The sequence below is a fragment of the Cervus canadensis genome, chromosome 2 (assembly GCF_019320065.1).
Source record: "Cervus canadensis isolate Bull #8, Minnesota chromosome 2, ASM1932006v1, whole genome shotgun sequence".
NCBI lineage: Eukaryota > Metazoa > Chordata > Mammalia > Artiodactyla > Cervidae > Cervus > Cervus canadensis.
In genome coordinates, this window is record NC_057387.1 from 86317923 (window position 1) to 86577946 (window position 260024).

The following is a 260024-nucleotide window of genomic DNA, read 5'->3' on the forward strand; positions in this document are numbered from 1 at the left end:
TAATCAAATTAACAAAGATCAAACACAAAGAACAAATATTAAAAGCAGCGAGGGAAAAACAAAAAATAACACACAAGGGGATTCCCATAAGGATAACAGCTGATCTTTCAATAGAAACTCTTCCGGCGAGAAGGGAATGGCAGGACATACTTAGAGTGATGAAAGAGAAAAATCTACAACCCAGATTACTGTACCCAGCAAGGATGTCATTCAGATATGAAGGAGAAATCAAAAGCTTTACAGACAAGCAAAAGCTGAGAGAATTCAGCATCACCAAACCAGCTCTCCAACAAATGCTAAAGGATCTTCCCTAGACAGGAAACACAGAAAGGGTGTATAAAATCAAACCCAAAACAAAGTCAATGGCAATGGGATCATACTTACCAATAATTACTTTAAATGTAAATGGGTTGAATGCCCCAACGAAAAGACAAACTGGCTGAATGGATACAAAAATAAGACCCCTATATATGTTGTCTACAAGAGACCCACTTCAAAACAAGTGACACACACGGACTGAAAGTGAAGGGCTGAAAAAATATATTCTATGCAAATAGAGACCAAAAGAAAGCAGGAGTAGCAATACTCATATCAGATAAAATAGACTTTAAAATAAAGGCTGTGAAAAGAGACAAGGACACTACATAATGATCAAAGGATCAATCCAAGAAGAAGATATAACAATTACAAATATATATGCACCAACATAGGAGCAACATAATATGTAAGGCAAATGCTAACAAGTATGAGAGGGAAAATTAACAATAACACTATAATAGTGGGAGACTTTAATACCCCACTCACACCAATGGATAGATCAACAAAACAGAAAATTATCAAGGAAACACAAACTTTAAATGATACAATAGACCAGTTAGACCTAGTTGATATCTATAGGACATTTCACCCCAAAACAATGAATTTCACCTTTTTCTCAAGTGCACATGGAACCTTCTCCGGGATAGATCACATCCTGGGCCATAAATCTAGCCTTGGTAAATTCAAAAAAACTGAAATCATTCCAAGCATCTTTTCTGACCACAATGCAATAAGATTAGAAGTCAATTATAGGAGAAAAAAATATTAAAAATTCCAACATGGAGGCTGAACAACATGCTGCTGAATACCCAACAAATCACAGAACAAATCAAAAAAGAAATCAAAATATGCATAGAAACAAATGAAAATGAAAACACAACAACCCAAAACCTATGGGACACTGTAAAAGCAGTGCTAAAGGGAAGGTTCATAGCAATACAGGCTTACCTCAAGAAACAAGAAAAAAAGTCAAATAAATAACCTAACTCTACACCTAAAGCAACTAGAAAAGGAAGAAATTAAGAACCCCAGGGTTAGTAGAAGGAAAGAAATCTTTAAAATTAGGGCATAAATAAAGGCAAAAGAAACAAAGAAACCATAGCAAAAATCAACAAAGCTAAAAGCTGCTTCTTTGAGAAGATAAATAAAATTGACAAGCCATTAGCCAGACTATCAACAAAAGGAGAAAAATCAAATCAATAAAATTAGAAATGAAAATGGAGAAATCACAACAGACAATACAGGAATACAAAGGATCATAAGAGACTACTATCAGCAACTATATGCCAATAAAATGGACAACTTGGGAGAAATGGACAAATTCTTAGAAAAGTACAACTTTCCAAAACTGAACCAGGAAGAAACAGAAAATCTTAACAGACCCATCACAAGCATGGAAACTGAAACTGTAATCAAAAATCTTCCAGCAAACAAAAGCCCAGGACCAGACAGCTTTACAGCTGAACTCAACAAAAATTTAGAGAAGAGCTAACACCTATCCTACTCAAACTCTTCCAGAAAACTGCAGAGGAAGGTAAATGTCCAAACTCATTCTATGAGGCCACCATCACCCTAATTCCAAAACCAGACAAAGATGCCACAAAAAAAGAAAACTACAGGCCAATATCACTGATGAACATAGATGCAAAAATCCATAACAAAATTCTAGCAAACAGAATCCAACAACATATCATAAAGATCATACTCCATGACCAAGTGGGCTTTGTCCGAGGGATGCAAGGATTCTTCAATATCCACAAATGAATCAAGGTAATATACCACATTAACAAATTGAAAGATAAAAACCATATGATTATCTCAATAGATGCAGAGAAATCCTTTGACAAAATTCAACATCCATTTATGATAAAACCCTCCAGAAAGCAGGAATAGAAGGAAAATACCTCAACATAATAAAAGCTATATATGACAAACCCACAGAAAATGGTGAAAAATTGAAAGCATTTCCCCTAAAGTCAGGAACAAGACAAGGGTGCCCACTCTCACCACTACTATTCAACATAGTTTTGGAAGTTTTGGCCAAGCAATCAGAGCAGAAAAAGAAATAAAAGGAATCCAGATTGGAAAAGAAGAAGTAAAACTCTCACTGTTTGCAGATGACATGATCCTCTACATAGAAAACCCTAAAGACTCCACCAGAAAATTACTAGAGCTAATCAATGAATATAGTAAAGTTGCAGGATATAAAATTAACACACAGAAATCCCTTGCATTCCTATACACTAATAATGAGAAAACACAAAGAGAAATTAAGGAAATAATTCCATTCACCATTTCAACAAAAAGAATAAAATACTTACGAATATATCTACCTAAAGAAACAAAAGACCTATATATAGAAAATTATAAAACACTGATGAAAGAAATCAAAGAGGACACAAAGAGGTGGAGAAATATTCCATGTCCATGGATTGGAAGAATCAATATAGTGAAAATGAGTATACAACCCAAAGCAATCTATAGATTCAATGCAATCCCCATCAAGCTACCAATGGTATTTTTCACAGAACTAGAACAAATAATTTCACAATTTGTATGGAAACACAAAAAACCTCGAATAGCCAAAGCAATCTTGAGAAAGAAGAATGGAACTGGAGGAATCAACCTGCCTGACTTCAGGCTCTACTACAAAGCTACAGTCATCAAGACAGTATGGTTAAAAAAAAAAAAAAAAGGCAGTATGGTACAAAGACAGAAATATAGATCAACGGAACAAAATAGAAAGCCTAGAGATAAATCCACGCACCTATGGACAATTTACCTTTGACAAAGGAGGCAAGAATATACAAGGGAGAAAAGACAACCTCTTTAACAAGTGGTGCTGGGAAAACTGGTCGACCACTTGTAGAAGAATGAAACTAGAACACTTTCTAACACTATACACAAAAGTAAATTCAAAATGGATTAAAGATCTAAACGTAAGATCAGAAACTATAAAACTCCTAGAGGAAAACATAGGCAAAACACTCTCCAACATAAATCACAGCAGGATCCTCTATGATCCACCTCCCAGAGTAATGGAAATAAAAGCAAAAATAAACAAATGGGACCTAATTAAACTTAAAAGCTTTTGCACAATGAAGGAAACTATAAGCAAGGTGAAAAGACAGCCTTCAGAATGGGAGAAAATAATAGCAAACAAATCAACTGACAAAGAATTAATCTCAAAAATATACAAGCAACTCCTGCAGCTCAATTCCAGAAAAATAAACGACCCGATCAAATAGTGGGCCAAAGAACAAAACAGACATTTCTCCAAAGAAGACATACAGATGGCCAACAAACACATGAAAAGATGCTTAACATCACTCATTATCAGTTCAGTTCAGTCGCTCAGTCGTGTCTGACTCTTTGCGACCCCATGAATCGCAGCACGCTAGGCATCCCTATCCATCACCAACTCCCAGAGTTTACTCAAACTCATATCAATCGAGTCAGTGATGCCATCCAGCCATCTCACCTTCTGTCATCCACTTTTCCTCCTGCCCCCAATCCCTCCCAGCATCAGGGTCTTTTCCAGTGAGTCATTTCTTTGCATCAGGTGGCCAAAATATTGGAGTTTCAGCTTCACCACCAGTCCTTCCAATGAACACCCAGGACTGATCTCTTTTAGGATGGACTTATCAGAGAAATGCAAATCAAAACCACAATGAGGTACCACTTCACGCCAGTCAGAATGGCTGCTATCCAAAAGTCTCCAAGCAATAAATGCTGGAGAGGGTGTGGAGAAAAGGGAACCCTCTTACACTGTTGGTGGGACTGCAAACTAGTACAGCCACCATGGAGAACAATGTGGAGATTCCTTAAAAAACTGGAAATAGAATTGCCTTATGACCCAGCAATCCCACTGCTGGGCATACACACTGAGGAAACCAGAATTGAAAGAGACATGTGTACCCCAATGTTCATAGCAGAACTGTTTATAATAGTCAGGACATGGAAGCAACCTTAGATGTCCATCAGCAGATGAATGGATAAGAAAGCTGTGGTACATATAAACAATGGAATATTACTCAGTCATTAAAAAGAATACATTTGAATCAGTTCTAATGAGGTGGATGAAACTGGAGCCTATTATACAGAGTGAAGTAAGCCAGAAAGAAAAACACCAATACAGTATAGTAACACATATATATATGGAATTTAGAAAGATGGTAATGATAACCCTGTATGCGAGACAGCAAAAGAGACATAGATGTATTGAACAGTCTTTTGGACTCTGGGAGAGGGTGAAGGCGGGATGATATGGGAGAATGGCATTGAAACATGTAAATTATCATATGTGAAACGAATCACCAGTCCAGATTCGATGTATGATACAGGGTGCTTGGGGCTGGAGCACTGGAATGACCCAGAGGGATCAGGTGGGGAGAGAGGTGGGAGCGGGGTTCAGCATGGGGAACACATGTACACCCATGGAGGATTCAAGTCAATGTATGGCAAAACCAATACAATATTGTAAAGTAAAATTAATTAATTAATTAATTTTTTAAAAAAAAGAAATTAAATATACAACTACCATGCAAACCAGAAATATCCTTCCTGGGCATTTATTCCAGAAAAATGAAAACTTATGTTCTTGTAAAAACCTGTACACAAATGTTTATAGCTGCTTTATTTGAAACAGTCAAAGCTAGAAACAACCCAGATGTCCTTCCAAATATTTTACAAATACCAACAATGCTGCTGCAATGATCATTGTTGTGACATGTCTTCCTATATGCACACAAGAGCTTGGCAGACACTGTTGGAGGTCTGCCTATAATCTGCACCTTCTAAGGTTATTTCAGTGAATGAGACAGACATAATCTCTGTTATTACAGAGTTCACATTTTGGAGGAGAGAGAGACAAGTAAACAAGTTTCTACAATTGATTCTTCAGTAGTGGGTTGTTATAAAACTGTCAGTTCACTGCTACCTCAGCCCCGAAAGATGCCTAACTCAGTAGCTGACTTCACCATTTTGCACAGAGAAGCCTAGAACCCTTCTATAAAAAACTCATCACAAAAATTTTCAAAGGACTAGGTGATGGCCCCAGGAAACCTAATTAAATCTGACTTATTAGAAATCCAAATTCTGCCAAGGCTCTCTGATCATTGGTTCAAGGAACAGTTTGCCCCTGCCAACTTTAACAAGGAAAAGTGAGTTTATTCGGGAATGGTCAAAGGAACTGCAATCCCAGGTATGAGAACCAAGGAGGGAGGACCATAGGCAAGTCCAGAGAACAAAGAAAAGGAATTTGCTTTTATAGGGAAAGGGGGCAGTTTGGAAGAGCTGTAATAACCAAAAAGTTCATTGGAGGAAGCTGGGAGTCCAAAGTTTGGAGATTGTTCATTGGTTGAACTGCTACAGTCTCTGATTGACTGGGCTGTCCTCTCACAGAGAGTTTTGTTCTTCCCGGTGGATTGCAGAGAACACCTGCCTGTCAGAGCTGTAGGCAGAAATCTCTTCCTGTTTAGAGTAATTGACGTGTATGTGGGTGGAGAGTGGGTAGTTTCCCCTGCAAGCCAGTCCTTACTCCAATTTTAGCTGAGGTTTCTTTAATTAATTCCACAGCTGACTTAATTTTGTTGTAAAAAGACTGACTTTTTACCTTCTTCTTGGACCAGTGCATTAGTGAGTCCACAGAGTAAAGGTCTATACACTAGGGTCAGATAATCCCAACTTCTCCACATCTTCACAATAAATGACCTTTACTTAACTTTCTTAAGCCTCAGTTTCCTCTTGCAAAAAGGGACTTAATGAAAGTACCCACCTAATAAGTCGGTTGTATAGATTAAATAAAATAATGCATAGTAATGCACTTAGCACAATGCCTAGCACATAGCAGTTTCACTGTTCTGTTCTATGGTAACAGTGAAGCCTTTGGATGATTTCCTTAGGATGATTCTTTGGAGTAGAAGTACAAATCAAAGAATGTAAACATTTTTAAATCTCATGAAACAGACTATAAAATTATTTTCTAAGAAGAGCTAATCTACACTCTTGCCATCTGAGTAGAGAGCACCCATCTTTCCTTTTCCTGGTAGCTTTTTTGCTCTCATTTTTAAATCTTTCTAATTTGATAGATAAAAATCTATATATTCCTTTCCTTTCTGATTCTTTGATTATCAGCAAGGTTGAATGATATTTTTTAAAACACCTTCTAGCTATTTCTATTTCCCCCTTCGTTGATTGTTGATTAATATCCTCTCGTTGTTGTTCAGTTGCTAAGTTGTGTCTAACTCTTTGTGACTCTTTGTGACTGTAGCACACTGGGCTCATCTGTCTATGTGTTTCTCTAGGCAGGAATATTTGCCATTTCCTCCTCCAGGGATTCTTCCCAGACCAGGGATCGAACCCATGTCTCCTGCCAAAAAAAAAGTCTTCATTTTTATTGAGCTGTGGAAGTTCTTTATATATTAAGGTTATTGATTCTTTGCTGGCATTGTGAAGTTTAATAAATACGTGTGGAAGGGGTGAGGGTAGTGCTACTGCTTTGTCACTAGAGTGTAAGTAATGTTTATAAGCTGATGTATGCAATCTTTAAGTCTTTTAATTCTGCATGGATGCTAGGGCTATCAGTTCCTTTTTTTTTTTTTTTTTTTTAAACCCTTAACTACTAATACATCATTTCCCGTCCTCCACAAACCTGAAAATACATTTTCGGTTTATCACTTCTAGGGTCACTATAGTGGGATCCCATCTGTGCCCCTTTTCCTATCCAGTGAATGTGAACATTGCTGACATAATCCTACTGTCCTCTTCTAAATGGAAGTGCCCTGGGCCAAACAAGAGCATCCTCAACAGAGAGGCTACACAACTCCCTCCTCCACCCTACCTGTCCACCAGACTTCAACCAATACTGGTGGATATTTGGGTACAGAAGGCCCACTCCCTTACTCTGAGGTGAGACTAACCCTGCAGTGCAATTTGTGTTCTAGAGCTTCCCTGTGGGAGCCAACTGAAGCCAGTCTCTGGAGGAGACCAGCCTCACTTTTCTCCTCTGTCTTATGTCAGTTGTGTCACTTCCTTCTCCTGAGAGCATTCTCCCAGTAAATCCCTTCAACAAGAATCCCTCTCTCAGGCTCTGTTTCCTGAGAACCCAACCCAAGGCAGTAACCTTTCTAACTGTTTCCATTTGTAACTTTGTCCTCCCAACCATTCTGAGTCACACTTTTTTGTGGCCCCCATGAGCATGTAGTTACTTGCTTCTCCTTGGAGGTTGAGTTAACCAAGTGGTGGATTGTTTCAGTAGCTTGTTCAAGGTCATCCAGTACATTGGTTAACATTTACTGAGACCCCTGAAGCAAAGTGACCTGAATGTGAAATCTGGGCCATTACTTGGCACCCAGCCTTGATGAACTGAAATCTCACATCTCATGTGCTTCCTCAGGGTTAGTTCCTTTTGAGCAGAAATGATACACACTGATTCTACACCCCCAGCACAGAAGGTACAGAAAAAGCTCACACAGGGCCCCAAGAGGCTGGAATATGCTGGCTTGCACAATCATACAGTTAGAGCTGGAGAATACCATAGTGGTTATGTAGTCTTACAGACGGGGAAACTGAGGTCCAGAAAGGTGAACTTACTTACTCAAGGCCAGGCAGCATGATGGTACTGCCACTGCAAGCCTTTCTGGCACAGGGGAAAACATGGGCTGAACCATAATTTCTTTGCCTTTGATTTCCCCACTATCTCCTCATCTAGCTACCCCCTTTCTGGTCCTTCCTTGCTACCCAAGTTTAGTCCATGGCTGTTTGGCATGATAGAGACTCTCCTCTACCACCCCACCAATCTTCCAGTCCTGCCTCAATGGCCTCAGTTGGTCTTCCTGGTTCCTATACCCTGCACCCCAAGTGCTTCTGGAGAAAAGAGCACGGGACAGCTGGTTCACAGCATCCACCTCAGCTGGCCAAGGCTTCGACAGCTTCTTGCTAATTTGTAGTTGTCTCTCCCCGTCCTTCCCATCACTGCCCATCTCCTAACACAGGGGCCCCAATCTCTAGGCCATGTACCAATACCTTCTGTCAGATCAGCAGCTGCATTAGATTAGAAATACAGTGTACAATAAGTAGAATGCACTTGAATCATCCCAAAACCATTAGCACCCCCATCCTTGGTCCGTGGAAAAATTGTCATCCATGAAATTGGTCCCTGGTGCCAAAAATATTTGGGACCTCTGCCTAACACATACACAAACTCTGAAGACCTCTTAGGAAAACAGAGGTGCCAATGTATGCACCCCCAAACTGTCTCCATCTACAAGTAAATTTATATGTACACCCAGATACTTCCTCTTCCTTTGGCCCCTTTCCTTATTCCCTCATCAGTCCCTGCTCTCTGGGGCCCAGCTCCTTGGAATACACTGCCTTCTCCCTAATATTTGACCTTACTGTCTCACCTCTGCCTCAAATAAGCCAATGAACTTGCTCAAGTTCCTCCCATTCCCCCCCACCCCACCCCACCCCACCCCCCCCCCGCCAAACAAACCAACCAACAAATGTACCCTTGATTAACAATATACAAGAAAGGTCTTAATGACCTGGATAAACACAATGGTGTGGTCACTTGCCTAGAGCTAGACATCATGGAGTGTGAAGTCAGGTGTGCCTTAGGAAGCATTATAACAAACAAAGTTAGTGGAGGTGATGGAATTCCACTTGAGCTATTTAAAATTGTAAAAGACAAAGTAGTGCTATACTCAATATGCCAGCAAATTTGGAAGATTCAGCCATGGCCACAGTATAGGAAAAGGTCAGTTTTCATTCCAGTCCCAAAGAAGGGTTATGCCAAAGAATATTCAAATATGGTAAAATGGGCTCATTTCACATGCTAGCAAGTTAATGCTCAAAATCCTTCAAGCTAGGCTTCAACAATACATGAACCAAGAACTTCCAGGTGCACAAGCTAGCTTTTGAAGAGGCAGAGGAACCAGAGATCAAATTGCCAACAATCATTGGATCATGGAGAAAGAAAAGTAGTCCCAGAAAAACATCTACTTCTACTTCACTGACTATGTTAAAGTCATTGACCGTGTGGATCACAACAAACTATGGAAAATTCTTAAAGAAATGGGAATACCAGACCACCTTACCTGTCTCTTGAGAAACCTGTATTCAAGTCAAGAAGCAATAGTTAGAACCAGACATGGAACAACAGACGGGTTCCAAATTGGGAAAGGAGTATGATGAGGCTGTATATTGTTACCTTTCTTATTTAACTTATATGCAGAGTGTGTGAGTGTGTATGTGTGTGTGTGTGTGTGTGTGTGTGTGCGCGCACATGCGCGCGTGCACATGCACGCGCTAAGTTGCTTCAGTCATGTCCAGCTCTTTGCAACCCTATGGGCCATAGCCCACCAGGCTCCTCTGTCCATGGGATTCTCTAGACAAGAATACTGGAATAGGTTGCCATGCCCTCCTCCAGGGCATCTTCCCAACCTAGGAATAGAATCTGTATCTCTTACGTCTCCTGCATTGGCAGGCAAATTCTGTACCATTAGTGTCATCTGGGAAGGCCTATATACAAAGTACCTCATAAGAAATGCCAGGCTGGATGAACCACAGCTGGAAAAAGATTGCTGGGAGAAATATCCACAACCTCAGATATGTAGGTGATACCACCCTAATGGCAGAAAGTGAAGAGGAACTAAAAAGCCACCCTGATGAGGGTGAAAGAGTGAAAAAAGATGGCTTGAACCTTAACATTCAAAAAACTAAGATCATGGCATCCAGTCCCATAACTTCATGACAAATAGAAGGGGGGAAAGTGGAAGCAGTGACAGACTTTATTTTCTTGGGCTGCAAAATCACTGTGGACTACAGTGATGATGGCTGCCATGAAATTAAAAGACCCTTGCTCTTTGGAAGGAAAGCTATGACAAACCTAGACAGTATATCAGAGACAGCATAACAGAGATATCACTTTGCTGACAAAGGTTCATATAGTCAAAGCTGTGGTTTTTCCAGTAGTCATATATATATATGTGAGAGTTGGATAAAGAAGGTTGAGCGCCAGAGAATTGATGCTTTCAAATTGTGGTGCTGAAGAAGACTCTTAAGAGTCCTTGGACTGCAAGGAGATCAAATTAGTCACTCCTAAATGAAATCAACTCTGAATATTCATTGAAAAGACTGATGCTGAAGCTGAAGCTCCAGTACTTTGGCCACCTGATGCAAAGAGCCAGTTCATTGGAAAAGATCCTGATGCTGGGAAAGATTGAAAGTAGGAGGAGAAGGGGATGACAGAGGATGAGATAGTTAGATAGCATCACTGACTCAATGGACATGAATTAGAGCAAACTCCAGGAGGTAGTGGGGAACAAAGGAGCCTGGCTTGCTACAGTCCATGGGGTTGCAAAGAGTCAGACAAGACTTAGGGACTGAACAACAACAAAATGTCAATAATAATTCCCACTTCATTGGGTTACTGTGAAAATCAAATGAGGCAAAAAATGAAAAGGACATAAAATGTTTTTTTTGTTGTTGTTAGCTCTCGGTTGTTGTGGTTTTTTATTTGTTATCAAGCCTTTATCACCTATCTTGAATTCTTATCTGACCACCAGACTGTTATCTTAATTTGGATATCTCACAGGCATCTCAAATACAGGATATTCAAGATTCTATTATCGCCAGACACCACCTCCACCACTTCCTCTCCCACTTTATCACCCACTAACTGACTCTTTCTATATCCTTCCTCTCAGTAAATGCCCTGCCAAATGCCACTCTCTCAAGTAATACACCTAAAAGATGATTGGCTATTCCAATTTCCTTAGGACTTAGGGAGTTCCTAAGACATAGGACTTTCAGTTTTAAAACTGGTAGAATCCCTCTACCATATGATCCATCTATACTACTCCTGGGCATATATCCAGAGATAACCATAATTTGAAAAGATACATGCACCCTATTGTTCATTGCAGCACTATTCGAAACAGCCAAGACATGGGAGCCACCTAAATGTCCACTGACAGAGGAGTGGATAAAGAAGATGTGGTATGTATATACAATGGAATATTACTCAGCCATAAAACAGAATGAACTAATGCCATTTGCCGAAATATGGATGGACCTAGAGATTATCACACTGAGTGACGTAAGATAGAAAAAGACATATCATATGACCTATCTTATATGTGGAATCTAAAAAAAAAAAAAAAATGGTACAAATGAACATCTTTACAAACCAGAAATAGAGTCACAGACATAGAAAACAAACTTATGGTTATTGGGAAAGACAGGGAAAGATAAATCCAGATATTGAGATTGACATATACACACTGTGGTGCATGCCAAGTCACTTCAGTCGTGTCAGACTCTTTGTGATCCTATGGACTATAGCCCGCCAGGCTCCTCTGTCCATGGGATTCTCCAGGAAAGAATACTAGACTGGGTTGCCATGCCCTCCTCCAGGGGATCTTCCCAACCCAGGGATCTAAACTACATCTGCTGCAACTCCTGCATTGCAGGTGGATTCGTTACTGCTGAGCCCCTGGGGAATCCCACATACCACTGCTGCTGCTGCCAAGTCGCTTCAGTCGTGTCCGACTCGTAGCGACTCCATGGACTGCAGCCCACCAGGCTCCTCCATCCATGGGATTTTCCAGGCAAGAGTACTGGAGTGGGGTGCCATTGCCTTCTCCCCATATACCACTAGTATATATAAAATGGGCTTCTCAGGTGGCCCCAGTGGTAAAGAACCCACCTGCCAACACAGGAGAGGTAAGAGACGCAGGTTCGATGCCTGGGTCAGGAAGGTCCCCTGGAGGAGGGCATGGAAACCCACTCTAGTATTCTTGCCTGGAGAATCCCATGGACAGAGAAGCCTGGCAGGCTACAGTCCATAGCGTCACAAAGAGTCCAACATGACTGAAGCGACTCAGCATGCATGCATATATGAAATGGATAGTAAGAATCTACTGTATAGAGAGGGAACTCTACTCAATACTTTGTAATGATCTATATGGGAAAAGAATCTTAAAAAGGGTGGGTATATGTCCATGTATAATCAATTCACTTTACTATTCACCTGAAACTAGCACAACATTGTAAATCAACTGTACTCCAATAAAATTTTTGTAATAAAAACCGGTAAAACTCCAGGCAAACCAAAACAAGTTGGTCACCGTAATTCTTGATCCTTCCCTTCCCTCAACTTTCCACATCCATTTACCACTCACTTCTGTAAGCTATACCTCCTGAATCCATCCCTTCCTTCCACTGCCACCAACCATGCTTTATCTTAGAGCTTCTGGTCTTCTGCTTGTGGTTTCCTTGAATCCACTTTTGCCTCCCTCCTGTCATTTCATCTAGGGTGACCTTCCTGAAAGACATTAAGTCTAATGGTATAAATCTCCTTCTAGGATTTTTCAATGGCTCCTTGCCTCCTGTATGATCAGGCCACCCAAGATGGCTGTTCTCTTGCTCTCTGTACTTCCCCCTGTAGGAGTTACTCTTACTGCTTCATCTATACCCTCCTCCCATGACTGACTTTCCCTCTTCATCATAGAACCTAACCAGTAAATGCCTACACACTTTCCCCCAGCCCTAGCTAGTGATGGCTCTAATCTTTAGATCCATGGTAACTTATCAAAGTGGTAATAAGGGATGGGCCCAGCTCTTTCTTCTGCTTGGGGCTGGGCAAGTCCAAGGTTCCCCTTACCCCTACTGTTAGTGCCAACTCTTTACCACAACTGGGGTTGTGATATCAAAATTCCACTGATAGGCCACTATTTGTAAGTATTTTAATATTTTTTATAATTCGGTATTATTTATAAGCACTCCTTTGCATAAAATGAGTCACAAATGTTGTATTGACCTAATATGCATAACGATAATGTGAATGAGAACACATTTTGACCAGAATTCCTCTTAACATGGGTAAAGTATCTTTGTTGGCAAAATGCAATGATAAGTGCTTGGGCTGGGGTTGGTTTGTCTCTCCCATGTGAGATGGGGAGGAATTTTTGTGCAGGATAGAACGAAGAGAAGGAAAGAGACCAGAAAAATGGAGGAAGGAAAGGTGGGAGGAAGCAGAGGTTATGTGTCTGGGATATGTCCGGGACCTGGAATATCTGCCCCCATCCATCATCAGTAGCATTTTACTGAGTTCTTGAAAGAATCTGTGTCTATGTATTATTTGTGGAACTTGGTGGAAGCACTGGGCGTTGTGTCTGCTTTGACTTGGAGCAACACAAAGCAGCAAGTGGAGGAAGTGATCAGAGGTAGAGAGAAACCATGCAGAAGCCTTGTGATGTCACAGGCTGTGGAATTCAGCTTCTGGTCAAGGTTGCTCAGACTTCCCAGGGATGGGGAGTCCCAGCTGGCACCCATATTGCACAAACCCTTTTCAAAACACATCTTCATCTCTGCAAGTCCTGTTTTGGGTTCAGTATGAACTTGACACCAAGAGCAGAGGAGAACAGCATTCTGTCTTCAGGATGGGTCAGGTCTTAACAAAACTCGACCATCTCCCTCTGATTCTGGGAAAGCCTGTGGTGGCTAGGCCTTCCTACCTCTGTGCTCTGTTCAGGGCTCCCATTCCCCTCTTCCTTGTCAAATGCATCCATCTTGTGTATTCATCCTCAAATTTTATCCCCAAGGACCCCTGCCACTTCTCCTCTCCTCCCCCATCCCAGCCATATTTTGAAAGATTTTATTGACCAAACTGCATTTACTCACAGTTCAACCATTTTCCCATAGTTTGGCAATGAAATGCTATGTAATCATTAATGGAAATTTCTGATTTACTTGAGACAATAAAATTAGTGCTGAGTTGATATAGCTCCAGATCAAAGCAAAGAAACTTTATAGTTTAATGATAGCTAATGTTTACAGGCGTGCTTCGATTCATGGGGTCGCAAAGAGTCAGACACGACTGGGCGACTGAACTGAACTGAGCTGAACGTTTACAGATACCTTACCACGTACCAGCCCATAACCCACTGTGTGTGTGTGCTAAATCATGCCCAACCCTTTGTGACCCTATGGACTGTAGCCCACGAGGCTCCTCTGTCCATGAAAATTTTCAGGCAAGAATAGTGGAGTTGGTTGCCATTTCCTACTCCAGGGGATCTTCCTGACCCAGGGATCAAAACTGTGTCTCCTGCATCTCCTGCATTGGCAGGCAGGTTGGTTACCACTGCACCACCTGAGAAGCCCAATAAGCCACCGAGAGGGGCATCATTATTATTAATCCCAGTTTACAGACAAACAGAAGAGATTTGTTTGCCCAGCATCACTTAACAAGTGGGTAACAAAGCTGGGATTCAAATTCACGTGTTTCTGATAACAGAGCCAAATTTAACTATCCTTTTGCTGACAAAGTTCAGCAAAACCAAAGCTACGGTTTTTCCAGGAGTCATGTACAGATGTGAGAGCTGGACCATAAAGAAGGCTGAGTGCTGACAAATTGATGCTTTGAAGCTGTGGTGTTGGAGAAGACTCTTGAGAGTCCCTTGGACAGATCAAAGCAGTCAATCCTAAAGGAAATCAACCCTGAATGTTCATTGGAAGGACTGATGCTGAAGCTGAAGCTCCAATACTTTGGCCAGCTGAGGTGAAGAGCCAACTCATTGGAACATACTCTGATGGTGGGAAGGACTGAGGACAGGAGAAGGAGACAATAGAGGATGAGATGGTTGAATGGCATCACTGACTCAATGGACATGAGTTTGAGCAAACTGTGGGAGATGGTGAAGGATGGGGAAGCCTGGCGTGCTGCAGTCCATGGGGTTGCAGGGTCAGACATTAAACAAAGAACAACAACTATTGCCAAGGTTATCAAACATGCTTTAAAAGTAATTAATTTCCATCATGCTTTGTGAAGTACAGCACAAATTTGGAGCCCCTCTATCGTTAGTCCTAAAATTTCAGATGAAAAAAAAATTTTAAGATGAGAAAATGCTATAATAAACAAATCCCTCTCAGTCATCAGTCATCACTTATTGTTGTTTCAGTGTCTTCAAAATGCTAGTTTTACAATTTAAATCTAGATAGTTTTTTAAAAAAATCTATCTCTTTTTAAAAACTTGGTTCAATATACTATCTTACTTTTTTAAATTGAATACTATATTTGAACTACTCTGCCCCAAAATACAACAGAGCCTTCATACACTAATCATTTGCATAAATGACAATTTCTATTCCCTATTGGTGTACAAATATCAATTTTCCTTAGCCTTGAGAAGTATGCGTATAGTCATTGCAGTACTATTTTGCATTCTGTCCTTTCTACTAAATATAGTTTCAGATGTTCTCCATTGACATGATTCATGTATTGGTCTTTTAAAATTTATTCTATTATGTTAATGTGTGGCAGCTGGCTACTTCACTGTCCAATTTGGGGTCATAGAACTATGTGATAAGTATAAGCTATAAATACTTTTGGACTTTAGTTTCAACAACTAACCTTCTTTTCTTTCTAAAATTACTTACTTTGGGACATTTTCCCAGTAGTGGGACTTCCAGGCCAAAGAGTAGCAAGGCACAATAGGGAAAATACGGTTATTGAAGTTAGGCCTCTATTTGAATCCTTTCCTCATTACTTACCCTCAGGTAGCTTCAGACATGTTGCTTAATCTCTTCCTAAGCATCATAAATAGAATGATAATAACACCATCCCCACAGGGTAGTCACAAGGATTAACAATAAAAGACATCAAACATATAATATACCCTAATTAAATGGAGGCAGCTGTTGTACTAATAATTTAAGGATTGTTTTTTGCAAGTTACCAGCTTACTTTCCAGCTTGCACAATAAATAGTTTAATTATTAATTAAGACTTAAAATTTGAGATTGATCATGGTTTAATGTGCTTTCTCTTTGAGGTATTTTCTTTGTGATCAGGATTCCCAGAGATAGCACAACTTAATTCAAATGTCAACAGTGGAATTTATCAGCTTATAATGAACTATGGAAGGGAAGGCTAGTATTGATTAACACCACCCATGGCTTGCTTTCATGTTCATGCCATATTAATAGCTACCATTTATTGGTCACTATCTCCATGCCAGGGCCCAACACAAAAAGCTATATTGTGTTTTCTGATTTAATCTTCACAGCCCTATGAGTTATGAGTCACAATAACCATTTTAGAGATGAGGAAACTGAGTCACAATGAGGTTATATAAACTGTATGAGGCAGTACAGACTGAAGAGGTTGCATGCAGTTTCAAACCCAGGTCTTCATGACCCCAAAGCTTATGTTCTGTCTCTCACACCAGGCTGCTTCCCAGTGAACTGGATAAGTATCTATAATCATTAACAAGTCAACCTACAGGGAATATTCTGGGTCATACTTGGGTCTCTCTAGAATCCAGTTTTCATTATCATTCTTTGCTAGACCCCCTAACTGAAAATCACTGTGTAATTTTATATTCTCATCCTCAAGGCAAAAATTTCAGCTCCCCTATCTTCAGCTTTAAGCCCACTTCTGTTACTTACTTGGGCTTCCCTGGTGGCTCAGTTGATAAAGAATCAGCTTGCAAAAAAAAAAAAAGAATCAGCTTGCAATGCAGGAGACCTGGGTTCAACCCCTGGGTTGGGAAGATTCCTTGGAGGAGGGCATGAATCCCCATGGGCAGAGGAGCCAGGCAGGTTGCAGTCCACGGGGTCACAAAGAAATGGACACTGAGTGACTAAGCCCTGCTACTTACTTAACTTGGGCAAGTTTCTTAACCTCCTTCATCCTCAGCTTTCTAATTTATAAAGTGGGAATAACAATAGAACACAGCTTAAAGGGCTATAACTTTAAAAACTAAGTGAGCTAATATATAGATGAATCCCTAGACTACCTGGGACCTAGTGAGTGTTTAATAAATGTTACCTATTATTATAGAAATAATAAATTATTATTAAATGAGGAACTAACCTATTTACAGCTTAGGTGTCCTTGTTGTGATCACAGTCTTCCCCTGCTTGCTTTCCCAATCATTTCATCCTTGGTACAAAAGCTATTTGGAGACTATTTCTGCTTAAGGATAGGAATTTGGGAAGAAAGCAAAATTAAATCAATCAGGCTGTAAAAATTCCTCTTTGCCAAGATGGCTCTGAGCCAGGCCTGATGGCACTCAGAATATATGAACCAAGGGGAAATGAAGGGTGCAGTTGCCTTCAGAAAATCCCACTGCCAAGATCAATCTCTGGCCTGGAGTCAGAGCTTGCCTCCTCCGTGACAAGGCAAGCTGAACTGGACAAGCAGCCTCAGAGGCCCCTGCAGAGGTCAGGCCCACATCCCCAAGTATTACCCAGCCTGGCATTACCACCAGGAGAGTGAAGGCACCAGATAGGTCCCTTCTCTCAGGGCTGGTCATGCTGGGCCAGGATGGAACAAATCCAATCCTAAACAAGCCAGAGGGGTGCTTGCCCCCCTTTCCCAGGGGTCCTATAACAAGGCTAGGTCATCAGAACTGTCATGACTGAGCCAAAACCAAGGCTGAGAAGAAGAGTCCAGCCTTCCAGGCCAAGGAGAAGCAAGTGATAAAGCCCTGAGAGAGGAGGGTAGGTAGAAGAGTGACCAGAAAGTCACTGTGAGCTGGACAAGGAGAGAGCCAGGGCTCCAAGTAAGGATGCGAGGTGAGGGACACAGCCCTCGGGACCTTCTATCTGTGTTGACTATTTTCGTTTCCATCCTGAAGTTAATGGAACCTTTTAAGCTGAGAGACATGATCTAATTTGCATTTTACTTATTTATTTATGGCTGCGCTGGGTCTTTGTTGTTGCATGCCAGCTTTCTCTAGTTTTGATGTACAGCGCTTCTCACTGCAGTGTCTTCTTTTGTGGAGCACAGCCTCTAGGGTACGACAGCTCAGTAGCTGCAGCTCTCAGGCTCTAGAGCGCGGGCTGAATAGTAGCAGCATGCGGGCTTAGTTGCTCCACAACATGTGGGATCTTCCCAGCCCAAGGATCGAACTTGTGTCCTCTACATCAGCAGGCAGATTCTTAACCACTGGACCACCTGGGAAGTCCCCAGATTTGCATTTTTTCTAAACGATTCACTCAACAAATATTCTTGATCACCTACAACAAATTATGCATGATTAAGAAGAAACTGTGGAAAAAAGAACACTTAATGAGCACTCAGTCTTGCAGGGCGATAAGGCTAGTCACAAAAATGATCCTCATATCATGTGGAAAGACAATGTTCCGTAAGAAAAGCTTGGAAATGGTGTCTGTGTGTTCAAAGACAGAAGATGGTGTTTCTAAGAGAGGGATCTGGAAAGCTTCATGTAGAAGTGGGAGAGGCACTTATACACTTAGGTATAATGTAGCCTAATGTAGTATAGACATCGTAGAGTGTTGCCGCTAATGTCTGATGGACAGCACCCAAAACCTGGCTTTACCACTTACATGCGAGTTGTAAGACCTTTAGCAAATTGCTTAACCACTTTCTTTCTTCTTCTTTTTAAAAATATTTATTTGGCTGCGCCAGGTCTTAGTTGCAGCACATTGAGGTCTTAGATCTTCATTGTGACATGTGAACTTTAAGTTGCGGGAAAAGAACTCTTAGTTGCAGAATATGGGATCTAGTTCCCTGACCTGAAATTGAACCCGGGCCCCCTGCATTGAGAGCATGGAGTCCTAGCCACTGGACCACAACAGAAGTCCCTACTCTTTCTTCATTAGTATTATTTTCATTTGAGCCAAACTTTAAAAGAGAAGTAGGATTTGGACATACAGAGATGGGGACAGGAGAATATAGATGGGAGATGGGATGGGGACGAACCCCAGGGAGAGGCTTGAGCATGGAAGAGCAAGGCAGCTTCACTTGTCCGGAGACAGTGTGTGAGAAGAACTGTGAAATAGAGAACATTCAGTTCAGTTCAGTTCAGTTCAGTCGCTCAGTCGTGTCCGACTCTTTGCAACCCCATGAATCGCAGCACGCCAGGCCTCCCTGTCCATCACCAACTCCTGGAATTTACTCAAACTCATGTCCATCGAGTCGGTGATGCCATCCAGCCATCTCATCTTCTGTCGTCCGTTTCTCCTCCTGCCCCCAATCCCTCCCAGCATCAGGGTCTTTTCCAAATTTTTACCAGATGCCAGAACTCTGCACACATTAATACATTCAATCTTTACAACAACCCCACAAGGTGGGATTTCTTCCATTTAACATTCAAGGAATTTGGTGCTCTGAGATACCGATCAGTTTGACTAAGCTTGTAAGTAGGAGAGGATCTGAATTTGAATCATCTCACTCCAAAGTTCACACCTGTTCCACTATGACCACACTTCCAACCCACCCCCCCCCCCCAACACACACCCCACCACAATGGGACTGCATCTTCTCCCGAGCAAATGCCCCATGCTCCCCAAGGACATAGAGCTATGATCATTGAGGACATTTCAGAACCTTATCCATACCTGAGACGGTAATTCTGAAAAAGTAATTCCAAAAACTGCTTTGAGTGAAAAAATATTGTCAGATCATGCACAATGACTTCCAAAGTGGGAGGCTCTTCAGGGAGTTCCATGTTCATTTGGATGTGTAAGCTCTATGGTGCTTTTTAAAGCAACAGTCACGTTACTTAACATTCATACCACTTGGTTACCTTGGAGTAGTAACAAATTCAGCCAGAATCAGCGATTCACACTGAATGATTTTATAAAGCTTGCTTTGCTCCCACAGCTTGACGACTTTAAATGCAAGCTACTTGCCTAAGGAAGCAGATATGATGGAAACTGAATTAAAAGGAGGTGCCATAAATCAGCTCCAAGATCCTGGATCCTTTCCTTCCAGAATTCCCTTTTCATTGATTCTCCTAGATCTCAGTCAAGTAAAAAACAAAAGACGTTGTAGAGTGTGGGCAAGAAAATGTTACTTCTGTCCAAAAAGAACCATCAATGTCTGAAATGTACCTTTCATACTGCAGAGTAAATTCTACCAGGAAGAAACAAACAAACCAACCAGCATGTCTTTGAGAATGACAATGGACAGTTGAGAGAGAATTAACATTTGGTGAGTTTAAAAATAGATCCTCCAATAGAAAGAGCATCTGCTAAAAATACAAACCAGCACAGGCCTTGCTGCATTCTGAGAGCTCTGAACAGGTTATTAGGCTACTCAATAATGCCCTATTTTTAGGGCTGTGGAGCCAGGAAACACTGGCTGGCTTCAGTGGCTCAAATAAACATATAATGCAAGGACATGCAGATTAGTCTCCAAAGTACCTAGAAGTAAGGACTTGTAACCCTGGAGAAGGTTTTCTGGGGCAAAGTGATGATGTAGTAGCTTTTATAAGTTGCTGAGGTTAATGGAATGGTGGGGTGCGGTGATGACTGGATCCGTTCTTACTTTGCTGATGCACACATGGATTGTTAACACTGGCAGGATGGTCAAGTCTGGACATTAGATGTTGACTGGCTGTCGGGATCTGAACCTTCTGATTCCTCCCCTGGGAAAGTCCCCCTTTTAGGAGGGTTGATGGCCAACGGAGCCTGCCTCCATCTCTAGGAAGCTGTCTTCCCAGTCCCCCACCCCCATCCCTACACCTGCCCCCACACACTAGGCATGGCAGATGCATCTGCTCAGGTTTTTTCATCAGAAGCTAATGACGCAAAGGAAAGAGCAGAGCATTCTTTCCGAGGGTAGCAAGCAAAGGCAGCAAGATCCAGTTCCCAAGGGCAGCACAGACAGTGGTGCCGACAGGGGTATCCCGTGCCCACTCCTGGCAGGGACACAAGCTGTGACGCTAGCATTGAGTAGCATGGTCGCTGTGCTGGCTTCAAGGGAGCCTGGCTCCTCAGTGGGGTGCTGGCCTAGGCTTTGCCCATAGAATCTTCCCTGTTCTTACCAGTTCTCTCTGTCCGGTTCTTCCGGCTTCCTGGGAATCCTGTGAGCTGGCTGATAGCCCTTCAAACAGTTAGTCTCTGTTTAAATTGCCCAGAGGCAATATTTATTCTTTGCAACTAAGAACCCTGACTGTTGCAATAATGTAACTCTGTTATTTTACAAATTAAATTAAGAATGAGAGGGAAAAACACACAGCTAGTTAGCATCAAATCCAGGCCTGAAAAGCATCAAACCCAGGCCTTAAAAACTCTGTCTCCTGACACAGTTTGGGCACAGGGCACAGCCTTTCAGAGGCTCAGAGTGTGTCTGCGGACATGCCCTCTGTCCCCAACAGGCCCTTTCAGTTCTTTCCTGCCCAGAGGGCCTGTCCTGGCCCACCCACCTGATTGCCTACATCCTTCCCATGCATGAAGTCACCTCAGTCATATCTGACTCTTTGCAACTCTATAGACTGTAGCCCACCCGCCTCCTCTGTCCATGGGATTCTCCAAGCAAGAATACTGGAGTGGGTAACCATGCCCTACTCCGGGGGAGCTTCCCAACCCAGGGATTGAACCCGCATCTCTTATGACTCCTGTGTTGGCAGGTGGGTTCTTTATCACTAGGGCCACTTGGGAAGTTTTCCCCACATCTTGCCCAAGTCATTCCAAATGTCATAACCCACTTACCCTCAGTCACTCTCCCCCTGAGCCCTTCCAGATTACAAAGTCTCCTTTCTTCCAGAACACATTTATTGAGTACCTACTATGTGCCTGACACTACACTAAGCACTATGAGTCCCATAGTGAGAAAACAGAAGTGGACTCAGATACCATGAGCATCATAATATAGAGGGGAAGACAGGTAGGAATCAAATAATCATGCAAGCGTACAATCACAAACTGGCAATAACGAAGACAGAAAAGCATAAGCAAGCTGTTGTGACAGCATGTGGCTGAGGGTTCTTATCTAGTGGAGAATTCAAGAAAAACTCCCTGAGAAGGCAGCATTTGAAATGAGATCTAAAGTCAATTAAGGTCATTTGGTGACAAAAGGGGAGGAAGAATTCTAGGAAGGATTAGCACTCCACAGGTCCTGAAACAGAAGCACAGAAGTAGGAACCACAAAAGAAAGTCAGTGCGTCAGAGCAAGGGATCCACTGAAAAGAGCTGGGCTGAGATGTGGGAGGATGGAGCTGGGTCATTTAGTGCCTTGTTAAGGATTTTGCTCAAAGCAACAAGCAGCCACTGAAAGATCTGAAGCAAAGGAGAGACATGGGTCATGCTCTAGTTTGCAAAGATGGCTGTGGCTGCCCTGTGGAGAAAGAACTGGAGAAGAGATGACAGTGAACATATGCAAACAAATTAGCAGTCCATCACCATGGTTCAGGGAGGAAGTGATGATTACATTGGAGAAGGAGAGATGTGATCAGACTGGAGAGAGATATGAGTAAAAATCTACAGGACTTGGTGTTTGGGGAGACTGCAGAGAAGATATTGAGAATGATGCTACATTTCTGGATAGATAGTGGAGTTATTTGCCAAAATAGATACTGTATTTTTTTAAAAAGGTCAGTTTTGACACAGGACAGCATGAGTTTGGTATTAAATAAATTGAATTTGTAGTACCTTTGAGGCATTCCAACGGAAATGTCAACATACATGGATCTGAGGCTCAGGAGAAAGGATTGAGCTAAAATATGCATTTGAGTATTATTATTACATGGATGATCATTGAGGCATGCATGCAGAGGAGTTCACTTGGGGAGAGAGTACAGAAGAACAAGAGAAAGAGAGCTAGGAAAAGACTTTAAGAGTTACACCACTTATGCAGCACTGTTTGCAACAGCCAGGACATGGAAGCAACCTAAATGTCCATAGACAGATGAATAGATAAAGAAGATGTGGTACATATATATAATGAACTATTACTCAGCAATCAAAAGGAATGAATTTGGGTCATTTGTAGTGATGTAGATGGACCTAGAGTCTGTCATAGTCTTCACAGAGTGAAGTAAGTCAGAAAAAGAAAAACATATATTGCGTATATATGGAATCTAGAAAAATGGTGCCAATGAACCTATTTGCTGGGCAGGAGTAGAGACACAGACTTACAGAACAGAATTGTGGACCCAGCAGAGGAAGGTGAGGGTAAGACAAATTGAGAGACATATATACACTAGCATGTATAAAATACTTACATGTAGTAGACATATACACAGTACCATGTGTAAAATAGCTAGTGGGGAGCTGCTCTATAGCAGAGGGAGCTCAGCTCAGTGGTCCATGATGACCTAGAGGGGTGGGATAGAGGGGGAGGGAGGGTCAGGAGGGAGGGCATGCATGTATACACACAGCTGATTCATTTCACTGTACAGCGGAAACCAACGCAACATTGTAAAACAATTACACTCCAATTAAAAAAAAATGCACCATTTAAACATGACAGAGAAGAGGGTGATCCAGCAAATGACACTAAGAAGGAGTAGCCAAAGAAAGGGAAAAACCCCTAAGATTTCAAAAGCCCATATTCAAACAAGTATACCTGAAATTCCCTGGCCTGGCTACTGACCAGGATAGTATTTGTTGACAAAACAACAGCACATGGATACTAGGGGCTTTGTCGTTCTGGTTCTGATTTAGAAGCCCTAAACTCCCCAAGAAATCAGGTCCCCAAGAGATGAAAAGGCAGAGTATGGAGAGTGTTTAGGGCAGTGCAACTACTGTGTATGATAATGGTGGATACATGTCATTATACATTTGCCCAAATTCATAGAGTATACAACACCAAGAATGAACCTTAATGTAAACTTGGACTTTGAGTGATAATGGTGTGTCAATGTAGGTTCACCAATTATAACCAAAGTACCACTTCAGTGCAAGATGTCGATACTGGAGGAGGCTGTGCATATGCAGCAGCAAATATATGAGAAATCTCTTGTGCTCAGTACTGTTGTAACCTAAAACTGCTCTTAAAATATGAAGTTTATTTTTAAAAAAAGAAGGAGAAAAACCAGGAGGATGCTTCACAAATGCCAAGTTAGCAAGTGGAGCTGGTGTCCATGGCATCAAATGCTACTGAGAGGTCAGGTAAGCTGAGGATTGAAAAGTTGCCAATTGGCTCAAGCGATGTGGAGGCCATTGTTAATCTTAGGGAGGATCACTCTGATGGTGGCATGAGTGGAGGCCAGGATGAAGTGAGTTGAGAGATGAGTGACTGGGAGGTAAGAAAATAATGACAGCAAGAAAAAAAAGACTGTTCTTGTGCGAAATCTCACTACACAGAGAAAGGGGAGACATGGAGCAGTGGGGGAAATGAACTCTAGGGGGAATTCTTTAAGATGTACAAGGCTTGAGCATCCTTAAATGCTGCAGAGAAGCATACATTGGAAGAAAGAGGTTGATAATTACGGAGCTAAACATTGTGGATGGGTAAAGTTAACATCACCCACCTCCCAGGAAATATTGATATTTTTGCATGGATATTTGATGACTCAACCCAAGTAACAGACGATGTGTGACTTTCTAGGTTATTACATTGCCCAAAGCAGAGTTCACTGTTCTGTCCTGTGTCTCTAACTGTTGATTAGTATCTTTTGCGGTACTCCCAATGTTGTAATGTGATTTACCACTTGTTTCTCCCACTCATTGTATGTTCCTGGATTTGTATGTTGTATGTTATATGTTTCGTATCTTACTTATCTTTATACCCTTGGTCTACCTTTATAGTCCTGGAGAATAGGCTATGGCATTGTAGGATATACTATAATTGAAAGAGGAATTAGCTCTGTCTGACCCATTCCACTCAATAAACATTTACTGAATGAATGAAAAAGTAAACAGCAACAAAAACAAGATAGTAATAGGACCTCTAAAGGAGAACACTGGAGTTCAGAAGGGACTTTTCACGTCCCATCAAATCTCAGCCACTTGTAAGAACTCTAACTTCATCCATGTAGCTAGCACTGGTGGCAAGATAAGTCCTGTTTTTAAACAAGATGACTTCTGATCAACACACAGGGACACTGATCTGAGTGTGTCAGGCTGTGCTAGAAGCAGCCCAGGAGGAGGATGCCACTAGGCTTGTCCTCAGGGATTGAAGACCTGAGCTAAGTCTGCACTTCTTCAGCCAAGACAATTTCTCAGAGAACCCAGGCCTCTTAAATCAAACTTTGCTTGAATTCCCTGCAAAATGAAGCAACACTTTGGCATACACTGGCAGATATCACCCCAAAACATAGGGTAGTTTCCTTCTATCTCTGTAGACCAGTCTAGAAGGTGCTATCTTCTCTCTTTTCATTCCTTGAATAATCCAGGGCTGGACAATTTCATTGCTTTTTATGAGCAAAAACAGCTATGACGTTTATCTCACCTTCTCTCCTGAATGGTCTGATCCAGATGGAATCTGCTGCATCAGCTTTTTCTTTCATCTGACACTCAAGCACTGATAGTAATTGGCATGCTTCTCTCTTTTTGCCTTCCTCCTGTGCCTGCTCTGTGTTTCAAGGAACTAGCTGCCATGGACATAGTCCTCAGACTCCCTTGCCCTCTGGTTCCAGGTGGGTTTGTGGAGGTACTAACAGGAGGTACTAGAGGGAGGTAGAGAGCTAGGGGAAGGTGGGGTCAGTATATTTCCCCATCCTTCTGTGCCTTCAGCACATGATTCTGGAAAGGCAGCCTCCCTCGACAGCCCCAGCTCCCTCTGGGGAGCTCCTCCCTCACAACGCCAGCTCTGTGGGACCTGAGGAGTGGCAGATACCTGCACCCAGCTGCTAGACCCCAGAAGTCTTAACCTGCCCTTACCTCTCTAAATAGTCCCTTTGTCCAATTCTCCCCTGAATTCCACCTGAGTATACTTCTGGTTCCTGCCAGGACCCTGACTGATACACCTGGGGGACAAGTTATCAAGGGATAAACAATTGAAACATCAAATGGAGAGATGAGTCAAGTCATAACAAACAGGAGAAAAGTCTAAGTTCCTATCAAGCAAGTAGTCCATCTTCCTAATTTATGGAAATGTATTTCCCAAATCTGTCTCAAAAACTCTTTCTTGTGACTTACAGGGTGTTACTTGTGTTTTTCACTAAAGTGGGTAAAGTTCTGACTAAAAGACATTTTCAAATGTCAATTGATTTAGATTTTTTTTTCCCTGCAATACTGAGCAACATTCATTAACATAGTCTATTCATTTTCAAAGGATTGGTTTCTATAAATAGGTACTAAGTAAAATTCTGAAGAAAGTAAAAATCTGTGTTTTCCCTCACCTTCACCTGCAATGCAGGAGACCTAGTTTCATTCCCTGGGTCAGGAAGATCCCCTGGAGAAGGGAATGGCAACTCACTCCAGTATTCTTGCCTGGAGAATTCCAAGGACAGAGGAATCTGGCAGGCTACAGTTCACGGGGTCGCAAAGAGTTGGACACGACTGAGAGACTAACACTTTCACTTTCTTTTCTTTCCCTTCTTTCATGCTACTCTAGGGCTCTGGATCTCTTCTTCCACAGGAAAGCAAGGAGAAAACTAGTACCCTAAGCTGTTAGCAACCAATTAAAGCTCTTTAAAATCCTAAAATGATGCCAAAACACAGTATATCTGGATTTTACACACAACACTTCTCACTCCTCTATTTTCCTAGTGTATAAACACATACACACACACACACACACACACACACTTTCCTGATGGTCCAGTGTCTAAGAATCTGTCTTTCAATGCAGGGCACACAGGTTTGATCCCTGGTTGGGGAACTGAGATCACACACGCTGCAGGGCAACTAAGCCCATGCACCACAACTAGAGAAGCCCGCACATGGGCTGTGTGCTACCTTGAAGAACCAATGGAGCAAAAAATAATAATAATAAGTTTTAAAATAAATTAACACATACACAGAAACATTTGACAGAGCAGAGCATACTCATGGGCTTCACCTTGCCTAGTGGGCATATGCCAAACTGGAAAAATAGAACTAGATATATTTTAAAATTTATTTTTCCACATATGTATCTGAAGAAATAATGGGGAAACTGTCAGGAGAAAGTTGGATGTGTATCCAGCAATATTAGGTCATTGCGGTCATTTAGTGATGGTCCTGGTTCAGAACAGAGACATCTCTTCATCTTTCTTATAGGTTTTCTGTTTCAAGGTTGCTGTATTGTTTATCCCTCCCATTTTCTTGTTTGTTTTAGTTTTTACTTTTTAAAATAATTTTAAATTTAGTTCTTCCTCACTTTTTTGTTTGTTTTTTTAATTTTTCGGCCTTGCTGCGTGGCATGTGAGATCTTAGTTTCCCACCCAGGGATTGAATCTGCACGCTCTGTAATGGAAGGTGGAGTCTTAATCACTAGACCACCAGGGAGGCCCCTACCCCTCATCATTTTTAATATTGAATATTTGAATATTCCAACTAACATATCTTCCTTTCCTCTGATTCTGCTAACTATCACATCTTTAAATCTCTTTTAACTATAGCCAGACTGCTCCAGATAAAATATCTAACTGATTGATGGGGGTGTATTTGGGGGCAGTGCTGGTAAATTGCTAGGTGGGATTAGATAGCCATTGGATATTTAACTGAAGGGGCTGCCTCTCATTGTTCTTGGCTAACTTCCTGCCTAACATTCCCAAACCCAATACAAGGGAGGACTCAGGAACTTGTCACAGCCTTTATTTCTTCCCTCTCTCATTCACAAAATATTTAGCATGCATTTATGTTCCACGTACTGGAGAAGGAGGGCTTAATCCAGCCCAGAGCTGGCTGGGACCCAATGGGTAAGGCTGCCTAATTCCATAACCAGTCAGCTTTGCCGGGGGCTACACTTTCAAATTAGCCCTCACCGGTAATACAGGTGCTATTTTAACTTCTGTCTTTACCCGTTTATTATATTTCTTGAAAGTGTTCAGAACCTGAAGGGCTAGAGGAATGCTTCTTATTGTGTGTGTGTGTGTGTGTGTGTGTGTGTGTGTATGTAGGGGGAAGTCCCTTGGAGTTGAGGACCAGGTACTGTCTAAATAGCTAGAGACAGGATAGCATGGCTCCAGTTCCAAAGGAGGAAGACAGTTGATAAACAAAGATCAGAGGTAAATTCCGATAATGCTAGGAAGAAATGAACTGTGTAATGTCACAGAGTAAAAGAGTGGATGTTTTAGACTTACAGTAAAGAGGAGGCTCTCTCAGGAGGTAACATTGAAGTGAGGCTGAATGATGACAAGACATGCAAATGAGATATGTGAAGAGCTTTTCAGGAAGCAAATAGCAGTTGAAACATCTCTGGGGTGTGAAAGAGCACGGAGTATGCAAAGGAAGATTTGCATGGCATCAGCTTTATTAATAAGATGGAGAGTGAGATGAGGTCAGAGAGACAGGCAAGAAGCAGATGACATAAGGGAAGGAATTTGAATTTTCTTTTCATTGTGATTAGCAAGCCTCCAACTAATTTTAAGTAAGAGATCTGATATGATCTGATTTCTATTTTTTAACTTTTTATTATGAGATAATTATAGATTCATAGGAATTGCATAAAACTGTACAGCCAGGTCTCCTGAATTTTCACCCCTCCTCACCCTGTGTTAGTATCTTCTATAACGGTATATTTATATACAATATAAAAAGTACATATATTAATATAGTATATTTATAACAACACCATGAAACTGGCATTCCTGCAATCCAGAGAGCATTTCCAGATTTCAACCATAATGTAGTTATATTTGTGTGTGTCTATTGTTTAGTCGCTAAGTCATGTCGTAAGTCTTTTGCGACCCCATGGACTGTAACCTGCCAGACCCCTCTGTCTGTGGGATTTCCAGGCAAGAATACTGGAGTGGGTTGCAGTGATTTCTCCTCCAGGGGATCTTCCTGACCCAGGGATTGAACCCACATCTCTTGCGTCTCCTACATTGGCAGGTGGATTCTTTACCGTTGAGCCACTAGGGAAGCCATGTGTGTCTATGGTTCTAGGCAATTTTATAACATGAGTAACTTTGCCTTACCATCACCACAGTGAAGATGCAGAATTATTCAATCATGTGACCCCTTTGTAGGCACTCCTATCCTTTCCCCCAAAGCCCTAATCCCTGGCAGTCCGACTCATTTGTTTGCCAACTCTATATTTACAACATTTCAAGAAGACTAAATCAGTGGAAGCATACAGTATATAACCATTTGAAATTGCCTTTTTTCACTTAGCGCAATTCTCTTGAGATCCATCCAACTGGTTGTTTATGTCAATACTTTGTTTCTTTTTATTGCAGAATAATATGCCATGGTATGTATGTACCACAGTTTATCATCCAGTGAAGGAAATCTGGGTTGTTTCCAGTGTTCAGGTATTATGAATAAGATGAACGTTTGGGTGCAGGTTTTTACATGAATATAAGTTTTCATTTCTCTGGAATAAATGTCCTTTTATCATGAACTGAAGCACATCTGGGTTGTTTCCAGTGTTTAGGTATTATGAGTCATATGAACATTTGTGTGCAGGTTTTTACATGAATGTAACTTTTCACTTCTCTGGAATAAATGCCTAGGAATTCAACTGCTGTATAGTACTGTAAGTGATTTTTTAGTGTTAAAAGAAACTGCTGTTTTCTATAGTGACTATACCATTTTACAGTCCCACCAGCAATATATGATTAGCGGTCCAGTTTTTCTGTATCCTCACCAGCATTTGGCATTATCACTATTTTTTATTTTTGCCAGTGTGCTAGGTATATAGTGATATCTTATATGTGGTTGTAACTTACACTTCCCTAAGAGCTAATGGTACTGAACATCTCATGTGCTTATTTGTCATTCTTATTTCAGTGAAATGTCTCTACATGTCCTCTGCTTATTTTATAACTGGACTGTTTGCTTAATATTTTCTCCAATCTGTAGCTTATCTTTACATCTTCATAACAGTCTTCATAGAGTAAAAGTATTTAATTTTGATGCAATCAAATTTATTACATTCTCCTTTTGGGTTTGTTTTGTTTGGGAGAGGGTTGTGCTTTTGGTGTGAAGTCTAAAAAGTGTTTACTTCATCCTAAGTTCTGAAGATTTTGTATGTTTTATCTAAAAGTTTCATGGTTTTATGCTTACATTTAAATCTTGGACCTATTTTGAGTTAATTCTGTGAGGATTAGGTCAAAGTTCTTTTATTTTTTAATTTACCTTCTTTTTGCTTAAGGGTGTCCAATGGCCCTAAAACTACTTGTTTAAAGGGCTATCCTTCTTCCATTGAATTGCTTTTACTACTTTCTCAAAAATTACTTGGACATTTTGTATGGATTTATTTCTGGTTTCTCTATTTTATGCCTTTGATCTGTATATCCTTCTGTCTTGAGTACTGTAGCTGTATAGTAAGTGAGTAAAGTGAAGTGAAAGTCGCTCAGTTGTGTCTGACTCTTTGAGACCCCATGGACTACAGTCTATGGAATTCTCCAGGCCAGAATACTGGAGTGGGTAGCCTTTCCCTTCTCCAGGGCTGTATAGTAAACATAACATCAAATAGAGTGAGTCTTCCAACATTATTCTTCCTTTTCAAACTTGTTTTAGCTATTCTAGGACTTTTGGTTTGAAATATGCATTTTTAATATAAAAAATGATTGCTGGGACTTTGATAGAAATTTCATTAAGCTTATTGATCAGTTTGAGTTGAATTGAAATGTTTACTATGAAGAGTTTCAATAAATGAACACTAGATGAACAATAAATGAAAGTATTGTGCTTTGAATTTCAGTTTCCATATACTTTTATCTGTATCTAGATTTTCCTGGTGTTTTCATTTTATAAACTGCTACCTTGTTAAACTTATTTATTCTAGGATTTTTATTTTTTCCTCTGGGGCATTTTATTTACATGTATTATTACATCCCTGGTGTAATACACCAGGGCTTCCCTGGTGGCTCAGAGGGTAAAGCGTCTGCCTACAATGTGGGAGACCACCCGGGTTCGATCCCTGGGTTGGGAAGATCCCCTGGAGAAGGGAATGGCACCCCACTCCAGTACTCTTGCCTGGAAAATCCCATGGACTGAGAAGCCTGGTAGGCTACAGTCCATGGGGTCACAAAGAGTCAGACACAACTGAGCAACTTCACTTTCACTTTCCATTACATCCCTAGCAAAAGAATTCAAACAGTTTCCCTCTTGTGTGTTTTCCATCTTGCTCCTTCCGGGTCCCTGATACCAAATGAGGTTATCAGTACATTGAAACCAAACTGATGAGACAGGAGCAGGTTATTCTGCCATTTTTCTAGGTCTTTGAGTTGCACATTAAATCTGGGGCTGATCACTCCACACTTATTTAGCCTGCCTGTGAGGTTCACAGCAATTTTCTCAGCCCTGTGATTATAGATGATTTCAAATTCACCATTTTAACCTTGCTTCATCATCATAGTCAGAAACCAGATGATGACTTTGGAGTACAGCCTAATAAGAACTTGTTATTTGCCTCTCTTTTCAGCATTGTTGATACTCTTGAGAGCATCATCCAGGACATTCATGCAAACTATTATGGCAGCATGGAAAAAGCTAGGATTTTGTTTTCTTTTGTTTGGGGAAATTTTTTTGTAGATTCCTTGTGGCTGTCTACATAGACAATCCTGTTGCCTGCAGATCAAGACAGTTTTATTTCTTCCTTTCAAATATGTATTTCTTTTCTTTTCTTTTTCTTGCTTCGTTGTGCTAGCTAAAACTTCTTGTACTATGTTGAATAAGAATGGTGATAGTGGGCATATTTGCCTTTTTCCTAATCTTAGGGGGGAATGCATTAGTTTTTCACCATTAAATATAATGCCACCTGTAGAATTGTAGATGATCCTTCTCAAGTTGAAAAGTTCACCCTCTATTTCTATTTGAGAGTTTTCATGATTGTATATTGAATTCTGTGAAATGCTTTTTCTGCCATCAATTGATATGACTCTGTGAATTTTCTTTAGGCTGTTAATATGGTGTATTACACTGATTAATTTTAAAATACTGAACCAGCCTTGCATTCCTGAAATAAACCCCACTTGGTTATAGTATATACATTTTTTTGTACATAGCTAGATCCAATAGTTAATATTTTGCTGAATACTTTTTCACCTAAATTCATGAACATTTACTTTTTCATCTAAATCCATGAGTGATAGTGGTTGATAAACATTTTTAAAAGATTGCTCTGGTTTCTTTGTGGAGAATAGGTAGAAGAACAAGACTGGCAGGTGGGAAATCAATTAGATATTTTTCTCTTCTCTCAACCTTGAGTTCCATCCTCAGCCCTAATAGTCATTTGCTTTTTAAATTAAATTTTCCTCTTTTGGGTCCAATTAATACCAATTAACACCATAGTGTGGGCTTCCCTGGTGGCTCAGAGGTTAAAGCATCTGCCTGCAGTGCAGGCGACCTGGGTTCAATCCCTGGGTCAGGGAGACCCCCCTGGAGAAGGAAATGGCAACCCACTCCACTATTCTTGCCTGGAGAATCTCATGGATGGAGGAGCCTGGTGGGCTACAGTCCACAGGGTCACAAAGAGTCAGACACAACTGAGTGACTTCACTTTCACTTTCACACCATAGTCCAAGTTCAACTGAATATAACCCTGCTGATCCCAACCTACCAGTTCCAGTGAGTTTGCTCCAACTCCAGCTAAAGGGAATTAAACTCTTCATTCAAGCCATATAAGTCCTTGTTGAATGTGCCATGTACCTTATTTATGTCTTATCCTTTCTTCAATATCCTCCTAAAGTCCTAGAACCTTCAAAAAGCTTTCCCACCCATTCCAGTCATTGGTAAGCATTCCTTCCTGTCACCTCCTACAGTTCTTATTGTCTATGTTACTCATTTCACTTCATTCAATTCATTCATTTATGCGTTCAACAAACAGTAATTCAGAGTCTACTATCTTGAAGGCACTGTGTAGATACCAGAACACAACTGTGAACAAAAGAAATGCAGCTGCCTTTCCTAATGGAACTTATAGTCTAAGGTAGGACACAACATAAAATAGGTAAAGATTTATATATAGATATATTACACACTCAGAGAAAGTGATACAAATCAAGATAAGTGCTGTGAAGAAAATACATTGGGTATTTAGAACAAAAGAATAGATTTTCTTTTTTTTTCCTGTGCATATTCCATTTTAGTAACTTCTTTGAGAATAGAGATCATATTTAATGTCCCTTGGTTAAACTCAGAATCTAATCCATGCTAGGTATGCAGTGGGTGTTTATAATGATGAAGTACCAATGAAGGAGAACAGGATGATCTGAGGATGAATCAAGTACCAGGAGCTGAAGAAATTCTACTTCTCTTTGCATCCCTGCAAAAAAATAAGCAACCTATAGAATGCCTTCTTATTGTGTTGGTTTAAAACACAGGGAACCATCTCTTTGTGTGTTTTATCTCTGGCAGGGCTCTGAAAACTGTTTTATGATGCCTACCTACTTACCTCAAATGTCCATGCATATCTATCCTCTCTTCAAATTATTATTTTCTAGGACTGTGCACAATGGAGTGCTGGTAAATGTCTAACTGACTACCTCAAAAAAAAAAAAAAAATACCAGATTTGTAGCATTTGCTGATTTCTGTGGTGTAAATACTCCCACCATGGCCAATTTAAAGCTACCAAGTTGTCACTAAACACAGAGATGAGAAGAAATGCACAGTAGCACATTTTTAGAATTCCATACAGATACAGCAGACATAAATAACCTCAAGAGCATAGTTAGCAGTGAAATGTATTAAAATGTTAGGAAATGGTGAGCTTTTTTGAGCTTTTATGACCTTTTTCAAGATAATGTATTTAATTTTAAGTTAATATAATTCTATGTTAATAATGACTATGTTTCTCAGCTGGCTCACAGTGTTCCTAAAAATTTAATAATTTGCTCTCATGAGATGGTAAGAGGCAGCTCCAGTACCCCACCTACTGTGCAGCTTAATTGACCCATATATGTTCCAGATGGAACCCAACTATGCTAAACTGGGTCTTTCGTTAGACAAGAAGAGAAAGTGAAGTTGATCTTACTAAGCAACTCTCAACTTTCTCCCTCAGCTCTGCAAAACAACTGAGGGTCAAACTAAAAGTTTGAGCCAGACAATATTTCAAGTCAGTGAACCAAAGATCCATTTCTGACCTCCTCTCCCTTGTCTACCTCCACTAGACAGGCTAAAAAAGCTAAGCACTCATTTTCTCAACTTCCAGTGAGGCTGAGTTGCTAATGAAACATGAATCTGCTGGGCAGTTGAGAGTGGTCTGAAAAACCTTTTTGCTTTCCTAATGAAAAGACTAGATAGATCTTTTACTCTTCCTTTCTGTCTCAGATATGAATATGATGTCTGGAGCTGCAGTAGCCATTTTGGAACCATGAGGCAATATGGATGAGGCAAAGGCCAAGAGAATTGAAGAGCTACTAGCTGTGGATTTTTTATTTTATTCGGTGTATTTATTTGGAAAACAAAACAATATACTAAAGATAAATTTGTCAAAAACAAGTCTTATGAATAAGCATTTAAAATGTTTAATATTGGACTAATACAATAACAAAATTGACCTGTGAATTTTTTTTTCATTAGATTTTTTTTTTTGCATTTATTTATTTATTTTTTTTAAATTTTTATTTATTTTTATTTATTTTTTTTTTTCCAGTGGGTTTTGTCATACATTGATATGAATCAGCCATGGATTTACATGTATTCCCAATCCCGATCCCCCCTCCCACCTCCCTCTCCACCCGATTCCTCTGGGTCTTCCCAGTGCACCAGGCCGGAGCACTTGTCTCATGCATCCCACCTGGGCTGGTGATCTGTTTCACCATAGATAGTATACATGCTGTTCTTTTGAAATATCCCACCCTCACATTCTCCCACAAAGTTCAAAAGTCTGTTCTGTATTTCTGTGTCTCTTTTTCTGTTTTGCATATAGGGTTATCGTTATCACCTTTCTAAATTCCATATATATGTGTTAGTATGCTGTAATGTTCTTTATCTTTCTGGCTTACTTCACTCTGTATAATGGGCTCCAGTTTCATCCATCTCATTAGAACTGATTCAAATGAATTCTTTTTAATGGCTGAGTAATATTCCATGGTGTATATGTACCACAGCTTCCTTATCCATTCATCTGCTGATGGGCATCTAGGTTGCTTCCATGTCCTGGCTATTATAAACAGTGCTGCGATGAACATTGGGGTGCACGTGTCTCTTTCAGATCTGGTTTCCTCAGTGTGTATGCCCAGAAGTGGGATTGCTGGGTCATATGGCAGTTCTATTTCCAGTTTTTTAAGGAATCTCCACACTGTTCTCCATAGTGGCTGTACTAGTTTGCATTCCCACCAACAGTGTAAGAGGGTTCCCTTTTCTCCACACCCTCTCCAGCATTTATTGCTTGTAGACTTTTGGATAGCAGCCATCCTGACTGGCGTGTAATGGTACCTCATTGTGGTTTTGATTTGCATTTCTCTAATAATGAGTGATGTTGAGCATCTTTTCATGTGTTTGTTAGCCATCTGTATGTCTTCTTTGGAGAAATGTCTGTTTAGTTCTTTGGCCCATTTTTTGATTGGGTCATTTATTTTTCTGGAATTGAGCTGCAGGAGTTGCTTGTATATTTTTGAGATTAATCCTTTGTCTGTTTCTTCATTTGCTATTATTTTCTCCCAATCTGAGGGCTGTCTTTTCACCTTGCTTATAGTTTCCTTTGTAGTGCAAAAGCTTTTAAGTTTCATTAGGTCCCATTTGTTTAGTTTTGCTTTTATTTCCAATATTCTGGGAGGTGGTGACCTGTGAATTTTTGAAGATTGTTGTTGTTCAGCTGCTAGTCATGTCCAATGCTCTGTGATAGAAAAGGTCTAATTTGGTTTAAGTAAGCTCTGAAACACCTTTATGAAACTTACTTTGCTCAATTGGTATGGTTTTTAAAGAAGTTATGTGTATATTAAAGTGAAGTGAAAGCTGCTCAGTCATATCTGACTCTTTGTGACCCCATGGACTGTAGTCCACCAGGCTCCTCTATCCATGGAATTTCCCAGCCAAGAACACTGGAGTGGGTTTGGCTGTGGATTTGTTGGTCTCCCAGACAAAAACCAAACCAGTAGACTCCATCAGACTTAGAACATGAGGGGAAAAGCTCCTATTTCATAAACTCTTATGATGAGTTTTCTGTTATTTACAGCCAAAACCATTCCTAGCCCATATAGATAGGAATTTCTTTTTTTTTTTTTTTTTTATAGATAGGAATTTCATCAGTTTTGCCTTCCACCACCCTGAGAGCTGGAAATAGAATAAGAGGAAAGGCAACTAATATGCCAGGCATGGTGCTGGGTGGTTTTCATACTTTATTCTCTCTAAGTTTCACAACAACACTATGAGAGATGACATTTACAAATATGTGTAATTTATCATGGTTAGTCATACTTTAAAGGAAGTGTGTTTTAAAGGAAGATTTGACAAAGCTGTGGTTACTTAAACCTTGAAGAATTAATTTCAGTGTGAATTTGCAAAGGTTTGAACACGTATTCTTCTTCAGTAAATGAAAAGGACATCACACAAACATTTCCTTTGGATTAATTAGATACAAACTGCCTAACTGAGAGACATAGCATCTACGCTACCTTCTGCCAAGTGACTCAGGACATTTGGTTTGATTAATAAACAGTGGGGAACACTTTTCCTTTTATCAAAGCTGGCTTGGGTTTCAAGGAAATTTAGAAAACATCTATCTCCCTTTCAGTATCCATTAATGAGGAGGAGGAGGAAGTGGTACTTTCTGTGGGGTGGGCTGGTCAGAGGAGCTTTTCCCAGGGATCCAGAACTCTCTCAGTGAGAGTTAGGAGGGAAGTGGAGGTGAGCACTGCATTTCCACTGCTCCATCAATCAACCAGGAGTTAGACGTTCCTGTGCCTTCATAAAGTATGAAGGAAACCTTGGCATGAGACAGGAGCACTGGGAAATTGCAGAAGGTGCCAAGGGAGAAAAATGAGGGTGGAGTGACAGAAACCACATCAGAAATTACAAAAAGAGCAAGGGATGTATTGCATCTCAAGGAATGGAATTCCTACTGTTCAGTCATTCATTAGTCATTCGGAGGAGAGAGCTATTTACTGAGTGTCTCCAATGAGCTAGGTCTGGGGATGGAGCAGTAAATTAATAAGTAAATATAGCTTCTGCTGTCACGGAGTTCACAGTCTGGTCAAGAAAACAGTTAAAACAAGTTATAATAAAGTAGCAGGAGTGTTATAATAAGTGAATGCTGTTATTTATATTCATTGTCTTCCCTATTTATGGTGTGACTATGTGCTGACATGGAATGAGGAGACAGCACTGGACCAGAGCACCTGGTGAGCTCTGTTTAGTTCAGTTACAGATCTTCTCCAGCTGTATGTCCTTCGGTAAATCTCTTTACCCTCTCCATCTTTTTTTTTCTTTAAAATGAAGTCAAATTAGATGGCTATGATTCTATTATTTACACCCAAAAATCGTAGCAGTAACTTTTAAAAATTATTTATTTATTTTCGGCTGCACTGGGTCTTCATTGCTGTGTGTGGGCTTCCTCTAATTGTGGCGAGCAGGGGCCACTCCCCAGATGTGGTGCACCGCCTTCTTATTGCAGTGGCTTTTTTTGCTGTAGGGCGTGGGTTCTAGAGCAAACAGGCTCAGTAGTTGTGGCACACAGGCTTAGTTGCTCCGTGGCATGTGGGATCTTCACGGATCAAGGATCCAACTCATGTCTCCTATATTGGCAAATGGATTCTCCACTACAGAGCCACCTGGGAAGCCCTTCACCCTGCTTGGAACAGGCCCTTCTCAACAAGTACTATTTATTTATCCTTCAATGTATTCAAAGGAGCACCAATTACACAGGCTGTTTGTAGGTTTTGAGTTTAAAAAAATAATGAAATAATTTGAGAAGTGCTTGATTAAACAAAATTCTTTCCCATGAGACTTTCCAGAGTCTTCAGATTTGCCTTATGAATTCCCAACTGGGTAAAGTAACATGACCATAGGGCCCTGTGTCAAGGAGCAACTGTGAAGACATCTTGGAAACTGCTCTCTGTCTGGCTGATTCACTAGTTCACTGTGGCCAACACAGCTTCAGCGAGATTGTGACTATCATCATTGGCTCCTTTTCTACCTGAGCAAAAATCTGCGAGGTGTTCACTCCACTTCTGACAATTACTAGCTGTGGGACTTGGAAAAGTCACGTCAGTTCTCTGAGTCTCAGCTTCTTCTTTGGCAAGGTGATGAAGTTAGACTCCATGACCTTTTGGAACCCATCCAATTGTAGAATTCTCTGCTTGTGGGATTGTAGAAGGTTCTGGGAGATTGAATGTAGAGTATCTGGACACTGGGCCTGTGAAAGGCCCAGGCTGTTGTGTGGGGAATGGGAGCGGAGTTGGTGCACTGCAATCGCAGTTCACAGCAGCCACTGGAATCACGTCCAGTTTTTGGAGATTTTCTTCCAGCATTCTAGCATAACAATATCTGGATCATCTCAACCTTTTAAAATTAAGGTCTGTCATGGCACTAGGCTCATCTACCTTTCAGATTTGGATAGAACAAAACTAGAGACTCAAAAAACAAAAGGTTAATGTAACTGAATGTTTGCCCTGTGGATCCTCAAATGCCCAGAAAACCTAACAGAAAGAGGTAACAGAGAGTGAAGATTGTATGACTTAGAATTCTGGAATCCTGAGCAACAACTTTGTACTCTTTACTCAAATTTAACCAAGACAGCTGTCAACAAGCTGTCAATCTAACTCTCTCCTCTAGTGCTCTCCTCAAACTAACCAACAGGAAGCCTTCTTAGGGGTGCTTAGAAGGTGCTAAATGAAATGACAAGGGAATGAAAGGAAACCTTTTGAAAATGGCAAATGCTCCACAAATATATTATTTTTATCATTATTCATAATGTTTAAAGTATAATTTTGGCTTTACCACAGACATTACTTCAGGCAAGTAATTTATCAGCTCCACCCTCCACATAAAACGGATGTGGTAATGGATGGGAAAGGTTAACTAGAAAATGATGGTGGACGCCTTTGAAAATTGAGGGTCTCTGTAATACTTCTTAATTAGTAGTAACCATACAATTGTGAAGTTATAAATATATTTGCATCTAAGCAGAACCCAGAGCCTCTGCTACTTTTTCACTTGTTGCCATTTTTATTTAGTCCATTAGTTCCACTAGCCTATAATTAGCACAACACCCTGGAAAATTAATCCACACTGGTGAGTCAACATTAGGGAAATAAAACAGACTTCTAAATCATGTTGAAATTACACTAAAGCCTGACAACCAGGTCCTCCTGGTTTCAGAGGAACTAAAAGCCTCAAATCTTGAGTCTTCACCTACAGAGTGGGGTGTCCATTTTTCTCTTTTGAACAACTGAGTTTCAACACTACTATCAAGGTAAACTTACTCCTTATTCAAAATTTTAATCAATCAGAGAGTTGTAAGCTATTATATTATGACTGTATATTTTTCAGAAAATATAATTGAGATACACTGCCCAATTTTTATCTCCTGATAGAAATTCTGGGGTCAGCCTGAGCAGGAGGGTTCTGAAAGGCTGAGCTAGCAGAGGAAGTCTTGTACTGGAAATTGTGAGATTACTGAAATCTGAACCCATGGACAGAGGGCTCCAACGTGCAGGAAGGGGTACTAAACATTACTATAGTCAAGAGGCCACAGGTAGATTAGCCACAATATGCAAAGTTGGAGTACAGAACCAGCTAACCAAGAATAGGGAGATGAAAATGAGGACCCGTAGAATAAAAATGGGAGTGTGTGCTTGGGGCACCTCTGCCTGAACAAGCTTTGCTTTCTTGAGCTGCCATGTAGTGTCATGTGCAAGTGGGTATGCTGAGCCAAAGGCCAGGAACTAAGTCATCAGAGAAATAAATGACTCCTTTCATCTTTCTCTTTTTGTAAAATCTCTTCACTTTCCAAATTAAATAGCTCTAGTCTCCTTGCCTTATAAATGCTTATCAGCTGCAACTGCTTTATTTCCAATTGTATGCATGTGATATGATTGGTGAAGTCTGCAGGCAAACTTTCCTAATTTTAATTGTCAATTCATCTAAAGACTAAGTTATTACCTACTCTTCTGGTTGATCCTGACTTCAGATCATCCAGTCTTAAAATCGAGGAGTCTTTCCTGTCCTTGATCGTCAAATCCAATTGCCAAATCCCAAAGGCTCTATCTTCTACATACTTCTTTTCATTCTCACCTCACAGCTGTTTATAGATCTCTTACATTCAATACACTAATGCCAGTTTAATCTTCTTAAAGTACATCTTCCATCACGTTATTCCCAGACTCACAATATTTAATGGCTGTTCAGTGCCTAACAAATTTAGAAGGCAGTTTGGCAGTCAAAACCTTGGCCCTATCTCCCACTCACACCACAATCTGATAGCATGCATTTCCTCATGTTGTGGACTGCTGGATTCCTAGCTCATCCCCTACAAGTGAAAAACTTCCCAAAGTGGGGGCAGTGGAATCAATGTGCACACACAGGGGATACATCTGCCCATTAGTCATGGGGGCTCAGGAATACCCACTGCTGCTGCTGGAAAACTATCCAAAAGCTAAGCTGGACTGCCATCAGGTCAGTTGCATCATCTTTTGGATGGAAAGACATCATATTAACTTTTCAAAGACACCTCATTTGGAAATATACTTTCTTTACTAAAGGGTGGGAAGAACCTTGAACTTAAAAATGACCTCTTCCTCTTTCTTCTTTTAGATTTCTCCATTTTTTCATACCGATTTTTTTTTTCCAGAAAATAATCAGAATCTAGATTCCTCTAAGAGTTCCTCTAAAAGTAACTGCTCTTTTCCTCCAATATTGTGTTAGTTGCTCAGTTGTGTCTGATTCTTTGCGACTTCATGGACTATAGACTGTCAGGCTCCTCTATCCATGGGATTCTCCAGACAAGAATATTGAAGTGGGTAGCCATTCCCTCTTCCAGGGGATCTTCCCAACTCAGGGATTGAACCCTGGTCTCCTGCATTGCAGGTCAATTCTTTACTGTTTGAACCACCATCATGTTTTTAAACAAAATATGAGCAAACTAAATTCAGTTACATATATAAAGTAGTACCACCATGATTAAATGGGATTTATCCCAGAATGCAAGATTGGTGTAATGTCTGAAAATCAATTAAAGCAACACCCTAGATCAATAGAATAAAAAACAAACCACATAATTATCTCAAGATACAAAGAAAAAGCATTTGACAAAATCTAATACCCTTTTATTGGAGAAGGCAATGGCACCCCACTCCAGTACTCTTGCCTGGAAAATCCCATGGACGGAGGAGCCTGGTAGGCTGCAGTCTATCGGGTCCCTACAAGTCAGACATGACTGAGCGACTTCACTTTCACTTTTCACTTTCACATATTGGAGAAGGAAATGGCAACCCACTCCAGTGTTCTTGCCTTGAGAATCCCAGGGACAGGGGAGCCTGGTGGGCTGCCGTCTATGGGGTCGCAGGGTCGGACACGACTGAGGTGACTTATCAGTAGCAATACCCTTTTATGATAAAACACTCAACAAACTAGGAATAGAAGGAAACTATCTCAACATAAATAAAAGCTATATATGAAAAAGCCACAGTCAATATCATACTTAATGGTGAAAGACTGCATGATTTTCTCCTAAGATCAAGAACAGGACAAGGATGGCTGCTACTGCCATCTCTATTTGACACCGACTGTCTAGAGGTTCTAGCTAGGGCAATTAGGCAAGGAAAATAAACAAAAGGCATCTAGACTGGAAAGAAAGAAATTAAACTATTCACAGAAAACATGACCTTGTATATAGAAAATCCTAAGACAAACATTAGGAAACTATAATTAATAAACAAGTTCAGCAAGCAAGGTTGTAGTTTACAAGAGTAACATACAAAATTCAATTGTATAATTGCATTCAAATAATCCAAAATGAAGTTAATAAAGCAACTCCATTTATAGTAGCATCGAAAAAGAGTAAAATATTTAGGTATAAATCTGTCTAAAGGAGTATAAGACTTATACTCTGAAAAGTAGAAAACAGTGCTGAAAGAAATTAAAGATGATCTAAATAAATGAAAACACATTCCATGTTCATAGATTGAAACACTTAATGTTGTTAAGATGGTAATACTCCCCAAATTTGTCTACAGATTCAGTGCACTATTAGAATTCCAGCTGACTTTTTGTAGAAATTGACAAACTGATTCTAAAATTAATTTATAATTGCAGGGAACCCAGAATAGCCAAAATAATCTTGAAAAAGAAGAACCAGTTGGAGGACTCACACTTGATTTATAAAATTTACTAATTAGAAACAGTAATCAAGAGAGTGTAGTACAGGCATAAAGATAAACATATAGATCAATGGAATAGAAATGAGATTCCAGAAATAAACACATGTGTTTATGTTTGACTGATTTTTGACAGGGATGCAATACCATTCAATGGAGAGAGAACAGTCTTTTCATCAAAGAGAATTGGGACTACTAGATACCCAAATGAAAAGAATGAAACTGGACATTTACCTCACATGATAGATTAATACAAAAATTAACTCAAAATGCATCAAAGACCTAAATGCAAGAGTCAAAAATATAAAATTCTTAGAAGAAAATATCAATGCAAAACTTCATAACATTGGATTTGGCAATGATTTCTTGGATATGAAATCAAAAGCATAGCAACAAAAGAAAAAATATTAACTGGACTTCATCAAAATTTAAAACTTTTGTGCTTCAAAGGATACTACCAAAAAAGCGAAAAGACATCCACAGAATGGGAGAAAATACTTACAAATCATACGGCTGGTAAAGGATTTAGATCTAGAATATAAAAGAACTCTTGCAACTTAATAATAAAGATAATCCAATTCAAAAAGGAACAAAGGACTTGGAATAGACCTTTCTCCAAAGAAGATATACAAATGCCTAATAAGCCCATGAACAAATGCTCAGCATAATTAGTCATCAGGCAAAAGCAAATTGAAACCATAAGATAACACTTCATGCCCACTAGGATGGCTATAATCAAACAGTCAGATTATAATAACTAGTAGAGAAAATGTGGAGAACCAAACTCTCATGTACTGCTGGTGAGACTATAAATTGGTTAGGCTATTTTGGAAACAATTTGGCAATTCCTTAAAAAGTTAAACACAAAGTTAACATTTGACCCAGAAATTCTGCTCTTAGGCATACACCCAAGAGAAATGAAAACATCTGACCACACAAAAACTTTCACATAGGTGGTTATAGAAACATTATTCATAATACCCTAACAGTAGAAACAACTCAAATATTCATCATAAAGGGATAAACAAAATGTCATATATCCATATAATGAAATATTACTCAGCCATAAAAGGAACAAAGTACTAATGCATGCTATAAATACAGATAAAGCTTGAAAACACTAAACTAAGTAAAAGAAGCCAGACCAAAAAACCACATATTGTAAGATTCCACTTACATGAATTTTATAGAATAGGTGAAATCTATAGAGAATGAAAGTCAATTTGTATTTGCTCAGCACTGAGGAGAATAAAGTGAGTGTAGTCGCTCCATTGTATCCAACTCTGCGACCCCATGTACTGTAGCATAACAGGCTCCTCCGTCCATGGGATTTTCCAGGCAAGAGTACTGGAGTGGGTTGCCATTTCCTTCTCCAGGGGATCTTCCCGATCCAGCGATCAAGCCTGGGTCTCCCGTATTGTAGGCAGATGCTTTACCATCTAAGCCACCAGGGAAGTCCTGGGGAGAGTAAGGAGATATAATAAGAGCAGCTAACGGGTACAGTTTCTTTGTTATCATTGTTGTTCTGTCACAAATTCATGTCCAACTCTGCCACCCCATGGACTGTAGCATGCCAGGCTCCTCTGTCCTCCACCATCTCCCAGAGTTTGCTCAAATTCATGTTTATTGAGTCCCTGATGCTATCTAACCATCTCATCCTCTGCCGCCCCTTCTTTTGCCTTCAATCTTTCCCAGCATCAGATTCTTTTTCAATGAGTTGGCTCTTTGCATCAAGTGGTCAAAGTATTGGAGCTTCAGCATCAGTCCTTCCAATGAATATTCAGGGTTGATTTCCTTTAGAATTGACTGGTTTGATCTCCTTGCTGTCCAAGAGACTCTCAAGAGTCTTCCTCCAGGCACCACAATTCGAAAGCATCAATTCTTTGGTGCTCAGCCTTCTTTATGGTCCAACTCTCATATCCGTACATGACTGCTGGAAAAACCATAGTGTTGCCTATATGGACCTTTGTCAGCAAATTGATGTCTCTGCTTTTGAATACATTGTCTAGGTGTGTAGCTGAAGAGAGAATTTGTGAACTAGAGAAAAGGACAGAAAAAAAATCTAGACTCAAGCACAGAGTTAAAAGAATAAAAAATACAGAAACAAGCAGAGGAGACGGATATGATTCAATGAAAAGAGCCTCATATTTATTTAACTGAAGTCCCAGAAGAGAGAGAATGAAACAGAAGTAATATAAAGAAACAATAGCCAAGAATTTTCCAAGCTATGAAAGATCTCAAGCCACATATTCAAGAATCCCTACAAACTCCACTGAAAACAAGTACAAAGAACACCACCCCTCGACACAACCAAGAACAAAAAGATAAGTATCATAGATTGACTAAAAAAAACTCTACCTTTTCATTTCAAAGGTTACCTAGGAAGGCTAAATGGTCTTGTCTCCTAAATAAAACCACCATCTTCACTCTTCCTCTCTTCTACACCATTCTCTACACTGCAGTTAGGTTGATCTTAAATTTTTAAATAGCATCCATCACCTCTCTCCTCTACGTAAATGTTTCAGTGACTTCCTACTCCCTCAGAATAAAGTTCAAATTCCTTGTCACAGTTTAGGTGGCCCTCTCAGATCTGGTGTCTGTTTACACTTGTTCTAGATTCCTTTCTCACTGCTACCTCTCTAGACCTCTACACTCCAGCCACTTTCCACTGACTTTTTCTCATGCATGTATGTGTGCTCAATCATTTGCAACTCTCTTCAACCCCATGGACTGCAGCCCACCAAATTCCTCTGTCCATGGAATTCTCCAAGCAAGGATACTGGAGTGGGTTGCCATTTTCTACTCCAGGGGATCTTCCCGACCCAGAGATCGAACCCTCATCTCCTATGTTGCCTGCATTGGCAGGAGGATTCTTTACCACTGAGCCACCTGGAAAGTCCCCACTGACTTTTTAAATTTTTTTATTGAAGGATAATTGCTTTATAGAATTTTGTTGTTCATTGTCAAATCTCAATATGAAATTCTCCAATCAAAGCACCTATCACACTTTATGATTACTGTTTGTCTCTCTGTAAAGCCTTTAAAGTTCTAAACAGGCAGAAACTGTGTATTTTGCTCACATTTGTCTCCCTAAGTCCTCAGCCTGGCTCAAAACTGACATTCAATAACTTTTTTTAAAATTAATTATTATTACAAGAAACCCCTCATAGTTTATCTTCAAGACAGTCCATTATACTTCTCTTCCAGACCAAGCTATTTATTTTTCTTCTAAAAGTTTCTAAATAAGGATAAATGTGAATTAAATATTTATCTTGGAGGGTCCTTTAACATTTTCAAGATATTACTGCAATAAAAATAAAAATGTAAGTGAAGGTATGAATATTCATATCATATCCTCCTATCCTAATTCAACAGAGTTTAATGTTTTCACTTGCTTTCTTACATGCAAAAAAAGTGTGATTATACTACTAGCATCCTCAAATGACACTCTGGCTTTTCACTCACTCCAAAATCCGGTTCAAAAATGGCCTTCCTTGTTTCTCGTAGCCTTCTGTGGCTCCTTTCCAGTTTTTATCACAGACTTTTTCTCTGCTTCCTCTTCTCAGTTCAGCACAGCTTCCTCTGTCATGTTCTATGAACCTGCCACTGTTGATGAGTCTTTTTATGTGCCATCTGAATGCGCTCTGTCTCATTACCTCTTGAGCTCTATTTTGAATTTCAGTGGCAAACAATTTTTTTCTTTACCTGCTACTTTCTCTTCCTTTATAACTTATTTCTTAATTTGGTCATTGATTTAACTCTTTAAACATAGGGCAAAATTGAATATGATCCCCTTGCCATCATCACATTTTATCTACTCTGTTTAGAGCCACATCACCAGTGCCAAGAACAGTACCTAGCACCTGACAAATACTAAGTATATATTTGTTGCAAAAATCAAATACCTTTGGCAGGTACTCTATGACAGGTTGATTAGGCTGATTTAGATTACTTTTGTTCTTCATATACCACAGATAAATATCTAAAATGTCATTGAATACCTAGATGTTAATAACACTTAATAACATTTTATTTCAATATACACGTTATGATCTGATCCAATTATAGGCATTCTTGCTTAGCAAGTTCTTTTTTGTTGTTGTTCAGAAACAGAAGAGAGGAGTTTTGCTAGTTTCATTAACACATTTAGAAAATTTTACTTCCTTTGCATGTTAGTCCTAGTCTTTGGTCTATAATCTAGTCTTTAAACAGTACAAGAAACACAGTTACTTTATTTACATGTTAACCAACAAGGACAAATTCACCCTGTAAATCAATTTGCTGGTGTTTAAAAATGTAGACAGCAAGTAAGGCTCATGGTCCAGGGAAAAGGATACTAATAGAACGCAGAGAAAATTTCTGGGTACCACCCCTAATTTAAGATTTGGAGTAAATGGGGATTTTAGTAAGTGCCTGGGTTGGCAACAGGAAGGATTTGATAGAATGAGAAAGGTTAGACAGATGATGGACTTCATGGTTCAGGAAGAAACCAGGGTCAGGGTATTAGCAGATGGATTAATTTAGCATGCAGTGAGATAGGGGGAAAGTATCAGGATCTTGGGAGAGGGTAGGGAAATAACTTAGGAGAAGCATGAATTAAAGGAAATTGAAGCGGGGAAACAGCAAGGACCAGGGCTTAGATGGTAAAGTCAGTGGCCTAAAGATATGCCCCCTGGGTAACAATGCTAAAAGTGGAAAGAGAAAGCAAAGCAAGCAGTCTCTGCAGGGGAAGGGGAATGCTCAAAGGTGGAAATCAACAGGGGTGCGGTCGCCTCCCGCAACGGGTATAGAAAAGAGGGGGCGCAGTCCCCCCTCAAAAGGCAGAAACATAGCCGGAATCCTGAGCCAAAGAATGCAGTAAAACGTGGGTGGGTGTGTATCAGGAGGGGAACAGAGGTCCAAGGTGCTGGGATGAGTCAGAGGCTGAAGGAGGTGATGCAGTCTGGAGTTTTTGGAGGTTTTCACAGAAAGCACTGGGATTTAGAGTTGCGGTTGTAAAAATATGTTTCAGACTCTCTGGGGACTCTGGCATGTGTTTGCTGGAGTCCACTCAGGTTAGCCGGGGGTAGGTAGGTGGTGGTCAGTCAAGGATGGAAGGCAAACTCAACGAAGGCTGGGAATTCACTTAAACCAGTTGAGAGTGATTTCAGCCAAAGTTGGAAGGATTTAGGTCAAGAGTATGGTGCATTTCAGCCCTAGTGGGTCGATTTGGCCGGTGTGGGGCATGAATTTAAGTGGGCGCTGAAGGGTATGTCAGGCAGCGTGGCTGAAGGATTTCCTCGAGGACCGCGGTCCCTGTCAGACCGGGTTGGGGGTGGGTTACAGCAGCGGCCAAGCGCACTGCGTTTAGGATGGAGTGCGTTCCGGGCCGCGCCGGGGCGAGCGAGTCCGGGAGCGGGAGTCCGCCGGGAACTCCGGGCAGGTTCGGAGGGAACTGCCATCAGCGCAGGCCAGGATCGCCGGCCCGGGGACGTTCCGCCGCGAGCTGTACTTCACTCCCGCCCCTCCCGCTCCCGGGGGAACCTGTTGCTGGAGGAATGGGCGGGCGGCGGCAGCGGCGGCGGCGGCGAACCCTCCATCGCCTCCGCCTGGGCCTCATGGCGGTCCTTTCGACCTAGACGCTGCGCGGCGCGGCCCCTCCCTTATTGTCTCTGTTTTAAAAAAAAAGAAGAAGAAGAAGAAACGAAAGAAAGAAAGAAAAATCAGCCCCCAACCCTCACCCGTGACCTGCGGGCCCCGCGGCGGCTCGTGCGGCTTCCGGGAGCGGAGGCGCGGCCCCGCGGGCCGGAGGAGGCGGAGGCGGAGGAGGAGGCCAACATGGCGGCGCGCAGGGCTGGGCCGGGCCGCCGCCGCTCCTGAGCGCCCCACTGCCGTAGCTCGGCTCGCGGTGCCCACGCCCGCGCCCAACCTGGCCCGGCGGCCGCGGAGCGCGCAGCCCAGGAGCGCAAGGGCCCGCCCGGGCGCGGGGACGGCGCATACGCAGCGCCGCTGGGCCCGCCAGGCCCCGGACCCGCAGCTTCGCTGCTCGCCGGCCGGCGGGGCCCGGAGGCCGGAGCCATGGAATCGGAGGAGGAGCAGCACATGACCACGCTGCTGTGCATGGGCTTCTCGGACCCCGCCACCATCCGCAAGGCCCTGCGCCTGGCCAAGAACGACATCAACGAAGCCGTGGCGCTGCTCACCAACGAGCGGCCGGGCCTCGACTACGGCGGCTACGAGCCTATGGACAGCGGGGGCGGCCCCAGCCCCGGGCCCGGCGGGGGCTCGCGAGGCGACGGCGGCGGCGGCGGCGACGGCCCCTCCCGCGGCGGGAGCACCGGAGGCAGCGGCGGGTTCGACCCCCCGCCCGCGTACCACGAGGTGGTGGACGCCGAGGTGAGGAGGGGCGGCCCGTGACCCCCGAGGGAGAGGCCAGCGGGCTGGAGTTCCGCGGGGAGGGGACACACCCCACTGGGCTTGAAGTGCGGAGGGCGTGTGGGGCAGGGGAGGCACGGAGAAAGGGCAGATGGAGCACCGGGCTTGTCAGGGCGGAGGTCACCGGGCTGCGGTCAGGTGGGGAGTGATTGGGTGAGGGCTGATGAAATTGAGTTGGGGATGCGGGGCAGGGCTGCGCGGCGGGCTGGGGAGGGGTCTCTCGGGGTTTGAGCTGAGGTCACCAACCGGGCAGGCCCGGGAAGGGGATGGGGAGGAGGGTTCAAAGCTTGCATCCCCGAGATGGGGGAAGATAGACGTAGTGGCCTGGAGTGTGTGATGGGGGATGGCGCGTGTTATCGGGCGGTCAGAAATGGGGTACTAGTAGACTAGGCGAGGACCCGAGATTTTGTGGCCCAGGGTTTCAGTGAAGGCGTGGGGGAAGGCACCAGCTTCAGAGTCAGAGAAAAAGTGGGATGGGCCAGCCAGAGTAAAGGCCTTTGCTGGGATCAGAGGAGGACTTGAGGTTACGATGGGATTTGGGTTTTAACCAAGGACCAGAAAAAGGAGGAGATTGGTCGGGGTCTAAAATGAAGAGGGACTGGGCAGAGGCCAGGAGTGACAATAATTGACATGAGATGTGGGTAGGGGCGTCATCGATAAAATCAGGTATTAAAGACATGGGGATTATTAGACTGAGAAAGGTTAGAGATAAGAGGCCATAACGGGGGTCAGAGCTGAGGAGGGGCTCGGCACTGATGGGACTGGAGTTGGAGGATGAAGCCGGGACCAGGTCTGGATACTGGTAATCGATTAAGTCAGTAAGGAGGGAAAGCTAGACTGGAGAAAGGGGTTGTAGCATTGAGGGTGCTCTGCAGAGGGACAGGGACAGGGTGGGAAGTAAAGGGACTGGAGGAGTCTGTTAAGGAGAAAGGGCCATCTAGGTGAATGGCTTTGATCAGAGATCTCAAGTCTCGGTGGAAACGATTCCTTCTGTTTAGTTTGAGATGTGAGCAAAGAACATGAGGGAGAAAACAGACTTTACCTCTCATTTTTTTAAAAAAGGATCAACCAGAAGCAGCAGTGTTGGTGAATAATTCCTTTGCAGAAAGATGACAGCTCATGATAGGGGTTTTGGTTCGATTTGCTGCATAGTACATTTCAAAGGTCCAGTAGAGCAGGTTGGCTTACTCTAGTGGTTTAGGTTTTTAAGCAGAGATGTGAATTTGGATAATTCTTAATGAAGCTAAGCCTCCTGAAAGAATTTTTTCATAAATAATATTCTGTCTTTTTAGTCACATGATTTGGCAGCATGGGCTTTTGCTTGGTCTGAAGTAGCTTGGGAAAGAAAGTGGCACTTCAAAAAACTACATTTCTTCACAAGATCTCTTTGGTTTCCAGACTTCCACACACTTGATTGATTGCCCTCTGTTACCCAGTAACTCAGCTGTATCATTGACTAGTGTATGGAAGTAAAGGTTGTAATTATTCCTACTTTGGGGGAAAGGTCCCATGTAATTAAATAACTGTACTTAAATCACTTTAAGAAATGAGCTTCTGTTTGCAAACCCCCATCACTTTTCTTGTTCCTTTTAGTTTTGACCCAGTTTTGAAATAAAAAAGAAAGCCACTGCTTTTTCTGAAGCTGCTTGTATAGTTCTTCAAAGTTCAGCGTATCCTCATTTTGTGAAAAAATTTGCTCTTTTCTTTTATCACGCCTTTTAATTTCCTGGAATTGCAAAATCAAAATAAATTATAATGCTTGGTGGTACTTTAACATTAACTGTACTAATGTATGTTTAAATACTAATGTTAGCTGCCCCGCCGAACATTTAAACACTAAGAATTGAAACTGGCTTCCTTCACATGAATGACAGGCTGAGGAGTTTGCTTTCATATAAAATCTGGAGAATCTATGACTTTTTGAAGACCCATGTCAAGTTTTCATTTCTTCTTAACTTGTGGATTTCACTCTACCGTTTAATTTTGCAAGGTCACAGAGTAGAAGGTGGGGGGTGCTACTGGTGACTTGAGCATGCTTTACCCAGAAGACTGACAAGGATACAGGCACATGGGAACCTGGTGAGAATATTTAATCCAGTTGTTGCCTCTGTAGTTTTACAAATCTACCTGCATGCCGCTTGTGCAGCTTGTTGGTCATCCTTGTCGACAATGAGAACCTGAGGCATTTGATCTTGGGAAATAGGGAGAAGCACTGATCATTGTTGAACATCTATACAGTGTCAGGTACTGTTAGGTGCTTTATCCATTGTACTTAATCTCCAGTGAGGTAGTTAGTAACATCACTATTTTAGAGCTATGCTTAGCTAGTGGCAAAATCTGAATTTGAAACTGGTCTCTCTGACTTCAAAGAGAGTCTGTTTTTCATTCTGCTCAACTCATGGTTTAAGATTGAATTCATTTTAAGATAAAAAGGAAAAATAAAGAGGGAAAGAGACAAATTTGAGGTTCCTGTACAAGCTAGGAAAGATGTGGATTGCAAGGGCTGAATCAAGGCGTTGGGAATAGGATAATGGATAGAATGAAGGGAGAATCATACCTTTGTAAAGAAGACTTCAGAAATTAATGCTTAGTTTGTCTCCTTGGTTTTACATATGCAAGTGGGCAAGCCCCAAAGGGGAAGTGACATGTCCCCACAGAGTCAGTTCATGAAAGAGATGGGACTAGGATCCAGGCCCACTCACTGCAAGTGCAGTACACTCTCTCCCTACCAACTGCCTGCCTTTCAAATGAAAAAGGGACAGGGCACAGTAAAAGGTTGGAGAAAAGAAAGTGTAATAAACAAGGTGAAGCTTGTCAGCTCTTGCATAATCTACTTGTTTTATTTCTTTAAAATGAGGTCCTTGTCTGAAATTATATACATTTGTATTGGCCTAATAGGAAATTTCAGTTTCACTGTCCTCTTAAAAATGTTTGGGAATATGCAGATCAAAATCCAGTTGTTAAAAAAGAAAAAAATGATTGCATTTATTTTGTGTTTGTCATTTGGTAACAGGAACAGTCCTCTCATTTGGTAAGCATTTAATCCTTCCAGGTTCCAGGACTGGGAACAGAATGTGGAGGTTGCATTCTGGTGGATCTTAGTGCAAGCCTCTAGTTTTACAAGAAGTGATTTCCCAAGGTCATGCAGTTAGGTAAATCAGTTTACTAATTTGGGCTCGTGCTATAATTAGGATTTGGTTTAAAAATTAAAATTTGGAAAGTAAAAGCAGTTAACTTCTAGTTCAGTAGCACCAAGGAGAATGCAGATAGAAAAGACTCAGATATCTAGTAGAATGCATAACACTGCACAGAAAGCCACTTTTTTAGATAATCTTCCAGTGACGTAAAGGTACTGCTTTGCAAAAAGTTGTGCTGGGTGTAGAAGTGTATTAATTCTCGGTGTCTTGGTCTGGATATTAATTCTCAGTGTCTTGGTCTGGATGGGGTTTTGAAAAGTTCACCAGTTTTGATTTTGAATAGCATTACTTCACAGCCTTTCCACAGTAGGTAGGAGTCTGTTCTATTATTAAAGAGAGTGAGATCTCACAGCTGCTCCAAATAATTTATCCAGATGTTTAACACCCCCACTGTTAGGATTCTTCAGTGTTTCTTTTATGGTTAATATCAGCCCCACTGACCACTATTCAGGGCATGCCCCCTGGTTCTGCCCTCCTAGAGCTGGGACAGAGTTGGTCCTTTTAAGAACTGTGATCCTATCCAGAGAGTTAGAACTTAGAACCAGGAACCCTTTTAAGCACCTTTTAAAATTTAACACTTGTGCAATATACCTTACTTGTTACTAAGTTTCCTTGTTTTTTCTTTAGAAAATACTAAAATGGAATTTTTTTTGGAAGTAGAGTTTTAACAGTTAGAAAGACCTTAGTGTCATGTTTCATGTTAATTCTTATTCCTAGAAGTGACATTTAATGCTGTGATCTCACTAATATTGTGAACTCCTTGTTTTGTTCCTGTTTAATTGTGGAGTCTTCTGGAAATATTTTGTCAGAAGTATTTGCATGATTTCATTGCTTTTTTGTTAAAGATCCCCAAAGTTGGTCCTGCTAGAATATATATAAATCACGTAAAAATCACATTAATTTGTAACTACTTAACTTATTTTTGCCTCTTTTTTTTTCTTTTGGTATTAAGCAGGTAGTTACACATGAATTAAAATTATACATTATATATTACATAATATACTAAGGTTTATATTAAAACTCATGTCCTTTTTTTCCTCTAAAATACACAGTCCTAGCTCATTTGAATGTGGAGTAAATATCTTATAAATAAATTTTAGTTATTTGTGATTTGAATATATGATTTACAGTTTCTGATCTACTGTGACTTGTTAAATTAGAGAATGTGGAATCTGTTTATAAGTTTTAGAGTTAAAAAATAAAATAATTCCCAGGACCTCCTTGGCAATCCAGTGGTTAAGACTCTGTGCCCCCAATACAGGGGGCAGTAAGCAGTTCCATCCCTGGATTGGGAACTAAGATTCTGCATACCACGGGGCAGGGCCAAAAAAAGGGAAAAAAGAATTCCAAAATTCAGTTGAAAGTACATGAAAAATAGGGACTCTGAAAGATTAATTTTGAAATAAGAATTTCTTTGTAATCTAGCATATATGTGTCTCATATGCGAACTAGGCATATGAGTTCATCTGACTTGTAATTACCTGACCATTTGCTATTAGAATGAATGTAAAATCATAGTAGGTAGGGATAGCTTTATGCAACATAATAACCCTGTTAGCTTAAAATTTGAAACCAGTAACAACATTAGAAAAGTAAACATTTTAATAATATGAGGAAGGAATTTCAACCATAATATAACCTAAATAGCAGACATCAGGGTATTCCACAGCTGCGTTCTTACTGCTCAAAAAGCATATAACATGGATTTTATTTGAATTTGAGTGCAAAGATGAAAAATTGTTGCTTTTAATAAGAATCATTATATTTAGGAAGATTTGGTTCAGTAATAATTTTCTTGTCTGTGGAGTTCAGTTTTCCCAGAAGTTTTTCTTATTTGAAATACCAAAGAGAAATGAGAAGTAAAATATATAAGATTAAACCATTTCAAAACACCCTCATATTCCGCATGCACTCAAGACCATGCACTTCACTTGTTTGTGTTTTAGTTTGTTTTTGTTTTATTTATTTAATTGCTTTTATTTTTGACTGTTCTGGGTCTTTGTTGCTGCTCATGCTTTTCTCTGGTTGCGGCGAGTTGGGGGGCTGCTCTAAAGTTGCAGTTCACTGGCTTCTCACGCGGTGGCTTCTCTTGCTGTGTTGCTCGGGCTCTGGAGAATGAGGGCTTCAGTAGCTGAGTCGCGTGAGGTCAGGGTTCACGGGCTCTAGAGCACAGACTCAGTAAGTTGTGACGCTTGGGCATGTGGGATCCTCCCGGATCAGAGGTCAAACCTGTGTCTCCTGCCTTGGCAGGTGGATTCTCTACCACTGAGCCACCAGGGAAGTCCTAGCTGTTTTGTCTTTTTTTAAAAAACATAGTTCAAATCAGCTTTAATATTAGGTTTTCTGTCAAGTTAGAAGTGTCTTACAGTAGTCCAGACATGAGGTGATGAGCTGCTGGAGGCAAACACAGCAGTGAGAAGTGACACGTAGCTCAGGGATAAAGGAGGGGAAGGAAACTGAAGGCAAAGCAGAGTGTATGGAGTGAGGTACAACAGCTCTGTGTGCTGATGGCCCCCGAGAGGCTGTTTTTACTCATGCCGCACTCCAGAAAAGGTTACCGTCTGTTCTGTTTAAGAAAGTTCAGGGATGTGTAATACATTTTACCACGGTTTTGATTTAAAAAATAAGAAAATAAGAAGAAAGTTGGGCATATAAGGAAGTAAGCATTCAGGTACCTGGAAAATTGAGATACAAGGGACGTATCAGCCTGAGACTTTTGCATTGTGGAGGCATTGCTAAGAAAGTTGTACTTCACTTTCAAGAGTAGATGTTTTTTCTCACCTTCCTTCCAGGGAGTTTTAGTTTCTTTTTTAAGTTTGTATTTCTCATTCTCATTATTATAATAGGAATTTTTATTATTCAGTATTGAAATATTTTTCAGTCACAAATGAGTTGTAAAAATTTTTTCTTAAGCTCATATTAGTAGTAGGTGACATTAGATTTGGTGTATTTTTATTTGTTCTGAAGTAAAGAGCTAACACAACTAAGTTGGCGTTTCATGTTGATAATCTTTACCAAAATTGAAATACTTTAGCCATGAAGGTGGAATCTTTTTCTGGGGCTAAGTTGAAGATTTTATTTTTCTTCTTGGAAATAAGTAATATCTTTCAGTGCCCACCAAAGTCTTCTCACTTCTTAAGTTCCCGTATAGTTTGCTTTCTTGTAGTATCTTAAGTTGTTTTAGTTATGTGCATTATGAAATTCAGTTGACAGCATTTGATATACTTTCACTTAAGTTTAAGATGTTTATGTTAGAAATATTTTATTTAAAAAGTAAATATAATACATTCTTTATCAGCAGGCTTCCAAAATGGTTTCTGAAGTTAAAATCTTTTCCAGAAAGATTAGTTAGTCGCTGTTGCCACTGCTTTTCAATTTCTACTTTGTCTTCTTTTAGAATCTAGCTTTCATAAACAGATCAAAATTTTTAGGCTTTTTTTCTCCCTTCTTTCCATTCCTCACTCATATTGGCAGTTTTGGTTGAAAATTGAATTGCTTTCTGCAACTTACCATTAGAAGCCTACCGTGTAGCATTTTAGTAGCAATTTAAGTTATAGCGATTTAAAATACAGATCCTAAAAAATATGAAGGCATTCCATACTGCCAATGGCAACACCATATGTCAATTATTTAATTTATTTAAGACTCCTAACTTTGTCTTCTTATCAAGTAGCCTGTTAACTCTAACCGTAAATATCTCTCCTGCCCCCTCTGTTACTGCTCTGGTTTTGTTCATGTCCCTTTCTTACTGTTTCTCTGTGCCACTCATGGGTACCAGAATGATCTTTGTAAAATATAAATTTTAGTTATGAGATAACCTTGCTTAAAAATGTTTGGTGGTTCCTTAATTCCTGTAGGTAAAATGAACCCCTTTCTTTCAAGATCTCCATACTTATCCATCCCATCATGCCTCCTGCCTTCCAGTGCCATGTTCTCCCTTGCAGTTCAGGGACCATCTGTTCCCTCACTCTCAGCCCCAAACCTCAATAAGCATCTCTCTGGCTAACATGGATTTATTCTTCGAGATTACCTTAAATGCCGTTTCTCTTCAAGGCACGCTTGTCTCACATGGCCACATACTCCCAATGGCATTTTGTAGGTACACCAAGTAAAGAAATGATCATATTTTAGCTAACAAAGAGGTGTATTTACATGTATGTATCTGTATTCCCACTGGACTTGAGGAGCAGTATTCTTTCTTTTTATCTCTGTGTCCCTCAGACCCCTGGCTCACAGTGTTTGACTGGGTAAAGAACTAAATGAATGGAGAAGGAATACCTGAAGGGAAATAAAAAATCAAATGGCATTTGAAAGAATATTAAACCAGGAATTTGGGAGATAGTACATTTCTCTTCAGGGTTTTGTTGATTGCTAAACTATAAGTTTATTGGGCAAGTCAGTTTGCCTCTCTGAGCCTCAGTTTTCTCATCCATGAAATGGGAATCTTACACTAAATCTGTGGTTAATTTTCATTCTTTAATCTCTTTGAGAAGTTAAAAGCTATGAGGCCTTTCAGAAAATAGCATGTGTAAACATACGCACTTGGTTTTCTAAATAAACTGGTGCTAAACACTAATGGCTGTTATTTTTGGGTGATAGGGTACACAGGTAATTCTCTTCTGTTTTACTGAATTAAAAAAAGATTAAGTTTTTTAAAGGTATATAAACTCTATTAAATGAAGACAAACCAAACTCTGGTGTCCATTAAAAATGAAAATAGCTTTAAAAATTGGTTAAAGTATTTCATGATTCTTAGGAAAATTTTGCCTAGATTCTAAAATTGTTTTAAAACTTTGCAACTGAGGAAAGTTAAATATAGGAAGGTTTTGTGTTTTATGTAACTGAAAAACAGGAACAGTATAACTTTTTTTTAAAATCTAAATTTCATATTTGATTATGTACTTACTAGATAGGTCCTAATTCTAGCTATAAGAAAACTGGCTCAGAAGATGTGGTTCAGCAGGACTTTTCGAATTTGAGTCACAGTTTGAGCTTTAATGGAGCTTCTGTTTAGTTGCTTTTCCTGCCTTTCTCCTTTTCTTCATGTTCCCCCCATCCCTCACCTAATATCTTGCGAGCATTTTGCCTTGTTGACTCATTTTAGGACTTTGTTATCTATGACTCAGGTATGTTTGGACTCAGCTTTAGATTAACCTGCCAGCCTTTAGAGACTCTCTGAGATCTATAACTCTGTCTTGGAAACAGCTGTTTTTAAAGCATAGATTTTTTTGTTTAGCTTTGCTTTGCCAAAGGGATGGAATAGAGATGCATACCTGGCCAACAAGGCCTTCCCTTGTCACCTGTGATTTCCCAGACTTGTAGTACTGCTACAGGGAGGCCTGGTCTGCGGTCCGTGGGGTTGCAAAAAGTCAGACAGGACTAAGTAACTGAACTGAACTGAGCACTGCTACTCATGATTTTTGGGCTCTTGGTGGGCTCCAGACTTAGTCCCATCTGCTGTTTTCAAGAAGACACGACTGACGTGACTTAGCAGCAGCAGCTGTTTTCAAGAAACAGTCCACTCACGACTCTTTCCGGTCATTTGTTCACCTTAATGTACTCTTTCACGTCTACTTACTTATTTCTAAGAGGGCAAGACTGCTGTTTCTGGAATTTTTCTTAAAATACTGGAAAAAAGTAGAGAGTTCTTACAAGAGTTCTCTTATTTACATTAAATAAAGATAGAAATCAAATTCCAATGATAATAACAGGCATTATACCCAAAATGTCAGAGCAGCAAGACAGGTAATAGTCCATTCAATAAAACACTTAAATCTACCTTCATTCAGTTTGTTTTTATTGAGCATTAAATGTATGCTAGGCACTGAGTAGATGTTGGGAATATAGGAGTGAACCAATCACAGAGTCCCTTCTCTGTTACAGTTTCAAGGCTGATGGGTTTCCTTTGCTCTGTGTCCAATAAATTATAATGTTATAATTCAGAAAATTAAGGCCTTGAAGAGTTGTGGGTTAAGTATGAAAAGATTAGATCTCTCTAAAGCATTTGAGTAGTGCCTCAAGAATTTTTTTGTGATGTAATTTGATCTATAGTAGTATCCATTGCCAGGAAACCAAGTGATACTGTTTTTTCAAGTGATCTTCCTTTTAGTGCCATGGAATGTACAGAATTTCTGTTTATTTACTTGTTGCATGTTTAATATTAGTTTAATGATTCTCTCAACTAGTACCTCTTTTAAGAATGGTGTTAATTATTTCACCTAAATGTCATTATGTTTTGTCCTAAAATCATATTTGTGCATTTTTTCCCCCAGGAAAGAGAAATTGCTTTAGAAACTGGCCTTTTGTAAGGCTAAAACTCTCTTATAACTGTTGATAATAGCCCCCGAAAAAGATTGTTTTTAAAGCTAAATGAAAAACTTGTCTGTTATTAATGACATTAGGAATCCTTAGTTTATTATCAATGTTTGTGTGTGAGGGGGTGTTTAGTTTTATGTTGGAGTGTTTTTTGTTTACTAAAATACTATAATACTTTTAAAATGTTAGTACTTTTCATTTTGTAAGATTTCCTTCTGCTTCATTTGAAATGTTTTTAAATGAAACATATAAACAACAGTAGCAACAGATCATCCTATGTTTCACTAGTTTGTATATCATATTTGGTTTTGGGAAAATAGCCATTGTCTGTTAAGCAATCAGTATTCTCAGTTATACCAGGCAAAAAAATGTATGTGTAATATATAAAACTTGTACCGTAAAAAACAATTGGTTCATGAGATGTGTGATGACATACTGACATCTGTAGAGAATAACAAGCAAATCCTGTTTGTTTTTCATTACTTTGGGGTTTTTATGGTTGGAGTATAAAGCATGTCTGTGGTAAAGAAGTTCCAAGTATTTGTTAAGAGGGATCAAATATCACAATCCATGCTGAGTTACCTTGGATTCACCCAGTTCACAGTAATTTTAACACGGTAGAGAAATATCAAGAATACTTGGCAAGATACACTTCGTAAAACAGAGCAATTATCTGTAGAACTGAGAATATTTTCTGTCCTCTCCTCTCTCTGTCCCAGTAAAAATGTTAAAAGTTGTAAATGTAAAGATTAAGGTTGAAGATTTGTTTCAAAGCTGGAAGAGACCATCGGGATTTTGTGATGTTACATCTCGTCAGTTTAGGGGTAAGGACCTTGACTCAGATCATTAGCAAAGTCAGGAAGGGAACTAGCCTTCTGCTTCTCAAGAAGCATTTTGTATACTTGACCAAACTGTCTTTCTGACATGAGGAAGTCTTTTACTTGTAACTCATCTTTAGTATATCCTTCCTCATAAGCTTGCTGTATCTTCATTACCACCATTTCCTTTGTTAGATACTAGTTTCAGTTAGGGGGCAAAAAGTTGACATTTGATTCATTTTTTCCCCCTTGAAGATGTTTACCTTGTCTACCTTGCTTTCTCATTCAGCACTTTCTAATGTCAGCAGCTGTTGATAAGTTTATAAAAGGTGGTGAGGGTTGAGGAGAGGAAGATTGAAGAAGCGCTGTCATTTGTGAAGGGGCTGTTCCATCTGTCTACTTAGCATCTTTGTAAACCTGACAAGGATTAGTGATCCCCTGCCTGAGTGTCCACAGTTGTACATGGGTACTGATATTTTACAGTAAGCTTGATAGTTAGTATATAAATTTATTGGAATAACGTATGCTTAATTTGTATTATCTTTTATTTTCTTAAAACTGCCTTTTTGTTCTATGTGTATCGAATACAGTGATTATCATAAATATCCACTGGGAAATATTATACACTTGTAGGTTTGAAATAAAAATATTTTGAATGATAGTTTGAAAGGATATTAATACTCTTAAAAACATGACACTTGCATTAATTATATACTTTGATGAATACAGAAATAAAACGTAGTGTGTGTTGATTTACTCTTAAAGGATCCATTTTAAAAAGTTAGCCTTAAAACATGCCAAGTTCTTTTGTGACTCCCAGCCTATACACATGCGTTTCCTTCTACCTGGCCTGTTCCCCTCAACCTTCACCACTAAGAAAAGGGGAGTTCTCTTGTCATTGGACCAGGAGAGTTAGTCCAACAGCGCTCTGTGACATCAGTTTGATCCTTGTGCTTGATCCTTTCTCCACAAAGTAGATTTAACACAAGCTTGTAGTTGGCAGAGTTAGATATTGAACATCCTCCTATTTCAGTCTCATGAGTCCCATGAAATTCCAGATGTTAACCAAACCAGGTTCCCCTTCGAATGTGCTTTCATAATACTCTTGTTATTATAGCATGCTCCTTATAAGAAATTATAATCCCTTATGTGATTGTCTTTTCTGATAGGTAGTGTTATCTCAAAGCTTCAAAGGCAGGATGTGTTTGTCTTATTCATTGATGTATTCACAGCTTCTAGATAGTACTGAATGGGAATTCAGTATAAAAACAGAAGACAGAATACCTTAGTCTGGAGGAATCTTGAAAAATTTATTAGAGAAATGATACTTGAACTGATTGTAAAGACTGTTTTAGTCTATTCAGGGTACTATATTAAAATACCATAGAATGGATGGCTTGTAAACAACAGAAATTAATTTCTCATAGTTCTGGGGGTTGGGAAGTCCAGGATCAAGGTGCCAGCAGCTTTGGTGTCTGTTGAGGACCTGCTTCCAGATTCATGGACAACTGTCTCCTTGCTTTAACCTCACATGGTGAAAGGGCCAAGGGAGCGCTCTCTGGTCTCTCTGAAAAGAACAGAGCTCTCATGACTCACCTGCTAAAGACCCCATCTCCAAATACCTTCACATCAGGGATTCAGTTTCAGCATATGAACTTTGAAGTGACACAAACATGCAGTCTATAGCAAAATAAAAGTAGTAATTTACTGTGTTGGAGAAAAAGCACTCTAGGCAGAGGAAAGAGCATGGAGGTAGCATGGTATCACGGCAAGTTCTGTGTGCTCAGGGGCCTAGGAGTTCAGTGTGGTTAGAGCAGAAGGGTTTAGCAGAGAAGCAGATGAGGTTCTGTTTGTAGGTTGTGGTCAGATGGTGAAGAGCTTTGCATGCCAGTCAAGTGCTGGAGACCTGCTTTTACTTTCTAGGTACTTAAGGCAGCTGGGTTCTAAAGGAGGTTTAGAGCAAGCAAGTGATGGGATCAGATCCCTTTTCCTGGTTTAGTTTAGTTTTTGTTTTGTTAAGAAAGATCACTGGCATTTTGAAGAGGACACAAGAGTCGGGCTAGAGCAGTGGTAGGGACGCAGTCCTGTTTATGAGTGTTGGCTGCAGTCTGGGTCTCAGCCACGGTGGTGGTCGGCCAGGAGGGACTATTGAGGAGAAATTTCTGAGGTAGAATCACTGTGGTATGGGGACTGACTAGTTGGGAAGATGACACTAAGTTTCAGAGACCAGGGATAGTTTCTTCAGAGAAGAAACATATTCAAATTAGAACACTGAGTTCTTCGTGGAAGTTGAAGAGTCTGACAGGAATATAGAAACACTCATCTGAAGCTGGAAGAGCGGTCTGGGCCACTGGGTAGGATGTGCCTGTTTGTGGTAGTTGGTCTTCTACAAGGATGCTCTCCTATCTGCATAGTAATCCTGCAAGGCAGGCACTGTTCTCTGCTTTCTGTTGAGAAAACTACAGCACATAGAGAGGTTAAGAAGCTTACTCAAGGTCACACAGCAAGCAGATGGTGGTGACAGAATCAACATTTAGATCTGTCATGGGAATATATAGTAAAGGAAATTTCAACAGAATTTAAGAATAAAAGGTACTTGTTTATCCTAGAAAACCTCTTACCTAAAACTTTAGGAATATTAGTGGACCTTATAAGAAATATGAGTGCTTTGGAAGAAAAGCAGTTAAGAATCAATTCTCTCTTACCTTGTCAACTCTTAGCTTAGGCTACATTATATAAAATTTTTGTTTGGTTGTTTTTTTAATAACAATTTACCTCCATTCTGGAGTGATGCTTTTAGGGACTGAGCCCTCCTACCAGTTTTAGGAGGAACTGGAATACCTCCAGAGCGCTTAATCTAGAACATGAGATTTGGAGAAACCTTGATCTGAATTCTCATCCCATTCTGAATCCATGAGTGACTGTTAGCATTAGGCAAGAGACCATAAGAAATAGATTTGAGTAACTTGTCTTATTTGAGCCTCAGTTTTGCCCATGACAGATATTGAGCACAATGACAGATTTTGCCTCGTTGCCTCGTGGGGTTGGGCACCATCCCTAACACAGAGTAGCTAAGTAGTCAGAAGACATGCTAATTCTCCTTTGCCTCTCACTCATTTTTCTCTGCATATATCTAAATCTCCCTTTACCATCTCACTCCTTCCTGCTGTCTGTTAAAACTGAAGGTCTAACTATAGCTACCAACTTTTTTGTTCCTGAGATCAACAATATATAAATCTCAGACCTTAAATCTAAATGATAAAGGATAAATCCTATATGTTGCTCAGTAGTATCCAACTCTTTGTGACCACACAGACGGTAACTCACCAAGCTTCTCTGTCCATGGGATTCTCCAGGCAAGAATACTGGAGTAAGTACCCGTTCTCCACTCCAGGGGGATCTTTCTGACCCCGGGATCAGACTCGGGTCTCCTGCATTGCAGGTAGATTCCTTACCATCTGAGCCACCAGGGAAGCCCATATGTCTTTGAATTCAAAGACAACTTCTCATGAAAACCTTGTTTTTGTGTATTGAATCAACACCAAGAGTTATGAAAGAAAGGGACCATGAGAAATATCCACTTTTGTAGAACAGTTAGGAAATTCTCTACTGCTTATAATATGGAATGAAAATGAATTTCAAGAAAGCAATTTGCCGATAGACTTGAGTATATTAGTGACTTGGGAACTACCTGCACTTGTCCATCATCTCTTTCTTCAGTAAGCAGTATTTTAGGAATCATCTAGTCTGGAATAACAGATCATATTATTAATAGATTTGCATAGAACTATCTCTGAATTGCTTTGAAAAATTTGAAATAATACTGATGAGCCTGAAGTCCCAACTTTCATTAGAAAGTTGTAAGTTAGTGACTTACAATCAAATGTTCATGTTTTCATCTTTTTTTCCTTAAGCACTTGACATATATGGTGCTAATTGTTTATTATAGGTAATGGACAAATGCATTTTTAAAAATCATGGAAAAATGATTTGGCATCAATTTGGCATCTTCATTTTTCTGTACATTAATCAAACATTTGGAAGTTCTTTTGAGTACATTGTTGGCTAACAAAATAGTTAAGTAATCAAATTTAGTATTAGCATAAACTTTAAGCACTGTTGGCAATCTTCTATCCCTGAAGTTTTTGTGGTTTTTTTTTCTGTATTTGTTGGGTTAGTGGCTAGACCAGAACAGAGCTTATCTCTGAACAACAGGCAGTATTTACTCCAGTAGGTTCCACTTCTTTAAACAAAGAAGGTTTAAATTGAGTTTAAGAGCAAGAGGTTTGTTAATTTCTTTGAACTTGAAGATGGTTTTCTAAGTAAATATTAAAATTCTGTTACTAATCTTAATGCTTATACAGTAATATTTTAAAGGCCAGTTGCAAAGGCTGAGTAAATTATACCATTTTGTGTACTCAGCCCTCAATTAAGTTAGTGCCTATACAGTGTTTATGTTTGTTCATCTGCATTTTTCAAACAGGCAAGTTTCTAGATATGGATAGTGACATATATGCTCATGTCTAACTGTAAATATAGAAGATTTCATGCAAAGAAATATTTTTGTCAAGATAATCTACATGTTAAATCTAAAGATCTCTACCTCTGTGGAGGTAGATTTACACTATACAGAGACAGCGTTTATCAATTCTGTGAAAAACTATTTCCAGTAATTAAAAGTGCTAAGCCCATTTATAGATAAACAGTAATTCCGAATCATTTGCCAATAATGAAGTTATAATCACAACTATATGAATTTCTAGTGTGTTTATGACATTATCAAATATCATGGGAGTTACAGAGATCTTGTTTACACTTGTGTTAATTTATATTTATGGGCATAAGTAAAATTACTTCTTTAGGAAATAGCCTCAATTATGTTTCCAGCAATTGTTTTGGTTCTAATCTTAAAATGTCTAGTTTAGGAATCATAATGTGGGGCATTAACTCATTTGTTATTTTTCTTGGATGACCAGATACACAAGATTCAGTGTTAGTAGAAATTTTTCAGGTTAAAAGTGATATTCACGATTTTTTTGTGAGCTCATTTCTTTTCTGCCTTAGTGACAGAATTGTGCATCCCTAACATGCTAAATTTACATAAATACTGTAAAGCATTTTCAAAACTTAAATGTCTTTCAATTTTAAATAAAATTGATGGTCTGTCACAATAAAAAGAAAAGACATTGCCTCAAATGGTCAAAAAAGCTGAAAATGTTAAAGTTTTATACTTGAAAAATAAAGTAATACCATTTTGAAATATGAAAGCTCTGTAACCTTCTGCTTATAATACTGTTTCCCTTAAACATCTAATTTTGTTGATGGCGCTAGTGATAAAGAATCTGCTTGCCAAGGATATACAGTGGAAAAAAGACAACCTCTTTAACAAGTGGTGCTGGGAAAACTGGTCAACCACTTGTAAAAGAATGAAATTAGAAAACTCTCTAACACCATACACAAAATTAAACTCAAAATGGATTAAACATCTAAATGTAAGACCAGAAACTATAATAAAACTCCTAGAGAAGAACATAGGCAAAACACTCTCCAACATAAATCACAGCAGGATCCTCTATGACCCACCTCCCAGAATATTGGAAATAAAAGCAAAAGTACACAAATGGGACCTAATTAAACTTAAAAACTTTTGCACAACAAAGGAAACTATAAAGAAGGTGAAAAGACAGCTTTCAGAAAGGGAGAAAATAATAGCAAACGAAGCAACAGATAAAGGATTAATCTCAAAAATATACAAGCAACTCCTGCAGCTCAATTCCAGAAAAATAAATGACCCAATCAAAAAATGGGCCAAAGAACTAAACAGACATTTCTCCAAAGAAGACATACAGATGGCTAACAAACACTTGAAAAGATGCTCAGCATCACTCATTATCAGAGAAATGCAAATCAAAGCCACAATAAGATACCATTACATGCCAGTCAGGATGGCTGCTATCCAAAAGTCTACAGGCAATAAATACTGGAGAGGGTGTGGAGAAAAGGGAACCCTCTTACACTGTTGGGAATGCAAACTAGTACAGCCGCTATGGAGAACAGCGTGGAGATTTCTTAAAAAACTGGAAATAGAACTGCCATATGACCCAGCAAATCCCACTTCTGGGCATACACACCGAGGAAACCAGAATTGAAAGAGACACGTGCACCCCAATGTTCATCGCAGCACTGTTTATAATAGCCAGGACATGGAAGCAACCTAGATGCCCATCAGCAGACGAATGGATAAGGAAGCTGTGGTACATATATACCATGGAATATTACTCAGCCATTAAAAAGAATTCATTTGAATCCGTTCTAATGAGATGGATAAAACTGGAGTCCATTATACAGAGTGAAGTGAGCCAGAAAGATAAAGACCAATACAGTATACTAACGCATATATGGAATTTAGAAAGATGGTAGCGATAACCCTATATGCAAAACAGAAAAAGAGACACAGATGTACAGAACAGACTTTTGGACTCTGTGGGAGAAGGCGCGGGTAGGATGTTCTGAGAGAACAGCATCGAAACATGTATATTATCAAGGGTGAAACAGATCACCAGCCCAGGTTGGATGCATGAGACAAGTGCTCGGGCCTGGTGCACTGGGAAACCCAGAGGGATCGGGTGGAGAGGGAGGTGGGAGGGGGGATCGGGATGGGGAATACATGTAAATCCATGGCTGATTCATGTCAATGTATGGCAGAAACCACTACAATATTGTAAAGTAATTAGCCTCAAACTAATAAAAATAAACGGGAAAAAATAAATAAATGTAACCGATACTCTAGAAAAAAAAAAGTTAATTTTTTATATGGTGTGAAATTGGGGTTCAGTCTTATTCGTTTGCCTGTGTCTTAACGGTCGTCTCAGTTTGATTTGTTAAAAAAGCTAACCTTCCTCCGCTGAGTTGCTTTTATGCCTTTGTCAGAGATTAAATTGTATTATCTCTCTTGTTGAGGGAGAATTGGCCACATATATAAGGGCTTGTGTATGGAATTTCAATTAGATTCCATTTTCTGTATGTGTGCCTTTTTATATTTTTGGCTGTGCCACGTGGCTTGTAGGATCTTAGCTCCCAATCAGAGGTTGAACTTGCTCCTTCAGCAGTGAAAGCATGGAGTCCTAACTACTGGACCTCCAGGGAATTCCCTGTATGTGTATCTTTATGCCAGTACCACATTGTCTTGATTACTGTAGCTTTATAATAAGTTCTGAAAGTTGAAAGTGTGAATCCTCAAACTATTCTTTTTCAAGATTATTTTGGTTATACAGGGTTCTTTGCATTTCTATGTGAGTTTTAGAGTTAGCCTGTCAAGTTTTTGCAAAATAAGCTGAAATTTTGATGCTGATTGAGTTGAATCTGTAGACTAATTTGGGGAATATTGCCCTTTTTTTTAACAGTATTAAATTTCAGTCCATGAACATGGACTGTCTTTGCATTTATTTAATTTAGTTTCTCTCCATAATGTTCTGTAGGTTTCAGTGTATAAATCTTCAGTGTACTTCGTAAGTATTTTATTTCTTTTTGATGTTATTGTAAATGGAATTGTTTTCTTAATTTTAAGATTGTTCATTAGTGTATAGAAATATAATTGAATTTTAGATATTGATGTTTTATTCTGCAGCTTGCTGAACTCAGTTATTGGTTCTAATGGTTTATTTTTTCATAAATTCCTTAGAATTTTCTACCTACAAGATCATGTAATGAGTGAATAGAAATAGTTTTACTTCATCCTTTTCAATCTGAATGAATGCCTTTGATTTCTCGTCTTGCCTAATTGCCCTGGCTAGAATCTCTAGTACAATGTTGAATGAAAGCTGGTGAACAGGCATCCTTGTTTCTGATTTTAGAGGAAAACATTCAGCCTTTCACAGTTAAGTATGATGTTAATTGTAGGGTTTTTGTAGATGCCTTTCATCAGGTTGAAGAAATTCCATTTTATTTATTTGTTGATTTTTTTTCTGTTACTGTTATGACAAGGTGATGGATTTTGTGAATATTTTTTCTGCATTTATTGAAATGACTGTGATTTTTTATCTTTACTCTGTGACTGTTCACAACATTGTATTGATTTACTATTGTATGCTGAACCAACCTTGTGTGCATACTTGGTCTACAATCCTTTTTATGATTCAGTTTGCTAGTTTATTATTAAGGATTTTTGTGTTTATATTCCTAGGATCATTGGGCTGTAGTTTTATTTTTCTTGGGATGTCTTTGTCCATTTTATATATATTATTTAATTTTCACATATTTTTGGATTTCCTTCTGCTGTTGATTTTTAAGTTCATTCCATTGTGGTCAGAGAACATATGTTGTATGATTTTAATCCCTCCAAATAGACTGAGACTTGTTTTATAGCCTAACATGTACTGTATCCTGGAGAATGTTTCCTGTGGACTTGAAAAGAATGTATATCCTGCAGCTGTTATGGAGTGGAGGATTCTGTAAATGTCTTTTAGGTATATTTGGTTTGTAGTACTAATTTTTTTGTTGACCTCTATCTAGTTCTAGCTATTATTGAAAGTGAAAGTCTCCAACTCTCTTGTTGAATTGTGTATTTTTCTTTAGTTCGGTCAGTTTTTACTTCCTATGCTTTGGGTCTCTGTCATGAGATGTGTATTTGTTTAGAACTGTTATGGCCATCCTTCCTTATATTTAGTAATAAATTTTCACATAACTTCTATTTTTTTCCAATATTCGCATAATCACTTCAGCTCTCTCTTGGTTTCTGTTTTCATAGTGTGTCTTTTTACGTTCTTTTATCTTCCTGTTTTTATTGACCTTTGTTTCTGTCATTGTGAAGCGTCCTTCTTTGTCTCTAGTAATATATTTCTTATCTTGACATCTGTAGGCATACCTTGGTGATACTGTGGTTTTAGTTCCACGCCACTGAAGTAAAGCAAATACCGCAATCGAGTGAGTCACATGAACTTTTTGGTTTCCTAGTACCTAAAAAAGATGTTTATATTATACTGTCATCAGTAAATACGCAGTAGCATTCTATCCAATACTTTGGCCACTTGATGTGTAGAACCAACTCATTGAAAAAGATCCTGATGCTGGGAAAGATTGAAGGCAAAATGTGAAGGGGGCAGCAGGGGATGAGATGGTTAGAGAGTATCACCAACTCAATGGACATGAATTTGAGCAAACTCAGGGATAGTGGAGGACAGAGGAGCCTGGCAGGCTGTATATAATCCATGGGGTTGCAAAGAGTCAGACACAACTTAGCGACTAAACAAGAAAAACAGCATTATGTCTAAAAAAATGTACATACCTCAGTTTTACAATACTGTATTGCTCGAAAACTCTCACCATCATCTGAGCCTTCAGTAAGTCATAATATATATTTTTTGCCTCCCTGTGAATAACTGCCTACTGATGAGGGTGGTGGTTATTGAAGGTATGGGTAGCTGTGGCATTTTCTTAAAATAAGAACAATGAAGTTTGCTGCATCAGTTTTGACACTGTTTCATGAATGGATTCTCTGTAACATACAGTGCTGATTGATAGCATTTTATTAGAAGAACTTCTTACAAAATTGGAATCAATCTTCTCAAACTTGCCACTGCTTTTTTATCAAAGTTTATAAATATTCTGACTCTTGTTGACATCTCAACAATCTTCACAGGATCTTTACCAGGAGCAGATTTCATCAAGAAACTATTCTCTTTGCTCCTCCATTAGAAGTAACTCATCATCTGTTCAGCTTTTATCATGAGATTGCAACAACTTAGTCACATCTTCAACTCAGCTTCTAATTCTAGTTTCTCTTGCTGTGTCCACCACGTCTGCAGTGACTTCCTCCACTGAAGTCTTGAACCCCTCAAAGTCATTCATGAGGGTTGAAGTCAGCTTCTTCCTAACTTGTGTTAGTGTTGATATTTTGTCCTCTTCCCATGAATTATGAATGTTCTTAATGGCATGTAGAATGGTGACTCCTTCCCAAATGATTTTTAATTTCTTTTGCCCAGATCTATCAGAGGAATCAACTATCTGTGGCACTAAAGCCTTACAAAAGGTATTTCTTAAATAATAAGACTTGAAAGGTAAGATTACTCCTTGATCCATGGGCTGCAGAATGGAAAGTATATCCACAGGCATGAAAACAACATTAATCTCATTATACATCTCCATCAGAGCTTTTCGGTGACCAAGTGCATTGTCAGTGAGCAATAATATTTTGAAAGGAATTTTCTCCTGAGTAGTAGGTCTCAGCAATGGGTTTTAAATATTCAGTAAACCATGTTGTTAACAGGTGTGCTGTCATCTAGGCTTTGTTGTTCCACTTGTAGAGCACAGGCAGAGTAGATTTAGCATAATTCTTAAGGGCCCTATGATCTTTAGGATCACAAATGAGCATTGGCTTCTACTTCGAATCACCAGCTTCTTTAGTCCCTCATGAGCGAGTCAGCTCTTCTTTTCTTTTTCTTTTTTTTGGTGGTGGAAGAGAGGTATATTTCCTTGTTTAATTAACCATTAATTTTTTTCTCCTTTTTTGCTTTTATTTTTTTAATATTTTTATTTAAATTATGAAAATATGATAACATGTTTACAGGAGACTTGGAAAATACAGAACAAGGTTACATGTAGTTCCACTATATATTACAATTGTCTTTTTAAATAGATATATTTTTAGTAGATTTTTAGTTGGAATTTCAATATCAAACTCTCAAAAATTAATAGACTATACAGAGAAGTAGAATGATATAGTAGACCTGAAAAGCGCTCTGAACCAATTCAACATAATTAAGATTTATACAGTTTCACACAACAGTAGGATACAAATTCTATTCAAGGTTACTTTCCCGGTGCATGAGACAAGTGCTCAGGGCTGGTGCACTGGGAAGACCCAGAGGGATGGGATGGGGAGGGAGGCGGGAGGGGGGATCGGGATGGGGAACACATGTAAATCCATGGCTGATTCATGTCAATGTATGGCAAAAACCACTACAATATTGTAAAGTAATTAGCCTCCAACTAATAAAAATAAATGAAAAAAAAAAAAGTGAAACATAAATGCCTTAAAAAAAAAGGTTACTTTCCATTTACAGTTATTACAAAATGTTGGCTATATTCCTTGTGTTGTGCAATACACCTTTGAGCCAGTCTTACACTCTTAGTTTGTACCTCACTCTCCTCACCCTTATATTCTCTGTCCCCTACACTGGTAACCACTAGTTTGTTCTCTGTGTCTGTGAGTCACTTTGTCTTTTGAAGCTTTAATCCCAAGCATTGATTTCTCCTCTCTAGTAGTGCAAGTCCTGGATGTCATCTTCCTCCAATATGAGGCTATTTTGTCTGCACTGAAAATCTGTTGTTAGTGTAGTCACCTTCTTTAATTACCTTAGTTAGATATTCTGGATAGCTTGTTGTAGCTTCCACATCACCACTTGCTACTTCACCTTTCAATTTTGTATTATGTATGGCTTCTCTCCTTCAACTTCATGAAGCAACCTCTGCTAGCCTCAAACTTCTGCAGCTTTCTCATCTCTCTCAGCCTTTGTAGAACTGAATAGAGTTAGGGCCTTGCTGTAATTTAGGCTTTGGCTTATGGGAATGTTGTGGCCAGTTTGATCTTCTACCTGGACCTCTGAAACTTTCTCCCTGTCAGCAATAAGGCTGTTTGGCTTTCTTGGCGTTTGTGTGTTCACTGGAGTAACACTTTTAATTTCCTTCAACAACTTTTCCTTTGCATTCACAACTTGGCTAACAGTTTGGTACAAGACACCTATCTTTCAGCCGACTTAGCTTTCAACTTGCCTTTCTCACTCAGCTTAATCATTTCTAACTTTTGATTTAAAGTGAGAGATGTGCTACTCACTCTTCCTTTCACTTGAATGTGTGGAGGCGATTGCAGGGCTGTTAGTTGGCTTAATTTTAATACTCTTATGTCTCAGGGACAAGGTAGCTTGAGTGGGAGTGGGAGAGAGGAGTGGGAGAGAAACCAGAGATAACCAGTTGGTGAAGCAGTCAGAACACATACATTTATTTTTTGCTCTTCTAAACAGGCACAGTTCATAGTGCTCTAAAGCAATTACAATAGTAATATCAAAGATAACTGATCACAGATCACCATAACAAATGTAACAATAATGAAAAAGTTTGAAATATTGGCAAGAATTGCCAAAATGTAACAGGTGGCGCTAGTGGTAAAGAACCTGCCTGCCAATACAGGAGACATAAGAGACACTGGTTCGATCCCTGAGTTGGGAAGATCCCTGGAGGAGGAAATGGCAACCCACTCCGGTATCTTTGCCTGGAGAATCCCATGGACAGAGGAGCCTGGCAGGCTACAGTCCATGGGGTCGGACAGAGTCGGTCACGAACGAAGCAATAGCATGAACAAAACACAGAGATATAATTGAGCAAATGCTCTTGGGAAAACAGTGCTGATAGACTTGCTCTATGCAGGGTGGCCACAAACCTTCAATTTGTAAAAAGCGCGATGTCTGCCAAGCACAACGAAGCAAAGCAGTGTGAAACAAGGCGTGCCTGGGTTCTGTTTGATGCTGATACAGCCGCTTCAGCCTCTGTGTGTACATGTCTTTTTACATCCTTTTGTTTCAACCTCTTTGTGTCTTCAAATGTAAAGCGTATCTGTTGTGGACAGCATGCAGTTCAGTCCACTTTTAAAAAACCATTCTGCAAATCTCTGCCTTTTGGTTAGAGCCTTTAGTCCATATTCATTTAATATATTACTGGTAATTATAACAATATAATTATTTGATAAAACAAGGTTTACAACTGCCATTTTGCTATTTGTCTTCTGTTTTATGCCCTTTTGAGCCTCTAATCCTCCATTGCCACCCTGTTTGGCTTTAAGTAGATATTTTCCAGTCTGCTGTTTTAATTCCCTTGTTTTTTCTTTCACTGTGTAATTTTTAAAGTTATTTTATTAGTGGTTGCCCCATAGATTACTTTTAACATCTTAATCTATAACAGTGTAATTTGGGTTAATGCCAACTTAATTTCAGTAGCGTACAAAACATTCCTGCAATATAACTCTGTTCTCTCACCCCTCCTTTGTGCTGTTATTATCATATAGGTCACATCTGTAGTTATTATAAGCCCATTAACACAGTTTTGCAATTATTGCTTTATGCATCTGTCTTTTGAATCAAGATAGGAGAAGAAACGGAGAAGGCAATGGCACCCCACTCCAGTACTCTTGCCTGGAGAATCCCATGGACAGAGGAGCCTGGTAGGCTTATAGTCCATGGGGTCGCTAAGAGTCGGACATGACTGAGCAACTTCACTTTCACTTTTCACTTTCATGCATTGGAGAAGGCAGTGGCAACCCACTCCAATATTCTTGCCTGGAGAATCCCAGGGACAGAGGAGCCTGTTGGGCTGCCGTCTATGGGGTCGCACAGAGTCGGACACGACTGATGTGACTTAGCAGCAGCAGGAGAAGAAAGACTCCATTAATACTGTCTTTAATGAGAGGATGATGATGGGCCATGGAGGTGATGCAAATAAAGTTAATTCCACATTTGTGAATTTTTAAGAAAAAAATCCATAAAGAAAAGGCTTTTACTGGAAAAATATTTATTAAAATGTCAGTGTGATTAATTTTTAAATGGTGAAATTAATGATGGGTTTTATTTTTTGCTATTCATATTTTCTGTATTTTCTGCAATGAATATATATTACTTATTTGGTAATTTAAGACAAAAGCATAAAGGTATTTACAAACCAAATTGTTACCAAATGGAATGGGGTTCTTCAGTAGAACATACACCCTTTTTTTTTAACCACTACAGGTGAATCCCTACCTCTCTAATTTATTAGGTTCTTCAAAAATCTGTATTTTAATATATATCATACTAAGTTATTTTGCTTCTGAAATAATTCCAGGCTTACAAAAAAGTTGTAAGAATAGCACTATTTTTGCAACGTTTCTGTAAATCTTTATAAATAGCCATAATAAATCTGAAATTCTTATATAAACTTTGTTGAAGTTCTTAAAATATTAACATTTTATCACATTCTCTTTATTATTCTTTCTTTCTGTATATGTAAATACCCATATATGTATAATGTACATGTGTATATCAAAGTATTAATATATGTGTATTTTGTTTTTTTCTGAAATGTTTGAGAATAAAGACATGATACACCTTTACCCTTAAATACTTCAGTGTGTATCCTACAAATGGATATTCCCTTCTGTAACCTCAGTATATTATCAAAATCAAGATATTAACACTGATCAGGTACTAACGTCCTTTGAAGCCAAGAAGTAAAAACAAACAAAAATTCCCTATCTCACAACCTAATCCAGGATCCCATGTTGTATTTCTCTAGTCTGCCTCAATCTTTAATGACGTTGACCTTTTTGAAGAATACAGGCTGGTTATTTTTTAGATTGTTCCTCATTTTGGGTTCCTTGTGCCTAGAGTCAGGGGATGCATACTTGGCAGGACTGTCACAGAAATGAGGCTGTGCTGTTTACAGTGCGTCCTTTCGGGGGGCGCACAATGTCTGTGTCGTTACTGCTGATGTTAAAGGTCTTCCTCCACCCTCACCCCAGGAAGCGCTTCGCTTTGGGTGGGTTTTGTTGGGTAATTGGTTTGTAAACAACAGAAATTTACTTCTCACAGTTCTTGAGGCTGGGAGTCTGAGATAGGATCCCAGCATGGTTGAGTCCTAGTGTGGCCCTCCTCTGGGTCCCAGGCTGCCGTATTATGGTATGGAGAGCAGGGAGAGGACACAGGCTCTTCTGTGACTCTCACAAGGGCAGTAATCCCATTTGGAAGCTCTTAGTGTTCACGGCTGCCAGGTACATTGGATATTTCATACATGATTTGATCTGTTAACTTCCTGTGGCAGTTAATGGTGGATATTCCATAGTAATGACATATTCCCATCATCCAACTGAATTCTGTTTTTACATACCTTAATTCTACTTTAATCTTAGGTTCATAAATTGAAGCATTTAACAAGTGTACAATTTTAATACTATCTTAAACTCTATACATTTGGTCCTTCTCAACTCCTTTAAGTAAAATTGGTTTATTTACAGAATTTATTAATTAAAAGTATTTCTTAAAGATGTTGTGCTTTAAAAACTGAATTATCCTCAAATATCATAACTCTAAATTTACTTCATCCACCACCCCTCACTCTTCACCTCCAATTTATATCATCTTCTACTCCATTTTTAATTTTTATCACCTTCCTGGTTTTTGTCTTGTTTTCATCCTAATTTAGCCATGAACCTGAAAAAAATTTGTTGCATTCATTTAGATAGCATTCATGTGGGGTTGAAAATTCTTTTTTAATGTGCTTTTCAATCATTTCTGTCTTATATTTATGCTCCTTTGCTTCATTGAGGCTAAAGGTGAATTTTTTAATGAAATTATTTTATTTTTAATGATTACAGAGTAGATTGTGAAAATGGATAGGTTTTCAAAGAACCTAGGTACTGGGCCATTTGGGAGGAGATGTTCTGTTTGATTTATTGCAGATTATTGTAGCAAGGACTGATGGAAAGTCTGACAGTTACTCTGTTGATAGTTTGAACTTTGTGTGAATTATTTTCCATTTAAAAATATGTTTTAAATACCTGCTTTGTGCTAGGCAGTAGGTTTTAGGGATATAGAAGTTGTCAGAAACAGGGTCTTTGTCCTTATGGCTCACTTGTTTTAATGGGGACAAACAGAATAAATCACAAATATTATAAATGTAAAATTGTATCTGTGAGTTATGTTATAAAGGAGAAGTTCAGCATGATAAGGTTATAAAATAATTAATGGTATTTGGCGATGTTTAGAAGTTCTTTAAAGGCTTTTCTCTGAAAGAGTTTAGAGTATGTAAGAGTTAAGTAGATTGAAGAGGGCAGAAAGATGAGTTCAGGAACAGAAACATCCCTATGGAGAAGGACAGATATAGATGGGTTTGAGAGAAATATAGGGGGTCTGATTACTTAGTCTTAGTGGTCGAGATGGGAGACTAGGGTTTTAAGAATGATCCTGATTTCTGTCTGTGCTGCCAAATGAATGTGGTACCTACCGTTCACTGAGTGGAAAGAAGGGAGCACAGCTCTAAGGTTTGAGAAACTCCAGTGTTTGTGGCTCGGAAGGGGAGGATATACAAGAATAGGAGACAGAAGGAACAGCAGACCCCAGAGGAAAGGAGCAAAAGGGCTATTCTGGGAGGCTAGGGGAGTGAATCTAGCATACCAAGAAGAGGAAGCATGCATGTCAGACATTCCTGGAAAGTAAGATAAGGACTGAAACATGTCCATTGGATCGAATGATACAGCATTCAGTGTGGTGACCTTAACAACTGCCACCTTGGGAGAGCAGGAACTCTGGAATCTATTGGTGTAATACCAGGAGCTAGTCAGTGTGAGGAAATGGAGATAGCAGGTATAGATAATAACTCTAAGGAGAAATTTATCCCCTTGGTGAAAAAAGGGAAAGAAGAAATGGGATGGCTGCAGGTAAAGGTAGATTGGGTACTATGGTGAGATAGAGTTCATTCTTGAAGACTGAGATGAGTTCACTTTCTGAGGGAGTAAGGATTCCACACTGATAAAAGCGGAGACTGTTTCAGGCGGTCTTGGTATAAGATGTGACTATGAGAAAGAAATGTGGAATCCACGCTCTTGGCATTAATGGCTACCATTAAGTGTCTACTTTGTGTTAAACTGAAAAAATTTTAAGTAGTCACTAATTAGTTTGTTTCTTTAAACTGTAATCCCTTTTTGTCAGAAGAATGATGAAAATGGAAACTGCTCAGGGGAAGGAATTGAATTCCCTACGACAAATTTATATGAACTGGAAAGCCGCGTTTTGACAGATCACTGGTCCATACCTTACAAGCGGGAAGAGTCACTAGGCAAATGCCTGTTGGCATCTACCTACCTAGCAAGACTTGGTAAGTTCATACCTCAAGACACAGGAGGAGACTTCTTTTTTGATAGGAGGCCTGGCTTTAATCTTAGCTCCTGTCATTGCCCATCTCTGATTGTGTACTCTCTTAATCTTTCTTAGTGAACGCGTCGCTCAATCAAGTCGGACTCTTTACAATTGGACTGTAGCCCGCCAAGTTCCTTTGTCCATGGTATTCTCCAGGCATGAATACTGCAATGGGTTGCCATTTCTTTCTCCAGAGTTCTTCCTGATCCAGGGATCAAACCTAGGTCTCCCACATTGCAGGCAGATTCTTTACCATCTGAGCCATCAGGGAACCCCTGTGAAATGTGTTGTATGAAATCAGCTGCTTTCTTCTAGCTCCAATAGAGTATAAGAGTCATTAAATATATTTGAAAATTCATATTATAGAAATTTAAATTAACATATTCTAAAGAGGAGAAAGTGCTGTTTATTTAACAAGCATATTATGCTTATTAAGTGCTTGGCACTGTCTTAAGTGCTTTCTGGTTGTTGTTCAGTCACCCAGTCATGTCCGACTCTTTGCAACCCCATGGACTGCAGCACGCCAGGCTTCCCTGTCCCTCACCATCTCCTGAAGTTTGCCCACTTTCATGTCCATTGCATTGGTGATGCCATCCTCTCGTCCTCTGATGCCCTCTTCTCCTTCTGCCCTCAATCATTCCAAGCATCAGAGTCTTCCAATGAGTCAGCCTTTCATATCAGATGACCAAAACACTGGAGCTTCAGCATCAGTCCTTCCAACAAGTATTCAGGGTTGACTTCCCTTAAGATTGACTGTTTGATCTCCTTGCTGTCCAAGGGACCTTCAGGAGTTTTCTCCAGCACCACAGTTCAAAGACATCAACTCTTTGGTGTTCTGCCTTCTTTACAGTCCAGCTCTCACAACCGTTCGTGACCACTGGAAGACCATAGCCTTGACTATACGGACCTTTGCCGGCAGAGTAATGTCTGCATTTCAACACACTGTCTAGGTTTGTCATGGTTTTCCTGCCAAGAAGCAATTGTTTTCTGATTTCATGGCTGCAGTCACCATCCACAGTGATTTTAGAGCCCAAGAAAAGGAAATCTGTCACACTTCCACCTTCACATTATATTATTAAATAAAATATCACTAGGTTGGAGAATATGTGTCATCATAAGGAGGCTTCTATACTATGCATATATTATATATTAAAGAGAAAATGGGCTTCCCTGGTGTCTCAGATGGTAAAGAATCTGCCTGCAATGCAGGAGACCTGGGTTTGATCTCTGAGTCAGGAAGATTCCCTGGAGAAGGAAAGGGCTCCCACTCCAGTATTCTTGCCTGGAGAATTCCACGGACAGAGGAGCCTGGTGAGCTACAATCCATAGAGTCACAAAGAGTTGGACTCAAGTGAGCAACTGACACTTTCACTAAAGAGAAAATGATTTGTTTTTCATATTGAATTCAGTTATAAGTAGAATTGGGTTATTTTGTGAATTTTTTTTTCCTCATTAGAAGTGCATACTTTACTATCATGATTAAGTAAGAGGCACATCAAAAGGAAATATTTTGGCTAGCTTCCATGGTGTGTTTATGACTGGCTTCTCAGCAGCAGCATTTATTGAGTGCCTGAGAGAATGCAGGTACTGTGCTAAGTAGGGGGCCTGAAAAAAGAAAATGTATGCAGCAGTCTCCCCACTGATAAGCAAAATCTGTTACTGAGGTTTTTTAAGTGTATTCTGAAGGATAATTTTACAGTGGATTCATTCACTCACTTACCGAGTATTTATCACGATGCCAGGCACAGTTCTGTGTGTTTTACTGCGCAGAGTTTAGTTTGTTTTAGGGAAGAAGAGTGATCTTGGCATTTATTGAAAATAGTTGTGTTTTTAGTAGAGATGTTTAGAAAAACAATAATGGCTAATAAGTAGCTGCTGTTGCTGTTTTAATAGCTATTTTGTCAGATCATTGGCAGTTACTCTGACATGGAAATATAAGTCCAACCATTTCAATTCTAATTAGTGTTTATTATACTATTAGTAAATATATATATTAATAATATAAACATATCCTGCTATTAATAAATAATTTAATGCTGTAACTATTTCTCAGTCTGTTCCTTTATCAGAATGTATGTCTTCTGCTTTTAATAATCCCTTAAGAATCAAGGTTTCTATGATAAGTAGTTCCATATGTATGAATTTGGAATGATATATGTGATTTCTACAACTACCTAAAATCTCAATAAAGCATATTGTTTCATTTATTTTACTAAGGTCTTTCCGAGTCTGATGAGAATTGTAAAAGATTTATGGATAGGTGTATGCCTGAAGCATTTAAAAAGGTAAGAAAAATGTGCTGGGCTGATTTTTTTTTTTTTTTTTTTGGTGGGGGTGAAGCTGAACAGGCTTTTTGTTTCAGTTTTAGTTTTTCATATGTGAGCCCAGTTTATGAATCCTGTTCAACTAAGTAAGGCTCTACTATGAAAAAAATAGCTCTGAATTTGGGGCTCAGAAATGATTTGTTTCTTCTATATTTATTCTTTACACATTTCTTCATTTAATATCGCTTTTACTTTCTTCTGTTTAACTGCTAAAGAATAGGTTAAGGCTCATACTAGGAAATTAGACATCTTACTAAACTATGGATTGTGGCACTTAGATAATATTTATTTATGAAAATATAGGTTGTTTTGTACTCACTATTCTACTGAGACAGAAGTGGATGTTTAAACTACAGGAAGTTTAACTGGATTGAATATTGTATCTGGCAAAACGACATGCAGACGGCAGCATCTCTTTTGGACCTGGACTGATGTGCTCGCCCCCATTCTGGTCACATCTGCTATAAAGCAGTTTTTCTTAATAGTGAGAATAGAAGATCATAGGACTTGTGTTTCTGAAAGCAGTCTAACTCGGCATGGCTGCCTCTGCAGGACTTGAGTCCTGAATCCCAGCAAGAGCAGAGACAACGTCACAGACACTGTTGTTTTTTCCCAGCATATAGCCAGTGCCAAGAACAGAGAAAGAGCTCGGTAAATCTTTGTTGAATGAATAAATGAGTCTCCTGCTGTCTCAGTAGTTCTGGGTTTTGACATCCATTTTTGTCTCAAATGCAAGTAAGTTACTACAACTACAGATGGATGAAGTTTGTATTTATCATAAAACCCAGTAAAATAAACTGTTCATTTGCAAACTATTATTCCTGTCTGCATTTTGACAGAATCTCCATTGATTCGAGGCTTAAGGGAGACCAAAACTAATTTTAGGATCGAAAACAGCTTCATCTTTGTAAAAAGGGAGCAATCTTTTAAAATTGTCATTTGGGCCGGGATTGTATGGAATCAAGATTTCTCTTCATTGTGGATGAATTCATCTCCCATTTTGTAGTTTTGTGGTTGTAACTTTTTAAAGAATTTTGTTAAGAATTACAGTAGCTGTTAAAAATAGCAGCCCTTTTATAATGTAACCACTGTGACACAGCACACTGGTCATGGGAGACCCCCTCTCCCAACAGCACGAGAGATGACCACCCTGCACGAGGACATCACCACATGGTCGGTACCGGAATCAGATGGGTTATATTCTTTGCAGCTAAAGGTGGAGAGACTCTATACAGTCAGCAAAAACAAGGCCGGGAGCTGACTGTGGCTCAGATCATAAACTCCTTATTCAAAATTTGGGCTTAAATTGAAGACAGTAGGGAAAACCACTAGACCGACCATTCAGGTATGACCTAAATCAAATCCCTTATGATTATGCAGTAGAAGTGACAGATAGATTCAGGGAATTAGATCTGGTAGACAAGAGTGCCTGAAGAACTTTGAATGGAGGTTTGCAACATTGTACAAGAGGCAGTGACCAAAATCATCCCCCAAAAGAAGAAATGCAAGAAGGCAAAGTGGTTGTCTGAGATGGCCTTACAAATAGCTAAGAAAAGAAGAGAAGCAAAAGGCGAAAGGGAAAGATATACCCACATGGAAACAGAGTTCCAGAGAATAGCAAGGAGAGATAAGAAGGCCTTTTTAAATGAACAATGCAAAGAAATAAAGGAAAACAATAGAATGGTAAAGTGTAGAGATCTCTTCAGGAAAATTGGAGATATCAAATGAACATTTTATGCCAAGATGTGCACAATAAAGGACAGAAATGACAAGGACCTGACAGAAGTGGAAGAGCTTAAAAAGGTGGCAAGAATACACAGACCTATACAAAAAAAGTCTTAATGACCCAGATAACCACAATGTTGTTACCAATTACTCACCTAGAGCCAAGACATCCTGGAATGCAAAGTCAAGTCGTATTAGGAAGCATTACAACAAACAAAACTAGCAGAGGTGATGGAAGTCTAGTTGAGCTATTTCAAATCCCAAAAGATTGTGCTGTTAAAGTGCTACACTCAATATGCCAGCAAATTTGCAAAACTCAAAACAGTGGCTATAGAACTGGAGAAGGTCAGTTTTCATTCCAATCCCAAAGCAAGACAATGACAAAGAATGTTCCAACTGCCATATAATTGCACTCATTTCATATGCTAGGACGGTAATGCTCAAAATCCCTCAAGCTAGGCTTCAGCAGTATGTAAACTGAGTACTTCCAGATTTACAAACTGGATTTAGAAAAGGCAGAGAAACCAGAGATCAAAGTGCTAACATCCGTTGGACCATAGAAAAAGCAAGGGAATTACAGAAAAACATCCATTGCTGCTTCATTGACTATGCTAAAGCCTTTGCCTGTGTGGATCACAACAAACTATGGAAAACTCTTTAAAGAGATGGAAATACCAGACTATGTTACCTAACTCCTGAGAAACCTCTATGCAGGTCAAGAAGCAACAGTTAGAACCAGACTGGTTCAAAATTGGGAAAAGAGTGCATCAAGTCTTTATATTGTCACTCTGCTTATTTATATGCAGAGTACATCATGTGAAATGCTGGGCTGAATGAATCCCAAGATTGCTGGGAGAAATATCAACAACCTCAGATATGCAGGTGATACCATTCTAAAGGTAGAAAATGAAAGGGAACTAAAGAGCTTCTTGATGAGGGTGATAGAGAAAAGTGAAAAAGCTGGTTTAAAACTCAAAAAAACTAAGTTTCAAAAAGCTAAGATCATGGCATCCAGTCCGATCACTTCATGGCAAATAGATGGGGAAAAATGGAAACAGTGGCAGATTTTATTTTCTTGGGCTCCAAAATCACTGTGGACGGTGACTGCAGCCACTAAATTAAAAGACACTTACTCCTTGGAAGAAAAGCTATGACAAACCTAGACAGTGTACTAATAAGCAGAGACATTACTTTGCTGACAAAGGTCCATATAGTCAAAGCTGTGGTTTTTCCAGTAATCATGTATGGACGTGATAGTTGGACCATAAAGAAAACTGAGCACCAAAGAATTGATGCTTTCAAATTGTGGTGCTGGAAAAGACTCTTGAGAGTCTCTTGGACAGCAAGGAGATCGAACCAGTCAATTCTAAAGGAAATCAACCCTGAATATTCATTGGAAGGACTGATGGCTGAAGCTGCAATACTTTGGCCACCTGATGCAAGGAGCTGATTCATTGGGAACGACCCTGATGCTAGAAAAGAGTGAGAAGAGAAGGAGGCAACAGAGAATGAGATGGTTAGATAGCGTCACCAACTCAATGGACTTGAATGTGAACAAATCCAGGGAGATAGTGAAGGACAGGGAAGCCTTGCATGTGGGGTCCATGGAATCCCAAAGAGTTGGACTTGACTTAGTGACTGAACAGCAGCAACAGCAGCAAACTGTTTGTAAAAGTGTAACAAATGGTCAAGTGGTTGTTGGGAGTTTTTTTTCTATAAAACTCTGAGCACATAAGTATCTTGCATTGTGTTCATTGTCATTCAATTATTAGAATTTAGAGCTATTAAAAAGATTTCTCTCAACCAGAAGAGCTACAGAATTCTGTTTCTTTAGACTTGTGTTTCCTGATATGATAACTCTCCCTGCCCTCTTCCCTGGGCTTTTCTTATAAGCTGCCTGTTTTTTAAAAACAGAAAAAAAATAATTAAGAGTGTAAATAATAAGCAGTTGTGTGAATAAGGTGCAGAAAAGGAATTTTGTTGTAATTTCTAGTTTCTTCACCTTTCATCTTCAGGCTAGCCTAGATTCTAGTGTATTCAGGCAGGTAAAAGCATGTAAATCTGGTCATAGTGCATAGTGATGTTTAAACCTTGTATACCTTTTCCCCACAGGGTGCTACTTGTCCTGCCCACCTTAATCTGGAAAGTAGATAGGACTCCCATTTTCAAAGTAAAAACTGAACAAATGAGATGGCAACAGAGGGAGTGGTGCTTAGCCCACATAAATTTTATTTTGTTACATGTGCTTAGTTGCTCAGTCCTGTCCAACTCTTTGCAACCCCATGGACTGTAGCCTGCCAGGCTCCTCTGTCTGTGGGGATTTTTGTTGTTATATGGAGCTTCTTCAATCTTAATCTCTGCTTTATTTTGCTTTATTATATGTTTTAAGTATAGGAAGGATAGATAGGCAGGCAAAAGAATTCTGGCAAAAAATACTAACTCGTTGGCTTATATAAAATCAGTCTTATGGTTATTGTTCATTTGAGCAAGTGGTGCAGCTAGTTGCTATATAGAAAGTCTAAAGCTGAGGTTTTTCCTTTACTGCTAAAGAAGTTTGGATTATTTCAGGATCTTAACCCTCTTGTTAAGTGGTTCTCAGTGTGGCCAAGGTGAAATTTTAATACCACAGTATTTTCCCTCTCAATGGAAATCTTACAAAAACATGAAACCACTGTACCCATTTGCTAGTATTTTATTAAGTGGAATCCTTTGATTTCTCATTCCCTGTTCTGGTGGTTATTCCTGAGTTAGACTTCCCCAAGGACTTAGATCAAAGTGGGGAACTCCAAAGATGAAGATTTTAGATTCTTATATGCCTTTTCCTTCCTTCCTTTTTTTTTTTTTTTAAATCTGAGATACTGATTATAAGATGTACCATTATGTTATACTCTGTGTTTTATATTTCAGAAAAATAACTGCAAAGTAAGCAGTGTTATAATGCCGTATCACTTAGAGCTATTTTTGATTTACTTAAACTTTAAAAAAAATTGAATATTAACTTTTATGCACACCAGAAAAGAAAACACAATCAAAATAAATTGGCAAGATATTCCTAAAAATTTTTTTCCCACTCAGAGCCATGCTGCCATCTGGTCAACAGGTGGGAAGATCCGTTTCTGTTTCTGAGATATAAATAATATGAAGAGAATGTGCATGTTCAAATCACGAAATACAGCATCCATTTCTTAGATTCCAGGAATGTTGATTAATAGTGACAGCCAAAGCATACTCATCATAAAGCCTTGCTGATACTTTCACATTCATTATACCTTTTGGTATTTTAATATTTGTAACGTCTCTGTTAAGTGGGTAGGAGTTGTGCCTGTCATGAGACAGGAGAACTGAGTCTCTGGGAACCCAGGTAAATTCGCCCAAGGCCATGCAGCTAGAAAATAGTAGTGCCAGAAGTGAGCTCAGGTTCTTTCTTACTCTTCACCATTTCACCTCCCCTAGTAAAAATGAAAGGTAGAGAAACAATAAACATTCTCTTTTAACAAACTGTTTTAATATAAGGGAATTAAAGTTCAAAAAATAAAGCTAAGTGTTGACTGAAATAAATGAACGAGTAAATGGACTGCGGCTATGGGTCTGTTAAAGCAAGTCATATGCATAAAAGTATTATGATAATAATTGCTTGATTATTGTAAAGAAAATGCAGACATTTTTTTTTTCTTTCCGAATAAGACTGTAAACTGCCCTTTTTGTTTTTATAGCTCCTGACATCAAGTGCTGTTCACAAGTGGGGTACTGAAATTCATGAAGGGATCTACAACATGTTGATGCTATTAATAGAACTGGTTGCAGAGAGAATAAAACAAGATCCAATTCCCACCAGTCTGTTGGCTGTGCTTACAATGGTACAGTATGTCTAAAATGAAGTCCTTTGCATTTTGGTTTTGTTTAAAATACCTATTACCTTCTGACTAGTAATTAGTAATGAGTCATAATGATATTATCGTTAAAGACATTCTTATATTTTTAAAGCAGAGCAGCCATTCTGTGCTTTCAGTTTTAAAGAAATATATTAAATAGAATGAATAAAATGGTTAAATTGCTTAATGATTAATTAGAATGATTAAATAGCTTTCCCTTTTGTCTCCCTTATTATTCACATCATAAATACTGTCATATAGGGTGCTGATGTAGTTTGGTTTCCAGGCTTTCCTCTGATTAGTAACTAGCTGCAAGAGCAAGCAGGGCTCATGTGTTCCCTCCTGCCTTTTTTTGCTGGGGCCGTCTCATGCAGCATCTGAGATCTTAGTTCCCCAGTCAGGTATGCAACCCATGCCCCTTGCACTGGGAGCATGGAGTCTTAACCACTGGGCTGCCGGGAAGTCCCTGCCTCCTAACTTCTGTCTTCACTGCCTTGTTGCCCATCTCTACTGGTGGCGGCCCTAGGACATTTGCAGTGTTGGCTTCACCTTGCCTTGGATCAGACCTCTGGTCCTAATTCCTCCATCTCTTTCCCCATAGCAAACATTGAAAAAAGCAGGAGAGTGGTACCTTGGCCATTTGCTCCTCAGCACTTGCTAAGGAGTATGTTTTGTTGAGATACTTGAAAGATTCCATTAATGAGGAAGTCCAAGGTGATATTTTTATCTTCTTTTCTAATGCTAATATGTGTTGCTATAGAAATAGATAATAATAATGTTTCTCTGTTCTGTTTGTATCTAGGCTTTTAATCCTGATAATGAATACCATTTTAAAAACAGAATGAAAGTGTCTCAAAGGAATTGGGCAGAAGTATTTGGAGAGGGAAATATGTTTGCTATTTCACCTGTATCTACTTTCCAAAAGGTAAACATAGTTTTGTTTCATAGTTTTATAAATAAATGTATTGAAAAAGATTTTGTCTGCTACAGAAATGACAGTTTACATGGAAAGATTAAAACAGCCCATGAAAAATGGCAAATACTCCATGTAGCTCATAAAATAGCTCAATATTTCAACAGTTTTTTCAGCTATTGCATATTTTTCCATAACTGTTAATTAACTTCATGAGGAACTTTATAGATTTGAAATGTTTGGTGAAATAAGAAATGACTGCATGACATGAAAAGTGCCCTATTTATTCAATTACCAGAACCCCTGTTTAATGGGTGTCCCAGTTTCTTAGAGACATTTGAGAAGCTAGAGCATTTGAAATTATTTGAAATGACTACTTATTGCTAGAAAAAATAGTAATTAATCTCATGTATAATTTTCTTCTAAACTCCACAAGCTTTAAAGCTTTTGTTTTTTTTCAAGTACAGGCCAATAGCTTCATTTTATATTTAAAGATCTACAACGTCCAGTAACCTACCCACAAAGAGCACATAATTCAGTGTGTTGATCAAACACTGTTTTGGTTTTGGAGAAATATTTGAAAGAAGTCAACGTAGTAGATAGGAAACTTGTCCATTGCTTTAGTAGAAGCAGAGATTTAGTTCAGTGATCGTTTGTTGAACATTTGCTGTGTGTCTGGCATTATTCTAGATTTTGGAGATATAAATAAATAATTCTTGCATAGATAGTTCTTGCCCTTAGTATAAAGAGTAATAAGACATCGTTTCTAACTTACAGCATAGTGGAGGAAATAGGAAAGAAAAAAAATCACAGTGTAACAAACAACAGGTGCAATTGTAATAATAATGTGCTGCTGCTGCTGCTAAGTCGCTTCAGTTGTGTCCGACTCTGTGCGACCCCATAGACGGCAGCCCACCAGGCTCCCCCGTCCCTGGGATTCTCCAGGCAAGAACACTGGAGTGGGTTGCCACTTCCTTCTCCAATGCATGAAAGTGAAAAGTAAAAGTGAAGTCGCTCAGTCGTGTCCAGCTCTTCGCGACCCCATGGACTGCACCCTACCAGGCTCCTCTGTCCATGGGATTTTCCAGGCAAGAGTACTGGAGTGGGGTGCCCTTGCCTTCTCCAATAATGTGCTATTCATGGGATATAGGGAAAGGAGTTGCCACCTTGGAGGGTTGGGCAGTACTCCAGGGAGGAGGTGAGAGCTGAGTGGAAAGGACAGTGGGTATATCCTGTGAAATTTAACCTCCACAGCAGCTCTGTGAGTTAGGTATTATTTTCACCCCCATTTTGTAGATGAGAAATTTGAGGCACACAGAGGTTAAGTACTGGTCCAAATTCACAAGCCTAGTTATAGCAGGGGCCTATGCGAGCTAGCACCATAGTCTACATTCTTTATGTAGCCTTGCCTCTCAAGATATTAAAATCTCATCTTCAATATTGTCGTGACTGTTAAATGACAAATGTATACAAAAACACTGAACACAGTGGGTCACTTTTGTAAGTACTCAGCAAGTGTTCTTTCTCTCCCCTGCCCAGTTTACATATGCAGCAACAGACACCCAGAAACGTTCAGTCTCTAATTTCCTCTCGTTACCAGGAAAGGAATTCTCTCCTACAAAGGCCCTATATACGCTCTCCTCTCCTATTGCCTTCTCAAGCATTTTACACCTTAGCATTTCTGTTCTTTCTTTGGTATGCTCAATTTTTTTCTCTTTATTGATTACTCCCATTGTGTATTACATGGTTTAGTATTTTCCTGTCTTTAAAAATTCTGCCTTTGATACTGCATCCATCTCTAGCTTCAGCATTGTGCTCTGTCCCTCTTCACAACCAACCAGATGCAAGTTTCCATGTTCTTCCCTCTGTTATTCTTTTAGTGCTTTACTCTGACATTTTAACTTACGAACTAAACAAAGCATACATTTCATCACTGTCTTCACCCTGAGCAGTACATGTAAACCTTGGTACGTTCCGTGTGCTCATTCCTCACCTGACTCATCCTTTTGTCTTTATTATGCATTGTCTTAGTCCTCTCCTATCATTTTATTCCCCTCAGATAGGTACCATCAACCTTATTTTATGCGGTACTTTGACTCAGCCCTGTTTACACGCTATCTCTTTGTGTACCGTTTCGCCTGTATTTCAAGTCTTCCATTGGGATAATTTTTCTTCTTCCTGGACTGCGTGCTGTAAATTGTCCTCTCATAAGGGGTCCATTGGTGGCTGAGTCTTTGTTTTTGATGGCCTAACTTTGATTTTATTTTCTATTAGTTGAAGAACATTTTCTGTGGGTTTTAAATTCTAGATTGATATGTTTTGTGTCAGAATATCACAGATATCATTTCAGTGTCTTCTGGCTTTGAGTATTGCTTTTGAAAGTTGACTGATGGTCTGACTATTGTTTGTTTTTAAGAAGTCTTCTTTTCATGGCTATGTTTTAAGATCTATTTCTTTTAGATATTTGGCAGTTTGACTCTCACTGCAGTTAACTGAGATACTCTTTTTGTATATTTTGCCTCAGATACATTGAATTTCCAAAACTAAGGATGTATATCTTGTATCAATTCTGGAAAATCCTCAGCCATTACCTTTTAAAATACTGCCTTTCCCCCAATAGTCTCTTCTTCTAGAACTGTGGCTACATGTTTGACCTTCTCATTCTGTCCTTATGTCCCTTAACCTCTTTCATGTATTTTGTCTGTTTGTTTTCCTGTGCAGTGTTTGAGATGACATTTTTCAGATCTGTGGTCCAGTTCGACTCTACTTGTTTCTAATTATCTCATATTCTTGACTCATATTTTCAGTCTCCTCCTTGTTTAATGCTTAACTTATATGCTATGTCTGATATCTAAAAACTGATCTGATTCTGCCAACTTTTACTCACTTTGTTTTGTTTATGTGTGTGTAGAAAAAAATATTTATACTTGTTTCTTTATTTTTCTATGAACTTAAGTTTCTTGGAATTGAGGAACATTTTTTGAGGCCTGAGTTGCAAGTTCTTTCCTCCAAAAAGGATTTACTTCTTCTGGGTGCCTGGGAATACTATGATTTGGGACCACTTTAGAATATTCAGCTTAAGGTTTTTCAGACCATAAAGTCAATTTGAATTAGAACAGCAAAGCCATGTGAGGGCAATTAGATGTTTATAAATTCCTGGAGAATTTTTTTCTCCTCACCATCCAGTAGCAGAGTCAAGGTAGGCAGTCTTCCTTGTTTCCATTCCACAGGTAAGTCTATTTCAGTTCACCTTAAGCTCAGGCTGTAGCGCTTTGGGTTCTTGCTTTATATGGCAACCTCTTCTTAGTCTCTGAGCCCCGTGTTGGCATGTGTCCTGCTTCTGAGCCACCATAAGGCTATGAAAATGGAAGCTAGAGATCGCCTCAGTTCCTTAGATGCCTGCAGTATGAAAGCTGGCCTCACGGTTTCTTTACTTCACAGGATTTCTACTTTCTCTCTCTCTCTTTTTTTTTTTTTTTTTTTGGTTACACTTCTGAGGACCTTTTGCCAACTCAGTTCTATGTTTTAAAAGATTTTTTTTTTTAATTTTTTTTTTTAAGCTGTGGTGGATCTTTGTTGCTGTGAGCAGGCTTTCTCTAGTTGTAGCGAGTGGGGACTACTGTCCAGCTGCAGTGTGGTGACTTCTCCTGTGGCGCAGAGGTTCTAGGCGTGCAGGCTTCAGCAGTTGGACACGGGAGCTCGGTAGTTGCAGCTCTCCAGGCTCTAGAGCACTGGCTCAGTAGCTGTGGTGCATGGGCTTAGTTGCTCCGCAGCATGTGGTATCTTCCTAGACCAGGGATTGAACCGGAGTCCAGGGATTGAACCGGAGTCCCTTGCATTGCAAGGGAGGTTCTTAACTACTGGACCACCAGGGAAGCCCTTAAGTGTTTTATGTAGTTGTTTTCAGTTGGAGAGATGTTTGGGGCAACTAGACCGAAGTTTCCATTAGGTCTTCAAGGCATTCCGTTCCTCCTCCTTTTGCCACCAGTTCCCCGACACTGCTGTCATTAAGGTACTGTGCTTCTAGATCCAGAGGAACTACCTCTTGACCCAGTCAGCATCAGTGGTCACAGTTTCTTCTTCCTTGAAACTTCCTTCCTACAGTCTTTTGCTCTCTGCCTGCCCCCTCAGCTACCTCTCCTTTCTTGACTCATCCAGAGCCACCTTCTCTTCGTTCACCATACTCTCTGTAAGAAATAGCTTCCATTCTTACAGATCTAAATGTCATCTTTGTGCTGATGGCCCTCCGCTTTATATCTCTGTGGCCCAGACCTCTTTCCTGAGCACAGCAGACTTGAAGAGCCAGCTGCCTCCACTTGGTTACCACAGAGACATCTCAGACTGTGCCTGAAGCAGAACTTCATTATGTTTCCCCAGCCTTCATTCTCTACCCTTCAATAAATGGCATTGCCATCTACCTAGATGCCCAAGCTGAAAACATAGGAATCAGCCGTGATTCATATTCATATCCAAACCATAAACAGGCCCTTTGATTTAATCTCACATAGATCTTCAGTTGATGTCTCTCTGTTTCTTCTGCCACCATCCCATCCAAACACCATCATGTCCTGCCTAATTACTACACTAGTCTTCCCTCTTTTATCTCTGCTTTTCACTTGTTAGTCGTTTTCTTTCCATTCTCCACATAATTGTAAGAGTCCCCTTAAAACATAAAATGTATCATTTTCTTGCTTGAAACACCTCTGTTGCTTTCCTTCTAATCAGAGTCTACAAATTTCTGCATGATCCAGCTTTTCTTCTCTCTACAGTTTCATCTGTGCCATTCTCCCCTGCTCACCACCTCCCACTTGGGAGAGTTGCCTCTCCGATTTTCAGATGAAGGTAGGCTTTTCTGCCTTCCCCAAACAGGACCTTTTCCATTTTAGCCTCTGCCTGGACTGTTCTTTGAATGGCTAAATCTGTCTCATCCTTTAAGTTCTAGATAAAGACCACCTTTTCAAAGAGATTTTTTATGACCACCACTCTGAACAGAGTGGGCTCTTATTTCTCATTTGAGGACCTTTTGTGGAAATGCACAACCTGAATGAATTATGTGTTGGTTTACTTGTCTTTATTGCCCCTGCTGGAATATGAATTACATGAAAGCAGGTACCACATCTCTTCTTCATCACTGTTCTGTATCCAGCCACTGGAACATTATGCAGCTTCTAGAACAGTGAATGCTTGAGAGAGGAAACAAAGTCAAAGAAAAGGAGGAAAAAAGAAGTGCTTACTCTAGGACACTAATTAATGGTACAGCTGGGACTAAATCTTTAATCTCTTGATTCTTGATTTGCTACTCTGAGTTAATAATTATTTATCCTGTACCTCAGGAAAGTTAAACAACTGATCTCACCTACCCAAAATGCATAAATGCTTTGTATTGTAGCAATCCCATCAAAATACAGACTGACTTCTAAAATTTTCAGTAATGTCAAAGATTCACATTAAGAAACATTTGGGAAAACCTTTTGAAATATTTTTTAAATGTTAAATTTTTTTCCAACTTTCTGTTTTAGGATAAAAGAAATATGAGAGTTAGTCCATTTCAATTTCTGTTTTCTTTTCTCATAGGAGCCTCATGGATGGGTTGTGGATTTGGTAAATAAGGTATACAGCTTTTGTTAATATGGGCATGTTTTTCATTTTCTAATGAACTTTCCTAGAGTTTTAGGTAGATGACAGCTACAGAGAATAATCAGATATGTTTTATCCTTTCTTCCTCTTTTTTATATGGGCTGTTTAAACAGATAAACATCAGCCTTAGGACTTAGTACATCTCCTGTAGTGTATCACAGGAGCATTAGAATTATCTTTGTGGTGACTCTGAAGATCAGGGTTATAAGCATATTGATAAAGTAGAATGTGAGCTGTAGTTGCTTGCTAAATTATTAAAGTATAGTATTTTAAAATTAACGTATACCTTTTTTCTTCTCAGTTTGGAGAATTAGGTGGATTTGCAGCAATCCAAGCCAAGCTCCATTCAGAAGATATAGAACTTGGGGTAAGTTAAACCACTGTATGTACAGTGTGGAAGTTCACTTTATTGAGTTTGCTGTGTAACCCCCGGGACATTGTCTGGACACATTAAATTAAATGTTAAAACTCAAGTTAATCTTTATAGGAGTAGCTCCCATGGTTCTGATAACCACAGAAATGTTTGCTCTTTCTTAATCATAATAACCAAATTTCAGTGTAGAGCGTTTGGTTGTGCTGTTTTGGGTTTTTTTTCCCACCACATTCATTTCTCTTTGTGATGTTTTTCTCTTAAACTCCTTACTTGTAGTGGTTATATGAAATTATCTTGCTGTTTAGGGATAATTGCTGTGTGTGGCAAGTATATGTGTATATAGCAATCTTACACCTCAGTTAAGTCACAACTTATTTATAGTACCAGAAGCAAATAAAATATTTTAAGATTGTTCAGTCAGCTTTTTGGTATTACAGAGATTCATAGGTAATAAAGGGCTATAACCGGAGCTTAGAATCACCCCTCAGGTGCAGTACCAGTATGTTTTCATGTCAACTTCATTTTCTCAGAAAGTTTAACCTTATGGTAAGGGGAATAACTTCATCTTTAATTTTTCACAGACTGCTGACTTGTTTGTAACTGAAAGCACTTCATTCTGTTCTCTGATCATTCAATTAGAAACTATTATGTACTTGCCATGTAGAAGACACTGTGCCAGCTACAGCAAATTGACCAGAGTAGAAAATGTTGTAAAATAATATGTCTGAGTGATACAAATTGTGCTTAGAGTAATACCCGTTATTTCTGTGGACCATGGCTTATCAGCTAACCCTATTGGTCCACCTTTGCATGAGAGTAGTAACAACAGTCAAGGAGAGAGACTGGCGCTCTGCTTGGTAATAGACTATTGCTTGCTGCCCACTGCTTACTCTTGAAGATCAGAGATCAGCCAGATCATGAATACTTCTAGTGACACTGGTCAGAGGCCTCTTCTCCCTCCCTGAGCCTTGATAGATTCTTAGGTTGTCATTTTGATCCCCATTAAACGGATCAAGTATGTTAGAGAGGACTTTATTGACCTGGAAGATAATAGGTAGTGACTGAAAAAGCAAGACAAAACAAAACCTATTCAGATAGAGGGATTTATCCAGCTTGCTTATTTCTCAAGAACTGGCTATGTAGGTCACTGGGCAGTAATAGAAATAGACTTCATTTTTTTTAAAGGTTAAATGAAACACTCACTGATTTCCTGCAAAGTTTATTTAAACAAACAAGCAGAAGCCCAAAGTTTCTCCCCTACTTGGAGAAAACTGGCTAATGGTGAATATATAGAAATCTAGGCTTGTCCTCATTGTTATCAGATGTCTTGAGGCTAAAGATTTCTCTAAGATTTTTCCCTTCCTTTTTCATTTCTGCTGATGGTGTCTTTTTGTGTCAGTTTTTCCCTAATGGCTTAAAATTTTTCTGATTTGCTTGAGGGATGTTTTCGTTCCCATCTCAAAGTTTATAAAAGCACTCATTTCATTTTATACTCAAAACAATTTCATTTTTTAATCTTAGTTCTTGAGTTCATTTAGAATTTATTTATGTATGTCGCATAAGATAGAAATCCAGTTTTATTTTCTTCCAAAAGGGTAGCTAATTGTTATAAGATCTTCTGAAGAACATTCCTTTTTTTTTCCACAAGGTGTTTTTTTCACTATTTTGATTTGTTGTCTTTATCAAATGTCTGAGTCTGTGTATACGTGAATTGTTCCTGGACTTCTGTCATTCACTCATTTGGTCACTTTGCCATTTTGATAACTGTTTCTCTGTTATTTTCATTATTGGTAGTGCCAGTTTTGCTCAGCATCTTCCTTTTATCAAATTTTCTTGATCATTCTCATGTTTTCATTCTTCCGAATATGGGCAACATGTCAGGATCTCCTGCAGAAAGTGCCACCAAGATCATGTGTGGAATTATGTTCTGTTCGTAGGTGTGGAGAATTGACATGTTTATAGTACTAGTCCTTTCCCTTCAAGAACATGATCTTTCCTCATTTATTTGGACCATTTATGTATTTCTGTAAAGTTTTATAGATTTCTTAATGAAAGTCTTAAATGTTTTCTTTGTTAAAGGCACATTTTATTCCTTCCCCAGCTATTCTCTTGATTTTTCAAATAAAAATTTTTATTATTCTACAGTGTGAACTTTAGAATCATCCCATCCAAGCCTTGAAAGAAGTTTTATTGGCATAGTATGATTTAAGTTACATTAAATTTCTACAATAATTTAAGTGAATTGACATCTTTATCAGCTTTTCCTGCCCAAGAGTATAAAATGTTCTCTGACATATAGAAAAGGATTTGTTTAATGTTGAAAGGAAGTAACTTGCTCACATTTATTTCTCACATTTGCTGGTTTTTTTCAGGCCGTCTCAGCACTCGTGCAGCCCCTAGGGGTATGTGCAGAGTACCTCAATCCCTCAGTGGTGCAGGTAAGACAAACCATTTTACACTTACTTCAAACATGATCTCAGGCATACAAGCAGTAAAAATTATCTTTTTATCAGCTTGTTCAGAATTTTGTCTATCAGAATAACTGCTTTTTTTTTTTTTTCTGATTAGCTATCCTTGTAGTGAAAGTTTTATCAGAAGATAAATAAAAGTGATTAATAAGTTTTCGGTAATGTCTAAACATTTAAGGTTACTTATCTTTTCAGTTTATCATTTTATCAAATATAATTACAGGTTATAGCTCCTCCCCCCCCACACTTTCTTCGCTATAATAGGTGGCATATATCCCTCCCCCCTTCACAGTTTTCTTTAAGGATTCAGCATTACATTAAACAGTGTTGAGTGGCCGGCTGGGCTCCCTCCAGCCAAGTCACTGAGAATCTGAGTGACAGTTTGACAGCACACCTTGTCTGCATGTCAGCAGGTCATAGGATAGTCAGAGCTGTGAGTGTTGAGCTTTCTGAGGCTTAGGGCCCATTGCACTTTCTGGTTGCCTTTCCATTTCAGTTAACAAGTATTACTGAATTAAATGTCATGTTGAAATACCTCCATGTATTGTTTTCTTTATAAAAATATGTCTGTGAAACTTAGCTGTCACAGAGGTTTTTTAAAAAATCACCATAAATGGTTTTGAAAGCTTCGTGTCCTTTGGGAGCAAATAGTATGCACTGTTCCTCATTTCTAATGTCTAGTGTACATAGGGCCATTTTAACAAGGGAGATGGGTTTTTGTCTTTGTTTTTTTTAGTAGGTTCTGGAAATTTCTGTTATTTCTAAGTTTTAAGTGCCTTGTTTAGATTTCAGAGTAATTCTGCAAAATTTTTTAAATGAAGCAGAGTGACTAAGTTTTAAGTGCCTTGTTTAGATTTCAGAGTAATTCTGCAAAATTTTTTAAATGAAGCAGAGTGACTACTTCTTCATTCTGATATTAAGGTCTTTAGAGACATCTAGTGTTCTCTCACTTATAAGCATATGAATATAATCATTTGTTTTGTAGTGAAACACTGAAACATAAAGTGGCAAAATTATTTGACTTAATAATTTAATAATGTATATTAGCAATTTAATAATTGGCTTTTTAATAATCAGAGCCAGGATTGAATTTTTAAATGCGTACTCTTTACCCATGCATTGCTCCATGGAAAGAGATTTAGTGCAAATATTCCAAATGCTAATTAATACTAAGTTCTTTAGAATTCCAGGTTTTATATATAAGCACAATGTTCTTTTAAAAAAAGTTTATGAATTTCCAACCAAAGTATGTTTAACTTCCTGCAGTAGCAACTGAAACAACAACATATCCAACCTTAAATTCACTTAGCAATAAATTCGTGCTGTAGTTATGTACATTAACACTTGTCTCTAATACTCGCTCCTTTAGAAGACTAAAGTGACCCCTGGGGCTTGGCTTCCTTATCTGTAAAGTAGTAGCAGTACCCATACCTGTCTCACAGAGTTGCGGTGAAAGCTAAGTAAGGCTGCCACATGCTTGACGAGAGCAGTGTGACTTGCCTCTTACCCTGACAGCCCTTAGTTTTCACTATACAGTTGGCATAAGTGTAAATAAGGGAATTCTATGTGGATGATTGCATGATGGCATTTTAATTCATTGCTGATGTGTTCTTGCTTTGACAGCCAAATATTTTCTAGTCACCAGAGAAGTTTAAAAATTATTTTACTTAAAGACAAGTGATCATTTAGACCTTGTTAATTTTTCACTACTTCTCATATATTACTTAGAGTTAGTTATCTGGCTATGCTACCATTCAGGAACAGTATGTTGTATGAGTCTTATCTGTAGGCCTCATTTACATATCAGCTAACAAAAGTAAGTGCATAAAGCATCATATTTTTGTGGTCTGTGCTTCTATTTATTTTTTTTTAATCAAATGCAAAATACTTTATTCCAAATGATACATACTCGTGTTTAATACTTTCAGTCAGTCTGTGTGAGTTTGGTTGTCTTTGGCTGCTCTTCAAAGGACCCAGAAAGTAAAAAGGAACTGCACCCATATAATAGAAAGAAGCTAAGGCACAGAATCAGTTAAAAGGGTTTACTTAGGATGGTATTAGTGAGTTAGTGGTAGTCTGATACTAGAATTCAGATCTTTGCATTGCACCTTCTCCTTTGTGAAATGTGAATGAAGAAGTTCTCCTCTCTAGTTTAGGGACAGATTCAAGGGTCCTTATTAACTTTAGCACTTTTTTCCTACAGCCCATGCTAGACCCAGTCATCCTTAATACAATCCAGGATGTGCGGAGTGTGGAGGAAAAGGACCTCAAAGACAAGGTAATGCATCTCCAGTCAAGTGATTGCAGCGCATGTTGCTCCACAGAAGCAGAACCAGGACTTGGGGCAAAGTTCACACATCATTGCTCTTTGGATTCTGGTCACATACAGCTCACATTAAATTAATTTTACGTTTCCTGACCCAAAAAATGTTATTTTCTGAAATACCGAGTGGCTGGTGTTACCTCAGTCAATAAAATGAATGTAGGGTTCTTGGTAAGTGACACCGTTAAGAATTTAACTAACATACTGGTTTTGATAGTAGTACAATTGGTATAACATTGAAGAAGCTTTAAAACAATTTGGTACTAAAAGCTATCCAGAGTTGTTCTAACATGATTCATTTTGTCTACCTTGACTTTCTCTCAGACCCCTTCTCTTTTCTTTGCTCCCTCATGCACTGATTTTTGATTAAAAGCAGAATGTAGTTCATCAACCATGTGAAGTATCAGATACCACTAGACCGTGGTTATTGCATATGTCCTTTATTCCTGTGTGTGTAAGAATTGGCATCAAAATGTTTTATTGGTTCCTTTTTGTCTTCTCTGTGTATGTGTGTGTGTGTGTTTTGTTTTTAAATGAAAGAGATTGGTTAGCATCCCTGAGCTCTTGTCTGCCATCAAGTTACTTTGCATGCGCTTCCAACCAGATCTGGTGACCGTCGTGGACGACCTTCGCCTAGACATCCTGCTGCGCATGCTGAAATCACCACATTTCAGTGCCAAAATGAACTCCCTCAAAGAAGTAAGTTTTGCACTTGTTTCTAGAAGACTTAAAGTATAGATACTCTTAAAGTCTTCTAAAACTTGTTATTAATGTAAAAATGTTGGGAAATAAAGAATAATAATTTCTTGTAATCCCACAAAAAGAGATAACAGTGATTATATATAAAATGGTCTATGTTTACAATTGTCTGTTAATAAAGTAATACTTTCATGTATATTATGTTCATAATTCATCCTATAAAGTACTTATTCAGTGTTTTAGTGAGATTTTTCTGGAACATAATTCCTTGGAATATGAAGTTCAAGGTTTACTTTTTACCCCAAGGGTATAATTCCTTTTATTATATTTCAGACTTACTTAAACCAAATCTTTTAACTGGGGTTCAGGCAAAATTTTGTTTTGTTTACAACCGGAGTGGTCTAAGCAAAATGATGGAAATAAGATCTTGCAGCTTTCTAAACTTTCCATGAGCATAGTTGGTTTTGGTGAGTGATAGGTGGAGTTCATTATTGGAGTTCACAATAGAGTTCAGCCATGATTCCAATTATTTTCCTTCAGTTTTGTATTAATTGGGATTCTTAGCTACAGGGATCAAAAATCAAGTGACTCTTGATTCATGAGTGAATCACTTGATCATTTGAGTGATTCTTAAATTATTTTAAATTAAAAGAAGAATTTAATAAAAGAAGGCTGGGCTATCTCATAAAAATAGCCAAACCTTGTAAGGTGAGAGACAGATGTGGGCAACAGGACCAACTAGAATCCAAGACCAAACCACTGCCAGGACTCTGTCCAGGTGTTATCTCTGCTTTTCTTTGTTCTCTTTCTCCATACAGAGTGGCATCTTCATAAGGTAGACTTGGCCATGGGTAGCTCTCATGACCAAGGAACGGCTGATGCTTTCTCTCTGGTCCCAAGTATAGAATTTGGAGACATGCTCTGATTGAAGTTTGCGTCAGATGTACATCCCTGAGCCAGTCATCAGTGGCCCAGGGAATGTGAGCTCTGTGTTGTTTTTAAAGACATTAAAAATAGGTAGTCTATTAATTTCTAATAACTGACCTTTGATACAGTTAGGCTAATTATCACACTACATTGTAATACTGTAAAAGTCACAAGATATATGTGAAGATTTTGATTATGAATATTTGCATTAGATTAAATCACAATAATCCTGTCTTTTTAGGTAACCAAACTCATAGAAGATAGCACTTTATCCAAATCTGTGAAGAATGCTATAGATACAGACAGATTGTTAGATTGGCTAGTTGAAAACTCAGTTCTGTCAATTGCATTGGAAGGTAAGTTAACTTGCTTTAAAAAATTACCTAACTCATAAATAATATACTTTTGTGTTAAAAATGCATGAAATTGTTACTTTGACTATATTAGCCTTTTTTTCCTATTGTCATCTTTATTTTGTACTAGCCTTTAAATAATCCTACAGCAAGTTACTGTTGCTTTGAATTAATAGAGTCACGTTTAGAAAGTCAGCGTTCATTATATCTGTCTGCCTCTCTGGTGTTTCTTCTCTTAGGCAACATAGACCAAGCACAATACTGTGATCGTATAAAGGGAATTATTGAACTCTTGGGCAGTAAATTGTCATTAGATGAGCTCACTAAAATTTGGAAGATACAGGTAAGTTGATCAGAATTCCTTTTGCCCTTTTCTGACATTTTTTATCAGAGAGGGAGAAGGATGGTGACTTACTGTCCATGGATAAATAAGTATTAATTGAACTCAGAATATCTATGAGCAAATTTTAAAATGAGGTACATAATACTCTCAACTGAAGCCCTCAAGATCATTTATAAAATGTGAAAGATTAGTATGTATTTCTTGTAAACTTAATCAGTATAAATTGTTTTTAAGCCAGTTGAAAATATTTTGTTCTCCTCTTAAAATGAATATGTCAGATTGAGAACTTGATTCTCATCTTTTTTTCTTTTTAGAGATTTAATGCTTCAAGGAATTAAAATAAGGCCAACTGAATACCACTAATAATGGTTGCTTCGTGTAGTCTTACCAGTTTTATCATGCAAGTGTATGCTGATAGTCTAGAATCAATTTATCTTAGTTACTGTTTTACTTTTGCTTCTGTATATCTCTGGGGAAAGACTTGTGTTTTTCCAGGTTCTAAGACTTAACTTTTTCCCCATTGTGTTCTTTTCTAGTCAGGACAATCATCTACTGTGATTGAGAACATTCATACTATTATTGCTGCAGCAGCTGTCAAGTTTAATTCAGATCAGCTTAATCATTTGTTTGTTCTTATTCAGAAGGTATGTGCTCAAATATGCTTTTAAATTTTTCTAAAATGAGGTCTCCTTCCTCTACATTAGCAATATTTAACCTTACTCTTCTTAAACTTTTTTAGCTTAAGTTTAAAGCTTTTGCATATTTTGCCAGTGTGATCAAAACAGACTGGGGAGCAATTCCTGTGTCTTGTCTTTTTCATTCTACAGAGCTGGGAGACTGAGAGTGATAGAGTGAGACAGAAGCTATTGAGTCTTATCGGACGAATAGGCCGGGAAGCTCGCTTTGAGACCACTTCTGGAAAGGCAGGAGAATCAAATTTTTCTAGCTATCAGTGCTTAAAGCGGCTTTATTTGCATATGGGCTGGCTCATCACGTGTGGTGTACCGTAGGTGTTGGATGTGCTCTGGGAACTGGCTCATCTCCCCACGCTGCCCAGTAGCCTTATTCAGCAAGCTCTGGAGGAGCATCTGACAATCCTTAGTGATGCGTATGCAGTGAAAGAAGCAATCAAGAGGAGCTACATAATTAAATGCATAGAAGATATTAAAAGGGTTGGTTTTACCTTTGGTCTAGTTTTGTTGTCAGAGTAATAGTATTGTCTGAGTAATTAGAACCAAATAATTTTCCTCCCCTATTGTTTAAGCTAAATGTCCTGCATGGAAGCTCATTAATCTTAGAGTCCAAAATTGGGAAATTATAGGTACTGCTTTTACCAAGTCACTTACGTTTCTCTTAAAATTTTCAGCCTGGAGAATGGTCAGGTCTGGATAAAAACAAGAAGGATGGATTCAAGGTAAGAATTTGCAGATGAGGTATAAGTAAAAGGTATACTAATTTAATAATTCTTTTTAATAAATTATAATTTTAAGATAATAGTAAATTATTATAGTGTTTTTTTTCAAGTAGTATTCAGATACAGACTGCTGTTTGAATATTTTCTTATGACCTGTGCTTTATTATTTAAAGCTTGGGGAATTATTGACTCACAAAGGAAAAAAAATCCAGGGTCCCATTCAAAGAGTAGTTTTACTATATTATTTTCATAAGATTATAAGACCTTCAGCTTAGTTTCTCTGTTTAAAATTAAATCCAAAATATGCACAAGTTTAATAAATATCATGCCTATTTTTCTCCCATAAGAGAGAGATGGAGGAATCCCTAAGAGTCAGAAGAGAGAAAGAAGGGGAGAAGGAGGTTCATTCATTGCTGGCACGTAGTTGTTTTTTGGATGCTTGGTTCAGAGGTGGTCCTAAAGTACTTCCTTAGAAAAGTGATTATTCAGTGAGACCTGCTGCTGGGAGTGGATTTTAGAAGGTAGAACTGCGTAGGGACGAGTGCTATGGAAGCCCCTCCCCTCCAAGGGCTTTGACCTCCAGGTGGCTGAAGACTTCACATCTGTCCTTGGTAAAGGGGGGTTTCAGAATGGGCAGCAATGGCTGTAGCTCTCTTGTCGCTGCAGTCCTTAAACATCAAGGCTCTCCTTGGAGAGGGCTGACCTCAGTGGTCAGTCCCCGGAGCCTACCTCCGTGGTTTCAGCAGCCCCTGATTAGAGCACGTCCTCCTCCACGCAGGCCCTCAGGTTGCTCAGATGAAACATGAAGCCTCACAGCAAGAGGGGTTTCATTCCACTGTTGACTTAAGAAAAGGGTTTAGTAAATAGCTAACTGCTTAACAGTTTCTTGGTTTTCCCCATAAGTATTTGTTTAAAGGATCTTGAATACTGCTAATTTACACCGGTAAATTCAGAGACTCTTCTTAAGCGCCCTTGGTGAATCATAGGCTTTTACTCTCCTAAATTATGCTTGGTCATAAAGTTTAGTTTGGGGCATTTGAGAACTTTGTGGGTTATATTTCTGACATTGAAATTTGATCAAGTGAATTTTCTACATTAAAATTGTTCATAAACTGCAGCTGGTACCTCTCAGGTCATGATTAAATTATTCCTTTAATTCAGCAACATTGCTCTCTTTCTACTCAGATACAATGTGAATTTTTCCAGTTTTCTCAGCTCAGCGATTCAAATAATTTAGCACCCTCTGTCTTTATAATTGAAACTCATCTAGAGCTATTTAAGAAGTTTAAATCTTTTGATACTAATAGTAAGAAAAAAAGGTATCTGTAGAAAATGGTCTTTTCTTCACTGTAACAGATACATTTCTTTATAGGTCTGAAGGTCAAAGCTGAAGGGACTTTTTCCTCCCTCCAGGGAAATGACTTTTAAAACCAGAAAATCCTTCCTGACCCCTGTTCCTTCCTTGTTACAGCTGAGCATTACTTTAGCCCTTCTAGCCAGTATCATCGCTGCATCTTTATTGCTTCTCTTTGCAGTCACTTCACTCATGTCTGATGTTTTACAACAAAACTCAAAAAGTAACAGGGAGAATTTTGGAGTCATTTTGTGAGTCTTGAAAGAAATATTCTTCCTTTTTTATATCCCACTGCTCCCAGTAAAGAAATTCTGATGTACCGTTCCTTCATTTAGAATAATAATAACTTGCATTTACGTAGCACTTCTCCATTGACTGAGAGCTTTTGCAAATACTCTCTTAAAGTACCCGTGGCTGAAGGGGGGCAGTGGGAAGATCAAAGCCCCCGACATGACTCCAGGCAGGGGGGTGAGTTATATACTGCCACTAAAGGTGTTTTTCTATGCTATGCCCTTTCCTGCCAGGCAGCAAGGTGGGCTGACTGGGAATTATGTCTCCCTGCCAGGCTACACAGAAACTAAGCAAAGGGTAAGACAAGATCACCCACCTCTTACTCCCCTCCCACCCCCAGCTACCTCTACTGCTCCAACTGATTCCCTTTCCCTCTGCTTTTGACACTCTTAAAATTCCCAGTTCCATTGTTGTGTTCAGAAATTCTGACCTTTATTTCTTAACTTTATTTCTGTAGATTCTGCCAGGATACCCTTGGCTTCCTTGGTCCTCTTTTCCTTTGCTTCCTTTATACCTTCCACTGTCTGCCCCCAACCCTTTCCCTCTTATTTCACTTCTTTTTTACTTTTCAATTAAAAAGTTTAAATGTACGCATCCAAAAAATATTACTAAACCAAAAAAAAAAATCATTTTTATTTGATCAGTGGTGTTTGCATATCCTTAAGTCATTATATGAAGTCCTCCTAGCATAGTGCCCAGCAGCCTTTCAGTAAATGTTGGTTTCCTTCCTCTTTCCTCTGCTTCACCTGTGAAGACACTAAAATTATTTGCACATACCTGAATGACCTCCACTTGACAAAACACGAAACTGAAAGTGAAAATAGCAAGGTGCCCTCAGCAGTCTCACAGTGATGTGACTGATTAGCACAGGAGGAAGTACTTTTTAAAGTGTCCACCCTTGTCAAAATTTTTACTTTGGTTCTAGATAAATGGCTAGGTCTGGAAAAACAAGGCAGATGAAAAATTGGGATATTCAGCTTTGAGATGTGAGAACTCAAGAAAGAATATGAAAGCTTTCTTTCAGATACTTATAGAATTGTTAGAGACATTTGATTCAACTTAGTTTTTATGTCTCGTAAGCAGTTGCGGTAAAGGCGTGTTTCAGTATCATAGATCACTGAACTTTGTAGGAAGACAATCTGACACAGAATGCACTGTCTCCTGAGTTCCTCATCACTGGAAACACCAGAAGACAACTCTTTTAACAAAAATGAATAAGGAGAGTTTAGGCACAGGTTTGCAGGCTAAACTAGTTGACCTCTACAGCTTCATCTAACATTCAGTCTTAGTTTGGATATACCATTAACTGCTACTTATGAAACCTCAGCTTCGTTATCAAACATTATCAGATATTTTCATTTTAATTGTTCACTATATTCTCTTGCCCCTTTTGTAAATGGAAAAGAGTAATTTAAAAATTTTCTTATAGCTTAGCAGCGTAATGTCATAGCATAGATATGATGGAATAAATAACATCTGTCTTATTTGCTGAACTCTAGAAAGGCTATATCAGAAATACCTTTCAGATTCCAAAAGATAATTTTCAGTGTCAAAAAAATAATCTAACTATAATTGACTCATAATGATACTTTCTAATATACCTGATTATTTACTAAAAGTTTTATATTTATATCCCAATGTTTGTAATCCTTTCAGAAGGTATCAGTTTGGACTTAAGCCTCAGAATTTTAGTTTCTGTCATTTTGCAACTTTTATGTCTTAGCAGAAATATCCTAGCTAGTCTTGCAAGTAGTTGCCCTTTAATGTATACCTTATTTCTCTGATCCTAAGATGCCAGTGATTGCACCATGCATCGCAGGGTTAATCCAGTATGCACAGCCTCACTGTGGCATGCTGCTTGCTATTATCCAGTGTAGTGCTTTGGACTTCTTTGAAATCGAGAGTATAGAATTTTGAGGCATGTTGAGAAATAGGGAGTTTTGTATCTGTCTTTTTTGTAAAACTCAAGCTGCTTTTTTCCTTCATTAAGTTGTGTATACTACAAGTTAAATAGTTCCTCTTGAATTAAGCTATAACTTTGGACAGAGAGACGTTTAATGCCAAATGATGCAACCCTTCACAGAGTATGAGTCTGTCACACCAAATTCTCCTGGCTTTGGAAAATGCTTTAGTCTTAAGACCACTGGCAGTTTTCTTTGCTTTTAATTGAATTGATAGACATGATGGGCTAGTCAATACCACATCATAGTGTAATCCTTTGATAGCATTCAAGAAACAAATCAGTGATCTACATTTAAATTAAAAAGCCATCCTTGTTTGGTACTAACTATGCCATGTAAGAACAGAAATGATGGGTAGATGAACAGATACCTTTTTAAACAGCCAAGTTTGCACATCCCACATAAGGATAGCCATATCTAAACTTACTCCTGTGCCTAATGGCCAAAAAGTTTCTTTTATATAATTGTTAAGAAGTATCACTGTCAGAAATGTTAAATTTTATAAAATTTGTATCTTAGAATCCAGGAAATATGGTATTTGCTGATTGATTGGCTAATCTGTAGGAAAACCAATATTATTTTGGCAATAGCTGTCTCACATTTACGTATTTAGTAGTACAACAATTTTCTGCAAATGACATCAAAAGTATTTTTCTGCCCCTATAGGCATCTTTATCTGACAGAAAGACTTGAAGAAGCAAGAAGGCTTTTTTAAAAAATATAGTTTTTAAAGTAAATGCTAACTATTGTTCAGTTTTTAGGGAGTTACTTGATCAGTTGATTAATAATGTTAACATGACATTCTTACAGATTTTATAATGAAATCTCATAGTTTGAAAGATGTCATTTATTAAAAAACAGTTCTTTTTTTAAAGAGCAGTGCATGAACATTAGACTTTTCAGATATGTGCGTGAAGATCTGGATTGTCATGCACCAGTTTCAGAAATAACATATTTTAAAATGTTTTGAAAAATATAAATTATAAAGTGGCTGTAATAATTAATGAAAATAGAATTCTCTCTTCTAAAATTGTTTTAACTAGGAAATAAGCAGATCATGGATATTTTCTTTAATACTTAGACCACTCTTAATATCTTGATCATATCATTGGTATCTTGATCATATCATTACAGAAAACCATATTTTTATACCATTTTACTTATCAGCCACTTCTGTATTATCCAAGTTAAGCTTGTGCCATTAATTTATTTTATTATGTCAACATATCCTAGCAGCCTGTGCTACTTATAATCTATCCTCTGAAGTTGCTAATTCCTTGTTGTCTGTTTTTTGCTGATGTACCCCTGTACATTTACTGTCACTTCATATCCACTCCTGTTTGCAGTTCTTGGCTTTAGGATTGCATGCAGAATAAGAAGTTGGAGACTGAATTATGAGTGCATGGTGATAAACTATAAATGAGCAATGTGAAGAGAAAAATAATAGAATGTGTAACAGTAAAACCTAATTGACTTGGAACTTTTTTATAGCTACTAAATTTATTCTGCCATTTATTTCTAAATTAATGTAACTTCTTTTTAACTCTAGTCATCTCAGATTAACAATCCCCAGTTTGTATGGGTGGTACCAGCTTTGCGTCAGCTACATGAAATCACCCGCTCGTTCATAAAACAAACCTATCAAAAGCAAGACAAGGTAAGAGGATTGCTATATTTGATTATTATGCAGTTACTTGCATAACCTTTTATAATGACTAAACATCGAAAGATTGCTAAGTTTTATAGTGACTATTTGACAGTTTTATGGTTATTAATATAATTCATTTATATTTTTTAATGATCTTGAATTTAAGCATCATTCTGCTTTCATTTCTGTGGAGCTTTTCTTTTGGTATATCCCTAACTCATTTATTTTTTATTTCCTTAATTTACCGAAGTAAGCTAATTTTTAAAAGTTAGAATAGTATTGTAGGAATTTGAAAAGATTCGCAAGACTTGTTTTATTTGTGAAAAAATATCAGTTCGCTTAAGGAACTAGAGGCTCCTCAATGTAAGAGACTTGGGAAGAAAGATCTGGAAAAGTATGCAAGAAGTGAAATAGTGCTTTTGAAAGACTTATTTTTTAAAAAAATAATAAAAAACTCCTTTAGAAGCAGAAATTTAGCAGGGAAGTTTATTAATTCTATAGTAATTCCCTAGTAAGTGTACATATGAGATTGTTTTCATTTACTTTTATGTAGGAAATGTAAGTGAAAAAATTTTTGTTTGCTGTTCCTCAACTATATGCTCAAATAGAAGCTTGTGTTAAACTGACAAAGTAACTGCACATTCTCATACTTTTTTTTTTTTATTGTTTTCACCAAGAGTATTATTCAAGACTTGAAGAAAAATTTTGAAATAGTGAAACTGGTAACAGGAAGCTTGATAGCTTGTCATCGGCTTGCAGCAGCCGTGGCTGGACCTGGAGGCTTAACTGGTTCAACACTAGTGGATGGCCGATATACCTACCGGGAGGTACCTGGCATTGTGCTGTTGTTTCATGACTTACAGCATCCATTTGACCTTTTTGCGTTTGAGCTATAAAAGTAATATTTGTTGGAAGGAACTCTAAAGAGGAAGCATGAGGTGTCTTTGTCATGATGGAACAGTTTTTAATCTTTAATAAAACCACCTTGAAGTAAAAGGTTAGAAAATTGATATTTGTGGGTATATCTTTCAGTAAATCACCTAACATAACTGCATATGTATGATATGGTATTAAAGATGAATATCTTTTGTGTTTGATCAAAAATACAATTGTCAGTTCTGTGGCTCATGGCCAAAGCTGTCAGTAATATTGTTTTCCAAAAATTAGAAAAATATCTTCACTTATCAGTTGTGTTCTGGTGTTTTACTCTGAGATTGCTTGGCATCTAAAGTCACCTGAGTTTGTAATAGACAAGTAGTTTCTGCTACATTGTCGCCTCGTAAATGGATTTCTCACATTTATTTACCCTAAGTTACAAGAGAAAGCATTAGGTAAAACTACTTTTTAATTTCAGTTGGTTTTTTTTGTTTGTTTGTTTTTTTTTGTTTTGCTTTTACGGACGAATGCCTGGAGTTGACTAATTAGGATTATTTCTTTTTCCAGTATTTAGAGGCCCATCTTAAATTCCTGGCATTTTTCTTGCAAGAAGCTACTCTGTATTTGGGTTGGAATCGTGCCAAGGAAATCTGGGAGTGTCTTGTGACTGGCCAGGATGTCTGTGAATTAGATAGAGAGGTAAGAAGACGGCGTTACGGATGAAGTAAGACAAAAGTGTGACCTAATAAATAGTATTTTGCTTTATTGTATGTATCTCACGTTTTTGTGCATGTTTCATATCTTCAATTCTAAACACTTTTCAGTTTACTAAGCATACATTTATAATAAGCTAGGAGCTGAGAGTGTTGAAAAGATATTTTATATATATGTGATATACACAAGCATGTGAGATCTTTGGTAATTTTGATAACCATTCTGCATAAAACCAAATTCAACTGAGTATAGCAAACTTAGTGTATTCTTTAGTTTTTTTTCCCTCCCATGAAACTAATTTTAAGTTAACCAGCAGAAACTTTGAGTTCCTATAATGATGTTGTACCCTAGAAACCCTAAAGAAAGAATTGCTGTCTAGACAGATCTGCAGTTGCACAGCTGAAAGTGGATTAAACCAGGAGCACTGCCCTGCTTCGATGCTTCCTAACGTGAAAATCACTATTTCCTCCTCTCATTTTGCAGAATAATGTGAGCTACATCATAGGGTTATTGGAAGGATTGAGTATGTGACAGTGCCTAGCACAGCGTAAGGCTTATTAATAAATGTCAGTGGAAAAACTGAAGTGTAGTGGTTCAGTAGAAAGTCCGAGTATGTATTTTCATTATCTAGAAGAAAGATTGCTGTAACTAACTGCTTCATTTAGTTCCAGAGTTCCAATGATTTTAGTTTGAGTAGTACTAAGGCATTATAAATTTCTGAAGAATTAAAAATCATTTGTCTTTGTTTTCCTCGTTTGGATTATGTATTTACCTGAAGTGGATTTTAGTTACAAGGTGATATTTGTCTTGATTCGCAGATGTGTTTTGAATGGTTTACAAAAGGGCAACATGATCTTGAGAGTGATGTTCAGCAGCAGCTCTTCAAGGAGAAAATTCTTAAATTGGAGTCATATGAAATCACTATGAATGGTAAGGAAAAACATTAAAATTGTTTTTTCAGTTCTTTAAATTTTTTTCTTTTCTTTCTCAGCCCACTGTGAGAAACAGCTTCACAGTTTGGTATATGCTTCTGGACTTCGCCTTATGCATATAAAGATACATCTATATAAACATGTTTATATAAACAGATGAATTTCTTTTTACATGAATGGTATTTTTAAATTACACAGCCTAATGGTTGTCAAACTGTTTTCATGAAATTACTTAGTACAAAAAGGATTCATCTAAGGTAAAAATTGGTCCAAGTATAGAAATCCTCTTTTCAGTTGTTTATTTTAATTGAAATTTTTCTTATTGATATGAATTTTGCATGCCATAGAATTTATTTTTTTAAAGTGTACATGAAGTGTTTTTTGTATATTCACAAAGTTGTTCAACCTTCACCATTTTTAATCTCAGGACATTTTCATCACCCCAGAAAAAAACTATGTAGTAGTCACTCTCCATTCTCCCCTTTCCATAATCTCTCATCTGCTCGTCCTTGTAGGTTATTCTGATCTGGACATTTTAGATAAATAGAACCATGCAGTATGTCACCTTTTGTATTTGGCTTCTTGATCATGCTGAGACATAATGTGGCCAAGGTTCACCCAGGTTTTTGCACGTGTCAAAACTTCAATCCATATGACTGGATAACACTTCATTGAATGGATATAACACATTGTGTGGATAGGCATCTGGGTTGTTACCACTTTTGGTTATTGTCAATAATACTGCTGTAAATGTCCATGTACAAATTTTCATCTACCTAGGAGTGAAATTGCTGTATGATATAATTAACATTTGAGGAATTGCCAATCTTTTTTGCAAAGTGGCTATACCATTTTATAATCCCACCAGCAGTATATGAGGTTTTGATTTCTCTACATCTTCTCTAATAATTATAAACTGTCATTTTTATTTTAGCCATCCTAGTGGTTTTGAGATGGAATCTCATGGCCTTTGATATGCATTTCCCTGATGACTAAGGATATTCTTGGGCTCTTTGGTCACGTAGATATCCCCTTTGAAAAGATGTCTATTAAAATCTTTCTCATCTTTAAATTGGGTGATTTGCCCTTTTAGTTTTGAGTTTTAAGGGTTGTTTTATATATTCTACATACTCCTTATCAAATAATGTGATTTACAAACATTTTGTCCTGTTCTGTGGATTGGCTTTTCATTTTCACAATAGTCCTTTGAAGCACAAAAGCTTTTAGTTTTGATGAAGTTCATTTATTTTTTTGTCATTATTGTTGCTTGTTTTTGATACCGTATCTAAGAGACTATTGCCTAATTGACGGTCTTGAAGATTTGTGCCTGTTTTGTCCTGAAAGTTTTATAGTTTTACCTCTTGATATACTTTGTCTTTTCATTGATTATCTGTGGTACCAAGAGTACATGAATTTATCTGACATTCTATAATTTCAGGTTTTAACTTATTTAAGACTTTTTTTGAAAATGTGAATCTGTGTGATCATCGATTAAAAAGACAAGGAGCTCAGTTGGTAAGTAGCATTGTTTTCAAGTCTAGTTAATTTGGATAATCTAGTAAAACTTGATATTCAGCAAAAAAAAAAATGTGTTCTAATTGAGAGAAGACATGAGGTTTTTTAAAAAGAATGGACTCCTCCTTGACTGCAGTCTCCTGCATCATTCAGAGAGCTCCTCAGAGTGTGAGAGCATTCCCCTTCCCATACAGGTGACTTCTCAGATCCCTCTCTGCTTTTTGCTGATCTGTGAGAGCCAGTGGCCTCCTGTGGCTGGGTGAATGCAGAGTAGGGATAGTTCTAGCCCAGCTTCTAACCTCTCAGATCCAACAGTTCACAGTTACCTGAGAATGTACCAAAATCTTCAATTTTAGGGTCTCAGCGGCAAGGATTTGGGGGAAAATTTTTAAGAACAGACAAAGAAGCAGGAAAATGAGAATCTGTAGAATGTATACAGCTATGTTTATATTTACGTGAATAGCTTTAAAAAGGTGAAAAATAACTCTTTTTCCAGGTCTGTTTCATTCATGACCTGACTTCCTAGAATTTTTACAAGATCTTGTAAGCCCTCGATCTTGCCATTTCTAACTGAGCCTTGAAAAGCCCAGATTGAGCCCTGAGGATTAGTAACCGCCTCTAGCTTGACTCCCTTTCCTTTGAAAAGCTCCTGCAGGGGTGCCCATGTTATTCCTGTATGTGTCTGCCTCAGTGCCCCATCTGGGCAGAGTGGCAACTCAAGTTTAGGATAACGTCTGGAGAAAAATCTCCTTATCTGTCCTGATTCCATGGAAGTTGCCCAGTGTTTCTGTTGTTGGCTGGTTTTTGTTTTCAAAAATTATTATATAAAACTGTTGTTTTGTATAATATTGTTCTCAAGTGTAGCTTGGTTTCTGTAGCCTTAATTCATAGTGAACTGTAAGAAGTATGGATTAACAATGTAGCAGAAAATAATTGTATTTTTGTGACCTTGATGTGCTGTAATTTTTTTTCTTTTGAACAGTATGTAGAAAAACTGGAATTGATAGGAATGGATTTCATTTGGAAAATAGCCATGGAATCACCTGATGAAGAAATTGCTAATGAGGCTATTCAGTTAATTATAAACTACAGTTACATTAATCTAAATCCTAGGTTAAAGAAGGTAAGTAAGGAGAAAAGGTGCTCATACACAAAAAGTAATGTATTTTTAATTGATAAGTTGGCATACCTGAAAGTTGAGCTTCTTTATTTTGAAATTTTATCCTTAATAATGATTACAACTAAATGGTAGACTCATTACTTTCCATTTACCTCTTACCTTTTAGGATTCTGTATCATTACACAAGAAATTCATTGCTGATTGCTACACGAGATTAGAAGTACGTAGCAAATTTTATTTAACCTTTTTTTGAAATAAAATGCCTTGAGTTTTTTTTCCATTTGTAATTTTGTATTTTGAGATCATGTATAGTTCTGATATTTGTGGCTGGATCCTATTGGAAGAATTTGCCAGCAGTATCATATTGTTGGCACAGGGAACAGGCATTTGCCTTGATGCCCACAATATAGAAATAAACGTAACTTTATGGGAAATCATTCCTTCTCCCTCCACCATCTCCCTTTCCTGTTTCACCTACCCTGGCACACCTCACTCCCCACCTCCTTTTGGGGTATAAAACTGTCTTCTGTACATTCCACATTTCAATAGATTCTTTTTCTCCTTTTTTGGTCCAGAAATTTTATATGCACACTTGCTTCTTTTCCCATCATTCCTCATATGTCATTTCATTTGTATCATAAATGCTGTTAAAAAGCCACAGCAACACACTCAGTAGTAGGCGGTATTGGTTGTCTTTGTCCACTAGTAGCTTGTGACGTAATACTATCTCATGTGTATTTCCAGTGCCTTATTTCTAGCATGATGGTTAAAGTATTAAGCATTCATCTTTTCACTCCTAATTTGGGCTTGTTGAAGTTTAATACCTAATAAAGGGTGTTCCAAAAGCATAAAATGCTACTGCCCTCAAATGTTAAAAAGTTAAATTTTCTGGTAATGAATCTATGCTGGCGATGAATCTGTACAGGAGTTCCCAGGTTGTGACTTACATCCAAATACGTGATCATCAAAACACTAAGTAAGATACTGTGTAAGTAATAACATGTGTAAAACAGTCGTTCTCAGTTGGAGATTATTTGACCTCCCAGGGGACATTGGCAGTGTCTAGAGACCTTCTGGTTGTCACTAGACAGGTCCTGCCGGTACCTGGTGGCCAGTGGGTGGTGAGTACAAGTCAGAAATGCCACTAAACGTCCTACAAAGTCCAAGACAGTCAGTCTTCCATGACAAAACAGCTTCCAGCCCAAAATGTCAGCAGAGCTGATGTTGAGAAATCCTGATGTAGAATGATTTCTTGTTACGTAGGCGGCCAGTTCAGCACTTGGTGGCCCCACTCTGACGCACGCTGTGACCAGAGCAACAAAAATGCTGACAGCCACTGCCATGCCGACTGTAGCCACGTCAGTCCAGTCCCCTTACAGGTGAGCGGCTACGGGAGTGACAGCGAGTACACAACACGCAGAGACGAGTCAGCCTAAAAGCAAAGTTGGGATCTTTTTTCTTCCCTTGGAGACCTCTCAGTTAATTAGTCATCTCATTTTATTTCACATATTTTTCAAATAGTCATATCCTTGAAAATTATATATTCCCTGTTATATATTTTATCATTGGATTCATTTTACTTTAACTCTGTGTAATATGAGTAGCCTACTCTTTATGACTGAACCAAGATATAGTCTTTGTATGAAGAATAATTTTTTCAGATTGGAAAGATTTACTTAGACATAACTTTTTGAACAGACAAATCATGACACTAACAGTGCAAGCAAAATGAAGTGGCATATTGATTAACATTGTACGTTATGATATAATCATAGTTAAAATGTTACGTACTTAAAATTACTTTTCAAATAATTGTGTTAAAAGTTTGAATTGACACCTCTAAGTCACATTGCTGTGTTGAGTGTTTTCAGATGTTGTCAGTGAAATTTGAGTTCAGCATTTTCTGTACTTCTTTGGCATAGTAAGGAGAATAGATGAATATGTAGAAACTTAAATTGAAGCAGCTAAAATGCTTCCGTGGGAGTTTAACAAGTCATTACTGGTGAGCAGCCCCAGATCAGTGGTGCTCAGAGGAGCTCCCTCTCTGTGTCTTATTCTGCTGCCCTCCAGTGGTCGGTGCCCATAGAGTCTCTCCTTCGGGAATCACTTTATGTGTTTCTTTCTCTTTATTTATAGTTGGGGATGTTCCTTTTCTTTTTAAAGCCTTTAAAGCACTTTATAGCAAAGTGATTTAGTTATATGTGTATATTTTTTCCATATTATTTTCCATTACAGGTTATTGCAAGATATTGAGTATAACTCCCTGTGCTAACCAACTCTTTTTTAAAGTGAAATTTCCAGTACTGCTAATCAGCATGCCTGAGATTTAGAAATACACCTATATGAAGTATTTTTCCGGAATATCAAGTGTTTGAGGGCACTTGGATTTTCATCTGTCAGTGTTAACACATGTAGTGTTTAATAAAGTGTGGAGCTGTCACTGTATAAGCTGCTGAATATTGGAGTCCTCTTATTTCAGACAATATGCAAGATTCCTTAACTCTGACCTAAAGAGATCTCAGGTCTCATTTTCAGAGTCTGAGAGCTCCACACTTCCTTGCTATGTGTTTTCTCTTCCAAAGATGATTCTTTCTTTTGATGTGTGTTGATTTCTTAACTATTTTGAAAATCCTTGGGATACCATATTCTGCGTATGTTTTTTATACAGGATAGTCACATAAACCAGATGAACTTTTTTTTTTTGCGGGGGGTGGGGGGCCTTTTTCTTCTGGCTCATTCATAAGCTAATTAAACAGCAATTCTCATTTGTGGCATACTAAATGATTTGCATTTGTCTTCTAAATTTCAGGCAGTTCAGAACTTTGTCAGGTTCTGTGTGTTTACAGAATTATATGGCATATTTTAGTTGTAAGATTATGAGATTCAAACTCACTGTTCATTCTTGGTGTATTGATAAACATATTAGCCTGCAGACCCAGAAGAAGCGCAGGCCTTCTATTTGTGGAACAACTGTTTTAAAAAAAAAAGACAAAGAAAAGGACAGAAAAGGAAATGTGGGGCAGGGCCGGCTTCTGCCCTGTTATTCCATCTGTGTGTGACAGCTGTGACCGGCTTGAACCATTTCCCCCTTGAGTAAAAGGGAAGTTTAATTTTGCAGATTTCAGTGAGGGCTAAATGTGATTGTGGTTTTGGTGAAAGAGACTGAAATTCAGCTCATGTCAGCAGTTCATTTCAAGTATGTTCAAAAAATGTTTTTTAATTCATAGATCCACTAAACTTGTAATAATTGAGCGATTACTGCTTCTGGCAGAACGTTACGTGATCACTATAGAGGTAAGCCTCTCTTCTTTGTAAAACAACTTTATCATCCTATACTTAGTCTCAGTCTGTTAGGAGTGTATTTTTGCAGCATTTAACTGTGGCACTGTGCTGTTTGTTTGACTTGCTGTGTCTTTTTCAAGGACTTTTACTCTGTTCCCCGAACTATTCTACCTCATGGTGCCTCATTCCATGGACATCTTTTAACTCTTAACGTTACTTATGAGTCTACCAAAGATACCTTCACTGTAGAGGTAGGTTTACATTAAGTTCTGAAGCCATTTCCATATTGTCTTGTTATTTTCATATGAACATCATTGATTAAGATAGCAGCTTGAATGACTATTCTAAAAGCTGTTTAGTAAACATATTTAGAGTAAAGATCTAAAGTGAAAGGAAGTTGATAGAGTATAAGCAGATACATAAGTAAGTACATGATATCAGGTGATGATGAGTGTTATAAACATTTAAAAAGAATACCACAGAATCAGATGGGTATACATGACATATTTTAGAATGGACAGGGAACGTCTCTGAGGACACATTTGAATGGACACTTGAATGAATTGACAGAGCAAGTTATTTCTGGGGAGGAGCTTTCCATACCAAGGGAGCAGCAGGTACAAAGGTCCTGAGGTGGGAGTCTGTCTGTCTTATTCAGTGGCAAGGAAAGTGGCTGGTGTGACTAGAGCACGGTGAGAAGGGGAAGAATGGAAGGCTCTGCAATGGAAGGATTTGAAATTTGATTACATGCATGATGGGGAGTGACATATGGAATAGAATGTTTAATTACTGCAGAGGGGAAGCCTCATGAGGGCAAAGGTTCTTGTCTTTTGGTTCTCTGCTATGTTCCCAGCTTCTGCAGCAGTGCCCAGTACATATAAGGTGCTCACTAATAGTTGTTTAAATTAATTGATAAGCGAATTACAATATTGTTTCACTTCATTTTACAGGCTCACAGTAATGAAACCATAGGGAGTGTCCGGTGGAAGATAGCCAAGCAGTTGTGCTCTCCAGTGGACAGTATACAGATATTTACAAATGATAGTCTGGTAGGTGTAAATACATTTTGTGTCACTGTAGTCTATTGCCCGTATTCTCCTCTGTTTTCCTTCTCAGTAATTAAGAAACCACTTTCTGCAGCTGACAGTGAATAAAGATCAAAAACTACTCCACCAGCTGGGCTTCTCTGATGAACAAATCCTCACAGTGAAAACTTCTGGCAGTGGGACACCATCTGGGAGCTCCGCAGATTCCTCAACCAGCTCCAGCAGCAGCAGCAGCGGGGTATTCAGCTCATCATACGCCATGGAACAGGTATCCAGTGATAATCTTCAAGTGCAAAACAAAAACTTAACATCATGAAGTTTTGCCTCAGCCCATACAGATTTGGATGATTATTTCCTTTCCTCATAAGTCCTGACTCTTCAGAGAACTGTATCGCAGAAATGCTGGGGTTTAGTTGGGAGACGACTGTGTGCTTTGTCAGACTTCTGAACCAGACTCTTCTGAGTCTGAGTGATTCTGCCTGGCCCCTGCTTGCTGCTGCTCTGTTACATCTCTCTTCATTGATTGTCCTCTACTGGGTCATTACCATTAACAGTCAAATGTGCTGTGTTATTACTGCCATCTTTTAAAAGTACCTTTTTCACCCAAACTTCAGCTTCAGTTTCCTTCAGTTCTCTCCTTTTCAAATCAGCAAAGCTCCCCAAGAGAGTCTGGAGTCTCTTTACCATCCTCTCTTGACTCCTCTTGAAGAGTCAGACTCCACAAGTTTTGTCCACCTCTTAATCCTTATCCTCTCGACATCTCTGCAGAGTTGTTCCTTGTGATCATTTCCCCTTGGAATACTTTCTCCACTTGTCTTCCAGGACTCACCGGGCTCTCCATCCCTCTCTAGGTCTTCCTCTTTGGGCTCCTCTGCTGCTGCTTTATCTTCCTGATCTGTATGGAAAGAAGTTCCTTGGCTCAGCCCTTTGACCTCTCCTCTGTCTACGCTAATTTAAGAATCTTATTTAGGAATCTCATCCAGTTTCAAAACTTTATATATTATATGTACATTGATAACACCCCAATTTTTATCTTTAGCTTGAAGTGTAGATTGTTGTGTTAGTCACTCTCTCTAGTCCAACTCTTTGTAACATCATGGACTGTAGCCCATCAGGATCCTCTGTCCGTGGGATTTTTCAGGCAAGAATACTGGAGTGGGTTACCATTCCCTTCTCAAGGGGATCTTCCCAACCCAGAGATCGAACTCGAGTCTCCTGTACTGCAGGCAGATTCTTTACCGTCTGATACATGGAACCAGTTACTCAACACAGCATCTCCTCTTCCATGTGTGATAGACACTCCATTCTAACTTTTGAAACTGAGCTGCTACCCCCTTTCCCACCACCTGCTCCTACCCCAAACCTCTTCATCCCACAGTCTTGTCCTGTTTCAGATAATGCCTATTTTATTCTTCTAGGGATTCATGCCTGCATCTTGGGGTCCCTTCTTTCTCTCATACCTCTGTGCATCACCACATCCTTGACTCTACCTTTAAAACACATCTACGTCTAGAAGCCAGCTCCTCTTCTCTGCCTGCGCAGCGTCCACACAGGTGCAGGCAGCCGTCGTGCCCCAGCCGCCGCCTGAGGGCAGCAGGAGTGCTGCTTCTGGTCTCGGGGCCTCTGCCCTTACACCAGGTCAGCCTCTCCAGTGTGTGGCGCCCAGCATCCCGTGATCTCCTTACAGACCAGTCAGATTAGGCCGTTCCTCAGTTCAGAGTCTTCAGCACCTCCCACCTCACGAGGAGGAAGAGCCGGAGTCTGCTCGGACCTTCAGGTCTACTTGGCGTACTCCCCTGGTCTTCCCCCAGGACCCACCCTCCCTCTCACCATTCCGGCTGCAGCGGCCTCGATGTTGGTCCTCAAACACAGCAGGGCCTGTGCCCTTGTTCTTCCCCAGTGCCCAGGCATGTTCTGTCCTGATACCCAGGTTCTTTCTCACTTCCTCCAGCTCTCACTCAGATGTAGCCTTCTCAGTGAGCCTTCTTAGCGATCCCATCTAAACTTTGAGCCTGATCCTGCTCCTGCACAGTTCATTTCCCTTCCCTGCTTTATTTCCGTCTAACATACCATGTAAAATACTCATCTTGTTTAATGTCCCTCTTTCTCTCCCCAGTGAAATGTAAGCTCTGTGAGAGCAGACCTCTGTCTGTTTTGCTCACTACTGTATTTCCAGCACCTAAAACAGTAGTGAAACATAATAGGTAGTCAGTATTTGTCGAATGATTTTATGAATCAGTAGAGGTTTTTTGTTCCTTCTCTGTGCCAGGAACTGAGCTCGGCACCAGGGGTACAAAACTGACAAAAGACATTCTCCTCTTTACGCGTTTACAGTCTAGAAAGTAAGATAATAACCAGCACTCATGTGAAGTAAAAATATTTAAGTAAAGGAGAGGGTTATTATATACAGCTCTTTCATTTAATGACAGATGTAAGATCCTTGTGTGTCTGTCTCTTTAAAACTTAGAGAGCATAGTCTTGTTATAGATACCACTGAAGCCTGCAGGGTTAATGTTAATATTGTGATGTTTCTTAAAAACGGACTATACTTATATGTGAAAGTGAAAGTCAGTCGTGTCCAACTCTTTGTAACCCTGTGGACTACCCAGTCCATGGAATTCTCTAGACCAGAATACTGGAGTGGGTAGCCTTTCCTTTCTCCAGGGGATCTTCCCAACCCAGGGATCGAACCCAGGTCTCCCACATTGCAGGCTGATTCTTTACCAGCTGAGCCACAAGGGAAGCTCAAGAATTCTGGAGTGGGTAGCCTATCCCTTCTCCAGCGGATCTGCCCGACCCAGGAATCGAACCGGGGTCTCCTGCATTGCAGGCGTGTTCTTCATGTTGTAAGAATTTAAGAATGAAATCCCACTCTGAGCAGTATTAAGACAGTGAAGTCAAAGTGAAAGCGTTAGTCACTCAGTCATGTCCAGTCCTTTGCAACCTTATGGACTATATAACCCACCAGGCTCCTCTGTCCGTAGTATTCTCCAGGCAAGAATACTGGAGTGGTTAGCCATTCCCTTCTCCAGAGGATCTTCCGGCCCAGGGGTTGAATTGGCATCTCCTTCATTGCAGGCAGATTCTTTACCACTGCGCCACCAAGGAAGCCCCAAGTTTTGCAGTAGCCAGTCTTTAAGAACCAGTCATTTTATTGTTTGTACCTTTGATTAGAAAAGGAGAAAATTCTTTTGTAAGTTTGTGTCTCTGTTTTGCTTTTTCCCTCAGGAGAAATCCCTCCCTGGTGTGGTGATGGCACTTGTGTGTAATGTATTTGACATGCTTTACCAGCTGGCCAATCTAGAGGAGCCAAGGTAAATAGAAATGTTTGTGAATCTTGCAAGAGAGCAAGCTATTAAAGTTAGGGAACCAAATAAATGGTCTCTCAAAATGTGTATCACTTCACATCCCCTACTAAATTTGACTATTTTTTATTTGAAACTGTGGCTTTTAAGAAAAAAAATTTCACATTTGAAAAATTTCAGGATAACTCTACGAGTACGAAAGCTTCTGCTCTTGATACCCACTGATCCAGCCATTCAGGAAGCCCTTGATCAACTTGATTCTTTAGGAAGAAAGGTATGAGTATCTTGGATAGTTATTTAACAGGCATGGAAATTTTATATCATGATTCAGTAAAAATGCAACATAGCATCACATAAAGGTCGTACAATATCATCTTTGCCATAACAGATTTTTTTCCTTAGAAAAATACCTTTGCTATAAATGGGAGTCTGAACTTCATGATGACTTTTAAATTATCTGTAGTCAATAATGACATCAAATTCTAGAACTGGAAGAACCTTTAATGTCATCTGCTTCTCCCTCCTTCATGTTTTTTTTTTGAGGAAACCCAAACCCAGAGTAATGAAGTGTCTCACCTAGGGTCAGACTCTAGTTCTCATTCGACTGTGATGTTTTTCTTCTGTCATGATGCCTCTCTGAGTGTGATTGTTGCATATGTTTGAGTTGCTTGCATAAATGAGTTATCACTTAATTTTTTCACAGTTGATATTTAAAGTTCCTTTTGTTTAATTTTTAGAATCTTGTTCCTTAAGAGTTTATAGTAAAATTGTTTTATTTATAATATTGTTTAATTGTATTTTCAGAATAAATTCATTTAGAACAAAATTGTTAAAACTAAGCTAAGAATTTTGTATTTCAGTGATTATTATTTAGATCAGGTCAGAACCTTATCACATATACCTTATATATTAATTTGAGAGAGAAGAGAACTAATATAATTATAAATTATATTACTATAACTAACCCCCCAATATTCTGAAAACTAATACTCTGCAGTCTTATAATTTAATTATCAGAGTTCAGTAGTACAAATTTTAAAAACCTGGAAATAAATTAGGATGACCTCACTAGTGTTGCTTAGAATACAATCTGAGAGGCATTCCTGTAGAATGGAATGCTGTTGAGCATTTATGATCTGTGTGATGGAGTTCAGTGCTTTGTTAATAATTAAAGAGTGATGTGGCTTTGAGGTTAATTCTTTTAGAAAATGTCAATGATTTGAGTATATTAAAGTGGAAAAGAATATTAGAATATATAGTGATAATGTTTCTTCTTCATTTATGTCCCTTTTTCATTATCTTATACTTAGAAAACGTTACTGTCTGAAGCAAGCTCTCAGTCTTCAAAGTCTCCGTCCCTGTCTTCTAAGCAGCAGCATCAGCCAAGCGCCAGTTCAATTTTAGAAAGTCTGTTTCGATCTTTCGCTCCAGGAATGTCCACCTTCAGAGTGCTCTACAACTTAGAAGTAGGAAACCTCATTTTTTTTAATTTAATTTTGACAGATTCATTTTGGTCTGAAGATTCATGCTTTCAGATGTCAGAAATAAGTAAATAGACTATAAATTGAAGTGTTTTATTGTTTTGGACTTTGAAAATGCTCTTTTTTTCCCCAACTTATACCTGTGTACATTGTTATACTTACAAAATAGTATGTAAATAAATGGTTAGGAAGCCTAATGTATAAAAATGTGTAATTAATTTCCTCTGGGAGTTTTCCAGTTGTTTATAACATCAGTTATTAATCTCCAGCCTTGTTACTAAATGCATCTTAACTTTTAAAAAAAGCTGTTGCAATTTGTTGCCATTAATGAAGCTTTATATGTAGTTTGTCAGGAAACACATTTACCATTATTATTTTAGGGTTTTTTTGAAAAGCTATTTTATTAAAAGTATGTGAGCAAAAGAATATTTTTATTACCCTTCTTCCTAACAGTAGCTTTAAATTAGTAGATTCAGTTCAGTAAACTTTACTAATTATTTACTATCTACAAATCATTGTGACAGTCTTTAACTACCACAAAGTTGAAAAGACATGATAATTGCTCCAGGTTCTTCTGAGTAAGACAAAGGAGAGGCTGGATAAGCTGAGTGCTGGAATCAACGGTAACAAAGCTCTGTGCAGGGTGTGGCTGGTGGAAAACTGTCCTGCTTTTAGAAGGTGATGGGCCAGATCCCCAGGCCACTTAAGGTTCTAGGGAATATAAAGCCCTGATGATTTTGTTTTACCTTAAATTGTTTTTAGTTAGTTGTTTATTGAGGAATCCAGATCAGTGCTTAAGCAACCTTAATTATCAAATGACCATTTATCTTCAGTAAGTTTTGAATCACAACAAAGGTCATAATTGGCAAGAACGTACCTGCTCAGGCATGTTTTCAAAGTTTTATTTCATCTGACAGTCTAATTTGGAGTATAAAGTCATATTCACTCATTTTTATGCCTAACTCATTATTTATATGTTTGTATGGTGGATCTGTGATAATGTTTCATAGTTGCCTTAAAATAATCATTCTTGTGAAAGTGTTTGTTGGGTCCAAAAGGAAAAAATATTTAGCATGTATTTTAAAAATAAAGTGTGACCTCATTTCTTGTGAACATTTAAAAACACATAAAATATTCCAAAACACAAAATTACCTAGAAATTTTTGGCTAATTCAGTCTTATAAAATTTGTGTCTTGCATTGCTGCCAGATTTGTTATTTGCTTTTGAATGATTGTCTTAGAAAGTTAAGGTATAAATCTTAACACCCACATTTGAGAGCACCCTGAAAATCTGAATGACCTAGCAGTAGGTCTGGTTTGTCATCAGCTACTTAGATTGCATTATTTTAGAGCCAAAGGACTGTGTAAATTATCCCTAGTCTTATTTTAGAACTTCAGATTAACTGGGAATTCCTCTGATAGGTTGCCTTTTGCTCTATAGAAAATGTAGAAACCCTAACAGTCCCAAAGCACTTCTTTTACTGTTAACCTGAAAGGTTCATGTCCTTGCATTTCGATCTTTAACTTATGTTTGCCTTCTAGGGAAATTCAGAGTGGATATTCGAAGGACCCATTCCTTTGGGAAAACCTTCCACCCTCACTAAGTTGTTGTCCATTAAGCATGGGGAGTGTGTGCCTGTGGCTGTCAACACTCAGAAAGCGTTAGGATAGTGGAAAGTTCCCATTCTCCTGAATGATGCTTGTCATTTGAAGCTGGCGAACCAGTTTCCCAAAGGGCAACTTAGGAAGAAAGCATCTTTAGACAAAAATATCACATTAAGAATCTAAGCTCCTAAAATTGCTAATAAGTTCATAGAATCGTATTTTTTTAAATAGAGAAAGGACCTTGAATTACATCTAGATTAAAACCTTGGGAAAACTGAGACAATGAGCTTTAAAAAGTTTAAGTCTAACTAAATAAGCAGTTGTTTACTGGGCACTTACCTTGTGCCAGTGATTATACTTAAGGACCTTAAGTTTGTGTTATCTTACTTACAAACAATACTCTGGTGAAGGTAATCATTGTCCTCATTTACCCGATGAGAAAACCAAGGTGAAAAGGAAGATTACATATGTGAGATCTCTCAACTAGTCGGTGGTAAAACTAGGATATGAGCTAAATTTGTAGTCTCACACTACAGGTTGATTATTTATGTGGAAATAGTTTCCTTTAGGTGGATACTGCAGTGTCATAAAAAGGGCATGGATGTTAGAGTGAGACCCAACTAGATTCAAATTCTAACTGTGTGACCTCAGCGGGGAGGTCACATAACCTCTCAGGTCTCAGTCTTTCCCTGTAGAATAAAATACCTATGCCTTGCAGAGTGAGATTGAGAGATAGAGCAAATTAAGTACTTCATTTTATGCCTAGTACCTTGTAGACAGTTGCTCAGTGAATAGGAGTTAGAATCATTATCAGGAAACTATTCCAGCATTTAAAATAAATGGACTGTTATAAAACTTCAGTTTATATACTTTTTCTAGAACATAGCAGCATAACACATAATGTTACCTGCTCTTAGGTAAATCTGGGAGCCTGAGACATTCACATTTGCTGGTTTCATGAAAGAGGACCATACTAGCTCTCTAAAAACAGGAGGATTTTTCATGCTAAGTAAATGGAACTATTTGTGAAACATCAGCCTTCTTATACTACTGAAGGTAGAAAAGAGCAGCAATTAAAGAGATTCTGACTCAAGTTGTCTGATTGCTTTACTTGGTATAAAGGAATAATTTCTACTGGAAATGTTGGGATGATTAATTTTACTTTATCTTTTTTCCAAGGTTCTAAGCTCCAAACTCATGCCAACAGCCGATGATGACATGGCAAGAAATTGTGCAAAATCGTTTTGTGAGAACTTCCTCAAAGCAGGAGGTTTGAGGTTAGAGTTTCAATATTGTATTATATGAATTGCAGAAAATGAATAGAGTTATTTTAGTTAACTTCTCCTGCCAGGCCTTATTTATGCCTACAAGGCATTATTTGACCTATTACGGGAGTCGTAATAAGAAGGAATGATGTTTCTGTCTTTACAATATTTTTTAAATGTTTTAATGACTTTTGATTATTTGGAAAACTGACAGAAGCATGTTTCTTTCCCCTTTGGTAGTGGGGGAAATTCTCAAGAGGAGAGCAGACTGTGCTGTTTCTGGTCACTCCCACATCAGTTTGAGATAAGGTGGATCTGATTGTTATTAATCTATGTTGTGCAAGGCATTAGTGCTGGGGGTGCAAAGATATTATCCCTGCCCTTGAGAGCCTCAAGGCTCTCAAGTAAGACAGTAGGCACCGAGAGAAGGCATCAGAGAGCAGACAGACTGAAACTACAATCACAGACAGCTAGCCAATCTGATCACACAGCCTTGTCTAACTCAATGGAATTAAGCCATGCTGGGTGGGGCCACCCAAGATGGACAGGTCAGGGTGGAAAGGTCTGACAAAATGTGGTCCACTGGAAAAGGGAGTGGCAAACCACTTCAGTATTCTTGCCTTGAGAACCCCAGGAACAGTATGAAAAGACAAAAAGATAGGACACTAAAAGATGAACTCCCCAGGTCGATAGGTGCCCAATATGCTACTGGAGATCAGTGGAGAAATAACTCCAGAAAGAATGAAGGGATGGAGCCAAAGCAAAAACAACACCCAGTTGTGGATGTGACTGGTGATAGAAGCAAGGTCCAATGCTGTAAAGAGCAATATTGCATAGGAACCTGGAATGTTAGGTCCATGAATCAAGGCAAATTGGAAGTGGTCAAACAGGAGATGGCAAGAGTGAACATCGACATTCTAGGAATCAGTGAACTAAAATGGAATGAAATGTGTGACTTTTGACTCAGATGACCATTATATCTATTACTGTGGGCAGGAATCCCTTAGAAGAAATGGTATAGCCATCATAGTCAACAAAAGAGTCAGAAATGCAGTAATTGGATGCAGTCTCAAAAACGACAGAATGATCTCTGTTTGTTTCCAAGGCAAACCATTCAATATCACAGTAATCCAAGTCTATGCCCCGACCAGTAATGCTGAAGAAGCTGAAGCTGAACAGTTCTATGAAGACCTACAAGACCTTCTAGAACTAATACCCAAAAAAGATGTCCTTTTCATTATAGGGGACTGGAATGCAAAAGTAGGAAGTCAAGAAACACCTGGAGTAACAGGCAGATTTGGCCTTGGGGTACGGAATGAAGCAGAGCAAAGGCTAATAGAGTTCTGCCAAGAGAATGCACTGGTCATAGCAAACACCCTCTTCCAACAACACAAGAGAAGACTACACATGGACATCACGAGATGGCCAACACTGAAATCAGACTGATTATATTCTTTGCAGCCAAAGGTAGAGAAGCTCGATACAGTCAGCGAAAACAAGACCAAGAGCTGAATGTAGCTCAGATCATGAACTCCTTATTGCCAAGTTCAGACTTAAATTGAAGAAAGTGGGGAAAACCACTAGACCATTCAGGAATGACCTAAATCAAATCCCTTATGACTATACAGAAGAAGTGAGAAATAGATGTAAGGGACTAGATCTGATAGAGTGCCTGATGAACTGTGGACAGAGGTTTGTGACATTGTACAGGAGACAGGAATCAAGACTATCCCCAAGAAAAAGAAATGCAAAATGGCTGTCTGAGGAGGCCTTACAAATAGCTGTGAAAAGAAGGGAAGCGAAAAGCAAAGGAGAAAAGGAAAAATATTCCCATTTGAATGCAGAGTTCCAAAGAATAGCAAGGAGCGATAAGAAAGCCTTCCTCACCAATCAATGCAAAGAAATAGAGGAAAACAATAGAATGAGAAAGACTAGAGATCTCTTCAAGAAAATTAGAGATACCAAGGGAACATTTCATGCAAAGATGGGCTCAATAAAGGACAAAAATGGTAGGGATCTAACAGAAGCAGAAGATATTAAGAAGAGGTGGCAAGAATACACAGAAGAACTGTACAAAAAAAACTTCACGACCCAGATAATCATGATGGTGTGATCACTCATCTAGAATCAGACATCCTGGAACGTGAAGTCAAGTGAGCCTTAGGAAGCATCACTACGAACAAAGCTAGTGAAGATGATGGAATTCCAGCTGAGCTATTTCAAATCCTGAAAGATGATGCTGTGAAAGTGCTGCACTCAATATGCCAGCAAATTTGGAAAACTCAGCAGTGGCCACAGGACTGGAAAAGGTCAGTTTTCATTCCAATCCCAAAGAAAGGCAATGCCAAAGAATGCTCGAAATATCACACAATTGCACTCATCTCACACGCTAGTAAAGTGGTGCTCAAAATTCTCCAAGCCAGGCTTCAGCAATACATGAAGCGTGAACTTCCAAATGTTCAAGCTGGTTTTAGAAAAGGCAGAGGAACCAGAGATCAAATTGCCAGCATTCGCTGGATCATTGAAAAAGCAAGAGAGTTCCAGAAAAACATCTATTTCTGCTTTATTGACTATGCCAAAGCCTTTGACTGTGGATCACAATAAACTGTGGAAAATTCTGAGAGAGATGGGAATACCGGAACACCTGACCTGCCTCCTGAGAAACCTATATGCAGGTCAGGAAGCAACAGTTAGAACTGGACATGGAACAACAGACTGGTTCCACATAGGAAAAGGAGTACATCAAGGCTGTATATTGTCACCCTGCTTTTTTAATTTATTTGCAGAGTACATCATAAGAAATGCTGGGCTGTAGGAAGCACAGGCTGAAATCAAGATTGCCAGGAGAAATATCAATAACCTCAGATATGCAGATGACACCACCCTTATGGCGGAAAGTGAAAGAACTAAAGAGCTTCTGATGAAAGTGAAAGAGGAGAGTGAAAAAGTTGGCTTAAAGCTCAACATTCAGAAAACTAAGATCATAGCATCCAGTTCTATCACTTCATGGCAAATAGATGGGGAAACAGTGGAAACAGTGGCTGACTTTATTTTCTTGGGCTCCAAAATCACTGCAGATGGTGACTGCAGCCATGAAATTAAAAGATGCTTATTCCTTGGAAGAAAAGTTATGACCAACCTAGACAGCATGTTAAAAAACAGGGACAAAAAAAAATAAAAAGCAGAGACATTACTTTGCCAACAAAGGTCCGTCTAGTCAAGGCTATGGTTTTTCCACTGGTCATGTATGGATGTGAGAGTTGGGCTATAAAGCAAGCTGTGCGCAGAAGAATTGATGATTTTGAACTGTAATGTTGGAGAAGACACTTGAGAGTCCCTTGGACTGCAAGGAGATCTAACCAGTCCATCCTAAAGGAGATCAGTCCTGGGTGTTCATTGGAAGGACTGATGCTGAAGCTGGAACTCCAATACTTTGGCCTCCTGTTGCGAAGAGCTGGCTCATTTCAAAAGACCCTGATGCTGGGAAAGATTGAGGGCAGGAGGAGAAGGGGACAACAGAGGATGAGATGGTTGGGGTGGCATCACCGTCTCGGTGGACATGGGTTTAGATGGACTGCAGGAGTTGGTGATGGACAGGGAGGCCTGGCGTGCTGCGGTTCATGGAGTCGCAAAGAGTCGGACGCGACTGAGCGACTGAACTGAACTGAACTGAGAGCCTCAGGGTTTAACAAAAAATAACAAACTGTTATTGCCAGTATTGAAACAGAGGCTTGTAAAAGGTGCTTTGTGGGATGAAGTGGGGAAGAAAGCTGTGGTTAAATGGTAAGGTTTGCTTGAGGTAATAAGATTAGGAGATGCTTCCCTGAAAGTGACATGTGAGCTGGAAACAGAGATGAGTCACATTCTCTAGGTAATTCTGGGGTAGGGACATTCTCAGCCAGAGGAGGGGTGGGGTGAGTGAAAGCCTGGAAGGCAAGGGGCTGTCTTGGGAACTACAGTTGCCTGGTGAGACTAGAGCAAAGGATAAAGGAGAGAGACTGTGAAGAGGGGGTCATAGTGAGGAATTTCAGCATTACCTTGTAAAAACAGGGGGTGTCCAAGCCCGGAGTTAGCTAGAACAGTTACTCTGACTGCAGTAGAAAAGATGAATACAGATGGAAGAGACTGGAGGCAGGGAGAACTGTAAGAACTGTTACAGTGTTCCAGAGAAGAGATGACAGGTTCTAAATTTGGGACAGTGGTAGAGAGACATTTATAAGATGAAATAGGCAAGTCTTTATGATTAGATGTAAGATTGTTGTTGCTGTTTAGTCTCTAGGTCATGTCCAACTTTTGCTACTCCTTGGACTAGCTCACCAGGCTCCTCTGGCCATAAGATTTCTTTCCCAGGCAAGAATATACTAGAGTGGGTTGCCATTTCCTTCTCCAGGGGATCTTCCCAATGCAGGGATCAAACCTGTGTCTTCTGCATTGGCAGGTGGATTCTTTACCACTGAGCCACCTGAGAAGCACAGATACAGAGTAGGAAACATTTTTAAAATGGCCCTCTGATTTCTAGCTTGGGAGAATGAGTGAATGATAACTCTTTAGTCCCTGTGGGGAATGAAGATAAGATGGAGGAAACTGAGAAAGTCAGGAGAAGTGAATTTGATTGTGCAAAAGATCTCTGTGAGTCACATGAAGGCGATGGTTTGGACATGATGCCCTTGAGGGAAGTGGAGAATGGCACTGGATGTTCAAGGAGGCATCATGTTATAAGGAAAGCCTTGCAGCCTGAGCCCCTGCCAAGTGTTGAGTGGAAAGTTTAAGGATGGGAAGCAGAATCATTAAGTGGAAATCTCTGCTGTATGAGTGAGAGAAAGGAGGTGACCGAAGTTTGAAGGATAGGATAACTGAAGAGAAAGTTTGCTTTTCTGTTTTGATTTTAACTTGGAGAAGCCTTGGTTCTCATTGTGAGCTTGGTAAAGGGGGCCAATGAAAAAGAAAAGAATAAAGATAAAGGGGGGTGATAAACCAATGGGGCTAAGTTCCACTGCAGTTGGAAGATATGCTCCATAAAGAAAGTGGGCATGCCATCTCTTTCAGGAAAGGAAAGCATGAAAGCCAGCTTGAAATTTGAGCAGAGGGTAATTGAAGGAATTCTGTTGGAGGCCTTCAGGGAAGAGAGGTTGGGTGAGACCTTGCAGAGATCAAGGGGACTAGAAACAGAAGTGGAAATAGAGGGTGAAAACTCATTTCAGATCACTCAGCCAATTACAGAGCTGTGCTAACAAAAGCATTTTAATTCTGACTTATTTCTGAATGTCGGTGTACGTGCTCAGCATCGTTCTAAGTACTAGAAACAGAGGAGTGCATAGATGAAACAAAAATCCATGTCTTTGTGAAGATGATAGTCCAGAAAGGAAGACAAGCAATAAAGAAGTAAAAGTGTATGTCAGGTGGTGATAAGAACTGTAGAGAAGAAACAAGACAAAGAAGAGCGGGTAGCTGGTTCAGTGCAGTGATCAGAAAACGCTTCACTGATGGGGGGATATTTTACAAAGACTGGAAGGAGGTGAGGGAGCAAGATATGGAGATGCTGGGGAAAGCTGTCCAGAGGAGCATCCACGCTAATCCCTGTGAGGTCAACCTGGTGTCTGCAAAGCCAGCAGGGGGCTAGTGTGACTGGGGCTGAGTGAGGGGAGAAGGGTAGGGGGCGTGAGGTTACAGAGATACCAGAGGTCAGGGTATGCAGGATTTTACAGGCTACTGTGAAGGGAATAGGAAACCATACGAGGATTTTGTCCAGAGGAATCCCATGGTGACCCCCATTTTTAAGGGATCATTCTGGTTGAGCTTTTGAGAATAGATTTTGGAGGTGAAGCTTCAAGAGTAGAAGCAAGAAGAAGAGTTGGGAAACTTTTATAGCAATGTAGGTGATAGTAGATGTGAAAAACAAGCTTTATAGAATACACCAACTCTGGATATACTTTTGAATTGATAGCTCTTCTAATACCAACATAGCAGTTGATTGGTGAACTCTAAGTTAGTGAGAAGGAAAACTATCTAAACACTCTGTATTGGTTATCTTTTTGGCTAAGAAAGGAGTCTAATTTTAATTCTGAATCTGGAAGTTTATATGTACCATAAGAAATTATTGTGATAGGAATCTGTGTGATCCATTTATATGTAAGGATCATGTAAGAATTTGAAGTAATTGATAAGCATTTAAATACTTATAGAAAATTGCCTGTGAAAGAAACAGAAGTCTTAAATACCCTGCCTTTTCTTTTTTCTTTTTTTTTGAAGTTTGGTTGTAAATGTCATGCAGAGGGATTCCATCCCATCAGAAGTAGACTATGAAACAAGGCAGGGCGTTTATTCCATCTGTCTACAACTGGCAAGGTACGTAAATCTATTGATTACTCTCAGATGGCTACTCTTGACTCTCTTCCAGGTCCCATCCTTTAAACATAGTATGAAATGACCTTGGCTTAGCCTAGCTTATTTCCATTTCAGATTTTTACTCGTGGGACAAACATTGCCAACCTTATTGGATGAAGACCTCACCAAAGACGGCATAGAAGCACTTTCTTCTCGCCCATTCCGAAACGTCAGCCGGCAGACGAGCAGGCAGATGTCCTTATGTGGCACCCCAGAGAAGTCATCCTACCGACAGCTGTCAGTGTCTGACCGGTCTTCCATCAGAGTTGAGGAGATCATTCCTGCTGCACGAGTTGCAATACAAGTAAGTGGCTTGTGTTTGTTCAAGGAGTCCCAAGGGCCTCCTGTACAGAAGGCACCGCTGGTGGGGGGCCGGTCTATGCAGATATAAAAATCACTGATGTGAGTATCATCCTCGAGGAGCTTACAGTAAGTAAGAAAGAGATCAACTAGTGCAGAATCCACTGTAATTCAGGTGGAAAACATCAACTGTTGTAAGACGACTACCAAAGCAAGACATTCTTCAGGGCTTGAGAAGAATGAAATAGTCCTTCACGTGTGGCTGTCACAAGGATTCCATGTAGGAGGGGCTGAGCCTTTAAAAATGGGTAGTGATTCCATTTCCATGGATTCATTTAGAGAGAGGAAAGTTGTTCAGGTAAAAGGGAAGGTGGGAGCAATTAGAAAAGAAGCCTGTGTAGGAAGTCACATGGTGATTCACATAGACCAGATGCTGTGTGTGGAGGAGGGGAAATGGTGACAACAAAATGGGTGATTTGAAGCCAGAACCTGCAGAGCAGGGTCTCTGTATTGTGAGTAGCAGAGAAGCAGTTGTAAGTCTGAACAGTACAGAAGCATGAAAAAGGCTGTCTGTCTTGTGGATGATGTTGGAGGGAAATGAGACTGCAAACTGAGACCAAGAGGAGGTTATTGAAGTCAGTGGGACGTGTTCAAGTATTCACGGCACTCTTTCTTGCTTCCTTAGACAATGGAAGTCAGTGATTTTACATCTACCGTGGCTTGTTTCATGCGACTGTCATGGGCTGCAGCTGCAGGACGGCTTGACCTTGTTGGGAGTAGCCAACCAATTAAAGAAAGTAATTCTCTGTTTCCTGCTGGAATTCGAAACAGACTCAGCAGTTCAGGTACTGATTAAAAAGGGTAAAATAATTAGAATATTGAACAGGAAGTAGCTATAAGAATCATCTTTGTATAGGTTACTCAGAGTCACAGAAAGGAGAAAGCCTTTTCTCTTGCTTTTGAGCATGAACAGAATTCATCAAGCTAAATAAACCCTCAAGATTTGTGCATATTCAAGTATACATGTATGTATATACATCCTCCATTTATATATGTCATACTAAGAAAAAAGTTTATAAATGCAAAATAAATAGAGAAACCAAGCAGAGTTTTAGCTTGCTGTGTTAAAAGTGTCATGAGGCCAATAATTATGGCTGTAATAAAAATTCATCTAGAATATTTACCTGGAAAAATCATTTTCTTGGTTTGGCCTGTTATTTTCTGTTAGGCCTTTATGAATAGCTTTATTTCTTAGCTTCATTTGGTTTCCCTGCTGTGTGTATAACTCACTAATAATAGACCTTTTAAACTATATGACATACACACAGTAAAGTGCAGAAATGTTAAATGTACAGGAGTTTTAGGGTTTTTACGTAAGTATAGCCCATTAGATCAAGATAAGGAACATTTCTAATAACCCAGGAAGACTCCCACATGCCTCCAAAATTGCACTGTTCTTGCTTCTGGCACCTAAAACTAGTTTTTCGTCATAAATGTATTTTTCAGTGCTTCTAAATGTGTTTTAAGTACAAAGAAAGCAGTGGGGGTCAAAGTAAATGATTAATTCTCTCTTGTTTCTTAGACCAGAGTGTCTTCTTGAACTCTTTACCTTCACCTGAGGATTTTGGACACATTAAAGGGTTATAATCTCGAGGGTCCTGTGGGATCCACAGTAAGCCTGCAATAACCTTCTGTTTTGTATGTTTCCAGGAAGCAACTGCAGCTCCGGAAGTGAAGGGGACCCAGTGGCCTTGCACGCGGGCATCTGTGTACGACAGCAGTCCGTGTCCACCAAAGACTCACTGATTGCCGGAGAGGCTTTGTCCCTTCTTGTCACCTGCCTGCAGCTTCGGAGCCAACAGCTGGGTATGCAGGAGGCCTGCTTGCTGTTCGTGTTTTAGGAAAAGGCCAGGTTTCTGTTGGGAATTATTTATTTCCTTTCATAGATAAGGTCATGTTAATAGAAATGGAAAAGGGGAAAGTTGGCATGTGGAATAGGCAAGAATAGTGCTAGAGTACTTAAATTCTGAACAAGTGTTTATTGAGCACCTCTGTATACAAGGTTCCACAGTTGATGTTACAAAGGCAGTATGTCTGCTGTCCAGGAGAGCTTACCATCTAGTGGAGGAATTAAAACAAGCCAAAATTGTAGGTCATAAGCTATAGAAGTAGAATTATATATCAATCCCTAAACTGATAACAACTCCAGTATTAAAAATTATGAAACTCAAGATTTGTTCTTTTATTTTTGTTGTTGGTTTTGACAAACTGGGGCTATTGCCAAACATATTTTTAGCATTAGATTCCCCAAGGCTCGGCGCCTGGTCACTTTTTTCCCCTCTGTCTACACTCATTCTCACCACATAATCACGTCCATGTTCACAGCCTTAAATTCCCTGTATGTGTTGGTAACACTTAAATTTGCCTCTGTGGCCTGGACCCCTCCCCTGACATCTCTACTTAGATATAATAGACTTCCTGAACTTAACATGTCCAGAACTGAACACTGGTCTGGCCCGCACCACCCAAGAGATTGCCCATCTTAATTAATAGCATTTTTGTTCTTGGAGTCATCCTACTCCAGGATTCCTGTCTTTACACCCTACTTCTAATCTGCCAACACATCCTTCTTCAGACTCTACCTGGATTCCTCCCCTTAGGCCACCTTTGCTGTTAGTACCCTCTGCTCCTCCATCATATCTTACTTTGATTATAGCAGCGGTGCCCTGACTGATCTCCCTGCTTCTACCCTTGCAGTTTATTCTCCACACAGTAACCAGATTGGACCCGCTAAAATGTAAGTCAGATCTTGTCACTCCTCTCTTTACAGCCTTGCAGTGGCCTCAGTTCACATTGAGTGAAAGCCAAATCTTCCCTAAGGCCTTCCAGGCCTGACACCATCCACGCCACTGATGCCTATGTGCCTTCACCTCTTGCACTCCCTGCCTCACCCACCATGCTTCAGCCACCCTGGCTTCCTAGCTATTCCCAGACACTCAGGCACATGCCTGCCTCAGGGCCCATGCACTGGCTATTCCCACTTCCCCCACCTTTTTTTAGAGAAATCACAATTCTCACCTCTCTCAGCATTCACCTATAGACTCTTTGTTGTCGTTTTTTTCTATATCGCTTATCACTGTACAGCCTACAGTAAGATTTCTCTGCTTATCATGTTTATTGTCATTATCCCCTCCCCACCTAGATGGTAAGCTCCGTAAGAACAGAGACTTTTGTCCCGTTTGTTTCCTAATGAATCCTTAACACCCAAACACTGTGTGGTGTGTAGTAGGCCCTCAATAAATACTTATTCAGGGATGAGGTCTTAACAACTTGACTTATAAAAATTGTACCAACACATGGAGCCCAATTCATTGCTGTTATTACTGGTTCAGACTGCCTGTTACATAGAATTGGTGATCATTATGTATTATTCGGTATAACATCCAAATTCATCATATAAGATATCAAAAACATACAGAAAAAGTTACATGTTTATGGAACAGTAAAGTATCAAAAATTTGACAGTACAGTATCAAAAATGATTTACTTTGGTCAGATTTGCTTTTAAAGGCTTATATATGAGAAGTCTAAGTCACTGTGAAATACTATTGAGCATAAGCCATACTTTTCATTCAGTTTCCTACAGTTGTTTGATTACAGTAATATTTTCAAATCAGGATGAGAAAAGTTATAACTTCAAGCTTTTTCATCATTTGTAAGTTTATTGTGGAGTACATTTTATAGTTCAGAGGTATTGATAGTTTATCAAAGCAGGACATATCTGTTCTGTCACTAGTGAGCACAAGACATTGTGGGGAAAAGTGAGGGTACAGAGATTACTTAAACACAGTCCCGCTCCCAAGCACCTTAGACACTCACGGGGGAGTTATGGAGGTACTGAATTTGATTCTGTGTGGAAGAAGAGATGATGTCCACGATAGTTAAGGGTAAGAAATTATTCTAAACTTCTGAAATTTTGAAAATGCATTTCCTAACTTAGTTTCCTCCCCTGCCCCCATTCTCCTTATTCTTACCTTCAGCCTCTTTCTATAGCTTGCCTTGTGTTGCTGATTTTATCATTGATATTCTGCTTGGATCACCAAGTGCTGAGGTAAGGATTACTCAATACAAAACCCCTTTGGTCTTATTCTGCCTGGGCTCTCTGGATACCTGTGACATTGTGGGGAGTTTAGAAGGAGTGGTGTTTAGTCCTCTTGAGGAATCATACAGAGTGCTACAGACCACTATGACAGCAAAGTGACCGCTTAGACTATCACCTTCCTTTCTTGTCTGTATTTCACCAGAAGTTAAGAAACTAGTGCTATGATTAACTTGTGTTCATTTATAACAAACAAAATCTTACAGTGTTCAACATCCATAGCTGGCCAAGTCAGCCAACATTAAACATTAACTTGTTGGCCCAAATCAAGAAAGACCAACTTCAAGCTGTGAACTTTCATCAGATCTTAGAATTCTCATTTTCGTACATGACCTTGAAAATTAACTTTGAGACACATGAAGAAGAGGGGTTTTTTTTTGTTTGTTTGTTTTCTAATTTTCATTTGCATTAAATTATAAGCCTGTTGATTAGAGTAGAATGTGCCATGCTCAGACACTCAGCCGTGTCTGACTCTCTGCAGCTCCATGACTGTAGCCCGCCAGGCTCCTCTGTCCATGCTCTTTTCCAGGCAAGAATACAGGAGTGGGTTGCCATGCCCTCCTCCAGGGGATCTTCCCAACCCAGGGATCAAACCCAGGTCTCCCATATTGTAGGTGGATTCTTCACCATCTGAGCCAGCAGGGAAGCCCAGAGTAGAATACAGTACTAGAATAATTTGGGAAATGAGTATCCAGACCACTCTTGATTTAGATTAGCCCTAGTGGATTCAATGTAAACTTTACTGATTGAAATGCTCACACCCTTATAACATCCTTCAGAGTATGGACTTTGGAGGAAAATCCTTTTTTAAGCAGTCTGTATGTTGGTTGATGTACATCCTTGGCCACTAAAAATGTGATTTCAGATTCGCCGTGTTGCCTGCGATCAGCTGTACACTCTGAGCCAGACAGATACTTCAGCCCACCCGGATGTGCAGAAGCCAAATCAGTTTCTGCTGGGTGTGATTCTCACTGCTCAGCTGCCTCTCTGGTCCCCAACCAGTATCATGCGAGGAGTCAATCAGAGGTATGTAATAAAGATGAAAGCATTCACGTCATACGGAGAGGGAGTAATGATCTGTGTACTGCTCCCCTACAGGCCACAGTACGTGACTGAGATGACAGAATCTCTCCTTCTCTCTTCCAGCATGTATACCTTGAAAGAAGGCATTTCAGGTTTTCCTCCCACTTAGGACCAAAGAGTTAGAAGAAACAATACCAGTCTGTCTTTCTCTCCACCACCCCAGCTTCTACCTCCACCCTACCTGGTCCACCTACCCCAGGAAGAAGACTCACCTGGTGGTTGAGAAACTGCATTATTTGAGCCAGATCACTGTGTAAAGAGTTCACACCTGTACACCACATTTTTAACATACTTTATAACTCCATGTCTAGAGGTACTAGGGTATCCTTCTAGCTTTTTCTTGGGTTTATACATCCTGGACATGGAAGGAGGCTTGTGGTCCAGGTTCAGAGACTTGAGTAAAACCATCCTGCCTGCCCCATCTTACCTCCTGAGACAAGCCTTCCTACAAGGGTGCCCCAGTGTAGGCGCAGGCTGGGAAGTCAGAAATCCCACATTGACCTCAAGTTTAAGCCACTTTCTCCAGCTCAGCTTTACCAGCAAGCCCTTGCTCTGGGGCTTAGAAGATGCCACAGAGATTTGTGAAATCAGTATATATTTTCCTTTGTATATGCTTCATAAATTAAAGCCCTTAGTAGAAATGTTAGAGCTACTCCAAATACCACCAGACACATCCGCAACTGGATGCCGCTTCCACTTCAGCTCAGCCTCTTCATTCCTTCTGGAGCTCTTTCTCTGTTCTTCTCCAGTATCATATTGGACACCTACCGTCCTGGGGGGTTCATCTTTCAGTGTTGTATTGCTTTGCCTTTTCATACTGTTCATGGGGTTCTCAAGGCAAGAATGCTGAAGTAGCAGAGTACAACATGTGGAATGCTGGGCTGGGTGAAGCTTAGGCTGGAATCAAGATTGCCAGGAGAAATATTAATAACCCCAGATATGCAGATGACACCATCCTAATGGCAGAAAGCAGAGGATCTAAAGAGCCCCTTGATGAAGGTGAAAGAGGAGAGTGAAAAAGCTGGCTTAAAACTCAGCATTCAGAAAACTAAGATCGTGGCATGTGGCCCCATCACTTCATGGCAAATAGATGGGGAAACAATGGAAACAGTAACAGACTTTGTTTTTGGGCTCCAAAATCACTGGACGGTGACTGCAGCCATGAAGTTAAAATATACTCGCTCCTTTGAAGAAAAGCTATGACAAACCTAGACAGTATATAAAAAGCAGAGATATCACTTTGCCAACAAAGGTCCATCTAGTCAAAGCTATGGTTTTTCCAGTAGTCATGTATGGAGAGGTGGAGTATAAAGAAAGCTGAGCACCGAAGAACTGACACTTTTGAACTGTGGTGTTGGAGAAGACTTTTGAGAGTCCCTTGGACATCAAGGAGATCAAACCAGTCAATCCTAAAGGAAATCAACCCTGAATATTCGTTGGCAGGACTGATGCTGAAACTCCAATACTTTGGCCACCTGATACAAAGAGCTTATTCATTGGAAAAGACGCTGATGCTGGGCAAGATTCAGGGCAGGAGGAGAAGGGGATGACAGAGGATGAGATGATTGGAAGGCATCACCGGCTCAATGGACATGAGTTTGAGCAAACTCTGGGAGACAGTGAAGGGCAGGGAAGCCTGGCATGTTGCAGTCCGTGGGATTGCAGAGTCGGGCCCAGCTAAGTGACTGAACAGCAACAAAAATTCCACATACCAAACTTGGTCTTTTTTTTTTTCAGTGTAATAATATATACATAGGGGCTTCCCTAGTGGCACAGGTAGAAAATCTGCCTACAGTATGGGAGACCCAGGTTCAATCCCTGGGTTGGGAAGATCCATAACAGAACATTTAACATTATAACCATTTTTAACTGTACAGTGCAGTAACATTAAGTGTATTCACCTTGTTGTGCAGCCAAGCTCTTTAGCATTCTAAACTGGAAGTCTACACCCAGTAAGAAGTCACTAAATGCAAGACTGATAAATTTGACTCCAAAAAATTAAAATTTTCTATGAAAAAAAAATATACCTGAGTCAAAAGACAGTTAAACTGACTATATAGACTTATATGAACATATGTGACAGACAGCAAACTAATTTTAATAATACATAAGAAGAGATATTATAAGCCACGAAAGACCAACAGCCAAATAGAAAAATGAACAAAGGACATGATGAGACAGTTCAGAGACAATCTTGTAGATGATGTTCTTTTTAGATTTACTAGATTTTTTTTTCTTTTACTGTGATAGAATGTGCATAACATAAAATTTACAATTTTACCCATTTTAGGAGTGTAACTTAGTGAAATTAAGTACATACACATTTTTGTGTAACCATCACCACTGTCTGTTTCCAGAATTATTCCATCATCTCAAACTGAAATTCTTCTCCCATTAAACAAAAACACCTCATTCATTTCCCTTCTTCCTCCAGGCACCAGCAACTACCAATTTAATTTCTATCTCTATAAATTTGACTATTCTAGGTACCTTGTAAAAGTGAAATCATACAATATTTGTCCTTTTCTATCTAGCTTATTTAACTTACCATAATATTTTCAAGATTCATCCATGTTATAGCGTGAGTCAGGGTTTCATTTCTATTTAAGACTGAATGATAATTCCTTTTTGTATATATCATACTTTGTTTATCCATTTACCCTTCAGTTCAGTTCAGTTCAGTCACTCAGTCGTGTCTGACTCTTTGCAACCCCATTAACTGCAGCATGCCAGGCCTCCCAGTCCATCACCAACTTCCAGAGTCCACCCAAACTAATGTCCATTGAGTTGGTGATGCCACCCAACCATCTCATCCTGTGTCATCACCTTCTCCTCCTGCCCTCAGTCTTTCCCAGCATCAGGGTCTTTTCAAATGAGTCAGCTCTTTGCATCAGGTGGCCAAAGCATTAGAGTTTCAGCTTCAACATCAGTCCTTCCAATGAACATCCAGTCGCCTTGCAGTCTAAGGGATTCTCAAGAGTCTTCTCCAACACCACAGTTCAAAAGCATCAATTCTTCAGCACTCCGCTTTCTTTATAGTCCAACTGTCACATCCGTACATGACTACTGGAAAAACCATAGCCTTGATTAGATGGACCTTTATTGGCAAAGTAATGTCTCTGCTTTTTAATATGCTAAGTTGGTCATAACTTTTCTTCCAAGGAGTAAGCGTCTTTTTATTTCATGGCTGCAGTCACCATCTGCACTGAATTTGTAGCCCAAAAAAGTAAAGTCAGACACTGTTTCCACTGTTCCCCCATCTATTTGCCATGAAATGATGGGACCAGATGCCATGATCTTAGTTTTCTGAATGTTGAGCTTTAAGCCAACTTTTTCACTCTCCTCTTTCACTTTCATCAAAAGTCTCTAGTTCTTCTTCACTTTCTGCCTTAAGGGTGGTGTCATGTGCATATCTGAGGTTATTGATATTTCTCCCAGCAATCTTGATTCCAGCTCTTGCTTCCTCCAGCCCAGCGTTTCTCATGATGTACTCTGCAAATAAGTTAAATTAGCAGGGTGACAGTATACAGCCTTGATGTACTCCTTTTCCTATGTGGAACCAGTCTGTTGTTCCATGTCCAGTTCTAACTGTTGCTTCCTGACCTGCATACAGGTTTCTCAGGAGGCAGGTCAGGTGGTCTGGTATTCCCATCTCTCTCAGAATTTTCCACAGTTTGTTGTGATCCACACAGTCAAAGGCTTTGGCATAGCCAATGAAGCAGAAATAGATGTTTTTCTGGAACTCTCTTGCTTTTTCAATGATCCAGCAAATGTTGGCAATTTGATCTCTGGTTCCTCTGCCTTTTGTAAAACCAGCTTGAACATCTGGAAGTTCACGCTTCATGTATTGCTGAAGCCTGGCTTGGAGAATTTTGAGCATCACTTTACTAGCGTGTGAGATGAGTGCAATTGTGTGATATTTCGAGCATTCTTTGGCATTGCCTTTCTTTGGGATTGGAATGAAAACTGACCTTTTCCAGTCCTGTGGCCACTGCTGAGTTTTCCAAATTTGCTGGCATATTGAGTGCAGCACTTTCACAGCATCATCTTTCAGGATTTGAAATAGCTCAGCTGGAATTCCATCACGTCCAGTAGCTTTGTTCATAGTGATGCTTCCTAAAGCTCACTTGACTTCATATTCCAGGATGTCTGATTCTAGATGAGTGATCACACCTTCGTGATGATCTGGGTCATGAAGATCTTTTTTGTACAGTTCTTCTGTGTATCCTTGCCACCTCTTCTTAATATCTTCTGCTTCTGTTAGATCCCTACCATTTTTGTCCTTTATTGAGCCCATCTTTGCATGAAATGTTCCCTTGGTATCTCTAATTTTCTTGAAGAGACCTCTAGTCTTTCCCATCCTATTGTTTTCCTCTATTTCTTTGCACTGATCACTGAGGAAGGCTTTCTTATCGCTCCTTGCTATTTTTTGGAACTCTGCATTCAAATGGGTATATCTTTCCTTTTCTCCTTTGCTTTTTGCTTCTGTTCTTTTCACAGCTATTTGTAAGGCCTCCTCAGACAGCCATTTTGCTTTTTTTGCATCTCTTTTTCTTGGGGATGGTCTTGATCCCTGTCTTCTATACAATGTCACGAACCTCTGTCCATAGTTCATCAGGCACTCTTATCAGATCTAGTCCCTTACATCTATTTCTCACTTCTTCTGTATAGTCATAAGGGATTTGATTTAGGTCATACCTGAATGGTCTAGTGGTTTTCCCTACTTTCTTCAATTTAAGTCTGAACTTGGCAGTAAGGAGTTCATGATCTGAGCCACAGTCAGCTCCCAGTCTTCTTTTTGCTAACTGTGTAGAGCTTCTCCATCTTTGGCTGCAAAGAATATAATCAGTCTGATTTCAGTGTTGGCCATCTCGTGATGTCCATGTGTAGAGTCTTCTCTTGTGTTGTTGGAAGAGGGTTTTGCTATGACCAGTGCATTCTCTTGGCAGAACTCTATTAGCCTTTGCTCTGCTTCATTCCGTACTCCAAGGCCAAATTTGCCTGTTACTCCAGGTGTTTCTTGACTTCCTACTTTTGCATTCCAGTCCCCTATAATGAAAAGGACATCTTTTTTGGGTATTAGTTCTAGAAGGTCTTGTAGGTCTTCATAGAACTGTTCAGCTTCAGCTTCTTCAGCATTACTGGTCGGGGCATAGACTTGGATTACTGTGATATTGAATGGTTTGCCTTGGAAACAAACAGAGATCATTCTGTCGTTTTTGAGACTGCATCCAAGTACTGCATTTCTGACTCTTTTGTTGACTATGATGGCTACACCATTTCTTCTAAGGGATTCCTGCCCACAGTAATAGATATAATGGTCATCTGAGTTAAAAGTCACACATTTCATTCCATTTTAGTTCACTGATTCCTAGAATGTCGACGTTCACTCTTGCCATCTCCTGTTTGACCACTTCCAATTTGCCTTGATTCATGGACCTAACATTCCAGGTTCCTATGCAATATTGCTCTTTACAGCATCGGACCTTGCTTCTATCACCAGTCACATCCACAACTGGGTGTTGTTTTTGCTTTGGCTCCATCCCTTCCTTCTTTCTGAAGTTATTCACCCATAGGTGGACGTTTGGTTTCCATCTTTTAGCTGGTATAAATAATGCTATCAACCTATATGGATACCATTTTGAGTCCTGCTTTTGGTTCTTTTGTGTATATGTCCAGAAGTAGAATTGCTGGGTCATGTAATAATTCCGTGCTTGATTTTTTTGAGGAACCACCACATTGTTTCCACAGTAGCTGTACCATTTTACTCTCCCACCAGCAATGTATAAGGGTTCCATATTCTCCATATTCTTGCCAACACTTGTTTTCTTTTTGCTTTTGATAATAACTACCCTAATGAGTGTGAAGTGGCACCTTGGGGTTTTCATTTGCGTTTCTCTAGTGATTAGTGATTTTGAGTATCTCATTGTGTGCTTATTGGCCATTTGTATATCTTCTTTGGAGAAATGTCTGTTCAAGTCTTTTTCTTATTTTTAAGTTAGGTTTTCCATTTTTTGTTGTTCTTCTTTATATATTCTGAATATTAATCCCTTATCACATACATGATTTGCATATATTTTCTCTCATTCTTATGCTCCTCCTTTGTCTAGTGATTCTAGCATGAAAAGGCATTAAATTTTGTCATTTTTTTCTGTGTTAATCAAGGGAATCATGGTGGGGGGGAGGTTTTCCTTCATTCTGTTAATGTAGTATATTCATCGATTGGTTTTCGAATTTTGAACCATCCTTGCATTCCAGATATTAGTCTCAGTTGTTCATGGTGTTTAATTCTTTAAATGTGACTGCCAAATTAGATTTGCTAGGAAGTGTTCCTTCCTCTTCCATTTTTTGGGAAAAGTTTGAAAAGGGTTGGTGTTGATTCTTCTTTAAATGTTGAATGGAATTTACCAGTGCAGCCATTTGGTCCAAGAATTTTTTTTGTTGATAGGTTTTTTATTGATTCAGTGTTCTTGTTAGTGATAGTATACAATCACTGTTTCTTCCTCATTCAGTCTTCTGAAGTATTATGCTTCTAAGGATTTTCCATTTCATCTAGGTTATCCGATTTGTTGGTATACAGTTGGTCATAGTACGATCTTATAATCTCTCATATATGGAGATTCCTGGCCCACATATCTAAGTCTCAAATATTGTTTTAACTTTATAAATTTATAAATAAGGAAGAAATTTAAGATTTTGGTTTCTGAGACAAGATAATTTTGAGTGACTTTAAAATTAAAAAGTTAACTAAAATTTAGAGTTATGTTACAGCTGACCCCATTTAACCTAAATTAGATATTAGTTGTATATTTCTGGTAATGAAAATTAATTCTTCTTAAATACTATAAGGCCAAATTTCAAAGAATGATTTTTCCCTGACAAAGACGTGGATTAAAAGTTATAGAAACTTCTCTTTTTTCGTCCTTGTAGATTTTTTACTTTAGTTTTCCAGTTTTTCCTAGTTAAAAGATTTCTAAAATCAGATGATCCTTTTGTTAACTAGTAAGCTCAATGAAATGAGCTCAAGCTCATTTCTTTAGTTGAAATGTGTAAACCATTTCCAAGTAATAAGCTATGGTGCTTAAATAGTAAGCTATAATAATGGTGATAATAGCAGTTATGGGCTGATTATGTGCCTCACAATATGCTAAATTCTTTGCATATATTTATCATTTAATCTTCACAGTAGCCAAATGAGCTTGGCATATTATTGCCACTTTTTTAATAATCATAATTCTTGGTTCATTTATAGTCTCATCATTAGTGCATTCTTGAGCCCTTTATGTTTGTATATATGTTTGCACGTCTATTTCTAATACTCTGGTAAGCATTTAGAAATCAGGAAACTGTGCTCGCTTTGGCAGCACATATACTAGAAATCAGGAAACTATGAAAACTAAAATACACTGTCCCTGGACACCCAGCTATTAAGTAGTGGAAAATGAAAGTGTTAGTCACTCAGCGACCCTATGGACTGTAGCCCACCAGATTTCTCTGACCATGGAATTCTCCAGTCAAGAATACTGGAGTTAGTAGCCATTCCCTTCTCCTGGGTATCTTCCCAACCCAGGGGATAGAATCCAGGTCTCTCTCATTGCAGGCAAATTCTTTACTGTCTGAGCCATGAGTAGTGGAGCCAGGATTAAAAGTAAGGTCCACCTTACTTTAAAATGTAAACCTGTGCTCTTCATTACTGTAATTGCCCAAAAAAAGCTTCATTGATCATCTTAGAAAAAAGAATTTACCTTTTTCTTTCTTCTTTTATCCACTTTATTTTGCTTCTTAGCTCTGTCACCAATTGACATATGTATGTATTTTTCATCTGTTGTCTGTCTCCATTGTTTCTTGTTCATTGGTCTCCTAAAACAGTTCCAAGCATGTAGTAGGAGCTTAGTGTGTATCAGTTAATATTTGAACAGTGAATGTAATCAGTGGATTATGTATGCAGTCAGTGTGTACATCATTACAAAATGTGATAGATTTAGTAAGTTTCTTCTCTTTACATTATTATTCCTTTATTATATCTGTATAAGTAAAATCACTAGTGTGTGTCTTGCTGAAACACTTAAGTTGAATTAATGTAGTTATTTCATGCTTAGGAAAATTTTCTTATTCATGTTTCATTAATTTATTCTTATAAGGAATTTTTTTTATTTTCAAACCAGCCTCTTTTTGATCATTCAAATCTATCTATTTTTTAGACTGTTATCCCAGTGCATGGAGTATTTTGATCTGAGGTGCCAATTATTAGATGATCTGACAAGTAAGTATATGTCTAAATGATTTGTCAGGGGAGGGGTTGCGGAGAACTAGAAAAGAAAGCCAAACAGACATTTCTAAATCTGACTTAATATATCTGAGATATAAACAACTTTATGATTATTGTTTGAAGTTGAATTTTATTCTCTTGAAAATATTTTACAGTAGTATGTAACCCCATGTACCATACCAGTCAGCTCTTCTCCTATAATATGTCCAGCCATTAATGTATTGAGATTTGTTGATATTAAAAATTGTCAAAGGCTCGTATTTTAATCACACTGATACAGAATTGTTAGGAAGAGTCTTTCTCCATTACAGTCAATTCTGACAGTTTGGAAGGTTTGAAGGAAAAGAGGGAAGCTCTGTTGTGATATGTTGATAGTAATAGAAGTGAGTGATGGAAGTCAGGTGATTGTTTAGTGTTAGGTGACTTGCAATATCGTTGTTAGAAACACTGTTGTTAGAGTGTTTAGATTTTAATCATCTGTACTTACTCTTATATAATGCAAATACGCGTTTGAATGCTCTGAATTTTAGTTGTTCCAATCAAGAGTTTGTTAATTTTAATCCTACCCTTTACACAAAGCTTATAGGGAAGATTTATAATAAATAAATATAAATAAAATGAAAGTCAGGATCAACGAAAGCATTGATTGGAAAAGAATGTCAAGCCCAGGAGTTAAAAAAATACCTCCTAGAATTAGGTTGTGAGGTTCCTAGAGAACAAAGGTAAAAGGGGAATCGCATTTCTTTGGTTGTTCTCAGTACCCTAGAGGAAGAAACAGAATGGTTTTTCAAAAGAAACACAGAACCTAAAAGAAACAGCACAAAGGTCTTCAGATAATGGACACATAGAGGGAGAGCGACTAAGAAGCCTCAGCAGCATCTCTAAAGCAGACACCATCCTGGGTTTCATGAGTGCCCCTCAGAAGCTGAGGACAGAGTACTCTGAGCACTTTGGTGACATTGGTTTTGTTGGAACCTGAGATGACGCAGTCTGTGTCTTAATTCAGGAATAAGACCTGTACTGTCTAGAGAAGTGTATGAACTACATGTCCATATAGCTTGGCAGTGCATATTTCAACCAAGCTTCCAATGTTGAATTAGGCAGCAGCCCGAAAAGATTTGCTTTGTGGCTTGGACATGTAGAGGGTATTCTGTTTTGCCGCTTGAGAACTGGACTCATGAATTGGCTGGACACGTACATCCTCAGAATGCATGAACAGGTTATTAGTAGAAGCCTTTTCTGTGCCATTGAGCCATCAAGTAAGGGATCCAAGATCCCTTCATTGATACTGAGGGCAGAGTGGGAATATGTTTTGAAATGAGCAGTCTTGCCATTTTTGGAGTATTGTCTGTATGCCGGGGCCTATACTAGCCCCTTTACACACAGCCCCTGCAGTGTAGGTGATAGCCCCATTCTGTGAATGAGGAAGCCAGGACACACAGTGTCACCAGAGTATCTTTCCATCTCACCCCGTGGGGCCCTGCTTGCCTGTGGCCCCAGTGCACCGGGAAGAGAGTTTGATCACTCCTGCTCTCCCTGCTAGTCCCAGCTTCCACTACGGAATCTTATTTTCAATCCTTGTTTGGAGGGGAAAGCAAAATACTAAATTCAAAAGAGCAGAGTAGTTCTCTCAAGGCTGGCTCATTGTCTGGAAGCCTAGATCCTGCCGCCCACTGTGGACCCCTCTCTCCTCCGCAGAGCTCCGCACTCCCTAGGCACAGGTAAAGCTCCAGGACCACTGGCTTTCCTCTCACCTCTTGACTGACCACTTCCTGCTCTGGAAGGGTTCCTTCCCTGGGACATCTGCTCACACCCACCGAGCAGGGGTTGTCCCCTTCAGCTTGTATCCCCAGCACGAGCACCATGACCCACAGAGGATGCACTCAGGGCCGTTTGGTCTGTGACTGAGAGGAGGAGGCAGGGAAGGAACGGACATGTGTGAGCCTTCATAGTCCCCTGGGCAGTTGCTGTTCATCACTGACGATTTCGCTAATCTGTGAGATGAAAGATTGAGACTTGTCTCTGCTTGATTACTTTCATTCAGGATTTGACTCTGAAAAGAAATCCTTCTTTCTTCAAAATGGGGTGTTTTTTGTTTTGTCTGGTTTTTCTATCTTAGCTTCAGAAATGGAGCAGTTAAGAATCAGCCCAGCTACCATGCTTGAAGATGAGATTACCTGGCTGGATAACTTTGAACCCAATCGCACAGCTGAATGTGAGACCAGTGAAGCAGACAACATCTTACTGGCGGGACACTTACGGCTCATCAAGACCCTTCTTTCACTCTGTGGGGCGGAAAAGGAAATGCTTGGTAATTATTGCTTCATCTTATCACGTGACAGAGTACCTCAGTGCTCAGGTATTGCCATAGTTTTGTGTGAAATTGGGAACATAAGACAGGTGCAAAGTGTTTCATAGAGAACTCACCCTTCAGACAATAGGAGGCTGTCTGGAATTTTAGCAACTAACCAATATAAGGTGTATTTTATCTGTGTTATTAAACCATATAGAGAATTTTATAGTGTTCAAAATAGTTGGATCACATAACTTATTAGTAACAAAAAAATAATAAATCATAGATTTTTCTCTTTTTTACAGTTACATACTTTATAAAATATAGTCCATTGTGTATCTTACCTCTTTTACAGATTATACTTGTCTGGAGAGGCAGACCCCAACCACTGCCCCGTGGGTGGTGGGATACATATATAATTTGTAAAAGCATATTCAGTATTATAAATTATATTCAGAAAGCAAATCAAAATGTTGATTATCACTTCTATCACACAAACTAAGTTCTATAAAAATTTTCTTGGCTACTGGGGATACATAGAAAAGAGTGATCCTAAACCAGGGTGAGATGGGGCACATCATTTTTACCTACAGATTTTTTAAGTTTTCAGACCTTTTATTTGGACTCCCCCTATGCCCAGAGTAAAGTACATTATTCACCCAAACGATCTGCCTTGTGGTGTTCTTGGCGTTTGTGTTCCTTAAGTGAAAGTATAACTCCTTTCCCTCTATTGTCAGCTCTTAAAGGAAGGTACCTGCACTTGTATATCTTTGTATCCTGTTCCCTGACTCTCCCACCCATCCCCACCCTGCTGCCCCACAGAGCTTTGCCAGGTACAGTAAATGCTCAAAAAATAAGCATCAAGTAGATTGAGTGTCCTGCCACTGGGTGGCCGCAGGTGCCTTTGCTGCTCTGATATGAAAGTGCAAGACAGGATCTTTGAATTAAATGTGTGTTCATCCTCAACATGAATATTATGCTCTATTCCAGGTTCATCACTCATTAAACCATTGTTAGATGACTTCCTTTTCCGAGCTTCTAGAATTATTTTAAATAGTCATTCTCCAGCTGGCAGTGCCGCCATCAGTCAACAGGACTTTCATCCAAAGTATGGAAAATGCACGTTGTGTTCAGTTTTGGTAAAAATTCTAATTCGAAACTTTAGTCCAAAAAGATTTTCTTAACGTGGAGTCTGTCTTCCATCTTGTGAGTGTGTGTAGCTTGTAAGATATTACCCTCTGTGTAAAGAAATGCATGTAAGGGGGCTTAGGATAAAGCCTACTGGCACATAATATTGCTGAGCAAGTGTGCCAGTACTGATGTTATCATCAGGATGGAAGAGTGAGAATGTTAACTTGATCAGTAACAAATTCCGAGAGAAACTGAGGTTTTAAGAATTTTGCTTCCAGAGTAAATCAGGCTCTGAGTCTTGAGGGAGTCTGTGAGGAGAAAAGCGTTGGTGCTTTAGTGCATGAACCCTGCAATTTGCTGAGTATTGACTGTGTCCTGATGATTAAAACTGATAGTGATTTACTACAGTGGTAATTTTAAAATTCAATTTTTTATCAGTTTTTATGGGTAGAAATTTGGAAGATCCTTTCATAGAGTCGACCCTGCGTGGGTGCTATTTATGCTCTTGGAGAGAGGAGGACGCAGCTACAAGCTGCCATCTTATTTGCTCTCAACCTAACTTACTTTGTTCTTTTCTCATGAAAACCAGAGTTAATTGAGGTAATCCTAAAGAAACTGAGGATTTGGTATTTAACCAGTGAAAAAAATTCCCATACAATTTCAGTAGTTATTGAAATGGGCAAGGCATAATAAGCAATATTTTATGAAATCTTAAGAGGTGTTTTATCATGTATAGATATTTCTCTATCTAGAAATTCCTTATTAGCAAAATCTGTTTTAGATAATCTTCGTTAAAACTCTCAGGGTGTCCTTCACACTGTGACCCCAGTCCTTACCCCTGCCCTAGTCTTGTTCTGGAAGATTTGGTGCTAGGTCTGCGAGAGTCTTTTGTTAAAGCAGTGTAAACACGTGATTATCTCAGTTTTCAGTGAACAGAGAAAACAAATCTTCAGCAGTTTTCACTGAAATTTTTTTTCATGAATCCTTCCATTTGTATTTATTATTGTAAAAGTAATACATCCATCAACAAGGAGGTGATTTTAAATCACATACAGTACCTTGAATAGAAAAGGAAATACTTTGTTTCATCGCTCCCTGGTGTACTGAATGGTGTTCATTTATCACAGTGACTCACAGCCTTTTCCTACCTAAATTCTAAAGCCAGCAAGAGATTTAAAATACACAGAAACTCTCTTCACAAGTAATACTATTCTTGTATCACATCAACAAAAGAACTTCTTAATGTATGTATAGATTTATATATATGGTACCTTTTATTCATTCTTTACCTGTCCTTTGCAACCCAGAAATGCAGTTAAGAAGCAGAGGATAGTGCCAGGTCCATGGCCTGTATCCTCAGTGCCTGTGGCAGTTCTGATCTCCATGCCCTTCAGCCCCCTGTTGAACACACCTCCTACAGTCCATTCCATAACTGTTTCTCTCAGAGGTTGGATGTCCTCTTTTCTGTGTATCCTTCCTAACCTGCGACCTCCTAAGAAACGCAAGGTTGTCTTAGGTGACAGTGAGAAATCACCGCCCACCGCCCAAATGGCTCTACTGAAGGGAGCAGGAAAGAAGCCTTTGGTTCCTGCAGAGTGCTTGCCAGTTATCTTTCACTGTCACTTATAAACACGCTCCGTTGGCAAGCTATTTCTGTCTCCACATTTTCAGAAAAATAGAAAGCTGACTAGTATCCTTGATGTTTATGGGCATCTATTCTGATTTGTATAGCTTTCTGCCATGTAGATATTTGAATTTCAGGGTAATATCTACAAAAACTTTTCTTCCTACCTATTTTGATTGAAAGATAGTTGTTTCCATGTTATTTTTTGGTAAAGTTTTCAGATTCTTTATATTCTTGCTAATCAGTCCCTTAGATAAGAGTATTCTGGAGTCATAATGGAAAGATTTGCTACTTTATCATCAGTCCAAGAAGATATTTAGCTCTAAATCACAATCATCCTTCCTCTGTTCATGATCTCTTCCTTTGTTACCTGATCACCTCCCACTAGATTCCTGGGTTCTGACTTAACCCTGTTTTAGAGATTGCACCTCTTATATTTTCATTTCAAATGTTGGTTTAATGAGCGACTTAAGTAAGCTATTCACTGTTGAAATTCACTTGTGTCTTTTGTTTTTAGGTGTAGTACAGTGAATAGCCGATTGGCAGCCTACGAAGTCCTTGTCATGCTGGCTGATAGCTCACCTTCAAATCTTCAAATTATTACAAAAGAACTACTTTCTATGCATCATCAACCTGATCCTGCTCTTACCAAGGAGTTTGATGTAAGTTTTCTAGACCTTGATGCACTTGATTTTTTTTAGAATGAGCTCTTGTTTAAACATAGTATTTTAAAACTATGTTTGTATTATCCTAGTCACAAAGAAAGTCAGGTTATTCCTTTCCTTATCATATTCACATACTCAAATTAGCTATAATCTCTAGTGTATTATCCTAATACATTACTAAATGGTACCCTTTTAATTAAAAAAAGATGACTTTTTAATTTTTATTTTTTATTTACTTATTTATCTTTGGCTGCTCTGGGTCTTCGTTGCTACACAGGGCTTTCTCTAGTCGTGGCCAAGTGGGGGCTACTCTCTAGTTGCAGTGCAGACTTTTCATTGCAGTGACTTCTCTTGCCATGGAGCACAGGCTCTAGAGCAGTGACTTCAGTAGTTGTGGCTCACGGGCCCAGTTGCCACTAGTCTTGTGAAATCTTCCCCAGACCAGGGATAGAACCCATGTCCTCTGCTTTGGCAGGCAGATTCTTCATTGCTGGGCTACAAGGGAAGTCCCAAAAAAAGGAGACATTTTTAAGTCAAGTGATAATTATTCACAGTATAAACTAGCATTTCAACCTATTTTTTGAGAAACTATGCTTGGTACAGTGACAGGGCTACAAACTCAAACACTGGCTCTGGCACAATCTAGTCTGTGTTCACTTAAATTCAACTAAGATTTATTGAGTTTACCATGCATTGAGGCGCTATAGACTTCTGGAGCTCAAAAATGAAGATGTGATTCCAGCCCTTAGATAGAGGTTTATCCTGAATGCTCTGCTAACAGAGGCACTTTGACACCAGATGGTGGTATTTTAGAATGCATCTTAGAAATTATAGCATTTAAAATAGAGCCCTTAACAGTAGTGAGCCAATTGAGGCAAGGTGGGAAAGTCATTTCAGACATGAGAAGCTATGTCAACATCTACAAGAGGGAAACGAGCTGCAGATAGATGCCTGGAGCACCAGACCAGGCAGAGGGACACTTTTAAAGCATCCTCCACTAACATGCAGAGGCAGTCTCACCCCTTTGGATGCCTGAGCTGAGTACTGTGAAACAGTTAGGCAGGGAAAGAAGTGAGGTGTTCTAAATAGAGGAAATAGTACTTGCAAAGTGAAATGTATGCATAAATTGGGAGCTGTTTTGGTATGAACTGTTTAGTTTATAATGCTTATTTTATGCTATGCTTTAAGTTTTACATGCATTTAATAATCAGATTAAAATGACAGTCTTACTTTAGTAAGCTAGGGATTATATCAGCATAATCAAGAAAATATTTGTCATATAAGTACACTTTTAGCACTGTTATGAACAAGTTTTTTCTTGTTTTGCAACTTTTTTTTAATCTGTGCTTTAGACTGCAAATAAATTACAGTGTTAATTAGATCATAAAAATCACCTTGCTCTAAGTATATGTTGAATGTTAATGAAAAGTATATGATATTTAGCAATTCCTTTCAGTCCAGAAGGCCTCCAGGGTCTTGTCAGTTTGTCAGTTATTACATGGATGCAGGTGCTTGATAAATGCAGATAAAATATGGTTCTGGTCATAGCATTCGCACCAAATTCTACTATAATCATGTTTCAGAGTGTGTCACTACAGTATCCTTTTTCACTTGGAGAAGTGCCATGTTGAACTTTATTCAGGATGCCTTTTCTAAATTATTTCTACCTAGAAAAACACTATATTAGAATCTGCATTATTGCAAAACATCCTAAAGTAAAATTCTACAGTATTTACATATTTTTTAATTGCATGTTTATTAGAGGAAGTTCAGTAGAAGAATGTTACCTTCTCAGAAAGTAAGAGAAGGAATATGAGCCTTTCTTGACCATCCAGACATGTTAGGATTCTTCATAGTAAACACTTCACAGAACCCTTCCTACTTTTCAAAGTACTACCTCAGTTTGTCTACCCTACTATATAATGTAAGCTCCTTGAGATCAAAGAGCAAATATATTTCTGCTCTCTCATATCCCTGGCACAGGATACTCTAAAGAAGTATTTGTTGAATGATAATGAAGTGACTAAATGCATCACTGCATAGTGAGTATGCAAATACATGCTTCATATATGGGAGGTATTTTAGGAACTAAATGGAAACACTAAGATAGTCGTTTTAGAAATGCATTGCATCTGTAGAGATGCTTTGTGGATATGGGTTTGCTACCATAGCTCGTTGATACCCCGGATGGATACATTTGCACGTTTCTCTCTTTTCCTGTGGGATATCTGACAGAGCTGTGAGGAAGTCTGCTGGTGGCCGAGACACTAACTCCGTCTCTACGTTTCTGCTCCTTTCTTTCCTAGTACCTTCCCCCTGTGGACAGCAGGTCCAGCTCAGGGTTTGTGGGGCTGAGGAATGGTGGTGCTACGTGTTACATGAATGCAGTCTTCCAGCAGCTCTATATGCAACCTGGTCTCCCAGAGGTGACTTCCTTCCTCTTTTCTGTTTAGTTTCATAAACGTGTGTGCCTGAGAACTGTTCCATATTCATATATTGAATTTTGGAGTTTACTAAAACTAGACATACTTAGAGATTCTGTAGTAGCTTCTGAAGTCTGTATAGATGACATTGTTCATAAACTTTTATAAATCTGCTGAGGTCTCATACTGCCTGTTTGACAGATGAGTTTGACCTAATGTGATTTTTTAACTCCTGAAATTATTCTCAAATTCTATCCCATAAAGCTATTAATATTTCTTCTGTTTTAGAAATATTTAGACTCTATCATTTGTACTTTGTAATAATCTACTAGTAGGTTATGATATAGCAGTAAATAGTTTTGAGAATATTCTGTGTCATTATGTCATACTAATTTCTTGTAAAGATCCTAGTATTATTAGTTTCAGTTTTTCATAACCGAACAGAAGCTCAGAGATGATTTGTTCATTATTATACTAGCTAGAAGTGTTGAAGCTAAACATACGCAGAGTTGTAGCCACAGCTAAACACACATGCCATTCTGAAAGAACAATGTGGGTACTTGTGGTATAGAAATCAAAGTTTTCTGAAAGTGGTTGAGTATTTCTAATTTAATACATTTAATTTCTTTTTAGTCATTACTTTCAGTGGATGATGACACGGACAATCCGGATGATAGCGTATTCTACCAAGTGCAGTCTCTTTTTGGGCATTTGATGGAAAGCAAACTACAATACTATGTACCAGAGAACTTTTGGAAGGTATTTCACCCAGTAACTCTTTAGATTGAAAGATGTTAGCTATTTGGAATGTGGCTACATTCTTTCTCTAGTGATAACAGTCTCTTGTTTATTAACTCTAGACTAATGCCACTGCCAAGAACCTATAAATGAAATATCTTTACCATTCTTCACGTGATTAGAATGTTGAGAATAGTCATTTATATAATTTCTAGAGATTTGCTAGTGTTAACTGTTTGGGCTATTTCCTCTTATTCTTACTTGTCTGTCTGAAATATTTGTTCAAATTATTCCTCTGAACATACGCCGATTTCACTAATACCTCTAAATAAAGAATATTCTTTTAAAGCATTGCTGTATTATGTTTTGCCTTATATTTCCCCCATAGGTTGGATAGTTTCTAAGAGAGAAACTGTCTGTTCCTTGACCTTAAATCTCACCCTATATGGTTTCATACCCTTATTATTATAAAGAGACTGAGGAAAAACATAGATGGCTGAATGCAAGCTAATCTCACATCAGTAAAAACTTTTATATTCTAATAGTGAACTTGATTTTTAGAAGCATTTAAGGACTCTGTCGCATTCCTTTTTTACCATATTCCGAAAATGCTATTTTTCCTTCAACAATGTACTTAATTCTTGTTACACAGATTTTCAAGATGTGGAACAAAGAACTTTATGTGAGAGAACAGCAGGATGCATATGAATTCTTCACCAGTCTCATCGATCAGATGGATGAGTACCTCAAGGTAGAAAAAACTTGCATTTTTCCCTCTCATTCTCTCAAAGTCTAGCATGAGAACAGTACTTTAGAATTTGGGATTACAAATCAGAAAGTGATTATCTTTAACACCACAACTGTAATTAAGTTCATCTGGGTTTGAATATCAGAATATACAGAACACTATAGATTATAGATTTGTTTTCTTAATTCATCTGACACTTGTATATAATTCTTAACCTATATCCCATAGTAATAACTATTTGTAGCTACACACTATGTGTCTGCGTTGAAGTAACCTTGCCTCACAGCAGTGCTGCCATCAGAAGTGAACCGAAGGCCCCACACAGAGCTGTCTTGCTTTGTCAAAGGGAATGAAAGGACCAGATTCAGAAGTTGTTTGTGGTTATGTGACCCAGAGCTTCCTACCTCTACCCAGTAAAACTTGTCACAAACTTCCTGAGTGGTGTCGCCTTCTAAGATACAGACAGCCTCCCATCACTGCCAACATTACCTCCTCTCATCAGAAGGCACAAGTTACCCGTTTCTTTAAAAAAAAAAAAATAAAGTACAGGGATTTCTCTGGTGATCCAATGGTTAGGACTCTGCTTCTACTGCAGGGGGCCCAAAATAAAATAACTTATAAATCTGTAGCATTCTACCCACAAGAAAAAAGAAGAGATCATGGAGAGTTACTGCTAGCTCAGTAACTGTGGCAAGGGGAGAAGGACTCAGATCATCATGGAGAGTGCCGTCCTTCGTCAGTGTGGCCGACGGCTCTGCTCTTCCTTTTCTGATTGTTTACGTTACTCTGACAGTGGGTCTGCGGGTTGTAATTCTTTCATTAGTTCCCAGCTTAAACTACCAAGCCAACTAATTTTATTTTGTTGGGTAAATTAAAATCTGTGCTTTAGCTTAGGTCTAAATAAAATTTCGTATAAACAACCTAAAAGTTCTAAAGGTGTCAACTGAAATTTTAACTTTGTATTTCAACAGAAAATGGGGAGAGACCAAATCTTTAAGAATACTTTTCAGGGCATCTATTCTGATCAGAAAATCTGTAAAGACTGTCCTCACAGGTGAGTGAAAATAACACTGACATCAAAAAAATAACCATCATCTTTTTTGAATGATTCTTCTAATATGGTGTAGATTTTTTATTCATTGAGAGGCTTGCAGATATATCTCCTAATGGATCTATATATGTTTTTTGAATGAAATTTCTTTTGGTTTCATTTCTAAAGTTTCTTTGTTGAAATTCTTAATTTTAAGCAGTTCTAAGTGGTCAGAATTTGGCTTTTTTATTTGGTAGTTTACCTTTAGAAGGAGGAGGGAAGGTATGTGTTAATTACACTGATTATGAATGTAGTTCTAGGTTTAGCCTCAAGTATTATGCTAATTTCAATATTTTTTCATTCCATTGTTGACCATGGTTTTTCTGTTGTTTGCTATTCAAGATATGAGCGTGAAGAAGCTTTCATGGCTCTCAATCTAGGAGTTACTTCCTGTCAGAGTTTGGAAATTTCTTTGGACCAGTTTGTTAGAGGAGAAGTTCTCGAGGGAAGTAATGCATATTACTGCGAAAAGTGTAAAGAAAAGGTATTACATTTGCCCTTTTAAAAAAATAGGTTTAATTTGTTATTCGTGTTTTATGTAAGATCAGTATTAACCTCCTGCTGTTACTTCCATTAGATTGTGTCATGACTTGTGTTCACACAGATGGTAAAGCCCTGTACAAATCTATGACCTCTGTATTAATTAACTTTGATGTTTTATCATCTCCTTGGAAATAATTGGGTTTTGCTTCTCTTTAGAGAACAACAGTGAAAAGGACCTGTATTAAATCATTACCTAGTGTCTTGGTCATTCACCTGATGAGATTTGGATTTGACTGGGAGAGTGGACGCTCCATTAAATATGATGAACAGATAAGGGTAACTTTTGTTTTCCTAGTTTTTTTAATAACCATTATTACTGCACTCTCTTTATTGTTCCCTTTTCTGTATTTTCAAATTCCATTTAAAATGTGAAACCTTAGCATTCTGAGAAGTACACAGCCCCATGTCTTAAGCTGCTGCCACTTGTGGCACAGGCAGATCTCTGGACAATAACGTTCATATCTAGAAGGCATCCTAGTGACAGAAGAGGAAGCCTTTCCTTAATGCTTAAACAGGAGACTACTTATACTTTCCCAGACCTGTGAGCCATTGTGAGATTGTGTGCTTGAGTTGGAGGGTATTCCTTGCTTAAATTAGGAAAACACATCCCTCTTGTTTGTACAGAATTCAGTGGGTGTGGCCCTGTATGTTCCTAGCCATCATTAATGTGCTGTTTTTGCTTTTAAATAGTTTCCCTGGATGCTAAACATGGAGCCTTACACAGTTTCAGGAATGGCACGCCAAGATTCATCTTCTGAAGTTGGTGAAAACGGGCGAAGTACAGATCAGGGAGGTGGAGGATCTCCACGAAAAAAAGTTGCCCTCACAGAAAACTATGAACTCGTTGGAGTCATTGTACATAGTGGGCAGGCGCATGCAGGCCACTACTATTCCTTCATCAAGGATAGGCGGTAAGCGTTCTCGTACCACTCCACCCTTCCAGCAGTCTCTCCTCCTGCCATGCTTTCCCTCTCCTCTGCTCCCCCTCCTCTCTCTCTGCTGTGCACTCTCTATCCTCCCTTATCCCTCCTTCACGCCCCTTGCCCTCTTGTATCTATCTGTCTTCTGCCTCCTCTGCCCTACTGTTAACTCACACTTCCCCTTATGTAGAGCAGAAGCTTTCACATTGCTCTTTGATCTTATTGTCTATATTGGATTTTTAAAACTTGTTGCAACTGTTTTATCCCTTTATTCTGAAAAGTTGTTTAAAAATTTGAAGTAACTTTTGCTGTGTTTTTCTTAGGTGTTTTCAAATGGTAATTACCTTCTGTATTTTATAGACAATACATAGAGATGAATGCTGGAGATGAAAGTTTTGATTTTTTAACCTTATGTTTGTTTTATCAAATCTGCACTCTAGGGGATGTGGAAAAGGAAAGTGGTATAAATTTAATGACACAGTTATAGAAGAATTTGACCTTAATGATGAGACCCTGGAGTATGAATGCTTTGGAGGAGAATACAGACCAAAAGTTTATGATCAAAGTAAGTTTTTACAAATGTATGTTTTCCACTGGTTTTATTTTTTAATATGTACTTTTCTTTCAAATTGAAAGCAGTATTTTTTATATAAAAATAGAACCAACTTTTTTTATCTATTAATTTTACTTATAGCTGCTCTAGCCATATAGATCCAGAAACTCCTTGATAAGCCAGAGTGAAAAGGTTCAAGCTGCTTACAAAATTTTTTTAATTTTTTTGATTCTTTACAACAGTCCTAGGGTAAGGAGTAAGTTAAGTGTGAGAAATGAATATTAAAGAACAACTTGAAAGAATTTCAACCTTAAAAATAGTTTCAGAAGTAGTTGTCCGCTAAAATGTTCAAATTTCCTTTTCACTTACGTGGAGGTGTTTGATTAATAGAGAAGATATTTCTAGCACCTGTGTTTTTAAAGCTGTGTTTGTTATGCAGTGTGGCAAACGAATCTTTCCACAGGCCCCGCCCCCAGAAGAAAAAACATAAAAGTACTTGACAGAATCCCATAAGAATTTACTATTTGAAGAAACCTTGGCATTTTTTCTACCTGACTTTAAAATAGTCTCGGGGGATTTAAAATTTTCCCCCTGTGTGAGATCCACAATATTAGACATTGATACCAGACCATGGTAGTCATGTATCTAAAGGTAGCAACCTTTATTGGCTGAATATAGTGTCTTTGCCAAAATTTACCTGGATTTGGCTGTTTTGTGCAGAAATGGTTAAGTGAGGCCAGTTATAGCCCCAACCTATGCCCCAGAATTTACTTTCAAATGTGACTTGCCTTTTGACTAAATGTCAGCTTGCCTGGGAAAGTTTGCCCTCTTTCCCTTACTCCTTTACCATAGAGCACCCTCATTCCCTACCCTCTGGAGCACCATCTGGGTGATTTTAAGTCTCGCTCTAAAAGGACACGCACTTTACGTACACTTTGCATTTAACGAATTTAGTAAGTACTTACTCGCTTTATTTGTGTTGTTTTAAATTGTCAAGAGAAAATTTTTTATTTATAAAGAGTCTTTCCTGTTGTCTCATTATGAAGCAAACCCCTACACTGATGTACGCCGAAGATACTGGAACGCATACATGCTCTTTTACCAAAGGGTGTCTGATCAGAACTCCCCAGTGTTACCAAAGAAAAGTCGAGTCAGCGTTGTACGGCAGGAAGCCGAGGACCTCTCTCTGTGAGTTTCTCCTCTGTACTTTGCTGTGTGATCTCAGTAGGTGATATTGCGATCTTTAGAGCATGTTGTTTGGTATTTAAAGGTAATTAGCTGAACTAAAGGGAAATTCTAAAAAGTAAGTAAATCCCTCTACCCACTGTCTTTCTTCTCACTGCTACCTTAGCAAGTTGGGAAGTAACCTTGGTGGTTACTTCCTTGGCAAGTTCTTTGTATTTAGAAACATGGATAGAAATTATTTCATGTTAGAATTGAGATTTTTAAAAATCTCATTTACTGAGTGCACTTTGTGTCCAGAGCCTAGTACTATGCCAGCACCGTCTGAAAGGTTTTTTTTTTTAAGTCCTGTTTTCTATGAATTTGCATTTTAATACATTGGATCAGGAAACTATACAGTTTATCTTTAAATCTAATACATTATTTATGTCTCTTAGGTCAGCACCATCTTCACCAGAAATTTCACCTCAGTCATCTCCTCGGCCCCATAGGCCTAACAATGACCGACTGTCTATTCTAACCAAGCTGGTGAAAAAAGGTGAGAAGAAAGGACTATTTGTGGAGAAAATGCCTGTTCGAATATACCAGGTAAGAACTGTATAAAAAATGCTAAGGGAGAAAACCCAGATAAAGGTCAGAATCTTATCTCATAGGTCCAGAACTACTTCTGCCAGCCTTCTTGCCAACATAGTTGTGTCCAGAACTTCTGACCCAGCGACAGTCTAGCGCGGGGTCTCCTGACCCAGCCTGTCACAGAAGTGGCTGTAGGCTCAGGGGTGACGGGCACTGTCACCAACCTGCTGTGTGCCTGTGGCCGCCCTGTAAACAAGGGGGAGGGAGTGGGCAGTGCAGAAACCCACTGCTGAAATTAGCTTATTAAATCGGGAAAGAGAAACACGGTTCATAACCTTTGAGTAGAACTAATAATACCAATGATGATCATCAGTTATTGAATACCTTCCCTGAATCCCTAGTTCTTAAAACACTCTTGTGGAGTAGCAGGTTTTATTCCCGTTTTTCAGATGAAAAGGGGAAAAAGCTCAGAAGGGAGAAATAATCCTGCCAGTGTCACAGAGCCAGGATTTAAATTCAGACTGTCCCATTACCCTGTCCAGACTTTATACACTAGGTAATCAAGAGCTAAGTAGCCAGAATCAAAAAATTTAAGAGAAATATAAAGTCTTCGGTAAAAAAAAAAAAAAGCGAATTAAGCCATCTGGTACATGGAGAGCATGGAGTTGGTTGTATTTGGAAAAACTCTCATTGTCCCTTTCCACTCAGAGTAACAGATTAGAATTCACTTGTCCTTCACATGGTGGTTTTCCTGAATTTCCTGGAAGAATTGGGTGGTTTAATGAATAATAATTCACCTTTTTACAACTCTTTATCTTTGAAAGTTTTTTCTCTCTCCTTTTTAAAAATTTCAAAGGTTGAGAGAAGTATTTTATGAACTTGTTTTACCCTAACTTATCACTAAAAATATCTTCTACATATTGAATAATTTTACCCTGTTTCTTAAAAATAATTAACACTTTTCTTTTGTAGATGGTGAGAGATGAAAACCTCAAGTTTATGAAGAATAGAGATGTGTACAGTAGTGATTATTTCAGTTTTGTTTTGTCTTTAGCATCACTGAATGCTGTAAGTACTAGTCAGAGTGTTACAAGAGAAGTTAAAAAGGATCATAGTTAAAAATCTTTCCACTATCGCGATCAGTGGGCTTCCTTCGTGGCTCAGCTGGTAAAGAATCCGCCTTTAATGCAGGAGACCTGGGTTGGATTACTGGGTTGGAAAGATCCCCTGGAGAAAGGGAATGGCTACCCACTCCAGTATTCTGGCTTGGAGAATTCCGTGGTCAGTCCATGGGGTTGCAAAGAGTTGGACACGACTAAGCGACTTTCAGTCATTCAAAACATTCAGTGACTTATCCTTATTCTTACATGCTAGCATTTAGATTATATGCCAAAAAAAAATTCTCACAAATGTGTCATTTACTGAGTGACATTCAAATACAGGCAGTATTCAGAATGTACAGTGCAGGTTGTGAATGAGTGCAGCTTTCCACTTATTGGCTTTTTTAAGTGCTCTTATTATATTTTGTAAAGAATTTAATAGCCATAAGTGATGTAAATGGATATTGTGCTGTGAGGAGATTGATTATCCTAATTTGTAATGACATTACTAGTCTCCAAGTGCTTCTTTTTCTTGAGTACCATGATCACAGTTTGCCAATAAGGGGAAGACTTTCTTAGTCTGTTGGTAGATTACTTAACATCTTGTGGTCTCAAGGCTCTATTTTGAGAAGGCTTCATGTAGGAAATGAAGAAGATATCTTTCTTAATCTTTTTAAAATTTAACTGGAATATTTTCTATAACTGGCTTTCTTTTTCTTACTAGTATTTAACTTTATTATATATATTATTATTGTTACATATCTTGTTACTCAGTTTGTAACAATGCATAGTAATCTATAAAACTGTGGGAAAAAAATCTCTTTTTTTCCTCCCTCTCTCACAGACCAAATTAAAGCATCCATACTATCCTTGCATGGCAAAGGTTAGCTTACAGCTTGCCATTCAATTCCTTTTTCAAACTTATCTACGGACAAAGAAAAAACTCAGGTAAGAAATGTTATGTTTTCACAGTCTGTTCTGCAAAAGGCATTAATTAAACAAAAGTTGAATTTATAAATTCAGACACTCAAAAATTCAAAACATTCTTTTATAGTTGAAGGCAACTACTAATACATTCTGATGCTGAAGATTTGAGTTCGTATTTTTAAGGAATTTCTAATCCAGGAGGAAAGATGGAAAAAATAGAAAAATAAATAACTGTGGTATAAGGTTTAGATGCTGTTTAGAAACGGGGAAAGTTATAGCCAGACGTGGGGATTGAACTATCTGTGTTAGTGCAGCGATCATTGAATACATACTTATCCTCCACCCTACTCCCGAGAAAAATTAAAAAAAATTTTTTTTAAAGGTGAAAGACCATGAATTTATTTGCCGAGCTATCTAACATCACTGTCTTTGCTTTTTTAAAGGGTTGACACTGAAGAATGGATTGCCACTATTGAAGCATTACTTTCAAAAAGTTTTGATGCTTGTCAATGGCTAGTTGAATACTTTATTAGTTCTGAAGGAAGAGAATTGATAAAGTAAGTGTCAGTATCTTTTAGTTAAAAGAAGTTTGTTTCTCTTCCAGTGATTTAAAGCTGAAGTTTCTTGTATTGCTTTGTTTTCCAACTTGAAATTACTTTTCTGGTTGGAATCAATTTTAAGCAGAGAGCCAGTTGCTGAGAGGCAGGCATGTCCTGATCCCTTGCTGTCACTCAGGGGATTCTGAAATGCAAGTCTGTCCCCTCAGGGGCGCACAGTCTGGTGTCAGGTAAAGATCAGCAGTCCTGGGTTACTGCACAGTAATACCGCAGTATTGCTGATATGTTTGGATTCTGGCGAAAATACTCTTTTTTGAAAGTCTTTTGATGAAACATATTTCCTGTGATAGTATATTTACTTGTGTATCTGTAGTTAAAAAGTAATTTTGTTTTTCAAGATGGTCCAATCACTGTGAATGTTTAGACCTTGCTCCCTCTCATTCTCTTATCCTCAGAGAGTTCAACATTCCTATGGGGATTGCAGCGAGCACCTTGGTTTTTCAGTGGCCAGGCTCTTTTATCCCCAGGGACCTCTTCCATCCCTCTGCCACAGCTGTCCTGGTCACCACCCTAGCCAGTGGCCTTGCCTCAGGTTTTACTGAGGCACAAGTCTAGCAGATGAGCAGCAGCGCCCACCATCCCCTGTCACAAGTTACACACCAACCAGTGTCTTCCTATCTTCTCCTTTCCTCCTGATAGAATGGAAGAAGTGTCCTCTCTCCTCTCAAAATGAATCTCTCTACATGAGCAAGGCTTCTCAAGGAAGTTGGTTCTTTATCATTCCAGCATCTTTATCTTCCAGAATTTTCTACCAGGTCACTGCTGTCAGCATACAAATACATTTTCATACCTCTCAACTTAAAGCAGACCACAGGGAATTCAGAAGTGCCACTCCTTTCTCACAGGGAGTTCGTCATCCATTGGCAAGTTAAGATCTAGAAACTCTTGATCCCATGTCCCCTTCATCTCTAGGTCTCAGCTTCTAACGTTCATTTTTTGGCTCCCTTAGCATCTCCACCTCCCCCTACTCCAGTGTACCTCATACAGCAACAAAAGCGTTCCTTTAAAACAAGGTAGATCATGTTACTTCTCTGCTTAAAATTTCTTCAGTGGATTTTCATTGCTCATGATAAAGCCAAAATCTTTACCATAATAGAACACAAAAGGCCTCCCTTGAATATGGGCTTTGCCTGTGTGTTTCACTTTCCTCCTATCTTAGCTTGTTGATTCCTTGAACACACTGAGCTTTTTGTTCTGCATAGAGACCTTTTTGCCTGTTATTCCCTCTGCCTAGAACAGTTTCCCCTCGTCTCTGCATAGCAAACACCTTCTCATCCATCAGATGGCAAAGAGGGTGTTCACTCCCGACCACCCAGTTTAAAGTAGGTCTATCCTATTGGTTGGTTCTTTTTTTTGCCTGTCTCCTCTACTAGACATCAGCTTCTTGATGAGCAGAAGCTACCTGTGTTTGATTCCCTACTGTACACATAGAGCCTGGCAGACTTAAGTGCTCAGTATTTTTGCATACATACATGCATACAGTTCATAAAGAGAGAATAGATCAATGTGTCTTTCAAGTATTTTTGCCTGTCCTTTTAGAATTTTCTTTAAAGATAATCTTTCACCCATTTTTCAGCTTAATTCCAAAATATCCTCCCATCAGGACTCCTGAGTATTATCTTAAGCGGTAGAACATTATAGACCTATCCATTTGAAAGGAATATGGCAAAATATTTATTTAACTCCCTTTTATGTTCAGGCAGGCTTGCTCTTAAATATCTCCAGAGAAACTCAGTAACTCCCTTTGATAGTATGATTTGGTTTCTTAGAATTCCTACATGGTAAAAACAATCTTAGTAATATTAGCTAATCTAAATTTTTTCTGACAGAGTTTATTATATTTTGTCCCTTTCTTTATAAAGCCCAATTACTCATCATTATCAACTGCTCTGTTTTCATTATTTAAAGAATTAATATTTTCTATTCTCTTTTTTCTCTAATTGGGCTTCTCTGGTGGTTCAGACAGTAAAAAAAAAAAATCAGCCTGCAACATAGGAGACCCGGGTTTGATTCCCAGGTCGGGAAGATTCCCTGGAGAAGGAATGGCTACCTACTCCAGTATTCTTGCCTGGAGACTCCCATGGACAGAGGAGCCTGGAGGGCTACAGTCCATGGGGTCACACTGAGTTGGACACAACTGAGCAACTAACACTTTCACTTCACTTTCACTTTTCTCTAAATACTAATTTCTTTAGCACTTTTAATACAACTTAAGTTGTCAGTGTTACAACTAAAAGAATAAATATGCAGTATAGTAATATCTTAGTGAACAGGAAGAGGCTGTCGTCTCAGATCAGCCCCTCCATGTAGTAGTCCTCTTCAGGGGGAGTTTTTAAGTGTGATTCTAACTGTGAAAAACTAAACTAGAAGCAAATACTGCTTTTAAATTGATCTAAAAAATAAAAGTACTAACCTGAAGGGTACTTTATACATCTTTAAAAAAATTTTTTTTTCCTGTGCAAATTTTTAACATACAGCAGAGTAGACAGCCTGTACCCATCTCCAGCTCAGGTTGTCAGCATTTGGCCAGTCATGTTTACTTATTCCAGTTCTACACATTCTCATACCTTTATTCTCTGAGGTATTTTAAAGTAACCTTCAGACATCATCATTTCATTCTAAATTTTTCAGCTTGTATCTCGAACAGGTTAAGGTAAGGTTAAGGTAAAAAGAAAAAAAAGTAAACACTTTACCATCATCATTCCAAACAAAAATGATAATTCCTTCATATCATATCATCCTATGCACAAGCATACTCAGATTTCCCCAGATGTCTCAAAAGTGTCATTTTACCATTGAATTTGTACAAATCGGGATCCAAATGAGCTTCACATGTTGTATTTGGTGTGTATGTCTCTTCCGATTCTTTTAATCTGTAATTGTTCCATATCCCCACCACCTTTTCTGTCATGCCATGTATTTGGGGTGAGACAAGTCATTTGACCTATAGAGCTGCCCATATTCTGGGTTTCTTTGCATTCTCACAGTGCTTCCTAATGTCTGTGATAGGTAATGTGAAGCACCCCATAAATGTTCTTCCCAAAAGAATTGTACCTGAACCTAATCAGACCCCTAGAGCCAAATATTACAGAAGTAATCTTTTTTTTTTTTTTTTTTTAGAAGTAATCTTTTAAACTTTCCTAGATTTATCACTTAGAACCTTAGTGGATGTTGAACAGCCTTTGTGTCAGTTTCACATTAGGTAGCTAATGCTTAACATTGACAGTCACCTGGAATGAGCAGAAGTGAAGCAGCCTTGGAAAGCTCCTCTCTCGTCTTCCTATGGGGAGAAGGAGGGCAGGGCTGTCAGCTCATCCTGCCCTCAAGACAGAGACGTGGGCAGCTTTCACTGCTGTGACCTGAAAGAGTGCCTCATCAGGACAGTTTTGACTTGGGTCATCAAAATTATGTTGTATTTAAATCTTGCTCATGAAACAATGAGAATTTTCTGTTAAGAAATATTAGAAACAGTTAAGTTTTCACTGTGCTGATTATAATAAGGGTTGTCATGTCAGAGTGAGTGTATGAAGCAGGGAAAGAAAGGCTCACTGCATGTGGGAATGCATGCAATTACCTCGTTGCTCTAAGGTAGTTAGTTACCACTCTCACCCAGCCCCAGGGATGCTGATGGTGACCCCGCCGCCCCCGCCACACCTGAGGCTGCTGCATGTACCACCTGGCTGTGCAGAGGGTTGAATTGGGTTGAATTGTGCCTTTTCAGTGAACAGTGTAGTATCTGAGTGTAGCACTGGACATATCAAATATAATGGACATGCCTGGTAAACCTTAACCGCTGTCGTCATCGTCATCATAGGAGAAGAAAGGAAGGGAGCAGGACATTTTCGGCCTCACATGTTTCTAGGAGGACCACGTAATAAGTCAGAGTTGGGAGAGGAAAGGAAAGGGAAGTGAAAGGATGGCAATATAGATGAACAGAGGGCTTAGGAGGTACTGTGTTGACTGAGAACTCTTAACTAGTATCCTATTCTGAGAAATCGAAGGGGTGCCAAGGAAAACTACTCCTGAGTAAACAGAATTTATAAAACCTTAGGTTCTTTGCTTTTATATCTCTTGAAATCCAAATTTACATTTATACAGATACTCATCTTAGAGGAAGAAAGGAAGGAACAGAAAACAATCCACCTTACGTGTTCAAAGGTCTCATTTTTCCTCTATCATCTTCTTCCTCCCTCACGAGGGCCTGTGTATGCTGACACTCTCAGGAGACTTGAACTGACATTTTGGAGTAATTTTTTCTTTGGATAGTAGGTGGGACCCATGTTGGGAAGGTTGGGTTATAGAAACCGGTCTTGCTTTTTTACACCTCTTTCTCTTTGTGTTAGGATTTTCTTGTTGGAGTGCAATGTGAGAGAAGTACGTGTTGCTGTGGCCACAATCCTGGAGAAAACCCTAGACAGTGCCTTGTTTTATCAGGATAAGGTCAGTCTCGTTTTCTAAATACTGTCTACACATTCTGTTTTTACCAAATGTTTTAAATTGCACATAAAAGAAGAAAAGCCTAGGATTAGAGTCTTGTAACTTTCCACATAAAAATGCATGTTCTGTGAACTGATGTCCTGATCACTGCCAGGCTGGAAGGCGTTCTGTACTCTCTTCCTCAGATCTCAGACATCAGGGTAGGCTCTCAATTCAGATCTGCTTTGATCTGCATCAGGGTTTTCTGTCTAGAACTCTTCCCTCTCAGAGTCTTCTCTCAAGAGTTTGTGTTCGATCTCTCTGCGTAAAGACCAGCCTGAGTCTAGAGTCTGTAGTCTAGACCAGCAGTCATTTTGAGCCACCCCTGGCTTTGTCTCTTTCCTCAGAAGCTATGTTCATGATCTGAACCTTCATTTGGCAACCGGACCAGATAGTGCCATCCATCCAGGGGCACTGGCCACAGTAGTTCCTTCTTTGATCTATGTTATTCCCTAATCCTTGTTCCTGTTATTCTGAATTTCTTCTTCTTCCTAACCCTGTTTTCTGTAACATATTTTCTTCTAGTTCACAATTCCACACATGCTCAAACAACATGGTATTTATTACCATTCTCAGTTTCCCCCAAATTTAAAGTCTTAGGGACATAAATGACATGAGTCTGATTATTCAATCTGTTAAGTCCTAGCAAATACAGCAGTAACTTCCCAAGTTTGCTGTTTCAAACAGCTGACACTACATGGAAAACTTTGAAAAATGTATTCAGAATGAATTGGCTCCTTATAAACGTTGGAGGTTTACTCTAAGGCAGTGGCTTTCGATCAGCTTAAACAGCAGAACCATTCTTCACAAAACTTTACTTGGATGCAGAATATTAAAAAACAGGTCATTGGGAGCTGCCTAGGACAGCTTAGATACCGTTGCTCTGAAGCACCCTGTGGAAGTTCTCTGAGATATATAACGTAAGAACTTTCTCCCTCTCCTGCTTCCTCCCATGTACCAACCCAGACAAAGGATAAGGGCAGAATCAGTGCAGTCTACCTACAGATGGGGTCAGGCCATAGCACGTCACCCCACCAGCCTCTCAAAGCAGGACTGCAGGGGGAGGAAAGTGAAGGGAGCGGTGGAGGATGTGAACCATTTGCCTCAGTAAATTCCCCTTGATACTCAGCTGTTGTTATATTATGTCCATTTTCCCCCATAACGGAAATGGTGCCTCTTGCCACCCACTTTATATTGGAAAGTACTTTGAAATGGAATGCTACATACATGGTAGATTTTACTGTATTTATAATGAGTATGACAGGATGGATGGGAATGTTTCAAAAGTCAATGAGAACCTTCTCCAGAGGAAAGGAACTGACAGGAGTAGTAAGCCTGGTCTCAATTCTCAGGTCACACATGGATTTCCAGGGACTTGTCCAGAAACAGTTGGGGTGGGAGGGAAAGAAGAAGCAATGTGATAACCAAAATGGTTTCTAAACAAATAAAATGTTTTTCAAAGCTTTCCATGAGGCGTCAGCGGGCTTTCAAGTAAGTTCACAGTTGAGTTGATATTACCGTTGTCATTCTGTCAGGCTGTTGCTCTCCATTTGCTCCATTGGCTTGGTTCCTAGCCTTTATGCCTGTGTCTGTGTTTTTTATTCTTTGCATCTGTGATTATGTGAAGAAGTAGCAAAGTGGAGGGAGGGATTCAGAAGTGTTTCCTCTAAAACCCCTGCCTTTTTTTTAAAAGACGGAAAGAACTGGGCTTTTTAGAAAATGTGACTATTAGGCAGTGGAACCGTGCCCTTGAGTCTGAAGGCGAGGAAACAAAACTAGGCTTTTCTTTCGTTATTTCTACAGTTCTGCCAGTCTTCCCTGGAAGATCAAATTGATAATTCTGTTTTTGCTCTCCAAAGCATAAATCCATCTGAATCTGAGACTGGATTGTATCAATCAAACTTTTCCTTTTGTTCTTATGGTGATTTACTTCAGGTTAATCCTATTACAGATGTCCGTCTGACATTCTTTTTCTTTATGTAATTTCATCTTTCCTCTAACCAGTTAAAGAGCCTTCATCAGTTACTGGAGGTACTGCTTGCTCTGTTGGATAAAGATGTCCCCGAAAATTGTAAAAACTGTGCTCAGTACTTTTTCCTGTTCAACACTTTTGTGCAAAAGGTAAATGATTTTTTTTTCCACTAGGGATTTATAGTCTAAAGGAATTTTATATATGCAAAACATTTATATTGGTCAACATAGGACCTATATGATATAATTTTATGAGTGTTTCTTTTTAAAAATCTTCAATTGTGTGTTATATTACTTGTAAGAATATAGCGTAGATAGGTGGGGATCACTTCTCATTGTTGGAGCAGGAGTCTGTGATGAAATGAGGGGCCATTGTGCAGGCCCACGGGGCTGTTAGGATTTCAACAAGCACTTTCTATATGTAAATTATGGCATTTAAACACTTACTGCTTAAAAGTTCTCACTTGAAAAAAAAAAAAAAAAGTTCTCACTTGGCAGTATTTTTGGGATAGATTTCTATCTGGATAAGAATATAATTTGTCATTCTCTGTTTCTTATGACAGCAAGGGATTAAGGCCGGGGATCTCCTTCTGAAGCATTCTGCTCTTCGACACATGATCAGCTTCCTCCTCGGGGCCAGCCGGCAGAGCACCCAGGTACTGCCTGCTTTTGTTTCATACAGCCCAGTGACCTGGCTACAGTTTTTGTCATAGCCACAGTGTCTCTCTTCGTTTCATCAGAGTCCAGGTATACAACAAGTGGTGTTTAGCTTTTAAAATTCTTTGGAGTTCAGTTATTTTTACAGCCTCCTCATAGAATTTGTTTTAAATGCCATAACCAGTGGGAATGACTAACTCAGACAGTCAAAATGTGAAGTGCCAAGTGTCCTGGGAGGAAAAATGGGTTCTGCCTGGGGGATTCGAAAGCCTTCAGAAAGAGTGACACAGGTCCTCCTCCACTCACTCTGTGGGACGATGAGCAAGGCTTGGTCTTGGTGGGGGTGCTTACATGGGATGCTGTCACAGACCATTATTCACATGTGAAGTTGAACCATTAAATGCTGAGCAACATTGCTGCAGATGTAATACTCATATTCAGAAAATGAAAGGGAAATGGTTTTGGAATAGTAGAGTCAAATATATCCTCAAATGACTCTCCTGTTTGAAGTTCCTATGTTGGTGTGTTTTTTCCAATCATTATATTTCTTCTGTTTGATAGATTTAAAATACACAAAATGAAAAAATAAATAAATAAATAAAATATACAAAATGTCAGCATGCTGTAATGATTAATACTATGTACAGAGCAGTTATTATGTGCCAGACACAACTGGTTACTTTTCATGCTCTACCTCTGAAGTGTACAGTTCAGTAAAACAGGTAGTTTCATCCCCCTTCTTGGGCAAGAATTACAGCTGAGAGAAATTGTGACTCATTCAGCATCCCAGGGCTTAAGCTTTAGTTTCCATTGTATGTGATTCATTGCCTAAGGAACCTTTCCTTTTTTTATTAAGGGAGACAGACTTGTCATTTAGGCCTCCTCTCAGCTTCCTATCATACCACCTAGCCACTCTGACTCCTTAATGTTGAAAACGGGACTTCCCTGGCGGTCCAGTGGCTAAGGCTCCACACTTCCACTGGAGGCGGCGCAAGTTCAATCCCTTGTTAGGGAACTAAGAGCCTGCGTGCCACACAGTGCGGCCTAAATAAATAAATGCACAGACAGTAACTTGCTCTGTGTGCTGATATTATGTTGAGTATCAGTTTTTTACTTTTCCTTATCAGCTCTTCCTTATCAGAGGCTCCATTGACACTGACGATTATTTTAAATTCATTGTAATTTAAATAATATTTAATTAATGATGTTATATTGTATGATTAATATTGTTTTGCATTTATGGAGCACATAAGTTTGAAAACGTTCTCACCTTTAATGTTTTCTTTCGTCCTCCCAGCCATGAAGTGGGTGTGGAACAGGTAGCGGGTAGGTTGTCCCTGTCCTGATACAAGGAAGTCAGGTAGAGAAGTCACCTATATCCACACAGATCAGTGAGTGGCAGAGGGGACCAGGCCTGCAGACCCCCAGCCTCACAGGCTTTCCCCACTGTACTGGATGCAGGAAAATTACCTAGCACGTTGTGAGAGCTCAGTGCCTAAATAGAATTGCATAACTGTATTTGTTTTAGAATACAAATTCATATATATCTGTGTTAAGCCACTCTTAAGCTGGCCTAAAACCTGTGAGTTTTTTGTACTTTTATCTCTCATACTGTCAAACATTGAGAAAGAATGTGGCTCAGTATATCATGAACCCACATACCTTTTCCTTCCTTGTCACTTGTTTCTCACCAGAGCACTAACACCCACTTTTTTTTCTCTGACAACAGATACGTCGGTGGAGTTCTGCACAAGCACGAGAATTTGGGAACCTTCACAATACAGTGGCGTTGCTCGTCCTGCATTCAGATGTCTCTTCCCAGAGGAATGTTGGTAAGCTTTAAAACTTGTCTTTAATATGTCAAGGAACTGGAGAGATGGTGAATTTGTCAGTAACATGTAGAGAATAATAATGTTGGCAATTAAATGTATGTTAGTGGCTTCTCATTTGGCTCTTTGATATTTGAGGGACGCTTAAAATTTTTTTTTTCAATTCATGTTAAGCTTCACCTTATTTTTACTAGTTTGTCACAAGAGAAAGTCAATAATTTATTTGGGGTGGGATATAGAAGCATTTAAAACACTCTGGGTTTAAAGGCTGCATTTCTAACTTGTCAGGCCTTACGGTGACAGCACCAACAATAGCAACGATAGCACAGCGGAGCTGCTGTAAGGTACTCCGTGTTCCTCTGTGCTGTGCCTCTCCCGGGGCTCTCAGCTTGTTGTGTTGAATCCCCTCAGCAAACCTGTGAGGCTGGTTCCCCTTCCGAGTGTGCGGGAGCTGAGAGGGGGAGAGCTCGAGTAACTCCCACATCTCACAGCTGGTCAGAGGCGTAGCAGCCAGTGTGGGACACAAGCCCCTGACCCCAGGGCCTATGGCAGGGTTTTCATGTCATCTGACCAGGAAACTAGATCAAAAATCACAGAGTATCCCTCTGACCTGGAGACGCCGTTGGCTCTCTGAAGCGACGTGGGGGAGCTCTCGTATAGTCGTGAGCTAGACTGTGCTTCCTAAATTCTGATTCACCCATCTAAAAGATGAAGCTACCTCATTTGTGAGTTCAGACGGGTCTGCGAAAGAAAATTGAGAGTGAGAGTCCTTGCTTTTCTAGCATGTAGGGTAACCCCTTCCATGTGAGAGATTTCTGCTCAGCATTAGCAGTTGTTTAAGCAGCAGAAGTGCCTTGTCCTCGGTCTCTTCAGAGGCACTTTGGGCCTTTTTTTTTTTCTCATTTTAAACTTCTTCAAAAGGATTATCTTGGCTGTGAATCACTGGGAGTCTTAAGGATTTAACAGTTACACCTACGTCCAGGGCATACATTGAAAGAGAGGAGAAGCCTTTTCTCTAGTCTCATGACTGTGAGAGACGGCTGTATATGTTCAGCAGTTGGGTGTGTGAATCTGGAGGCAGTTGCCTTACGTTGTAGGTTTCACGTGGTAACATGAGGTGGCTTTTTCCTTTGATTTCCTAAAGCTCCGGGTGTGTTTAAACAACGGCCGCCTATTAGCATTGCCCCCTCGAGCCCCCTGCTGCCCCTCCACGAGGAAGTCGAAGCCCTGTTGTTCTTGTCTGAAGGGAAACCTTACCTGTTAGAGGTATGTCCTTGTTCCACTAAAGCCATTTTCCTTTTATCTGTTTTCTTCTTTTTGAGGAAAAAAATGCCTTTTGTTATTAGTTGTATTTTGTATGTTACTCTCATGTAGGGGAGTATAGTTAAGAAGCAGTTATTTCAAATTAATTTTACTTCCTGTGTGTATGTCAGAAAGAAATAGGCAGCTGAAAAGAATATTATTAGTCTTCCCTGCAACTAAGAATTGGGCCTCCAGGTCCCAGGAGGAGGTATATGGCATACACACACCACCACCACCACCACCACCACCACCCCCCACCGCCGAGTCAGTCGCTCCATTTATTATCAGAGGGTTTACTCTGAATCTTGTGTGTGTCGCTGGTCCTGAATACTACAGCTCTGAAGCATACGGGTTTTTCAACCTCAGGACTATGGAAGTGAGCTCTTCACAACCTCCTGTTGAGGTCCCTCCCCCTTCCACCCAGAGCTACCACATCTTCCAATCCTTGTTCTGTAACTTGATTTATATATATATGACTCGGTGAACACAATCATACTGGTTTTTATTTACATCAACAGTGCTGTGCTATATCTCTTTTTTTTTTTAAAGCTTAACATCATGTATTTTTTTGGACCTATCAGTGGTTATTTTAATGGGAGAGGTCACCTGTTAAAATCTGATAAAAGTGACTCCTGAGAAAAAGGTGCACATTTGCACAAACTGTGTTAACTCTCAGACAGACTCAAACTATTTTGAGGCAGTGTTGATCGTCCTCAATCTGAGCGGATTTGAGTGAAAGTCAGAAACAGCGTTTTAACAGTGAACGGTGACAAAAGAAGCACTCCTTTTCTCCCCTCACTAGGTAATGTTTGCTCTGCGAGAGCTGACGGGCTCGCTGCTGGCGCTCATCGAGATGGTGGTGTACTGCTGTTTCTGTAACGAGCATTTCTCCTTCACCATGCTGCATTTCATCAAGGTAGGGCCTCGTGAACACCTGTGGTGGCCTGCGAGCCTGCAGTTGAGACCTAGGAAAGCGTTTCCTTGCCTCCCAGGCACTTTGCTTCTTTTAATAACTTTAATTGTTTTCCTAATCATAAAAATAGTATAGGCTCATTTTTTAAATGAAGAATAAAAAAAGGATTCAAAATCTCACCATTTATGATGATCACCATGAATATTCTCTCACATTTCCCTTTTTATTTTCTATGCATATATTTTAACATAATTGGGATTTTATTGTCTATATGATTTTTGTGCCCTCTTTTTTCAGTTGACGTTGTAAGTACTTTCCGTATCATTAAAAGCTACCTGAGTGTATTTCCTTCTCTCATGTATCACAGTTTACTCAGCCATTCCCTTCCCAGTGAGGCATATTTGTATTGGGTGCAATTTTTAAGTATTAAGAATAATACTTTATAGTTAGTGATAATGCTGTGGTGACCATTATCATATAAAATGGTTTTAAAGTTTCAGGTTACTTCCCCAGGCCACATCTAAAAAATCAAAAGTAGATTGATTTTTCTCACCTTCTGAAGTAGTTCATTATGAAGCTCTGATCAGTGTGTAGTAATTACTTACGTTGCACTTTCTGGATGCCAAGCACAGTTCCAAGCATATTTCGTATTTAACTCACTTAATTCTCAGTACATAAGTCCTATGAGGTATAGATAGATACTAGTATTGAAGATATTGAAGACATGAGTGTCACAAAACAATTAAGTGGCCGAGTGGGAGTTCGAATATCAGCGGTGTGGCTCCAGGGCTGTGCTCTTAACTACTGCCTTTCTAGGGATTATTAGAAAAACCTTTAAGCCTATGCATACCATTTTTATTCATTTTTAATCTTTAATTTTTAATTACATGGAGAATACACCGACTTCATTCTCTTTGTGAAAAAATATGCAAAGTCCATTTCGACCATCACCAGCCAGCCATGTCTCCTCTTTCCCCTACCCCATGGGCCAGTATTGTCACATCAGTTATGTGTCTTTCCAGTCCTCTTTGTGTGAAATTACAAGAGATATTTTAGTTTGTCCCACACCTTGCCTGCCCCAGGATTTGTAAATAGTGATACAGGTAGTGTTAGCAAGCAGCTGTGATCAGTGGGTCATGTCTCCAAGCTCTTATTAAAGTATGTTTTGCCCTCAGCATTTTCTGTACAGATCTGCCTGTATCAGGGTTGATTGAGACCTCTGTTTACTGTTTACTATTTATATAACCAAGGGCAGTTTCCTCTTCTGAAAAACAGGAGGAAATTTGACTAGACCTTGCAGATTGTGTAGACTCAGTGAGGCATGATACATGAAGTACTCAGTACCAGACCTGGCACCTTGCAAATGCCCTGTTGTAATGCAGTGTTCTTTCCCACTGCATATTATGTGTAAAGTTATTAAAATGCACAGGGGTGTGAGTTTTCTCAACCTTGCTTTCTTCGTTTAATGTGTCTTGGCAGATTTTTCTACTTCCTAAGCTGAACTTTTCTTATATTTCACTCACAGCATGTTGATCTCAGAACACTCTGATTAGCATCTCACAGCTACTTGAGAATAGTCAACAAAACAGAATAAGTATAAATGAAATATAAGTATAAATTGAGGCCTGTTTAGTGACTAAAAACTCTCTCCCTTCCTTTCTGCTTCTCTCCTTCTTTCTCTCTCCTTCCTAATTTCATAGTAAAATATCATGGAGGGTTATAGTAGGGAGGATCATGGTGTTGTTTCAGTCCCCAGATTTAGCATTTGGGGAACTGAGACCCAGAGAAGGAAACGACTTGCCCAAGGTCAGCCAGGTGGTAGTAGAACTTGGGCTGGAGTCCAACACTGTTGATTGCCACTCCAACCTTTTTCACTGAAGACTTATTGGAATCTTTATGCTTTTAAAAAATATTTCAGAACCAACTAGAAACAGCTCCACCCCATGAGTTAAAGAATACATTCCAACTACTTCATGAGATACTGGTAAGTCATGAATGTTTTGATTCACTTACATTTAGATATTTACTGGGCAGCATGCATTTGCAAATAAAAACTGTCCTTGTGTTGTTTTTCCATTCATTTGGTCTGTACTCACCAAGTCCTCTTCACATCACCCATTCTTTTTGCCTTAACTGATTCAGAGGTGAATCAGAGGTAATAAATTTCCTTATGTTTAGTGAGGGAGCTAGACAAGGACACAAGCAATTCCAGTGCAGAGAGCAAAGGCCTTACTTACCATGCATAGAAAATGGTGCTCAGCTCAAGTGTGATCTTGTGTGAACCTTGCAAGAACCAGGAGAGGTGAATGGCTGGCTCTGCGGCCTGTCCATGTGCTACTGAAAATATCTTTATGAGCCACAAAACTGAAATGTAATCCACTATAGGGTGCATCCCAGTTTGGGAAATACAAAAGGCAGGGGGGAAAATACAACTGCAGTCAGTGAAATATGGTATTATTAGAAGCTAAACTAGTGGAGTGACCTGCCAAGGACGTCATCAATAAGTGACAGTCAGGATCTGAGCCGAGTGACTGGCCGTGGAGCCTGTGCTCTCTACCAAACGCCCGGTTTGCTCAGTGACTGGGAGAGGCAGGACTAAAAGGAGCGGAAACTAGTGGGGCCTGGGGGAGGAGCCCAGACCAGACCAGGAGGAGTTTCCGGTTCCAGTGCCTGTGGACTTTCTCCCTGTGGGCCAGTGGTGACACACTGGTGGCCAAGTTCCACCCACATGTCTTGGCTGTTTGGCCCAAATTGTTTTGTTCTTTAATTTCTGGATTGCAACTTATCTTCAGAAATCAGGCAATCTGGCCACACTGGTCTGTTTCCTGCGTGCTCCAGCCACCCAGAGCAGTAACAGCATGTCCTTTCCATGAAGCTTGTGGTCTCCAGTTCCCCACTGCCCTCAGCACTGCTGTTGTCTGCCACATGGCTCATTTCTTACCATCTTGAACTCTAGACATTTAAGTTAGTAACCTCTGCCATCAGTGATGGATACCATGAAAGTGTTTGAGGCAGGAACTTGATAGAACCTGATTTATGTCTTAGAAGATTCCCCCAGCAGTTGTCTTAAAGGATGGACTAAAGAAGGAAGCAGGATTGGAATTGGAAAACCATACAGGAGTCTGTGGCAGTAATCTGAGTGTAAAATACCAAGGCTTATGCTAAGGAGAGACCAGAGCAGAAGGAGCTAGGACCAGAACAACAGGTGTTTAAGAAAGAGAATCAGTGAAATTTAGTGACTGACTGTGAACCAATGAGAGACTAGCCCAGGAAATATTTAAAATAAAGAGCAGGCAGTGGGATGAGGACTGGCTTCCCCTTAGGTCCCTAACACCTTGGCACAGGGTAAGCATTTAATAAACACTTGAATATGGAGATACATCATGGGTGCCATTTCTAAAATGCCTGTCTCTCTGGTCCTTTGCCTCTTTTTGGTCCTAGTGCTTTTGTAAGATCATTGCTTCTCAGGAGTGGGATTGAGTGATGTTCATCTGTTTAACAACAGACCCACTTAGTTTATTGAACTGTGCACGATTCAGTGTCAGGCATTAGAAGTACAGCAAGAGTGTGACATAGATCCAGCCTTGTGTGGTGTGGCATAAATCTCCACATCAACTTGTAGAGCCTGTATTATATCAAAACTTTGACAGGTTTTTTGTGAACTGTAAATCTCTTATTGTTGGGATCATAAAATACACATCCTTATAATCCACAGAGAACCCTAGATTCAGTTCTTCAGAGCATGTATTAGGAAATGTGTGCATTTTCAAATACTACTTAATATTTTTTCATCTTTAGTTTGAAATTTAATATATTGTTGAAAATATGGCAGTAACATATGTGTTTTTGGCTTTAGTATATTAGTAACTATAGTCCCTTGAATGAGTTGTTTTTAAAGGCACCAGTGGCTGTAACACAAGTTTCTTCTGTCATTTACCAGCCTTTGTTTCCTGCTTCTCACAGGTCATTGAGGATCCCATACAAGTGGAACGAGTCAAGTTCGTGTTTGAGACAGAAAATGGATTACTAGGCAAGTATGGCTGCCCTGTGAAGAAGCGCCTGCAGGAAAGGTGCAGAGAGCCCATCATTCCAGCCAGCCTCTCCTCCCCAGGGTTTGCCTGGCACACTCTGCCTGGCACGGATCGCTGAGGAATCCAGGGGTGGTCTGGTCAGGGCTGTTAGACTCCCTCAGTCTAGTCAGGAGAATTAAAGCCAGAGGATCTTACCACCCTGAACACTCCTGCTTTTCGTAAGACAACAGCTTGAGGTCCTTTTACTGGGTCGGGTAAGATTCAGGGGTGCTGTGACTTTCTTCAGCAAGCTAGAGGTTTGCCACTTTAACAAGAAGGCTTTCTTCCACTCTGTAGCCATTGAGGTGGGGAAAGACTAAAACCTTACACTCAGGATATTGTCACGCTCATGAAATGCAATTTCTTTTTTTCTTTTAACCTGTGTTATGAAGGCACTCAAATTTTTATTATCTGCTCATAAAAGTTTTTTGACAACCTTTTCTTTTTCAGAAGGCCAAAATGGCTTTAATGAGCTATATCTTAGGAAAAGTTTAGTTAAAAATAGTCTTATCCAACTCCCACCATCCACCTGTATTCCCAGTTAACTTGAGTCATTTTAGATATTGTTGTGTATTTAAAAGAAGTTTTAGCATCTCCTTTTATTACAGAAAAGAAATTTATGCTTAAAATGTTCTCTAGTTACAACATTCTAGGCCACCGCTTTGGAATGGTGCTCTCTGCTCTGAGCAGCATCCAGGCTCTCTGAAACTTACAGACAATACATGCCTCAAGGGCAGGGAGCAGGCATTACAGTCATCCCTTGGTAACCACAGGGCGCTGGTTCCAGGAGCCACTTGGATACCAAAATCCATAGATGCTCAGGTTCCATAGTCTACCCTTCATATCCATGGTTCTGCACCTGAGGATTCAACCAGCCACAGACTGTGTAGTACTAAATGTATTTATTGAAAAAAATTCACATATAAGTGGACCTGTGCAGTTCAAACCCATGTCAAGAGTTGTCTATATTTATCTTTAAATGCCCAAAGCACAGAACAGTAAATATTTGTTGAAGTGAAATAGTACCATAGATCTCCATTTATCACACTTAAGTATTTTAACTACTCTTTGTCAGTATTGCAGTGAATGGAAAACTTTGAAAGTCTCTAGGTGAATAACCAGCCAATATAAATTTTAGTTCCTTTCAGTTCTTCTGAAAGTCAAACCTTCACCACCTTGTATGTTTCTTGAATACTACTTAAAGTAGTGTTTCTGTCCATTAGAATTTGGAGAACCCTACTAAGTCAGCACTACTGTGCTTTGGTTAAGTTCCCAATCTGCTTATCGAAAGTTTGCTGTGAATTTTCAGCACAGGAGAGCTTGATTAGCTGGGCCCACTTCCGGTTTAGTGCTTTATTGTTAAAATTCCTTCCTTTGTTCTCAGCTCTGATGCACCACAGTAACCACGTGGACAGCAGTCGCTGCTACCAATGTGTCAAATTTCTTGTAACTCTTGCTCAAAAGTAAGTATTGACTCAAAATGCAGTTGAGAAAATGATGTTTTTCATTACAAGTCAGATATGACTCAAGAAAAAAAGTTCCCTTGTTTTGGTACCTAGGAAATCTGAGCCAGTCAGGGCATACTTGCTTGGATGGTACAGACAACTCTTCAAACAATCTCAAAGAGACAAAAAAGGGGAGTATTAAAAGTAACATCTTATGGAATCCAGGGTGGGGGGGGATTGCTGAACTGACAGGCTTTGTACAGAAAAGAGAGGAGTCCAAGGCAGGTTTAGGGACCTCAACAGAAAGAATTCATGAACTGTCACTCAAGATGTCTTTGGTTAACTGTCAGCTGTGTCGGCTTTGAGGTCCCCACTTTCAGAACAGTCTCTCAAGAGGCCAAACCATATAACAGCTACTTCAACCTATGAACCCAGGCACGGTGCTAAATATCGCCTGTATTCTCGTTTAACATTTTCAGCAATTTTATGAGGTTAGGTACTGTTACTAGTCCCATATCATGGGTGGTTTAAGTGACATGCCTGCTGTCAGAGCTCGGACTTGAGCACAGGCTGACTGATTTCAAGGCAAAGGTTCTTTTCTTCTTTTATTTAATTGTGCTAAAATATGTGTGTATTAAGTCACTCAGTCATGTCCAACTCTTTGCAATCCCATGGACTGTAGCCCACCAGGCTCCTTTGTCCATGGAATTCTCCAGGCAAGAATACTGGAGTGGATTGCCATTCCCTTCTCCAGGGGATCTTCCCAACCCAGGGATCGAACCTGTGTCTCTTAGGTCTGCTGCATTAGTGGGTGGGTTCTTTAACACTAGCACCACTTGGGAAGTCCCTAAAATATACATAACATAAAATTCACCATTTTAGCCATTTTTAGGTGTACAGTTCAGTGGCATTAAGTACATTTATAGCATTGTGCAGCTATCACCATCACCATCATCTGTCTCCAGAACTTTTTTCATCTTCTAGAACTGAAATTCTGTAGCCATTAAATAGTACCTCTCCATTCCTCCTCTCTCCAGCTCCTAGCAGCCATCCTTCTACTTTTTGTCCTCATGAATTTGACTGTTGTAGATACCTCACATAAATAGAATCATATCATATTTTTCCTTTCATGACTGGCTTATTTCCCGTAGCATGACGTCTTCCAAGATGTATCCATATTGCGGCATGTGTCAGAATTTCCTTCCTGTTTAAGGTTGAATAATATTCCATTGTATAGATATGCATATGTACTGCATTTTACTTATCCATTCATCTGTCAGTAGATCCTTGGAAAGGTTCTCAATGTTAGAAGGAACCTGAGTTGTTTGCAACTTCAGCTCCCCTATTTATTTATTATGTTGGCCCACAAAAGATCAGAGTGACTGCATGCTAATCCAAGGTTATTTTTTTTAATTGAAGTATAATTGATTACAATATTGTGTTAGTTTCTAGTGTATAACAGTGATTCAGTTAATATTACTTTTTCAGGTTGTTTTCCATTATAGGTTATTACAAGATAGTGAATATAGTTCCCTGTGCTACACAGTAAATCCTTGTTTCTAATCTATTTCATATATAGTAGTTTGTGTCTGTTAACCCCATAGTCCTCTAACTTATCCCTCTTTTCACCCCTTTCCCCTGGTCACCCTAAGTTTGTTTTCTATGTCTGTGTCTGTGTCTGCTTTGTATATAGATTCTTTTATATTATTTAAGATTCCACATATAAATAATACTAAGTATAATATTCTCCAGGTCCATTCCTGTTGCTGCAAATGGCAATATTTCATTCTTTTTATGGCCAAGTATGGAGAAGGACATGACAACCACTCCAGTATTCTTGCCTGGGAAATCTCGTGGACAGAGGAGCCTGCGGGCTACAGTCCACGGGGTCATGAAGAGTCAGACCTGACCAAAGCAACTTAGCACATGCATGGCTGAGTAATATTCCTGTGTGTGTGTATACATGTCACGTCTTCCTAAACCAGTCTTCTGTTAGTGGACACATAGGTCACTCCCATGTCTTGGCTTTTGTAAATAGTATTGCAGAGTAAACATTGGGGTGCACGTATCTTTTCAAAGTAGAGTTTTTGTGTTTCAGGATACATACCCAGGAATGTGACTAACCCAGGATTACTGAGCAGACAGCACTGCCATCACTGAGTTTTGCACTGAGCTCTATTTAGCTTAACTTATTTTGCTCCAGATTTTTCCTGATTCTTAGCCATCCTTGGACTTATACCAGAATGAAAAATCTGTTGGGATTAATCTGCTGCATTTGAGCATCCTCAGCAGATTTAAATGAGAGCCCCATTGAAATAACACATGAACATGCATTTTCCAGATGACATAATATTGTAGACACAGATGGAGATCATCCTGCCACAATTGTAGGTTCATTAATTAGGCTTCATACTGACAGCATGTCATCATAATGACATAAAAACCTAAAAGAGTGGTATTTCCAACTAGTGTTGGGGCCACATAGCATTTCTGATGCCAGCAAACACAAAGTCCATATATTAGTAGTGACTTTATATGTACATCCATATCCTGCACATATCCCATTTTATACACATGTTAATGGCAGTCTCCCCATCGGTACTATCTTCAAATAAGGACAGCTTTCTAGGTGGGCAAATACAAATGGAAAGGGAGAGAGATCCTCCAAAATCAGGTTTTAAAATTGTTTTTCCCTCATATCATTCTTTCTTATTTAAATTATAAAAATTAAAGACTAGTTTGATTTTATCAAGAGGTCATTTATTGTATTCCTTAAAACTACTGGAAAAGAACATAGGCAAAACATTCTGACGTAAATCGTAGCAATGTTTTCTTAGGCCAGTCTCCCAAGGTGATAGAAATAAAAGCAAAAATAAACAAGTGGGACCTGGTCAAGCTTGCACATTTTTGCACAGCAGAGGAAACTATAAATAAAATGAAAAGGTGACCTACAGAATAGGAGAAAATATTTGCAATTGATGCATCCAACAAGGACTTAATTACCAAAATATATGAACAGCTCATATAACTTAACAACAACAACAAAAGATCAAAAAAGTGGGCAGAAGACCTAAATAGACATTTCTCCAAAGAAGACATACAGATGGCCAAGTGGCACATGACAAGATGTTCAACATTGCTAATTATCAGAGAAATGTAAATCAAAGTCAGAACTAGAGTGAGGTATCACCTCACAGCAATCAGAATGGCCATCATTAAAAAGACTACAAATAATAAATGCTCGAGAGGTTGTGGAGAAAAGGGAACCCCTCCTACACTGTTGGTGGAAGTATAAATTGGTATAGCCACTATGGAAAACAGTATGGAGGTTCCTTAAAAACTGAAAATAGAGCTACCATATGATTCAGCAATCCCACTCCTGGACGTATATCCAGAAAAAACTGTTGAAAAGATGCATACACCCCAGTGTTCATTGCAGCGCTATTGTACAAAAGCCAAGACATGAAGCCACCTAAATGTCCATCAGCAGATGAATGGATGAAGATGTAGTACATGTGTACTATGGAATATTACTCAGCTATTAAAAAGACAGTGTCATTTGCAGCAACGTGGATGGACCTAGAGAAGCCATACTAAGTGAAATAAGTCAGAGAGAGACGAATGTCGTATCCCTTATATATGGAATCTGAAGTATGGTACAAAAGAGCTTATTAAAAAAAAAAAAAACAGATTCAGAGACATAGGAAACACACTTACGGTTACCAAAGTGGAAAGGAGGTTGAGGGAGGATAAATTAGGAGTGTGAGATAGCAGATACAGACTACTATGTACAAAATAGATAAACAACAGGTCCTACTGTATAGCACAGAGCACTGTCTTCAATGTCTTGTAATAATCTGTAATGGAAAAGAATCAGAAGAAGTATGTGCATAACTGGTTCATTCTGCGGTACACCAGGAACTAACTCAGCTTTATAAATCAATTATACTTTTAATTTTTTTAAATAATTAAGAGGTTATTTATTAAATGTACAATTTGTTGTGGCTACTTTTGTTTGTTATTTTTCATTTTCCAACCTTGAGTTTTAGTAGAACTGAGTGGATGAGTTAGAGATAGATAAGAAAGGACAACTGAAAGGAGCATTTAATGAAAGTAGCATTTGTGTTTCAGAATTTTAAAGTACTGTATATTAAACAAGAATGTTTGCGAAGAAGGCATGTGGCTAATAACAATTTCCTGCGATCACCAGGTGTCCTGCTGCTAAAGAGTACTTCAAGGAGAATTCCCATCACTGGAGTTGGGCTGTGCAGTGGCTGCAGAAGAAGGTAATTGAGTTTTTCTGCTTCTTTCATGGGAATCAACAACAACATATTTCATCAGGAAATAAAATCTCAGGCTTAATTTGGAGACTGTCAAAGTATTTTCAGAGTTCACACTTTTTTGGGAACAGTTGATACCTAACTTTATGCATGTAATTTGTATCTTAATACATTTGTCTGAATTTTATGGGTAAAAAGGTAAGGATGATTATTTAAGAGGTAGTATTTTAGTGAACTCTTGAAAGCAGAAGTGCAGCCTTATCAAAAAGGATCTCCTGATGTGGTAGAAAGTCTGGGTCAATTTATATACTGTTCTATATGCTTTTTATACTGTAATATGTATTGGTAGAAATCGTTGACTCATGTGGGCTTATTTGTCATCTCTAATGGCCTTTTTGACCTTCCATGTCAGATGTCAGAACATTATTGGACACCACAGAGTAACGTCTCTAATGAAACATCAACTGGAAAAACCTTTCAACGAACAATTTCAGCTCAGGTGAGAGTTGTCTGTTGGTTTTGTGTGGATTGAAATCCCTTAGGTAGAATTTTTAGTGTGTTTCCCAGAAACTGCTGTCTAAAAAAAGAGGTATACATTAAAAGTGAGTGAGGACTGAAGACACGATTGATTTTTCTATGAAAAAGCAGCAAGTGAGTTGTTTGCCTGGAAGGACAGCGGTGAGGGTCATTTAGTGTGGCCCCACCTGCCCCAGAAGTTGACATGAAGGCACCGCCTCCAGAGGTCAGATGAAGGGTGGTCCTCCTCGGTTCTGCTGCCACTGCACACGCTGACTTCTTGTGTTTCAATCTCTGGCAGGACACGTTAGCATACGCCACAGCGCTGCTGAATGAGAAGGAGCAGTCAGGGAGCAGTAACGGGTCGGAGAGCAGTCCTGCTAATGAGAATGGAGAGAGACACTTACAGCAGGTACATCTGTAGGGCAAGTCCTGGGTGAGAGGGCAGTGCCCTCTCTGAGGTTTCCCAGAGACAGCCTCGGTCATCAAGAAAGGAGACCCCAGCGCCGCCCTCTGGGAACCTCTGCTCAGGACTCGTTCTCTGTGCTTACAAAGCAGAGTGGCGTTGCACCGTGACATTTATCCAGGCTTTGGTCTCAATCTGCTGGCTGTTCTACTCAGCTTGGAGAGCATCCTGATAAAGCCCGGTTTGCAGATATGGTCCTTCCAGATTGTACTTCATTCTGTTGGGTTACAAAAAATCACCACTTTCCCCTTCTGCTCTCACCAGCCTTCCTAGAAACACATATGCTTGAAAAGAAGGGCCTTATGCCATTGGAATCTGTGTGCTTGTCAGGGGCGTCAAATTTTTAAGTATTTTTCAATACTAATCACTATAGTAGAAAAAAGAATGAATTATTTATTGAACGCTTACTATGTAGAAGAATGCAGCAGGTTTAAATGTAATGACATGTATCGTTTCTTCCCTCTGGTCCATAACTTTCTGAAAGACCTTCTCCGTAGCTCCATCACAGTGCACGGAGGCCTCATCAAATGAATTTGCTGATGTTCTGTGTGCCACTTTGTTTGTTTGTTTTTAAATCTTTGGGATCCTGGTAATAACCATTGAGGTCGCCATTCCCCTGATTTCACAGAAGGAAACTGACACTCAGCATAGTGATTTGATTTAACTCAAGGCTATGTTATGCCTGTAGGCAAGTCACTAGATTGTTCCTGTAACTCAGTAAGAACACAGAAATGGAAGCTCTGCATAATCAAGAATTGTCAAATATGAGGTCAAACATATACTTGTTATGTTTTATTGCCCTTTGATAAACATTAAGTAGTTAAATGAGGACATGTTAAACTGCAGAACACAGTTAAGTCAGTCGGCACAGGAAAACTTTTTTCTCTTAACGTTATTAAGTATGTATTTATTCCTTTCATTTCCCAAAGGGTTCTGAATCACCCATGATGATCGGCGAGTTAAGAAGTGATCTGGACGATGTGGATCCCTAGGGGCTGTGCCCAGCAGTGATGAGCAGTCATGTCACAGTTACTGGATGCTCAGCACCTTTTTGAAATCAGAATCTCATTCTTGAACCCTTTAGCAGAGCCCGGAGGCTGGACTGGGAGAACCTACCATGAGGGGAGGAGCCCGTGTTTCTAAGGAACGCACTCTTCAGCCCCCGGGGAAGGCCTGGGAGCTGTTTGGCAGTGGGAAGACTCCAGCCTGTGGAGTTCAGCTTACCTGGGGCATGGTCCACATGTGGACTGACACTTCTGTACAGATTTTAGGAAGTAAAGCTGGTGGCAGACTGTTTTGTTACACGAACATACAGGAGTGAGTGAAGATAAAGCTATTGCTTTCTCAATAATGCTACAAAAGAAATTCCTTTGGTTTTTATATATTAAAAAAAAAAGCAAGCTGCCTTTAGATATATGGGGGCAAATTTTTAATCTTGCAGTAACATTGAATAGAATTATCAAGTTTAAAATGATGTAAAAATATGTGATAAAAATTCCTTTTCACTGTAAAATAGTAGTTAAAGAATTCAGTTTACACAGACCTTTGTATTTAATATGTCTCCCTATTTGTATAGAATTTCAGGTGGGTCTGGATGAGAGCCCTGGGCATAAACTTAGATCTTGATGAAATGTTACCAGGATCAAAAATTGGGAAATTAAGCTCTTTAAGGTATTTTTCTGATAAAATTGAGATTGAAAGAGCAATAAAAAAATGCTATGTTCTCTAGAAGTATAGAGTGCATTCTTTGACATCAATCACTAATTGTTCCCAAAACAAATTTTACAAAGAGCAAAATAAAAAGCACTTTAAGATATGATTTTATTGAGTTTGACTTCATAAAATCTTTTTAATGCTTGGAGACATATTGAATAAACTGTAGTCTTAAATCATGTGACCTGCAATCATTTGCTTTGGCTGGAAACTTAATTACTAAAACCCTTGGTACTGGTTGTTTGTGAAGTTAAATATTTGAGTTGAGAGACACTGCTTTGTGAATTTCTGGACATTTTACCACAGAGAAGGAACAGGAGACTTGGTTTCTCCTCAGCGTGATTAATTGACACTGAAAAGATAAGGATAAGAAATAACTAGCAAGCCACTGAACAACTCACCCATTTAGTTGTGTTTCCCAGGTCTCGGCACCATTCACTCATTTCAGGTTAGCTGCCAGCCCACTCCTTTTTCTGGAGTGGAGAGGGGATGCCGACATAGTTTATATATTGTGTACGTTTGGGGTTTTGAGTCACTGCACACATTTTCAATCCTGTTTGTCTTGGTTGCGTGCTCTGCCTTGTTCTGTGCTCCCCACGCACAGAACTAGGGGAGCCTCAGGAAGCACTGGGCGGCCCCAGGCAAGGATCTGCAGTCAGAGACGCAGCGGACCCGAGACAGGGCTGACAGCGGCTCCTGCCATGCACCGCAGACCCTGTGGCCTCACCGTCGAGGGTGCAGTTAGAGTGCGGCCAGGCTGCAGTCTGTAATTGCATGACTGGCCAGTGGTGATGTCTGTCAGAGACACCAGCTGGGTAGAGGGCCAGCACCTCAGAGCAGAGCTGCGCCCCTGAGAAAGGGTCTGAGGTCCTTGGCCGATTTTATGTGGTTCTGATGTTCTTACAAATTCAAATGTGATGTTTTAAAGTGGATTTTTGAGTCCATGAATACCCACACCCTGCTGCCCCCCACCCCCTCCGCCCTCCTCCTCACAAAGCGACCCCTTGGGATGTGACCTTGAAATGCCAGCCACGAGGATGTGGCGCTGGCAGCTGCACTCAGGAGCCCAGATTCAGGAGTGAAATTGCCACTTCTGTCCCTTATTTCCTATGGAAACAATGCCTTCCACAGCCCCCAGCACCTGCTGTCCTCACAGTAGCGTGCGTCGGGACCAGGACCACCTGTCGCTGACACGAGGCACCCTGGTCGGTTTTGCTCACGTTGTTGCTGCAGTGAACGTCACTTTCCCTTTGCCAGTAACCTTGATTTCCCCATGGCTGCAGTCTACCAACCTGCTGATGACTTTTTTTTTTAATGTCATACAACAAAGTGACAATTACGACAGGCTTACCTTGGAAGAGGTGTCATTTTTACTGCCAATCTTTTTGGACGAAGATGTTTTTATAAATCTTTGAAAATGGTCTGCAAGTCGAATAGGAATTGCACAACTAAACCCAATGCTGTGTGTCCTCAAGAAGCTCCCTTCATGAGATCCTTCTTAGGATGGCCAAGTCAGTCCCTTAGAGACATCCTGGGAAAGAAAGCAAAGGAGCCTTCGGACAGGCACCCCAGCCTGTGACTTCCCCTGGAGCCCACACGCGGGCCCAGAGCACGTGTCACCAGGCTCACCCTGTCTTGCTGCACCCTCCCTGCGAACATCAAGGTGTGTGCAGTTACCTTTTGAGCTTGGAACAGGCAGACTGGAATTTTCCTCTGCTACCTCTTGTGTACAAAATCTTGTTTATACAATTTGGAAAAGAAGTAGATAAACTAAGGGAGAATCCTCATTCTAAATTTGGTTCACTGAGTGGCAGAGTTCTTAGCTTCTAAAGGTGTAAAATAAATTTTTCAAAAACAGAGTTGGAGGCTCACTGGCATTTTTCTGTGTAAATCAGAAAATGGCTGTGGTTGGGGAGGGGTGACAGGGGCCGGTGACCTGGAAGGAAATAGTGCCGATTCCTTTTCTACTTTGGACCGATGATGTGAATAGGGCCCATTCTTTAATGATGAAGGGCAGTGGGTCTTTTTCTAAGCTTTTTACTATTTCTCGCTCTGGATATCCTGACCATTTCAGGATTCATTTGCAAAGCTGGATTAAGGATGTGCAGAGCTCAGACCAGTGGCCTGCAGCTGTCTCCCCCATATCTTTCAGGCCTCCCAGCGGTCTCCAGCATAAATCACATCCCTGGTCAAGCTGGATTTCTTGTTGGACCCCACATGTCTCAGCCTCACCCCTGATGCCCTGCCTCTGCCCACATGGTTCCCCTCTCCTGGGCTCTTTGCTGCTCCAGATACTCTGCAGTCCACACCCATTCCTCCCCGGCTCCCAGTGACCAGCTACCAACCTCTGCAAAAGTCAGGTGTTCCCTTTTCTCAAATCTTAGAGCCTTCTGGGTATGAACAGCTAAGGAGCTAACCCCTGGCTCTTGGGTGATGGGGAGAGGGGTCTCTGGCATGTACCACGGGCAGGGTGCCAGTGGGCCCACTTACGCAGATACCCTCTGGCCGTCCAGTCCTTAGCAGCTGGCAGGTTTTGAACACTTTCTAAGACACTAAGTTGTCCGAGTTTGAGAGGACTTTTGCCTTTGCAGGTCAGTTCCCTGATCACGTATAATATGAGCTGTTTAGAGCTAGGCCTTGCTCAAGACAGCGACACTCACCAGCCTCAAAGTGGGTCTGGGGAATGGGGGGCCACATTGCATGAGGTAATTATTCTTTTTGCAAAGTAGAAAGTTATGAGACTTCTTAATTTCAAATCATGAAAAATGACCCTGGACATAATTATTACAGATGCCTCAGCCACTCATTTAAACTTTTGCCATAAACATCAACTCTGTGCCAGGCCCTGGGAGAGGAGAATGGAAGGACACAGGGACCCTGAGCATCTAGAATGTGAGGCACAGGATGCCAAGGAGGGAGAGCCCTGGTTGCTGGGGGGGACTTGGAAATTACAGGCAGACTCCAATTTTATCCCAGGACAGGCTTAAGTACTCAAATACTTGCACTCAAAATACACATACTCTTCAAAGGCTCAATTTGCTCAACCATCCCACAGTTATCTAGCACCTCATATAAGCAAGGTCTCATCCTAGACAGTCAAATTCAGGCAAGAGTCATGACTAAGTTGTTTTTATTTTAAAAAGTCACCATATAATAAAACTGCTACAAAACCTAGTTTTAACTTTTAAGTTACAAAAGGAAAACAGATTTAGAAAAGGTGCTTGCTGTAAAAAGGCAATGGAGGGTTGATGACAAACACAAACCAAAAAGATAGGTGCATGCTTGTTTGCTTGGGTTAGGGGTGGAGTTGAGGGAGCTCAAAGAGGGAGAGTTGCACCTCCCGCCTCCCGCCTCCATCCCTCCAAAGGCCTCTCCGCTCAGGTCCCAGTGCTCTATGCTGGCTCACAGGGTCTGTGTTCCCCTTCTGAATCTCGGCTCTGAAGACAGGTGGCCCAACCAGGTGCAGTAAAAAGTCTTGACTTTAAGGCCAAGTCTGGGTTTATATCGTGGCACTACCTCATGTCCTGGCTCGGTGAGCTAGGTGAGCACCCACCTCCCCATCTCTGGTTCCCAGTTTCCTCCTGAAGCAGGGATGACGGTGTGTGCTATGCAAGGTAGGTGCGTGGACCCGGTGAGAAGCTGGATGGAGCTGCATCCACTGCAAATGCAGAGTCAGCCTTTGGGTGATATCCCCCTGAAGGCTGATGCCAGGTAGGCTGTAAACCTGGACCAGAGCAAGGGGAGAACAGCTAAGATAATCAAAGGCATGGCCCCGTGATCACCAGGGACGCATCTGGCTGCATCTGTCGTGCTGTTGGTGGGGGCTCAAGGTATGGGTAAAAGAGGATTTTTTTTTTTTAATGAAACAAAGATGAACATTTTTAATGATAAAAGATACAAGTCACAAAGAAGAGAGACATCATCATATACCATTAGACACCTTAACAACAAAGATAATAAAGCAAAAATCAGAAGAAATATAAGGGAAAAGAAAACCATAGTGAGACATATTAACATTTTTTCTGAGAATATTTTATCATGTGCAGAAAAAATAAAAATAGGAGCATCTTGAATGATGTCATTAATTAAATGTAATAGATTTATATTTAATTAATTTATATTAACCATAGACTTACCAGGTGGCCTAGTAGTTGCAGGAGATGCAGGTTCAATCCCTGGGTTGGGAAGATCTGGAGGAGGAAGTGGGAACCCACTCCAGTATTCTTGTTTGAAAAATCCCACAAACAGAGAAGCCTGGAGGGCTACAGTCCATGGGGTTGCAAAAGTCGGACATGGCTGAGCACACACCACCATATTAATCATATCCTACACAATTACACTTAAAATTTTATATCTCATATGTTGTCAATAGATGTCCATAGGACATTTAGAAAAACTGGCAAGAAGATAAACATTACTAAATTTCAAAAAGAATTCTTTTTTGTGCGTGTGATTCAGATACACATATACACATGTATTATTTTTGAAGTTGTTTTCCATTATAGGTTATTACTATATATTGGCTATAGTTCTCTGGAGAGTTAGGAATTTTATCAACAAAAGCTGTCTTCAGGAGGTGAGTCCTAATGGCAGAACTGAGAGGGCCCCATGGAGATCAAACTGATGGAGGTCTCTCTAGAAAAAGAGCAAGGACTTAAGCCAAAGAGACTTGGCAGCTGACTCTGGGCTGGTGCTTTGGACCACAACATCCTCTATCCAGAGGGTAGCATAGGCCCTGCCTTTGCCCCAGGGCTGTTCTGAAACCCTGTGAGAAGTTGGGTGGAGAAGCCCTTTGGACATTTTGAAACAGGCCTTTTTTGAAAAGCATCACCCTTATCAGGGCCACCCAGTACCCTCAGAGGCAGGGAAAACATCCTCCACTAATCAGGGAGCCTCACGGGGCTTCCACAAAGCGGGCAGGAAGTGAGGGGCCATCTCTACCTTTCACTTCCCCTGACTGATATTTGGCCTCTTCAGCCTTCAAGCACCTCGCTGTCTCCCCACCGGAGGATGACCACCTCCTGCATGGAGGATTGAGCACTGACTGACTGCTCGATGAAAGGTCATTCTGCCCACAACGTTGGCATCTGGGGAGTGGCTGGCAGGAAGCTGAACACAACCTGGCCTGTGCTAACGGGGGCGTGTGGACCCTGCCCTGCGGTGAGGGGGGGCCTGCCTGGCGCCTGCAGCCCTGCTCCATCAGCCTCCATCCAGCTCAGGCCTGGGGCGGGGTAATGCAGGCCGAGAGCTGGGGTTCTCCCAGGCGGGGAGCCAGCGCACCCCGAGTGCCAGCACCAGAGCTCCAGGAGGAAGAGGTGGCCTCTTTGCCCAGGGTGCAGGCTGAAGAGGGCTTGAGGAGGGGAGAAGAAGGAACCACTTCAAGGCTCAGCCAAGGCCTGGGACCCCTTCCCCGTGAAAGTGTCCTGGGCAGGGCAGTCACTGGGCCTCGCAAGAGGCCTGCTTTCCCTGATGGCTGGCTCCAGCAGCTGCAGGGGCCTCCTCAGCAGTCCTGCCTCCCGCACCGACGCCCCAGCCCCACGTCACACACGTGCTGTCCACCACGTAGGCCCCCGCAGTATGGGAGGCCTCCAGGTGAGTCCCGCAGCCAGTCACTGTCCAGCCCTCTCCCAGGCCATGGTGGCCTGCCAGGACCCCGGGACGAAAGAAAGGGCACGTGAGGCACTCTGCAAGCTAGGCCCAAAAGGCACAAGCGAATGTCTGCAGGCCAACGCGAGCTCCTCTTCTTCCCCTGACACTGTGCCTCCTGCATCTCTCACCATCCCCGTCAGGGGCAAAGCAAAAACCTTGGCAACCCCCCTCCATGGCCCCCACCACAGCCAGTCCATCAGAGCTGTGGGCTCCTCCCCAGGGCCCAGTATCCTGCACGTTCCCTCCCTGGCTAAGCCCCACCGCCCGGGCCAGGACAGTCACAGGAGCTGACCACCGGTGCCAGGGTCCTCCACCTCCCATGGGAGCTGCAGCCTGGGGCAGAGGCGGACCGGCTCAGACACTCGGATGTGAAGGGACTTTCCGTCTCTCCTCTTCAGGCCTCATCAGTCTCCACCTTTTTAGGGTCTGATTCTGAAGCTGGGAAATCCAGAAACAAGTCAGGGCAGGAAAGAGGCACTAAGCTGAGTGACAGGACTCCGGCATTCTCAACTCAGCCTTGCTGCTGGCCTGCTGTGTGACCTTAGGAAAGCCATACACCCTCTCTGAGCCTCTCAGGGAAAACATCATCTCCTCCCACCCCAAGATGGGGAGCAACAGGGAAGGGATTCCAAGGCCTGAGTTGCTAGACCAGGAGAGGGGACACCCTGCTGTAACCCAGCCATCAGGACAGAAGTTCAGGGTGAGCTTGATGTCTCCCTGGGAGACTTAGGCTTCCCTCCAGAGCTTGGGAGTTGGGCACACACCCTGGCTACAACACCTCAGAGAGTGGTCCTGGGCTAGAGCAAGCCTCAATGTCCCTCTACATGAAGTGGAGAGGGAGGCCGTAAGGATGAAACGAGGAAAGGCACGTGCCGGGCACTGGGCAAGGGCTCGGCTCGTGTTAGGGTCGTGGTCACTAGAATCCCTGGGTGCTAGCTGAGGGGCCTTGCGGAAGGCACTCAGCAGGTCAGGGCACACCCCTTCACTGTAAAGTGGGACTCTTTAGGGCGTGCTTCACAGGTAGTGGATTCTATGGCACCCGATGCCTTCAAACTGGCACGTGTCCTGGAGTTTACCTGCTGGGTGATCCAAAGAGTCACCAGAAAATGTGGTCTTCCCATCAAGCCAGGACCCTGATGAGATGGCCGGTGGCCCACTGGGCCTGTCCCAGCCTCTCCACCTCTCTGGGCTCATCTTTCTATTGCAAAGCCATCCTGCCGCCTTCATCAGCCACTCCTACAGCCAGCTCCTAACTTGTCACTCGCCCTTGTCAGCTTCTTCCTCAACCTTCAGTGGCTTCCCAGTATGAAACTCCACGGAAAATCAACTCTTGAGCCAGTTATTTCAGACCCACTACTTGCCCCCTCCCTCAACTCTCCCCAGGACATCCCACGCTCCCACCAAGCAGGACAGCTCAGTCCCTCCACCAGTTTGAGAGGCTCCATCCCCAGATCCCCTGCAAGGTCCCCATCTATGACCACCTGCTACCTACACAGGGGCATGTTTTGGACACAAGCTAACCAATCCACAGTTACCTATATCAAGAATGGATTTTAAAGCAATGGGTGATAACCATGGCAGCCAGCACACTGTCCTCACGCCAAGCTAAACGCTTAGCACCCGTTACCTTCATTCTATTGATGAGGCACCGGAGGCACAGAGAAGTTAAGTAACTTGCGTGGGTCACACAGCGGATGACTGGCAGAGCCAGGATTAAACCCAGGTCAGTTCCACTTTCAGAGCCTCTCCCTGAAAGGCCCCTCCTGCACTGCGCTGCCTGTGGTTAAGTGCCTGCGAAGCTCCGGGCCTGGTGCCCTAGGTGTTACTCATTTTCACAGCAACGCAGTGAAGCAGGAGCTACCACAGCCCCTCTTAGGGAGGAGGAAGCTGAGACTGAGACAGACGAGGTGCCTGCTCAGGGCTCCAGGGATGGAAGGGGCAGCACTGGCCTTCGCACCAGACAGTTGCACTCCAGCGTGGGACCAGCCAGATGCAAGCAGGGGCACAAGAAGCCAAGGATGACGCCTCACCCCAGGGTGAGCCCAGCCTCCTACCTGTGAGCACAGAGCCCTGCTGGGGGCATCAGGCGTGGGTCTGCGCACCAGCCCCAGTTGGCAAAGCTGTGTGGATGCTGCAGTTGGCCAGGGGAGGCAGGCAGCATCTGGCCACAGCGTAGACACCCTCGCCCCCAAACGCGTTGTGGGCCAGGCAGACATGACTGCCCTCTCGGGCCTGAGAGCCAAAAATAGAAACCCTTTTTTTGAAAGGGCTTTACAACACGGAATGAGGGGGTTGGAGGGAACCAACTCAGACACCTGGTCCCAGCCCCTCGAACCCTCTCCAACGTCCCAGCAAGGGGCCAGCCAGCCCCTGAAGACAAGGAACTCACTCCTGTCCAAGACAGACTGTTCTGCAGATGGGCAGCTCTGAATATTATAAAGTTCTTCTGGACACTGATAGTGACTTCAGAATGCAGATACAGGGAAATCATAGACCCAGACTGCTCAGCCCCACACCACTCTCGGCCTCTCCCCCATGCCCTAACTTGCAGGTTCAAGGACACAGTCAAGCACACTCCTGGACACCGTCTCCTGGGCAGAAATGGTTGCCTGCCCCTGTCCTCCCGGCCTAAGCGCTGCCCTTCCACCAAAAGGCCATGACCAGATGGCATCTGTGCCAGGCTCTCTGGCCTTAACCTGAGGCCCCCTCTTTTGCTGGTTTGAGAAGATTTCTCAACTGCAGAACTGTGGAATGTCTGAATGAAAAGGGCCCTGGAGACCACTGATGCAGAGGCAGCGAATCCCCTGCACATGTCTGGTGCTCCCCTCCCCCAAGGCAGCGAGCCCCTGGCACACACGCTGGCCCCACCCCTCAAGGCAGGCGCTGCAATCCATCCAGCCTCATCCTGCAGAGTCTCCCAGGACCCCTCAGTGTGGCTCCTTCTAGAGCACCCAAACTAAGTGACTGAGATATGCGCCATTTAGCTTTAACTTGCAGACAGGGCACTGGAGGAAGGGGTCCGGGCAGATCTGGGCCTGAAAGCGGGAACCCCCATCATGTTCCTGTGGGAGGGCGCAGGTCACCTCGATGCACTCGACCCACCGCCTCCCGCCCCTGCAGAAGTTGGAACAGCCCAGCAGCTCCTCGGGGGGGTGCAGTGGGCCTCAGTCATGCCGTCCACGTGGGCCCAGAGTACACCGACCACACAGTCCTGCAAAGCAGCTGCCCGCCTTCACGGAGGCCCTGGGTTGAGGAGGGATGGCTGAGTAGGGGAGCCTCCATCAGGGCTCTGCTCACGGAGGACTCCAGATCTTTAGCTCCTGGTGGAAGAGAGGGGGGCTTCCCCGGTGGCTCAGTGGTGAAGAATCTGCTGGCAATGTGGGAGTCACAGAAGACACGGGTTCCATCCTTGGGTCTGGAAGATCCCCTGGAAGAGGGCATGGCAGCCCAGTCCTGTATTCTTGCCTGGAGAATCCCACAGACAGAGGAGCCTGGTGGGCTACATTCCAGAGTCAGACACAACTAAAGAGACTTATCCCGCACACGTGGGAGAGAGGGGCCTTAAAGAAGGTGATCAATCTTCCCATTAAAACATATCATCAGAGCCCATATTTGTCAATGTCTCCCAGTCCCCAGAAGCAGGCAGCTGAATCCTCCCTCCATAGGTGAGGGAGGGGCCAGATTGCCCAGTCACACAGACCCCCCGAGACCTCCCAAGCCCCAGCATGGACTCTGCCCACCCTGCCATACTGCTGACCTGCTCCATATGTGCGGGGGCGGGGTGGGGGGGTGCAGTGTGGCCACCAGGTTGGGGTTCCTGAGCTGGTCCTCAGGGAAGAACCAGGCCTCATTGATGACATCTTTGGCAGAGAAACGGATCAGCTCTGCCTCAGTTCAGCCCAGGTGAGCTCCGGCTCGGTGGTCAGCATCATGACCATAATGTCTGGTCATGGGGCAGGGGGTGAGAGACAGGGGTGGCCCGGCCCTCCTTCCTGATCTGGGACTCTCTCCTGGGGCACACACAGACACCCCAGCACACACACATCCATGCACACACATAGACACACCAAACTGTTCTTCAGAAATTAAACCACCTACAATCTCATGCTTAAAAAACAGCCAGAGTATGACTCTCTTAATCCTGTTCTCACACCTCTGAGCCTTGGCAATTGCTGTTTTATTTGCTATTTATTTGCTATAAATAAAATTAACTTTTATTCATCCACTAAACCCCAGATGAAATGTCCCTTCTCCAGGAAATTTTCCCTGACCTTTAGTGTGGGCAGGCACCTCCTCTGGGCTTCCTTCCACACAGGCCTGACTACTCTGTGCATCCGCCTCCCCCATCAGACTGAGTGACCTTGAGGACACCATCTATCTGACTCATCTGTAGTCCCCATGCCCAACACAGAGCCTGGCACAAGGGGTCCTGTTGCAGACCCTGCCTGCCAAACGGGCTGTGAATCATGATGGCTGAAGGCAGCTACTCACCAGTCACGTGGGCGGCACATGTGTGTTAAATGATTCAGTTTGCAGATTTTTTTTTTAAACACCGTGTCCGAGAACACGACTGCCAAGGGTCTGGTGAACAGCTGCTACATGAGGGAGGAAGCAGGAGGCCAGCAACCCCAGGCCTTGGGTCGATGTGCCACGCCGGGCCAGGCACCCCTCCCAGAAGGGCTGCACTGCATGTAAACTGGGAACTTCCGGATCCCACTTTGCAGATGAGCAGTGGGTTCTGAGAGACATGACTTACCATGAGCCTGGGTCTCTGGACTCCAAAGTCCAAGCTCTTTCCTCCTGGCTTGTAGACATCTGACTCCCAGGGCAGGGCCAACTGAACAATGACTTTGCAGCCAGTGGGCTGACGGCAACCTCTGCAATGTCAGGATCTCGTCCACTGTGTTCTCCTGTGGAACACTCCGCCTTCCCTGGCACAGAGCAGCTCACTGATAGTTCACTAAGAGAGGTAGCCCGTGGCTGTCTGCAGGCAAGCAGCGGTCCCTTTCCTGTCACCTATAAAGAGACCTGTATTTGAAACGTGCTTTGGGCAGCTTCCTCATCAAAGGCCTCCCTCCCCCTTTGGGAGGTGGGAGCAAGCTTCCCTGATGCTCCCTGGGGGACCCTGGGATCTGACCCACCAGCAGATGACGGAGCACAGGCACAGAGGAACACGTCACCAGGCTGAGGAAGGGGGCGCTGTGGAGTGTGCAGAGGGTGCTTCGGATGGAGGTGGGGAGCCAGGAAGCCCTGCAGGCACCTGGACTTTTGGACGGGTGGACCCAGAGGGCCGTCCCTTCTCATCCCACATCCTCCACGGCACCCTTTGGGGTCAGCCCCATCCAGGCCTCTTGCCACTTGGCAGGGCTTTTTCCCTCTTTAATTACCTACCCCCCCAAACACACACATACACACACTCACACACACACACACTCACATTCAAATGCATACACACTCACACTCACACACATACTCACATACACACACTCACACTCGAAAGAGTTGCCCAAAGCAGCTGTGTCAGCTCCTCCTTCTTCTCAGATGCACCCTGCCTTTGATCTGGCCAGCTAACAACCAGCCAACACTCACTGTGCCCCTCACCAACCTCCATCCCTACACCAAAAAGTCAGGGATCAGAGGAAGACAGAGCCTCTTCCATATCTTTCCCTTCATCTGAGTGCTTCGTGGCCAATACCCACCCTTCCCACCTCCTTCCTTCCTTTCTCTTTTGAGGACATCCCCCTTGCTCCAGTCAGGCTTCCTCCGGGATCTCCTCTGTCCACAATCTCTTCTCCTGCTCCTGTCTCCAAGTCCTTCATCTCCTGTTATTCTTCCTCTTCACCACGAAAGATTTCTCAAGGCTTCTCCACCCTCAAAACCCCATCCCTCAAAATAGCCCTCTCCCCTTGACACCCACTCAGCCTGAACAATACACAGAACCTGCTCTTTGCACCTTCTACTTCTCCAGCCTCAGAAAACTTGGAGTCTGCAGCCACTACCGCTGTGAGTGGACGTTAGGTCAATTTAGCAGTGTCAACATTTTGAACATGCACCCTTTCAGAAGGGACCTATCCTTTTTGAGTGTATGCTCATTTGAAAAAAAAAAAAAAAAACTACAAGAAAAAAAACTCTTTTAATGTGAGTAACTCAGAACTGTATACAGAGAAAAGTTTCTCTCTCTCCCATTCCTGACCACCCCCCATCTTCCCAAGGCTACTCCTTGTTACTCATTGTAGTAGGTCAAATAGTGTTCCCGCCAAAAGAACTGTACCTGTGCCTGCGTGCTCAGTCGTGTCTGACCCTTAGCGACCCTGTGGATTGTAGCCCACCAGGCTCCTCTGTCCATCGGATTCCCCAGGCAAGAACACTGGAGTGGGTTGCCATTCCTGTCTCCTGCATGGCAGGGGGTTTCTTTAACACTCCTGGTACCTGTGCTGCTGCTGCTAAATCACTTCAGTCGTGTCCGACTCTGTGCAACCCCATAGACGGCAGCCCACCAGGCTCTGCCATCTCTGGGATTCTCCAGGCAAGAACACTGGAGTGGGTTGCCATTTCCTTCTCCAACACAGGAAAGTGAAAAGTGAAAGTGAAGTCGCTCAGTCGTGTCCGACTTTGTGCAACCCCATAGATGGCAGCCCACCAGGCTCCTCCGTCCATGGAATTCTCCAGGCAAGAGTACTGGAGTGGGTTGCCATTGCCATCTCCGGGTACCTGTGACTATAACCTTATTTGGAAAGAAGGTCCCTGCAGATGTGATTAAGGTAAGGATGTCCTGAGGAGATCACCGGGGTTTAGGATGGGCCCCAAATGCGATGACTGCTGTTGGAAGAGGAAAGAGAGGGAGAGTTAAGACACAGGGGGACACAGAGAAGAAGGCTATGTGGAGAAAAAGGCACAGATGGAAATGGTGCACAAACCAAGGAAAACCAGGAGCCACTAGAAGCTGGAAGGGACAGGAAGAGATTCTCCTGGAGAGGCTGCAGGGCCTTGATTTCAGACTTCTGGGCCCCAGAACTCTGAGAGAACACGTATCTTTTGTTTTAAACTACCAAATTGTTTTCTCTGTACTTTGTACAAAATTGTCTGATTTGTTACAGCAGCCTTAGGGAACTAATATGCCCATTTATTGGGTAACTTTTCAGATGTTATATTTTTATAAAAATACTTTAAAACATTGTAACATTTATGACTCATTGTTGACTTTTTATTTACATGGGCAAGGTGGAGAGGGGCATCTTAGTCTTTAAATATTGGGGTCTCTATCATCTTGCTCTGGTCTTATTCTGGGGGTTACAACTTTGCTGGTACATCTACATCTGCTTTGTCATCTCTCTAGTGGCAGATGATTCTATTCTATGTATGTTCCAGTCTCTGGTGGATGCAGGTTGTTTTCTGCCTTTTGCTGCTACAAAGCAGCAATACCTAACCTTATCCATGCCTCTTTGCACACGTGTGAGTCTCCATGTGGCATGTTGGGAAGCTCTCATCTAATCTCCTAGAAGGTCCCACAATCACATGTAGATTCACTCAGCTCTGTCCTTCCAGCTTTTCTGCCTTCTGGAATAAAACTTTCACTTTGAGCGGCCACAATGTCACATTTTCATTCACGATCACTGAATTCTCCTACTGGATCAGCAAATATCCATCAATATGGAGGGGCGAGTTTTAGCCTGTTCACACAGTGGAATATTTTGCAGGTGTTAAAAAGAATGAAGCAGATGCTTATATATTGATATGGAAAGATGTCCAAAATTAATCATGTTTTAAAAGTAGATTATGCTCTTGTTTCCATAAATGATTACATATGTATAGAGATGCTTGCCTCTGCAAAAACAAAACAAAATCAATGCTATAGACCCTGAGCTGAATCCGAGGGAATTCTATGTGTTCTATGTTTGGAGTTGTGAAAGAAATGTGGTGTCTCACCTAATGCCACTTAGAAATCTTCACCTTTGCCCACAGTCTCCTGTCTACAGAGCATTTTCATATTCACCATCTATTTGCCCCAATCCCATAGGACATACTGAGTTGGGACCATTATCTGTATTTAAAAGATGAGGAAATTGAAGCCAGAGAGGGGGAGCACTATGTCAATGTCACACAATTACTTGTCAAAGCGAACCCAGGCCCGAATTCCAGCTGCTTCCACTGCAAAGGGGGCTCAGGTTCAATCTCTGGTCAAGGAACGAGGCTCCCACATGCCAGACAGCACAGTTCAGTCAAAACATAATAAATAAATAGAGTGGTCCGAGAAGACCTCAGGAGGAAACAGACACTGGGAGGAAGGAGCTGAGGGAATGGGCCGTGTTGATGGGGGGTGGGGGAAAAGCACTCCAAACAGAGGGAACCCCAGGTGCACAAGACCAGCCGTGGAAGGGCGCAGCCCAGAGTGACCCGGAGACAGCATGGTAACCGCAGGATGGGGGTGCAGATCCAGTAGGAGCGTGTAGACTATTCTGGAAACTCTGGCTTCTGTCTTATAAGGCAAGAAGCCAAAGGCAAACTTTGATCAGAGGAGTGAAATGCCTTGATGATTTAAAGGACTGTTTTGACTGCTGGTTAGAAAACAGACGATAGGGGGCAAGGCCAGAAGCAGAGAAACCCAGCCAGAAGAGCGTGAGCCACTGCTAGTGGCCTGAACCCGGGGGGAGCACTGGGGCAGTGAGAGTGGTTGGATTCTGGATGTGTTTTGAAGATAAAGGCTGTTGCATCTGCGGACAATTTAGATGTGCATCCAAGAGAAAGAAGAGTGAAGGGTCTGAGTTTTGGCCAAAGCTACTGGAAGGACAGAGTTGTCATTAGGCAGCAGGGAAGTCCAGGGAGAGAGGCTTAGCAGGGCAATTGCACGATTTTGGTTGCCCTTGTTTGGAGCTTTCACCTAACAACCAAGTTGCTATATCAGTGGTGGGACACGTGACCTGAGCTCAGGGAGACACTGGCTGGAAGCTGTCAGCTTATCGATGATATCCAAGGCCACCGACTCTCAGGGATCACTAAGGGAGTGTTTCCAAGAGGAGGAAGTGACCGTCCAGGTCAAACACAGCCCACGGGTCAAGTAAGGTGAGCCCAGAAATTTGATTTAACAGTTCAAGTGATCAGACCTGAAGGTTAGATTTAGCACCAGAATGGCTTAAATAAGGAGGGTTCTAGAGAAAATGTGGGCTTCCCAGCTGGCGCTAGTGGTAAAGAACCTGTCTTTCAATACCGGTGATGTAAAAGACCCAGGTTTGAATCCTGGGTTGGGGAAAATCCCCTGAAGAAGGGCATGGCAACTGACTCCAGTATTCTTGCCTGGAGAATCCCAAGGACAAAGGAGCCTGGTGGACTACAGTCCATAGTGTTGTACAGAGTCAGACACGACTGAAATAGCATAGCATATACTCACAGAGAATGTGGGAAGGGAACTAAGAAGGCCAGAGTTTACAGACAGCTCCTTTAAGGAGTGAGTGGGTATAGTCACTCAGTCGTGCCCAACTCTTTGTGACCCCATGGACTGTAGCCCACCAGGCTCCTCAGTCCATGAAATTCTTCAGGCAAGAATACTAGAGTGGGTTGCAACTTGCCTATAAAGGGCACAGAAAAACGGGTTGCGGTCAGAGAGAGTATGAGGCCAAGATAGGTTTTTTCCTTAGATGGGAACTTGTAAAGCAAGCTTATGAGCTGACGGGAATGTTACAGCAGAGAAGGGAAAGAAGCTGGCAACAGGAGGGGGAGAATTTCTTAAGTGGGTGAGAAAGAGTGTTTTCTGGTGCAGTGGAGACAGGGCAGAAGCACTTTATCCTAACAGGTGTGGAGGTGGAGAAGGGGGCAGAGGCGCAAGCAGCTGGGTCTGTGTGGATTGGGAGCTGCTGGGGGGTTGGGGTCCCTATTTGCTGCATCTGTTTTCTCATGGAAATTTCTCAGGATACACCTATGGCATGAGCTGGGAGGAGGGATGGGAGAAGGCCGGGGGATGTGAGGAGAAAGGAGAAGGGGTGATGTAGTCAAGGCAGGGTCTCTGGGGGCTTGAGGGCATGGGGTCCTAGTGCAGGTCACTTAGCACTGCTCTGCATCCCCCTCCCCCCACCAATGCTGCTGTCTCCTTACCTGTAAAATGAGTGATTATTAATATATTGGGCAGAGAAAGAAATGACAACCCACTCCAGTATTCTTGCCTGAGAAATCCCATGGACAGAGGAGCCTGGTAGGCTATAGTCCACGGGATCACAAAGAGTCAGACACAACTGAGCAACTAACACTAATGCTTTCATGCTCAGGATGGATTTTCTAGTTTCAATTCACCCTTTGAGGAACTGCCTCATTTTGTACTGCTTTGTGTAAAAATAAAGACTATTGTTTACTAAAGAAAAAAATGTTTCTTTTAATATATTGGGCTGGGCCCAGAGAAAGAGGCATCTCCGGAAGTTTCCACCTCCTTGCAAGCAGTGGCTATGCCCAGCTGCGCCAGCAGAAGGCGCCCAGCACCCAGCGTGAGAGCCCATGGCTAACCACCCAGGCCAAGCATAGTCCAGGCATCGCTGGCAGGACTGAGATGCTCCAGCCCCTGAGATGCAGCAGACCCTGCCCTGCCCTTGGTGAGCCCACAGCAAGGCAGGTAAGAGCTCAGGCCTCTGTGATGAGAGACAGGAGGAGACAAGTTACATAAGGGAGAGAAAAGCTAGGTTCTGTGGAAACTGGTCGATGGACACTGAATCTAGGCAGGCTTCCTGGAGGAAACAACTCTGGATTTTTGGTCCATTTGTAATGGGGTAACATGTCTAGTGAGCAGTGCATGGCTTAGTTGGGGACGTTGGGACAGCAGGCTAGCTTTTAATGTCTCCCTTGAGGCCAAGGAAGGGTATGGCCCCTTGTAGTGGGTGGAGGGCTCCTGGGAGGTTCTGAACAAAAGAGAGAGGTGACCAGAGTGTCAGCCCCAATAAGGCTTTCACTTGCTCCCCAAGGAATCCCTCTCAGGAACTACTCTAGGCTTATCTCCATTCATGAGCCTCCCCACCCCTCCACCTCTTCCTGCATGCACGTCATGGAGGAAATGAAGGCCAGTGGCACTGGTCTCCGGCACTACCTCCCCACCACGCTCTGTCTCTGCAGGTTTGAAGGGAGAAGTCCAGCAGGTTGAGGGGCCTGTCCTTTCCCTCAGCTTCCTCCAGGAAATGCCCTCTGATGTTCTGTCCCCAACTTGTTTGCACCAAGGCTTGTGAGCCTGTGAGGATGCTCAGAGATCATCCACCGTGAAGATAAAGGAAATAGTCAAAACAGAACACAGCCCCCTTACATGTGCCAGCTACCGCTCTAGGTGCTGGGTCATCAGTGAACAAGATAGACACAACTCCTGCCCTCATGTTGCTCTCCCTCTTGGAGAGTAAAACACAAGAAACCACCAAGTCACGTGTGCAGTTGACTTAAAGCCATGGAGAGGAGAGAAAAGGGAAGGGTGCAGGTGCATTTTTAAACAGGAAGGTCCAAGAAGGTCTGCTCCAACGCTGCTCCTGCGACAGCACACCCACGGGCTGCACACCCCCAGCCTCCCCTGGGCCCCTGCCCGCTGCTCTCTTGTCTCTGCAGCCCTTCTGTGCTTCTCCACTGACCCAAGGACACTGCTTCGGAGCTGTGGGAGCCCCAGTCTGTGAGAAGTGCAGATTCCTCAGACTGACCCCGAATCTCTAGGAACATGCCCAGGCAGGAATCTGCATGTCATGAGCTGTCCAGGAGAGTCTGAGGTAGCCCCAAAGCACGCAGTCACAGATTTATTCCTTGAAGATGCAGCACTGCTTAGCGTGGTCCAGATTGCCCAGCTCCACTCTGCAGCCACCAGGCAGTTCCATGCCTCCATGCAATGCTGTTCCCTTCTGGAACACCCTTCCCAGCGTTCCTCGGGTGATAACTCTTACACATCCTTTAAGACCCACTCAGAGTCGCCTCCTCCAGCCAGCACTCCCAGAACAGGCAGGCCTGGACAAGAGGTGGGGCAGGACCTGGAGCACCATTTTAACTCCAGCTCTACCACTGAACTCATGGTGTGACCCTAGGTGGGCCATTGCTCACCAAGCTCCAGTTGATTCATCAGTAAAATGGTGACAATAATTTCAACCTTACCAGGGAGATGTGAGGCCAAAAGAGATGACAGGTCTGAAAATGCTTTATAGCCTCATCACATTAGACACACATGGAGGGAGAAGGTGGATGGGAGGTGTAAATGGTTGGATGGCAGACACCACCCCCCCTCCATACAAACACCTAACTGTATCATGGACTGGCGATTTGATTCTAAAGACCCCAGGGGTATGCACTCAATTGGCGTCAGGTGTCCAAAGGTCTGGAGTGAAAGAATCTGAGGCAGCCCCAGGACCAGGAGTGGAGACCAGGAGGAATGTGCTCCTGGCAGCTTCCTGGCCATTAACCCTCATGCTCAGGCCAAAATATCTCCATCATCTGCTGGTCAGGGTGTTAATGGGGCAGGGAAGGCAGCCATCTGAAGCAGGAGGAGGGCCAGAAGCCCTGAAGCCTAGTCCAGCAGTAACCACCTTAACCCCTCCTGGGCCTTACATCAGCCACATGGCGCTACTGATCCATTATGGGATGAGGAAACTGAGGCAAGGGCAGATCCTGCAGGGAATAAGGGGTGGGATCTGGCTCCCCTTCTCCAGATAGGAGATCAAAAGGTTCCCTGAGAGAAGTTCCCTGGTGGTCTCGTGGTTAGGATTCCATGCTTTCACTGCTGTGGTCCAGGTTCAACCCCTGGTCAGGGAACTGAGGTCCTGCAAGCCATATGATGTGGCCAAAATTTTAAAACATATATATTTTGGTGGCCTTGTAGTTATCCTGCAAGCCATACGGTGTGGCCAAAATTTTAAAACATATATATATTTTTGAAACAGATCCTGCAAGATGCACAGTGCAGCCAAAAAAAAAAAAAAAAGTTCCCTGGGAAGAGGTGGGCAGCATTGGCCAGCTCCCTATCATTTCACTGGGAAAAACCGAAGCTCAGGCAGACGACTGAACATCAGAACTCAGAAGATAAAAGAGGCAGGAGAAAAGAGGAGGCTGGAAGGAAAGAGAGGTAAGAAAACTGGGGTTACTGGGATGTCAAGCTGCTCCAGACTGGTCTACATTCTAAAGGAGAAGGTGGAGACAGAGCTGGTACCCAGGTTCCTCACCTGAGGGGATGCTGGTATGAACCACCCTGATAGCCCAGCCTCCTCCCATCCCAGGAAAAAATCCTGCTGCCCTTAAGGGTTCCTGGTGCTCTCTCTGCCCCTGCTTCTCCAGGACAGTTTCCTCTGATGCATCTCTGAAGGCACTGCCCCTTGGTGAAGACCTGATGAGCCAGCACATGTGCATGGCTGAGGAGGGCACGGTCGGGCACACAGAACAATGCTGGCAGTTGTCCGGACAACCATGTCCCCTGCGGCGCAGCGGCGACCCTGGGGACATTTGCCGAGTAGAGTGTCAACAGTGCTCCTTTAGTGTGATTTCCTCTGCCTTGTCCCAGGGTCACTTTCACAGAGATCATCTGCGTTTATGGTGGGAAGAGATGACGGGGCTGCTTGGGTAAATGTGTTTACAGCCAATACAGGTGCTGCCTGACCATCAATCCCACCTGCAGCCTCCATGGCCGCTCCATCCTCCTGGGGCCTCAGGCCCATGGGGGTCCCAGAGTGGCACTTCTTCCCAGTTATCTGGTCATTGGCCCTGGAGCTGACTGAGAACCTGCTTGGCAGGCCGTTCAGCAGAGAAGGCCTGGGGGGCCAATCTCAGGGTGTTTCTCTTAGCATTTCCTTCATGGTTGCAAGACAACTGCTGCAGCTCCAACCATTGCATCTGTATTCAAGGCCAGCAAAGCTTATCACATCTGCCTTGCTAATGAAGAGAGTAAAAGTTTTTTCAGGAGTGACTCCAACAAATTCCTTTTTAGGTCTCATTGGCTAGAACTGTCAATAGAGAATCGGATTGACATGACCGACTTTGGGTCAATCATAGTTTATCACCTGGCTGCAGATATGTGGTCCCTCCAAACAAAATCAAGGAAGGAGGGAATTAGCAATGTTTGCTGCTTTCTACTTTATAATCTCTCTTTTTATTAATTATATACCATGAACATCTTTCTGCATAAATAAATACAGACTCAGGGGGACAGGGATAAAGGGGAAAATTGAAAGAAAGTAGAATGGTGGTTACTGGAGAGCAGGAAGGGAAGAATGGGAGGTTACGTTAAACGGGTGCGATTTCAGTTTGAGCGGATGAGTAAGGAGACGGGTGGTAGAGATCGTTGCACAACCACTTGAACGTACTAAATAGCACTGAACTGTACACTTGAAAATGCTTAAGATGGTAAGTTTTATGTTATGGGTATTTTACCACACTAAAAATAAGTACAGACTTAGTCATTTGATAACTCCTGAGGTCAGTACCAAGGACACAATATTAACCATAATAAACAAAGAACTGGCCTTCACGGGGCTTAGCATCAGACGGGAAATGCAGAAAGTCATCCCCGAAATTCACAAGTACAATGATCCCACACACTCCCAAGGAGAGGTCGGGGAAGGGGGTGTGAGTCAGCCAGGAGGGTCCCCATTTTAAAGGCCATGCACCATTCCCTCAGAGAGCTGTAGCATCATTGTTTCAACATTTCTCCTATGGCTGGAGGTTTAGATTCTTCCCATGTTTGAGCTACAATAAACACTGCAACAGTAAACACCTCCCTAAGTACATCTTACTTTGGCCACCTCATGCAAAGAGTTGACACATTGGAAAAGACCCTGATGCTGGGAGGGATTGGGGACAGGAGGAGAAGGGGACGACAGAGGATGAGATGGCTGGATGGCATCACCAACTTGATGGACATGAGTTTGAGTAAACTCCAGGAGTTGGTGATGGACAGGGAGGCCTGGCATGCTGCGATTCATGGGGTCGCAAAGAGTCGGACACGACTGAGCAACTGAACTGAACTGAACTGAAGTACATCTTGGTGCATCTATTTCCTTAGGATAAGTTCCCTCGCATGGAAGTGCAGGATCTCAGGCACCCATGTGCTGAGGCTTTTAGCACGGCTGCCTGCCACATTCCCTCACAAACCTCGTATCATTTCTGTTCCCACCAGCGATGTAAGAAATTGCCCTATTCCTCCACTTTCTGCCAACATCATCTGTTATTGTCTTTGTAAAATGTTGCCAATGTTATGGGGTGAAACATGGTTTCTTGATGTTTTAAAGTGCATTCCATTGATTCTTTCTGAGGTTGACATGTTTTCATTTGTCTCTTTTATGGGGTCACAGATCTTTCCTGTGAGTGAGCTCCTTTTCTTTTCCAGTCTAATTTGTGACGCTCTCTATGTTGAAGGACTGTGAGCTCTGTAAGATGTTGCCGCCACTCTTGGGCACCTCTGCGTGTTACAAGGTCTTCCTCCTACGGAGACTATATTTGTGTGTTTGTCCTCCAGCCCCCTGGGGCTCTCCCACTTCCCTTCGGGGTGGCATCCACAGCCCTTCCTGATCAAATCCCCACCCACCCACCAGTGTGCTCTCCAACCATCCTCTCCATCCTAAGCTCCGTTCACATCTACCCCTGGTCACTCCTCAGCTATCTTGGGGTGACTCGGGGCTTCCAGCCTTTGTCCAGGCTACTCTCCCTGAGTGAACCCTTAGGGTGTAGCTTAGGACAAATCTGAGACAATTTTACTTATTCTCCAGGTGGGATCAGACCCCGCTGTACCTCCCTCTGCCCAGCACTAACCACTTTGACCTGTCACGGCTCATTCTGCAGCTACCAGAGGGGAGTGGGGGCTCTAGCGGGGGAGGCCTGGGTCACACACATCTCTCTGCCCCCAGTGCCTGGCACAGAGGCTGGCACCAAGCAAGTGATTAGAGTGTGCTTATGAGTGAATGGAGTAACAAACGGGTGACTGAATGAAATTGACCCCTCCCTGACTCTGGGCTGCAGAACAGGCTCCAAAGCATGCAGTTGCCCACTTACCCACCACCCTAGCTAGATCTGCTCTCTTCAAGGTTAACATGAGGATGTGCAGGTGGCTTGGCAGTTTCCTCCATCTGCAGAATCACCTGTGGAGCTCATTATCTGACCTGGGCACTTCCTGCATCACTCAGACCCTCACCCGCCCTTCCCCTGGGCCATCTCTGAACTGAACACTGTCTTGGACAGGGCTCTGGAGACTTGGATTAAAGGTCCAGCCTCTGCCACATGGTCTCCTGTTCTGCTGGGCTGGGCTTGTAGTCAGCAATGAGGAATCTGGGGCATTGGCTCTACCAAGCTTCAGTCTTGACCACTCAGTCATCCACTCAGTTCTCCCCTTCATGGTGGAAAAAACCTTTCATAGGTCAGGTTGTGCAGGGAGCCGGCCTGAATGTACAGGCCCCTTACGGCACTAAGAGAGATCAAAAGGTCTCTCTTTGTCCTGCCACCCCTTCTTGTTAAAGTATAGACTGGCATTTGTCTCCTTCAGGGAAAAAACACACCGGTGACCTTTTTGCCTGTTTTTCTGGTCGTCCCGGTCTTCAGGGAAAAGTTCTGAATCAAAATCTTGCTCAAGAACAATAGTCTCATCATCATTTTTGCTAGGACCTGGGATTATTGGGGAATCATATATGTGCTCCGCTACCCTCTGAGGAGTACTCAAACATTTGGGTGTTATAAGTTTCAAAGCTGTTTCAAATTTCTCACTTTCGTGTTCTGGGTCCAAACAATCTCTTATTAAAGTCCATAGGGAATAGGCATCAGGAGGAACTCTATCTGGCCCATGGAGAGTATAAGCAGCTTGAATTTGCTCTCCCACCTTTGCCCAAGTTTCCAAGTTAACAGTTCCTTCCTCCGGGAACCAAGGACAAGTTTCTTCTACGAAAGCAAGAAATCTTTCCAATTTCCGTTTAGACACCGAAACTCCTCTAGCTTTTAACATAGAAACAAAGAACTGTCTACTGTTATTTTGCCCCATGAGTTTTACTCTCAACTATACCCTCTCCACCCGCAATCATCCACAATACCTGTACTCGTAGATACTTTTTTACCTCATATATACCTTTCTACTTCCCGCAGGACAACTTTTTTTCTTCGGGTGGCTGTACACTGGAATCCGTTCCCGTCCCTGTTCGGGCGCCACTATGCCGGAGCCTGCCGGCAAACGAACTGGTCAAGAACGCAATTACCAGAGTACCTAGGAAAAAGAAGACTCAGAAAGAAGACTCAGAAAGAGAAAGATGGGGTTGAGAGGGACGGAGTCCGCTTGCGTCTGACTCCGCCAACTTTATTGAAGAATACCACGCCTATATATACGCTAACAGGAGTTACTAAGAATAGATCGAGGGTTTTGCATACGTGCAGAGCTACAGATGTTTTAAATTCCCACACTTAAGATCAGTAAAGCATTAATTACCCTAGCGCCCAACATGATTAAGATTAGAACATTAGATAGAAAACAGGCTTCATCAATAGAACATTAGATGAAAACAGGTTTCAGGCATGATGAGCTTATCAGCACCAGAAAAACAGGCAAAAAGGTCACCGGTGTGTTTTTTCCCTGAAGGAGACAAATGCCAGTCTATACTTTAACAAGAAGGGGTGGCAGGACAAAGAGAGACCTTTTGATCTCTCTTAGAGCCGTAAGGGGCCTGTACATTCAGGCCGGCTCCCTGCAAGGTTGGGAACTGAAACCCTGCCACAGGCCACAAGCTAGCTTTCTTGCCACTGATATGTGCCCTTACATTCTCTTTTGCACCTACTAACTAGAATATGTCCTAATGATTCCCTTCTTCATGTCTCTCCTCTGCTTAAGAACCATCAGTGGATTCCACTTGTCCATCACTTGGAATGTGAGCTCTGCAGTAGAAATTCAAGATGCCCCACAACCAAGCTCCAGCCTCATTCTCTGACTCCGTCTGCCATCGCTCTAGCCAGGCTGGGCTCCTTCAGGTTCCTGGGACCATCCTTCCTCCTTTTCTCCTATGGACCTTTGCCTGTACCATGCCTTCTGCCTGAGATACACCTGCCCCTTCATCCTGCCTATATAATTCCTGACTTGCCACCCCCACCTTCTGTGGGTCTTCTTCCAACCATTTCAGTCCTTGATAATCTGTTATCAAAACAAAAGACTAAGCCCTTCTCCCCTGTAGAATTATCTGGCTTGCTTATTCTCATTTCAGACCACCCCAAACCTCTATGGGGGTTCTGGGGCACTGGGCCTTTAAAGACTTCCAGGAGAGTCTGATGCCACCAGCCCAGCTGGGTCCATTGACCTGCATTTGGGAAGTGCTGGTTGTATGGTGCTTGGATGCCAACTCCAAGGCTACTCTGGTTCCTGATGTCTGCACACTGTGCACATTCCCCTCTTCTCTGCAAATGAGAGCTACCATTTACTGAGGGCTCACCAGGTACACTCTGAGCACTCGATATGCATGATCTCGTCTAACCTTCACAGGCAGTTAGGTAGATATTGCTAACCTCATTTTATTGATAAATAAATTGAGTGTCAGTCAGAGAGTGTCAGTCTCTTAACCAAAGTCACACAGCTTTCGGGGGAAGCCCAGTCTCAAACTCAGGACTGGTTACGCTTAAGCCAGAGTTCCTCATCCCTGTGCTATGTAGTCTATGCAACTGAGCCACAAGCCTTCAGAGTGGCCATGTGATTCAGTTCAATGTGGGTCAGTTCCATCCTGTTCCACCGGCTCTATTGCCACTTGCTTTTGCTAAGTCCTGGGGATCGAAACATGGGTAGGCAGAGGTCCCTGTCCTCGGAGGACATCCCAGCCCAGGCACACGCACAACTAGAAGCACTGAGAGCGGAGCAGTGCAGACCCTTTGGGAAGGATGCCAGGACAGTGTGGGATTCTGCCCCAGGAGGGAGAGCAAGGCCAGCTCAGGCTCCAAGCACCAGCCTGCAGGGAAGATAGAGAAAGGGAGAAAGGGCACTAAGCAGATCGGCTGGACAGACAGGTTTCCAGCAGCTACAGAACTGGAGGAAGTGGAGGACAAATAGGCTGAAAAGGGCCTCAGCTCCAGGCTGAGGAGTCTGGCCTGATCCCGTGGGTGTAGAGAGCCATGAGAGGTGTGGGAGCTGGGGCGTGTCTGCCCTGAGGGCCGGCACGAGTAGACGCTCAGTGCAACCTTGCTGCCTGGATTGTTGGGGTGTGTCTCCTGTCCTCCCCAGGGTTGGGATGACTAAAACAGGATGATTCCTGCCAGGAATGGAAGGCCCTACAGCAACACCTCCTCTCCTCCATTTAACCCTTCTCTGGGAGGATGGGCATATTATTCAGCCTCTCGGAGTCTGTTTCCTCATCTGTAACCTGGGGATACACACCAACCTTGCAGGCTGTGAGGGTGAAATGAAGGTGAGCACAGCATAGGTGATTATGGGTCTTGTTACATGTGTGGACCCAGTGGCACTGGAAAAAGAGCGCAGGTTCTGGGGTCCATTTTCCAGTCCCAGCCCAGGCCCTGGGACGCCCATCTCTCAGGGCTGGAGGGAGGGTCCCATTCAGGCAGCACCGGATACGTTGCACATGTGCAGTAACTTTGTTGGCTGCCCCGTCTGCCCAAGCACAAGCAGTCCTGCTCACCCTCGCCCTTGCTCTTGGGATCCTGCCCCTCTCTCAGGATGCTGCTCTCCTCCCTGACTTTTAGCTCCCTGTTGCCTGCTGTCAGCTCCCCTGCCCCAAGCACCTGGCACATTGGATGTGTTCTGTACCCTTTGCAAAGAGCTTTCACACTCATGTTCTCCCTGGCAAATCCACTCACCTACTGCCCTGTTTATTAGGGGGACAGAGTTAATCCCCACTGTGAAGATGAGGAGAGAGAAGAACATGGACACTATTCAGGCACCTATGATGTGTCGGAGGCGTCATACCCATTAATTCTTCACGACGTCCTGAGAGGCTGGTAGTATCTTCTCCACTGCATAAACGCGGACACTGCAGCTCAGAGAGGGGCAGTGACTTATCCAAATTCACACAACAAGGAGCTGGCAGAGGCTGAGTGCAGACCCAGGTCTTTCTGACTCCAGAGTCTGGGATTTAGAGCAAACATATGCAATGTGGGGTTGACAGATCTGTCCCTCAGGGCTGTTGCAAGAACTAAATGGGGAAACTGGTGTGAGAGTGTCTGGCATCATGCTTAAGGACCAAGAGTAGAAGAGGAATCTTGTCCACCTCCATCTAATCATATAGAAAACAGGGAGAGGGTCCAGGGAGGGTTGCCATATGCCCAAGGTCACAGCGGGTGATCACAGAGCCGAAGTTCACCGCCCCCGGGATCACTCTTCCCCAGTAAAGGTCAGGGGCTATCCCTCTGCAGAGAATGGAAACTTCCAAAAGTGCCTCTTAGCTGACGGAGGGTGGAAAGAGCAGGAATGTCTGCAATGGTACGCCAATCTGGAGCCTGAGGCTGAGAGCGGGAAGCCCAGGGTTTGCCAAGGTCATTCTTTTCGGCTCCACCCCCACCCCCAGGGACCTGCATGAAGATCTTGCCCTCCCAGTTAATCAGTCAACGCGAGGGCCCATTCCAGAGGCCCTCACAGCTGGGCCCCAATGGTCTGATGAACTTGAATAATTTCACAGAACATCAGCATCAGATAAACACTCTGACTGTGATGGGTCATGACACGTCCAGACCCCTCAGTAGCCATGGCTGAACACAGAAAACAGGAACACTGTCAAATTACATCAGCGACTACACAGCCTCTCCTGGCTGGAGCGTGACTTCTGCTTCTTTGTCACCTACATCCTTAGCTCGGTCTTCCATGTAGGATTGGTTAAGACGCCCCACCATGGGATCAGCCCCACTTCCCAATAGCATCCAGTCTAGAGCAGAGACCCACTTTCATAGACCCTCCCCTCAGTTACCTCAAACAAGCCCATATCCCTTAAGTCCCTTCTCACAGCCTCTTACAGAGACACCTCACAGTTCCCATGAGGTTTCTCCCCTCTGCAATGAGTAACAAATGCATGTGTGCTCAGCCATATACAACTCTTGCAACCCCATGGATTGTAACCCACCAGGCTCCTCTGTCCATGGGATTTTCCAGGCAAGGAATGGGTTGCCATTTCCTACTCCAAAGGATCTTCCCGAACCAGGGATCAAACCCGAATGTTCTATGTCTCCTGCATTGGCCAGTGGATTCTTTACCACTGAGCCACCTGCGAAGCCCACAGTGAGTAGCAAACCCAACAATCAACCACAGGTGGAGCAGTGGTAAAGAATCCTCCTGCCAGTGCAGGAGAGGCAGGAGATGCAGGTTCGATCCCTGGGTCAGGAAAATCCCCTGGAGAAGAAAATGGCAGCCCACTCCAGTATTCTGGCCTGGGAAATTCCATGGGGATCGCCAAGGAGTCGACATGACTTAGCGACTAAACAACAAACCACCACAGGTGAGCTCCTGGTGGCCCTCACCTGCAGGGCACTGGCAGAAGGATCCTATCAAACCCCAACCCCACCACTCCCACCAACCCTGCAAAATGCAAAGACAAGGATCCAGCACCTGCCTCTTGCAGGTGAGGAGAGTGAGGTCCAAGCCCAAGGTCACAGAGTAGGGTGAATATTTATCATCCTGAGGGGATAATTTGAGGGTGAAAGGTCTAACTAGGCAGGGACAGTGGGCCGGAATGAGAGCTGTCCAGGGCAGGCCAGGCATGTGGTCTCCCAATCACGCAGCAGGATGAAGGGAGATCTGGTCTGGAGTGGAAGCCCGGCCCAGCCATCTGTGTCCCTTCCTCAGTCCTTGGGCACCCTCCCTGGGACAGGTTTCTCCCTGTGGGCCGGGCTGGCAGCCAGACGCTCCTGGTTCTCTGCTGAGGCCTGGGGGTGCCCTGCAGTGTGATGTGGAGGCAGGGGCCACTCTCGAGTTTCCGCCCGCACACTGTCCTACTGGCCACACTGCTGTGTCTCATGTTCACTTTCCAGAGAGTCCCCTCACTGAATCCCCTCGGTTATCCTGCCCAGGGGAATAGCAGAAGCAGCGTTGGGTATGGGAAGAGGGTTCACATAAAAGAAATTGCAGATGAATGAAGATAACCATTCTAAACACTGAAAACTTTTTTATTTGAACCTCCCACTGGTGTTCTCTTGATGCAGGTCGCCCCTCCCCTGTATGAGTGAGCAGAGCCGGGAACATCTGTTATAGCAGAGGCTCTCCTACTGGAGGTGGCAACCACCCAGAAAGGAGATGGAGAGGGTGCCGGGGCATGCCCTTCCCTCGGCCATGACCCCAATCCCAATCCAGAGGCGTGGCCCAGGTGAAGGTCAGCCCTCCCAAGAGGCCCAGGGTGCCAGCTCTGAATGTGGGGGCCGCAGCTGAGGTGGTACCACCCATGCCGGGGCCCTGAGGGGCTTTGCAGAGATCAGCCCAAGAAAGCATCACTCAGTGATGCTGCCATAACTTCAGGGGCTGCTCAGACAGCAAGAGGTGTTCGTTCCTGGAGTCCATGGCCACAGTGGTTGTGTGGGTGTCACTCAGTTGGGACAATTTTTAACTGCTCTGTTCCCACCTCAGTTTCTGCTCTGCACGCTGTGTCTCACTTACAAGATGCCAGGCTCAGAGTATTGTGAGCCCCTTGAGGGTGAGAACTGTCATCAGTTCGTATCTCTTTCCACCTAAAGATCCCAGCTTACCATCTGGCACACAGTAGGTGCTCCATAAATGCCACCAAGGCCAAATGAGTTAAGTCAGGAGTCTGAGAGTCAGTGGAATGAGGGATGGGGCATTCCCTGCAAAAACCTTCTGGGTTCTGGTCACTTCTATAGCACCTCAGGGACCACCTGAGTTGGGCACAGGAGAGACCAAGGTGAGTGAAGCAAAGGTACTGGCCTTGAGCAGGCAGCCACACTCCAAGATAAATGTGGAAGGCCCAGAGGAGGCACAGAGGGGCCAGGACTAACTCGGTCCAAAAGCAGTGACATCAGGAAGAGCCTTCAGAAGAGGGATGTCTTTGCAGAGGTTTGAAAGATGAGCCCGAATGTGCCAGGCAGACAGGGACAAAGGGCATCCTGGTGGAGAAGACAGCTTGGCAGAGGCATAAGGCGCAGGGTGAGCGGGGGGTGGGCTGACCAGGAGAAAGTTGGAAGGTCAGCAGAGGTCACTCATGGGAGGTTTTGGATCCCAGAACAACAGAAGCTACAGGAAGGGTGCAGGACCAGATGTCAGCTCTGAATGAAGACCCATTTCACCATCCATCAAGTGGACCAAAAGACTCAGAAGGAATGAGGACCCTGAGGGGCTTTCACAGGGGCTGAGGGACCCAGGGCCAGCACCAAGGAGGGTTCCTGGTCAGAAGCTAGCTTTGAGGTGAAGCTAAAAAGGCACTTGAGGGCTCTGGCTGCTGCAAATCTTCTCAACAAATCCTATTACCTTCAAATCTCCACAAAAAGTATTAATGATCGAAACAGCAATGGCCCAGTAATGTAATCATCTCCTCTCTGTGTGGTTCTCAAAATACTCTCGGCCCACTGAGAGTCTACAAAATCAAACCCCATTTTGCAGTTAGTGAAATGGAAGCCCTGTGAGGTCACATGGAGATTGGTGGTAGAGCCAGATTGGAACCCCGGGAGCAGTTCCATGTCAGCCCTGGGCCTCAGGTTCAAAGCCCAGTTCCTTGTCTGGGAGGGGATCCCGGGGGCTGTCGGGAAGCCCATAGTACAGGTCTTCCTCTTCCTGTGCCGGCCCCTCTGTGCCTGTGTCTGAAGCCTCTTCCTCCTCTTTTGTCCTTGGGGACCTCTGCTGGGAGCTAGGCACGGCTGCCTCCCGCAGCTGTTTCTCTGGAGGCACATCCTCCGTCGTGGGGGCATCAATCAGGGCAAAGTCATGGAAGCGGTCCAGCTGGCACCTGCAGGTCCAGCACTCCGGAGGCGGGGGCTGAGGTTCTGCTCCCTCGGGTGGAGACGGGTTGGGGCTGCTGCCCTCACTGGAGCCCACGTCCAGGTCATCTTGGAAGGAAGCCAAGGGTGCAGGACCCTGGGGACAGGTCAGGGGGCTGCAGGGGTAAAGGTGGAGAGGGTGAGGGGAGCCCTGAGTCAGACTGCCTGGGTCTGAACCCCAGCCACTAGCTGCAAGGCCCGGGGTAGGTGACTTCACCTGTCTGGACCTCAGTTTCCTCCCCTGTAAGATGGGGGAAATACCAGCATTCACTCCTATGGTTCTCCCTGAGGTTTATAGCAGATAATGAGTGCAAAGCACCTTGCAAGAGGCCTGGCACATGGTAGGTGCTCAAGAAATGGACCATAGTTATGTTATCCAAACCAGGTCACTCCTCTGCCTCTCCAACCACTCAGGGACCTGCTCTGGGCCTCCCAGAGTCCCTGTCACACCGGGTCACCTTCTGTCCCTTCGTCTGCCTCCCCCACTGGATGAGGGGCTCCCTCGGGGTGGTGTGTCAAGGCCTGGCAGGGAGTGTGCCCAGGGATGCTGGTGGGTGAGTGGCTACAGGTTTGAATGAGGAATATTCACGTTCCCGTTCATGAATGGCTGGGGACAGGGGAGGGGGCGGGGGAGGGGATGGAGTGACCTGCCCAAGGCCAAGAGCCCGTCAGCAGCAGAGCCTGGATTTGAACTCAGGTCCTCTGGCTCCTCGCCTGGCTCCTCATGGTGCAAGTCCAGACTACTCTGAGGTAGGAGTGATTATTCTCATGTGAGGAAACTGAGGCTCGGCAAGGTGAGGAGCATTTGAAGGTTACAACACCAAAGGAGCTGGGGCTTGAACCAGGCCCAGGTGACTAAGCCCAGACCCACGCGTCTCCTCAGGGTGTCCCCAGCCTCTCTCCTGCCCAGGGTCTCCAGTCACCCTCAGTGGCCCACACCCCCTCCTCCTTCACCCCAGAACCCCTCTGCTCTGCACACTCACCTGAACCTGCCCTGACTTGGGTCTCTTTCTCCCTCATCCTGGTCCAAGCCCCTGTGGATGACCACGGCAGCTTCCAACCAGGCCTGAGGGTCGCGAGGGCCGCTTTCTCCTCCATCGCTGGCTTCTGGCTGCCGCTGTCCAAGTTCTGGGGCCAGGAGGGGGCGGGGGTCCTCACTGTAGCTCATGACCTTCATCTGGATGTGGCTGAAGTCAGGCAGGCTCTGGTCGTAGGCAGCTGCCTCCCATAGCCTGACGTAGGGGGGCTGGGGGCTGAATGGGGGTATAGGAGACAGCAGGAGAGAGAACAGGCAGGTAGGCAAAGAGTCGCTCTGTGCTGTCCCCTGGCCCGCCTGTTCTGAGCACCGGGTCTCCCCTGATCTCCAAGAAGCTGCTGGGAGTGGCTACTGTACCCAGTTCATGGATGAGGAGACTGAGGCCAGGCAAGGTAAGCTGAGTGGGAGAGCTCAGACACTCAGGCCAGTGTTTCTTTCACCCCATGTCTCCAAAGTGGACCCCAAGGCTGAAACTACCAAATGAAGGTCGGTCTCCATTGACCAGGAGTTTGCTGGGTCCCAGATGGTGGCCTGAAGGCTTTATGCTGTTTATTCTGAACAACCCTTGAAACAGAGTGGTCGTTCCCATTTTTCAGATGAGGACACAGCAGCAGTAAGGGCCCAGCGCCTGAGTGGTCCTTGTGGTCTGGGCTGTATGGGTTAGCTCATCGAGTCCTTGCCGGAACTTTGGGAGCTGCTAGGGGAGGCGGAGGCACAGACCCTGGCTAGCTTGCCTGGGTGATTCAGGCCTAGGGCCGGTGCTGGGGCTCCAAGCACCACCTTCTCCACTGCTCCAGAATCCAGGGCTGGGGAGTGATGGGGAGGAGCCCAGGCTCAGGGCGACCTGAGCCCCAGCTCTATTCCAACAGCTCTCTATGTGTGACCAGTCCTGAGGCTGGTCCCAATACCCACCCAGGGTCTATCTGCCTCAGTCCCCTGGGACATTTGGTCACCTGGGTGCCAGGGACAGAAAATACCATCACCACCTCCTTCCCCAAGCAAAACAGAGAAAGTCCCAGAGCCCTGGCCACAGATCCTGGATCTGCAGCCTGGACTTCTGAGCACAATCATCACGGCTTCAGGGGTGGGAGGGGGGACAGCTGATCAAGTTACCCTTCCAGGGCTGCCATGTTTTGGCAAGACAGCACTTGGCACTTCCAAGAATGAAGGCAGGTATGGTCTGGTATTGACTCTCTGTGAGGTTTGGGTTTGTGATTGCACTTCTTGAGCCTCAGTTTCCACATCTGTATAAAAGGCCTGACACCACCCCTTTCACAGATTCCTATGAAGACCAAAAGAGGTCATGGGCGCAAAGTGCCTGACTTGGTCTCTGATGCTTTTGGAAGCGCTTCCTACCAGTGATGGCAAAGGCTTATAGAGGGCTTGCTGTGGTCCAGGCTCTGTTCTTAGTGCTTGGCTTATAAAGTCTGCCATCCATATCACAGGTTCCACATCCATGGATTCAACTAACTGTGGTTTGAAAATACTCAGGAAAAAAATTCTAGAAAGCTGCAAATAGCAAAACTTGAATTTGTCACACACCAGCAACTATTTACATAGCATTTATATTATATCATACAATCCTAGAGAATTCCAAGGACTGTATAGTCAATGGGATTGCAAAGAGTTGGACAGGACTGAGCGACTTTCACTTTCACTTTCATTATATTGACAGCTACTGACATAGCATTTACGTGCTATGTATTAGAAGTAATCTAGAGATGATTTAAAGTATATGGGAGGATGTCTTACATTATAAGACTATGCCATTACATTACATTATATTACATTATATACTATGCCATTTTATATAAGGGACTAGAGCATCTGCAGATTTTGGTGTCTGAGGGTGATCTAGAGCCAGTTCCCCACAGATGCCAAGAGATGACTATTATCTCATTTAGCCCCTCCACCAACGCCTAGGAGGAAGGTACTATTAGTATCTGTATTTCAAAGATGGGGCAAAGAGAGACAGGTCAATTTCCCAAAGTCACTCAGCCAAAAAGTGGCAGGGCCCCAGGACTGTGCCTTGGCCATCATTATGCCTCTTGTTTGCTAGAGTAGTAGTTGTCACCACTGTGTGGGATTTAGGGTCACATCTATTTGGCTGCCACTAATTCGCTGTAAGGCAGGACAAAAATCCCCAAGCCTCAGTTTCCTCATCTGTAGAGTGGGGACAATAATGACCACCTCATAGAATTGAGAGGCCAAAACGATCTATGATTTCTGAGAGTCTGTTCTCAGTAAGTAGAAAGGTAAAACCAGAGCCTGCAGCAGAGGGGAGACACTGCCCCTCTGCTCCTGCCCCACCCCCTCACTCTCCTCAGCAGGGAGAGACTGGCCTGACGGGTCACTAACCCTTCCCTCCCTCCACTCCACCCGGAGGGCTCAGCACCCACCTCTTCATCTCGGCAGCAAGCCTGTTCTCCAGCAGGCCCAGCGCCTTCGCCTTCGTGGACAGGACACCTTGGAAGTCAGAGTCAGCAGGTACGAAGGTGATCTGCAGGGCAAAGGGGAGAAGGCGTCGCTGAAGCTGCCCGCACACATTCGTACTTGCTGCTTCCCCAGAGCACAGACCTAACCTCTCCACACACCCTGGGAGAGAGACCTCACAAGGGAGAGCCCCCTGTTTGACAGGAGGGCCCAGCACTGGTGGCTGTCTGGACCTCTGGGCTCCTGCTCCCACTTGCCCTTCATTCACCCAGCAAACACTCCTGGGCATCAGCTGTGTGCCAGGCACTCTTCCAGGCACTAGGGGCAGCAGTGAGTGAATGAGACAAGCACCCCTTCCCTGGGGGAGGTCATATCTTGTCCTGCCTGACATGCACAGGCCCTTCATCCACACCTGGTGAATGGGTGTCAGGTATTTCCTGGCACCGACAGAGGCTGAGACAGAGGACAGAGAAGGGGATGGGTGAGGTGGTGCCCAGCCCTGACACCTGAACTTTCCGGGATCTCGAGGTCTCTGCAGGTGCCACACCACAGGTGGGCACGGGGCAGTGGAGGGGAGGCAGATCACAAAGGAGGCAGTGGGATGAGGCAGGAGGCGCCCTGCCTTTGGGGTCTGAGAGGCTGGGTGAGCAGCCCTCCTTGGGCAGATCATCACTCCTCCCAGAGCCCATCTGTGATCCTCTGTAAAATGGGGTTTGCCTAGAAGAGATATTTGCAGAGCTGTTCACAATGGCCAAAAGATGGAAGCACCCTAAGTACCCATTGATGGAGGACTAGATAAACAAAATGTGGTGTGTATACACAAAGGAAGAGTATTCAGCCTTTAAAAAAAAAAAAATGAAGTTCTGACATGTGCTACAACATGGATGAACCTTGAGGAAATAAGCCAATCACAAGACAAATTCCATAGGATTCCACTTATATGAAGTATCTAGAATAGTCAGATTCAGAGACAGAAGGGAGAATGGTGGTTGCCACAGATAGGTGGGAGGGGGGACGGGGAGTTACCATTTATTGGGTATAGAGTTTCAGTTGTACAAGATGAAAAGCATTTTGGAAACTGGTTCCATAACAATGTGAATGTAATTAACCCTGAAAAGGTCACTTAAAAATGGTTCAGGTGGTAAATTTTAGTTTATGTATATTTCACAATTTAAAAAGGTAGGATTAGGGGATTTCTCTGGTGGTCCAGTGGCTAAGATTCTGTGCTCCCAAAGCAGGGGGCCTGGGTTCAATCCCTGGTCAGGGAACTAGATCCCATGTGCCGAAACTAAGAGTTTAAACAAATTAATTAATTAATTTAAAAAAAAAGTAGGATTAGTTATTGCCTGTCTCCTGCTGTGAGGATTCCATGAGGTAATACATAAGGGGTCCCCCAGCACAGTGCCTAGCACACAGTAGCTGCTCTATAAATCATAGTTCAATGCTATCGAAGACTTCTCTGAGTCTTGTTCTCCTCAACTGAAAATTTCCTCAACAAATATTTGATAAAACCCTTGGGCTTCCCTGGTGGCTTAGAGGGTAAAGAATCTGCCTGCAATGTGGGAGACCTGGATTCGATGCCAGGTGGGGAAGATCCCCTGGCGAGAAGGGAATGGTTACCCACTCCAGTATTCTTGCCCGGAGAATCCCATGGACCGAGGAGCCCCAGAGGAGCCTGGTGTGCTACAGTCCATGGGGTCACAAAGAGTTGGACACGACTGAGCAGCTAACACTTTCACTTCACTTTCCAGTGTTATACCAGGTTCATAAGCAGCAGCCTCCTTTCTCCCTTCCCACAGAGTACAGTGAGTGAAAGACACTTGTCTGCACCATCAAAGCCCAATCCTGATGGGGAGAAGGGAATGATAGCCGGAGGGGTTCTTAGAACACCTGTGAGTAGTAACCTTTCCCCCAAATGTCTGGAAATGAGGGAGGGCCCTGGGTATTTTCCATCTAAGTATGTCCTGCATTTGCCAGATGGTTCTGTATTTCCCAGAAGCTTCCCCTTCCTCCAGTCATCCTCCTCTTCATCGTAATAATCACCACCATTATCTCCATCAACATCATAATCGTATCATCACCATCAGCACCAGCACCTCCAGCAGCAGCAGCATTATCACCCTACAGCATCATTGTCATTGCCACTGTGGAAGCCTGGAGGAGAAGGAAAGTCCTGAGCATCTTACAACACAAAATCTTTTAAGAGAGGGGGACAGGCAGAGTTGAAGCTGGGAAGGGGACATGAGACCATGAAGATCGCAAAGCACCAGGCTAAGAAATTCAGCCTTTATCCAGAAGCAGTGGGAGCCCTGGAGGAGTTCTCAGCCGGAGAGGACACAGAGAGATTTGTGTTTGGGCAGAGTTTTGGGCAGTTCCCAGAGGGGACTGCCCAGAGGGAGGGAACAGAGGGATGATGGAGGGAGGCCCATGGAGAGGTCAATCCATCAGTCACCAATCAGGGGTCTGGTCCTGGGCTCCAGCAGAGCAGGCAGGAGTGGGGAGTGGGGAGTGGGGAACTTGAGGGTAGAAGCAGAAGCCAGGCAAAGAGGTCCAGCTTTTCCAGTCAATCCTTCTCCTTGCCCCACCTCGGTTAACAAGCACAGCATCCCTGACTGTCCCACCGACTAGATTTGTCCCGATTCCTCCACCTCTCAAGCCCGAAACCCTGCTGACCACTAAATCTGAACAAGTCTACTTCAGAAATTCAATAAGGTAAGCAAGCTGGAAGTACCAGGGCCACACCTAGCCACAGCAGGTACTGTATGTTTGATGAACTGGAAATGTCTTCTCCACTCCTACAGCCTTGGGATCAAGTTCTGTCTTAATCTAGGAGATGATCACCTCTCACCTGGACCAGAGAAGGCGCACCACCCCCCAGCCCACCGCCACTGGCTGGTTGCTTTTGAAACTTCCTCCTCCCAGATGTCAGCCTGATAACTTTCCTGAACTGCAAAGCTGCTCATGTCCCCTTCTTGTCCCATCAACTACAATGTAGGGTCTGAAGTCCTCAGCATGGCATCCAGGCCCCACGGGCCCAAGCCCCACTCCCTCTCCACCTTCCCTTGCTCCCCGCACCCTCCAGTCACGTCGACCCACTTGCCTTGCTCTTTCATCTCATGTCTTTGTTCACCCTGTTCCTTCTACCCAGAATGTCTTTCCTCATCTTTTCTGCCTGGTGAACTTCTACTTTACCTACAAATCCCAAGTCATCTTTTCTGTGAAACCCATTTCCTCCCCAGCAGGTAGAAAATTGTCTCCTCCATGAGACCCCCCAGTCCCCCAAAGACAGGGGCAGCTTAATTCACACTGGTATTACCCCCATATCGGGCTTCCCTTGTGGCTCAGCTGGTAAAGAATCAGCCTGCAATGCGGGAGACCTGGGTTCGATCCCAGGGTTGGGAAGATCCCCTAGAGAAGGGAACAGCTACCTACTCCAGTATTCTGGCTTGGAGCATTCCATGGACTGCATAGTTCATGGCATCGCAAAGAGTGGGACACAACTGAACAACTTTACTTACTTACTTTACCCCCATATCATAATTGTCTAATACTATTCCCTTATATTTATATTTCTGTCAATCCAGAAAATTCCCACTTGTCAGGTTCTGAGGCAGGAGAGGATCTGGCAGGGAAGATCGGCATCAGTATTTGCTGAGGGCTCCAGTGGCCCAGGCTCCAGTGAGACGACGTGGGAGAGGGGACCCTCGTCTAGCACATCTCCCTGGTTTACAACACACTTGCCTTCTCTCCCTTAATGTGCCTCCCTAACAGCCTGTGGCCCTGAAACACACATCCACATCTGTGCTCGCATACCTGCACATACATACAAAGACCCGCTCAAAGCCATAACACTGATCCTGAGACAGCCGCCTTCGAATTGACTCCAGGCCAGGCATGATGCCAGGTCCCCACATACAAGACCGTATTGGTTCCTCCCACCCGGCCATGTAAGTTTCAGGGAGGAAGGGGAGTCTTCTGCCAGGGTCACAGAAGTGGGGCACAGGGAGGAGAGATCTGAGTCTGGGCCCGGCGGACGCTGAAACCTGTGCTCTTTCTACCCCACCATGCAGCCTCTGCAGCACAGGAACACGTGAATCCGTCAACAGTTACTCATTAATACTCAAGAATATTCCCTGTCCCCGATCTCTCTCCCTCATCCCCACCGCCACTCTGCCCCCCTCCCCTTCCCCGCCCACAGCCAGCTCTGTGAAGGGGGCCAGGGCAAGAAGGACCCTCCCCCCGTCCTCCCCCACAGCCGTCGCCTTGCCGTCCCCCAGGGTCCAGGCTCCTCATTGGGAGGATGACGATGAAGTCGGTGGTGACGTGGGTGGTTCGGCCCCAAGGCCTTCTTCTCCCGGTGACCTCTGCTCAGGGCATTGCACTGAATCGGGTTGACTGTAAACTGCTCAGTAAATGACTACAAACCAGCCTGGACCGCCCCAGCGCTGAATAAACGCTCTGACAGCCTGGGGCTGCCCGCGGAGGAAGCAGGGCTGGGAGAGCCTAACCCAGGCCCCCGGAGCCTCCTCCCTCCTCCCAAACCCCAGCAGAGCCACCCAGGCGAGAGGTGAGGAGGGGGCTGCGGGGGGTAGGGGGAGAAAAGAGGGGGTGGTGGCTGCCTGGGAACTGGAGCCCCAGATGGCAGGACCAGCAGGGTCCTTAAGATACACCCTCTTTCCCACCCCCTCTTCCTGACTCACATATTCTACAAACGTGGAAACAGAGAGGGAAGGAGCTTAGCCAAAGTCTCCCAGATAATTAGAGGCAGAGTGCAAGTTAGAATCTATGCTTCTTTCCTTGTCTCCCTGGATCTAGCTGACCAGCTGCTGTGTGACCTTGGAAAAGCCACTCAACCTCTCTGGGCACCAAAAGATTACAACAATTGATTTGCCCATTCCACAGGTTTGTTGGGAGGATCAATAACAGTAAGGGTGACAGTATTTTACCTAAATATTACACTCTACAGTTCACAAAAGTGTTCATCTCTTCTCTGTTCTCCATAATAACCATGAGGCTGGGAGAAATAGGAGCCCAGGGCCTCATTTTGCAGATAAAAGAAACCGAGGCTCAGAAAGACAAAGGTCACATGGAGACTTTGGAGCAGAGCTAGAACTAGAACTCAAGACTCTCAAACCAGTGCTCTTCCCATCATTAAGTCACTTATTAGGCTAGGAGTACATTAAAACTCCAAAAGAGAGAGCACTGCCCAAGCCATGAGGTTCCAGCTGACTTGCTCAGAACTCTCAGCAGCTCTGGGACACAGGGACCGTCCTCCTGAGGAAGGTTATGCTTTAGACACCACACATCTGAGCTCTGATCCCAACTCTGATACCCAGGAGCTGTGGGAACCTCACTATCTGAGCCTCAGGCTTCTCCACTATAAACATAGAACTTCAGAGGTACCAAAAAGCTCAGGATGGATGCTGAGCTTCACCAGGGATACAGGTGTGCCTGGCAGGCAGCAAGCCCTCAAGAACTCTGGTTTCAAGACCCTGGATTGTGTCACCCCCATGGTACCTGGTTCTCCTAGGTACCTAGACATGGAGCCTAGTGTCTCCCCCATGGTACCTAGTTCAGGGCTCCAGATTCAGGGGACTTCTGATTAATCTTTATGCTAAGGAATGGATGGAAGCATGATGGATGGATGGATGGGTAGATGGATGGATGCTCAGGAGAGTGGAGATAAGAAAAGAAAGGGTAAAGGGGAGAGGATGACAAGATGATTGAAGGATGGGGGACTGATGCCTGGAATAGAGGCACAGCCCCAGACCCTCCAGGGCCCTGGCCCCCAGCCCACCTGTTCCCACTGTTCCCACCTACCTTGGGGTAGCATTGGCACATGCTCCAGATGACGCCCCCGATCACCATGACGCCTCCTATGGCGTAGAAGGTGCCATAGACCTGGGGCCGGTCGTGGCTCATGAGGAATGTGCCAAGGGCCAGCAGAAAGAGCCCCAGCACAATGAAGCCGATGCGGAAGGTCTTCTCATCAGTCATGGCTGCCTGGCCAGGCCTGGCCTGTGAGCCACCTGCAGACCAGCCAGCTACCTACACACACACTCACACTTGAGGAGTGACGCTCCGGGATCACTGCTGATCAGGACTTAAGCCGAGAGGGAAGCAGGCTCCCTTCAAGTCCAGCCCAGCCACGGGGCACACCCCGTTCTCCAGGCTGGAGGAGTTACACGCAGGTGGCTGCGTGCCCCCACCTTCACTCCTCTCACCTTCCCTCTGGGCCCTCCGGAGCGTGTGGGAATCCGAGTGAGGGAGACACGAGGGAGGGAAGGGGAGGTTCCAGGGACTGGGCCCCAGCCCAGGCTTTGACATCACCTCATTTCCCTGTGTGGGGCTGAGCTGGGCAAACAGGCAGCCTGCACCATCCAGCCAGGGGAAGCAGGTAAATACTGCAGCCCAAAAACATCAGAATGCCGCTGGGGGATTCCAGGATCCCACAGGCTGGCATTTTAGAATCCTGAAGAATTTTAGACTCTTCAAGGTCATGTGCTCACCTGGCCACTAGTTACCAACGATGCCTGCATGCAGGGCTCTATTTTAAACATGTGATACGTATTAACTCATTTAGGGAACCCTGTAAGGTAGGCACTACTATCCGTACTTTATAAATGAAGACACGGATATATGGTCAAGGTCACACAGCCAGAAAAGACAGGGTAGTTGGCATTTGAACCTAGTATTATCCCCGGGTGAAACTGCCCAACTGTAGCACAAAGGTTAAAAGTGCAGGCTCTGGTGGTCATACAGACTTCCTGGCTTGGGTTCTGGCTCCTCTACTATGGGGCAGTGTGGTCTTGATCCAGTTACCGCCTGTGCCTCAGTCTTCCTCCTCTCTACAATGCGGATAATAATAGCAACTCGCAGGACTAGGTCTGTCTCCAGGCCTGGCCTCCCTGGGTGCCTCTGCCCCACTTCCCATGCTCTGTGATCCATCCGGGCCTACTGGTCATGCGCTGGGACACATGAACTTCAGAGGTACCGAAAAGCTCAGGATGGATGCCGAACTTCACCAGGGATACAGGTGTGCCTGGCAGGCAGCAAGCCCTCAAGAACTCTGGTTTCAAACCCTGGATTGTCTTGAATCAGGCCATGAAAGGCTCTAGTGGGCAGTGCCCCTCTAGGGTGTGATTGGTTGAAGGAAGTTGCCCTCCTTCTAAGAATGACATTCTAATGGTGGAATTTCAGTCCTGCAGGAGGCTGATGGGAAAAATCAGATTCTCACAGAGGATTATAGGAAAATGCTGGTCAAGAGTATCTCTAAAAGAAAACGTTCACTTGTTCGTACGGGGTTGAACTGGCTCTGAGTTGGTGTTGCAGGATAAAAGGCTTTCACTTGGCATCCTGACTTCACAGGCTTGGGGAATCTTCCTGTTTGTTGTTGTCACCCGCTCCCTCCGCCCCCAACGCAGGCTGTACTGGTTCCCAACACCACACCTATGTTCACATGATACACTCTGGTGTCACTGCCCACAGTGCCTTGGAGTTTCATTATGAAGCAGTTTGTCTTTCACCAGTCCTCAGATCCAGCCAGCACTTTACAGTTTGCAGAGGAGGTGTCCTGTAGCAGAATTCAGGTGACCCTTCCAGTGAGAGGTGACAGAGAGCAGAAAGGGCTGAAAGGCACAGGGTGACATCTACGTGTGTTGTTTCCCAGGGTGACCTTGGCCTGGCCGCTCTGCTCTGGCCTTGAGTTTGTCATCTTTGAACGTGGTGTCAAGTTACCACCCAGGGGTTGTGGAGGGAGGTGACATGATAGAGGGAAAAACGCTTTGTAAACCGGGATTATTTACAGGGCAGAACCCCAGGTGGCTCTGTGGTAAAGAATCCGCCTGCCAATGCAGGAGACGCAGCAGTCACAGGTTCGATCCCTGGGTCGGGAAGATCCCCTGGAAGAGGCAACCCACTCCAGTATTCTTATCTGTAAAATCCCATGGACAGAGGAGCCTGATGGGGTCGCAGAGTCAGACACTTCTGAGCACACACCCTCCAGGGAAACAGTACTATCATAATTTTATACAGGCTCAGAGAAGGGAAGATACACGCCCCTCCCAGAAAATGAATCCGCGGCCCAGAGGGGCTTCAGCCTGCCCTTTCTGGTCCTGGAGCGGGTCCACCGCGGCGGGAATAGGTCTCCTTGGTCGCAATCCAGCGGGAGCCTCTCGCGCCCCCTGGTGGCCATCGTAGCACGCGCTTGGCTCGGTGCTTTCACATCTCAGGTCTTGCCAGAGTCCCGCAACCCCGTGAGGCTACCGTAAGAGGTTACCCTGCCTATTTTCACAGGCGAGGAAACTGAGTCCGGGGACATCTCTCCAAAGATCTCCCCAAACTGAACTGGGGGCTGAACGCGGACCTGAACGCGCAGCCCCAGTCCCATTGTAGATGAATCTAGTCCTTAGGGCTTCCCGAGAAGCCTCCTGGTCACCCCAGCACTCTCCTTGTTTCCCCATCTTTTCTTTCCTCTCCACTACTCACCCCCTTTCCGCCTTTTCTCTCCTTAAAACAGGTCGGGGGCTGGGAGTGACAAGAGTAAGAAGCTCTGGGACAAGTAGGTGCTCTGTAAAATGGGTCTAATCTAACCTCTTTCACAGAGCCGTGGTGAAGTGGGGACACGTGTGTACAGCGCATTGGAAGTATTGGGTGATCCGCGGTTCCCACTCGCCTCCCACCTGCCTCTGACTTCTGCCTTCCACCCCTGCAAAGCGGGGTGAGCCTGAGGAGCAAGTTGCAGAGTCTACCATCTTGCAGCAGAGGGCGCGCTAACCACTGTTTTCTCTTCCCCGTTTACAGAATTCAGCGTCCCTTCAAGATCTCAACAACTGCCTCTGCAGGTCGGTGAAATATCACACCCATTTGACAGAAACTGAGGCTCTCAAAGGCAGGATAAGCGGCCCAAGATCGCAGAGCCTGTAAAGAGCAGAGCCAGGGTTCAAACGAGGCCCCAAGTCAGTCCTGTTGAGTACCTGCTATATGTAGCTCACTCCGAGGTATGGGTATCTGAGAACATGGTTTTTCAGCGTGATGGCTGGTGGTGGCTCAGATGGTAAAGAGTCTACCTGCAGTGTGGGAGACCCGGGTAGACTCCCGGGTAGACTCGAACCCGGGTTCGAGTTCTGGGTCGGGAAGATCCCCTGGAGAAGGAAATGGCAAACCACTCCAGTATTCTTACCTGGAAAATCCCATGGACGGAGGAGCCTGGCAGCCTACAATACAGCCCATGCGGTCCCAAAGGGTCGGACACGACTGAGCGACTTCACTTTCACCTTCTTTCCTATTTCGCGGGGCACAACATGGTAAAGACTCTGAGACACATCTGAGGTCCAGCAAGTGCACAAAGCAGACAGAGGCAGAGACTGGGGAGGGGGTGGCCCAAGGCGGGAATGAAAGGACGGAGTCCCAGGAGGGATTTAGTTCTTTATTTTAATTGAAGGCTAATTAGTTTACAATATTGTAGTGGGTTTTGCCATACATTGACATGAATCAGTCATGGGTGTACATGTGTTCCCCATCCTGAACCTCCCTCCCACCTCCCTCCCCATCCCCTCCCTCAGGGTCATCCCAGTGCACCAGCCCTGAGCACCCTGTCTCATGCATGGAACCTGGACTGGCAATCTGTTTCACATATGATAATATACATGTTTCAATGCTATTCTCTCAAATCATCCCACCCTCGCCTTCTCCCACAGAGTCTAAGAGACTGTTCTATACATCTGTGTCTCTTTTGTTGTCTCACATATAGAGTCATCGTTACCATCTTTCTAAATTCCATATATATGTGTTAGTATACTGTATTGGTGTTTTTTGTTCTGACTTACTTCATTCTGTATAATAGGTTCCAGTTTCATCCACCTCATTAGAACTGGTTCAAATGTATTCTTTTTAATGGCTGAGTAATATTCCATCGTGTATATGTACCACAGCTTTCTTATCCATTCGTCTGCCGATGGGCATCTAGGTTGCTTCCATGTCCTAGCTATTGTAAACAGTGCTACGATGAACGTTGGGGTACACATATCTCTTTCAATTCTGGTTTCCTCAGTGTGTATGCCCAGGAGTGGGATTGCTGGGTCATATGGCAGTTCTATTTCCAGTTTTTTAAGGAATCTCCTCACTGTTCTCCATAGTGGCTGTACTAGTTTGCATTCCCACCAACAGTGTAAGAGGGTTTCCTTTTTTCCACACCCTCTCCAGCATTTATTGCTTGTAGACTTTTGGATAGCAGCCATCCTGAGTGGCGTGTAATGGTACCTCACTGTGGTCTTGATTTGCATTTCTCTGATGATGAGGGATGTTGAGCATCTTTTATTCCAGAAAAATAAATGACCCAATCAAAAAATGGGCCAAAGAACTAAACAAACATTTCTCCAAAGAAGACAGGAGGGACTCTTGAGAAGCCTGCTGGCATTCTTCTGTCAGGGCAGGAAAAGCAATTCAGGCAAAGAGATCAATATGTGCAAAGGCCCAGAGGCAAGTGAGCACTGACACATGGCTAGAGATAAAACTAAAGGCTGTGCGCACACCACCCCCACACTGCATCATCCTCACCCTTCCCCTACCTGCGCCTCCATTCAGCTCCATCCTTCTACCACCTGGATACCCTGGCCACCATCCTCACTTCCTCTCTCTCATCCACATGCTATTGGCCCTGCCTCGGGGACAGAGGGCTTTCCTGATAGCTCAGTTGGTAGAGAATCTGTCTGCAATGCAGGAGACCCCGGTTCGATTCCTGGCTCAGGAAGATCTGCTGGAGAAGGGATAGGCTACCCACTCCAGTATTCTTGGGCTTCCTTTGTGGCTCAGCTGATAAAGAATCAGCCTGTAATGCGGGAGGCCTGGGTTCGATCCCTGGATTGGGAAGATCCTCTGGAGAAGAGAAAGGCTACCCACTCTAATATTCTGGCCTGGAGAATTCCACTCACTCCCACTATGGCTCATCACTTTGGTCTGAGGCCCATCATGTCTATCCTTCTAAGTGGTCTCTGCTTCTACCCTTGCTGGCTACAGAGTCTTCCCAACCCAAATGCCAGGTTAGACCATGTCACTTCTCTCCTCAGAGCCCTGCAATGGTTCCCTTCCCTATCAGAGTAAAACTCAGGACTTAAAATGGCCTATAAAACCCTAGATAATCTGCCCAGCCTACCACTGCTCTGAGATAGCCTCCTGCCACACCTCCCCTCACTCATTCCACCCTAGTCATCCTGGCTGTATGCTTTTCTGGGAATACACAAGCACCCCAGGGCCTTTGCACCTGTTCATCCTTCCACCTAGAAGGCTCTTTCTCCAGATATCTGCACAGCTCCCTCCCTTACCTCCTTCAAGTCTATATGCAGATGTCAGCTTCACAATGAAGCCTTCTCTGGTGTGACATCCGAAACTGCAGGACCCCCCTCCCCCAGGTGTCCCCTGCCCTCCTTTCCTAATTTACTCTTCTCCATAGTGCTCAGCACCATCGATTACACTACACATAATTTATGAATCTCACCTCTTATCTGAATTCCCCCACTAGAACTCGAGCTCCTACAGGCTTGGGGCTTTGTTTTGTTCATTGTTGGATCTCCAGGGGTTAGACCTGGTCGGCTCTCAATTCATATTTGGGGAATGGAGGGATGACTGTCAGCTCCAGAGGAGAGGGAGGCCGGAGAGGAAGCACAGGCAGGAAACCTGGGGTCAGGCCAGGGGAGCTGGCATCTTTCAGAGGCCAATGGGGAGTCTCCAAGGGGGTTATGTGGGGAGTGACACGGGTTGGATTTTCATTTTGTATCCATCCTCTGGGTCTGAGATCAGGTTGGAAGAAGCAAAAGGAGATGGTAGAAGTGAGGGGCAGTCACCAGACTCTAGCAGAAACCTAGGGCTATAAAGATTAAAATGAACACTTTAAAAGAGCTGCTGAAGGGATGGAAAGCGAGGGAATTTTCCAATTGATTTGAGGTGGTGAGCCCCAGGGGGTGGGGTCACCAGTCAACGCAGAGGAAAACAGGTCAAAAGAGGAGCCCAGTGCAAGGAGGGGGTGAAGCCTGAGTCCAGAGTGTCACTGAAGTCCCAGGCCTGGTGACAGGCATCAGAGGCGAGCTCTGGGTGATGGACGAATAAACTGGTCAGCCGGGCCCCGGAGAAAAGAGACCAGAAAGAGAACCAGCGCCTCCTGGGGGCTGGGTTGACAGACCCAGACTCATGGGGCTGCTCAACCTGAGCCCTTCCCAGTTCACAGTTGAGGCCACTGCAGCTCAGAAGGGACCCTGGCTTGTCAGGAGACTGGCTCCATGGCCCTGGCTTGGCCTGCAAGGAGCTGGTGACCTTGAGCAAACCACTGCCCCTCCCGAGGACTTTCAGTTGGGACGCAGATGACTTAGGACTATAGAAAAAGTTTTTCCAGTCTTCCAGCCCTCCCCAGCCCCTGCCTCTTCCAGCTCCTGCTTGGCAAATGTGGTGCCTCCAAATCACACCTGCAACTCATTAACTCACCTGCCTGGGGGAAATTCCTCGGTTTGGAGGTAGGAGGGAAGCTGGGCTTTGCTTCCCAGCCTGGAACCCCTTTAACCCCATAGGAATTGCAGAGGTCCTGATGAATCCCTTGCACCTCCCCCAGCCAAATCCCCAAGGTACACAGTGAAAGCTGGTGTGTGTGCGTGTGTGAACACACATGTGCCTGCACCTGCTCATCTCAGGGTCCCACAGAAAGGTCAAGGCCAAGGCAGAATTCAAACCTGCATCTCCATCATAGCAGGAAATACAAGGCACACACAAGGAAGAGAGAAAGGAGTACAGGGTAGGGATCCAGGATCTGGTGATGGGGAAGGGAGAGGACCCACAAGATCCATGAGAAGAACCACAAGATCTGGCTCAGGTGGCTGAGAGAGGGCCCAGGAATAACCGGATAGCTGACCTGCTTTGATTCATTCTCAGTCAACAAATATCTACTGAGCATCTTCCACAGGCCAAGCACTGTTTCTAAGCTTTAGGTGAAGGAATCGTATAATTGTGTATATTGTGTGTATATAATAGTAAAGGAAAGAAGCAAGAAGATCCCTGCTCTCAGAGAGCTTGCTGATGAGTAGAAACATAATAAACAAACTCACAAATTTTTTAAAGGTGAAATATTAAATGATGACAGGTGTTATTCAAAAAGTAGAGCAGGGAGGAGGCTGGGAGTGCAGGGTGCTGGGTGGAATAATAGTTTTAACAGATTGGCTCAGGATGGCATCTTGAAGAAAGGTTCAGACAAAGATGTGAGGAGCATAAGGAGTAGGAGTAAGCCTGGAGAAAAACTTCCAGAGATAGAAGACAGGAGTCAAGGCCTGTAGGAGGGCCGATTACAGCAGAGAGCAAGGGCAGGGATCCAGACCCACCCACACCATCCTCATTAGAGATTTCATTACTCAAAGTGACCTGGGAACCACTCAGGGTTTTGAGCCCAGGAGGGTGTCACAGATCAGGCACAGAGTTTGATCAGGCTCACTCTGTCCAGTGGGCTTCCATGCTGGCTCAGACGGTAAAAAATGTGCCTGCAATGGAGACCCGAGTTTGATCTCTGGGTCAGGAAGATCCTCTGGAGAAGGGAATGGCCACCCACACCAGTATTCTTGCCTGGAGAATTCCGTGGGTGAGTAGCCTGGTAGGCTACAAGTCCCTGGGTTTGCAAAGAGTCAGCACAACTGAGCGACTAACACTTTCCACTAAACTTTGAAGAGACGTCAGCAGACTCTGGCAGAAGCAGGGAGACGGGATGGCAGGTAACGAGCTGGTCCAGGCCTAAATGGGAGGATCCAAAGACGAGTCCAACCAGGCCTGAATGAAAACACTTTTATTTATATGAAAAACTTATTCTCTGTGATTTTACCTCTCTTAGACTCAGTTTCCACACCTGTTAAATGGGGACACTACCTATAGCAAACACCTTGAGGATGTGAACTGCAGGGAGCCTGGCCTGGTAAATGGGAAGCTCCTCGGGGAATGCTGTACCTACAAAACTGACTGAGCCCCAGGACTTGGAACTCCTGCTTGCGGAGTGACCCTCGGAAGGTTACTTAACCTCTCTGGGCCAGTTTTCTCATCTGTAAATGGGGTATGACATTCTGGAAGCAGACATTTCTATCATATCTGGAATACAAGAAGAGGCGTGGAGCTCCCTGTCACAGGAGGTCTAGGAGCAGAGGCACCTACTGGAGGGGGGTGACCTCTACTAACAAAATCTAACAATCACTGCATACTTAAGAGACGCTGCCACTGGGCTCAGAAGTCTGCATTTACTGTTTGCTGCGTTAACACTGAGCCTGCAGGTTCAGTGTGATCTCATAATGTCACCTGCTATCATCTCATTTAATGCTCAAAACTCAGCTCTCTAAGGTAGGGGCTGGTGCCTCTGTAATTCCCATTTAACAGATGAGGAAGCTGAGGCAGAGAGAGGTATGGTCACTCGTCCAAAGTCACTCAGCTGGTACCTGGTGGAACTCATGCGCAGATGGCCTGAATTCAGAGTTCATGTTCTTTTGGTATAACCAAAACTCAGTGCATTACTTTGGGCCAGTCCTGGCTCTGCCTCTAGGCCCCGATTTCCTCATCAGCACAAGAATATTTCCCAGCTGACAGCCAACAGTAACTGCCAGCCACGTGAAAGTGCCATCGTGGGCGCGCTGGGCCCCAGGGACAGGAGCTCCAACAACACACAAAGGGCAGTAGAACCGCCCAGCTGGGCCCAGGCAATCCACAGGATCATGAGAGATCATAAAATGGATTTATTTTCAGCCATTTGTTACACAGCAATCGAAAAAACAAAACAGCATTCAGCAGTATTTGTTGACGGCCTGTGTGTACCGGGCACTGGGCCAGACACTTAGAAGAAGCCCATCATTGGTCTCCAGCTTCCAGGCCTGCTAGAAGACTTGAACTTCCACCCTCTGTAATCTGAACAGGGCCCGCAAGGGAGCATGCAGCCCCAGGTGCCGCCTCTCCAGAGATGCCACCAGCAGCGAAGATGAGGCTGTCATAACTGGGTGGAGGCAAGGGGGGCTGAGCCCCAGGCAGGGCATCCCCCGAGGCACTGCGCTCCAGGTCTTCCTCCACAGCGGACGCAGGTGGTGTCGAGAGCCCCCCAGCCAGTGGGCAGCGCACAGCCTCTTCATAAGTGGGGATGGTAACCACCTTCGGGGTCCTAGAGGGACCGAAGAGAGGCTATCAGCAGGGCTGGGGTAAAACCCGATGCACACCAGGGAGGGGGGGAGGGAGGCTATGGGCTTCCCTGGCCCCACAGACACAGCGGGAGCGTGACAGCCACCAGCGCCTGGCCCCATCAGCTCCTTGACTCTACTCTCCCTCCCTTGTAGTCAGATCTCCATTCCGTTAGTTCTCCACCCGGCCTCATCGCACCCTCTGTCTCCTCAATTTTCTCTGCAGGGAAAGTCCTTCCCACCTCCCTCACACCTTCCCTGCTTCCCTACCAGTTCCCACCTGTCCTTGGAGTCTCCTCTGGGGAGCTCTGCTGACCTCCCCTCACCAAGCTCCCACCCCCTGCTCTGGGCCCCCACAGGACTGTTCCCTCCGTCACTGCGTTGACCCCACCTGGTGGTCCCCTAGGGCAGGGACTGACTTTAAGTGTCCAGGGATTGATACTGGGGATGGCGGGGGGAGGGGGTTGTTTGTTGAAAAACTAAATAATGATCCATAGGGAGAAAGGCTTCCATCTTACTGTAATCTCCCTTACAAGGTCTAGAGTTGCAGCTGCTCAGGGCAAGATAGGAAACCTCAATTCCCCTGCCCATCTGAATGCGTGAGGCCCTGATATGGTAAGTCTGCTAAGTGACTGCCTCTGCTTGCATACCTCCAGAGACAGGGAGCTCACTATATACTCTGACAACCATATCTATCTCTGAGCAGCTTGGCTTTCTTGTGACTTTCCCCCACCTCCCCTAGATGAACCACCCTGGAGGGACTTGAGATCCCTCCAGGCTCTTCTGACCAGGCTCTGCCCTCTAGATTCCAAGAATAGGTCACTTGCATCCCAGTCACACCAGAGCTGATGGAAATGAGGCTGACCCTCTGTCCTCTCAGGGCCCTGGAGAATCACCTGTAGGGAGTCAGTGCTCCTTCCCTGCCTAGGACCTTGGGGGTAGGAATGTCACTGATCCTATGTCTGGGGTGCTTCTGCTTTAGGAAGATACTGCCACATACAGGGGCTGACAGGTGATTCTGGAGGTCCCTTCCCACCCCAAGCATCTCTAGGACTGATTATGAGTCACAGCGTTGGCCAGTTCAGCTCCCTGCCCAGCCACATTCTCAGTGGGAGATCGTGGGTCGGTGTTAGGGAAATTAAATGAATAGTCTTGTTCAGGCTTCAGAGACAAAGCAGAGCAGGCCTCTGACCTTGCTTCTAACCTGCCTGGACACTGCCCTGACTGTGAATGACTGCTGTGAGCGCAAGACTTGCAGCACCATAGATAAGATGGGGGAGAAATCTTGGGATTGTTGAGCCACTAGAGGGGGCCTGGCCAACCAAGCCCCAGGCTGAACCACATTTCAAGTTTCACAAGACAAAATAAACAGCATTAACATGAAGCCAGAGCTGCAATTTGGCCGCAGATTGATGATGATATCAGTTTGCCACCATCCTGGGATTATGAATGGGACTTCAAACTGCACTCTTTGAAGTCTCACCCACAGAGCCGACGCGCTGCCTGGGACCCTTTCCCAATTGGGACTCTAGGTGTGCTGTGACACGGGACTTCCCAGCGCTGCTCAAGTCTGGATGTTGGTCAAAACCCAATTTGGTGATGTAGTCTCTTGTCTATTTCTCTTTCCTTTTAATGTTAGTATGTTGAAAATAAGTTAGGTAATTCTCTAATAAATATCTGTATTATTTATTTGTATGTAACGAGTGGCTTATTTTGTTAACAAATCCTTTGAACTTGAGATGAAAGTGAAAACTTTTGCAAACAGTCAAGTCACTCTATTAACCTGAGCCCCAGTTTCCCCATCTGTAAACGGGGACGGGACAATACAGGCACCGACCTCACAGGACCATGTGAAGATTAAATGAGATAATACAGGGGCACTCTGATCAAGGAAGCTGATAAGGGGTCCCACCCGCCTCTGACTCACAGTGTCATTTGTGAGGGCAGACAAAGAATATTGCTCCTGGAGGCAGGCAAGCTAGGTTCAATTGCTATGTGACCTAGGCTATGTTCATACCCAATCTGACCCTCTTTTTTCTCATTTGTAAAATGAGGATAACAATTTCTACTTTATAGATTCAGAGAAAGGGAAAATGGAAAATGCTTTGACAACACTCAGGAAAATACAGATGATTAGGCTTCCAGAAGCCCACATCTCCTGCCCTGCTCACCTCCTAGCCATGCCCCAGCCACTCCCTACTTCTCCAAGCCCGGGAGACACGAGGCAGGCTTTGGGTACTCCTGGCACTGCTTCAGCAGGCACCAGCTGGCAGGGCAGGGCACAGCTGCCAGGTGAGACCAGCCCACAGCAGGAAGTTTGCTTAGAGGGCAGAGGTGCAGTAGCCCTCACACCATCTCACCTAGCCAGCTGGGCCCTCCCAGCCCCAGGTCACCACAGTCATGGTCCCGAAAGCCAGAAACTTGGTAAACATGAAGCCCAAGGCAGGGGGACCACATCACACACTTGAGGGGCAGACCCATTCATGGCGTATTCTGGACGTGGCTCCCTGCAGCTGGGTGTGGCGGGCAGGCCGCTGTGGTCCCCGTGCTCAGGAAGCTTCACTGAGCCTGGCGGCGACAGACAGTCTGAGCCTAGCATCAGCTTCTCCACCATTCAGCAGAGTCAGACAACCATCTATAGTCAGGAAAGGGGAAAGGGACCAGGGGTGAAGCACTATTTGCTCCTACACTCAAGCTCTCTAATCTCATTTCACACTTGTGACAAGCCTGGTCAGTCGTCGCACAGGTAAACTAGGGCCGCACATCAACCAAGCAGCAAAGCCCCTGCCAACGCCAACCATCACACCTCCCCTACCCTAATCTCTCCATACCTCAGCTTTCTCATCTGTAAAGTGGACCTTACATTGCTTTTTAAGCAGCGAGGCTTAAATCAGTGGGCATGAAAGTACGTCATCAAATGAAAGCAAAGGAAGAGGACTGAGTTTTGCAGTAACTACACCTCCCCATCTATCATCTCATTTGAGCCTAACGGCAATCCTAGGGAAAATTCCAGGATTGACGGGAAAAACTAGATATGGCTCAGAGAGTCTAAGTAACAGGCTCAAGAACACACAGCTTAGGAAAGAGCAGACTCTGACAGCCTTATGTCCAACTAGACCCATGCTTTTTCCTGCTGTTCTCACTCTGGTTGGGGGTGGGGGATCTCAGAGGCCTCCCACCCAGGCACTTCATGTAGGGCTGACATTTCATATGGGAGCCCCTGAGAGGAGGGGTTTTGTCTGTTTCGTCCACTGCTTCATTGTCAGTGCCCTGCAGAATTAGATACTCAGTAAAAGTTGGTGAAATGCATGAAAGAATAAGCAGATGAATAAATGAGGAAACTGAGGCCCCAAGAGGGAAATGGGCCCACCCAAGTCATCAGCCTAGATGGTCTTTGTCTCTAACCTGGAGTTACCCACAGAGAGCAAGGCACCTGGAGGCAGGGACAGCTAAGTGACCTTCCCATGGGGCCCAGATGCTGGGCTTTCAGTAGGAGGGCCAGGACAGCTCAGTCCCAGGGAAAAGACAGAGCCATTAGCAGAAGCAGCCTCCCCAACATGAAGCCACTCCGGCTCTGAGCCTAAGACATGGTCTCTGAACTTGATGGGCCATGAGTACCCTGCAGTGGATGAGTCCCTCCCTGGCCCAGCTGGGAAAGAAGGCTGGGTTCCCCCGCCTGACATGCAGCTGTGGCCCAGACCCTGTTGGGTCAACACGACTGTGTGTATTGACAACACGCACTCTCTGTGCTCAGGTCAGGCTGGGCGGGGAAGGACAGGCACCCTGAGGCATGATCTGGTTCCAACCAATAACTCACTGTGTGACCAGGTAGGTCACTGGTCTCTCTGAGACCCAGGTTTCTCATCTGAGAAGTGAAGAGGCCCCAAGGTCCTGCCCTTCCCTCTAAAGTCAAACCAAGGCCTGACCACTGGACTAAGGGACTTCCGTTGAACACTCTATTGTCTGTGACCTCAGGGAGCCACAGGCCAGTAGCAGGGACTAATCGGTTACCTTCCTTAACTCAGGATGCATTTTCCTTTCTAACTCAGGGAAGAAGAGTGCCTAGGTCCCAGGCCAACTCATGGATATCTCATTTAGCCCTTAGTGCATGCAAATCCAGCACTTACAGAGTGGTGTAGGGGAACGCACACCTCACAGCCAGCAGGCTCTGCCACTTTCTAGCTGTATAACCCTCACCCTCTTTTTCTGTAAACAGTAATTCTTACCTTGCAGGTCGGCTGGACTGGGGAACGTGCATGCAGGCCCCTGATATATGCAGGCACAGCAGACACTTGGTGAAAGAGTAAGTACATAATGAGAATGCATATGATACATGCATTCTCAACAGGGCAAAAATTGGTTCTGGGAATCTTGCTGATACTGTGTTTATGTATAAAGCACAGATATACATGCAGACCAAATATACAGTATATCTGTGGTATTAACATTCCATGAGGGAGGATTAAGGGAAAAAAGGCCTAAACAGTCTCCTGGGAGGGAGTGATTTAAAAAAACATGAGAAATATTATGTAAATATAAGATTTTTTCTCCATTCTCTACCTCATCTCTGGGCTTTTGCACATACTCTTCTGCCTGCTTAAGACACCTCTCTCCATCTTATCCACTTGAGGAAAAGTTGACATTTGTTGTGCACCTACCGTGTGCCAGGCTTTGGGCTGAGTTCTTCATATACATCATCTCAGGTAAGTACTATGAGCCGACTCACTGGAAAAGACCCTGATTCTGGCAAAGATAGAGGGCAGGAGGAGAAGGGGGAGCCAGAGGATGAGGTGTTTGGATGGCATGGCATCACTGACTCAATGAACATGAGTTTGAAAAAACTCCAGGAGATGGTGAAGGACAGGGAAGCCTGGTGTGCTGCAGTCCACGGGGTCACACAGAGTCAGACAGGACTGAGCGACTCAACACCATGCAACTACATTACATTACATTATAGGCATTTGCTACAATTGCCATTCTTATGACTCCTGTTTTATTTCTGATGAGATGTTGAGGGTTAGTGGGGTTGCATAATCTCCTGAAGTCCCATAGCTAGTTAGTAAAAGAACCAGGAGAGGATCCCTATGGGTCTGACTCCTGTGGATAAGTTCTTAACCCCTACACTACTCTGCCCAATAACATGCTAATCTCTACTGCCACTTCCTCCAGGAAGCCTTCCTGGATTTTTCCATGGTCCCATAGGCCCACGTCTGCCCTCTTTCACGGCTTTAACTACCCTGATTTGTCAAAGCCTGCCTCTGTCAAGGGACTTAAAACCCTTTCAGGAATGCTGATCAGCCAGCCTCCAGGACCCCAAAGCATAGGTAAAGCCTAGACCAGAGGAGAAACCCCATGGGAGTTTGTTGAGTAAATGCCTGATGGTGTGACCGGGCCCTACCTGTGGCCCCCATTCCCTGCAGCTGCACCTGACCTGCAGCTCTCCTTCTCTGAGGACTCCACAGTGAGGTAGTACAGGTCCCTGGAGAGGTGGTATGGGTCCCATCGAGGCAACTTCTGGGTGCTGGCCTTGACTGACCACAGCAGGCCGAACAGCAGCAGCAGGCCACCTGCGCCGCAGCAGAAGAAGCTGACCGACCTGAGCAGGGCACCGGGGGCCGCAGGCTCAGGGCATCCAGTGGGCGGGGGGCCTGCGTCTCCTTCACTCCACCAGGCGAAGCAGAGGGTCCCAGCCACCAGGACCACCGTGCCACTGACCATCATGCAGTAGCGTAGGGTGGAGGCCACGCGGGCCCTGTCACAAGTCTGGACAGAAAAGGAGAGAAAAGAAGAAACGAGCCCTGTGAGAGGCCTGCTGGATACCACACGTGGGTTTTAGTCCTGCCTGAGATCACTGCGCAATCTCAGAGGGGTCATTTGACCCCTCTGTGCCTCTGTTTCCTCATCTGTGGAATGGAGGTGATGCTCCCAACTCTCCAGGGCTGCTCTGAAGGCCACGGGTCATGTGTCCCAAGGTCCTGGCTCCACACCTGGGACCTGGCAGGATTCAGTAAGTGTGGCTCCTTCCTGCCTGGCCTCCCCCCAGGACTCAGAGGCCTCATCTGCCTGGTGTGTGAGACTCCCCTCCGTGTCTCCTGCAGGCTGGGAGGGAGGAGAGTGAACCCTGTGGGGTCCCCCAGGCCTGCCAGGAGAGGGGCTTGCTGTTTATGCATTGTCTCACTTCACCCAGGTCACAATCTCGAAAGGGTGATGCTCATATCTCCATTTGATAGGCTTCCCCAGTGGCTCAGTTGGTAAAGAATTCGCCTGCAATGCAGGAGACCTGGGTTCGATCCCTGGGTTGGGAAGAGACCCTAGAGAAGGAAATAGCAACCCATTCCAATATTCTTGCCTGGAAGAGGAGCCTGGTGGGCTACAGTCCATGAAGTTGTAAAAGAGTAGGATATGACTTAGTGACTAAACAACAGCTACAACAAATCTCCATTTGACAGAGGAAGACAGTGAAACCGGGGGCGGGTACAGTAACCAGGGGGAAAGAGCATTGAGAAGCCTGGAGCTGAAATTCACAACACAAAGCAAAATTTCACCCAAAAAGATGTTTACTGTGGCCTTATTTTTTAATGGTCATAATCTGGAAAGAGCCTAAAGGTCCAACTCTACGAAAAGAGTGAATAAACCATGGCATAAAATCTAGATGGAATATTCATGACTAATTAAAAAAAAAAATCAAGCTCAGCACAGATATTTAACAACAGGGGGAAATTCTTATGATATCTGACTTTTTCCAACTTAGTTGCCAAATTAAGCACACAGTGTTATCTCAATGAGGAAAAACAAAATGCCCAGGGGGGTGGGAAAAAAACACCTGGGAGGAACCCTGGCTCCAGATTATACAGACAGGAAGGGATTTCTCCAAAACCAACATCCAGGTCATTGTACACGCTGTTCCCTCTCCCTGGTAACTTGCTATCATCAATGTCCTCTCCACACTCAGCTTGACTCTCACCTGAGAAGCCTTCAAACGGGACACTTTAAACTCAGAGTCCCCTGGGCCTTCGTTGACCAAGCTGGTATCTGTCTGTCTGACTTCGTGTCTTGTCCTCACCAGACAGCAAGCTCCCTGAGGCGGGTCTGCACCCGCCTTGTTTACACCTCTATCCCCCAGTGCCTTGCACATAGTAGCTGCTCCACAAACAGGTGTTGAAGAGATTCTCCTAAATGAGAAACAGTGTTGCTGAATAAACCTTGTTGGGTGAAAAGCCCCTCTCCTAGCTGGGAGGGAGAGGGGAGGGAAAACAGCCAGCTGCTGCAGCACCCAGCCTTGGAGTCTGGTTTTGGTCCCTACTCTGCAGCTCGCCAGCCGTGTCCTGGGATAAGCCTCCCAACTGTGCCTGACCTGTCTCCATACAGAGGGCATCCATACAGAGAGCATGCTCTCCAGGAAAACTTACAGACTCCCCCTCTCCTCTTCCACAAGTCGAGCCAGCGAAGGAGAGGGCCGGGGACTCATAGACCTCAGGAAGACTAACGGTCAGCCTTCCAAATGGGGCTTGCCCAGCCTAACAGGGTACATTTGAACGACGCACTGCTGTGCAGTCATTCAAAGACGCACTCCTCGGGGAGCTGAAGAACATGGCAAAGTGTTCCAGATCTAGTAGGTGAGACTTTAGATTTCAAAAGGGCATGTTTCCAGATGTGTTTAAAAACGTGTGCATGCATATATACGGAATCTAGAAAAATGGTACTGAAGAATTTATTTACAGGACAACAACGGAGAAACATAGACAATAGACTATGGACATGGGGAGAGGGGAGGAGAGGGTGAGATGTATGGAAAGAGTGACATGGAAACTTACATTACCATATGTAAAATAGATAGCCAACAGGAATTTGCTGTGTGGCCCAGGAAACTAAACAGGGGCTCTGTGTCAACCTAGAGGGGTGGGATGGGGAGGGAGATGGGACGGAGGTTCAAAAGGGAGGGGATATATGTGTACCTATGGCTGATTCATGTTGAGGTTTGACAGAAAACAGCAAAATTCTGTAAAACAATTATCCCTCAATTAAAAAATAAATAAATTTTTTTTTAAAAAGTGTGTATGTGTGTGTATGTACACGTGAGCGAGAAAGAGAAAATGTGTACATTAAATGAGGTGCTTGAGTAAACCCCAATCTTTCTGAGCCTCCAGGCCACCAGAAGCATATAGAAACATGCCATTTGTAAATTACCTTTGGTTCTCTTCCTGTGAATCTGTCAATGGGGCAAGAACCTCCTGTCTCCAGCTCAAGGCATTTTCTCTGGGGGAGAAAAAGAGCCTTACTACACTCTCTCCAAAGACAGCAAGGAGAGGTTGTCAGAAGGAAAAACTGGAAGGAAAAAACCCCCAGCAAATCGGTAACAGTAACCCCTCGCCTATATATTGGCACTTGACAGTTCCCCTTCACACCTGGCGTCTCATTTGACCACAACTGAGGCAGATGGGCAGGGCAGGGAAAGAAATTCTTGTTTTGCAAATGACTAGACTGAGTCCACCCTTATGGCAGATGACACCACCCTTATGGCAGAAAGCAAAGAAGAACTAAAGAGCCTCTTGATGAAAGTGAAAGAGGAGAGTGAAAAGGTTGGCTTAAAATTCAACATTCAGAAAACGAAGATCATGGCATCTGGTCCCATCACTTCATGGCAAATAGATGGGGAAACAGTGACAGACTTTATTTTGAGGGGCTCCAAAATCACTACAGATGGTGACTGCAGCCATGAAATTAAAAGATGCTTGCTCCTTGGAAGAAAAGTTATGACCAACCTAGACAGCATACTAAAAAACACAGACATTACTTTGCCAACAAAAGTCCATGTAGTCAAAGCTATGATTTTTCCAGTAGTCATGTATGGATGTGAGAGTTGGACTATAAAGAAAGCTGAGTACTGAAGAATTGATGCTTTTGAACTGTGGTGTTGGAAAGGACTCTTGAGAGTCCCTTGGAGAGCAAGGAGATCCAACCAGTCCATCCTAAGAAAATCAGTCCTGAATATTCATTGGAAGGACTGATGCTGAAGCTGAAACTCCAATACTTTGGCCACCTGATGTGAAGAACTGACTCATTTGAAAAGACCCTGATGCTGGGAAAGATTGAAGGCAGGAGGAGAAGGGGACAATAGAGGATGAGATAGTTGGAGGCCATCACTAACTCAATGGACATGAGTTTGCGCAACCTCCAGGAGTTGGTGATGGACAGGGAGGCCTGGCGTGCTGCAGTCCATGGGGTCGCAAAGAGTCAGACATGACTGAGCAACTGAACTGAGACTGAGTCCAGGAAGGTAAGAGACTTTGCCAAAGCAGCATACAGCTTGTGTGTCAACCCTTGCATCGTAAGGTAACTTACAATGCTTTTTTTTTCCGATTTATTTTTATTAGTTGGAGCCTAATTACTTTACAATATTGTAGTGGGTTTTGTCATACATTGACATGAATCAGCCATGGATTTACATGTATTCCCCATCCCGATCCCCCCTCCCACCTCCCTCTCTACCTGATTCCTCTGGGTCTTCCCAGTGCACCAGGCCCAAGCACTTGTCTCATGCATCCAGCCTGGGCTGGTGATCTGTTTCACCCTAGATAATATACATGTTTTGATGCTGTTCTCTCAAAACATCCCACCCTCGCCTTCTCCCACAGAGTCCAAAATTCTGTTCTGTACATCTGGGTCTCTTTTTCTGTTTTGCATATAGGGTTATCGTTACCATCTTTCTAAATTCCATATATATGCGTTAGTATACTGTATTGGTCTTTATCTTTCCGGCTTACTTCACTCTGTATGATGGGCTTTTACGATGCTTTTAAATTTCTATAGTTCTTCAATAGTTCCTCATTGTGGAGGAAAGGAGGAAGCCACACAAGAGAATAAAAATGCAAATATCATTAATGCTGCCTGTCAGAGATGAGCATGATCCACAGTGGATGCTTCCTTTTGGGTCCTCCTCCTTTGGCCTGCATACCTGATGATAGTGGCAGCTGGTGTGTACCGGGCATTTACAGGGGCTGGGAACCACACCCAGCAACTTACAGGTGTCCCCCATCTTAATCCTTGCAACAGCACTAGGTCCCGAAGACACTGGAGTTGCAAAGGGGACAGCTTGTCTGAGGTCAATGCCAAATCTGAACCCAGGTCTACTCTGACTCCCTGGGGGCTCAGATAGTAAAGAATCTGCCTGCAATGCAGAATACCAGGGTTTGCTCCCTGGGCTGGGAAGATCCCCTGGAGAAGAGAATGGCTACTCACTCCAGTATTCTTGTCTGGAGAATTCCATGGACAGAGGAGCCTGGTGGGCTACGATCCACGGGGTTGCGAAGAGTCAGACACAACTGAGCAACTAACACACACACACACACACACGAGTCTAATTCAAATACCTGTGAGTGCACAGCTAGATGAAGTGAAGTCGCTCAGTCATATCTGACTCTTTGCGACCCCATGGACTGTAGCCTACCAGGATCCTCAGTCCATGGGATTCTCCAGGCAAGAATACTGGAGTGGGTTGCCATTTCCTTCTCCAGGGGATCTTCCCGACCCAGGGATGGAACCCGGGTCTCCCACATTGTAGGCAGACGCTTTACCGTCTGAGCTACCAGGGAAGCCCATAATAATCTGATGGATTACCAGCAGGATGTCCTCACCCAAGTTTCCCCTGGTCCATTTCAGAGAGGTGGTCTTCAGGCAGTTTACTCACCTTTCACAGGAGTGCACCCTGGACCCTGATGGGGAGGGGAGTGGGGAAGGAAGGAAGGGATCCCTGCCCTGGAGGGCATGACCCCAGTCCAGCCCCAGAGAAGTGCCATTCCCAATCCAGCACTCAGGCTGCCAGGCTGACCCCCTCCTTCCAGCTCCCTCCTATTCCAATCCATGCACCCAAGTTCCTGCCACCTGGGGTCCTGTACACCTACTGCTCCCTTCGGGGAGCCCTCTGTCCCCACTCAGGGCCCTCATTTCACAACCCGCTTTGAGACCCATGCCAAACACCACATCCTCGCAGAAGTCTTTCTGCTGCTACCACCCCCACCTCCCACCAGCTAGAGTTATCACTCCCTCTATCAGTTCAGTCACTTAGTTGTGTCCGACTCTTTGCGACCTTATGGACTGCAGCATGCCAGGCTTCCCTGTCCATCACCAACTCCCAGAGCTTGCTCAAACTCATGTCCATTGAGTCGGTTATACCATCCAACCATCTCATCCTCTGTCATCCCCTTCTCCTCCTGCCTTCAATCTTTCCCAGCTTCAGAGTCTTTTCCAATGAGTCGGTTCTTCGCATCAGGTAGCCAAAGGATTGGAGTTTCAGCTTCAGCATCAGTCCTTCCAATGAATATTCAGGACTGATCTCCTTTAGGATGGACTGGCTTGATTTCCTTGCTGTCCAAGGGACTCTCAAGAGTCTTTTCCAACACCACAGTTCAGAGGCATCAATTCTTCGGTGCTCAGTTTTCTTTATGGTGCAACTCTCACATCCATACATGACTATTGGAAAAACCATAGTTTTGACTAGACGGACCTTTGTTGGTAAATAATGTCCCTTTGACTATGGCCGCTCTGTTTGCTCTGTGACCTTGATCAGGCTGCTCAACATCTCTGAGCTCAAATTACTGCCTCCTAGGGAGGAGCAAGTTGTGAAGATGAAATGGGAGGCTGGCAAGCAGTGACACAGCTGGACAGAGGAGGAACCCTGGCTCTGACACTGGGTAAGTTGCCTAGATTCTCCATGCCTCAGTTTCCTCCCTTGTGAAATGGGCACAATAATATCCTATTGTCCCCGCTACCCACAAGAGAACTTTAGGTGCCAGTTTTCTGTAAAGAACTAAACCATCTGAACAAGAGTGTTCCGAACTATCTTCACCGTAACCCCGGGGCAAACTGAGTCTCCAAGCGCCATGGCCCAAGGCCACCATGCGAGTTACAACACAGTTGGGAGGAGACTTGGGTGTCCAGACTCTGCGCACTAAACCACTGAGGTCAAGGTGAAGAGAAGGGGACCGGGCGGGGTTGGTTTAAGAGGAGCCGAGCTGCTCCTGAAGACGGGGCGGGGGCAGGGATGGGGAAGGTGGCCGGGGCGGGGGCTGGTTAAGTTTATACCCACCTTGGGCGCAGTCATCGCGCCGTAGAGTCAGGCGTGGTCCCGGCGCGGGGAGCCCGACGAATCCACCGGGAGTGAAGACATGGTGGCTGTCGTGCCCGAGGGCAGCGCGAACCTGGGAAAGGCGGTCCCTCCGGCCTGCTGGGGGCGCCTAGCGTTAGGGGCGGCCCTGGCGACCGTCCTCCAGCCCTGCTTTCCACGCCCCCGCAGAAACGCTAACGTCCGGCTGCGGGTCGAGTCCGAGGGTCTAGTCCGCAGCCGTCCGTCCCGTCCCGGTTCCAGTGGGAGCGGTGCCAAACCCCCTTCACCGCGCAAGGGCTCGGCCACCGGGTGGGGGCGTTGACGGGCGCACGGAGTCCCGCTTAGCTGTCGACTCAGGTGATGATCACCCCCGCCCCCGCTCCGGGCTCGGCCGACGGCTGCGGGGAACCTGCGCTTGGGCTCCGGGACGCGGCCCGCCCCACCTCTCCTCGGATCCGCGTCCTCGGGGCCGGCCGCCGGACGGGCGGAGACTCCCGGGTGGAGCGGCTCCGGGTGGTTCCAGGTGCCGCGCCCGACTTTAAAGGAACAGCGAGACGGATGGCTGGGGTTGGGGTTTCCCAGCTCGAAGTGGGTGGGGGCAGCGGCAAGACCGCTCTTAACCGCTACCTCCCTGAACTGTCGGCAATCCGCGGTCCTGGGGGGCCATCCCGCCCCTACTGCCCCACGAAGCGGGCTTGGGAACGGGACACGGAACTCCTCCAAGAGCCATTGCGCTCAGTCTGAAAGGGCTGTGGCGTCCTGAGCAAGCCACAGGTCCTTCGAACCCTCCCAGCCCCAGGAGATAAGCGTTCTCAGAAATAACTGCCTGACTTTAAGCGCTTCCTCAGCCTCTACAGGAATCAAGTCACTGCCCCAGCCGGTGAGAGGCCATGAGAGTGGAGTTGGAGAACAAGACCTCCCACCTACTGTGTGACCTAACTTCTCTGAACTTATCCACTCCTGTATCAGAGGAGGGCTGGGACCCCACCCTACAGGTCTTCGGGGATTGAATGAGTTAGGACGAGCTCGGCCCTTTCACGGGTGTAGGCTGGAGGCACTGTTGTGGACAAGTGATTCAGGAGCCTGGAGGAAGGGTCAGCATGGGTGAAGCCTGTGTGTGAAAACTTCTGCTGGGGACTCCTGAGTTGTGGAGGGTAGGAATGGGGCGGAGCCTCCCGGCTGAAGGAGCAGCATGTGCAGAGGGTGGACAAAGTCATAGGCAGGTTAGACCTCAACAAGTTCACCTGGGTCAGAGGGAGGCACTTCTGGACTAACTGGGGTCTGGGTTTTGTTTGTGTCTTTTCCTGCTGTTCCAACGAGCCAGGGGGCTGGGCAGATTTCCTTCAGCAGGGGCCTAGGACTCCCCACCCAGCTGATGGAAACCAACTCCCTTTCCAGCCCAGGGACACAGGAGGCTAGAGCAGCCTGCCCAGTGGAGATCTGAAGCTCAGAGAGGGGAAACCACTGTCTCAGAGTCACAGAGCAGGTCAGCGGCAGGGTCCAAGCCGCTAATTCTTAAACTCCTTGTCTCCACGGAAATATGCCACCTGAGAGCTTTAGCGCTCTCTGCACACCGACTCCTCTAACTGGTGAGGTCCTTTTACAGGTTATCTCGTTTCATTTTCACAGTGTGTGTGGTCTGTGTAAGTGTTCCCATTTTACAGACAGAAAGCTGAGGCTCAGAGAGGGGCAAAGGCCCGTGCAAGTCTAAAGAGCTCACAAGAGGCTGAGCTGAGACAAGGGAACAGTTAGACCTCAAACCAAGACCTCCTTCAGCTTTACTTTACTTAACCTGGAGGTGGGGACAAGCACCCCTCTTGCTGTCCTTGTAGGCCTGCCCAGAGTGGGTATGAGTGAACAGCTGGAGGCCATGAAGCTGTCAGCCCCATTCAGTTCTGCAGGGGTCAGGGTCCATGCAGATGTGGGCCCTTCACTGATCCAGACTCTCCTTTTCCTCCCTGCTGGGAAGCCCAGGGTCACAACTCAGGTTGATAATGTTGAGATCGAGTCCTGGCACACCCCTGAACTTGCTGAAACCCGAGTCCCCTGGCCCAGGCTGGCCACTTGGGCCCTGGAGGTGGTCAGGTTGTGATTTCTGTACTGACTCAGTCACTTCCAGGCTGGACGACTCTGGTCTTATCCTTCTCTTTAAGCTGCTGTTTCCTTATTATAAAGTGGAGACCATGGTACCTCCTTCCTAAGGTAGCTATGAGGGCTCAGTGGTTTAGTAAGACCTTGACCATGAGGAGCTGGCTTGGGTATGCTCTTGCATTACACAATGGCCCAGTCTGTGAATCTCTCCTAATTGATGGTGACCTCCTTGAGGACAGGGAGCAGATGTGACTTGGAGCAGGGCCAGGACCAGAGGGGACTGGGACTGGATGGTGACTTGAACCCAAAGATCTGGCCCAGCTCTTCTGGCTCCATTTTCCTCTCCCCTACTTTTGGAGGCTCTGATCCTAGCCCCCGAGTCTGTCGTGATGCCCAGGCACTGTGGGGACCATGCAGGCTTGGGAATACTTGCGGATCCTCTCTGAACAATCAACCTCAAACTTTCCCTGGCACCCCTGGGCAGCTCAGAGCAGAAAAAATCAGTCACCAACTTCTGCCTCCAGGTATGGGGGAGGGGACGCACACTTACCGGACGTCACCAAACAGGGCTTTTCCCATGTAGCTGCCACTTCAGCTAATTCATCAAGGCTGAGAGAGAAATATTAATACCTTCTCAGGGAACTGACTCATTCGAAAAGACCCTGATGCTGGGAAAGATTGAATGGGGAAGAGGATGACAGAGGATGAGATGGTTGGATGGCATCACCAACTGAATGGACATGAGTTTGAGTAAACTCCAGGAGTTGGTGATGGACAGGGAGGCCTGCCATGCTGCAGTCCATGAGGTCGCAAAGAGTCGGACACGACTGAGCAACTGAACTGAACTGAAATGAGGGTCACACAGCTAATAAGTGGGGGGCTGGAAGTTGGGAGTGGCAGAGGAAGTGCTGAAGTCCACATCTGTCTGAGTCTTCCACACCCACATGTATTTTTCCTTTTTTGCCACACTGGCCTCTCCTCAGTGGAGAGGAGGCCTGGGCTGCTGCTCCCCACCTCTCACTGGCCTCTCTGCCCCCAGGCTGTCTGCCCTCTATCACGTACCAGCTTGAGCTTCCAGACCAGCACCCCAATCAGTGTGACTCACCTACCTAAACCTTTCAGTGCCTCCCACTGCCCTCAGAATAATGACACCAGCTTCACTGCCTGCACTCCTCTCATGCCACTCCCGAACTGCTGTCCCCCGTGTCCCAAACGCAACACCACACCTTTGCTACAAAGGCCCTCCTGTTTTACCAGCTTCACCCAGTGAACTCACACACTTCCCTTAAGATAGGTCACAGGTTCCCTTCTCTGGGTGACGTCTCCTCAGTGTTCCAAAGGAGAATTATGTGGTGCCTCTCCCAAGCCTCCACAGGACTTCTTATCTTTTTATCTCCACTTTAGCATCAAGGAAGCTGAGGTTCAGAGAAGTTAAAACGGCCACCCAAGATCAGAGAACAGAGCAGGTTTAAACTCAGGTTCACCTAACACCAAAGCTCTCTCTCTCTCTCTCTCTATATATATATATATATATAAAACACCAAAGCCTCTGGATATATATTATATTTAATTATATATATTAATATCTATATTATTTATATAAATATATAGTGATATGTAATATTTATTATATGTTTATATGATATAATTATTATATATAATAAATATATATCTAGAAGCAGGATGTATTTATTATATAATTATATATTATATAAATTTATTATATATATTATATAATATAATATGTATTATATAATATAGGGCTTTCCTGGTGGCTCAGGTGGTAAAGAATCCGCCTGCAATGTGGGAGACCCGGGTTTGGTCGCTGGTTGGAAAGATTCCCTGGAGAACAAAATGGCTACCCACTCCAGTATTCTTGTCTGGAGAATTCCATGGAAAGAAGAGTCCATGGGGTCACAAAGAGTTGAACACAACTGAGCAATTAACACACACACATTATATAATATATATATATATAATATATATAATGTGTGTGTGTGTGTGTATATATATCCAGAGAGAGGAGATAGAGAACTTTGGTGCTGGATGGGCCTAAGTTTTAACCTGCTGTGTTTATTTAAACCTATTTTGTATGTATATATTATAATAAATGTATATATATATATATATATATATATATATGTAAAAGAATGTGCAGAGGTCTCTTTTAACCATTGCCCTCTTAAAATATGGATTTCTTGAGAGCTGGGATTTTGTCTGTTTTATCTGATATGTCCAAAAAGTTTTACTGCCTCAAAGAAGCTAGCACATAGTGGGTGCTTGATACACACTTGTTGCATGAAGGGCAGAATGAATAAGTGTGGATGATTTGAGGGTAGAGGAGTGGCATTGTGGGAAATCCTCAAGATTCCTGTTGGGTCCAGAGTTGGGCCAGACTTGGTGCCAGGATGAAGTTTTCAGACCCTTGGAGCCGGCTCCAGCTACACAACAAGGGACACGCTCTCCCCCTGCAGTCAACCTTGAGAGGCCGTTGTCTCTGGTGGCCCCGTGGGTTCCTGGAATTCTGTGCCTGGAAGAGAGTCTATTCATGAAGAGGCAGGGAGCCACATCCTCTGAGTTCATGTTCTAAAAAAGGAAACTGCTGTCTGTTGGTAAGAAAAGGATTGGAACCTCAAGGCCTCAGCTTCCTTGGAAGGCATTTTCTGCCCAAGTGAGCCAGCCCCGGGCTATTCTGGGGCCTCTGTTCTGGGCAGGCTGAGGCTGGGCCAGCAGCCCTGAAGGGTGGGGGAGATGCACACCAGTCAGGGGAGGAAATGTGGTCTGGGAACCCAAACAAAGGCTTGTGGATGGAGGGCTGGCGGCAGCCTTGACTCCAGGGCTGACCTCTGGGAATAGACACATAAAAGGAGGCAGATTCTGGGAAAGACCCAGCTGTTCCCTCTGTTCCCATAGATCCCGGGAAAGATACCGCAAGCTGTCTTGTCGGTGGGGAGCGTGATTCTGTGTGCTGAGATGGGGCATGAGGGAAGAGAGCTGCCCTCACAGAGCGGGGGGCGGGGGGGAGGGTGCTTTAGGTCTGACTCGGACTCGTGGCCTTGGCCGAGTCTCTGTGCCCTCTCAGTCTCCGTTGCCCTACCTAGAAACAATCAGGAGTCCTTTGAAGCTCTCGACTCTATTCTGAGGCTTAATTCTCTCTTCGTCTCCTCCCTCCTCCTCTGAATTGGATTTACTAATCCCATCCAAGTCTAATAGCAATCCTAGACTGTTCATAGATGCAGCACTTTCTTTGCAGGTCTATAGAGGATCTTTCGGAATCGTCTCCCTGTAGCCTAGCATTTCTTTTTTTTCTTTTTTCTGATTAGCGAATAGTTACTTTACAATGTTGTGGTATAAACATTGATGTAATGCCATACATCAACATAAATCAGCCACAGGTATACATATGTCCCTTCCCTCTTGAACCCCTCTCCCACCTCCCTCCCCATCCCACCCCTCTAAGTTGTCACAGAGCACTGGCTTTGAGTTCCCTGCATCATATAGCAAACTCCCACTAGCTCTCTATTTTACATATGGTAATATATCTGTTTCAATCTCAAATCATCCCACCCTCTCCTTCCCCCACCTTGTCCAAAAGTCTGTTCTTTATGTCTCCTTTGCTGACTGCAAGTGGGATCATCAGTGCTATCTTCTTAGATTCCATGCTGCAGCTGCTTAGTCACTTCAGTCATGTCCCATTCTGTGCGACCCTAGGAACTATAGCCTGACAGGCTCCTCTGTCCATGGGATTCTCCAGGCAAGAGAACTGGAGTGGGTTGCCATGCCTTCTCCCAGGCGATCTTCCCAAACCAGGGATCGAACCTGGGTCTCCTGCATTACAGGTAGATTCTTAACCACTGAGCCACCCGAGAAGTCCTCTAGATTCCATATATATGGGTTAATATATGATATTGGCCTTTCTCTTTCCGACTTATTTTACTCTGTATATAATAGGCTGTAGGACTGACTCAAATGCATTCCTTTTTATAGCTGAGTAATGTTCCATTGTTTATATGTATCACAACTTCCTTATCCATTTGTTAGGTAGTTAGAATAGGGAAAAGGAGTCTAGAATGGCGGTGGCTGAAAGACCTGGAAGGGAAAAGCCCCTGAAAATAGAACAAAGGAAGGTCCGAGGACCGGAGTGAGAGCCTCAGGTAAAACAAACAGCACTCCTGGCTGGCCCAATTTACATAGGACAGGCCCAGGGAGAGAGAAACATATAACAAGAGGAGCCAAAGCCCTCTTCTCTCTCTCTCTCTCCCGTGTGCTGGGGTGCTCTTCTCTTTGCGTCTTTGGGTCGACATGCCCTCACGCTTCGAAGATGGATTTTCCTGCTATCTTCTAAATAAAATAGAGCTGTAACACTGAGCCATAACACTGATTTATCTAAGAGCTATAACACGGTCTGTTCAAGACCTGAGAGCTATAACATGGTCTGTCCAAGACCCGAGAGCTATAACACGCTGAGGGGGCTTTAATGTCCGTCACTCCAAATCTTTGTTGTGGCGAGACAAAAACCGAGGAGCATACACTCGTCTGACACATTCAATGGACATCTAGGTTGTTTCCATGTCCTAACTTTGTGAATAGTGCTGCAATTAGGGTTTCTTCAGGGTATATAGCCCAGCATTTCTGAAAAGCCCCATCTTGTGCCTCAAATCCCTCCTTCTGCACCAACCCCACCCCACTCAACCAATGCCCGATGTTGCATAAGAACCGCCCCCTCATCCCATTCCAACAAAAGCACCATTTACCCCCTAAGATGCCCTCTCTCCTGTAGTCAATGCTCAGTGACTTCACCCAAACGAGGACACCACCAGCAGCAACAAAACAATCACTACCCTTTCTGGATCTGGCTTATCAACAGTTAAATGAGTGCTTGCCCTTGACAGTAGCTTAGGCTGCTGACGGCCTGAATTCTCTGATTTTACTCCAAATCTGTTATTAGCCTGTGAAGTAACCCTGGTCACGTCATTCTTCTCTTTGACCTCAGTTTCTGCGTCAGTAATTGAGGTGATTAGACCAGGTCAGTTTTGGTCTGGCGAGGTGGAAAAAAGCACCAATGTTGAATGCAGGAGATCTGGCTTCCCTTAGTCATTGGTTCATCTTGCCACCCTGGGGTGGTCCCTTCCCAGGCTTAGGTCAGATGGGGAGGGTGGCTTATCTGCTCTCTCCCTGCCCTTGACATTCCTGGGACTCTGGGAACAGGTCCCTTAAATCATTTAAATAACAACTCCCAGATATGTTTGTCTCCTCTCATCACTCTGGAAGCTTCCAGATTGTTCCTCAGAACAATTGAAGGCCCCTTAATCACTGTGTCTCCCCTGATGGCTGGAGAAAACTTGGCAAGCAGGAGCTTATATTCCACTATTTTCAAAAGGAAAATTAATATTGTATTTAGAGCCCACCATAAAAGACCAGTTTTCTGAATGTCACTAAGACGCTCTTGGACATCTATTTAACAAATCGCGGGGTTACTACATAACATGACGTATATAACCTCTATTTAACATGAAGCGTTGACCTCACTGGATGTTCTTAACACACAATGATCCTGTGAAGTATTGGATACAAATTTTTGGGCTTCCCTGGTGGCTCAGTGGTAAAGAATCCACCTACCAAGCAGGAGACTCAAGTTCCATCCCTTGGGAAGATCCCCTAGAGAAGGAAATGACAGCCTACTCCAGTATTCTTGCCTGGAAAATCCCATAGACAGAAGAGCCCAGCAGGCTACAGTTCATGGGGCTGCAAAGAGTCAGAGACAGCTTAGTGACTAAACAACAACACAACAACATATTTCTCTTTCAATAAACATGCATGTAATGTAAATTATAAGGAAATGATATATTTCAATGATTCTAGTACAAGAACCATTCAACATAATAAAATAAGCCAGAGTGAGTAACCACACTAACTGACGATTTATTTGGCTGCGTCAGGTCTTAACTGTAGCATGTGGGATCTTCGTTCCATCATGCAGGCTCAGTGGTTGCAGCATGGGCTCGGTTGCCCCGAGGCATGTGGGACCTTAATTTCAAGACCAGGATTGAACCCATGTCCCTGGCATTGCAAAGGCAGATTCTTAACCACTGGACCACCAGGGAAGTCACACATTGATTACTAAGTTACCTGAGTGAGTTGCAAGGTGAGAGGGGAAGTAGGCAGCTGTAAGTGGTAAGTTAAGGTTGCCTGAGGTCAGTGTGTATTCACATCAAAGGAATGAGTGGATACCCTTCTTGTCTTGACACTTAAAGCTCAGAAAGTGGATGGCTGTGACCCAGTGCCTGAAGCCATAGATGAATCATTTCAATAAATCACAGTGGACATCTGCTTGCTTTTCCTTGGCTTATAGTTATACAGCTCTGGGGACTGTCTCTCTTCCTTGAATTTTTAAATGTGATACATCTGCTCGTGACATGATCACACTCACTTGTAATCACAGTCACTTTGCCTGCCTGACCCAGGCACAGCTGAGAGGCCCATGGTCATGGCCACGACGTTCATTCCATTTATGTGCCCCTAATCTCAACCACTGTCACTTCTGCTCTTTCTGCTAATGAAGGCAGCCACTTAGGCCTACCCACTTTCGTCCCAGGTTTTTCCATTTCCTAGAAAGTATTTTCACTTAAGATGTGAGGAAGATGCTAGCAATGATGCCCAGCATGTTTGAACAATGCTCTAAGGGGGTGTGCTCTGTGGAGAAAAGACTGAAGCAGGACTTGAGTGCAACCACATACTCTCACTAGGGCTCACCCATGACTTAAATGCTGTCAGCAGTGCACAAGCCAAGTTATCAGACAGATATTCCATAACAGTTTTGTAGGTCATCATCACAAGTATTCAGATGGCAAAGGATACCTGAACTATTGGCTATTTGTAATTTCCGTACCTGTTCTGCAGAAAAAGCAATCATTATTCCTGCTTCATAGATGGAGAAACTCAGAGGGACGAATTAACCAGAATGGCATCACAACCTGTCCTTGTTTGTTCCACCCACACATGGCCCCATGCACACCGACCCTGCTCCCCTGCTTCTCTGACCCCTTTGGGCTGGGTAGGGATATTCTGTTACCTTAGATCTCTCCTTTGGCCCTGTTGTTCCACACCCTTTAAGCCCATGTCTCTGATGGCCCCCTTTCTTCCCAAAAGGCACAGATCATCACTACCTGTGTGGTCCCATGCTTTTTCATCAAGTGTGCCTGGGCTTCCTCTTCTCCACTACCTGCAGAGGAGGGTACCACCACCTTGGAGAAGGAATATATAGCCCAGCCTCACACTCCAAGATCCCCTGGCAGAGGTCTGTGACCCTCACCCCCTGGGTGACCAGATGTCCTCTGACCACAGTGGATTGAGCAGAGCAGGCTTCAGCCCTTTCTATATTGTCCTAGACAACCTGGTTTACTGCAATGGCTTCAGTTACTACTTCCAAGCAGATAAATCTTCATATGCAGCTCAGAACCTACCCACTAAGCCCCAGACACCCTGCCCTGGATTTAATCACCATGTGGCCATAACCTAACCATCCTCTTGAGGGCCCAGCATCCATCCTCATCCCCTCTCCTCCTTTACCCCCCATGGCTCATCAATAACCATGTCTGCTGATTCTGCCTTGGAATATATGAATCATCTCCCATCCCTCTCCTCTCCACACTGAAACTGCCAGTTCTGCCCCAGGCCTCTCATCGCTCCCTGGGACACTGCATCAGCCTCCTTGCTGGCCCTGCCTCCTCTGTCCAGTTCATCCCCTTTGTGGCAGCTAGAGTTTCCATTCAACTCTGTTCATGTCATCCCCCTCTGTTGAGATCCTTTTGTTTGTCAAAATTCAATGTGATTTAGGTGAGGCAAGAATCAATTTAATGTTAGGACATTGGATCATCTCAAGCAACTGTGAAAAGCGCAAGAGTGGAGGTCAAGGTGCCTTGATTTGAGTACCCGCAAAATTCTCACTTGAGGTTTTGTGCTTCTGCTTTTCCTGGTATTTTGATTTCATTCTCTCCTAATTATGCTACTTTCCTCCACAGGATGGGGCAACATGGCCACCTGCCACTCCCAAGACTTAGCCTCTAATACCATCAACACCATCTACCACTTTTGGTTCTAGGTTAAAAAAATCCCAGGGACCATCACTTGAGTGAGTGCCCCCCGCCCCAGCCCCCGGACCAGTCAACTGTGGCCAGGCAGTGGGGTCAGGTAGTGAGGGCCCATCCCTGTGTATATCTTCAGGGGGAACACCGAGCCAGGTAGGTAGCCTCCTGACTGACAGTGTCTACTGCAATGGCTCCTCGTTCATTTTAGCGTTCACCTGTTTCTAAGTTGAAGTCACATGCAACTTAGAGAATTTGATCAAAGGCATAGACGTCCCTAGAAAAATAAATATCCTCACAAAATTTTGCATGCAACTTCAAGAGATTTGTAGACCTTCTGAAACTCAGTTTGTGGACCTCAAATTAAGACTCTGCTTTGGAATAATAGTCTTCTCAGGTGGCTCAGTGAGTAAAGAATCTGCCTGCAGTGCAGGAGATGCAGGACACTTGGGTTTGATCCCTGGGTTGGGAAGATCCCCAGAGGAAGGTATGATAACTCACTCCAGTATTCTTGCCTGGAGAATCCCCATGGACAGAGGAGCCTGGCGGGCTACAGTCCATGTGGTTGCAAAGAGACTGACACAACTGAAGCAGCCAAGCATGCACACACGCATGCCTTGGAATAAAGCCTTTTGCCTGGTCTCCAAGGCTATGATCAAGTCTCAGTTCTTCACATTGCCTGCTTGCCCCAGCACCTATTTCTAGCCATCTCTAGCTCCTTCCGTGTACAGGGGTGCTTCACATTCTAGTTTGTAGCCCCTCATCCCTGCACCGCACTTTCAACTCATCTTGCAAAACTCAGCTCATGGGTCATCTCCCCCAGGAAAACATTCCTGAAACCAGTCTGCCCAAGTTGAGTTTCCAGATTGCCTCTGTGCTGTGTGCTGTGCTTAATCTTTACCAGCTGAATTACCAGGGACGCCCTCCCAGATTGCCCCTAGATACCACCAAATATCATTACAAATCATTCTGTACAAGGTTTGAAAAAGTTTTGGAAACTTTCCAGATAGTAACAAAAGCATGAAGCACAGACATTGGTGAAAAGCAGTTCTTGACCATCCATTAATAGTCGTGCCATAGGGCCAATCCAGCCCACCTCTTGTATTTGTACAGCTTGGGAACTGAGAATAGTTTTTACATTTGTAAATGGTTGGGAAACAAATCAAAAACAGGATAATATTTTGTGATAGATGATAATTATATGAAATTGAAAAGCCAATGTCTTGGCATTGTGTGGCACATAGTATCAAGTGTTTGATAAATGATGGTTGTTAATAATAAGAATAAAAGGGCCTTCACATGAGGGTGACCAAGCTGATGAAAGGACTAGAGATCAAGCCATGTGAGGACCAGTGATGAGCAGTGACTGTGCTCACCTGGAGAAGAGAGCTATAATCATCACCCTCAAGTGTAAACTGTGTTGCCAAATGCCAGGAGACAAGGAAAATCATTCTGGTGGCTCAAAAGGGCAGAACTGGGACCATCAAGGTTTGTCTAGGAGTTTCTTAGCACCTGAGGTGAGTCACATTGGGACAGGCTTCTTTATAATGTGATGGGTCCTGTCACTGGAGGGTTTCCAGAGAACATCCACGCCATCCATCTAGAATGGATGCTTCCAGGACTTACTGGCAGTCCATTGGTTAAACTTCAGTCTCCCAAGTCAGGGGTCATGTGTTCAATCCCTGGTCTGGGTACTAAGATCCCACATGCCACAAAGTAGAGCCAAAAAAAGAAAGAAAGAAAGAAAGACCAGAAGGAATGCTTTTGTTGTGGGGGAAAGTCAATTCTGACAATATGTTGGAACTGTTTCTTTGTTTTTGTTACTTTTGTTATTATGCATGCATGCTCAGTAGTGTCTGGTTCTTTGCAATTGCATGGACGTAGCCCACCAGAATCCTCTGTCCATGGAATTTTCCAGGCAAGTATACTGGAGTGGGTTGCCGTTTCCGTCTTCATTTGTTATAATCATACTGGCCTGCCTCAGGGAACCCTGCCTGTCTGCCTGACTATTAAATTAAAGTGCCTTTGTTCAGGACCCTGTCCACCTACAGATGGCAGGAAGGGAGAAATTAATTCATCCACTGCCTCAGGCTTGCCATTCTAGGAGATATTTGCAAGATTAATAAACATTGTTTTGTTTCCTCCCCTCATCTCTGATCTATAAAAGAACCGGGCATCCAGACCCTGATAAACTGGTTGTTTTGAGACACTAGTCTGCCGTCTCCTCAGTCAGCCAGCTTTCTAAATAAAGTTGTATTCCTTTGTATTCCTTGCCTCAGCACTTCAGTCCCTGATTTACTGGTCTGTTGTGCAGTGAGCAGTGCAAGCTTGAACTTGGTAACAAATTTGGCTTAGCCAGCTGTTGAGTTCTGCCCCAAGGCAACAAGGCCACAGAAGTGGAGCCCAGAACCAAAGTCACCTCCAAAGTTGACTGATCCCCTTTGTAACCATTGTCAAAAACCCTCTGATCATCACTAGCAGCCTTCTTGCCCTGAAATTAGGCAAACATGCCCACCCTGGTAGTCACCCTATAATGCCCTAACCAACCTCCTAATGCCAACCTTCCAACAGGAATTTTCTTTGTCTTGAGGCTACAAAAACTGGCTACTAACCCATGAAAACTGTGGACTCTCCCTGATCTGTCAGGGGTTGTCAGCCTGCTGCACTCGCAGCACCCACATCATCTCTGCTCTTTGTTCTTAATGGACTCACTCCTTTCTGCAATACTCTGTGTCTGGAAATTCTTTTCCAACTCGTGCTTAGACTACCTCAACATTTGGAGGCACATACAGGGACTACTATCAGGGGACTCTCCCCCACCCTCCTTTCCTCTTTCTTTTCTTTTTCATTGAACCCTCTGTGAACAGGCAAATGACTGTGGTAGCAATTGAGGAACTCTGGCCAGGGTTACTCTCTGGCGTGTTCCAAAGGCCCCAGTGCCCACTGTGCCCCAGTACCTGCCACCCAAGCAGGTGAGGGCTCTCCTTTCCTCTTTTCCCTCCTTCTCCCTTAAGCTGAGGACCAGGCCAGTTAAAATTGTGCGTGCACAGGCCAGGCACTTAAAAAACCTAATTCGGTCACCTGCTGTTTGAAGACTCCCGTGACAGGATAAGGCAGTCCTGACTGACAGCATCTACTGCAATGGCTCCTCATTTGAGCTGTTTGAGCATCTGGCAAATAGGCTATTTGAGCAAGCTATTTGAGCACCTGCCCCCATCAAGACAACTTCTGTGCAACATCAGGTATATATTGGTTCAAGCAAAACACTGAGCCCACTCCCCTGGCTGCTGCCTTCCCAGCAGGACTACAGGGCAGATTCCTCAGCCTATCTTCTCTGCTACTTTTACTTTTCCTTCCTTGGTCCGGATTAATTTACAGGAGCCTAGGAATTGCCCCCTGAGTCATCCCAAAGAGAGCCTTCCATGTTCCAGGGAATTGTCTGAAGTTGAGTCACCCATTTGGTTCTGGGAATCTCTTTTTCTGTTCCTTCCTGCCCTCGCTGCTGGGAGTATTTTCGTATGGTTTGTATACCGGCTTGTACCTGCGTGGATGTGCGTGCTCAGTTGTGTCCAGCTCTTTACAACTCCATGGACTCTTTGCAATTCCAGGCTCCTCTGTCCATGGAATTTTCCAGGCAAGAATACTGGAGTGGGTTGCCATTTCCTATTCCATGGGATCTTCCCTACCCAGGGATTGAACCTGAGTCTCCTGCATTGGCAGGCAGATTCTTTACCAACTGTGCCACCTGGGAAGACTAGACGTGCCTAAACATATGGTTTGTGCCATTCTGTGTCACAAGCTCATCTCACCTCTCATTGTTAGATGGGATTGTTGGGATGGTTGGCTATCTGTGCTGTTAGCTGCACTGTGTCCTGTCAATGCAGAGAGTTCGTTGGGATGCCGTCTGTGGCCAGTGAACTGGCCCCCATTCTATTTATTTATTTTTTATTTAAAAAAAATTTTTTACCCCCATTCTAAAAATGGGCTCAAGTATGTCTCGAGAACCTCCCTCAGACTCACTTCTAGGCTGTAATCTCAGAAACTGGAAAAATTTGTTAAGAAGAGGCTCCTATTCTTTTACAACAAAACTTGGGAGTCAGTACAAAATGGGGAACCATAAAAATGACCTTTTAATGGCACACTAAATTATAACACAGTCCTCCAACTTGATATCTTTTGCCATTCTTTACGTTCAAACCTTTATGGCACTCAGTCAGAATTCAGATCTGAGGGACTCATATCACCTGTATCTTTCTGTTGATGCCCTATTCCCTAAGTCTTCTGTATCTCCCCCTCCATCAAATCTTTTAGATGACCCACTCCTTGACCTTTCTTGTCCAACTCCACTACAACCTTAACCCACACAGCACCCCATAGCTCCTCAACAGTCACCCCCTTATCATTGCGAAAGCCCCATTCCCTTCCTCATTCAAGATCAAAGACTGCACAATGCTAGGAAACAGATTCTAACACACTTACCTTAAAAGAAGTAGCAGATGGAGACATGAGCATCATCAGAGTCCATGTTCCATTTCCCATGTCTAACATCTCACATATTCAAAGCAAATTAGGTTCCTTCCATCAGGACCCCACCACTTTCATTAAGGAATTTCAGGCTTTTACCATAGCTTTTGACCTAACCTGGGAGGACATTCATATAATTCTAACTGCTTGTTGTACACATGAAGACAAGGCCAGGATCTGGGCCTTGGCCCAGACGTGGGCAGATGAGGGGCATGCTCAAAACCCCAGGGAAAATCCAGCAGGGGCATTTGCAGTCCCAAGAGCAGATCCTGGACATAGATACCAGGCAAATGATTAGAGACCAGCAGGGAGATGAACTAGGAGGAACTACATGATCATGTAGGAAAGGAGTACATTAAGGCTGTATATTATCACACTGCTTATTTAACTTATATGCAGAGTACATCATGAGAAATGCTGGACTGTATGAAGCACAAGCTTAAATCAAGATTGCCGGGAGAAATATCAATAACCTCAGATATGCAGATGATACCACCCTTATGGCAGAAAGTGAAGAAGAACTAGAGACTTTTGATGAAAGTGAAAGAGGAGAGTGAAAAAGTTGGCTTAAAACTCAACATTCAGAAAACGAAGATCATGGCATCCGGTCCCATCATTTCATGGCAAATAGATGGAAACAATGAAAATAGTGAGAGACTTTATTTTGGGGGAGCTCCAAAATCACTGCAGATGGTGACTGCAGTCATGAAATTAGAAGACGCTTGCTCCTTGGAAGAAAAGTTATGACCAACCTAGACAGCTTATTAAAGCAGAGACATTACTTTGCCAACAAAGGTCTGTCTACTCAAGGCTATGGCTTTTCCAGTGGTCATGTATGGATGTGAGAGTTGCACCATAAAGAAAGACGAGCGCTGAAGAATGGATGCTTTTGAACTGTGGTGTTGGAGAAGACTCTTGAGAGTCCCTTGGAGAACAAGGAGATCCAACCAGTCCATCCTAAAGGAAATCAGTCCTGAATATTCATTGGAAGGACTAATGCTGAAGCTGAAACTCCAGTACTTTGGCCACCTGATGCAAAGAACTAACTCATTTGAAAAGACCTTGATGCTGGGAAAGATTGAAGGCGGGAGGAGAAGAGGACGACAGAATAAGTTGGTTGGATGGCATCACTGACTCGATGGACATGAGTTTGAATAAACTCTGGGAGCTGGTGATGGACAGGGAGGGCTGGTATACTGCAGTCTTTGGGGTTGCAAAGAGTTGGACACGATTGAGCAACTGAACTGAACTGAACCGAACTTGATCACCCATGACTAGAGGGCATGAGAAAAGCAGTCATCAAACCTGTTAATTACAGCAGACTTAGGGAAGTTATTTGGGCTTCCCTTGTGGCTCAGCTGGTAAAGAATCTGCTGCTGATGCTAAGTCGCTTCAGTCGTGTCTGACTCTGTGCGACCCCATAGACGGCAGCCCACCAGGCTCCGCCATCCCTGGGATTCTCCAGGCAAGAGTACTGGAGTGGGTTGCCATTGCCTTCTCTGGGTAAAGAATCTGACCTGGGTTCAATCCCTGGGTTGGGAAGATCCCCTGGAGAAGGGAAAGGCTACCCACTCCAGTATTCTGGCCTGGAGAATTCCATGGACTGTATAGTTCATGGGGTCGCAAAGTCGGACACAACTGAGCAACTTTCACTTTCACCTTAGGGAAGTTATTTACTCAGGACCCTTCTGAAAACCCTACCCTTTTCCAGGCATAGCTAGACCCAGAAACTAATGATGGAAAGGCTATTCTTGTGGTTCATTTCATAAGCCAGTTAGCCCCAGACATTAGACTAAAACTGAAAAAACTAGACCAAGTTCTCCAGGCACCGTTTCTTGTACTACTTGACACGGCCTTTAAGGTCTTTAACAATAGGGAGGAAACATGCAGAACTAGGAAGGAAGAGAGAGAGGAAGAAAAAAATAAAAGGCATGCTCAGTAGATGGCTCTTGCTCTTTCCCCACCCCACTCATGGCAGGCTAATCCGGGAGCGCCCTCTACTGGCCAGAGGCTGTCAATGACCTGTTTCCAATGTGGTCAGGCTGCTGCTGCTGCTGGTAGGTCACTTCAGTCGTGTCTGACTCGGTGCGACCCCATAGACCGCAGCCTGGGTACACTCAATAAACTGCTCCATTCCACCACCCAGTACTCCTCGCCCTATTTGCTAGCAGGTGGCCACTGGAAACAGAGCTGTCCTTTCCACCCTCAAGCGGGTGGGCCGACTCCCAAGATTCCCAGTGTCAAAGGCAAGACAGGACCCAATGCCTCAGACAAAGTTCAGACCCCACTGCCACCGT

The 260024-nt window shown here is 42.6% G+C and overlaps 3 protein-coding genes across 10 annotated transcripts; 1 reads left to right on the forward strand and 2 right to left on the reverse strand.

Annotated features, from left to right (window-relative positions):
- The first annotated feature begins 48292 nt into the window (after nucleotides 1-48292).
- Nucleotides 48293-184634, forward strand: USP24 (ubiquitin specific peptidase 24). Of its 3 annotated transcripts, none has more exons than XM_043461184.1 (68): nucleotides 48293-48746; nucleotides 75843-76008; nucleotides 78267-78334; nucleotides 83812-83955; nucleotides 84773-84895; nucleotides 90458-90493; nucleotides 90822-90887; nucleotides 93266-93331; nucleotides 95565-95639; nucleotides 96225-96383; nucleotides 97552-97666; nucleotides 97903-98006; nucleotides 98543-98650; nucleotides 98834-98929; nucleotides 99017-99178; nucleotides 99373-99420; nucleotides 104576-104683; nucleotides 105352-105501; nucleotides 106118-106249; nucleotides 107083-107194; nucleotides 108635-108711; nucleotides 109694-109834; nucleotides 109998-110051; nucleotides 111095-111210; nucleotides 113059-113125; nucleotides 113254-113364; nucleotides 114064-114162; nucleotides 114254-114427; nucleotides 117388-117473; nucleotides 117645-117738; nucleotides 118775-118930; nucleotides 121730-121827; nucleotides 128065-128160; nucleotides 128275-128503; nucleotides 129185-129344; nucleotides 130210-130365; nucleotides 132540-132610; nucleotides 133524-133684; nucleotides 141943-142004; nucleotides 144130-144321; nucleotides 145294-145411; nucleotides 147576-147720; nucleotides 150030-150149; nucleotides 150780-150905; nucleotides 151537-151635; nucleotides 152604-152686; nucleotides 153065-153206; nucleotides 153422-153541; nucleotides 153956-154176; nucleotides 154626-154750; nucleotides 155758-155926; nucleotides 156358-156508; nucleotides 157466-157561; nucleotides 158438-158541; nucleotides 158964-159077; nucleotides 163481-163577; nucleotides 165618-165734; nucleotides 166148-166240; nucleotides 167971-168073; nucleotides 169215-169336; nucleotides 170175-170288; nucleotides 172204-172269; nucleotides 174249-174315; nucleotides 175740-175818; nucleotides 180011-180086; nucleotides 180493-180579; nucleotides 180898-181008; nucleotides 181992-184634. In XM_043461184.1, exons 1-68 carry the CDS (start codon nucleotides 48429-48431, stop codon nucleotides 182052-182054), a joined length of 7884 nt encoding a protein of 2627 aa, XP_043317119.1. In that variant the 5' UTR covers nucleotides 48293-48428; the 3' UTR covers nucleotides 182055-184634. The 3 variants fall into 3 exon arrangements, with proteins under 3 accessions (XP_043317119.1, XP_043317121.1, XP_043317120.1); XM_043461186.1 differs by having other exon boundaries at nucleotides 155785-155926; XM_043461185.1 differs by having other exon boundaries at nucleotides 75846-76008.
- Nucleotides 184635-210453: 25819 nt separating this feature from the next.
- On the reverse strand, nucleotides 210454-221989 carry BSND (barttin CLCNK type accessory subunit beta). Its single transcript, XM_043461188.1, has 4 exons — nucleotides 221570-221989; nucleotides 215716-215816; nucleotides 213264-213533; nucleotides 210454-212396 (listed from the first exon to the last, which is right to left on the reverse strand). The coding sequence occupies exons 1-4, from the start codon at nucleotides 221744-221746 to the stop codon at nucleotides 211985-211987; spliced, it is 960 nt and encodes a 319-aa protein (XP_043317123.1). The 5' UTR covers nucleotides 221747-221989; the 3' UTR covers nucleotides 210454-211984.
- Nucleotides 221990-230473: 8484 nt separating this feature from the next.
- TMEM61 (transmembrane protein 61) lies at nucleotides 230474-244004 on the reverse strand. Of its 6 annotated transcripts, none has more exons than XM_043461195.1 (5): nucleotides 243011-244004; nucleotides 239113-239181; nucleotides 237890-238097; nucleotides 236522-236688; nucleotides 230474-230909 (listed from the first exon to the last, which is right to left on the reverse strand). In XM_043461195.1, the coding sequence occupies exons 3-5, from the start codon at nucleotides 238058-238060 to the stop codon at nucleotides 230606-230608; spliced, it is 642 nt and encodes a 213-aa protein (XP_043317130.1). In that variant the 5' UTR covers nucleotides 238061-238097; nucleotides 239113-239181; nucleotides 243011-244004; the 3' UTR covers nucleotides 230474-230605. The 6 variants fall into 6 exon arrangements, with proteins under 6 accessions (XP_043317130.1, XP_043317125.1, XP_043317124.1 ...); XM_043461190.1 differs by having other exon boundaries at nucleotides 236357-236688; nucleotides 243011-243993; XM_043461189.1 differs by having other exon boundaries at nucleotides 236324-236688; nucleotides 243011-243990.
- Nucleotides 244005-260024: the final 16020 nt, after the last annotated feature.

Bases quoted from the DNA above. Each gene is read 5' to 3' on its own strand.
- USP24 (XM_043461184.1), top strand. From the start codon at position 48,429: ATGGAATCGGAGGAGGAGCAGCACATGACCACGCTGCTGTGCATGGGC. The intron at 108,712-109,693 runs GTAAGTAGCATT...TCTTTTGAACAG, and splicing joins AAAGACAAGGAGCTCAGTTG to TATGTAGAAAAACTGGAATT. The intron at 181,009-181,991 runs GTACATCTGTAG...CATTTCCCAAAG, and splicing joins GAGAGAGACACTTACAGCAG to GGTTCTGAATCACCCATGAT.
- BSND (XM_043461188.1), bottom strand. From the start codon at position 221,746: ATGACTGATGAGAAGACCTTCCGCATCGGCTTCATTGTGCTGGGGCTC. The intron at 215,817-221,569 runs GTAGGTGGGAAC...TTTGCCCTGCAG, and splicing joins TGTGCCAATGCTACCCCAAG to ATCACCTTCGTACCTGCTGA. The intron at 212,397-213,263 runs GTGAGTGTGCAG...TTACCCCTGCAG, and splicing joins CCAAGTCAGGGCAGGTTCAG to CCCCCTGACCTGTCCCCAGG.
- TMEM61 (XM_043461189.1), bottom strand. From the start codon at position 238,060: ATGTGCAAGGCACTGGGGGATAGAGGTGTAAACAAGGCGGGTGCAGAC. The intron at 236,689-237,889 runs GTGAGAGTCAAG...TTTTCTGTCCAG, and splicing joins CCCGTTTGAAGGCTTCTCAG to ACTTGTGACAGGGCCCGCGT. The intron at 230,910-236,323 runs GTAGGGCCCGGT...CGGTCCCTCTAG, and splicing joins GCAGGGAATGGGGGCCACAG to GACCCCGAAGGTGGTTACCA.